The sequence below is a fragment of the Chlamydotis macqueenii genome, chromosome 3 (genome assembly GCF_036417535.1).
Source record: "Chlamydotis macqueenii isolate bChlMac1 chromosome 3, bChlMac1.mat, whole genome shotgun sequence".
Taxonomy (NCBI): Eukaryota; Metazoa; Chordata; class Aves; order Otidiformes; family Otididae; genus Chlamydotis; species Chlamydotis macqueenii.
In genome coordinates, this window is record NC_141558.1 from 34329343 (window position 1) to 34617700 (window position 288358).

General features: G+C 39.8%; 4 protein-coding genes across 9 annotated transcripts; 1 reads left to right on the forward strand and 3 right to left on the reverse strand.

Moving 5' to 3' along the window:
* Positions 1 to 11038: 11038 nt before the first annotated feature.
* Positions 11039 to 16529, reverse strand: COX7A2 (cytochrome c oxidase subunit 7A2). Its single transcript, XM_086744923.1, has 4 exons — positions 16384 to 16529; positions 14446 to 14535; positions 12155 to 12239; positions 11039 to 11254 (listed from the first exon to the last, which is right to left on the reverse strand). Exons 1-4 carry the CDS (start codon positions 16399 to 16401, stop codon positions 11196 to 11198), a joined length of 252 nt encoding a protein of 83 aa, XP_086601049.1. The 5' UTR covers positions 16402 to 16529; the 3' UTR covers positions 11039 to 11195.
* Positions 16530 to 22220: 5691 nt separating this feature from the next.
* CDC50A (cell division cycle 50 P4-ATPase accessory subunit A) lies at positions 22221 to 35014 on the reverse strand. Its single transcript, XM_086744133.1, has 7 exons — positions 34698 to 35014; positions 29429 to 29545; positions 28642 to 28749; positions 27181 to 27268; positions 26569 to 26712; positions 24631 to 24837; positions 22221 to 23753 (listed from the first exon to the last, which is right to left on the reverse strand). Exons 1-7 carry the CDS (start codon positions 34971 to 34973, stop codon positions 23560 to 23562), a joined length of 1134 nt encoding a protein of 377 aa, XP_086600259.1. The 5' UTR covers positions 34974 to 35014; the 3' UTR covers positions 22221 to 23559.
* A 4336-nt stretch (positions 35015 to 39350) lies between these two features.
* FILIP1 (filamin A interacting protein 1) lies at positions 39351 to 150676 on the reverse strand. Of its 4 annotated transcripts, none has more exons than XM_086744706.1 (8): positions 150265 to 150676; positions 121286 to 121427; positions 105903 to 106181; positions 88436 to 88609; positions 86208 to 86386; positions 56380 to 59185; positions 49410 to 49633; positions 39351 to 41643 (listed from the first exon to the last, which is right to left on the reverse strand). In XM_086744706.1, exons 3-7 carry the CDS (start codon positions 106173 to 106175, stop codon positions 49427 to 49429), a joined length of 3639 nt encoding a protein of 1212 aa, XP_086600832.1. In that variant the 5' UTR covers positions 106176 to 106181; positions 121286 to 121427; positions 150265 to 150676; the 3' UTR covers positions 39351 to 41643; positions 49410 to 49426. The 4 variants fall into 4 exon arrangements, with proteins under 4 accessions (XP_086600832.1, XP_086600835.1, XP_086600834.1 ...); XM_086744709.1 differs by having other exon boundaries at positions 49576 to 49633; positions 150265 to 150672; XM_086744708.1 differs by lacking the exon at positions 121286 to 121427.
* Positions 150677 to 190921: 40245 nt separating this feature from the next.
* On the forward strand, positions 190922 to 273535 carry SENP6 (SUMO specific peptidase 6). Of its 3 annotated transcripts, XM_086745064.1 has the most exons (24): positions 190948 to 191236; positions 212492 to 212585; positions 220498 to 220561; positions 221213 to 221355; positions 225218 to 225319; positions 231351 to 231371; positions 236950 to 237017; positions 237528 to 237670; positions 239989 to 240391; positions 241266 to 241498; positions 243989 to 244159; positions 245078 to 245120; positions 247561 to 247740; positions 251920 to 252146; positions 252745 to 252851; positions 252945 to 253061; positions 254757 to 254879; positions 255135 to 255227; positions 258337 to 258770; positions 263014 to 263117; positions 265247 to 265335; positions 267629 to 267697; positions 267792 to 267942; positions 270899 to 273535. In XM_086745064.1, exons 1-24 carry the CDS (start codon positions 191188 to 191190, stop codon positions 271106 to 271108), a joined length of 3438 nt encoding a protein of 1145 aa, XP_086601190.1. In that variant the 5' UTR covers positions 190948 to 191187; the 3' UTR covers positions 271109 to 273535. The 3 variants fall into 3 exon arrangements, with proteins under 3 accessions (XP_086601193.1, XP_086601190.1, XP_086601191.1); XM_086745065.1 differs by lacking the exon at positions 231351 to 231371; XM_086745067.1 differs by lacking the exons at positions 231351 to 231371; positions 254757 to 254879; positions 255135 to 255227; ... (4 more) ...; positions 267792 to 267942; positions 270899 to 273535 and having other exon boundaries at positions 190922 to 191236; positions 252945 to 253065.
* The last annotated feature ends 14823 nt before the right edge of the window (positions 273536 to 288358 follow it).

A 288358-nucleotide genomic window follows, 5' to 3' on the forward strand; every position in this document is an offset into this window, starting at 1 on the left:
ATATTAGCAGTGTTCAGAGAGGACCAGTTCTATCTGAAATCTACTCATTTAGTGGCACAACTATGGAAGCAGCGTCCCTGGAGAGTGTTACAGCCATGAAATAATTATCTACAGCACCAGGTATGTTTTCCTTAGCAACTATTTATTTCTTTAATTTCTCTAACTGATTTTTCCCATCATGGAATGCTCGGAAAGTAAGAAATTATTGTGGTTCCAAATAAGTGGAACTGGAAAAGTAAATAAATCATTCAAAAGCAGAGGTATAAATAGAAAGGATCTGGCCTTCTAATGCAACATGGGAGTCATGTAAAAGCCAGTTAATTTGTAGGCAGTCATTTAAAAAAAAATGTCAGATCTTTAATATTAAAATCAGAAAAAAAAATTAGATGCAACAATCTTATAGTCCCTTCCACATATATACACAAATATGCTTTACATTAAAACATTCCTCAATTAAGTTGCTTTTTTTCAAAGAAGCTGGTTTGTTATTTCATGACAGAATCCGAATCTATTCAGGAAGCATTCCCCAATGATGCCAGTACAAATCTTGCTTGATTAAAGACAGCAAGAAAAGAAATTAGCTGAGGACAGTGACCCTGTATATTTGTCAGGTATCACATTATGTCTTAACACAACTGTTCCTGTCACAGCAAGGGACTAGACTTGTAGATGCACGTCTAAGCATTCCTCTTCTCCAAGTGGCTGAGAGGTCCCCAGCGAAAGAACAATGATCCACTGAGGAAACACATCATTTTAAAAAAGCCAAACACTGAAAAAAATTGCTAGCCACTAGCTGCTACTTGCAGAAAATTATAATACAGTGTTCTCTGAGTACTTAATAGAATTCAACTTATGATGAAAGGTTAATAGCCATGGGTTCCCCTACATTTTGTAACCCTTTGACTGTTTAAATGTAATCACTCCCTACAATGAAGCACATAACAGTAACTCGCAACAAAGTCTGAAATGGTGCAGTGCCAAGCTCTGAATAGGAACACTTTGCTAATTCTTCTTAGTACTTCTATACTCCAAAATATCAATATATATTGTGACAGCAGAGTGTATGTATGTGGTAGGCAGGCTTATGGAGAGTATAAGCTTGTGCCTGAATGAACAAGGTATTCCAAGGTATTGAAAGTTCAAGCTGTGTTAGCTAGTGAGTAAACGGATCACATTGTTGCAAGCAGTGGAATAATTAATTATATTGGGGGAATTTTAAGACCAAGTACCTTGTCGTTAGGCCAGCTGCTGCTGCTGTCCTTCTCTCCCGAGCAGGCACAAAAGGCAGTGAGTACAGGGGGATGCTGCGATAGCCCTGCCCAAGGAGCAGGTCAGAGGGAGCTGTCATGGGGGAGTACTCAGCTGCTGCTGCACTCTCTCCTGATACACATCTTTCCAAGAAGGTTTAGAGGATGCAAAGGTCAGCCCCAAACTTCCAGTCAGGACAAACATTCAAATGCTTAAACACTCTAAGAAGTGAATCTGATATGAACGCACTGAACCATAGTGAACGAAGCTGGAAAAGATCCTGACAGCCCGTTTAGTTCATCTCTTGTTATTTAAAGTACACTAGGACTTCAAAGAGAAGTCCTCCATACCATACCGAGTACTAACAGCACACTTTGGGGAGCTGTTTCCTAGTGGCTGACAGTAGATAATAACTTGGGTTAGGTGGGTTGCATGTTGTCCGTGGTTGGGCTATGAGTGCAGCAGTCAGAAATAAGTTGGATTGACAAAGTAAAAGTCTACTCTAAAGTGAAAGGAAAAATTATTTAGGAAGAAAAAACCTACACCAGAGAAGCCTGTGTCTTTGGATAATTCCACAAAAATAGCCTCAGTTTAATATGAGAAATTAATTGTTTGCTTAACTGGCATCTCTGCAACCTCTCAGCCTGAGAGCAAAGAACCAGGACTGAGAGATTCCTTACTGCATGTGACTGCCAGTGGTACAGACCTCACCAGTCTTGGTAAAAAAACCTTTTGCTGTTACAGTATGTCTGTACTTAAAAGTAATTTTTTACCATTTCTAGACTTTAGTGCAGATGGGGTCCATGGTCATCGCCCCCCTGCCTCCACCTTTCCAGCCTCAGTGCCTTGGTATCCTTACTGGCAGGCTGTGGCACTTACTACAGCTCTTTCCTCTCCCAAATAAAAAGAGTGTGCTTAAGAGGCAAAACTTGGGCCAGGACATGGCCAGGGAATATACCAGGCCCTAGGAGCTGGATATCCCACATTGAATATATTTCCATGAGACCCATGGGGCTCTCATCTGCATGTCACCTAACACAGGTGTTGATGGACCCTCAGAAATTTTGAGATTTTGTAGAAAAAAAGAGTCAGGCAAGAGCTTCACTATCAGGCATTAAAAGCACTGCCTAGGTATAATCCATCAGGACATTTATGAACTCCACATGAGCAAACTTTAAAAAATAGATTTGTTTCTTTTGCACAAGTCGTAGTTGGCTAGTGACGAAAATACACGGAACAAAACAATGCGGATTTAAATCGGCATTTCTTAACGCAGCCTTGTGGCTGCTGCTTCCCAGTATGTTGAACGCTGACAGTTCCAAATACCAGAACATAAGATTTATTTGGATTATAAATAGATGTTGCCCTGTGCTTCAGTATCAGAAACATTCTGTTGTGTAAACAAAAAAATACTGCGTTTTGTTTCTGCTTTTAAGGGTTACTTGAAAGCTCCTACCCGCCCTTTGCTGGCAGCCTTCTTCACCTGTTGGAGTTCAGGGTCTCTCTCGTGTATCAACACCTCTGCAGCCTGCAGAGAGACTTCACAGGAAGCTGTTAAAACGTCTCTTCTCATATGCCCTTTCCTCTGCTCTCTTGGAGGCTTTCCAGCTGGCCTCGCTCCTCTGTTAGTTTTTAGCCACCCCAGTTTATTGAACATGTCTTTATTTTGGCATTATCCTGATTTCTGTTATAATGTAGTCTTCTCTGGAGCAATGTATTTGCTACTAGCTCCAGTGTCTCTTACTTATTTTACCAAACAAATTTTTTTAGGCACAAATTACACTCTGAAATGCCACCCAGCTTCTTTCCATCCTTTGCTATTACATTTTCTAGAATGTAACTGCTCAGCTCGTAAATCTGACCTGTTCCTCCTTTACCCTCTGCCTGGTGTTCTTTGAAATGTAGTTAGGTAATGGGCTGCTTAAGGCACATCACAACATGGGGCTTTACTACATCGTGATCTTCTCCAGTAAAGACCAACAGCAGCTGCAAGATGGTGTCCCTTTCTTTATGCTAGGAGTAGCTGTTGGGACCTTGTTTTCTAATAAAAAATGCAGAATCTGCTTCTCTAACCTCTGGAGAAACCGAGAAGCTGACAGGGTCATGCTCAACACGTGCCCCACCGTCACAGGTTTGCTGCTTGAACATGCTGGCTGCACCCACTACTCTGTCCTGCATGATGGCCTCAGGTGGCATTTGGCTCTGAATTAAGATACGTTTAGGTGCCTGCATGTGGGCCCAGTATCTAAACTTCTGCAATGGCTGATGAAGATCTAGTTAAAAAACTCAGCAGTGCCTGAGCTCACAATCCATGGGGCTTGGCTCAGTTGCTGACACATTGGGCTCTAGAGCCATCTGAGTGCCCTGCAGCATCCAAGACCTCTTGTGGAGCTGCCCAGGACCCAAGTATGCTGGCACACCTCAAACTGTGCTAGAGCACTGAGGAGGCAGAGGTGAGCCCCCACTGCCATTTTGGGTGCCACAGGTGTCCTGCCAAGCCCCCAGCTGCTGTACCATGAGCATCTGAGTCACCGGCAGGCAGCCCAACACACTGTTGTATCTGCCAGCCCCACACAAATGCCTCAAATATAGCCTGAGATGGTGCTAGACACCCAAGTTTAGGCAACTGGATTGAGCACTTTCACTTGTCATCCCTGATAATTCTGCCAAGCAAGTCCTCTGCTGGTGCCAAGCTTTGTAATCTGCTCGTGTAAATACCTATTTACTGGAGACCAGAATGAGACCAGCGAATGTGTCTGATGTTGATCAAAAGATGTTTAGGTGGCAGCATTTTTCCAGTCTCTACCCATTTGCTTTTTGATCTCAGACCTGAACAGAGAAGTTAAGATTGTGACACAGGTTCCTGCCTAACTCTGTGAGATACCTCACACGCAGCTTTTACTGCCGAGCTATACAGTTGATGTTTCTCCTGCACCAGTCCCAAGTTTTGTGACTTCCTTTACATTACATTACTGCATTTACACCCCATAATTAATTAAGCTGGGGTAACCAGAAGTTGTCATTCTTCGCTTCTTTTCCCAGAAATCTGGCCATACATTTGAGTACTATTTCCAGAAATAATAAAATCCTTTCTTCTTGTTGTTGTTCTAAGATGTTTTTTCTATTTGATGATTCTAATAGAAGAGAATTTCTTGGTATTGCTTTTCTAAAAAATCAGGCTATTTATGTAAAACCCTGAGTATGGATTTAGAAGTCTAAGTTTAGACTTAGAAAAAGTCTAAGATCTTCAGTCTTGCTAAGGTCTAAGGTCTTCAGTTTTGCTGAAAATCTGAGCCAAAGGGAGAAGGTGTACTAACCTCCCGGTGCACCGCGCTCCAGCTCTGTGGCCCAGCGGAACGCTCCACGCATGGCACATATTAGCAATGGCACTATATTTAGCAAAATGTGCCCTACTGCTCCTAAGAGATGACTGAATAAACCTTGATAACAAAGTCGGCCTGTCTCCTTTGGGACTTGTAACTTCCCACTGAGCAACAGAGATAATTAAAACGTTTTAATTATATAATTCCCTTTTTGCATAGTGTTCTAATAGATAAGATTGCATGTGTGTGTGTCAGCCTTTCCATTATTAACTTCAGGTCCCAGGGCATTAGTCACCCAAAGTGAGTGCCCACGTTGAGATGAAACAATGTGGAACCATTTTGATATTAAATAAGCATATATAACTCAATTATTTAAAGAACGCGTTTGTAGCTTTAAGGTCCTGATGGAATCACAAGCTCCTCCTCTCACTCCTTCAGGAACAGAAGCTGCTCACAGTTATTGGGAACAAACCATCTCAACAAGTGAGGCAAGCTCTAGCAGCACTGGCTGTCCCCCATCCTCCTGTTAATGCAAAAAGCATCCCTGAATATCTGTGCATAATGTTGCAGTCACATTGATGAGAATGATACCAGGAGATTTGCGTAGAAACTCTTAGAGCAAACTTACTTTAAAAGTAAGAACATAAGGGGCATATCACATACTTCAGGTCTTGCAGAGCCCTGTTTTCTTGGTTAAAAGGTAAAACTTCTGTGGAAAGTGAGAGACAGTAATCTACAAGTATTTATTTTTTTTGCTGTTGTTTCAGATATTGTTAAAACTGGACAAACAAACATATGTCTCTTTTGGCCCTGAGAAGTCCTTTAAAAATTACTTAACCCAAAGAAATTAAGAAACAGCTCAAGTTCTTCCTGGATCTTTGTGGCAGCTGAAACACTTCTGGATTAGCACATATAAAAAGTATCCCAAGCGAACACCTTGGTGTTCTTTTCAAGGAAAACATTCTGCTGCTGCTTCTGATGAAATCACAAGGAATTGCATCTCTAGGTGAACTTCACAGACAATCTCCAGAAGATAGTTATTCCTCGGTACACCTCTAATGGTAAGGATACCATTTTATTAGGCTGACTTATCTACTACCCTCTACTCGGCTCTTATTTTACATCTCTGTTAGCAGTCAAATGCATGTTGCTCATAGAAGAGAGAGAGCGCTGACACTGCAATATGCTTTTAAAGCAATACCATGACCTTGTTTGTGTCATACTTCATTTCTATTTAGGAAGCCTTAATGTAGGTAATTCTAAACCGTCAGGCCTCCTGTAGGCTTTTCTAGCTCCTTCCACGTTCTGGTATACGTACAGCTTAAATATTACCAGATCTTACCTGATCATCCCTTTCCAATTAATTTCCATGCCCCCTAAACAGCATCTTACCCTTTCTGCAACCAGTAAAGGCCCAACAAGGCAAGGGACAAACAGTTTCACTGATGAAAATACCAAATCTGGTAATATAACAATAAAATAGTGGGGAGAGAGAGGAAAGATAATTAAACAACCAGACAGAGAAGAGGAAAGATCCTTACCTTTCAGAAAGTTCAGACTGGTGGACTGGGAACTATAAAAGAGAAAGAAACACATTGGGAAAGGAAAAATTCATCCCTCTTTGGTAGTTTAGTCTAGGATAGAGCCAGCTATATTCAAGATACTGGTATTCCCCATTGAGCTAAAACCAGGACTGCCTGACTCAGGAGTCAGTGGGGTAACTTCCTCAGCCCCTGCAAGTGAATTTGGCTTGTCACAACAGTTATAGACAGGGATCTTGGCTAATTAGGTTTTTTGTGAGGTTGTATATTTTTGAGAAAACAGATACAAGTGTGCTTTAGCTTTACCTGTGTTTTGGGGAAGTGTGTAATGAGTTAGTCTAATAGAAAACGTGTGAATAATAAGAGCAAATCTTGGGAAATACTGAGATTAGACCGAAGCATATCTCACAGGCTGTATGCGCTGCCCACTGAGTCTGAAGACTTGAATACTCACATTCAGAAAAAGAATACAGTACAACCAAGAGATTCTTCTCAGACTATATTTCCGGACAAGCCATTATTTTTATAGCAGAATTGACTGAGTACTGAAAAAAAATAAGTGGAAAGGCTCAGGCAAGTTAGACTAGAAAAGGTGGTGTTATTATTAAAAGGAACTGCTTTAAAAAAATAATTGCACAAGCATGCACATGAAAAGATATGTTGGATCTGACTTACTCATCACTTAAATACCTTGTTTAGGTTCAAGTTAGGTTAATCAGATTGATTTTGTCTTTGAAGTGATTCACTCTAGCAGCTATGAAGGTCAACCTCCAGCTCTTTGATATGTAACAGAATTGGGAAAGAATGGGAGAGTAAGGAAGGACAGCTTAATACAACAGATGAAGAAATAAAATGCAGCATGCTTTCTCACACTTCAAAGCAGCAAGAGCCAAGGTGAGCAACATTAAAAAAAGTGGTGTTTTTACTCTGGTATTTAGGAAAAGATAAAAGTTCAGCTAAGATCATACTCTTAGAGGTCTCTCTGGTGCTTCGTTTTTACTTCTGAAGGTTTCTGAACTTTTTATTTTCTCTTTCAGGAATCCACTGCTGTGATATTGTGTATTATTGCTCCTTAGACTTTTACTGGGGAAATTATTCTGTGTGTTGGGCTAATTGGATCTACACATATATCCAGCAGCCAAGGAAATGTAGCCCAGGGCACAGTTCTAAAAGCAGATAGTTTTGAGCTACTTTCCCAACAGAGAAAGTAAAACATGGTCTGTACATCTGTACTCTCAGAAAGGATTGTGTAACCAAGAACGGCAACACTTAGGTTTTAATTTTCATTTGTTTAATCTGTCTGATTATTATTTGAATTGTCACTTCTCTTGCAGTGGCATGAACAATTTTTTTCATTCTGCCAAAGCTGGCAAGCTAGTAAGCTTTCTTCATTAACCTTGAAAACTTATAAACTTAAAAGTTTAAACAATGAAAAATAGGGTGGCAAGGGAAGTGGAAGAGAAGGAGTACTCATTGCCTATCTAGCAGAAAGCATCCTCCGTATTTTCGAGATGACATTCAGAACAATCCAGCTCAGTGGAAACCAAGACAGCGTTCCCATGTCCTCAGCACCAAGAGGCTTTCCCATCCTTTAAAGCAAAATATAAAAAATTACAGCTAATATTTCTAATGACAATAGCTGAAAAATAAAGTTTATGTGATCCTGAAATAGGAAATAAAGTTTACATGAACATGAAAACTCTTTTTGGAAAAGATACCATGTCTATTTCCTGAACACAAATCAAAAATAGGAATGCAGTAAGGTAGTAATATTTGCATCAATATAATCCCTAACTCCAGAAAATACTGATTTAAAGGTGGTAATTAAGCACTACAGTAATAGAATCAGAGAATAAAAGCTCATAATTGGTGTACATCAACCGCTAGCAATCTAAGACTTCACGTTACTGACCTTTTTTTTTTTTTTAATTTGTAACTTCTCACATCAACAAGCAGTCATAGAAGCTGCTTATTTTAATTTCTTCTGTCATAAAACAGGGACATCAAAGGTAAGAACTTAAGACATTTCAAAAACTTCCCATTAATTTTAGCCCTAGAGAGAGGATGCATAGCGCTCTTTTTGCATTTTCCTAGAGAAAGACAGTATAGGCAGTATATGCACCTAGCTTACATCTTCTGGCAGTTTGTGATGTGGACAAGCCTGCAATAAACTATATACACAGACTGAACAGGCGATGGGAATTCCCCTGTTTGCTTCCTAATGCAGTCCCAGAAAATGGTACTGAGCAGCTGAATAGGGATCTTGTTTGTTTTCATTCTCCTTTTGCTCCAACAGCAGAAAAAAAAAATCCCCAGCAGCGCTGGCAGACCCGTAGGTTGCGGACGCCGCCCCGTGAGCGCTTGGCAGCAGCACAGCCCTGGCAATGCCGTTCCCGAGACAACAGACTCTGAAATCCAGCTGATTGCGAGAACAAGAACGGCTGCGTGTTCTGCTTTGGTTGCACATAGAAGTGCATATTTACCGCCTAGCTCTTCAGAGGATTCTTATAATTTAAACTATTTACACAATTGTCCTTCTTTCAGGACTCTTTGTAATTCCTGCGGGTGGCAAAGAATGCGCGCGTTTTAAAGACTTTGATAATTTCTTACGCTGCCTTCCGAACGCCCATCACACAGTCCACATCTTGGTAGTAACCCTGAGCACACAGTAGCAGCAGAAGCCTTACCAGCGTTGCAGAGAGCAGACTAATTCCTTCACATGCTGTGAAATATAGTTCACCGTGCTGTGAGGTTTTTCTTCCTTACAGGCATCAAGGTTCATCTCAACATAAGCTGTACCCCATTTCCCAAACCTTCTTTTGAGACATCCATCCAGGGAGTTCTTACTCTTTTAGCCATGCAGTTGGCCAAACCCACCTACGCAGAGACTACAATTGAGGGGTATTCCCCCACTCTCCTTTTTTAAGATTTTTGGTTCTACTAGAGAGTTCCAAGTTCACTGCCTCTTCTCTTCTAGTTTGGCTCAAGTTTAACAAGCACACTCTGCTTCTCCAGAATAGCAATGAAAAATTCTAAACACACTTTATCCACAAGAGGCTTAAAATAGTACTGTAGTGGGAAGCTAGATTTTTGTGCTCATTTTCACAATTTGGAAAACCCACCGTTTCCTTGAGAAGAGAAACAAAAGGAATATTTTGATGGAATTTTTCTTTTTTAGAAACTGTAGTTTTTAGAGAGTCAACACCAGACTTTCAGTATAATGAACCACAAGTAGCAACCTGACAGGAAGGCTATGTGTTAGGAACATAAAACCTAACTAGGGATGCACAGCTACCACTAGTTCCCAGAGATGTTCTTCTCCAGTAATTGCACTAGTCAAGCTAGTTAAGAGGCATCAGGGTAGCTTATAAGCAATTCTCATACTTGCCAACTTAAAGATGCTTCCTAGAAGGAGTTTTCATGGAGCAGGCATTTTCACTGACAGCACTGGCCACTTCAGATTGTTCCTAAGTACACAATAGCAGCTTATAGTTATTACTGGGTACCTCTGCCCAATTCTAAATCACGATCAATTTTTTTCTCCCCCAAAGACAATGATAGATCTCCAGTTCTATTTGTGGTTGTCAGTGTCATAACAAGCTGATAAACACCACCTCAGCCACCAAGAGAGGACTTCAGAAAGGATCATGGTCAAACCATCATCAGCCATTTGCTGGGCCTCTACATGTGCAGAGCTGTCATACAGTTCTGCTGGTGAAACAGAGCAGGTGAGTACTCCTCAGCCATGTCATTCCTAAGGCACAAAATCTAGTTTAAGGGAGATCTGCTTCTACCCTACAGATGTGGGACAGTTTTGTTCTCAAAGCACAGCAGAGTACAATTCGTAGAGACAAAAGGCAGTCTCTCTAAGCCTGTCCTTGAAGTTACAGAAGCCCTGGAGAAATTATTCCAAAAAAGCATTCAAATTTGACAAATATTAAGAATTTGAAGCTTTGATAAGCACTGCCTTCAGTATCTTGTTTTCTCGTGGCTTAATAGTGTTCTGTTTACCCTAGATCAAATTAGCAGTCAACTGCAAATATAGTTTAGTTAACCGTCACCATAAATCTTTTCAATCAGTAGAAAAATTCTAGCACTGCACTAGTAGTTAGTACTAACACTTACTCTCTTAATTAACACTTTAATCTTTGCTCTAGAACACCCTCAAATTCCCTAATATTTTTTTTCTTATTTTATGCCAAAAAGCTGATTGTTTTACTTACCCTAGTAACTGAGAGCAAGCTGGGTTTGGTCACCTAAAACATGAGGCAATGCTGGCAGATTACTAAGTCTTAACCATGATTGACATACACATGTTGATTTCATGGGCAGCAAGATAAATACACAATCACTTACTACTCATATTTGCATGCTTAGAAATCTTCATTCTTTTCAGGAAATGTGATGTTCCATTAAGCTGTACTAGAGAAAAGCCACTGGAAAAAAATAATTTATTAGATGAAGGTGCTGAGTTCAACTGAGATTACTTCTAAACCCCTGAAGCTGCAGAGGACAGTACTGTCCTACACAGTAAGATCTGTCACCTTTGGATGGTCATCGGGAATCAGATTCCTCTATTTCTAGGTGTATTACAGTCAACTTCCAGCAGTTGACAGCAATGATACAGTATAATCAAGTTCTCAGTGTTCATTTTTCACACAGATTTTATCTAACCGTAATAATTTATTACAATATTAATTTGCTCCACTAAAGCAAGAATATTAAATTCCTATAATAAAGACAAGGTATCACTCTCTCATAAGGATTCAAGGTGTTTAACTCACCTTCAAAGTACTAACATAAACCACATGCAAAGAAAAGAGGCTTATGATTCAAAGATCTGTATACTGATCAACTCAATGTGCATTTACTGAAAGTAAAAGGCACTCTAATGTAGAACACGATACAATCCAGACCACCACAACACAACGTAAAAACTGCTTTATTTATTGCAGTTAACATGTTACAGTTAAATTATGATTCCAAGCATTAAGCCAGCTGCTTATAGTAAGTATAAGCTGCCATCATAGTCACATGGAATTGGACGAAGAGATGCTAGTCACTGAGGTTTCTTGAACTGGAGTCATTTCTGCTTCTTGGGCATTGAAGCGACAAGCAGCTCATAAACAACATAGGCTGTTCCTGAATTGAGAGACAGAAAAGACATTTTCAGAATGGTAAACAGAATTTCTTTCAAGTCAGCTTTCCTTTCCCAGTTTGTTCCAGAAGAAATATTGACAATAAGCAGCTGCAATTCAGACATAACACATTTCCATAGCCGCATCTCAATGATTTTTTTTTTTTGCAATTAATATTTTAGAGGAAAAAAAAAATCCTTAAATAGCTCTCCATAGACTGCATAAAAACAAAGAAACAGGAAAAAAAGGGGAAAGATAAGTTTGTGGAACCTACATAGGTGATGATAAAGTAAGGGCTACTCATTCTTAAAGTAACTGAACTGAAAATCCATTCAATCAACATCATTAAGTTAGAGGCTACTACAAAACCATCTAACAAGCAGCATAAAGCTTTTAAATATAGACAGCATCATAAAGCTTGGATATATTCTGATAGTTTGCACCGTATGTGAAACCTCAGCACAGCACCTAGCACTAAAGAGTCAGGCTAGCGAGAAAACTGGTATATGTACGTGCTATAATTACATTTAACTTCTTTTCAGAATAAGCTTTCTAAGTAGTTAGAGAAAGTCATACGCGAATTTGGAAGGAGTATTCAACCTATAGTACTACTAAGTCATGGAAAAAAAGCCATCTGCAAAGCTAAGTTTGAGAAAGCACAAATAAATATACAGTATTCCCAAATTAATTTGAGAAAGCACAAATAAATATACAGTATTCCCAAATTATTTTTTTTCCTCTCTACATACATTTTGCATGTTCTAAAGAACAGACTGAAGGAACTGCGTAACTAATTTACAGAATAAATGCTAGTAATGTTGGAGATTGTACCAAAGAAAAAGTATTTTAATATGAGCACATTGGAAACTGTACCAAAGCATAAATATTTTAGTATTAGCCTTACCAAAGACTGCAAGACCCATGGTGACTCTATACAACAGAGCATCCATCACACCACCTTTAAGATGCACTGGGATGCCATTATCCTCCTAATGGAAACAAGTGACAAAAAGAAACTATTTAAATACAGTTCTTGCAGTATCGTGTTAATATAACTAGAATTATCCAGAACAATAATTACTTCCCCAAATTATCTTCCCAACTCCCAAAAGACACTGAACCTTATTTAGAGTCCTCTTTGTCTTTCAAGCTTTCACACTGGTATCAGGTGATCACTCACTAGGGGAGCATAGTAAATGATGTACACATTCATTTTGAAAGCAGTGATTGGCAGATGCCTAAACACTTCTGACACCAGCTGCCACCCCCTCGGGTGCACAGGGTATAATTACCATCCCTCAAAACTTCCCATCCGCCTTCAGCACAGTCAACCCCTGTGCAGCAAGGGGAGGAGCCTCTACTGTCACCTGGTGTTATACAGGAAATTGTTTTGCTCCACCTAAAATAAAACTCCTAGACACCAGATCCACATGATCTTTACCCTTGTCAGCGAGTTCATACTGCTCTGGAATTCAAGCCTGCCTCCAGCGCTGATAACCCGCACCCCAGCCCAGCTTAACTAGCTGCCCCACAAGAAGGGACTGGGAGGAAGAAGAGATATGCCTAGAGATCTCCACCCACAGAAACAGAACCTCTGACCTCATCCGTCACTGGCATCCACTTCCCCTTGGCTTGCAATGAACACCGTGCTCCTTAGGCAGTGTACAACAAGATTGGCTTTCACTTTCATAGAACCGTAGAATGGTTGGAGTTGGAAGGGATCTTCAAAGGTCATCTAGTCCAACCCCCCTGCAAGAAGCAGGGACATCTCTGACCAGATCAGGTTGCTCAGAGCCTCATCCAGCCTGGCCTTGAACGTTTCCAGGGATGAGGCTTCCACCACCTCTCTGGGCAACCTGTTCCACTGTTCTATAACTTGCATTGTAAAAAATTTTTTCCTAATATCTAATCTAAATCTACCTCCCTCTATTTTAAGACCATTACCCCTCATCCTATCACAACAGGCCCTACTGAACAGCCTATCCCCATCTTTCCTGTAGGCCCCCTTGAAGTACTGGAAGACCACTATAATGTTTCCCCAGAGCCTCATCTTCTCCAGGCTGAACAGCCCCAACTCTCTCAGCCTGTCCTCATAAGAGAGGTGCTCCAGCCCTCTTATCATCTTCATGGCCCTCCTCTGGACCTTCTCCAACTGGTCCATGTCCTTCTTGTGTTGGGGGCTCCAGAACTGGACACAGTACTCCAGGTGGGGTCTCACCAGGGCAGAGTAGAGGGGGAGAATCACCTCCCTCCACCTGCTGGCCACGCTCCTCTTGATGCAGCCCAGGGTGCAGTTGGCCTTCTGGGCCACAAGAGCACACTGCCTGCTCATGTTGAGCTTCTTGTCCACCAGCACTCCCAAGTCCTTCTCCTCAGGGCTGCTCTCCATCCATTCTCCACCCAGCCTGTATTTGTGCCTGGGATTGCCACGACAATGGCAATCTCCTTTCCAAAAACTATTAAACTGGGGCTTCTAACATCTTTTTTCCTTTTCACATCACTGAAGCCCAGTCTATTCTATCCTCACTATGAAGGTGCTGCTCCAGGTTATGGCTGACAGCTGGGAGTATGCTATTGAGTATACACTGCTTTGGCATTTGAAGAACTGCTAGTTCTCACTAGGAGGTCCTATCAATCAGGAAGAGAGTAATTCAGAAATTATTTTTAAAGCTTCAGTAACTTTCTAGGAATGAATCCACTCCCTCAGGACCTCTATTGTTTTCATAACCGAGAAGTACAATAATACCACTCCCTCATTAAGGATTATGAGGCTCATCTATGAGCTATGGATACTGCTGTAAGATTGCCGGTTTAACTTTTCACTGTACTTCTGTCCTCTCACTCGCTGGTTTTCTCTATTTATTTTTAGGACATACTCCCCCATCTCATCTCATCTCATTTCAGGGTACTTTGTCTTTATCTTTTTACAGTACCTAGTACTCATAAGAAACTCATTTCACATGGTGTAAAACCCTAAAGAGTCATCAAGTCAAGTATGCATGTACAAGTACTCAATCTCTGTAGAAAGTAACTGCTGATTTCAAACACTGTAGTCACACAACTGATTTCAACAGCACACCTCAGATATATAGAGGACTTTCACCAGTTCTTTATAAACAAAATGTATACAATTATGATCTAGTAAAACCTTTTAACTCTATTAACATTATTCTACTATAAGTGTTCACTCAATACCTGAAAAAGCTTCTGCTTCTCATGAATTCTATTTTCAAACTGCCTGCGTGAAGCAGTGCTTATGGTCCTCTGGGAAATTTGGCGAAGACTCTGAAATAAAAGATAAACAGCATTTTAAAAACAGTGAATTTTTGCAGCTACATCCACACTGAGTAGAAAGAGGGGTTTTTTTTAAAGTAAGATAGAAGTGGAAGGAACAGGAAGACAGTAAAGTCCCTAAAAAACCCCAACCAAATAAAACTTCACCAAAACCCACTGGTTTTGAATTCAGCCAGTCTTTCAACAGACTATGTAAAGGACTGATTGACTGGTTACCTCAAAAGGAAAAACTCAGGAAAACTACTTTCAGTACGATACAACAGACTTGTGGATCTGCAGCATAACTCAGTATCGTTCTCAGACAAATCTTGACCTCTACCCCTTAGATCTCAGTTTTAGGCATGATTTGCTGTGTCTGACTCTAGTAATGGGGACAAGAACATTAAAGACAAACATGTTTGCACAGACAAGGATCTTCTGTCACAGCTGCAGTTCACCTGCTAGCTACCAGCACAGGAGTTAACCTTCACAGAGCTGAAGAAAGCACCCACCCACCCAGAGAGTTTAAAGACACCTTGCTGTGTCCTAAGCTACTGTCCTGGTTTTGGCAGGCATGGAGTTAATTTTCCTCTCAGTAGCTGACCTGTTTTGGATTTCTTATGTGAAGAATGGTGATAAACACACTGATGTTATGAGTTGTCACTAATGAGACCAAGGACACTGCCCGACTTCCCAGGTTTTGCTAATGTGCAGGTGCAGGATGCTGGGAGGGATACAGTCAGAAGAGTTGACCCAAACTGGCCAAAGAGAGTATTCCATGCCATAAATGTCATGCTCAGTACTTAAGTGGAGGTGAGCTCTCGCTTCTTCTCTCACTGTTGGGAATCATTCTGGGATCATTTGCAGGTTTTGTTTTCTTTTGTTCTATGACTGCTGACCAGGAAAGGCTGTATTGGTCATCAGGGTCATTGGGTGGTGAGAAATTGTGCATAATTTGTTTTGTAATTTAAAAAAAATATATTATTTTTTATATTTTAAAAATTATTATTCCTATTGTTATTCTTACTATAATTTTATGTATATATAAAGTAATATTTCCCTTTGCTATCCCAGTAAACTGCCTTTATCTCAACCTACAAGTTTCATTTTCTTCCTGATTCTCTCCCCCATCCTGCTGGTGGGGGGAGGATGACTGAGCTGTGTGGCACTGAGTTCCTGACCGGGGTTAAACCACGACAGCTAGAATCTGTTTCCGTAGTCACATCATACAGGTGCATGTTAGCACGGGTCAGGCCACCCGGAAAAATAATCAATACGATTCCGATGGCTCAAAGTCTGCCATGTCAAGTCGCAAAGTTAAGAAGTTCGTTAAGTTAAGTAAGTCTCAGCAGTCTCCTTCAAGCAACACTGATAACACTGATCCCTCCCCCGCAAAACTACCACCACTAAAAAAGCAGCCAGGAGGCAAACACCCAGATGATGCCGGTTGCAAGTAACGGAACAACACACCTCCTCCCCTCACCCACCCCCAAATACACACACTATAAAATTTATCCCCTTAGGACGCGCTAAGCTCACCCTAGGCTCAGCTCCCATCCCATCCAGTACCCAAAGCTCAGCACTAGGCGGAGCGAGCGGGCCAGGACCCGAAATGCAGCACTTCCCCCCTCGCCCATCCCCGGTAGCTCCCTCAGCAGCAGCCGGCGCTGGCGGGGCCGGCAGGGAGGGAAGGAGGAAGGGAAAGAAGGGAGGTGACCGGGCGGCCGGGTCCCGCAGCCCAGGCGGGCACCCGGGAGGGCGCCGACAGCCTCCGGGCGGCCCCCACACACCCCACCCTGCCGCCTCAGGCAGCCCCACGGCAGTGGCTCTCCCCGCCCAGGCCCGGCCCAGCGGCCTCACCAGCAGGTTCCGCCACATCGCGGCTGTTGGTCCCGTCCCGGGGCTCTTGGTCCCGTCACCTCCCGCCGGCAGCAAGGGCAGCGGAAACGGAAGCAGCTCCTTCCCCCTCTCCCCCCCGCCGCGGGTACCACAGAGGCAGCCGCGCCCAGAGCGCCGTCGCAGAGCCTACAGCGCCGCCTACGCGTCAGCCCTCCGGGGGGGGGGGGGGGGGGTGCGCCCGGAAGAAGATGGCGGCCGCAGGGGCTCGGGGAGGAGCCGGCCGGAGAGCGAAGCGCGGTTTCCAGGCCGATCTGAGAAAGGCTGTTCCCTTCCTTACACTCCCACGGGGGTCCCCGCACTGAGGAGGGGCAGGCAGCGTGGTGTGGAGCAGCGGCACAGGGAGCTGCCTCTGGGCGGGTGAGCCCAGGCCCAGACCCCGCGCCCCCTCGTAGGCACGAGTTCTGTTCGACGTTTGGTGCCGTGGGACATTTGTCCGGTTTCGGGGCCCAGGAACCAGACATGAGCCCCATCACACCGAGAGCGGGATAGGAGAGACGAGGCTGGAGCAGTTGCGTCTCCAGCAGCCAGAGGCACCGGGCAGCTGAGGGAGGCAGCCGGGCACGGGTCAAAACTCCAGGTGTTTCTCCACAGCCTACAGCGCAAACCCAAGAACGTTGTTGCCGCACGATGCTGGGGCTGCAGGTTGCTTCCCTGCTTTCAAAGGGCACTTTGGCAAAAAAAAGGAATGTCCCACAGAGCTGCTACATACAGATTTCAAAATTGCCTTTCATTAAAAAGTCTCAGGCCTGCAGAGGGCTCAAAGTGCGTCCTAGGAGAATAGCACCAGCGTGGGCTGCTGCTGTTCATATGGACTCCCTCGACATCTTTGGCCATCACCAGAAGCAGGACACTGAGCCTGGGCCTGGCCCAGCCAAGTAGGTCTTACACCCTTGGGATAGATATGACACCCCTTGTTGAGCCAGAACACAGAAAAAAAAAAAAAAACAGAACTAAACCGTGCACCCACCCACCGCCTCAAACTCTGTTAGTAGCAGGGATACTGAGTACCATGCGTGTGAAAAAAAGAAAACCCAGCTTCACATTCATGTTTCACAATATGTAGTTGCAGACAGGGAAGTAATGCCAGATTTGATGAAATGCAAGCCTACTTGATTCCAAAGGAATAATCTATTTGTCCTTCAAGAACGCTCTGAGAAGCCTGTGTTTTTTTCTGCATTGCAGATCTAGCCCTATAATTGCATCTTCTTGTGCTTCAGCCTTACACTGAAATACAGTGCTGTCAGGAAAACTATTTCCTGGCTTTGCTGCAGTTGCAGTGCAGTCAGGTTTTGGCATTACAGTGCTTTTGCACTGGTGCCAAACCTCATGATGAATAATGTGTGTCAAACACAGCAAATTAGTGCTCAATCTGGTATGGAAATAACAAGGATTGTATCTCAAAGCACAGCACTTCTCAATCTGATGAGCTGCCCCAGAAAGAAACTAAAAATGCAAACATGAAGAGGCATTTATAGCTATAGTCTTAGCTGAGTAGAATATTTAAAATACCATTTAGAAAGCATAGTCATAGAGAAATATAATGTGCTGTAACAAAAGAGGAAATTTGATGCATTATTTAACAAACAGTTTTCAAACACTCAAGCAGTGCTATTCTAGAGTAACACCTAGAGTACATTACTACTGCTGCAAGGTAGATTTCCATTCATTCCTCTTGCAAGCTTTCATCTTATGAGTGCATATAATGTTCATATTCTGATTTTTATTTACGCAGTTGTATTTTGATACTGGTAAAAGGATCATAATCCCCAGAGAAATTATGATTGTTTCTTTTCTGCTGTGTGGATCATTTCCCGATACGTCTGAATCAGAGCTTCAGTCCTATTGTCTATCAAAATACACTTTACAAACAGAAAGGCCATGTGGGTTACATACGAAGGAGAGCTACAAGGTGACTGCTCAGAGCAAGTACAGCTGGTGTCCTCGGTGTTTACTAATTTATGAAGAAATGAAAAATTAAGGGGAAAGAGAAATGGCAACTTGCCATCTCAGGATGAGGATATTTCACTATAAGCAAACGCAGACTGCTTTTTCCTAACATGATAGAATAACTTTTGCATGTATTGTATTGAAGAATAATGAAATTGTTAATGAAAACCCACAGTTTTGTTTAAGCCAGAATGAAAACAAGGCAGTTAATAAATATGTTAATAAGCATTAATCACAAAAAAAAAAGTTTTACCTCTTAAACCAATAAAAGAAATGTATGTAAACCCTGCTAAAGAGATCACACAAACAACTGAGTTTAATGTAAACTCAACTGTGGAAGCAGAAACCCAAGGTGCCACAGGACAGCTGAAAATGACAATTTTTTAAACCTCCTGCTGAGTCTTGCCTGCCCACCAGTTTAATTTTTAATTTATTTTTTTTTGCAAAGTAATTGAATCACCCAGTTAAAAGCTACACTGTATGAAGAAAAAACACCCTGTATTCTATCTCAGTATAACTATCTTCCAAGTTGGTTTGAGTTGTATAGTACCCTAAAATTGCATTAAAAGAACTTGCTGAAAGAACAAAGATTTGTTCTGAGGTTTACAAGCATTTATGGTGAAGCATACACTAACTTCAACCACATGACTCCAGACCTCAGCAGGCAAGCCTGGAGACAATCATATTTTCATTTCTTCAAAGAACATCGCAGTCCATTCTTTCCCATTTTCATAACAGAATTAATGAGGTCATTAATTACACTCCTTGCCCTCTAACACTACTTAAAACATCTCACCATTTTATTTTGTAAAATTTGGGCACAATTCTCCAGTAAAACTTCAATTAAACTTCTACGTAAGTGGTATTCAATTGGCTTGAATTGTTTCTTTTATGTCATCTTTATCTGAAATCAGGGTCTAGTGGAAAGAACACCACCTGCTTTACTTTATTTTCCAACACAGGTTGAGCACATTTGGAATAGGAGGCTTACAGGAAGATTTCTTATTTGAGAATCGGGTCATATGAGGACCTGCTAATGCTTATCAGGCCATTCCGTAATGGACTTTAGTCTTAATTGAAACCGTCAAGTAAGATTAGACTTCACATTTAGGCACAGAAGGCAATACAGTGATCAGAACAGATTCCATGAGCTAGAACATAAGATATTTTTACATTAAAACACTTCTGCTGATATGAGGAAAATTTAATACTACTGCTACAAAAAAAAAAAAAAAAAGAAAAAAGAAAAACATTTTTTTTTGCAACTGAGCTTTCTACTTCATAATCCATTTTCACACCACTAGAAGTAGTCTTTTCCATAAACTTGCCACATTACTGAGAACAGCAATAAAATTGGCTTAGATTTTAACTCTTTTTCCTCCTATTTTGAAAGATAAAATGTTTCGCAAGTTGTTCAGTACAAATATTTGGCATGTGGAACATTTTGGGGTGTTGTGGGTTTTTTTGTGTTTGTATTTGGTTGGCAGTTTGGGGTTTTTTTTTTTTGGGTTGGTTTTTTGGCGTTTTTTGTTTTGGTTTTTGTTTGTTTGTTTGTTTTCTATAACTCACCAACTAGGTCAATACAAAACCCTCATGGGACTGGCCTGATTTTAAAATTGATATTGCAGACCTCCCTGAAGGCCTTTATGTTGTTGCCCTGTTTATTTCTAACTCACCATGGCTAATTAGCTCAGTTACAGGGAACAACCCCAGGTAACAAACTATCAACTTCTACAAAAAACAAACTTACATAGTACCAAGGGTAGATTACAAATTTTCAGGCAAGTTCAGAAACCATATTCTTGTCATGGGGATTTGAAGATCAGAATTGTTTGCAGTGCTTCCAGATTACGAAGCACTACGGTTACACCTTGTGATATGTCTTTGGCAGTTGCATTCCAATCAGTAACTTTTTTTTTTTTTGTAAGTAACTGTAGTCACATTTTTTCATCAGACACTCGCTTCAACTCAGTCTTGGATATCTGTCTGTCTACATATATTGGAACCCTTATTTTCCCACAGCAAGTAGAGCATCTGAGAGAAAGGTGCAGTCAGTAACCCTCCCATGAATCCAATACAAATAGCAGCACCATTCATTGCTCTGTTTGATGGATTCAAGCAGATACACACTTGGAGATGTTACTTGACCCTAGACTATCATGGCCTTCCCTCCTACGGAGATTTCTACAAAGGCTTGCATTCTTCATAACATTCATAATTAAAGCAAAGCCATGCTGCTGAGAACCTAGTTGCAGTACCAGTGTGACCTTGGGAAGCAAAGGCTGTGAAGGATCCTTCCCATTCCAGTTAGAAGCTGCTAACTCTTCCCTCTGACTCATCAAAGCACAATCGACAGCTCCCCAAATAGCCTGATGCAGTTAAAAAAAAAGCCTGAGGTGACAATCTGCTTTCTTACAGGGATGTAGATTTTTACAAGAAACCAAAAGGACATTGGTCTCACACAGCAGAATTTGTTTGGAGAGCTCTTGCATAAGACAGGGGCATATCCCTGTTTAACAAATTACTCTCTCTAGGAAAGATTCATTCATAAGCACACCCTCATAACAGCACTAGCCTCCAGAAAGCTTCACAGTTTGGGCACTGCCTCAATTGGGCAAGACTTGGAAAGTGCCAAACTAGCCCTCAGAAAGCAGAGGTATTGCTCTTTGTATTTCTGAACCCCGGTAGTGAATACCTCTGAAGGATGCCACCAAAGAACCAGGTCACAGTTGGCCAAATCCAAATTCAACACATGACACTGAACACTAGGACAGTGACACACCCCTGAGCAGTGTCGGAGAGGAATGCCTTGGTTTCATCTTTGGACATGTGACATACGGGCAACTTGCAGGAGATACAAAATCCAAGGATCTCCACAGTTATCAACCCGACATCGAGACAAATGAGCATGAGTGAAGAAAGAGTTTACAAATTTGACCTAATATTTTAAGCTCTCAACAAGTATTTTAAGCTCCTCATGCACACTATCTGTCAGGCATATTGCCTGACAAGTATTTACTGCTACAGGCTCTCAGAGAAATAGCTTAATTGTAACAAAAAACAGAGGAATTCTCATCCTGGTGCACTTCATTGAGAAGATCAAAGCAGCACTGACAGCTACAGTCAGTAGAAAAAAAGGAAAAGGATTGAAAAATATTTTAAGGTAAAGATAAAAAAAAAATAGTTTGTTTTTAATTTTGAACACAGCCCAAAAAACAACATTTCCTACTTGGAAAAAGGGATTATGAATGAAGCAGCATATATTTGCATTTCAAGTGACAAACACAAAATTAAAAAATTAAAATATTTTAATAACCAGTAACTGGGAGACTCCCCTTACTTGCTTACTACATTTTGGACCAGCAACTACTCTACAGATGAAAGCCAGTTCAACAGATTGTGCGAGTCTTCTGCCTTGCAATACAGAAAGGTATACACCCTTATTTTATAATTCCAGCAATACAGATACAACACTAAATAAAATCTTAATGTCTTCTGACTAAAGTCCTGTGCTGCCACAATGTTCTATGCAAACAAGTTATTAGATGGAGCTACAGAAAGCTAGCACACTGGAAACACTTCATTCCACAGTTTATACATACTTACAAACTTAAACTGCTAGCTTAGAAGTATTACACAAATAACACAGTAGAAACAGTCATTTGTTTATGTGATAAATTAATAGTGTATTAAACTGGCTATAGATTAAGCTATTGGACCATGAATAAACAACTTTTTGTAACAAATATGCAGTCCTAGAAATATAACTCACTTAAACTGCATTCACACTTGATGAGAACACATCTTTTCTTCCAGATGAAAATAAATGTATGATCAAGCACAAAATAAAATCTCTTATTAAATGGTTTGCACTATTTATTAGGTCTTTTTAATATACTCAATACTTTATCAAGCTAGTTGCATATAAAGTGATCTCCACCATATACATTACAATTTCTGTGCATCATCTAAAAAAAAAAAAGTCACCAAAAAGTAATATTTTACAGGTTACAGTTAACTTTGAATTAACCTAAAAGTGAACCCTCTGTAATTTGATTTAAGACACTAACCCACATATTGCTTCTAACTGCAATATTTAAATTGTTTCACAGCAAGCTCAACCTGCATTTCAATGAAGAGAGGTTACTGCCATCTCAACTTCTGAATTTCTAGTTTACTACCTTGACACCGCAAAAATTTCATGTGGTGTTTACTCCAAATAAGGAAAAAAACTATATGACAATTCCTTTACAACAAAGCCTGCTCAGAATACATATGCCTTAAGAAAATTAGGAAACTCCTCCAATAAAAGGAGTTCACCCAAATTTGTGAATGGAAAAAAAACTTCAGGTTCTTCTTGAGTAATGCTTCGCTTGGAGCTGCTCATAAAAAGCAAAATCAGAAAGCACATTAGGAAAACTAGTATTGGATATGACTTAAAACAAAGAAAATGAGAAAAAAGCAGATTCTACCTGCAACAAACATTTCCCAATTTAGGAGAAACTTTAGAAGGGACTCAGGCAGATAATTAACAAATACGTTTTCTGGTATCTTCACAGGATGCTAGTTTACTGGCCAGGCACATATATTGTAAATATACGAAGAATCCAGGGTGCTGAAATTTACACAGCACTTAAAGGATTTAACATAACAGAGGTGGACAGGACAAAGGAAAAATATTTAACAACTTATATAAATATATTAAAATCTCAGCAAGAAATTTAAGAGCCCATGCACACAAGACAGTAAATTGAAAAAACATTTAAGACTTGACTTTTCCATTCAACAGCACTGTCACCTGAATTCTGGAAAGTTAACAATTTACAGTATCTTACAACAGTCTTTCTCCACACAATCTATACGTCCTGAATCATACCGACATTACACAGCACATGAACAAGCAGCAGGTGCATCAAGGGAACAAGAGCTATATGCATCATGTGGCCTGCCCAGTTAGAGGCAAGTATCAGAAAAATTGTTTCTGACATAGGCAAAGATACAATCAGTATAGGTAACTGTATACCCGTCATTTTCAAGAGTTAATTCACGGTATGGGAACGGGGAGCTTTAGATAAAAATTATGTACCCAGTTTCAGAAGTGACAGAAGCAGAGATTTATCTTTCAAAAACTGGGTCCATTCTGGACCGGCCTTGATGCACATGCAGGACATTTGTTTTCAGAATGCAAGATTAATTGGGAATGTCTGCACTAGTGTTTCGATTTCCATATTTGTGATGGATGATCAGCAATACAACTCCTAAGAAGAAGCATATGGACCCAACAGTGATGTAAGCGATACCCAGAAAGGGATTTTTGCCTCCCATCCACGAGATGGTGCTTAGGATCATTCTTTTTCGTCCATCAAAACTGTGTACAGGATAATCTGAAAAACATTTAGGAAAACAAGCAGCATGTTTCCAAATTTAGCTTTATGTGGTCAGGCACATGAAAATTTTGGGCCATCTCACTCAGGTTCCAAATACAAACTTAATATTGGAAGTGCAAATATGAAACATTTAGTTGTTCTTTTAGGCTAAGACTAATCCGGGTGCTGTCAGCTACTCCAAGAAAAGTCTCATGCAAAGAGACATTAACCCCTTTTTAAGGTAAGAGTAAATGCACAATTTTGTGGGTTTTTGAAAGCAGCTTCAATAAAATGAGGGAAATCTAGATTTTAATTCTTGACTATGTTTTAGTACAAAATGTTTCTTTATGTTCATTCAGTTTTATATGCACCCCCCACAGTTTTGTAGCAAAGGAAAACACTGCAGTATCTATTTTAAAATTATCAGTAAATGCCTTCAAATTTTAAGACTTCAGTAACTATGACAACCATAGTCTCCCACACCTCCACCCAGTCTTTAGTTTGACCAAAATAGAATGACAGACCTCCACACGATCCACAGCTCTGGCAGTTTTCTGACCCCCAAAGTCAGTCTGCCCTTGATTACATATTGTCACTACACCTTGAAGTTCTCAAATTTCTAGGCTACCAGCTGTCTCTGTTCTTTCCTTTTTCCTATGCATCTCTCAATTCTTTTACAGCACCCAAGCAATCCAATTTCCCTCTCACTATGAAGCTACTAATTCTATAAAAACTTGCGCAGAAGTAAAATATGGTAATATTCAACCTCAGCTCAATACTGTATTTTTTAGAGACAGTAAGAAAAAACGCTAGTTCAATTTGAACTTGCACAAATACATGCCCATGTAATCCAGCTAAGGCCCTTAGCCGCTTTCAAAGGTTTTTCAAAGGATACTGTATGCAATATCCAAAGAGTATTTCCCAGCCCGCAAGGTAGGCTGTAAGTTATTCTTCCTTTCAATGAGACGATACAGCTTGCGAAATGTTGGCAGAGCAGCAGTACGCATCCACACGATGAAGTCTTCATTGATAAAGCCATTGTTGTCAGGCTCTGAGTCAAGCATATACACTGGCTTGGGCCAGTTTACAGGTTTTGTTGTGCCTAGGATTAAAAAAAATAGTAACAACAAAGTATTTCAAATACAGGACTAAGTAACACACTGGCTCATCAAAATTTATTATAATATTACAAAAAACATTAACTCCTAAATAGTATGAACAGACAGGTTGGCTCACTGCTATTGCAAGACACTGGGCTGTTTAAGAACTTTTTATTTTGCAGCTTAAATAGTAGTGCGCATCCGTTTATTCTCATGACAGCACTGTCCATTTGTTTAAACAAATTTACCTCCCCTACGCATTTATACAAGCATGAAGTCTTGGCTCCAAACATTACTCTACCTTAGTGAGACACTTCTCCGTTATGCTGATAGCTCCTCTGCTCACTTGTTAAAGAGTTTGACTGCTACCTTCCTAGACCATGAGCAAATAAAATTATGTACAATATTTTAGATGATGCCATGCTAATGCTTTTGCTAATTTTATTGGAAATACAATTATACACTGTATTAGGGTAAGGTATCTGCATTTCCAAGGGTAGTATCACATTGGTAACATGTAATTTGGCTGTGACTAAGCAAGAAACCCACATCAGGTTAAACCTGAAATTACTATATAGCTTGCACACACATACACCTTAGAGCCCTGAGGAAGATTATTTTCAGACATTGGTAGCCAAAGAAAACATTGATTTACCGAACTGTATTTAACCTAACAAATGAGAGATATCAGTCAGTTCTAATCACAAAAAAAGAATCAGGCTTTTAGAAAACTTTGCACAATCTAGCAGTAAAAACAATTAAATTAAAACCTCCATCTGAAGAGTTTGATTAAACAACTGCAGGATTTATTTTCAAGTTAAATCCAAGCAATATAGCAGTTGTACTGGTTTTGGCTGGCATAGAGCTAAATTTCTTCATAGTAGCTTGTATCCTGCTATGTATTGGATTTGTGGTGAAAAAAGTGTTGATAACACACTGATGTTTTATTTATTGCTGAACAGTGCTTACACAGCCTCAAGGCCTTTTCTGCTCCTCAGACTGCCCTGCCAGCGAGTAGCCTGGGGATGCACAAGAGGCTGGGAGGGGCTGCAGCTGGGACAGCTGACCCCAACTGACTAAAGGGATGTTCCATACCATATGACGTCATGCTCAGCAATAAAATTGGGTGGGTAGAGGTAGACAGGGGCGGCCATTGCTTTGGGACTCGGCTGGTGATAAGCAAATATTTTCTTTTGCGTCGCTTGTTTTTCTTGGGTTTTATTTTCCTTTATCTTTGCTGTTTGTTCCCCCCCTAAACCCTCCTTTGTTTTTAGTATTATTAAACTCTTTATCTCAGCCCACGGGTTCTCACTTTTACCCTTCCAATTCATCTCCTAGTTTCCACCGGGCAGTGGCACGCTTAGTGAGCAGCTGTGTGGTGCTTAGTTGCCAGCCAGAGTTAAACTACAACAGCGGTGCACATATTGGGCTTTTCTCAGTATTCAAGGTGAAAAACACCCCAGAAATCAGAAATTTAAAAAAAAAAAAAAAAATCATTATTACAGTAAAGGTGAAAACCAGACACTGTGACATGACATTCGCAGATTTCATTATTTAAAGACAACTTTTCTAAATAGCACAGTAGTCCTTAGCTTGGATTTCTTCAGAGAACCACAACATTTTTAATTAGCACATTCAGTAAAATGTTGTCAGTGAGATAAAACTCACTGGAATCAAAATGTCTTTGAAGTTTTTTGTTATTCTTAAAATTTAACTTTTTTTTTTTTTTTTACCTTGGAAAAGTGCAGTTAAGTTATTTCCATCTCCTGTAGGATTCCTGAACTTTACATTTTTATCTGTCCACCACGCAATGCCTTTTTTAATCAAAGGAATAGGAGTCCTTGTGTCATTCTCAATGCGGTACAATTCCAATGTATCTAAAGAGAAAATCAAATTAGAAAAGCAACTGAAGAAACTTTCATTAGATAGACGATCTTGATAGGTAGTGAAACAATTACCTCCAGGACAAACAAAACAAAAAGACTGGACAAGGCATTTATTACCTGCCTGCCACAATCACAAGCTGTTCTGTAAGAATCAATGCATATTAGATAGCAGCACGTTATCCGTATGTGATCTATGTTTCTACTCCACAGCAGTCACAGCTTCTCACAACAGGTATTTCCATCCCCTGTACACTATCAGATTTAATTAATTCTCATGGCAATTTTGAAAAAAAAGCAACAGCAGTAAAACGCAAGATACTTATTTATTCTAAGCAATGAAAATGTGTTAATTCAAAACAAAGAAGCCCATGATGTCTTTACTCAGAATAATCTACAACACAAAATATACACTAGATCACAAAAACATCTAAGTGATAAATGAAAATTGTGTTACCATACCATTAAACATACTGTTGGCAATAGCTCCACAAGGAGCAATGGGTTTGTCCTCATTTGTGCGGTAAGGCTCACATTCCTTACTTGGATTCTGATAGAAAGAAAAAAGGCAGATAAGGCTGTGCTAGTTTATCATAGAATAGTTAGGGTTGGAAGGGACCTTCAAAGGTCATCTAGTCCAACCCTTCTGCAAGGAGCAGGGACATCTCCAACTAGATCAGGTTGCTCAGAGCCCCATCCAACCTGGCCTTGAATGTTTCCAGGGATGGGGCATCAACCACCCCTCTGGGCAACCTGTTCCAGTGTTCCACCACCCTCATTGTAAAAAATTTTTTTCCTTATATCAAGTCTGAATCCACCTCCCTCTATTTTAAACCCATTACCCCTCGTCTTATCACAACAGGCCATCCAACTAACCTGTTTTTTACTACAGTACCTCAATAATGTGCACATCTTAAACGTACTACAAAATAATAGTTTCACAAACCAGGTTATTTACAAACACTTCAGCATTCAACACTAGTTAGCATGACTGATTTTTCTTTTACAAGCAGGAATAAAATCTACATAAAACATGAATAAAGTCAAAATCTCATCATGCTCATACTAAAAATAAGGCTTTTCTTGGAAGCCATTAGAACTTTTATCTTTTAACAGAAATAGTTTTCCAACATGAAGTACTCAAGTATTCTTTTATTGAAGGGGCTTTTTAAAGTATGCATCAGTGTTACAGAAAATAAGACTATAATAAGAAACCAAGCGTAACATAAAACGCAAAACATTGCAGGGACTCCAACAGCATGCCAAAAATACAACCAGAAAAAGACACACCCCCCACACCCCCCCTCCCCCCCCCGCAAAACCCGTTTCAGTTATCAGATGTAGCTTCCTGAAACTCTTCCCCCTTTTAAAGTTGACAGATAAAAAGGGAGAACAATTCTTGCTGCCTCAAGAACTCAACTGTATTTCCACTGTGCATAAAAATTAGGAAAAGGAGAGGTCTGGCCCTAAATGTTACACAGTGCCTTGAACAGAATACACAGTACTGATCTTTTCTAATATTGCTAATGTCCAATACTGAACCAGAGCCTACGAAATACGGATGCATTTAGCTGCAATATCCATACCAAGTACTAGGTAACCAAATATTTTGTTATACTGAAAACAAAAGCTTCAGACAGAATGCATACAGATACATACTACTAACTGAAGATGACAAGACAGTTTAAAACTATTCAAATTTGAGAAATGATTGAAGTCCACTTAATGAAGTAACTGTCATGAAATTTTACAGTATTTTACACAGTTATTTTCTGTAAACAAAACGCAAATTCCTTATGGTTGTCTTCTGTTATGCAAAATTTCTAGTACCTCATTATTATTAAACTAAATACTCTACTATGTGGCAATTTATACAATACTCAGAATCTAATTGATTTTCAATATCCAAGCATGAATACCTACAAGTAGTGAACTGTTATCTCCATTTAGCTGGCTGTCATCTCGAGATTTCACATAACGACGATGGTTTTGATAGAAGTTGGAAAGCCCGTAATACATGAACACATTGCTCTACAAGAAGCAAGATGGGCAAGAAGGGTGTTCATTCACACAAAGAACAGATCAATAAAACAGATCAACACACTAATTATCATGAAGATTAAATTTTAGCCTCTTAAACTCCATGTTTACTTTACAGCAACATTCATAAAGAGGAGCCTCAAGCCTATCTTCACACTGAGTACATCAGAGTACTATCCTAACATAAGCTGGCATGCTGAAGTCAAACAGTGTCAACATGCCATAAACTGTCAGAATGATATTCCCAGCACTCATCCCAACACCTCTCTTGTCCGATGTTAAGCACATAAGCCTCATCATTTGCCTCCAGTTTGTCAGAAAGCACTTATCTGGCATTTCCAATTCTTGTTGAACTGAGTTTTTGTAAACCATGCAGGAGTAGCTGATCTACTCGCCAGCTATTTGACACATATGGTAAACCTAAACATGTAAAACACAAGTGTTCCATTTAATGTTGTACATTTCCAGATAAATAGAAGCATTCAAAAACATCGCATCCTTGCTACTGAAAAGGCACACAAAAATCAGATCCAAGTTCATATGAAAACTAGAAACAATCCTTTAAAACAGGAAAAAAAAAAAAAAGACTTAAGTGATACAGCTTTCCTATCAATTACAAAATAAACCATGTGAACCGTTGTAATTTCACTTTGCGTACAGGGTAGCATACCTCAAATGAATGCTCCAGTGTGAAATTTATGGTGCAAGTACACGGTGGTGTGCTGTCCCAGGACACATTTAAACATTTGTTGCAGGGACTAGAAGGCTCTGTTCCTGTATAGTCAATCTGTAACAGAAAAAAAGTCATGATTTACAATAGAGAGTAAATAAAATTGATTCATAAGCCAGAGAGTTGACATGGCTTTTATTTTGGATTCTTGTTACACCTCAACTCCAAGAGCTCATTCAGGCCTGTTTGATGATCTCAAGAGGCCCCTTCCAACCTAAATGACTTTGTGATTCTGTCTATATGCTCAATTTCAGCCTCAAACAAATTTAACAATGATGTGGGCCATTACTGCTGGGAGGAAGCAAACAAACAAAAAAAACCCCCAAACAAAAAACACACACCAAAACACAAACAGCAGATACTCCAGATAACATGATGTTTCCAAACACGAACACTATATGACAAGCAGACCTGAGCTTTTACATGCTTTCCAGAGAGGTTAAGTTTTTAATAATTATCTAGACTTTCAAAAAAGGTTTGCATTAGAAAACTTGCTTTGCTGACCATTTCTAGCCATCTAATTAGTCATAAAATGAAACATTTTTTTAAAAACCCCAACACTCAATGCCCAAGAACTCTCCTAAAATAGATGAAGACACTAATACTGTTTTGCCAGGAATAGTAAAATACCCGTGTTAATCTGTCTTATACAATACTATCTGTCTTTAATAGTGTAGCTCAATAAAAGTCAGTATTTGAAATCTGTACATACGGCTACCTGGACAGTATGCATAACATACCTTGAGCAGCCATGAGCTCACCCTACAACCCAAGCCAATGGAAGTCGCCTGACCTCACGTGTAGCTCCAGCATATGAACAGCAGGAAATAATGAACTTGGGCTCAGCAGGCTAGCTCCAAGCGTAGCAGGAGAAAGCTTCCATCTGCCTACAAACTATGTATTTCTACACTTACTATGAACTTCCTATTTACAATTTAGATTCAGATTGGTGCAACATATACGAAGTTATGGCAGCAAACTGTTTAACAGTAGTATCATGTAAACTACAACAGCTATATGGTTTTATGAAAGACTGCTGCAAATGGTTTGTCCTGATTTATGCTTGTAGTGAAATGGATTATCAAGAATTAGAGTGATTTATGATCTGTTCTAATACCTGTATGAAGGTTAGCTAAAACAAACACACAATTTCAAGGTTCCGGGAACAACTGAAGTCTGCTTGCCTCTGGATCTTCTTCAAGGTCTCTCTTCCTCTGATTTCTTCAATATCTATTAAGCTGCAGCCCTTCCCTCTGCACTTTTATTAGTATTTGCTCTGCTGCCAGATTTCTGACAGACGAGACCCATCCCCTAACAAGCCTAGCTGAAACAAATCAGCTTCAAAAGCTATTAGCTGGCAGAGAGAGGATCACATAATTTTTGCTTCCTTTGCTGAACAAGATATTGAGTTTATGCTCATCTAGAAATAGCACTACTGCAGCTGTCCTGAACAGCTCTGCTCAGCTACAGCAGGCAGACCGACCACCGCTGCTCTCAGCAAACAATGCATCTCATTTGTTCAAGGCTAACGCAGTGGGGTCTTTTTCCTGCTGCAGCTTAAGCAAGCATTTCCGTCAGAAATAACTTAAAACTTACATACCCTGAAGTAGTTCTCCAGCGTGCAGAGTTGTTTTCGATCAAGAGCAAAACTCAAATACTCTAAAGTTGAAAAAGATCTAAAGACTTCACATTTAAAAATATAATCGACTAAATTATGGAGTATGAAATTGATGTATATTGAAACAAAACCATCCTTCTGACCACTGCTATCAGCTTCAACGCTATCCAAGAGCTTTCCTGTACAGTAACTACCAACACAAGTGTTTTTTTCTGCATCCACATTTAAAGATGTTGTTATATTCAACAAAGAGCTTATTTAAAGGGACAGAAGTATCTATCTTCATTTCTTGACAAAATAATTAAACCAAGACTTTGAGAACTGAAAGACTGACTCTGGGGTCCATGGCAAGAAGCCACCTGATCGAGTGTTCTGTCCCCAGGGATCGGCCAGCAGCTAAGTATGACAAACCCACACAGAATGAGCCCTTCCCAACAACCCCTGATCTAATGACATTGGGTATATCCAAGTTATCCAGCACCAATGGCTTTTCAGGCTGTCGATGTCCTTCTCAGATGATTTACATGTTTGCAGTACAGAAATAACATAACTATTGCACATACATATTCTCCAAACCATTTATGATTTTGTAGACTTCATACGCTGTCACATATTTATCCTACTCTGCTTGGCCACTTCTCATATAAAAGGCATCCCCTAACTCTGGTCCTCTTTGCCACCCCTCTCTGCTTGCATCATTTTGGAGATGGAGCTACTGGAACTGCACTCAACACTGAAGATGTATGCAACAGTAACCTACTTTCAGTGTTCTATTCCTAGTCACACCTCAAAGTCTATCTGGCTTTTTATCTACAATTATGCATTTCACAGCAGCAGCCACAGCATGAAGATCCGTTTCCTACACAATTAATGTTTTGGATATTCCTCAGTTTTTATCACATATTAATATGCTCTGTCAATGCTTCTTATCCATTTGAAAAAAAAAAAAAAAAACAGGAAATACAGAACTATTTTACCCTTTATTAACAGGGCAAAAAGACACATTTACACAGCTGATTCTCCTTTTCCACCCAAATGAATATTTTCATGATAGACCCAAGATAAATGGCTATTTTTACCCTTTGAAACAGTGAGAAAATGCTAGAGAAAAACCAACATTAAAAACCTCTAATTCTAGCACACTTAAGCTGTTGGAAATCTTCCATATTTGAATTCAGGAGAGCTTATAAAGGAAATCAATGGAAAAGCTACAATTTCCTGCTCAGTCCTTGCACCTGTAGGAGAACAGCACAGTTCACAGAGACTAATGGCTGCAATGTCTAGTTACAGGACAGGATGATTTGAACTGTACATAAATATGTATTTCAGGGGCATAAATTATAAATCCTATTCAATTCCAATACAGTAAGCTTACAGGTAGACATATATATACATATATATACGCGCACATACACACTTAACAAGTATGGAGGAGGTGGGTGTAAATAACTACCTCTGCTTCCTCCCACAATTACATTTTTAAAAGAGCTTAGTCACTGCATCTAGCTTCTAGTTGTCTTGTCTCCCAGAGCTAAATTCACAGCTATTTGTGAACAACACTGGGAAGTTACTAACAAAAGACAGCATACTAAGCAGGGACATATCTCAGCTAAGCATACAGGTGATAGCAGTGTCTAAAACTGCATCCCTCACTGGTGTTCAGAGCCCAAACGCTGGTCTGCAAAATGCTGCTTCTACATTTTGTTGCTGCAAATGTAAAGCCTTCCCCTTATCCCCCGCAAATCCAGCTGCCTTTAGAATGATACCTCACTTGCAGAATTTCTGCATTGTAACACTTGATAAAACACGTATGAGGATCAGACAACAGAACCCAAGTTTTCCCACTCTTACCTGCATACCCCAGCTGTCTGATCATACTCTTAGAAGTCAAGAACTCTGTCTCTCCTGTCCCCAAGAAAACCTAATGATCTGACCTGGGAGAACTTCATGTGAGGTGGATGATACCAGTCTGAACCCATACAGTAAAACAAACAAATTAAATCCTTTCTAACGATGAATCCCTATAGATCAACAGAGATCTAGTCATAATGAAAAAAAGGAGATATATTTATCCAATTGTATTTGCCTTACAATCCTTATGATGTAAGACTTTGTATTGCTTTACTACAAAAATGGCTACTTTAAATGCAATTGTCAAAAAAAAAAAAAATCAGTTGGCAAGGATTTTTTTCCCCACTTCTCTCCACTGAGTGTCCTATTGAAAACACGCGATTGTATGACTAGAATGTGAGAACTTAAAAGTCTACCTGCCCGTGACAACTTGACAATGTTATCTGAAGCACTTGTGTCAATTTTCAGACATTCTGTATAAGCTTAAACCGTGACACAAGAAGCAAATGCTTTTCAAAAACATACTTACACACATTTGGACACTGTAAAATACACTTCAGCTTTCCTCTTTAACTGGAATTTTAGTTCTTAACAGGAAAGTGAATCTTAAATTGGTTTTATTATAACATTGTTTGCATTTTAACAGAAATAGGAAAATATAATACTACTTACTGTCTGCCTCATGGTTTCTTTAGTTAACTGGGCTTCATTGCCACACTGCCTCTACTAGTCAAGCCACTGTCTTGAACACTACTTATTTGAAAGAGACAGCTTACTCTGATAACTAGAATGAATTAGCCGACAAATATTCATATTCCTCAATAGAGCAATCCAACAAACAACTACATTTTTTTCCTACAATCAATCCAGGTCACATTAGCTCACTGAAACGCATCATAGCCATCAGTTTGCTTTTCAAGGTTGTCCCTAAGCCCTTTGGGTTGCCTCCTTACAACACAAAGTGATTCTGTTATCAAATGGATCTAACAGTGATACACAATTTTGTTTTCAGTTAATGGTCAGCAACTTTTCATGGCAGCAGTGTGGTTAACTATCAGATATAAGTGACTCAGTTTTTGTAAGCATAGTTAGAAAAAGCCACACTTTTCCATCTTTGTTTTCAAGTTTACTCTGGACATCTTGGTCTCCCATACAGCATATAAAACGTTAAACCATTAGGATACATAAGAATTACAGCAATACATTCACCACAGAGTTTTGCCCTGAAACCACAATTACTTTGGAACATTTAAAGATACATAACCCGTTGCCACAAGCTATCCCAAGGATGACGCACATGCTTTCTGCACTACCAAGAATCGAACTTGCATTCGGTTGTCTTGATTAAAATACTGGCATTAGCTTCCCTGGAAGTTCACTCAGGAGCACCGGCAAGGCTCCTGATCCGTGTGGAGGTCACTCTGTAAGATCAGTGTCTACTCAGGGTAATTAATGGGTGGTTTGTTAGAGAGCACAAACGTTAAACAGCCAGGGCGAGGTGTTCGTTCGTCACAGAAACCACGCGAGCCACCTCTGCCTCCCGCCGAGCACCGGCAGGAAGAGACGGCGGCAGATTTCGCAAGGAGGGGACACCTACGCCTGCCTAGGGGTTGGCGAGCCCTAAGGCCCGGCCCGCCGCCCCCCGAGCGGCCTCCGGGGGGCTTCCAAACGGCCGCCCCGCCCGGGCAGGCGGCCAGGCCCAGGCACCCGCCGCCCCCCCCCACCCCCGCCCCACCGCACCTCGTACTCGCGGATGTTGTTGGAGGTGACGAAGATGCCGATGCCGATGGGGATGAAGATGAGGCCGATGATGAAGAAGGCCGGCAGCACCGTGCCCGCCGTCAGGATGGGCTGCCAGGCCGGCAGCCGCTGCTGCTTGAACGCCGTGTTATCGGGCTTGCGGGTCTTCACGGCCCCGCCGCCGCCAGCCCCGCCCACTGCCCCGCCGCCCGGCACCCCGACGCCGCCCGAGGGGTGCCCGTCCGCCTCCTCTTTCGCGCTGTAGTTCACCGCCATGGCCCCGGCCTGGCCCGGCGCCGCCGGCGACACCAGGAGCCCCGCGTCGCCGACCGACCTCCCCCTCCCCGACTCCCGCCTGACACGTGACCAGAGGCCACAGCGCCTGCGCGCTCGGCCGCCGCAAAAGGTGGGAGGCGGTGGCGGGCGCGCGGCTGATGACGCGACCCTGGCCACGCCCCATCTTTCCCGGTGGCGAGGAAACGGCGGCGACGGAACCCGCGCGTGCGCAGAATCGGGGAGCCCGGGAGCTGAGATGGGCCAGCTGCGCCTGCGCGCTTCGCCTCTTTCCGCCGGCTCAGGGCCGGACGAGCGGGCGGGCGGGATCAGAGGGCGCATGCGCAATGGTGCTCGGCGGGCCGGGAGGGCTCGTGCCGTCAGGCCTGCCGCGCTGTGTCAAGCACTGCGTCACTTTCCGGCTCCTTCCCCTTCTGTCGGCAGCACAGGGCCGAGTGAGGCAGTTTGGCCCCGGCCGGCTCCCAGGCCCCGCTCCGAGGGGGCGGTGCGGTCCTGTGTGCCCCCGGGAGGGTCCCTGCCGCAAGGCCCTGCTGCTGCTGCAGCCTCCGTGGGCCCTGGCCCCGGGGCCGGGGCGAGGCCACGCTCCCACGTCTAAGCCCAGAAGCCGCGGGCCTGCAGCTTTGTCGCTCCCACTCGATGCTCCCGGAGAAGCCCCTCAACTTCCCACCGCATCAGAAGAGGGCTGCTGGAAAAAGGCAGCATCCGTTGGGTTGCAGAGGGAGAAGCTGACAAGCTTTCTGCTCTCATCAATAGAAACAGCGTCAGTGCCGCTGTAGAGATGTAATAATATCGATCATCTCTCAGCAAAGTTGTAAGAGCTTAGCTTAATGAAGCCATTCTTACTAACCATCACTTTTGGGAGTTGTTTTGCTCTATATACCTGCTCTGTTGTCAGGAGGTGTGTGACGCAGTGAATGTGGATACGGATGTTGGTGTCAGAGTTCCTACTTTTTATTTCCCTTAGGAGCTAATCTGGCTTTGATTCATTAAATAGTCACCTTGTGGAAAGCCAGCGTGGGAGTATGTATTTGTATCCCAGAATACCTGCTTTATCAGGCATTGCTCAAGCCATGCAACACTGAAAGGCCGTATTTCTCACTTCATTGGCGCTTCTAGGGGTTTTTGTGAAGACTGTGTAGTCCATACTATATAAACAGAGAGTGGCTAAAATCCACTTTCAGCAAATACTTATGTATTTATTTGATTTTAGGAAAAAAATAATTAAAACTATTTAGTAAATCTTACAAGCATGGAATTCAGTCTAAGACTGGCTGCCTGCAGAACAGTTTTGCTAAAATAAATGCTTTTTAGTTTTCTGAAGAATCGAAAGTTTCAACAAAGACCACAGGGGGGAGCAAATGCCTTGTGCAAATGTTTCTGTGGAGCGGTCAAAAGACCTCTCTTCATAAACAGCATAGGGAATTTGTACACTTGTGCATCTAAAATTTAGAATTAATTTAGTGCCTAAATAATTATTTAGGGTTCAAAAATTAATCATATTCCTTGTGGCATCTGTGCTAAAGCGAGATCTCATGCCTAATTAATCCTTTCCATTATCTCGTGGGCCCTACCTTTTGCTGTAATTCCCTCTAGCTAAGCCCTACTATCCCCTTTTTCTTTATTATCTTTTGTTTTCAATTACCAGCTTCAGCTATAGTAACTTTTACTCCTGCAGCCTCACAGAAAATCCAGTGAGGTGCAGCCTGGGATGTGAAGGGAACTTCGCTTGTAAACCTGTGCTGTGAGATGGCAAGAAATTTTTCTGGCAGCAGGATAACCAAGGGGCAGTGTCGAGACGTTGTGAACCTGATGCTGCCGGGTATGAGAGGACTGGCAAGAAAGGGAGCATTGAATTTGTGTGGGAATCTGTTCTGCAGTGGTTAAACTGGGCACAGGCTCTGTGAGCTGTTGGGGAATAGCCACAGTAGCGATGCTGTGGGCCACGGTGATGGATCGCTGGTGTAGTGCTGTCATTTGTGTGAAACAGGCAGAACAGTGGGGCCCTTCCTAGAAGACCTTGCAGAGAGGCCCTCAGTCAAGCAAACACAACTTGATTTTGAAGTTGATCCTTCAAAAAGTTTCAAAATGACCTGCAGGGGACATTTTTGCCTAGGGGCCGGACTAAATCCAGTCCAGGAAAATCTCAAATTATGTATGATGGAGATATGAAGAGCCCCAGAACTTTTATGTGCTGATCTGCTCCATTTGTATCAAGTGACATCCTAATGTAGCCATAGCCACAAAAGCCCAGGATAAATCTGGCAAATGTGGAAAAAGGAGAGAAGAGGAGAACCTCCTCCTTTACAGCCCAGTGGAATCAGCTGCTGTCTGATTTTGAAGTGGACAAATTTAGCAAGGTGTAGTACGCTACATGGCTAAGTCTTGATGTGGGAATAGGTGCTGCCACGGTCACAAAGCAGCAACTGAAGCAAAGTGTCTGAACTAATCTCTGCTTGCTATTCTGCATGACGTGAAAGAAAACAACCATTTAACCTACCATACAGATCTGATCCACTGTTGTTAGACAGTTATAGCTCTCTCTTTTCAACTTGAATCTTAGGCCGTGTGTTCATCTGTAAGCTTGGCCTACATGTATTTGCAATGTAACAACTATGTTAAATATAAGCATGATTTTATCTTTTAGCAAAATAATTACATCCTCAGTAGCATGACTGGATGCAATCACAGGGTGTATCTTACTTCCATTCTTTAGAGAAATAAAGAATATCAGCATAAATACTTCAATATATTTGGTTTACTTTTTCAGGAGTAAGCTGAGGTCTTGGTTGGATATTATTTCACAGTTTTATGCTAAGGCAAACTCATTTATATCCAGGCAAGTGCAACCAACAAATTTAATGTTCATTAAATTTTACAGTGAGGTGCTGTGCGATGTAGTGCACTTCCCATTGGTTTGTGTGCAGTTATAAGACAAATAGGTACAGGGAAAAAAAAAAAAAGAAAGAAAATGACTTATCCAAACATACATTTAAAATGTTCCTTTTTGAAATATGTGGAATGGCAAACTGATTTATTAGGCATTCACCTAGCAATGAGTGCTACACAGACGTACTACATAGCCATGGGTGTGATACATGTTTAAGGCAGGGAAGAAGCAAATATCTATCAGACTACCTAAGAATAAATGCTAAAACTACAAAATTTTAATTGAAAACCAAAGTTTGATTTCAGGGGTATAAAATGAGCCTTAAAATTGTGCAAAAAATAATGTATTGTAGTTAATAGAAAAGACTGCCAATTGGCATTTACTTTTTCACTGTATCCCATTAAGCTCCTAAAATGATCTTCTGGCACTTACCCTGCCACGTTGTCCACTTATTTCTAGGAAAGATGTAAATAATTAATACTTTAAAAACTAAAATCTAAAGAAATAAAACCTTATACAGTTGAACGCCCTAATATTTACAACCAGCAAGGCAAATAAAATGCATTGACTGCCAAATGGATTATTTCAAGGAGCAAATCTCGAAGCATTAAATATGAAGTTTTCAACTTAAATGTTCAGAAGAAGAGACAAAACCCAGCGATTCACAGTAGGAGGTGGAACAATTGGGGCAGTAACCTGCATTTTATATCTTGTTTTCTACATTAGAGATGGTTCTACAAAACAGGCAGTTTTGTCTCCTCTTTGGTCCGACTGTGTTTCACGATGTGGCAAAAGGAAAACTCACTGCCTGAAGAGTTTTTCTCTAGAAATCAAAGTATTTGAGTTTTTTAATGGATTGAAGCATGGTATTTTATCACCCCTAATTATACTAACACAAGTCTTTCAATCCTCTTTAGATAGTAAGAGATCTTTAAGACAAAAGTAGATCTTTCACTGGTTTTCAGTTGCTTAAAAGCTACCGATATCTATAGCCCAAGGTAGCCCCTACACGGTCTTAGTCTGAGACCACTTCCTGATTACTTCCTTTAAAATGACAGTACTTGTAGAAATTAATCACATCTTTAGTCTTTATTAATAGATTTCTTCCTGAGTATCCCCAAAATATAGGCTAATTATGTGGCTAATGGACTTTCTTTACTTACTTGTTTTAGATTCAAATCCAAATTAGGAAATGTAAAAAATTGACCAGGAACATAAATACACTGAAGATGAAATGCAGCCTTTGCACATGTGAGTTTTACCCTCTGGGCATTTCTGTGAAATACTACAGCTGCTTGCCAGGTGTCAGATCACAGTTTATTATTCTACCTGCATAAACCATTATCAGCAATGAAATAGTGGGTATCACCACGGATCTTTTATGAACAGTGTTACCAGTCTCCTACTCTAAAGTACTACAGTTCATAAAAAAAAAAAAATTAAGATCTAAATAATTTCAAATACACCACAACTGTATTTATGCATTAAACAAACCTTTATTTTGTAAAGCTTAAAAACTTAATGTATTTGCAAAACCGTAAATGTTTATATATTTCTTTAGGAAGCATAAATCAAAAGGGGACAACTTATATATACACTCATACTGAATCAGCTTTATATTAAAATCTAGACAAGGAAAAATATTTTCTACCTTGATAGGGACCTTTTAAATCAACTTCAGAATAAGATTTTACTTATATTTTACTCCTATTTAAAAGCTGAAGTTTATTTCAGGCACGTCTCTGTCACTTTCAAATAGCTGGCGATTTCATCCTGGATGAGCTCAGTGTCATTCTTAACATGGATAGGTTTTGGTTCTCAAGTAATGCCTTGAAAACAGATGACCTGGGTCATTACTACATTAATTCTACTGTGCAGTAAATTGAAATGTAGCACATACTAAACTTTATTCACCTCAGCTGCGTTACTCCCTGAAAGCTGGCATTCTTCTCAACTCACTCTAAAATACGATCTACAGGCACAGCTATGCTATTGGCACACATTGTCTGCCGTAAAAAAAAAAAAAATCCCACTCAAAAAACTTGGTGTACCAGCTGAAGTATAAGATATACCAACAAAATTACTCTTTTGCAAGGATAAGCAGTATTTATTTTGATTACTCTGTATAGCTGTATTAGCAAACTCTTTACAATGCAGATTCACTCCAAGAAAGTTTATACAGGTCCCAGAATATCCTGCTTCTCTACAATGTCAGCATTTGCTGCACAACTCATATCTAGAAGAAAAGCAGCTCCCATGGCTCCCATGAAGATTAAATTGACTACACAGCAGTGTGTTATTACAGCTTCAAAGATGAACTGGCCTACTCATCTCAGTGGGATGCTGCATCAATGCACTTTTTCTGGTGTCCCACAGCATATCTCCTGCAACCAACACCGTTCTCCCTTCCAAAAAGTCATTTCTCCCAGTAGCTTTGCAATTAAAAAATCTGCAGTATTTTAAATATGTGCCAATGACTAAGATGAAAAATAATTCATTATGAAATGTCTAAGAAAAAGAGACCCTGCCTGGGTTGTATCCAGCTTTATACATAATTCATTCAAAAATCATTTTAAGTATAGCTGCCACATAACTCTCTGAATGCTATTTGCAAAGCTACAGCCACCAGTGTAAAATGCACCCTTGGGCGTATGGCAGTGCATGGCATCTCATTTATACAGCCCTGCTAGCCTGGACTAAATATTCTCATCACACCAATCGGACATCTCTGCCAATGCAGTGAAAGCACAAGCTCAGAAACCATGGGGGGCTTGCTGAGAGATCCCTCTCCGTATCTTAGCGTCTGAAACAGTTTTACTATGTACATCACAGTCAGAAAAAAGAACTTCCGAAGCCATATATTCTGTCCCTATAAACAAATACATATATGAGTACTGTCAACCTTAAGAAATTAGAGTTAAAATTCAAACACTTGATTACATTTGCATAGTTGTGAAAATTTATTAGTTACAGTGTAATGAAAGTCAACTTTTTTGGTACAGGCAGAAGTAAAAACATACATTATATAGAAAAAAAAATCACAGCTTTAAAAACTGGCTTACATTGTTTAAAATGAGTAAATCTGGTTGTATTTCAAGGCATTGGACTTCAATACATCATTTTATGCCAAACCATCACACAGTGCAAGACATATTCTGCAACAGTACAAATTCCTTACAGCAGTCTTCAGAGTATTTTGTCTCACAGAATCTCATGGTGGCAAAAAAAAAAAAAATGTGCTGAATATTTTCCCATTTAAACACAAAACATTGCTGAAGTTAAATTTTTCTTTCTTTACATACTCTCTATTACAAAAATATCAAATTGCGAATTTGACAGTGTATTCTACAAATAAATGCTCCATGGACAACAGGAATTGCAACTTGGGACAGTTACTTTACAAAGTGTATTATAAAAATAAATTATATGGCAAACATCAAACAAAATCAAGCACGTGCCTTAGGCTTTGCAAATAAAAGTGAAATTCAGCTGGCAGAAAGACTGCTTCTCTCTCTCCGACTATGTACTTTAAAAATATCAGCAAGGCCCTTCATTCTTAAAGCTCTACCAAGAAAAGATATATATAAAATCTAATGGAAGCAATAAATACTTCCACGAATAATCAGTAGCACAAGTGACCCTGGTGTTGATGGTAGAGAGCTTCTACGGTGGATCCGTCCAACTGGCAAGGAGGGTAGTGGGGAGCGTATGGCGGGGTGGTAACTCATCTAGAGTTCATGCGTAACTGGTGAATGATGACACTCTCTAAAAGAAAAGAGATCAAAACATTTGGTTTTATGAGACCGCAAGTGCATTGCAAGTTACTTTAAAGAAGAACAATTACAACGGCAGTGTGAAGTATTTTTCTTCTAGAAACGTCTCGCAGACTTACTCTCACATCACTGGTTGATAAAAACTGTCCTGACTAACGCTAGAAAGGGAAACTAAATGAGTACCAGCTAGGACTGAGGAGCCCTTGGCTTCCACTTCAATGTCAAGACCATCACTCAGTTGTCTATAGGGAAAAAGAATAGCATAGCTGAATGGATTAAACCACAGGAACACCAGCGTTCCAGTCCCACATCCGAATCAAGTAGAGGAAGACTTGGAGTTGGATCTCTTGTGCCCTATCTGAGCAAATTCATCATAAACCTGCTGGCAATTCTGAAATGGGGATGAGGAAGAGCTATGAGGTCAATTATAATTTTTTATTGAAATGTGGCTTAGGAACCTATGCTGGTTTTATTCAGCAAGTCTGCTTGACTTTTGCTACTGACTTTAATGGGGATAAATTTCAGCCACAGCACGCAGAACTAAGTGTTGGCTTTTGTCTTTGAAAGGCTGGATTTAACTTTGCCCTGTGTGTAATGCAGGAGATCCCTGATCCTGATTAATCTCTGGGCTCTGCTGAAATACTAATGGCATGGTCTTCTGGTCTTCTACCTATATACACTGCTCTTACAGGCAACTTTTAAAATATAAGAATTTAGCTATCAATGATGGTTTTCTGTGAAAAGGTGTGTTTTATGCATTTCAAATAATATAACTGTACCAATGCTAACTAGAAAATACAGTAATACATTTTCAGAAACACTCCTTTTCTTAATTGAAATTATTTGTTTTCTTTCTAAAGATTCCTTCCTCTTTTAATAGCCTAAAGATTTTTCAAAATTTACACGACCCAAGAAATGACACTAATAATACATTTATTCCCTTTTCTGCTTCTATTGACTTCTGCGTTTTTCTGCTTCCTAATATTTGCAAGATGTCTGATTAACTTACATTATGAGGAAAGAAAATAAAAAAGTTTTCCATGTACTCTTAATGCCAGAACATTGCCACTAGATGGCAGATTCCAGTGATGCTTTTCATACATACTGAATCACAAAAGCAGGGCTAAGACAACATTCAAGTACGTATGTTAAGGTAAATTAAATAATAGAATTTCCCAAATAAAAAGTTTTTATTTTCCATATAATTTATCATTAACAAATTATTTTCAACTAGATATATATACCTGTTCTCCCAAATTTGAGCAATAGATGTGAAAGAACCAGAAACTACAGTAAAAATGTACCTTACAACCAGTGCTGTTCTCGAACTTCAAGCTTTTGAGGAATATGATGTAAAAAGCTGCATTTACTTAATAACAGGTTGTAACCTCAGGTGAAATGTCCCATTAACTTCAATGGGAGTCACACAAACTCTATATAAAATATTCACTATGTACAATATATATTAATATGGAGTTTAGATACAAAATTCTGAAAACTAAATGGGTAGCAGAAAAATATAATGCTTCTTGTAAAGGCCAAATCACTGAATGATCAGCAAAACTACAGTAGGTTTCTCAATCAGTCTTCTTCCTACAGACCAAATATAGCAATTATGCAGAACAGAGTAGAAGAAATAATTAAAACATCAAATAATTTCCACTTGTAGTATTCATTTGTTCATTCATTTCTCACACACATGTGTATGTATGCTCTTAGTTTTTCTAATTTTTAAAAATGTAAAATTTTCTAATATATATAAATAAATACATGTATTTATACACACACACACAGAGTAGTTATTAAAAGAGGTGTCCAAACAGTAATTAAACTAAAATTATAGTAGCGTAGATTTTGTCAGAGTTCTGTAGGACCACTCTCTGTAGGAATATGATTGTATCTGTAGGAATATGGTTACATACATTTTTCTAGGGTTATAGAAGTGAACATTTCAAGGGGCTATGGATTCACTTAAACAAAACAATTTATTTTAATGACAGGAAAAGAAAATGATGTTAATGTAAAACTGCTAATTCTGCTTTCAGTCCCACTGATGTAAATCAGAACTTCTCCGGGAAACACATTAACAGCTGGCCTATCAAACGTACCCATTCATATAATGAAGCACATCAACTGACATTTTAACATATGAAATTTAATATCTTCTTACAATATATACAAATAAAACCAGATGATACAAAACTGTATGTCCCACAGACAACGCACGCCCAAGCAACAGAAGAGAACCACACATCACTATTTCCATTTTTAAAATCCTATTGAAGAGAGATTTTAAAGTGAAGAACCATTCATACCTGAGTGATTCACACCTGACTCTCAGAGCTGATCGCTCTGCATCTGAGAGTAGTTAACCCTGATTGCATCTTCCAAAAAGCCAAGTAAGAGCAGCACATAGGGTGTACGAAAAGATTCAAAGTGAAGTTATAATCTAGAATGAGAAACTTTGCATAGAGTTTTGCCTGAGAGAGCCCAGGCAAAATTAAGGGAAAGAGGGTAACTCACACTGATGTAGGGGAGAAGAACATTCCCCTAAATGAAAACAAGTTTGAAAGATGAGCTCACAGAAACTCCTGCCAGCAAACTAAGAGTTTCAAACCGACTCAATGAAATTGGCCACTGATGTGTGATAGGAACATATAATTGGTCTGAAAATTGTCCTGACTGTTGCAGCTTATGCCAAGCATCTGAAACGCAGCAGGACAGTAGCTTACTCTCTTTAAAGACATGCTCTCCCACATCTGACCAGAATTACCAAATATTCATGTAAATATTGAGCATGTTTTAGAACATGTGTCGCATATTTCAGGCAGTAACATATGGTTTGGCATCCAATTGGCATGAGTCAACATATTAACGTGACTTTAGAGATTACTCACATGATGCTAATTACTATGTGCTGTAAGTAGTTTGAAGTTTAAATACATGCGTACTCTATGGGCATATTCAGAAGAGTCACAAAGTGTTATTTGTTTTTTGAAAAATCACACTAATGGGTGTCACAAAAGGAAAAAAAAAAGTGGGCAAAACAAATAAATAAAAATTGTGGGTTTCTTCTATTATTTACTTAGTGTGTTCACTGATCTGAGATAAATCCCCCAGGCATTAGGGATGAAGTTCTGTGCTCCCTCATTTTCAGTCATACATACTCAAATCTATTGCTTTGCTAATGACTACATCAGCAATACTCATATGTAACAGTAATTCACGTGACAGGATCTAATCTACAGAATACAGTGGACAATTTTTAGGAGCTAGATTTAAAAGCACAGAGATCATCTGGAGAAATGAGGGTGCACCTTCTCAGTCCATGTATGCTGTTGATGAATGGGTTGGCCCTTTCCCTGCTGTTCTGCCTCTGCACCTTACTGCTGTCCTAAGCCGTATGTTCCCACTACTGGCCTGAGTTATCAAGACTGCTTATACGGCCACGCAGTCACCCAGAACAGGACATCTCTCCAGCTGACATTCAATCCTACCAAAAATACAAAGATTGGTTCTCAGCCAGCTCAGTTCCTGATGAAGCACTGGAACTATCATTATTACTCTGAGTTGAGTGCATTTTGCTACTGAAATTGTTCCACTTCATTAAAAAAAAAAAATCAATACAGAGAAAAAGGTAAGAAAGAGAAAGGATGAGGATGAGTCATTCTAGATGATCACGTGGGCAGAGGAAGGCTTGGTTTCCACGTTGTAACCCACTAATGTAGAATACACAAAAAGCCCTGTAAATAAAACCCCTAATATTTTCCTATTGGATTGGTGTCTCAGAGTTTGGTTCTCTGGTGCCCAGTAAAATCTGAGGTCTGAACAAAGCTTGTCCTTGTGGTATTTCTGACATCGCTCTCTTGTGCTCATTCTTTGATGGTGAATGAAAGTGAACTCATGCTACATTCTTCCCCACAGTAGGGCACTGCTAAGGTCTTGCTCCTCTTCTTTGTTGCCCTTTTCATTAAACTGGAAGAACTTCTTATTCTGGAGACGCCTATTGCTTTGTCAGCTTTGGTTGAAATTGGTTGATGTGTTCAATGTTATTCATCAATGAAGGACAGACGGAGGGATGGATGAGCACAGACACTTCATCTTATAAGTGTTTTTTTCACTAAAGACCAGGCTCAAAGGCAGGCTTTGGAACAGGGACCAGAATCCAGGGGGTCTCCTTCCTCCTAGTTCAATATCCTGACCACTGAACCACTCCCTTGTTTCTGCTTAATGAATACTGAAGCCCTCCATGCAGAACAGCACAGCCTTTACAGGAGGGAATGAGAATGCCACCTTCTTCCCCCTCAAGTGTCTGTCAGTGCTACCAGTGAACTTGGCAGAAGGTGATGTGGGTTTGAGTCTCCTGAAGTACTGGTGAGAAAGAGGGACCCATCTCTTACCTTTGAAGAAAGATTTCAGTCAGAAGCTTTTTGGAATAAGCAGCACTACCCGCACATTTGTGTGGTACTTGATCTACTGGGAGGCATCATGATTCCACAGTCACTTTAAAACAGCCAGTGGTTTCCTACGCCTGCCTTCTTTCATTTTCTGACCTGAGAGCCTGGACTATGTTAAAGCTAGCCTTTATGTTTTTTGCCAGATTCCTTTTAGTTCAGATTAGTTCCCCAGTTAAGTTCAAACACTCAAACCAGCTCAAAGGACAACTACAAGGAAGTGCATACTTTCTTGGCTGGAGGTGACAGAGACAGGACTACAGCTTTTGACTCCAGTGTGGGGTTACATCCTGGCTTTAAGTGAGCATGAAATTGTGGCTTGAGGTAAAGCCCTTACAGGAAATACAAGAATGCCTAGATTATGGATCTCAATTAGGTGCAGAGGCTGCAGTGCTAGTTGAGCCACAACTGAAACACTGACTCGACAAGTGCAGTGGAAGAACTTCAGGAAGATGCTTCTGGGGCTTAGGCACTGTCTTTAGACATGGTTGCCTTCTGGAGCTGACCTACGGAATGCAGAATCTTACTGTAGTCACTAACATAATTGTCTTCAGATTCAGAGGAAATTGCCATTAATTCAAATACAATAGAGCTACACATCAACTTTTAAGACTTCTGAACCATAGGCTTTCTTTTTTCTTCATCTTACCCTTCTTCTACTTTTAAGAAAGAAGAATCTCAGGTCAATTGAAACAGGTGTTGAAAATGATAAGTACAACTCAATACCTATTTTTAGCTAATGGTTAAACCAGTTGCCCGATTCCAACTCTTTGGGCTTCTGCTACAGAGCAAAAGTTCCGTTTTGTTGTGCTGCCCCTCGGAAAAAATAACAGGATGCTTAGTCTGACCTGTCTGGAATTTCTCGAGTCTGTCTCATTAAATCCTACTGATTGTACAAGAGTAATCCCCAACTTGTGCCTGCAGTTCTGGTTCAGTTGTGCTCATTTATGTGTCCTGGAATTCAGGTAAGGCTGGTTTGTTTCTTCAGGTGAATTAGTTTCTTAGATCTCAAGCAAAACAAATACAATTTTCAACCACAGGCGCACATAGAATATTGCCTTGTGTACAGTAACAGTTAACTAAGGAACTAAGTTTCTTTGAAACAAGGATCTGAAAAGGAAGGCTTAAGGCAGCTGTAGTTCATTACTGTATCAAGCCACATTAGCTTGGGGCTTGCAATGTTATTTAAATGTCTGTTTTGACCTGAAGACTTGCTTCACTGCCAGTATTTAGAGTGAATAGCCAGCTAACAGCTCTTAATAATGTGTTTTCTTCAAACATCTGCTAAAAAAAGTCTATGTTTCAGTAAGAACAGTAAGATCTCAGCAACAATTTATTGACAGTTTGAGGCTTTTAAGTGATAACAATTAGTTGAGAGGATCTGATGTATTTCTGGCATAGTAATTCACATTGCTTACTAATTCCAGTTTCCAAGTTTTAGCTGAAATACTGGGAACGGAGTGTTATGAAAAATGCTACTAATACGAATGCAATTTTCAGATGTTGTAAAAACCAGAACCTTAAAATTAGCAGGTATTGCAGGTACTACATGTGTGAAAATTGAAACCTACTTCTTTTCTTACGCGGCAGCAGCTTTTACACCACAGACAAAATGTCCTTCATGTGAATAATAAAATGCCAGCTTTGCGCTGGGATAATGGCCGTATCTGGATCTTAAACTGGAGAGCAAAGCAACGTGCAGACTGAAGACTAAACATTGCTTGGACTGAATATAATTTTGCTGACCTTCTGTGGCAGATCGTTCCATCAAATCTCTTCTCCCAGACAGAACACCATTTAATATTTCACCCACTGGTGCATTTTCTTTTCTGTGAATTGTATTTATTATTTATTGGTGGTCTTCCTGCCTTGCCTTCTGAAAGCTATTCCTAACCACTGGGTCCTTTACAGCTTGCTGTGATGGCCGAGGTATTATACAAGCTTTGAAACCCTCATTTATCAGTCTACTTGGCTCCATTTCTTTTGGTTATGACTTTCTTCTGTGGAAATTGATCACTTAATGGAAATGTCCTTTAATAACTTATTAAATAAACAATCACAGCAATCAGTGGCATCCACACCATTTCCATGCTGGAACAATTCCTTAAAACATGCTTAAAAATGCAAACATATAAATGAGGAAATCACAAAGAAGGAAGGAAAAACGATGAATCTCCATGGTATTGTGAGACGGTCTGTATTTAAGACAAAATATTTCAAACAACTGAGAATTGAGAGTAACTTCCATACCAAACCTTATCTCTTCCGCTGTCCGTACCTGAGCTGTGCCTTTAGATAGCAATTGCTGCCACCAGCAGTCTGTGCTGACTTCCCCTCGAAGATACAAGGATGCTTGGCAACTAAGGTTTAAATGTGGCACAAGATCATCCAACCAGGAAAACTGAAAACCTAGTGAAGTCAATGGAGTGACTTGCTTCATAGCCTTTAGTGGCCTTTGGAGCAGGCACAAATGGACAGCAATGATTTTACCTCAATCAATGTTTCTCAAGCTTTTTCTAAAGACTAAACACCTTTTGGTTCACTTGCCTTCATCTGACCTCTGAGCTGGCAGTAACCCAGTGTGTGTAAGTCAAGGACCTGGCTGTAACTACTCTCTCCAAGCCTTACCCCCCTTTGTAAGAAATAAGCTGCTGCCTACTACTGCTGCTGCCTAACATTGCAGAACCTCCCTACCCCCTTGAATTTTGTAACCCCCTTGAGAAAGCAGCTCCACTGAGAAACGCTGATTTGGATGGGAGACTCCTAGAGAGAAGGCACCCATCCTTTCTCTCTTCTCCTCCCTCTCGCACCTGAGGTACTAGTTTTCACTAGAATAGGACCTCAGGTGCACTGTCTCCTGGCATTGCTTCCCTAGACAACATGACATCTCGAAAAATGTGCTCACAGGCAGGATGGAAAGTGTCCCATGCATTAGTGAAGGTGGAAAGTGATCCGTTAAGGTGGAAGACAATGTAGAAGTGACCAAACTTCCTTCAGTCAGTTAAAAAGTGACCAAGTCTATCATTAAGAAATCATGGGCTAGATTAATAACCTGGTGCAGCTGCCCCATCCTTACTTCACAGACTGAAAATCTTCCTGGTGTACAACTGCCTTTTTGATGGGTTTTTTTTTTTTAAACTTCAGTAAGAAAACAAAAGGATGTTGTTACTGAAGTAGTCAGTGCACACACTTATTAGTTTGTGGTAAGTGACAGCTGCAGGACTCCATTAGTACAGGCAGATGTGAGCAACTACACACACAGGGGGATGACTTCCATGGGAGCAGTAAAACCTGCAGAACATACCCCCTGAGCCACCGCCATCAGCCCTGACCCCCGCCCAGGGAGGCAGAGCTGCTGGCTGAAGATTTCTTCAGTTCTATTTTCATAGACTGAGTCTCGGCACGAGGCTCGAATTTTGTCACATTTCCTGCTCCTGGGGCTGCCACTACTGGCTTTCCTGCTTTCATACCTTTTGACACAGGAATGCGGGTAGGTGCAGGTCTCGGGGATGACCCATCCTGTCCTGTCTGCAAAAGAGAGAGACAAATTACATGAACAGAGGACTTTTTCTTCTCGTACATGCTCATCTTGTACTTTCTATTGGTTCTTCATTTGCTTCTCAAGCAACAATGTCCCAAATCACATCTGTTAGCAAATTAATGTTCACAGTAGGAACCTGGCTGTAGCACATCCTGCTAGAGTAGGACCAAAGGTACAGCTGAGATCAAACAAATCTCTCAGAGCTGAGATCCGGTGTTTTGGATCAAGATGTCATAGGTATGGGAATCCCTGCAAAACTCTGGTTCCACAGCACAACACAGTGCAGGATGGCCTTAGAGGCAACCAAAACACTGGCTTAGCTGTCAGACAGGTACAATATTAGTATCTTACACGGACTAGCATGGGCATGCACACTTAACCTCAAGTTTGAGGACTTCAGAACAAAAAAAAATAAAAATTGCATAAGTGGTTGAGGACCCAAGCATGAGGCTGTCAGATCCAACACGGCTCCTACCAGGGACCTGTGACCTTCTGAAGCACCAGCTGGACGCCTGACGGGCTATCCTGTAGCTTTGAAAATGGCAATAAGTACATATGTTTAGGCAACTGAATCCCACTGTGTAAGCAAACAAGGAGCACTTGGATAGGACAAAAAAACTCAGAAGGGCCAACTGGTATTCTCCACCTCCATTGAGGTGCACATACTCTGCAAGGCCAAAACTGGAAGCTACCCGTTATGGACCATGACTTAAAGAAACCGTAACAATTCTGAAAGGAAAACGTGTATTATCTTCTGCAGTGTGCAACACAGACACAAATGTTAACGCTGACAACTTCAGTGTCTCAGCTGAATTTCATATGTGACTTTTTTCTGTTCAGATATGGACAAAGACTTTGATCTCACAAAAGAGAACACTTTTCACAAGGTTCTGGAATCCTAGCTAGACCCATCTGCTAAATGACTAAATTCTGCAACTTACAACAGGTCAGCAAAATAAAACTAAACTGCTGAAATAGCTTGGATTAGGGGATCGCGTTGATTGCAACATGTATTCACACATTTACTTAAAAATGCTCTCAAAAAATGCATTTTTCTCTCCCAAAGGAGTTCCAGCCAGTAGCATCAGACCCTTCTGTCTGCATCCTGAATATTCAAAGGAAAACTATTCCTTAATCTTCTAAGAACGGTTCAAAACTCCATGTGTACACACACACAAAAAAATCACAATTGGAAAACTTGAATGCTGTCTGCCTGGCAGGAAGGAAGCCATGTTCAATAACTAGAAGCAACATTTACAATAGGGTCTAAAGGCTAATATGGAACTCACATGTAGATGTCAAAACAAGTTAGGCCCACACAATTCTGTAGGGCAAAACATGCAAATGCATTCCATCAGCCTTGGAAAATATGTCAACATCCCAGGGAACCCAAATGACAAACATCTTGTAGTCCCTGAAAGAGCTCCACAGTGTGTAAACATGAGGCAATCAAATGAAGTAGCTGGAATCCCAGGCATTTCTTCAGCTTTATTCACATGTAAATTATTAACTAAGGATTTGGGCGCTTTCAAGTTACTCATTTCAAGCCTAAATCACTCAAAAGCACTTTGAAAAGAGCTCTAACTTGCTTTAAATTTCTTAGTTGCCTTCCTTTCAGCACACTAACATGTTTACCATATGGAAGCTAACGCTTGCTTTGCATGCAGCTGCAACAGCATTTAGTGTTTGCTAAGTGAAATGGCACAAAGGTGACTCTTCGGCAAGCAGTCCCCTTGGACGAGTGCGACAGGGTGAGCAAGCAGAGAGGACACTCCGTATGTGTCTGTAGTGTCTGCGGCAGAGAACCCACAGGACTCCCTGTCTCTTGGTCATTCCTTCCAAGAACCAAGCTCTGAGCAATTCCCTCCAGCCCTGTTTTCTGGTTGATACAGGAATGCGGCTCCAACCAGAAACCAACTTTCACCCAGCCAGCATGGAGCGCCCAAGACGTGGCCCCGCAGGACGCGTAGTGATGCTGGCTGGCTCTGAACGGGCCGTGCACAGTGCTGGAACAGCACACGGGGCCAGAGCGTGGTTAGCAGATACATTACCAGGAGTGAGACAAATCGATGCAGCCGCTAAGCTGGTTAGGTCGATAACCAGCACTCACTGGAGACACTCAGGTTTATGACAAATCCCGCTTAATGCATTTTATTGACACACACACAGAGTGCTTTCATGCACACATTTACTTTTGGAATATTTTTGTAACAAAGGTGCTTTTTCAGCACTTGTTCTCGATCAGATCAGGGACCAGCTTGACCTGAACAGAAATGTTTCAGTTCAGTGGTTAACACAGGTATCTCATGCACTTTGAGATGCCCTGGGCTATTCAAGCTACCTGCACAGGGCTGGTAAATAAGACAGAGGACCCAAGGAGACCTGCAGCCTCTGATAAAGCAGCTGGAAATCAAGCAGGCTGCTTGACAGCACTTAAAATGACACTGAAGAAGTATGTGTAGGCAATTGAATACTGAAAGGGTGGGACTGGAGATCTAGTCAGTGGAGCCCAGCGGGCAATTCAGCTCACACTGAAGCTAGCAGCATCTCAGCTGAATCACACTCCAGGCTCCACCGAGCCAGCACACAGGGCTCAGTGCTGCTTTGTCTAGTTGGAGATGTCCCAGTTCCTTGCAGGGAGGTTGAACTAGATGGCCTTTAAAGGTCCCTTCCAACCAAAACCATTCTATGATTCTATGATAAGGGGACTGATGACTGGGGATTGACTCAGTTGCCCACACCGAGGCATCCTGTGCCATCTGAGGTATCCCATCATCTTCCACTGCAGGAAGGTACAGGTCTGTGTCACACCTCCCAGCCTCATGCACGCATCTCAGCTGCATGTAGATAGCACTATGCACCTCTGTATGAGCAAGTGAGCTCACTCCTGGATCTCTAGTACCTCTAACAGAAGCTTCGAGTATTTATGGGACACCTGCAAAGAGCTAAAACATAGAATCATAGAATGGTTTGGTTTGGAAGGGAACTTTAAAGGTCATCTAGTCCAACACCCCTGCAAGGAGCAGGGACATCTTCAACTAGATCTGTTGCTCAGAGCCTCATCTAAATAAGCCTCTAAATGTAGATGCTGATCTCAAAATAAACACTGCCCAAATGAAAGTAGCCTTATAGCAGCTTTGACGTGTGCTCAGCTAGCTCTGGCATCCAACAGCCTTTCAGCTGTGCCCTGCTGCCTTGGTCACAGGACACTCTGCATGGCTGGTGCCCTGCTGCTACGCTGGCTCTGCTGCAGCCGGGATTCCCTCTGCTCCCTGCAGACTTCCATGTTGCTGGATTCACTGCGTACCCTGGCAGCATAAACAGCCTGCACTGGATGCCAGGCTTGTCGGAGACGGGGAGCACAGGGATGAAGTGATTATAGGACTAACACCTATCCTGGTAGCCAGAGAAGATCCAAATTCAACAGCAATCCTACAGCCAAATGGAAGGCCTAAATCAAAAAACAGGATATAGGCTCCACAGTTGTTTTTTTCCCCAAATAATATTTGTTTTTATTCTGTGCGTTTTTTACTGTAAAACTACATGAACTGTCCTGGGAACAGGGACTTGAGCTAATGTGCTAAGGGAAGACTAACAGGCTACAGTTTCAGGCTTATTTTAGTCTGCATATCCTCTTGTTCTCATAGTCTTGGATTTTTGGTTGTGCTGTGATCCAGCTATAATAATAAAAAAAATTATTTACAAGGTCTGCTAGGGTAGTCCAAGTATTTTCCTGGGAGTGAGTTTGACTCTAATCAAGCTAAGGAGGACCAAACTCCATTTTTTCCACTTCTATAGTCATTACCCAAATCCATAGGTTATTGTATAAAAGGCGGTTAACCAGCTTAGGTTTGGTTCTTTTTTTCTTTAATCAAAGTGGCAACGGTCCTGTTAAATGCTGAATTCAGTCCAACTGGTCAAATAGTTCCATCACCTCAGCTTCTGCCCTGGAGATCCCTGTGGGACTGGACCTCACTGAGTGGCAATGCTGGTGTGACAAGGCCAGCACTCAGCTGGCCAGCCCCGGGCTTATGCAGCAGGCAGAACATAAATGCCTCCAAAACGTTTGGGTCCAGTGAGTTCAGGTGCTAGTGGAGACACGGTCGCTAACTGGTGCCTTTTTTAGTTGATCATTTTGGCTAAGTGTTCAAAAATTTCCCAAGTTCTCCTTCAGGTGCCTGTGTCTTTAGATCAGGGCCTCATTTTCTCTAAAATCAAAACTACTGCAGGCTCAGAAGACGACTTGGAATATAAATCTCTAGCTACTCTACAATGTATACCATTAGTGTAAATCAACACAATCATAACACCCCTTAATCCATGGGATTCATGGGATTAAAAAATCACGATGGATGAAACCACAGTCTCTGGTTCTGCGCTCACATATGCAGGGAGACACCACAGCTCAGGCCGAACCTTTAAAAGTATCATGTGTACACCGTAAAATTAACTTCATCTGCAGTACTGAAGATAATGCTACAAATTCAAATTGGAAGAAGAGTTAAATGTTTTCAAATACAAAAGCAGAAACTGCAGATTTGTTATAGCAACAGATGAGAGCTAAGAATTTCAGAATTATTTTTCCCCTTGTAGCTTGACACTGCCTTAGTACATTGTACAAAGTGTCTTGTATGGGGAGAATTAAACAGAAAATTAAAAGCAGTAAGCTAAGAAAGCAGTTTTGTATCAGTTTGTCTTCATGGATTTTATGAACTTAAACCCTCAAAATTCTATCAATATCGGTTTCTTCTAGGATTACTGAGTAAATGATCACAACTTATTTTTTCTGAGTAGGGGTATCGAAATGTGTTTGTAAAGTAGTCATTTGCAGAATAGATGGCGAATATACAACTTGTTTGTTTTTTTTTTCCAGGAGATTAAGGCACATTTGGGCTTGTTGGAAGTTCCCTGCTTATCTGACTAGGGAACTTAAAAAACAAAGGGAAGCATAAGATAAGGTAAATCTTACGGTTGAACTGTTTTCCTTACATTCCAAATGAGGGAGGATGAAGTGAAGAAAGAAACCACTCTTTAGCCAGATGAAAATAAAACAAAAAACTTTCGTCTGCCACGGTTCAGTGCATCATCACAGTAGAGACAGACATCTAGTAAAAAAGTGAGGAACTCTTAAAAAAAAAGCTTTCCAAGCTTCTGAGAGACAAAGGAGTTTGTAAATTAATTAATTCAAGACTTTTAAAATGAGCAGTTGCCTCTAATATGTAGGAAAATACTGTACCGTAAAGTATCTACAGTACATTATATTTGTGAGAGAGCGTGCATGTGCAGTCCCAAATAAATCCGTATGACAAACGCAAGTTTTCTTAAGTCAGGGGACTTAAATGGGAATGGCAGCCTCTCTCCAAAGTGTGGAAGAGTATCTTAAATACACTTTGACATTTCAGCTTGGAAAGAAATGCCTGAAGAGGCGTGTTGTAGGGGTCTGCAGACTCCTGAGCGGTACGGACAAACAAACAGGGGATGACTATTCAGTATTTGTCAAGATACAAGAAAGAGGCTGTAACCAATGAAGGTATTGCATAAAAGGTATCAAACAAAAGAGCATTTTTCCCAGAGCCCACAACCGAACTCACTGCCCCCTGATGTTGTGGAAACAACAGTATAAATGAGTTCAAAAAGCAATTAGAAGAATAAATAGAAGAAAACTCGGCCACGGTCTATTAAACACAAAGATGTGGCTACAGGCCGTGGTTCAGAAAGAAATACCCACCTACTGCCAGAAACTGGGAACAGACGCCGAGGGAAACATTACTGCATGTTTACCCACTAAAAATAATCTTCCCCTAAGCATCTGCTACGGGCTCTGTCTAGCTAAATAAGCTTTTGGACTAATACAGCACTGCTGCTTTTGTATTTTGGTTAAATTCTTCTTTCCCAGGGTATTTCCAGCTAAAACAATGCAAAACCATGTCCAATAGTAAACCCTCGGGGAGGACTATCAATAAATATTGTCCAATGTTTTTAGAGGCAGAGGTGAGAGACTGATTTTGGTAAGGCTTTGTCTGAAAAAGAAACTGGGGAGCCACCACAGAGGCACAGAGAGAAAGCAGCAGAAATCTATTAGAAGAAGCACTCTTGTAACATGACCCTAATAAAAGCTGAGAATTTCAGAGGAACAGAAAGAGCTTTAGTATTTACTGGCCAAAAGAGACCTGGAGCTGTAAGCCATGATAGCATGTCTGGCTATTTATTTATTTGGAGTTCAGTATTGTAGCAGGTATTAATTGAATTACAAATATAATGGGATTATACCAACGAAATACCAATCTGCATGATCCAACTCTAAAGACCCACCAGTCGGGCCAAAAATAATTTTGAGTATTTTCAGAAGTCAGAAATTGCACTCACCAAAGATAAAAATACAGTTTCCTGTTGTGTCTTCTCCATAATTCTTTGTCCCTCTCTGTCTCTCACTTGCAATTTTACAGGATTGCCATTACTAAAATGGCATTTACTTTAAAGGAGCTTTGCAGGGACTTCCTTTGAAAGTTACTCCTTTGGGAGATAATGCCAAAAGTATACCAATGTCAAACACTAGTACAAAAATACTCAAATCAGGCAAATTCTAATTTTATAGTTAAGCTCATATCTGAAACAGATGTAGGGAAGTCAAGAGTTTCTCCTCACCCACCCATTCTTTCTGATGCCTCAAATTCAAACTCTGGTTTCCCTTCTCCTCACCATGAAGGCTACACCATGAGACTACACTGCTTACCACTGATTGTGTTCCTCGGGTGGAAGATGTTGTAACAGGGGTTATAGTGATAGTACTTGTCACCTTGTTTGGTGCAGGTCGTGAGGACAGGTTGTTCCGGGGCGATCGAAGGACAGTACCGGTCACAACTTCTTTCTCTGCTGCTATGTTCACCGGTCTGACTGTTATTACAGGGCTCACACCATCAGGTGCAGCACTGGGAGAGCGTTTAAACTGGGAACCTAAGTGGATGTGGATTTTGTTGTCTTCTGTTGTAATAATGTTTGCGTTAGCGTTGTACTTGCGGATTGGAGTTGGGACGGTTTGTTTTTCCGGTGTTACTTTGAAGACAGCCCTTCCCATGGTCATATCCTGTGACTGTGGAGAGACAGAGATTTCTGTCGGTGCTGCAGATGTTGATACCGTCATAATCTGAATTGGCGATACAGGTCTGTCAGCGAAGGGAGCTCTCCCTCCCTCTGGGGACTTTTCTCTGGAGAATGTTGTTATAGTGACTGGAGACATAGAACGATCTGGCCCCATGGGACTTTCGCTGCCTTTCCCTTTTTGGGGCATAACGTTCGGAGAGGGAATGATGGTTATTCGTGGCTTCTGATTTCCCAAAGTAGGAATGACAGTGGTACTTGAAAAAAATTCCTCTGAGGTTGGACTGGTTATCTCCAAAGTAGCTGTGCTGTTCTCGTGGTCTGGTGTCACTCGAATATGAAGAGGTTGACCCTGTTTTGGTGAAAGGACAACCTCCCCAGAATGTGCTGGACTGCCATGGGTTCGGGCTCCTTTATCAGGAGTTGCCTGAGCCCCAGTTTCCCTCTTTCTCATCCATGGTATCCAAGATTTCCTCATTGCAAGTTCATTTGCTGCTGGAGGATATCTCTCGAGCACTGAAGAACGCTCCATGGGCTTTTTCAGACCTACCTGTCGCAGATTACTCATAATGTGATTCTCCTCCTGGAAGGATTTCCTTATAAACACTGCTGGAGTTTCCTCTTCTGCTGCTTCACTGCTTACAGCATCTGTTTGCACACCAGTGGATGTCACAGGAACATCGACCATTCTTCGTCCATTTATGCTGGGCCTCAGAGCACGGCTGTAACGCTTAGAAAGCTCCAGCTCTCTTGTTAGGTTCAGAACTTCTTGCCCCATGCTTTTGTTTTTATTTTCTTCTTCCATAAACCTTTGCTGCAAAACAGAATAATCAACTTGGAGCTGAGAAAGCTGGTCTTCTTTGTTCATCAACTCATGGATTTTTTCTTTAAGAGCTTGAACTTCTGCTTTCAAATCTCTGCTTTTGGCCTCTTCCAGACGAAACCTGTGCCTCAGCTCTGCCTCCTGGCTTACTGCTTCACCTTTTTCTATTGCTTTGGTTTTGGCAATCTGGAGCTTCATCTCCTCCAGCTGTTGAGAAAGTAAGTTAGCTTTATCCTGCTCAGTCCTGAATTTCTGCTCTAGTTGATCATATTCATCTTCTGTCTTCATCAAATCTCCTTCAACCACTTCCAATTGTTTGAGACGTTTTTTCAGTCTTTCAATTTCAACAGTAAGTTCTTTAATCTTGTTGTCCTGATGACAACCATGCTCTGGTCCTTTCCTGGTTCGACCTCTTGTAATTTCTCTTTCTACTTCCTCCATACCATCAATTCTTTTCTTTAACACATCAACTCTACAGCTTAGTTCAGAGGATCTTTCTTCTTCACTTCTCAGTTTGCCAATTAACTCATCCCTTTCCTTTGTCAAAGTAGACACTTTTTCCTCCATTTCAGATTTCAATTTCAAAAATTTCTTACTTTCTTCTATCAGTTTCTCTGTTACATCCATAACCTTCCCTTGTTCAACTTTAAAATTCTTGTTTAGACCCTCAACCTTTTTTTCCTCCTGTTTTATTTTTTCCATCATATTTTTTCGTTCATCAACCAGCATTACAGTAAATGACTTCAGCTTCGTAAGGTCATCTTTTAAGCTTATTTCAGCCTTTTCCAACTTGCTTTCTGATGCCTCAAGGTCTTTCACTCGAGTCTTCACCACTTCCAACTCATTTATCAAATCCTTAGTCAAATTCTTTTCTTTCTCCAAGTTTAAGTGTAGCTGGGTGCATTCAGACTTACTTTTACTGAAAGCATCTTCCAGCTTCTCTAGTTCTGACATTCGTTTCTGCAATTTTTCGACTTCAAGTTTCAACTCTTTGCTATGGTGCTCTTCCTCTTGCAATTTATTTTTCAGCTCTTTACACTGGGATTCAGTTTTCGTGATCTCTTCATCTTTCCCCTCCATTTCAAGCACACGCTTGCGGAGGTTTTCCACTTCTGCCATTAAGCTAGAGTTCCCACATTCCCCTTTCGCTATTTTATCTCTTAGTTCTTGAAGTTCCTCCTCAGCTTTTTGAAGATTTTTGTTAGTTTCTTCTAGCTCCTCTATTCTGCGAGTCAACCCAACTAGCTTAAGCCTTAGCTGTCTATTATGTGACTCTTGATTAGCCAGTTTAGCAGTCATCTCCTCATGTTCTTGAGAAAATGATGATGTTTTGTGTTCAAGTTCTGCCTCTAACTTCATCAGTTTTTGTCCATCTTCTTTTGTTTTTGCACTAATAATTTTAAGCTTTTCTTCTTCTTCCTTTAGTTTTTGATTTAAGTCCTGTATTTTCTGGCTTTGCTGACCAAGTTGTTCAATATGCATTTGTCTTTCATCCACCAGCATGAGTGCAAATGATTTGAGCTTGACTAGTTCTTCTCTTAGTTTATTGAGTCTCTTTGTATGTTCCTTCTCCTTCCGGGCTTGATAGATCTTCTCCTGCTCAAGAAGTTTCTTCAACCTGAAACAAGTTAAAAGAGATGCATTAAACGAGAGAGAGAGAGAGAGAGAGAGAGAGAGAGAGAGGTGTATTTTTCCATTTTTAAGTCACCTTCATTTTATCATTTTTTTGTTAATAACCTAGGTAGTCTTTCAAGAAATACCTACTACAGTTACATTCCCGAACCAAATATTGCAAATTACAAAAGTTAACTGAAAAAATATATAAAATCATCTAGAAGTCTGAAAAGCAGTGAAATTTTATACATGTATAGGTAACAAATACTTTGGGTTTTAATTACTTTACATTTATTTCTCTGTTAGGATGACGTTGGTAAAAGTGTAGAATATCCCAACAGCACAGGGATATCTACTCACCAATCCATTTATACCAAACTTGTTTTATAAGGTGGATTCCTCCTTATGTCTTGCAAACACAAAAATGTGTAAAATAAGATTTTAAAATGAAAGCTAATTGCTATCTGCAGCCATACATAAATGGATCAATCCTGGTTATAAATAAACCAGCAGGACAGAGATTACATTAGCACGCGACTGATAACCACCTGGGCCTCACAGGCATAAGAAATTAGCAGGAAGATAAATTTGCCAGCACAGTGACTATTACGTTAAAAGGTTTGTTCTTCCAGGCATATTTCCATTTACAATAGTTGATTTTGTGGACTGCAAGTGTCAGACTAATCAGACCTTTGGCTACAGCTAACCTCAGTTGGAAAATACTCTTCTTTATGTAGTCTGTAAAGCTGTATTTTCAGACAATATAAAAGCTCACGACACACAAATTAAGTGTATCCTCAGAAAGATAATAAAGACCTAAATTTTCCAGCCTTACCCATGCAACATTTCAATGGAGAAATTATCAGTGAGACAGGTATTTTATATCCGTGATTTATATTCAGGATACCCTGATATCAGCACAGGAAGCGCCTACACATATTGTAAGCACAGATTTGTGAGGATGCTGATCCTCAACTGACAAAGAGGTACAGATAACCCAGGGACGCATCCCCTACTAGTGTAAAAGCCTTAAGCAATATGACTTAAAAGACAGAGGTATGCACACTGAATTTACTGTGAAATTACATGTTTTTCAAACCACTGTCAGAGTACCTGCAACTCCCATACTCCCTACCAAGACACGTGTGATGATTCAAATCCACTTGCTTTGCTTACCCTATGTCTGACGCTTTTCAGCTTCTTTTTAACTGAGACATGTGGTGAAGCTGTAATAGCAGAGCAATTTACCTCCTGTTATCTAAGGCGGATACACCCGTATCTTAGCAAAGATGAACTTTTATAAGTATTTTTATCTTAAATGCTGGACTGTAAATGGTAGTGGGTGAAGCAGAGACAATCTATTCCTCTCTGCTGCCCCAGCAATCAAGTGGTGCAAAGACCTCCGGGGCACGATGTTGTACACAAAGGACGTCTCCCGGAGCCCTCACCTGAATCCTAAAATCATAAGAACAGCCATATTAACCTGGTCCTCCAGCAAATGTTAATGTTCCTCAGGTTCCTTAGGGACCAGAACGAACAGGAACTGGAAAGAAAAGCTATAAGAAAAGAGAAGGAAGTCAGAAAGCAGAACACAGGATGCAGTAGGTAGGGAAGGAGAAGGCTGAAGAATGCATTTGAAAACAAGAGTCGGATCGGATGTGGGAGTAAAAGAATAGTAGGAACCAGCGGGAGAGAGAAAAATAAACAAACCTTACAGCCAACCTTGCTGGGTCACACGTTATTCTCAAAAAAAAATCTCTTTAGTTTTGGCAGCTCTTTGGAAAGGACTGAAAAGGCGTGCTGGTGGATGCTTCATTATGGGTCAAGTTAGAATGTCAAAAGGTAGAAAAAGACCTGCTGCCATTCACAAAGCACACACTTTTCACACTGAAGAAGGAACTTTATTAGCATGCAATATATTCCGTGGCTGCTCTATCACACTGCTTCATGTAAAAGTTTCTGCCAAGAACTCTCCCTTGTCTACCCCAGCCTACATTTTTAAAGAAATGGTATGCATCCTTCCACAAAATATTATTTGCCATGACAGAACAGTGTGCCTTAACCTGATGGTGCTCTAAATGACCCATCTTCCAAAGTCATTAACATATCTACAAGAATATGAAACCTTCAAAAGAGAACACTTCCAGCCTCCCTTGTCCCACAGGAAAATTTTAAGCTGACTCCTATATTCTCAAAAACAAAAGAAGATAGGATTTTGTTTTCTTTTTAACAGTCTTGACACTTGAAAGCTTATCTAGAGATGCTCAGAAAACTGCCTATGATTTTGAATTCCTAGGCTGTTCCTAAGGGGCTGTCGTAGTTCAGCCCCGATCGGACCAGACTACGCAGTCTCTCTCTCACTCCCCCCACCTTCTGAGAGAACAGGGAGAGAAAATATAAGGAAAAACGGCTCGAGGTTTGAGATAAGGACAGGGAGAAATCCTTAAAGTTACCGTCACGGGCAAAACAGACTCGACTTGGGGAAAACTATTAATTTATTACTACAAACAGCAGGATAATGAGACAGAGAACAAGATAACCTCCATCCACCCCTCCCTCTTCCCAAGCTTAACATTATCTCTACTACCTTCCCCCCCCGAGCGGCACAGGGGGGAAGAGGGAATGGGGGTTGCAGTCAGTTCATCATATGTTGTTTTACGCCGCTGCTTCATGGTCGGGGGAAGAACTCCTCACATTCCTTCCCTGCTCCATCGTGGGGTCCCTCCCACGGGCCACAGTCCCTCGTGGAACTGCTCCGGCGTGGGTCATCTCTTCCATGGGGTGCAGTCCCTTCAGAACAGCTGTCCCAGCGGGCCCTCCACAGGCCACAGCTGCCTTCAGGCATCCACCTCCCCCGGTACGGGGTCCTTCACGGGCTCCAAGTGGATCTCTGCTCCTCCGTGGATCTCCATGGGCTGCAGGGGGACAACCTGCTCCACCATGGTCGTCACCACAGGCTGCAGGGGAATCTGTTGGTGTTTTGAGTCACTTCTCATCTCCTCTCCACTTCTTGCAGCCGGGCTGGACCGAGTCGGGCCCAGTCGGCTGCCTGGCGAGAGGCCAGAGGGTGAGGCCTGCAAGGCCCATAAGGCCTGCGCCTCCCGCTCTGCGCCTCTGCCCCCGCTCAGCTTCTTCACATCTTCTCTTCTCTCTCTTTTTTTTTCCTGTTTTCCCATTCTTAAATACGTTATCGCAGAGGCGTTATCACGAGACATTCTGCTACCAATCGGCTCGGCCTTGGCCAGCAGTGGGTCCGCCCTAGGCCTGGCCAAGTCCCCTGAACAAAGGGGAGCGACTTCTAGCAGTTTCCTACAGAAGCTACCACCTTAGGCCCCCCCACTAAACAAAACCACAACAGGGGCACGTATGATTTTTGACCCAGCAGTTGCTACAGGTGACACATGCCAGCCAGCCTGCCAAGCAGAGTGCAAAAGAATTCACTGGCCCCACAGGGCCCCGTGGTTAACTGAGAGTCTACTGGGGAATACTGCTGAGAAAGCCACTGAAAAAAAAACCCAAACATCAGTTAAACTGAGACAAAGAAATGCCAGGGATGAGACTCAGCAACAGGAGAAGAAAGCACATTAGCACTGTCACTGCTTGCTGTACCTAACAGGAGAGTTAGCAGTGGGGAATAACTGGCCTGGCCCCTCTGGAAAAAGCAAAAATAAAGCACTGTAACCGTGCCAATACGTGGAGGTGAATTTGCTAACATGTCTGTGGTGAACAATGTAGGAAGCACCATGCAGCATTTTATCTTGCCTCAGCTTTTACACAGTGAAACTAGACTGCCTAAGATTTGACACATGAACTTTCGCAGAAGACATCTGACAATACTTCTGTTTTCCATATCCAGGGAAACTGCTTCTGTAATCTAGTTCTGTGAGGGATGGGTGGGAAAGCAGTATTTAAATCTGTGCAGATGCCAAAGTAATAAACAGCATCTACACCTTTTCAGTGTTACTTCTAAACACTAAAATAAAGCTGAGTCTAAGCTTGCTCCTGTATTTCCATCTTTGTACAACTCTCATAAATCAGTGGTTAAAGTGGAATTTCAGCAGGATTACAAGGTGATGTTGTCCCCTCTTGATCCTTACAACTGATTTATTCTCAGGCCTCTCATCTGACCACTGCTGCTAATGTTTGCTAAGTAATGCAGACTTGCATGGGCTCCCACCCAACACAAAAAGCACCTCGGAGACTCAGCATGTGTACCTTCAATGTATTATCCACAGCCACTGCACTCTGCATCAGGGAGCTGCGTCTTCTGCATCCCTCCACAGACTGCAACGTTGGCTGCCGTGCCGGGCAGCGCCAGGGCAGCAGGAGGGAGTTCTGTGGGCAGCAATGCCAGGGGAGTCAGGAGCCAGAAAACTTTCAACCTCAGCTTGCAGAGTGGGCAGACACCAGTGTGGAGGAAGAGCAACTATGGACATAGTTTTAACCTCCTCATGAACGGTGTGTTGGCAGCAGCCAGTGAGGAGGAAGGTGAGATGGATGGGCAGTAAGCAGGCCCTCCCTGTCCTCCTTCCTTTGGTGCTGAAGCTTTTTAATGCACAAGGTCTTTCTGCTTTCCCTTCCCTCCTCCAAGCTTCAGATTGATCATCAGAAGCACAATGGGATGCTGATAGCTGCTGAACCCTATCCCTCCAGAGATGGAGCTTCATAGAACCATAGAATCAAATAATCATTTTGGTTAAAAAAGACCTTTAAGATCATAGAGTCCAACTGTTAACCTAACATTGCCAAGTCCACCACTAAACCATGTCCCTAAGCACCACATCTATGTATCTTTAAATATCTCCAGGGATGGTGACTCCACCACTTCCCTCGACAGCCTGTTCCAATGCTTGACAACCCTTTTGGTGAAGAAATTTTTCCTAATATCCAGTCTAAACCTCCCCTAATGCACAACTTGAAGTCATTTCCTCTCATCCTATCACTTGTTACTTGGGAGAAGAGACTGACATTCACCTTGCTACAACCTCCTTTCAGGTAGCTGTAGAGAGCAATGAGGTTTCCCCTCAGCCTCTTCTTCTCCAGACTAAAGAACCCCAGTTCCCTCAGCCATTCCTCATAAGACTTGTGCTCCAAATCCTTCACCAGCTTCTCTGGCCTTCTCTGGACCCGCTCCAGCAACTCAACGTCCTTCTTGTACTGAGGGGCCCAAAACTGAACACGGTATTCAAGGTGCGGCCTCACCAGTGCCGAGTATAAAGGCATTATCACTTCCCTACTCCTGCTGGCCACACTGTTCCTGATACAAACCAGGATGTTGTTGGCCTTCTTGGCCACTTTGGCACACTGCTGGCTCATGTTCAGCCGGCTGCTGACCAATAACCCCCGGTCCTTTTTTGCCGGGCAGCTTTCCAGCCGCTCTTCCCCAAGCCTGTAGTGTTACATGGGGTTGTTGTGACCCAAGGGCAGGACCTGGCACTTGGCCTTCATTTCTTTTATCAAGGTTATATGCCTCTGCTTTGTGCTACGAGTCCTGACATCCTTGCTCAGGCTGGGGCTAAACACTCCTTCAGGTTTGGATCACAATTTTTCCTTAAAACAAGTCTGGCCAATACCATACAGTTTTTCCCCATCGGCTACATGCAGTTGCCAGAAAGTGCAGTTATTCTGTCACTGTGTTTCTAAGGCACAGTTCTGGTTTACAGCGTAAACACAGTTTGGAAAATGGCACATGGAGTAACTTGGGAAGAGGTGTCTACTACAGACAGGGCTCCAGTCTCTGCCCTGAAGGACGAGTGGCACAGGACACGGATGGCTGTACCTCCTCCTTCCAGTGTGAAATGCAGAGTGGTTGAAGGACTTTTTGCTGGAGTCTGCGCTGGATTAACTCTGCTGGTTAGCCATCAGGGTGGTTTAACATTCTCTTCAAGGCTGATCAGTTCATTGCATCAACAAAGTTACGGACTTCACTTAACCACATACATTATTTTTCCTGGTCTATTTCTGCATGCGTCAAGTTCAGTCAATGAGATGCAAAGGAGGAACCCCACAGTACCATTTTCACAGCATCTCTTCACACACCAGAGCGAGACTTCAACATGAATTATAACGTACAGCTGGAGAAAAATGTTTTTGTCTTTTTTGAAAGACATTGCAATAGTTTCACACCAGTAGAGCTTCAATGGGCATTACTGGATTTTAGATGGGTGTAAATGGTAAAAGCAGTAGCTGCAGCGAGACCTTTGCTTAGCAAAAGCCATTAGTTCTTGCTTACATTTGCAAAAGACATTTTAAAGAGTGGTCAGTAGGCATCTTCTTGCCTTCTGAAGGATCATAAATTTCATGACCACATTTGAAATACCATAAACGTAGCGAACTGGGAACTAAGAAAACCATGCTTAGCACTGATAGCTGGTATGAGAAGCCATGATCCAAAATGGCTTACAACACTTTAAGAAAATATGAAGTTTCAGTTATCAAGGGAAAGATGTTCAGTGATTTCCAAAAACCCACCTCTCCCCTCAAAAAAGCATTCACTTCAGAACGTTTTAAACAGACCATACAAAAGTGAAAAGCTCCCAAAACATTTATTGAAAATTATACCAGTGTTTGCATCGCCCTTCCCATTTGTACTTCCATCAAACAAGAAAACATCACAAACACTCATGCAACTTTCTCCATCTCTAGCATAGAAACAGGCACTCCCCTACTCAAGAAAACTCTGGTAAGGCACGGCAAACCAGATGATGGCCTGAAAGGACATGAGCTGCCCCTGCAGTGGACATTTTGGCACCGCGTTGCAGCGGCGTTGGCCTGGTTTAGCTCCCTGCTTTGCAAACAGACTAAGCCAAGCTTCCCACAGTGTCTCCCGGTGTTTAATGAAGCACTCACGGGAGGACAATCTGCAGAGAGGTGGAGAGCTATTTCCCCTGCTACCAAGACAGCAGCAGCAGGAGGAACAGCAGGTAGAAGGAAAAGGATGGGAAGGAGGGAAGCAGGTAAGGTCTCTGGAGGACATTTCAACTGAGTTCGTCCACAGAGCGCCTCATTGCTGCTCCAGCACAAAGCCATCTCAGGTGTACTGCTCTTGTAGCACCTTATTTTGCCATTTAAGTTCCAAAAAGTTTGTTGCGATGGGATGTAATGACTTCTGTCCTACTTTGTGGATGGCCAGCAAGTGGGGTTTAACAGCAGCACATTAATGAGGACTCGGTCACTCTAAGGATGCGCTGACTGACAGCTGATGAAGGGTGCTTCCTCCCCAAGAGGCAAACGGCATTTCTGCCAGTCACGCAGCAATCCCAAGGAAGCACTGGGAAAGCAAATGCCTTTGCAAGCTTGTCTTTCCACTTCAACCCTACAGAGTTTGCTGCTGCATAAGTAGAGTTAGAGAGACTGGACAACTTCCTAGTAGGAGCTAGGAAGCTGCTGCCCATTAAGTGATGCGTGAGGCTGCTCACTAGAATCCTGGGACAATGAAAACCAGCAAGAGGTGGTTTAACTTAATACAGAAGTTCCCTCTTTCCCTCTTTTTTTTTTTTTCCTGTTTAATGTACAACAGCTGATCCTGAAGATTATTTGTACAGCCACTGGGAAATCCTCCACATGTCAGGACTATTTCTGAGCGCTTCTGCACTCAGGGCCAGGCTGAGATACCCAGAGGCTGCATTTCACTGATTCTGAGCACTTACAATTTCAACTAAAATCAAAGAGAGCCAAAAGGTGGTCAGGCTGTCTAGGAAGCAAAACAATCAGGCCTAACACTCAAGCTGGGCAATTCAAAATTAGGTAACACTTTCCAATCATCAGCTTCAGTCCTTCCCTCACATCCATCTCAACTGAGAGGAGATGTAAATGAGATCAGATCCCATGGCAAGAAAAAAGAATAAAGCACATCTGTGTTACTTTCTCTGTTCTGTCCATTAAACTTTAAAGGCAAGGAATAGAGACAAATGCTTGAATGACCTTGCTACAGAACTTCCCAAGTTGCTGTTCCATTTATCACAGGGTCAACTCTAAAAACAAATAAAAACTTGTAAAACAAAATAGTTATCAGTTCTAGTAACTCCAAAGACAAATTTTTGTGGCTATCTACCAAATAAAGTTGAAGTGTAAAAAACCGGCATATTATTCACTGCTGAATTGACTTTTGAGAAGTTATTATATCAAATTATATGAAAAGCAAATTAATAGTCTTGCTCCTTCAAAACTACATGACAGTTCTCAAATTATATTGAAAGAAAGAAAACATTTTCTTTACTTAGGAGGGCACATTGCTTGTCTTCTACAACAATTTTTTCTCCTCCTTTTGTTTCTAATGCTGATTTAGTAAAAATTAAAACCCAGTTTGCCAAAATAGTTAATTTATGTTGAAACTGCCTTACTTCAACTGAACAGTGGATACGGACAGTATTTTGGAATAAGAACAGTTATTAGATTCCGTGCCAGCATCTTGTTCATGTAAGAAAATCACCACAGATCTTTAAGAACAAAACACGACAAAAAAAAAACCACCCCGTTCAGGCTATGAAACAGTATGACAACCGGACAGGCACTTTTTTCCAGCCCCGTACGCCCCCCCGCCCCCCACCCTTAATTAAGACATCCACATTAATTTCGCGGGTCAGGGGAGGGGAAGGGGGCCGAGCAGAAAGCATGCGAACAGCATCTGTGAGAAGAGGCAGAAGTGGCGCTCGGATGCAAGACGAAATTTGCCAAACCTGTCTTCGAGCCGCCGTTCTCCTTCCCCGACCCCTCCTCGATGCGCTGCCCGGCCGGGGGGAGCCCCGCACCCCGACACCCCCACACACACACCCAGGTGCACCTCTTAGATCTCCAGCCAAACACTGAAACCGGCCCCGCGCCGTCGCGGCCCCTTAGCGCCGTTCTGCCCCCTCCAGCCCGGCCGGAGCCGCAGCCGGAGCCGCAGCCGCAGCCGCGCCGGGAGGGGGAGCGGGGCTGCCCCGGGCATCCCGGCCCCCCCGCTCCCCCGCCCGCAGACCCCGCTCCCGCCGGCGCCCACGCGTGTGCCCGGGACGTTCAGTTAACCAGGGCAGTGCGCATGTACACGGATATATTAAAAATAATTTTTTAAAAATCTGAATTATCTTACCTTATAATTAGACTTTTTTTTTTTTATTTCCTAAGCTACCCCAAAAAAATAAAAAAGGAAAATTTCGTAGCACAGCTCGTCCCGCGCCGGCTCAGCTCCCCGCCCCCCCCCATCCCCAGCCCACCCACCCCCACCCCCCCGCCGTGGGGAAGGCCCCGCACGCTGCGGCCGGGTCCCCCGCGCACTGTGAGGTGACGACCGGGCGGGGGGGGTGGGGGGGCCGGGGCATTGTGCGGGGCAGGGGGAAGGGGTGGAGCCGCCGCCGCGCCTCGGCGGGGCAGGAGGGGTTTGGGGAGGGCGGTTTGGCTAAGTTGTCAGCTCCGTTCTGCTTTTTAGCACCCCTTGCCCGGAGTTTATTATTGACAGCCCCCTCCGGGCTCACAGTTTATAGGTTAACGATTGAGAAATAATAATTTGATCTCAGGGAACTCCTGTCAACTGCTTGCGCTTATCTGGACTAGGATGCAGAAAAGTGATGCTTCCCAGTTCCAGCTACCAATTCATTCCTCTGACTCCAGAAAAGTTCCTCTTCCTTTCCTCGTGTCTTGCTGGTGTTTGAAGTGACAGTACTGCTGGTGGTAAGCACGGACTGATCCTAAGATCAGCTGATAAAGGCATGAACACATGAAGAAAATCCCCTGTGGATTTAATATACATGCATATTTGGTTTTGAAAATTCATGCACAGTAGCAAGGCTAACCAAGAGTCTGCGCAAGGTCCAAAAAGTACCATTGTGCTAGCTCCCTGTATTAAAGAATCCTAAATCAGCCCTTCTCTTCCCAATCCAAGATTAAAAAATGCGAGGATTCCTTTTTGCCTAATGATTCCCTAGATTGCCCACAATCACCTTTTCCGTCTTTACAAGAGGAACTAGAAACCCCTTTTCCCTTTCCATTTCCCATCCCCTTCCCTTTCCCCTTCTCCTTCCCCTTTTCTTCCCTCTTCCCCTTCCCATTCACCTTCCTCTTTTTTTAAGAAGCCTGCAGTATCCAAAACCATGAAAAGCCCATCATGTCAGATATCATTATCCGCAAAAAAAAATCATAGAATTATAGAATTGTTTAGGTTGCAAAAGACCTTTAAGATCATCAAGTTGTCCCATTAACCTAGCACTGCCAAGTGCGCCACTAAACCATGTCCCTAAGCACCACATCTACACATCTTTTAAATACCTCCAGGGATGGTGACTCCACCACACCCCTGGGCAGCCTGTTCCAATGCTTCACCACCCTTTCAGTGAAGACATTTTTCCTGATACCCAATCTAAACTTTCCCTGGTGCAACTTGAGGCTGTTTCGTCTTGTCCTATCCCTTGTTACTCGAGAGAAGAGACCAACTACCACCTTGCCACAACCTTCTTTCAGGTTGTTGCAGAGAGTGATAAGGTCTCCCCTCAGCCTCCTCTTCTCCAGACTAAACAACGCTGGTTCCCTCAGCCACTCCTCATAAGACTTGTTCTCCAGACCCTTCACCAGCTTTATTGCCCTTCTCTGGACATGCTCCAGCACCTTGATGTCTTTCTTGTAGTGAGGGACCCAAAATGCACCACTGTTTGTGTTTACATTTCTGAGAAACTATCTAATTCTGTGTTCTTTCATTATTTTTCCTTAGGACCCTCGCCCCATTTAGCATACAGGCTGGACAGTGCTCATTTGAAAAGCAGGTGCTTAATGATTGATTTTATGCTTTTTATTCAAGGCCCTATTTACCACAAACTCTTCAGACTCGGCTGAGAACGGATTGCTCATTTCTGTGTGGGAAATAGAAGCACAAAGGAACAAGGGTCTAGGTTGGACACCTGCTCCGTAGTATGTAGGATGTCGTTTTCAGAGCACTGCAGGCCAGGTGGGTTCCAACAAGCTCCCCAAACTCAGAATCGGTCTTAGAGTGAAAAACGTTTACTACCCATGTAAATTAGCTTCACGTGACTTAACTAGCACCATGTAGGAAATCCATCACACAAACTCAGCAGAGGTAGAGCCACATTTTCCAAGGAAACATATACCAGCTTTAATCATTCTCTCCCTTTTTATATTCCCCTACCTCATTTACTAAATACTTTCCAAAAGATGAAGTTGGGGTTCTACAGAGAAGTCATTGCCTCCTGTGTGCAAAGCTGATGCATCTCAATATGTTTCTATTTTTCCAGTGTCAGAGGAAGGGTTTCTGTACAAAACTGGTGTTTGATGATGCAATTACAAATGTTCGCATGTATCAGGCAGATAAATGTTCTGCTTAATGTACTTACTGCATCGTTTGCAATCCTAATAACTGTTCTGGTAGAGCTATGTATTCTTTCAAAAGGGGAAATTGCATGCACAGTGGCAAACACTGAAATAAATATCCGCCATCTAAATGTAATGATGTGGCATTATATTGGCACTCAGGGAGACCTTCAGAAGAGTTTAGCTCCTTTAGATTGCCTGTGTAAAAGCCTGCGCTCTTCAGCCAACAGAATAATTGATGGCAATAGCAGGTTGTCAGCCTCCAGTTTGATACTAGGAGGGCACAGAGTACTTTGCAAGCAAGTTTCAAAACTATGTGCTGACAGATGGGTTTTACTGTGATCAGCAGCTGAGAGGGAGGCTCTGCCCCACCAGCGATGCTGGCTCTGTGGGAAGATATCTGGTTGCGCACCCCGTCCCGGCTGGCCCTGGCCTCTGAGCTCCTTGCATAGGTCGTCCCAGTCCTGCTACACCCACTGTTCAGTGGGTTCCAGGTTCCTCCTCACCTCTGCACTCTGTTTCTAATCCAAACATCTCCTAAATCTGCAACTCTCCTAAATGTCCCCTCATATCTGCTCTGGGTCTTCTTTTGTCTGTGATGCCACACTCGGGCCAGGCTGGAACTGCAAGCGACACATCTTCCCTTGTCTGTGTTTTCATGGTCTCAGCTCAGAGCAGAAATTTCAGGGACGTCAAGAGGATCCTAATATTTATGTTAGGAAAGCAGCTGTGAGTTTATTGCAGTCAGCTTTGTACAGAAGTGACATGAAGAGGGAGGGGCCACTGGAGGTCCAGGCCAGAAGGGATCACCCGTCTCAGGAGGTCCAACCATGCAGAATTACAGCAGCCGTGCAGTGGACTCCTGTCCACACCAGAGACCTCAAGGAATTATCTCTACCCATCAGAAATTTGGCAGCAAAAAACCAGCAGCCAGAACTATAACGTAACACAAGAAGACCAGAGGGTGACTAAGGGCACTGGCTGTGTCCCTGCCTGGCAAGGGAGGTGTTAAAGGGAATGCCCAAGGGCTACCATAGAGCTTGCCCCAGTCTAAGCCAAGCCTCTCACCCTGATGTAAGCAGTCATCAGGAGATGCATGGTGTCCTCCAGAGGGTGCCGCATCATAAAACCACAGAATGATTGAGGCTGGAAAGGACCTTGGGGCTGTTTAGTCCAGCTCCCTGCAGGTCCAGTGAGAGCAGGTTGCACAGGACCTGCTCTACTTGAGTCTTGGACACCTCCAAGGACAGAGACATCATAGCCTCTCTGAGCAACGTGTTCAGGGCCTGACCAACCTCATGTTGAAAAAAATCTAAATTAGGTCAGATCACTAAGACAAGGTGACATACACACCATACACTGCCTCATGATAGCCAGCAGCACCTGTGACCACCAGTGATCCCCAGAGGGGACTTAGCCCAGGCCACCTGCTCCCCCAGCTTACTTTGCATCTTAGAAATAAAAGCCCAGGGAAAGTGCTGTAGAGTCACTGAAGTTGTCTGGGTGCAAGTCAACAGACAACTGGATGCAAGACTTGTTAAGAGAAAGTGGTGAGCCTACATACCCTGCACTAGCTGAGATACATCTGTACCACCACCAGACTTTATAATGAAAGTATTCTCCATCACCAGTCCAACTACCCACCACTATGGCAGTACCAGAGCTATAGAGGACATCACATCAGATGTCACAGCTAAGGTCAAACAGGCCTTTAGCCTTTACAACTTTTCTTTAACTGCATAGGAATCAAATTATGTGTATATATAAAAATATAAGGGTACTCCATATGTTCTTATTTCTCAAGTGTACCTTCACTTTTAAGTCACATCAAAGGCTGGGAAAATCTAACTTGCTCCTCAGAATTTCATTAACCTTTTTGTTTATGCTTTCATTGGGATGAAGTAATCCAAGCAATGCGGTCCTGAGTAAAGCAACACTTGCAACATTGTGAGGCCAGATAAGAAAAACAGCAAGAAATAAAAGCCGGGGAGGGAATGGATAGGAATCCCAAATTCCAACTCGCATCTGGAAGTGAGATATTATACTGTGCACCTGGCACAATTGTTTGCAATAGAGGAGAGTAACTGGGAAGCAAAAGATGGAATTGGTTTAACTATTTAATGATGTGCTAATAGACTACACATTTCTTTGATAAGTTGCTCTCTTTAAAAATTCGCTAAACTCTGCACAGCAATGGATTCCTCTTGTGGATCTTTGGGACTTGTAACAAATGATTGCCTGATTATAAAATTCTCCGTAAACAGGGGTTTGCAACCTTTCCAGCACACTGCTCTGCTCTCTGTTGGCTCTTTATCTTCAGTGCAGAAACATATGTTACATTTATAGCGGAGGCTGCGCTTGCAACTCTCTCCAAGCTCTCTAACATGTTGCGAAAAGCACAAATATTTCTGTTTGTACAAAACAAAACTTTTCCTAAATTTGTGTTTATTTATATACATGAAAACTTACACTGTGTTGCTCACCAACTCAATTTTTTTTGTTCATAAAACCTTCAAAACAGTGAAAACTTTCCATAATTATTTTGGGGTTTTTTTTCTTTCTTTTGGTAAGTCAGACCCATTTGATAAGTCAGACCTGTCCTCCACTTTCTATTTAGCCACTTGTCTGCTCTAAGCGTAACAGATATTAATGAGTTCAGTTGATAGAACATGAAAACTTCGAAAATTGAGGGAGGTGAGAGGCTGATTTTAATATGCTGCTGAAGATATACAGACCAAGGTGATCCACTTGCCTTTTGGAGACAAATAAATAATGAGGATAACTACAGTAAATTCTTGAAACATGACTTTGTAGGAAAAGCCTGAGAAAAAGACTTCAAGTTGCGCTCTGTGCTGTTATATCTCAGGCAATACATTTTATATGGCATACGTCATGCACACTAAAAAAATTCATTTGGTGAGCTGCACTGACAACTGGCTTTGTTCACCTTTATTCTTATTTAAAACAGGTTGTTCCTTGCAGCTGTTAAAGAAACTGTGTGCTCACGCACACACATTTGCACACAGGCTTTTTTATTACTCCTCAGCTCTGTCTAAAAAAGTCATGCTGCCTAAATTTTAAATTCTTTTTCTCTTTGCAGCATGAAAACTGCCGTACATTAGGATCTGCTCCCTTTTAGGGAAGTATGATTCAAAAATTTAACAAAAGCATTTCCATCTTTGTTTTCCTTTTATACTTTTTTTTTTCTCTTCTGGTTTTCTCCTTTCTTAACACTTGTGTGTTTCCTTTTGATATCTGAGAAAGCTCAGTATCTCCAGTAGTGGTGGGAATCCCTGAAGTGAAGGTGATTACAGCTGAAGTAGGACCCCTCTATGTCAAGGATCCTGTTTTGTTGTATGATTTGATAATTGTTTTGTGAGTAAGCACCAACAGTGTCATAGAAGCTGGCTGTGGCCCTTTGACCAAAGCATCTCTGGAGTCAGAGGCAGAGGTGTCCAGGACCTCAGTGAAGTGCCACATGGCAGGATGGTTCCTTCCTGTCCCCTGTGGACCTGCCATTTTTAGCGCTGGCTGCTTCACGTATCCGTGCTTTATCAGAGCACCCCACTAATGCAATCTTTACCTGCTCTGGTAAAAAGCAGGTAAAGCAGGAAAGCACCCTTGCTTTCCCAAATTACTCACTTTTGATGTGCTAGGTGTTCATGTGGAAAAATGACATGGAGGAGTGAGCTTGAGGCTTTGAGAGCAGGGAGAGCCGTGGCTGTTCTCAGCTTGCCGCGAGAGACTTAGACTTCTGTCAGTGTCTTGGTCTCTTTCGCTCAAGTTGGGTCTGGGACATGAATTAACCCTGAACTCATTTTCACCAGTGCGTTGCTTTTGTTCTGTTGGCAGCTGGCTTTCTGTTGTTGCCCATTTTGCTGTCTCCCCCGCACCTGACTTCTCTGAATGTGGTTTTATAGAACAGAAATGCTCCATCTAGAGATAACAGTTATATTTTTAAGCATGACAATACATAACTCATAAAGTGAATATTCTCTTACTGGAAACTGAAAATCAAAGAAGAATTACTTTTTTTTCTCTGAAGTGTATCATCTGTTGGTGCAAACAAGTTCTGGGAAGTCCCAGTGTCTGCGCTATACTGCATCAAGCAACATCATCAATATGATGCTTTCTGCTTCATTTTTGCTGTATTTTGCTTTATTTGTCTTCTTTTGCTTACAGCTCAGTCTCTCTTCCATCTTCATCTCTTCACCATCTTTCTTCCCTCTGGAAGGCTCTGCAGCACTCTACTTTCACTAACAAGTGAAAGTTCCCCTCATCATTCCCTCTGTTCTCATTAATCTCTTAATTCAGATTCACTTCCCACATTCTTCATCTTGTGGCTTCCATCCCCTGCCCTAAACTTGCTTCTTCACTATTCCTTGTCCTTTACCTTCCAGTTCCATCAGTTCAGTTCTTGCCCCATTGCTCTAACTCCTGCTGACCTTTTCTGGGCTTTCTTTTCTTTTGTGCTTCTTCTCACTGACCTCTCCTCAAAGCAAGGTGATCCAGTGAATGACTGGGACTGAAAGGCACCAGAGTCCTACACCTAAAACTAAAGGTCGCCCAGCACACTGCTTCCCATTTGACATGCGACTGAAATAATATATTTGATAGAGTGAATAAAACAGGTGGGAAAAACGAGAGAAAACAGGCTCCAAAGAATTGCTGCTTTGTTTTAGCATCAAGCAACCCAAAAATGATGTTGTCTGGAGTCACTATGACAGGGTCTCACCTTGGGAGAAGTGCTTTAAAAAAAGAAAGTGAAGGGGTTTAAAATCTGGATTAAGGAAGTAGCATCATTTGTATAATTGCATGCACTGGGCTACTCAAGCACGGAAAACTTCACACAGCTGTACAACACCAGTGCAGCTTCAGAGCAAGAATCTGCTCAAGTGGAGTCAATATAAAAACTCCATCTCCCTCAATGCAGGGTCTCAGATTTAGGCTATGTGTGCACTGGTTTATATCCTATTTGGCCACCTCAGTCACATCTCGACATAAAAATAAAACAATATACACATATAAAACTGAAGAAAAGTAAATAATCCTATGAAGATTCCTTCTTGATTTTTAAACATGACTTCCTGTGAGCACCATAGTCAGTGATTTAGCAAATAATGAATCCTCAGTAAAATTTTCAAATGCTGTACAAGAGTAGTCAGTGGCTGCTTTTATGACCTAAAGAGAGACTGATAAGATTTTAATAACATCAGCACAGAGTAATCCTGGCTGTCATACCGCATCCTAATATGTGTGTCCCAATTGTCAATCTGAAAGGCTATGAAGCTATTTCTATTAATTTTCATGCCAGGACCCTCAGCTCTTGCCCTGAACACAAAGGAGCACACCACATCCATCTCACAACCCCACATTTGCTAGTGCTTTTTGCCTGTGTGTTCTGGAGGTGCAGCATAAATAGGACACCTTCTACCCACCCCCCAAAAAAAAACCCCAAACCCACCACAACTCTGAAAAAAAATCCCAAGCAAAAAACCTTACCCCTACACAAAGCTTTTCTACTACCACATAGGTAATTACTGCAGCTCATGCAATTCTTAGGTTTGCTGCTTGTGTTAGACACCATTTATTTGCGTCTATTGAGAGGCAATTTTAGAAGATTGTCCCCACTGTACACCCCACAGCACTCACCCAGGGGCTAGACTGCCCTGAGATTTGAGCCTGCTATTTTAACCTCCTACTTGTAGTTGCTTAGAGCAGCATCCAAAAAAAAGACTCACATAGATTTATGGAATGCAATTAATGAAGAATTTGAAGAGGGGGAAAAGTGTTTAAAAAAAGAAAAACAACACCACACATATAAATCTGAATGTTCATAGGCACCTGATTTTTGGGCAGATACGTATTTTGGTTGCCCAGACTTGCTGTTTCACATCCTTGGAAGTCCCGTCATCCTGCCTGAGCTGAACATCATTCTCCACCCAAGGTTTTTTGGGACTGAGGAAATGCATGTCTTTCCACACAGAATGGTGAGGGGTCTGTTCTGAGGACCAGGGAGACATGGGCTGACCACAGCCATCCCGCAAGAGCATGAGCCATAGGTGCTTCTGTTTGAAGAAAGACTTGCCAGGAGGGCTGCCTCTTGCACCAGCGCCTATGAGCTGCATTACTTGCCCAGTGAATGACAAAGCTGGTTTTATTACTCTCCTCAGTCTGAAATAATTCCAGCTTGCAGAATCCCTTTCCTGATCAACAGCCTGTTGAGCATTTGGACGGTGGAAGGAAAGGACAGGGAAAACTCATGTACCCAGACAGAGAACAAGCAAGGAGAAACCGGGCTGGTTTCATACAGTAAGTGTAAATTAGAAGGTGCTCTTCTTGCCTCTACTTGCCTTAAAATTTCTTTCTACCATGTCTGTGTTGCCCTCTAAAGAACTACAGGGCTTACGTATCCCCACCCTGTTGTTTTCTAATCAGGTATTTGGTTGTCAGCTGTTGACTTCCACTGAGCATCCTCGCTTACAAGTCACTAGTATTATAAAAAATTTTGTAGTGACATAAGCGCAAATGATGCCTCACATACAAAGACAAGCAAAATCAGTCTGGAAAAGCTTACAGCTTCCTTGGCAGAATCAATAGGCAATACTGACTAAAAATAACTCAAAATACAAAGGCGTTATCCGGCTGTATACATTATGTAAAAATAATATACTAATAAGTTATTATTATCATAAACAGAAATACGTAGAGAAATTAAATGAAATATAATCACATAGGAAATAAATATTGTTGATAAGTTATTTTGCTGGAGAGTAAACTCTTATCCAGGAGCTATAACTCCACTCAAGAAACTGCTGTATGTAATACATTATCTATGCATATATATACTTCTAGAGGTACATACACACACACACACACACACATAATTTTAGCATTTTTCAGAGTTTCTACCCTGATTCTCATTAATCCCATTAATCAAGACAAGCTCTACTGACTTCAAAGGAATTGCACCAGTGCCAACTGTGTACTCATAAAATCCAGCGTCAGGTTGGCGTTTTTAGGGATTAGTTATTTCCTAAGACCCGAAGGAGTGGGATGCAGAGAGCAGCTGGGCGTGCTAATGACGGACACAAAGCAATAGAATCTACCATTGAAAGCAAGTTGGACCAAGGGCACATGGTCTGTCAGGTAAGGACATGAGCCAGTCAAACCAGGACACATCTCCATCACAGGATTAGCAGTGCCCACAAAGCCTGAGCTGCGCAACAACTGCAAGCGGCAAAGCTCTATCCTCTGCACCACCTGCCTGCCTTTCACCAGTAGGGACACTGTTTTGCTCCTACTGGTTTTGGAAACTGGCGTTACAGCTCAGTCAGTATTTTGCAAAATGAAAAAATGTTGAAAGCTATGCATTGTTCTAAAACAAGTTAAGTCATCCAGGAAAAACCTGATACTTAAATGATGAAAGAGAATATGTCTATCCCTTTCCAGTTCCTCTGAAAATAAACATTTTAAATGGAAGTGTAGGGGAACTTTCATCCTGTGATATACATATTTGTCACCAAGAGATACTTTTTCACCTATGACGTAATTGCTATCATCAGAAAAGCACTGCTGTCACTCTGCTGTAATTTAGCCTCATTTCTGTTCATTCCTTTATCTTTTCTCATTAGAGCATTACACAGTCAGCTACATTACTATTAATCATTCCTTACTATAAGCAACTGGATAAGAGAGCTGTGTGAGTAATTGATTTTTCAGTTCCAGAGCTGAACCAAAATTTCAATACGTAATTATCAAAGAAATAAAAACAACTTTATTTTTCTCTCTCATTCAAGCAGAAAAGAAGTTTCACGAGGATTTCAGTGAAACAATTGTTCATCTTGAGTAAGTAATTTTATTTCCATTTTTATCATTTTAAGAAAAGCAGCAGATAGAGAGGACTGTATCTTGGCACCATTCACCAAGCCAACAACTGAAAAATCCTTGCTTTTCAGGAGATGGAGAGACCAGGCTCTGTGAATTCCTGTGCCTAGGGGAACTTGAATACCCAAGCCCTGACCTACAAGAAGATTTTCACCCCTTTGGTGAAAACAACTCAAAAAGTATAAAAGTGACTTGTAAAAGTGGAACAATTTTACCTGGGAAGAATAGGAACAGACACTCCAAGAGACCCAATTACATGACCAGGAAGACCTCCTCAGAGAGGTGAGTTCGGATCCGAACAGAATGGCAGGAGGATTGAAAGTCTCCCATAGTCCAGGTCCAGGCATAATCACAGGGCTATTTGGTATGTTTTTTTGACTAGCTGGTCTTGTGAATTAAGCCACCAGATTTTCTTTGATGACATTTATAATTGTTAGCTTACACTCAAAATGGCTTTTTTAATGCTTTTGAAAAAAAATTAGTCCAAACACTATGGCAACACAATATTGTATCACAGAAGCTTTACAAATATGCACTGAATGGTATATTTTGCATTCTGCATTTCTGCCTCCTCACATTTGCACAAGCTTTAGCAAATTTCACAAGAATGTTTGGTTTGAATTTTTGCACCTTCTGTTTTGTTTTTTTTTTTTTTCTTTTGCCTTAAGCCTTAAAAAGAAAGAAAAACTGAAATGATGGAAATATAAAACTCATTATTCCTATTCTCCACTGCTAGTGGAGATACTGCAGGAATGAGAAGGGATGCACAACTTAGCACCCTTTTTGGAAAAGAAGATGGAAAAAGCATTACATCTGTTCAGGGTTAGGAAAGCTTCCGTATAGGCTTACTGAATCAGAATAACCCCCCCAAGTCAGATGATATCTTGAGGTTCTTCACACAACTTATTGAAAGTTATCTGACCATGTATAACAGGTCTTGGATATTTGTAGGGCATTAATCAAAACAGTAACTCATGTACTTTGCTAATCAGCCTGCACATCTCTGCACAGGTAAACTTCCATTTAAATGTAAAGGAAATATCAAATATGTTCAAGCTTGAGTGCCTATCAGCATGTATTTAAACTTCTAAATAAGTGGCATCTATCTAAAATTTTTAGAAATTCAGTGAAACCTGGCACTTCCACTGAAACCTGTTTCTAATCTTTCTGAATGAGGAAGCAATTTTCCCAACATGACCCTGATTCAGTTCTTGTTTTCTTTGCCTAAAAAAATGACAACTTAAAAAGATGGTCTCTGTAGAGCTGTGAACTGATATTTATTTCAGTAGTATAATAACTCTGAAACATGCCAAAGGCCCATTAAATGTTAAAATTGTTACCTATTGCACCCTGGACAGAGTTTGGGTTCGTGAGCAGATTTTGAATGAAGTAATTTCTTCCCCCGTCTGACCCTGGGAGCATTTGAATTGATGATTTTAGCAAGCAAACTTGCTAGGAATAATGAACTACATATAGTTTTGTATAATAATTCTCTCTCAAGGGCTGCAAAGCTGATGCCTACTTAGAAATAATTTTGGAAGAATAGCTGAAACAACACATGATGCCATTTTATATAATCCCAGAAGTGACTGAAAGACTGGACAGTTTTGAGGACTATCCAAGTGTGAAGAGATGGATTTGAATTAGTCCCAGCTCATGGCAAGCCTCACGTTGTGTTAAGATTCACAATACTTTCATATTGTTTCTCCACAGTCCAAAGTGGCTATTTGTTCTCTCATTTTTAAATTACCTTTGGAGCCATTTTGTTGTAACTTGGGACCAGACTCGTTAGTTAAAATATAAACTTCGAGCAGTCACTGCTTTGCCGTCAGCTAGAGCTGTAAAACAGGACCTGCAAAATGGATGACCTTCAGGTTTACTTAACTGTGCAGAAATGGTATTTGTCATTGCCAGGTTTTTTCGTTTATTTCTTTTAATAGACTACCACAGAATTTGTGATCTGTGATCCTGCAAATATATTACATTGACAGAAAAAAAAAAGTGTTTCCAAACTATACAGATAGCACGTCAACCTAAAAGAAAAGAATGAAAATTGTACTGTTGCCCTTCTCTTCTATATTATACGATTAAAAGTTGAAAAGTAGACAGAGAGTGACTCAGTGCTCTACTACGGCCAGTAATGTGCGGTAAGATGAGTAACTACTGTAGGCAATGGTGAATTCCCACAGTCCCATCGGGCTGGCTTTTCCTTTTTTTTGGGTCACAATTTGGAAACCAGGACACAGAAACAATCACCATATGAGAAAAAAAGTCAGAGTACAAATAAGGCTAAGAACTCTTGCAGGAAAAAAAAACAAAAACAGCAAAAATCTTTCTGTAAAGTAACTTAATTTCCAGACTTTAAAGGAATCACCAACAGATTACACAATTACAGGCCAAAGTCTGTGCTATATGTTTGCACCATAGGCCTCACTCCAATCTCTGTATGGGGCTATTCTTACCAGAGAATTCAGCCTTAAACTGGTAAATCACAGAGATTTATTATCCCTGAACACTTCATACTTTTGGCTTGATTGTTCTCTAAACAAGTAATTGTCTTCCTGCCTGCTTCTTTATTTTACAATCTCAATAAAAACCAAGAGCAAATGCAACCTGGAAAGGTAACGCACACAAAATCTCCAAGCTATGTCACACTCCAGACTTTACACTTGCTTGGGTCCACGAAATACAGGGAAACAAAAGTGCCAGCACTTCTCAGTGAAAGGCTTGGTGCTGCCGTCTCGTGGGAAAATGGAGAAAGAGAGCTTTGGTAATAAACGCAGAAATAAAAAAAGGGGAGGAAAAGATTTTAAAAACTTGCTAACATCAACACTCTCATTTTTGTTTCGAGACGGCTGTGTGCTTTATTGCTTGCAGATCAGTTTCCTTTGCAGGTGATGCGGGCCCAGAATTACATCACCAGTGGAGCAGCCAAGAGCATCTTGGTGCCAGGATGACCAAAGCGGAGAGGAATGTATTATCACAGACCGCCGAGGGACTTGCCAGTGCATTCCTTGCTGGGGGTGCTGTGATGGGGGAGGCAGAGAAGAGACAATTTTACTCGAAGACTGAAAGGAAACTTTGTGGAGGAATGATCGGGGGTCACAGTCCTGCTGTCTCCTCTAAGCAGATCTAATTATGGTCATGTACTTCAAAAAGAGGGTTTAACTAAAACCAGATTTAGCAGGGCACTGCTTAGGAAGTACAGACTGAATCCTCGGCCTTGCCTTTGAGGAAAATGCAAAATGCTTCAGTGCACTGGGAACACTGTCACTGTGGTTGTAAAGAATTATTTGAACCCACAGCAAGGAAAATAAGAGCCAATTTTAAATCCTCATTGCTTCCATGAAGTCTTACAATAAAATGTGACTACACATAATATCGATGCTTCCAGACAGACAATACTTACATTAGATACTGAGTGTGTATTTACTGATACGTTGTGTGGTGGGGTAAAAGGCTCGGCAGTCTTGGGGATGGTGCTGGAAATGATCAAATTACTCACAAAGCAGTTGCACAGATCTCCCTGAACGAGCTCCAATAAAGCCCTTCTGCCACATCGCACCCTTGGTCTGACAAACCACGTCCCAAGCCTATGAAAGAAACTCCCCCCTCTCCCCATTTTTGAAGGCCTTCTGGCTATTTCTGCCATCCGTCCTGCAGGACTGGTTCTGTGGTCCTCACCACGTTGAGAAACATAATGTTTCTGTACCATTAAAATCAATAGGAGCTTTCCAGTGCTTTTAATAGCATCAAAATGTGCTGTCAACAAACTGGATTAAAAGAAGAGTACAAGACAAATTGTTCAGAGATTAGCACCTCTAAAAATGTCAGGATTTTAAACCTCATCTCTTAGGTCAATTGAGAGGTCGAAGCAATGCTGAGGTTACACAGAGCTCTCCCCCTTTCCATCAGAAGAAAAAGCCCTGCTGATCAAATAAAAAAGTTTATAGTCGATCCTAAATATTTATTTATTTATTTCCTTCCTGCAGTTCCCTAAAGAGGTGAGAGGGCTGGGACTAGCCAGAGAAGAGAATAACCAAGTGCCACTTCACGTTAAGCCTGCTTTACACAAGACCTTTTTGGGTGGGGAAATGCCAATAGCCTGTGTAGATGCAGCCAGCTCAGCCGATGCCCAAGCTCATGCTGCCAGCTCCACGCCCCAAAGCGTGGCTCAAGACCAGGAGGCTGCCTGTGCTGGGAGGACCAACTTCATCATTGCAGCTCTTGCTGCGTGGTTGCCTGCTATTCAGTTGTCCACTCCAAGCCACGTTGTCAGTGCAGCTCCAGACCCTTCACTCTCCACCTGCGAGACCAGAGACTCCTTAACAGGTTGTCCAGAGAGGTGGTAGATGCCCCATCCCTGGAAACATTCAAGGGGCTCTGAGCAACTTGATCTGATTGGAGATGTCCTTGCTCCTTGCAGCACGGTTGGACTAGATGACCTTTAAAGGTCCCTTCCAACCCAAACTATTTTATGATTTTATACCCCACCATCTGCCACCAAAGGTCTCTGAGCTCTTCTCTTTATTCCTCAGCCTCCTCAGGAAGAAGACGGCAGTTTTGCACTCACAGGGATAGGAGATGCTCAAGGACAACTTGATGGTACCAGAACAGTGGCTGATGTGGGCAAGCATGGTAAAGGGGAACTGTGGTTGAATGGTAAAAGTAGAAAATACTGTCCCTAACTTCGAAAACATTCCCATCTTTAGATATCATTACAGCGTACTATAGGGAAATTTGCAAAACACTTCAGCCACCATGTCTGTAGAAGCACCTTTCACTAAAAGTACCAGATTTCTTTCATCTCTGTCTGGCAAAGGGTTGTCACTACTCTTTTCCTGTAACATTCTAACCTTTTCTACAACCTTTCTACAACTCAGTTGCACTTTGTGTTGCAGAGCCAACAGCAACAGTCAGGCCCTCCAGCTTTCTCCATTTACCCCTCCTAGCTGTCTACATTTTTAATATCTCTGTGTACAATTTTCTCTTATACTTTTCATGCATAATTGTTCCTGACAAATCATGTTTTCCTGTTACTTCCTTCCTGTGCAAGGCTGACCTAATAATTAGTCCCTCATAGGGATTGTTTGCTTTCATATCATGTTGATGTGGATGGATTAGAGATAATGTATGAAAGTGTATGCAAAAAAAATTCCAAAGCAAATACATTAAGAGAGTGCTAGAAATACATTAGAACCGAGGCATATTTCTGCTCTTAAAGAATTTCCCTTTCTTATCTTTTTCAAACTTTCACAGGACAGCAAAAGCAGATGTGGCCTCTAAAAGTTGGTGTGGGCATCAATAGTTGGGAAAGATTGGTGAAATACTGTGGGGACAGAAATTACTTAAATTACTTAGAACCAGGACAGAAATTATTACTGCTCTCATTGTACCGGACTGCTGTGACATTGGTCTCCCACAGGACTGTTCTTCCTCTGGCTCACCCTGTCTCATTAACATTTTAACTGTGAGTGCAGCAGAGTGGCTGACGGGCAAAGTTCACCTTCGTGTTCCTTTTCTTTTTTATGGAGACTACAAGTCTGTTCAACTCTTAATAAAATAACCCTCAGGCCTCAAAGCACCACAGTAAAATAAATTATATATATAGTGGTATTTATAAAACAAGAATGCCTAGGCAGGACCCTGAGAAATGCCTTTGGGTAAGGTAGTTCCTTGTCCTAATGTACAGATTAAGTGAGTATGGGAGTGTTTTTGTATGTTTTAACCTAATGCAACTAAATCTTTCTATTACAAACTCTTTTTGACAAAAATCTATTGCTGATTGCCCCTGTGGGGTTTTCCTGAGACGTCATCCCACCACCCTCTTTTTCACTGAGAATATAGCCCTCAAATGATACTACTTTTAGTTTTTAATACCTACAAAGATGTGGGTGCAGCCTCAGTTTCATGTGCACTCAGCAAACAAAGATAAGGAGTTGAGATAATTCAAGGCTATACACTAATGAGTGGTTTCCAGCCCATCCTGATTTTGCTAATCCTCTGTGCAAGTGATCTGGGAGGAGGGCTCCGGAGTGGGAGGGATGTGCATGCTTGGTTTTCTATGTTTAGCTACATGCCATGTTCTCTCTGCTTGGTCACTACTAAACTTGAAACGAATTTTCTCATTAGTGCCTTAGACAAACAAAGTAGATTAAATAGCAAACATCAGGTTTCTCATGTCACTCAACATAAATCAAAAGGGCTTCGGCACTGCAATTCTTCCCCCACAGTCACCAGTACGGAGGCACTGGCGACTAAAGCAAGTGGATTTAGTTGCTCTTAAAGATCTGTTTTCAATAGAAGTTCAAACTCAATTTCTCCTTTTTTAATTATTTTTTTTTTTAATTGTAGAATGTAGAAAAACTGAAGTTTAAAAGACACAAAAAAGCAAGTATGAGAAAATGCCCAGAGAGAGGGGACTTGGTATCTCAGCAGTAATAATGTGAGACAGAAAGCTTTTTAATCAGTTCATTGAAGGAAGTTAGTTCAAAATGTCATAATCTTAGGCTATTTAGTAGCCTTCATGTGTTGAGCAGGAATTATAAGAAGGCAACAATTGTCAAATTAAAGTGAATATAAAATGTAAAGAGAAATGTAAATGGTATTTCAATAACACTTTTACTTTTCTAGCACTTTAATTGCCTGCATGTCCACACAGACATGGATATTCAGCATAGAGAAAAAATTACATCTATGAGAATCAGATGTGAAATTGCTCCTTGCTTGGAAATACAACAATTTTTTATTTTCTGCTAAAAGAATCAAATTGCTAAGATGCAGAAGCATTTTTGTCCTTTAAAGTTTGCCAGTCAACCCAGGAAAACAAAGAGACAGAAAACCAGCAGCTATTACACCAGGAAATAGGGTCACTTCAGCTCATGTGCCACCTACTCAAAGCTGGCGCTGAGCTGAGCTCAGGAAATACACAAAACAATTTAGCTCCTGGCTTTTTGCAAATGTCTGCCACCAGACTGTGGTTTCCTCAAAAGCATTTCTTCTTTGAACTTGCCTTAAGTATTCTTCTCAGAGCTTTTTTTTTTTAAAAAAAAACGACTTTGTGGATTGGTTTCAAACAGTATGGTATGAGTATGAAAATTTCATATTGAAAAACTGAAGCTGTTACTCAGTGCTCATTCTTCACCTCAAGTAGGTGCTCTTTCTTTTCTTAGAAACTCAGAGAACAAATTACTCCCACAGGGAAAACACACTTGCAGAAAAAAACCTGGAGCGTATAAGCCTGTGGGATAAACACTGAGATAGTCCATCGCAGGCTGGGCATATTTTGTAAAACACAAAAATATTTTCTTCCAGGGGAATGTAGATCTTGCCTGAGGCACATGTCTTCAAAAATATGAAAAATGATGTAAATGGTTTGTGACTTGGCAAGCCGAAATGCGAAGGGCATAGCAAAGTCCCTGCCACTTGTGTGCCAGTATCCTAATGTGTGTTGTGGTTTTCCTTACCCTGACCTCCTGCTGTGACAGTGCTCCGTCCTTCACAAAATGCAGCGCTTGGCTGAGCAAGCCGGCCCCAAACTTAGCCAACATAAATAACATCTGATCAAAAGCTACCAGGAGGTGAACCCAAAACGGGCATGAGTAATTCAAAACAAATTTGTTTCTTAATTCAAGCACATACTACAGGAACATTCAGTGGTATTCCTCCAGCTCTAGACTTGCACAGTAATGTACTTACTAATAATGTGACTGGATCAACATTTACAAATAGTTTACACATGAGTTTAGTGTCATTTAAACACAGAAAATACCAGACCATGTCACTGCTGAACCGACAGACCCTGGGACATTGTGGATACTCTTCGCACTGTCTCAGGTACTCACCTCTCCCGCTCCTGTTCCAAGAGGTTGGTAAAGTCATCACTCTTGTTCATGTAATCTGTATGTTTATGTTTCTCATTTTCTAGCTCATAAACTGTGCGGCGATGGCACTTCTCTGCCAACAGGAGCTGTTCCAGCATGCGCCGATATGTCTCTTTCTGCTTTTCTTCAAGTCTGTCCAGCTGGATTGTAGGAAAGGAGAATCAACTGTTTTAAAGCTCGCCTTGCTTACTTCATCTGATTTATTAACCAACAATGTTGTGTTTGGTAAATGTGAGTCCCATAATTTTATGCCTTGGGCTTTACATAAAGCAGTGACTAGAAATAAGAGTAACTGTCTTGTAAAAGTAATGATTTCTTTGGACGGTGTGTTTGCAATAAACATTTGCATGGTTCTCAGATACACAAAGGACAGAACTTCACGTAGTTTTAGGATAACAAATAATATTGTTGCAGTGCAGAATTTCCCCTGTGGCAACGTGCTGTGCATGCTTTCCTCATTTCACATGGGAAAAGCTGTAGCAATTGCTGGGGCGGGATAGATGCCCCAGACCCTGGGAGCCTGCGTTCATGCACCTAGATGTGGACTGGAGACCCGCATGTGGAGCATAAAGTGCAAGCTCAAGGCTGAGATTTGAGTTATGCATCTTCAGTGCACCTGTGGGACTACTGAGATAAAAAGTCTAAACTACTTAGGATCAGCATAGATTCAGTTTTACATTACCAAATATAATTCCTTATAAGCCTTAGGGTTTTCCCTTCAGCCTGTTTTTTGACAGAAATTTCTCTTTATTAGCACCATTTTACTTTTTTTTTTGTCATCTGGGTTTTAAAAATTAATTAAATATGCCAATTATTATTCAAAGAAACACTAAGGCCAGAGAGGCATGTCTAAAAAGTTGCCAGAGCACACCGAAGCCACCACAGCTACTCATGTCACTCCTTTCAGTGTTCCTTGGGAGCAGATGACAAACTCCATCCTCCCCCCCGCTGAAGCAGCCTGCAGCCCTGGTACTTCTCTGCCTGCTTACCCCAGCACAGCAGAGCATGCTCTGCCCAGTCCCAGCCCCTGCCTTGCGAGAATCATGTCTTCCTCAGCCCTGGCTGCGCTGGGCAGTTGCCATTTCACAGGGTGCCTCAGCAAGCTGAAGGAAATGAGAGACCAGGAAGACCAAGGTCATTTGCTCTCCAGAAGTTGGCCATGGCTGTTGAAGCAAAACAGTCGTTACATTTTGTAAAGGAGCCAGGTTGAATTCAGCCTTTGAGAGCAGATCTTTTGGACTTACGAAATTTTGTCACCATCCTATTTTAGCTCCAACATAACTCCTGTGGACCTACGCATGACAAAAGTTTTACACCGGGGTCCACATCAAATTATCAGCTTCTTTAGACAAAAGCCCTGCTAAGCTCTTTTAATCTTGTTTGACAGTATTTCAAGCATGCTCCCAAATGCTACTGTTTGTTTTCCTTATTTACTATCATCCCAAAAATTCCAGAAGGCACTTCAATCAGAATACATAGGATAAAGATATCCCATGGTAGAAACAATTCCTGGTGAAAAATTAAATCCTCTATAGGAGGAATTATGAAGATTTGGACAGGCCCTACAGTTTATTATACTGTATGTTGTTGCATGCTCTTTCTCAATGCCCTGGACTGTTATGAAACTATAAACATAAGCAGTGGCTGCTAATTTTGGCATTCATGCTGGCCTCAGACATTTCCCAGGACTGTTCTACATTCATTTATTGCTTAGATTTTAAAGCAAGAGATCGAATCCTACAGGTCTCCTTTAGGGGCTGAACTGACTTTGCAGTCCGAAAGCTTAAGTGACGTAAAATGATTATGGATTTATGATCCCATAAATATGGTCAAAGTCGATGTCTGAAGGTCTTCTTTTCCTAACTGGCCACATGGCAGTGCTCTAAAATGCCAAGAAAATCAGAGTGCTTGTTAGTGCTGTGAGCAGTAGAGGTTCTCGCTTAACAGCACTAGCCCTAAGGAGCATACAAGCTCTTTATTGTTGGTGTTCAAACACAGGGATTTTGCTTACAATTTATTCTATGATTGAGTGAGCAAGAAGATTCAATTTTTCTTCAATTTCTTGCCATTTGTACAAGTGCTGTATTATCCTCTTCCGTGCTTTGCACCCATGCAAAGCATGTGGAATCTTACTTCTGCTTATGATTCCCCCTGCACAGACGTAATGATGTAAATCAAGAAGTTATTACCTCTGAAATTGGTTTTTCATAGACGTCTTCCCCTATAGACTTTTCTTGGGCAAGGATGGCATCCCTGTGTAGCACTCGGAGCACGCTCCCTGGAGCTGCAGACCCATAATGAGCTTCTAAAACTTCAGGTTTGGTTTTCTCTGTCTTCAGCATGTGGATCACATCCTCCCTTGCCTGTAACATTGCAAATCAGTACCATAAGCCAATCTGTTAACCAACAGGGAAAACAAGGAAAATACAGGCATTTCATATGTATGGACTGCAAACGCAAAAATAAAATAAAGCAGAAGAATGATGGGCTGCTAATACAAATATAAAAACTTTGATAGATATCAGAGTAAACACGATCTGTGCAATCCAAATGCAGTTCTTGTAGGCATAAATTATTCTATTCCTGCCTGTCATTACATTTGAATGCAATGAATTTTCACCTGAGTTGCAACTATAGCCAGGGAACATCATTACTCTTCATATTCCTTCTCTTAGTCACTGTACGTGCTGTTCCCTGACTGGGGTAAGGAGATGAGTAGAACAAGGAGCACAAGTGAGCTGAATTAATATTTCTCAGACAGCCTTGAATCTTTGTGACTAAATGTTCTCTTCAAGTAATTTTTTAAAATAAATTTTTCTAAGTTTTGTTTGTTTAAACAAAACCCTAGAAACCTTGCAGACCCCAGCTAACCAGCATAACTGGCAGCAGACCCAAACAGGCTGAGCAAAGCTTCCCGGCAGTGAAGGAGGGATGCTGATGCTGGACCAGGGGGCTGCACCTGGGAGCAGCAGTGCTCCTGAGGCCGAGGGGAGCGTGGGTCCCAGCTTCTGTTCTCTGCCCTGAGTGGGAGCCCCCAGTTTCAGGCAGGCATCTAGGCATGAGACTGCTCTGCAAGGCCACCTGGCTAGGAATAAGGGGCATTTTAGGGCTATGCTGTGGACAAACGCTTAATCCTGAACTCTGTTTCTAATGATACTTGACAACATCTGTTAAGCCATCTGTAAAATGGGGGCAGGGCACTTGCTTGCCCTTCAAGGCAGGTTTATAAGGCCATGATCCAGGGAGGAGCTGTAAAAGGTACAAGTTTTCAGTGGGCACAAGGGAGGTCCCAGATTTTCCCATCTCTCTCACAAGCCCAAAGGGATGGGGGGCAGAATGGTATGGGCACCAATTTTTCTCTCATCTGCCTTTCCGACACTCAACCCATGTGAGCTTGGAAAGCAAATCAAGAGCTAAGGAAAGGTTCACATATTCTAGGAAAAATCCCTTACAAATCCCACCCCTATGTAAGCAGTGACTGTTTAGGATTTATGAACTGAGTAACACTTCATGCTTTTCCACAGTGTTTGTAATGGCGCTCCATATTATCCCTGTAGCAAATCTTAAATCTTTACCCAGTACCACAGAGGCATAGCAGCTCTACAAAACCACCTGCTTTTAAAATGAGCGAGGAAATAATTTCAGGAAATGGCAAAGACCCTTCAATCTTTTTCTTTTTTTAATCAAATAGAGTAATATGAAAATAAAACACAAAATTAGCTTGAGGCAAAGATCATGCCACCCAGTTGAGAACTAGCCCACTTATAAACAGCTAGCTGTAAGGGCTTACTCTGTACAACATTTTGTAATGTTAAGTAAAAGCTTTGTGCATGTCTACAAGATACAAAATACAGACTAGAATAGTATTAATGTTATTTCAGCACAAGCGTGGGAAAGGTGCATCACTCATGGATGTCAAAACTACAAGTGAATTATGTGGGCTCATTCCAAAGGGTCCAAAAGAGCCTGTAGACCTCACTACATCACATCCTGGGAATATGCCACTCTCCATAAAGGAAAAATGCTATTTTAGAAAAGTTTTAGACAGATTCAATAATATATAATTTTGTATGTCTCTGTAGAAATAACAGTTATCTTTGTGTCTTTGTTACTATGAGGCCAATGCTTCTATACTGAAGAAAAAGCCCTTTAAAAGTCTAATAGGATAGCAAGGGAGTTTGGGGAAATTTATAAATATCATCATTTTATGACGTGTTGTCTTAGGGCTTTTTAGGAAGAGACAGCTTTTGGCCCGTATCTGTGTCCTGCCCCAATGAACAGATTCGGTGTCCTGCTATGTGCCTTGCAGGAGGGGGCCCATGCCACAGGCACACTCAGGGAGAGCGCTGTGCGAAGGGAGCACAGAAAACAGGAGGATGAGGGGTCAGCCTTCTTCCACCTTAGGCACCAAGGGCCACAAACAAGCATGCTGGAACCTTGATTTGTTTTGGTCCTGAGCACAGAAAACTTCAGGCCCCACACATCCCATTCCTCAGGGACAGGCACACCTTGGACCCTATGCTTTTCGGGAGAGGAGGAGGATGGGTTCATTCTCTCCTGTTGAAGCTGTTGGGTCCCAGATGGCATAATTAAACATTGGCAGAGCCAGACAGAGCAAACAGAGACAACTCAGGCTTGGTGGTTTAACGCTCTGACTTGGGAGAGCAAAGAGCTGGACTCCAGGCCCTGCAATGGTCATTTAATACAGGGATAGCTGACAGAGGGACCGAACGCAGCGAGTCCCCCAGCCCCTCTGCAGCTGTGCACTGCCATGCATACTTTCCTTCCAGCCTTGTTACTCTTTAATCATTGGTGATTAAAATGGAGCAACTTTAGCACAAGGGAATGAGAGACCCTGAAACAGCTTACAACTTGCCAGCTAAGAAAGATTTTTGGGAAGCTGTGGGTTTGGGAGAGAGCTGAAGGAAGTCGGGCCAGGGGAGCAGGTGATGCTGAATGGAGGAACCGGCACCCCAAGCAGGAAAGAAAGTGCCCAAGCTCAGTCCAGAGCTTTGAAGGAAACCCCTAATCATTGCTTCATCTTTAAAAGCAAGCAGTGACACACTTAGCTTCAGCAGACAGGGGAAAGGTGTCAGCCCTGAAAATCCCTCGCTGCAGCTCAAGGGGAGGGTACCCAGTCCGGGACAGGGGGGGCGGCACCATCCCCAGGGCACAGACAGCTCCCTGCTCACATAAACCTTCTTGGGCACCCCACGCTCTGCAGGCACTCAGGATCTGGATCACGTTAGCGTGGCGAGGTGCCTTCTGCTTTTTCTGGCCTTGGCCATTGCTCCTATCATTGTCTTTTCAAGGGTATCGGCTAATTCACCAAGTACTCTGTTTCCATGGACTTATGATAACAGTTTGTGAAAAGCAAACTAACAAACAGATACTCAGGTTGCTAGGAAGCATTGGACCAAAAAAAAAGGGGCCTTGTGCTAATAATAAACTGGATAGAAATTTCCTTTTATTTGGTCAGCAATAAGCCCCAGCATAGGGAGATTCTGAAGGGCAGCTAAGTGAGGTCAGAGAGGGGCCTGGGCGACATCTTAACCTCCCATCAGCCTCGAGATTTGCAAACTCCAGTTAGCCTCTCTGAAACTTCTTAGGATCAATGTAGAGGGAAAGCACTGAAACAGCAGGCCTGTGTAACCTGCGATTTCATGTTTCCTCCAAATGACTAATTTGCCACTGAAACAACTAGTAGAGAGCTCACATGGAGATGCTATCTTTCAATGCATAGTGAACAACTACCATTATATTAAACCACAGGATACAGACCATTTTCAGAAAACAAGTCAGAACAATCCTGTAGAGGAACACTTGGGCTACTTCAACACGTATACCTGGAAAAAAGATACAAGAGACTCAAAGTGGAAGGTGCTAGCTAAGAAGAGGGAACCATACTGGCAAGCTGTTTCTACTGAGGGACATCTACTGTACGTGCCTCCTTGTCTCAAAGCACAATGCTATTTAGCTTAAATCATAAGCTAGGAGACAAACACAAAGAAGAGATTTCAAATTGGAAGTAAACTTGTATATAAATCCCAGAGGAAAGTTGTTAGCTGTTTTTGTAGAAGAAACACAGTGTTTGGCACAGGAAAGCCATCCCTCAAGTCCTTTTTTTTTTTTGTTTTGTTGGTGTTCTGATGAGAGTATTCAGGCATGAGAAGACCACATATTGCAACAGTTTGTAACACAATAAAACTTATTTGTGTAAGTCCAGAAGGCTGCAATTGGTCGGAAAAGCTCTTTAAAGTCAAGATACAGAATTTAGAAAATACATTCATTTACTTTTATTTTTTTTCCACTACTTAAATTGTCCTACCGAAAATGCCAAGCCAACATTCTATCTATACTGTTCAGATTGTAAGTTCTAGAAAATAAACAGACTTTTCTGTTAATTAAGTGCTCCCAAGTATCTGATTCCCTAAACAGTAGGAGCAATGAAAACACATCAATGAAGAGGCCACTTTTACCTCTTAGTAATACTCTCAAGGCAAGAAACACAGAAGGCTAGATATGTTGAGAGGTGTTTTTCCATACTCATCTTCTCCAGGAGCAAAGCCTGCCATCAAACTCATTGAACCATAGAACAGCCCAGGTTGGAAAAGACCTCAAAAGATCATCTGGTCCAACTTTTCATGGGAAAGGAAGCCTAGATGAGATCATCTAGCACCATGTCCAATCGCAACTGGAAAACGTCCAGTGATGGAGACTCTACCGTATCCATGGAAAGGTTGTTCCAGTGATTGATTGTTCTCACTGTAAAGAATTTATTTTGTATGTTGAAATGAAACCTCTCCCATTGCCTTGTATCTTCTCCATGTGGCTTCTTGTGAAGAGAGCACCTCTGTCTTCTTTGCAGCTGCCCTTTAAGTACTGAAATGCTGTAATGAGGTCTCCCACAAGCCTTCTCTTCTCCAGGGAGAAAAGACCTAGCTCCTTCAGTCTTTCATCATAGGGAAGGTTCTCTAGCCCTTTGATTATCGTCGTGACCTTCCTTTGGACCTTCTCCATCTTATCTGCATCTTTGTTGAATTGTGGGGACCAGAACTAGACACAGTACTCAATTAACTCCTTTGGCTGTCCCTGCTGATAGAGGAACTGCAAAGTTGAACTGTATCTAAGTCTCGTTTTGTGCTTACTGGAGCTGCCAAAATCTAAAGTATGGTAACCTGAGATCTTGAGTACACCCATGGAGAGGCTGAAGTACCATGGAGCACTGCCACCCTGCACAGTTTTGCCTGCTGTCCTTTCCCTCCTCTCCACTACCTGGTGATTAGTGCACTTACTTAAGATGTGGGGTCTGCATTTCTACCTGGGAAATATGAATTCCCTAAGACAATGCTCCCCTCCCTTCAGAAGCACATGCTAGCCACCCAGCTGGAGGAATGACGTGAGGCCACTCTTCGCAGGATTACCCCGAAATACTCATTTTTTGGCAGAATAAAAGAGAAGGCCTTCCTTTTGCTTGCTGGCTTCAGCAGAGCAGAGGTCTGAGTTCCAAACCTCACTTTACTACATGCCTAGTAAAATATTTAAATGATATAGAGAGGATGTAAATAGGTCCCTGCATAAAATTAAAACCATTTAGGAAACAATAGCATGACTCTGCTGCTTGTAAAGGGGGACTGGCAGCCTAGCAACCAAATTCTTAGTCAATGGAAAGACTGTTACACAAGCTCGGCATTCGGACGTGCTTCCTTCTCGTGCCCTGCCCTGCCGATTTACTACAGCCCTCTCTCCCCATTCCCACAGTCTTTGGCCTCTCCCATGAGACTCTTAACAAAACTCAGCACCCACTAAACGGGGAATTCTTGCCACAGCCCATTTGTCACCTGGGAAATGGGACTGAGCTGATCAAACTCATTTCACGTAAGGCACCTAGTAAATTGGAAAAAAATTACAGTTGTTTTCAAGATGGGCTGAATGGACACAAAGTAATCACTGTCAGCTGAGAGTGAAATCCAACACAAGATCCTTTGCCAGTGTATCTCCTAAACTCTTCTCCTGAATTCTGTTTGTAAGTAGCCTTCCTGCAAATTCAGTGTGCCTCTCGAAATCAGTTACCAGTAACTATTTCCTTCATAGCTCCATGTTTGGAGCCATCTAAAATACATCTAACTACTTCAGAGAAATCTAAATATTTCAATAACATGATGAGAATCCTCTCAATTATTTGAAAGAAGCTTTGAAAATTCAAAAGCAGGAGTAGTATTCACAGGGAATACACTTATGTAATATTTGGAAGATCTGATATTTCCAACTTTCAGCTATTTCTTTTCTAGTTATCATGACACTTTGTTATGCCTGCACAAGTGAAACCACCAAGAAATAGAGGTTTAATGTTTATTAAGTCATATTTTTATTGCCAGTGATTAATGGCAAGAAATAACTATCAAACCACAGACAGGAACCTTTACTTCTACTTAAGTTGTTACATGCATTTCACACAGTTCAGGTTATTTATAGTGCAACAGCTGCTCTGCACTGCATCAGAAACTGGATAAGGTCACAGGTTCTCCATGTAATGTTGTGGCCTTAGCGGTGGCTGATTTCCTAAATTCCAGTAGACTTTACAAATGTTTCACCTAGAGCTAACAAATATCACAAACAAGGCATCCTTCTGAGGGAGATCAGGAGGATGTTCTCACACTGCTTTCCATGCTATCCAGGACGAGTTCATGCTGTGTCATTGCCAGGGCAGGTATAGTCCTGTCTCTGAAAATTCCCATTAGAGACCTCAGAGTGTGAATACTGTGTGTTTGTTTAGTTTACTCTAGTGAAGACAGCATCTTCAGGCAGGTGTACTTGAAAAACTGTACCTGGAAAACTTTCTTAACACTAATCCACTAATCCATGTTTAAACTCAGTAACTTCCCTTCCTTTCTTACCTTAGGAGGAAATTGAAATATTTAAAAGGAAAGTGCACTTTCTTCATTTTGTGTCATGATGCTATGAATATGAATAGAGAAAGCCATAAAAATTACCCCTGCCTACTGGAATGACAGTTGTTAAAGGCCTGATTCCTCAAGCTATCCCTACATACTGCTACAAGGGCTGGGTAGCAATTTGTCTTCCAGGTCAGATGCACTTAGTGTACAAAGCATGCTTCAAAGCTGAGAAATTAGGTGCTCCACTGCATATTGCATCGTACAAAGCTCCTTTTTGCTAAAAGCTTAATATATATTTTTCTCTCCTATATCACATATCTGAAGTAGCCTTGTTTATATCACTCACTGAATGATTCTAGCCACGCAAAATGCTGGCTTATGACACGTATACATAGTTTTTCTTGCAAGGAAGACTCTATGTACAGCAAAGTTTTTTTCTTGCCTTTCATCTTAGTTTGATTTCCTAATACTTGTAACTGTGGAGTTCATTTGCATGGATTTCGTTAACATTTCTGGACTCGGGTCTATGTACGTGATTTACTTTGGATGTAAAGAGGTTATTTCAGAGATGAAAGCTGTTTTCTTACAAAAGTTTAGTGAAATATATCCAGAAATACAAGTGATCCCTCATGACTCTGGGGATATGAAACAGAATTGTCCTATCTTCTCCACACCATGCAGAACTTTCCGGCCTTGTATGAAACCTTTAGAGCTATACAATGTATTTCATTGTTGTGCATTATCTTGCAGTGATAACACAGAAAGTCCTTCTAAAATCAATACTGGAGGAGAAGCACATGATAGACCAGCTCATCCACTGCACAAATCCTCTGAAATGGCTTCAGAAGAATTACATCAGAGATTAATTTGGCCTCTTATGTTTAAAAAAGTCCATGCTAAAGATTGCATGGAGAAGCTGAGGAGAAGCAGCGCTGAGCAATGTATTACTTCTTACAGCAAGCTTTGAAACAGATCAAATGAGCACTAGAAGACATCTGTCTGTTATTTCCTGCCCACACAGCTTTGTTCTGCTTTATTGCCAGAGAGCTCCATGGATGATGTCACTTTTTTTCTGAAGAAAACAGGCCACCAGAGCCTTTCACTGACATAATTAATTATCTGTAGTCTGGGCCATAGCCAGAAAATTCCCATGGCAAGGCCCTGAGAAGTATTAACTCCACACTGCTTGATGTTTTCAGAATTATTAGCGTCTGGGATATCCTGACTTGTCTTTTCACACTGAAATAATGCTTTGCTAGATATTATCGAACCGTGGGGCAGTTACTGCAGCATATAGAATTACAGTGTCATGATCCAGTCAGCACAGAGAGACCACTGCAAGGGGTCACTGTCAGTTACGTGCACGAATCTGCATGTTGGAATATGCTTTATATGCTTCATCAATGCATCACAATGGGCAAACCTGCTCATTTGGATTTGCCGTATCCAGTCCTACAGTTTACATCTCAGCCAACATTAACCATGTAATAAAATTTTGCACATGACCTGAAGCCAGGCAGCAAGCAGACACCACAGATTGATCCAACCAGCCAGCAGCGAGAGGCAGAAGCATCTATTAAAACACTTTTTTGGATACCTGAGCAGGAAGAATCATTAACAACAGCACATGAATAACTGTATTGGCAGTTCAGGGCTGGTATGTGACATCCTCACAAATGAGATAATTAACAAAGCAACTTCAGGTCTTTTCTCTGACCAGCACTAGTCACCACAATGCTTGCAAAGACAGAGGAGAGCTCCCTGGGTCAGGTACTCCAAATCAGACACGAAAACCCAAATGACTAAGTCCCTGTTCTGGTTTATTCATGCTAAGGAAATGAGCTGCAGCTTTCCACATGCTAGGTGAATGGCCAATCACGAGCTACTCCAGCAGTATAGGAAGACATTAAAATTGCAGGACATTTCCCACACATTGAGGTGTTTTTATATTGCTGGAGTCGTGCGGTAAGTTGCCATGTTCCTCTGGTAACCACAACTTATTTTGTGATCAGTTAGCACCTCTTTAAGAAGAAAAATTTATTACTAAAGAAAGTGTAGTAACAGAAAAACATTTCTTTTCCTCTTTCTTGTATTATCATCTGCCCCTTAATCTTATGTTAACTGGTCTGGACCAAGACTCAAGAGATCTATGTTCTGTTCATGGACCTCTTTCTTGAGCTTCACACATAAAATTATCCTCACCATGCTCCAATTTCCATTCCATAAAGGAAATAATACTTCCCAGGAATTCTGTGAGATTTAATTCATAAGTATATATAAGACCTAGGTACTAACACTACAAATACCACAAAAAATTTGGCACTCTAACATCAGTATAGTTGTTCTCCTATTCATTTTCCCTTGTTCATTACATTCTTTTATTTCCTCCATGGTTATGTATTTCTATACCATCATCCAATTTGGTGAAATCCATTGGAAATTAAAAGTATCTTAATTAGACATGTAACTCAGGTTGTCTAAATTGCTCTTTGAAAATGCTTCATTGGCTGTATAAGGAACTGAAACATCTGAAATGAGGTGCTCTGACCTGAACTCCAGGGAGGCACTTGGAGCTGCTGGCATAGGTACCCTTTCTCTTAGAGGAACAAACCCACCCAGGCATTTTTTTCGACAGTGATCTAGCTGCCTTCTGGCAGGAATGAGCATGCCTGGAGTGGGACAGGGCGAGAGACAAGCCGGTGCCAGCACAGCCACAGCCATCAGGATTATGAAGTTAGAGGAAATCCTTCTGTCTCTTCTGCAGAGACACGAGCATAACTCAAGAGTGGGATACCAACAGACATAAGTGTGTATACATGGGTAATAAACTGTATACACAACTTTCTCTTGTCAAAGAGTTTTGTTGGCTTCAGCAAGCTGTTTTTTCAGTGCTCTGTGCTACGTGGATATGCATTCAAGTTACTGATGACCGATGAATGGGCAAGAACAGTAGGACTGCAATACAGCAAGCACTCACCAGTGTAGCCAATTATTTCAACAGAGGAGTTGTCAGACGAAATGAGGGAAGTGGTGCGAACTCTTAGAGTGAAGTAACTTAGAGAGGGCAGGCATCGAAAGGCACAGAGTTAGAGCTCCTGGCCATGCTCATGACTCCCTTACAGCCTCCTGCTGTCTCCAAAATCCCCCTGATCCTCCCCAATGTCTGTCCTTCCACTTGCCCTCCTGAAATCCCTCCATTCTCCCATTGCATTCCCAGGAATGACTCTGAAACCCTTCAAAATGCCATTTTGCCTGAACTGCTGAGACTGCCTGAGCCAATACTGGGGAAAAGGGTTTTCATTATGAAGCTAACCGCATCAATACTTCTGTTTCTGACTTGTTTGAACTTGAATGTGACAAATGCCTGGAAGTTACCATGCAACTGTACTTGGATTAGTCAGTTCCACTCATTTTGCTGACATGGAAGAATTGATGCTAATTTTTTAGCAAATAAAACCAATCATTTCCAGGATAGGAAAGACTTTGCTTGCAAAATCCAAACCATTCCTGTCTTGAGAAAGGACTTCCCTTCACAGTGTCTCAGTAATGCATCATTTTGGGTGCTGCATGTGCACAGCCCTCAGAAATAAGTCACTGAGCTCATTTTATTTTGGACATCATGCGAAATTCTACACTGAAGCTAGCGATTTCATAAAGATGTGGCAAGACACAGGATGTTTGGTAGGGCCAGCAGTTTTCCATGTGAAAATATTACATTTCTCTCATTTTAGTCAACCAATAGGTGGAGCCTTTAACCCTAGAAACAAGATGCTTTTTCAAATAGCCATGTTCTCACAATTTTTATATAAAAACTTATATTTGCTTTTATTAAAGCTCATTTTGGATTGAAAATAATCCATTTTGCTCTCAGGAGCTTATCTGATCCTCAGCTGGAGAAGAGGAGACACAAATTTAATAAGTGCACAACCAGGGCAGCAAAGTTAATAAAAACAGATTCAGCTACAACTGCAATGTTAAATTAACAACTGGTGAGTCAGAGTGCTGGACAGCATTATGACACATAAGACATATGCTCACTGCAAGCTCTCCCAAGAATGCCAGATATTTTAAAGTCAGAGAGCCCATGCATCTAGCATTTATTGCAAAAGGATTGGCCTTGTCCTCTCCCACAGAGTGAGCCTTCTTTCAAGAAAATTAGAAAAGATACAAGCTTTCTCATTACTGTTGCACTGAGTATACAATTTCTATTAAGTAAATGAAAAAAAAAAAACAACCCAGGAGTCAAATGACATCAGTTGATTATGATTATTTTTAAAAGTTTGCAAAGGAGGTTCAGTTAAAGGCACTGATCCTAATGGGAACAAGACTAAAACTTAGAAGTTGATTGGGGACAGTCCTTACTGTTTTGGACAGGAGACCAAGAATTTTTGAAAAAAAAAGTCGAAGATGCTTATACTCTTCCCTCTGCTGTAGATGAGATGTTAAATGAATCAGAGACACCTGCCAGTTATTCCTCTCCTTTCTGATCCTCCAAGCTTAAATAATGCGATAGATGTAGCTCTGTTAAGTATAGCTCAGGCATTAACAGAGAAGGATGTTAAAACGTCTTTGTGAAAGAGGTTTTCAGCCCACAGCTGTCCAGTGACAGTGACATTTTATTGAGGATAATTACTCTGAAAAACATATAATTCTAAAGCAATTTTATTACCAAAGAGATGGCTATCATCACTATGGTTGATAGTACCTCTGCCCTTAATTTCAGAGGGAGCGGGAAATTGCCTGAATAGCACAATTTAACTACATTTCAGTATACTGTCTTATTTTTTAGTTTTTCTCTCATAAACCAGCAGGACTCTATTTTAAATTTCATTATTCTAGGGCTTGCTAGACAAGCCCTACCTACCTCCTATGGTATCTCCTGCACTTTGCACAGCAGTGATTGCAAGCTACAGAAAAAAACATAGTATTCTGCACAACATTAATCTCTGGTTATAAATTATTCAATGAAAACAGAAGAGAGCATTTCTGGTCTGAAGTCCATCCTAACTTAATTTTTTTGTCCTGCAAAAGCCTGCTTCATCAGGAGAACACAAACAAACAAGAGGTCAGTCAGAGGGGAGAGAGTTTTTTCACTCATTGTACTGATATTCTTACACCAGAATTTTTTAGGATTTTTTTTTTTGGCTCTCATTTTGCTACAGTGTGGATACCATCTTTCTCTTCATTGTCTTGCCTTTTCTATGCCTTCTTTACATGTCTCTAGCTTGGCTACATTTATCACTGTTACATTCCCCCTTTCCTTACACTCTTTTTCTTCTATTGCCCAACCTCTTTCCTCTCATTCCATTCTCCTTAAGTCACTTCTCCCTCCTCACATTAACCCTATCTTCTCCTTTTCCTTGTAGCTCTGTACATGCCAAAGTTTTCTCTCGGGAATTTGAATTGCATCTGTATGATATGCTCAGAAAATCTTGAACTATTTCAATCCAATTTAAAAGACTTTGCAGTTATAAACACTTATGCAAACCTACTGTACATACACTTTTTTCTGGCTTTACCTATTCTTTCCACTCTGGCTCCTCTTCAGCTTGTCACATTGTGAGATATTGCTAATGATCATTTGAAAACTCCTTCTCTTCACTCTGTTTTGTACTCTTTCCTCCAATGCCAAGGCACCTTGTCCCAACTTTCTCTTCTGACTTTAATACTACATAAAAGAAACACATCAGGTTTCCACCCACCTGTTGCTCCCATATTCCTAGCTTGAGATTTCAGGCAGCTCAATATTTAATATTAATGCAAGAGTATCAAGACAGACACTGAAGAAAAAATATAGGAGTTTGTACTGTGCTTTTAACTAGCCTAGGTGGCTATCACAGTGTTGTTTCAACATCTCACGAAAGTCAAGTTCAAAACAAAAGCAGTTCAAGGCATTACATGAAAGTTTACATATTGGAGCAAAAGGAAAAAGAGACAGAGAAAAAAGCATCACAACTACAGCTACAGAGATTGTTTATATCAGTCAGACTGACAAGTGATGAGAAGGCCAAACAGAGCCATGTCAGCAGAGAAAGGGAAATATTAAACCCAATGTACAGGGCACCAGTGAGCTCTCTCCTACTGCACTGTGTGCAGCTCCTGCTCCAGATGTTAAGATGAACCCAGGGTGTAACTGGCTCTGATCAAAGGGTGATGGAAGACATGGAAAGTTTATATTGCTAAAGGAAACTAAAAGGATGTGGCACAGCTAGCACAGCAAAACAGAGGTTCTGAGAGTATGAGACTGCTGTCTACAAGCACATCAGGCATTAAACAGTAGGAAGAGAATTTTCAAAGCACAATCGATGTATAACGCAATTTTCTTAAGAGTTTCACTAGGCATAATTGCACTAGAAATTAAAAGAAATAAATTTGTTAAATGTTAAATGTTAAAGCTTTTTCATTCTGGAACTATTTTCTGATAGGAGTAGTCAAGGTAAACAACCCAACTAGTCTTAAATTACAGCTTGATAAATTCATGACAAAGGTTGAATGAAGTGCTTGCCTAAAGAATTAGCTGCTGGGAGTTGATTTACAGCAGATCTTCATCACTGTACACAGTGGAGTCATTCGATCTCTCCCCTTGAAGGAGGGATGCTACGCAAATAGGTTTACCTCTGAATATCTGCTGTACAGTGCTTCCCTTCAAAAGTCAGTCCAAATCTAGTGTTACATTAGACTGCTTGGAAGTCTGAAGACCTCTCAGGAATTGTGGCTTGTCATTAATCTATATCTAACTTGTATGTTATACATACTGTTCTCCAAGACATCACGTTTCACATATTGCCTATCTCCTCATCTTTTTCTGAGGAGAAAAACTCTACTCCACAGAGCCAGGCTCTCAGGAAGCATTTCCCTTGGTCCTAAAGCATGTGAGAGATCTCAACAGGAATGGGTAGCTGAGCTGCAGGGAATGAATGCAATTTCTGCACTGCAGAAGCACAGTAAAACATGGGCTGTAGTAATGGCCTCAAGCAGAAAAGTTGCTCTTATTTGAATTGGTACGAAATATAGGAAGCTATCTCCCAAGCTTAAATTGTCATTTGGCAATAGGCACAGAACCTGGCTAAGAAATTATTTTTCTTGAAAAACCTAATGATTTGTAGTGAGATGCTGTCTTTGTAATCATACTTTTATTATTGTGGGTTTTTTTTTCCAACACATGCAATAAAAGAATGAATAGTAAACATGTATGAATACTGCTCCTCATTTCCTTTTAGGCCCCTAATCAGGAAACATTGAAATTCAGTGTTAGCATTGTTGGAGATTAATGCCTGCTGCTCAGAAAGTGTACAGGGAATATATTCCTGCCAGGACAAATACACAGGCTGTTGGACAAAAATCTGTGAATCACAGATAGGATTATACCATCATTGTAAAGATGCATGCTGCCTGTGTTGCTCTGTAATTAGTAATCTTTACATCTCGGTTTGACCGAAATCACTGTAACTACCAGGGAAATTAATACTGTAACTTCATGGTCCAATTTATTCTACTGGTGTTTGAAATTTTATTTTCAGAACAGTTTTGCAGTATTTAAAAGTTAGATTTTTTTTTTCCAGGTACAGGAAAAAATCCATCATGGATTTTTTGCCCCTGAACATTCAATATGTGTTTAAAGATCATGTAATCACTGCTTTTTTATATGAGCAGTGAGACCACACAAGAGATAAGACACTCTACTGAGCTATAAGGCCTTTAAAATAAATTCCTGTCATCTGTTCACTTGTTTCCCGCTCTCCTTCAGAGAAGTTGCATTAAGAGCTCTCCTACCATATATACTGGGATAAATTTGCACCATTGCAACTTCCCTATACTTTTTCTCCCCTTCTGTTTTCTTACAAAATAAGGCCTAGGCTACGGCGACCTCAGCCATTTATGAAAATCTTTCCTTCTCTACATTCAGTAAGTGCACAGGGCCCAGCCAGGAAATCTGACGACAGGCAAAGCTGAATCCAACTTGGCCCTGGGAGCTACAGCACAGGCAAGTTACCTGAGGTCATTATATTTTTATTTTTTTAAAAAAAGGAAGACATAAACATCACTGCTAGGGCATGCCTCCACAGTTTGCTGGCACATTCACCTTCAAAACAAATTGCTGGGAGGCCAGGTCCTCAGGTAAGGACTCAAAACTGATACCGACAGCAACATGGCATGGGTCTATGTTTGCTGTATTGTTAGATTATATGAATAGTGAACTAAGCACATGAAGCATATGTGTACATTACCAGTTCACCCTGCTAATCTCATGGTTGTCATGACCAGATTACTCCCCATGGCTGAGCTCGCTCTTTGGGGTTTACAAGGCAGTATCACCCTGCTAGGCGTCCAGTTGTGCAGGCATAAGATCCGTCCTGCTCGTGGCTGCTGAGTAAACGGTCATGGTATTTTATCCCATTTTTTTCTTAAAAAAATATTGGACCTCCCTACAGGTACAGCCTGCTGTTATTCTCAAAACAAAATCGTCTTATATATGCCTATATAATGTTTGCTTTCCCAGTATTGAAATGGCTTCAAAATAAACCCACAGTCTGATTTGTCAGTCCAGCAAAACACCAGCCAGCCACCAGAGATGTCCGAACACATCTGAAAATGAAAAGCCACAAAATGAGTCAGTGCATTAGGTCACTGTGACAGCCAGGAGGTAATACCAGAGTATTTGCTTTGGCTGGAGTCTTCCTTGGCTCATCTTCATTTGTAGCGTCAAAGCCAGGCTCTCATCTCAAGCCAAAGTGCTGTAGCTTGCCCACTTCAGTAACGGTTCAACACAGGTACCAGGTAAATAACTAACCAGAAAGGGGGGGGGGGGGGTTTGAAATGAAATTAAAAACTCCTGTGGATTAAAAGGAATAATGATTCTCTTCCCTGCCTGGCAATAAGGCACAGAAGAAGAGACACACTTTACGGCTACCAGCATGATTGTCTTCACAATCCTCCTGTGATGCCAGGAAGCTTTTGCAATGCCTAACATCTCTGTGGGGTCTGTATATATGAATATCCCTAAAAGTATTGTCCAGGGCAATGATAGTATCATCTTGGTGAGGATTTTCAGCCCATATTACAGCACAAATGGCAGCTATCCCCAGCATCCCCATAGGGATAATGAGAACATGGGCAGTCATTTAAAGGTTGTGTAACACCCTCACAAAGTAAAAAAATTATGGTGAAAAGCCACATTTCTGTGTATTGAACAGGAGAATTACTCAGAGATAAGAATAAACACCACATTTATTGCCACCCAGGAAACATTAGTGACTTTCTTTGCCTTCCCTTTCAAGACCACGAAGGTGACTTCAGAGTAAATCTTTCCGAACAACATGAGTATGATATATTTCTAATGAGGTCCGGCTCTGTTCACCACCGAAGCTGCATGCTAGGTCCATCTTTTAGGAAATTACATATACAAGTTTTTGTATAAATTAAAATGAAGCACTAAAATACGAATAGTTTTTATATGGATAATATGGATAAAGGGTTTTTTTCCTTTGCAAAATTGCATTCAACAGATTTTCTTGCTTTTTCCCCCAGTTTTTCACTGCAAAATGACCATTCTCTGTCTTCGTGAAAAAATTACTTACTTTGAATGCATATTTACTGAAACTTGAAAGCACTTTCTGACAAACTGAAGGTGAATTCTATACGGGAAAAGTAATACTTAATAAGATGAAATCTCAGTGTTGCGGTAATGGTGCAATTGATTACTTCCAAAACAAGTACTTCTCTTAATCAGATAAGATGCTAACAAGTCCAAAATTAAAGTAAAAATGTTATGAATGTGGGAAAAGTGAAGCCTGATACGAAATGCTAAATAATAATTATTAACTAGAATAAATAGATGGAGATGTAAAATATTTTCACACAAGTTGGGCAGTTTTTTTCTGCTTGGCCATGGATTTAGTGAAAAATATCATTAAAGCGCAAACAGAAGAATGTATAAATTTGGCAAGCAGTCCTACCACAAAAGGGGATAAGTTTTGAAAAGTCAGAATTATTCATATTGACTTCTTGAAATACCATGTTTCAGTGCTTTATTTTGAAATCACGTTTTCCCTGAAGGCTGAGGCACCTGAGAGCTCAGTGATTTATTAGCAATTAAGAGAACCCTCAAAACTGCATGGAAATTTGGGGGATATGAGTTAAGCACAAAATCAGGCTGTCTGCCATCAAGAACCTACTATTGGCTGAATAAACATGCAAATCAAGACAACTGAGAAAACTTTCGAGCAAGCACTATTCCAAGAAATAAAACTAAGAGGCCTTTGCAAGGCAGGGAATGTGCAGAGTGGCGGATGGGACAGGAAAAGCTTTGGCTGAGCCCTGAGCAACATCTGGATATGCAGAAGGTCCAGGGGCCATCTTAAGTCCTTTTTGTCAGTATTATTGACTTGCAGATTTGTCCCTTTAATATTTGCATTAAAGATTATAATTACACTCACTATATTTGCTTGCCTTTCTCCAAACTGATTCCCCTGTGGTTGTTTTCTGCCTCTTTTTAAGTGTTCAAGACCTTCAGATTCCCCTTTCTTCATCAGTTGTGACAAGTGTTTATAACTTTTCTTGCTTTCGTGGCTGCAGATACAGATGGTAAATAAAGCAGTACTTAAAATTATGACTATCCTGTTGAATACCAACTACCACTGCTCTCTCCTTATCGTTCTTTGCCTTAAATTTGCATGTCATTGTCAGTTGAGCCCTGTGCATCTTGGACAATCTAAAAATAGATACATAGAAAATACAGTAAAAAAGATGTTTAATTTACCTGCAATTCTCCTTCCATTATACTAAGGAGTTTTATCAAGTCCTCTTTAGAAAGCTCTATGGACTTCTTGTTCTTTCGTTCAGTAGGTCCAGGTGATTTTGAGTGCCGTTTGACAGTTGCTGAAACCATGACCTCATCTTCCTTCCGATGAGGTTTGTTCTTTTTCTTGGCATCCTCCTGAAGTTTTTCATTCTCTGCATGGCTGATGACAGGCTTGGAACTGGAGAAGCGCCCATTAGACGAGCTTTCTCCACCTTGGTTTCGGGATCTCATCCCTACCTAGAAAGAAACAAACATAAACGTGCATTTATGAACAATATTAGTTACAAAAAGCCACAGTGGAAATATTGCCTTTCAGAAGAACAACAATCTTCTAAAAACTTACAAATAATGTCATGCTCAAGAGACAGGAGTAGAAGGCTCAACCATTTCAACAACTCTGTGTGTGGCAGACAGTGAATCCAGGGCATTAATTATAAATTTTACAGAGTCCTAAAGTAAGGGTAACTGTCTTTTTCAGCATGCCAAGATGCTGATATGAGTTAAAATGTATGGAACTTAAAAGTGATGCAGGAAAGTGGTAAAGAACATTTTCCAGTGTTCTCTTTCCTTCAGTCAACATTTTGATCATTCACAATTCATCACTACAAAACAAAGTGGGTTGTTAAGTAGATCTTATTTTAATGTGAGGTCTACTTGAGAGACGGGAATGCAATTAAATTTTAGAAGGTGTATTCCTTGGGTATAAATGATCTATAATAGTGGAGTGACAATGCATGACAAACAAAGGTCACTCTATAGTTTCCTTGAGTGAAGTAATGGTTTTATTCCAGGTAACCAAGAAAAATGGGGAACGTAGTCTAAATCAAGTGGTAAACTCCATCTTATGGTAAATACTGCATAAGATTATTAGACAGTAAGTGTCATAAAGGAAAGTTGAAAAGAAGTTTGAAAAAAGAGCACAGAGGGCATAAAACCACTAAGAGGTAAACAAGCAAGATCAATGCAGTCCTTCCAGAAGATTCAGGACTTCTCCAAAATGTCGAGTCATGGTACTGAACGCTCACATCTCTGCCCTTTTAAGCACCTACACTGCACTCTTAGACCACATCTATCCTAGGAAATTAAAACATTGACAGCAAATGTTCCTGAGCTCCCACACTTGACCTACTGTATTGCTAAATTTTTAGCACATTCCTTGGCACACTTCAGGTCCAGGGAAACTATCACTCTGACAACCAGTTCCTGGGCGCAATTCAGGAATTGACCTAGGCCAGGTCCAGATGTAGCCACCCTGTTCTGGAAAAGAAGAGAGTTTGGTGGTATGAGCATGGCTGGATTGTGCTATTTGACTCCAACAACAGAATGGGGGCCCTGGGTCTGTTTAGTTTAGCATTAACATAGCCTTGTTAATAATAACATAGTCACTTATAATGCAGCTGTGAAAATCATCCTTACTGTCATTATCCTCATCAAAGAACAGTCTTCTCTGATTCCCTCTGTTGAATGCCATTTAGCAATATCAAATTGAACCACTTGCCCTTATCTTCAAATCTTTTCACAGTTCTTCTCTTTCTTACCCATCAGCCCTTTTCAGGTTGTCATCCACACAACACATTCAACTAGAATTAGCTTAATCTGCCTGTCTGTTGTCTTCTCCTATGAACATCTCTCTCTTTTCCTCCCCCTTGACCCTGCAGATGGCCAGAGAGCTTGCTAGCCCTTAAAATCCCATTTACCCTATAACGTGTCATCCTGTGTCATTGACTAACAATGGCACAGAAGACAGGATGGGCTCATCCGCATGTATTTCATTACTCATCATTATTAAACAGATGTGCATAGGATACTCAGACATGTTTATATATGGACTCATATTGCCATCCTGTCACCTTGCTATCCTGTCACCTTCCTATGTTATGTTGAAGTAGGTCTTTGTAATTATTTTCAGTGTTTAACTGTAGAAGACTTTGACTATTATTTGTAATCAAGATATTTGTCATACACAATACAAAGGCAATAATGAATTTAGGCTTGGTTCAGAACCAAACTTAGATTAAAATGTAAGCTGGTCTCCTAAAAATTAGATATTCTTCATCCTACTTGAAACTGGTTGTATAACAGACAAGGGAAACCATCAAGAGTTTATGTTGCCCTACTTCAATTTACTTTTGTATACAGTCATATTTTATGATACCTTTATCTTTTACTTAAATCCAGTTTACCCAAGATCGTCTAGGAATACTAGAAAGCAAGATCTGCACAGAGAAATATCTTGCTTTAGATCAAGTACGATTTGTACAAACAGGCTGAAGAAAGCTGAAGAATGGTCTATATGTCTGAAACTTGCCCAGTTTTTATATCAATAGATCTAATGAATAATATTCCACTGCTTCCAAATCTTTCCTCTCACTTAAATTCATCTCTGGATTTAGTTTGCAGTTTGTTCATTAGTCAAACAGATGCTTCTCAACATTGCTAGCATCACACACTTTTCTGATAAGGATCTCAGAGCAGCAATCCTCTAGTGATGGGTCAAAACCTAAAATACATTTACTAATTGGCTTGGCTAATGTTGCGCTGGGCCTGCTACAGCTTGCTACTTACTTGACTCAGGCCAGTGTTATAAATCTCTTGTTCACATTAGCCTTGCATTTTGGTAGTTTCACACTCAGCAGGAAGATTGTCTTTTTATTATCCTTGGTTTCTCATGTCTTAACTTCATCAATTCAGTGGAATTCACCCAGCAGCACAAATGGGGAGAGAATTAGACCTTAGACCCAATGTTTTCAAGTGAGAGAGTTTCACGATGAGATTCCTTGCATTGTAAGTCTGCTCCTATCCAAACAATATGTGATACAGGTATACAATGGCCTTTAACTTCCTGAATGCTTTTGCAGTGTGTTTTTCATCAAGCAGTTTGGATTAAACACATGAATTACGCTTTCTAAAAACAGATCTCCATTATAAGCATGAACAATACCTGAGAACCTCAGGAAATCTTTTAGGTCTCAGGTTTGTAATGGAAAAATAAACATTGTACTATGTTTCCTTTCAGATAGGGCTTTCCAATTTGTTTAACTTTAATGGGTTTTAAACTTTCCAACCATGCTTCCTCTCAGGAGAGAGCACTTGGGATTCAATCTGTCTCTATTTTCTAAGTGTTTCCTTCTGAGTCCCTGTGGGTCACAGCCTCCAGCCACTTTCATCTCTAAACCAAACCTATTTTTCATGGCTTACAGTGAATGGCTTCATGGCTCTAGAACATCCTACATGTTTTAAGAATAAATATTTCAAGTCTGTCTTACATATGTTTTCCAGTGGAAAACAGATTATTACATTACAGTGTATTCGGCTTAGTAACATGCTGCGTTAGTGATTTCTCTGCAGTAAGATGACTCAACTTTTAGACCTGAAGGTGCGCAATTAATTTAAAATTTAACTCATGACTGGTTGATTCACATCATCCACCTCAAGCATTGCGTAATCAACCAGGCACACTTAGCTGGGTATGTTAGACTTCATGAAAGGTGGTGTGTCACCCTGTCACATCATAACTCAAGACAGCCACTTTGATTCATCTGTCCCTGAGGGAGCTGAGATAACAATTCATGAAGCTGTGTAAAGACTGAGTAGCTGACTATAGGTTTATAAGAATGCTAAGAGAGAAATAAGGAGTGCATATTTAAAGTGTGTTTTTACTTGATGTAAATCAATATAGGTCCACAAAGGACAGATGCTTTTTTTTTTTTTTTAATTCATTAATATAGCAGCAGAGCAGTTTAACCAATGGATCTGGAGTTTTGTACCATCTAGGTAATTAGAATATAATTGTTGCTAAAGGAAGTCAACCTTGGCCTTTTAAAAAATTTCTTTAGCACTTGTAGATTTATTTTGCAGCAAGTTTTACATCACAGTAAGTGTGGCAGATAGTCTGTCACTCTCAGGGACATTGGCCCTACAGCTTTTCTTTGTGTAAAAGCCTGCCAAAATCAGTGTAACGCTAACACCTACTCCGTCTTCAGTTACGATGTTGATACTTTTCCAACATGTTACCCAAATGCAGAGGCCTTGTGTGCTGAAGCCAGAGATGCAGGTGAACTCAAGCTTAAATGGTGACAGAAAGGGCCAAAGTTTTTATATTCACACAGTAATTTCCAAGGAGTTTAAGGGCCAAAATCAACGGCATGATCCAGCTGTCGTGCAGTGCTATAAGAATACAAAGCAGCTGTAAGGATGACTGAGTTTTAATTAGAGCAGCGTGAAGTAGCCAGAACATACCAGTGATCTTGGCTGAAATACTGTGTGCTGGAAAGGAGTGCTTAGTATTATCATTTTGGACATCCATCTGTATTTCTGATGGCATCATGATAAAGAAGAAAAGTTTCTGAGCAGTTGCACAACATCGTTTCAGTATGCAAGTACCAAAATCCCAAAACTTTGCCTATCTGTTGTTTCACTGGGGTTCCAAAACTGACTCTGGGGACACAGCCAGTCTAACACTGGTAACAAATGTCCTCCTGCTGTCTGCCCCGATCATGTCTCCATATCTTACAGCATTCCTGATCTGCTGAACGGATTGTGCTCCCTGAAGAAATAGCTGCTATGATTTATAATGTCTTTAGCATTTAATACTTAACTCTACTGGTTTTTTTTTTCCCCACCCCTCATCATATTGCATATTAAACTGGAAATCTTTCATAACAGTCTGCAGCCAAACAAGAAGTCTTTATATGATCAGTCACCTTGATTTCAACATTTATTGGCTACTCATTTCAATATATGCTCACAGCATTGGTACTTGGCATGGGAACTCTTCAGCCTCTCCTCTGTTTCACTTGTTTGTTGAGCTTCAAGCACAAAGGGCAAATGCTATGACTATTTACTTGAATTTGTATTGTTGTTCTGGGCATGGGTCCTTCGATTTTCACAAGTTAGCAACCCACATAAGATTTTATGAAATAACCTTTATGTTAGTTTTACTGACATCAGGAGGAAATCTATGAGGAATTTGCTGAGTAGGATGTCAGGAGAGGACAGGCTGCATGCTGTTCCAACACTTCCCCCGCCGGTGGCGATTTGTTCTCCCTATAGCTCTTGAAATTACAGGTTAGATTAGGCTCCGTTACTAGTGGTATTAGAATCAGGTAATGCAAAAAGGTTCTTTGAACTTAACGTGTAGCCCCTCCTGCTAATTGGACATGCTGATTTTGGCTCCATAGTGCTTTCCCTTAAAATGATGATAATAATGATAATGTTATAAAACACACACAAACACAAAAAGTTGATTTACAGCCATGATATGGTTGTTGCCTTTGGCAATAAATTTGTAGTCTGGAGTTCAGTTGCAGATCTAACCGATTAAGGCACCCCATGAAAGTGCTGGGTTTCTAGCAGGCTAACAATGTATTGTAGGGTCAGTGCAATTGGGTTATTAGTGAACCAAAACTGGAATTGTTTCTCAGCTGTGGCTTTGGGAACTGTATGATGGGGAACTGTATCTTTCAGAGGCTCTGCTGTGCAGGCATTGGGAGTGGAGCAAAGTGTTGTGCAAAAGCGCCTGGTACACAGGGGAAATTGCCGAGAACTCAGGCACTAAGCAAGCCAAATCTCTGCCCAGTGATTACTGATCAATATAAAGCACTAGGAGTGAAAAAAAAAAAAAGTTAAAATATACTCAAAATGGAGACCAAATAATATAAAAAATCAATCAGATCTGAAACACCTCATAAATGAAAAGGAGAGCTGGAAAAAAAATTAAATAGTATCAGTCTGTGTCTGCAAGTACTAGACATCAACAGAGAAACAACAAACAAAAATACAAAAAAAAGACCACATCATCTCAGATGTCAGGAAGGGAGGAAGATAGGGACACCAAATTGACCTTGTTGGCTTAGAAGTCCTCAGCGACGACCACCCCAGATGGGAATGGATGGCTTTGGACCCAAGGAATCTGGATAGCCAGAACTAAGGCTACATGGCCTTGATGCTGTGGCTTTCACAGGACAAATATGTAGAGATGCTAGTGTTCACACCACCTCAGAGACTGATTAAAATTATTAGTTTTATTACTAGTTATTCCTTATTAATAGTTATTCCAGGCTGTTTTCCTGGACTGCACAAATATTCATTATTATTGTTTTGTTTGAGTGAGGAAATAAAAAGGAATCAAGCTACCAAGAGGTCATAGAAGCTACTGTAGGACCAGGTAGGAACTGATGGCTGCATTGTGCAGAGGCAGATGTTGAGCAATGCTGCCCAGTTGGATTTGGATGCTGCATGAAGCAGACATGTGTCAGACTCCGGACTGTGTGATAGCCGAACAACACCATGCCAAGGGAATGCAGACCTCATTCCTGATTTTGCTTCTGGAGTTGACTCTAGTATTTGTTTCAGTCATGCTGGTCAGAGGACAGTGCTAAACCAAATGACTAATACAAAGAAAAATGGAACAAATACCTACCCTTAGCAATTCTGGAGTTTCCTGAATTTCTAAACATTCATGCCTAGAGCACTAATCCATTGTGATCTCTAACCCTCCCCCAATCTCTTGCCCTCATATGTATTGTGACTTGTCTGCAAGAAAAAACAAGAGAAGATCTTTGTTCCTTCTGACAATAGTATACATTACCCGTGTGCTTTTGTGAGAGCATTTGTTGGAGTATTGGCACGGAGATACGGATACTTTATGAATCAGGACAATTCTCTACTCAGTAAACAGCTTGAATAACCAAGCCACAGGGCTGTAATTCTTATATGGAGTGGGAAAGGACTTGTGGCTAGTCTGTGAGTGCCAGTCTGTGAGCTGCCTCTTGCCCTGTAAACTCTTTGCCAGATGCAGGAGATTGGGCTGGTTCCTGGCTGCAACCGCTGCCTGTACTGGAGAGAGGGGGAGAGGCCATGGCATTGCTCAGAGGAGCCCGTGCAGAAAGGAGATAATGCCCCGTGGCAGATGAATGTCACAGTGTCTCCCTCATTTTGTCATACCATGCACAGGGTCTCATTGGTGGAAGAAACTTGAGTCTTTTTAAAGAAGGAGAATTTGTCCATGTTAAGGGTATCTGACAAAAATGCAGTGACTGTTTTAGATGCAGGACACAGATTATTTTCTCCTGTTAAGTCATCGCTATCTCATTATTCCCTAATCTATTTTGGTTAATAGAACTTCTCTTTTTATGCTGCTTGCAAATAGTGTTGAAAAGTAGCAAAGTCATAGCAGACATACTTGTTGAAGTACAGCACCAGAATCAGCAAAGCCTTTTGGATTTATCAAAGATTTCTTCTATAGCTTCTAAAATTGATTGTTGTAACAGTGGAGCACAGTAGTACATGGATTATATTAACAAGGATTATATCAGCAATAATTCCTTTGCTTGAAAAAAGGAATGGGAGGGAGAAGCATAAATGTACTCTCAAGAAGAAAAGAAAAAGATTTCTGAAAATTCCATATCAAGGTGTCATTCTGAATAGGTATAATCTGCACAAAAGCAGAAAAGGATTTCACAAAACTAAAAGAGGAAACCCAGTCATCGCTGAGGCAGATTTATACCCCTTTAACACCATTTTCTTATTTCCAAGATAAACTCTTCTCTGGCTAAATTATGGCACAGATTTATAAAGAACAGAGTTTATGCTGGTATAATTCCATTAATTTTGTCATTTTCAGGAAAACTTGTGGTTTCAGCTGGAATATTTTTACTTGAGTAATGCATGCTGACCAACAAAGGAGTAGCATAGGCTTGTTTCACAAAGATTCATGTTTCCCAGGCTTCATTTGGAAAAACATCTTGGATACAGGAGGCATGATAAGCTATTAGATCATCATTCAGTCAAAAAAATAAACTTTTATATATCACTCTAGCCATGTTTTGATTACTGTGCTTCCCAGCTGCCAGAAAGTACAAACAGGAGTCATAGAGAAGAGACAGCTCATGTAGCTGACACGACCAGACAAACATGCTGCTGGGTTTGATGAGGGTTTAGATATTTATTCTCCAGAGTGACTATGTGGTTGAAAGGGACAGGCCAGGAGGAAGGTAGGTGGCAACTGTGTTAACTGCCTGCAGTGCAGCTTTTCTAGCATGTTTCAGCTGAGCTGGGAGACACAGAAGTGGATCAGTTACTACTCATCCCTCTTTTCCCAGCCTGTTTCCAGCCTGCTGGATTGTCCTGTGTCTGGGTCTACTCCTGATTTGAAGGAAAAGCATGGATCCTTGGAGGAAATAAATGCTCCTGCTTTCTGGGGCTGCGTGCGTTGCACCCAGCTGATGGGGCCCATCTCGAGATACAGCCACCCCTTGAGGGCTGGAGGAGCACTAGGCTCTGTCATGACTCTTCACATATTGTTTTACAGCTTTCTGCCCTTTTGAGTTATGCCATTTGAACTGAAAATCAAGCTGTGTACTTCACATGAAGATAAAGCTAGCAATGTCACCATTAGTTTCAGTCCAAACCCACTAAACATTTGTTTTACCACCTGACAGCCAGAACATGCCTGGAAAATGGTAAGAGAGGTGATGCAGATTAGCTAGCCTACCAAAGATTTTTCACTCCTGCAGATGGGTAATCTTTGGTGTTAGGTAAGCATTAGTCATTTCTTTTTGTTGACAGCATAGAACCAAACTGATAACCTGCAAGATCAAATATACTGTGAACTTATGAACCACCTATATCTGTCGTAACTAGTTTCTAAAGATCACGGCTCCTATAACAATGCATTTTCTTCTTCCAAGAAGGAAAGAAACTGCTGAAAGCAACAACATACAGGAGCAGGCTGATAATCTCACAGCTGTTGCCTCTGAGTCCCTTGTCCCCATCCTTAAAATGACCAACCAAAGTACCTAAAACTGATATCTCACTGAGGGAACACAGCATGGAAAGTAAAGTCATTCTGTGCTCCTTGCAGTCCTACTTTAACCTAGGAATGAACCACGGGGCAAACAGGGAATGCAATCAGAAAATGAGGAAACTAATTCTTATTAGCTTTCTATTTCAACTCTTCACTTTAAAGTTATTTTTTATTTCAAAATTAACTTGGATATTAACAAGTGTGAGACAAGACAAAAAGCTGAATGTCCCAAAAGCAAACTTTAAGCTGTGGGTTGAGGGAATTATTTTGCTGCCTCTTGCTTGCTGACCAGACGTGAATCATGAATCCCATATTCTTTCTGGTAGCCATGATTTGCACAGCTCTGATTTTGCTGAATCCAGTAAACAACTATAGCTACAGTTTACGTTTGACTAATTTATCCTTCTTTTGTTTTATAAAAATAACAAAAAATAAGAATGATGTAGACACCCTTAAACATTTTACAGTAAGTGGAAAAAAATTATACAGAGGACCTATATCTTCTACAAATATTGTCTCCAAGAGACAACAGTGTAAAAACACATCTGCAGCATCTCAAATTTCAGCTGTCAACCAAAGCAGGGAGCAAGTTCCAAATCTCTCTCAGTGACTCCTTTGTAGGAAATTTCAGTTGTTGATAGACACAGAGTACCAGCTTGCACATAAATGCCTGGTCGTTTGGTGAGAGGTGAATTTAACCCCCTCTGTTAGACTGGGCTGCCTCCCACCTCCCAAAAGGTTCCTCCTCTGTGAAGTTTAACTGGTTTCAAAACAGGGAGTTAAAAATAGTCTTTGATGCTAAACCTACCCTTGAGTTTCACTATTAATTTTGGTGGTTTTACAATAATATTTTTCCCATTGGGGGAAAAAAAAAAAGGAATCTTCTGGCTACGTGTACACTGGAGATTAACCATGTCCAGGACTTCTCTCTTACTGTGAGGCCAGCTGTCCTGGAAAATCCTTCAGGCTCTTAAGCCCTCTTAGCATCCATAACATGTTGGCTGCTTCCACACTGCCCACTGGGAATTGCTCCTAGCCCATGCTGACTCCCGAAACACGCTCTCAAATGGTTTCGGAGGGTGTTAAATGGCCTGGCCAAAAGTGTGCCAGGGAGCACTCCAACAGTTTAATAAGAGTAGAGACATTCACCTTCCAGTGTCTGTGCTCATGCCCTGGCACTGTTTAATTTACAGCCTTTCCTTTCCACAGCCTGCTCCTTTACAAACAAAGGAAATGGAAAACTAATCAGCCGTGCAAAGGGAAAGTGCAACTCATCATAAATACACAGTCTGCAGAGAGAAAATAAGCAGAGGGTGGTCGGAAAACAGAAAATAATCCATATTTTCTCAAGTAAGTTAGGCCAAGGCATGCAGAAGTATATTACTTATTCTAGAGGCATATTTTTAAGTTGCTACTGAGGGATGGTCCGGAGATAGAGCAGTTCAGTAGGAGTCAGGAAGAGACAGGGCAGCTGAGCAGGGAGGGTTGCACAACATCTCACTTCACACCAGGTTCATCCTGGCTTTTGCTGGGCTTGGTGGCACAAACTTTGTGCTCTTCTGCTTCATATCACTGGTAAGTGGACCAGCACTTGAGGCTCCAGAGTGGCCCCCGGATTATTCAAAGCCCTGGCCTTCGCTTGTCGTTCCTATTTGTAAAGAGGTAAAAGGAAAGGAGAGTCTTACTTCATTCCTGGCAGTGCCAGCCCAGTGACTGTCATTATTTCCCAGTAATCCTGCAGGCTTTCCACTGACTTCAGAACTTATGGCAAAGAAAGTAAAGAAGCAAACGTCAGCCTAACTGATTTAAATAATACCAATGCCTCACGCTAACAGGAAGCAGCATAAAAACCTGCAGATACCTCACCTGGGGACTGAAAATGGCCTCATCCACTTTAACAGCTTTAATTTATAGAAAACAAATTTACGTGCCTCTCCTAAGGCACGTTTGAAACATCTTGGTTTCAAAATCCGTAGACAATATCTTCACTTGAAAAGAATGAAGTTAAAGAGTTATCCTATATCTACAGGTTGAGCTGATTTTGATCTTTTTTTGAACAGCTTGTCAATGTTGATCTGCTCTAATCTTCACCTGGCTTTTTAGTTCAGAGTAAAAAGTCAGGCTAAGCTTAAAACATACTACAGCTACTTTGAGCAGGGAAGAAAGAAGCAAAGAAACATCCCTGCTTGGGCTTGGTCTCGCATTAACATAACTAAAATTACCTGCTGCCACATTCAAGGTGCTTTAATGTCTGTGACTTCTTAAAATCCAATTTCAACAAGGATAAAATCTGAGTGAATTGTGTTTGTCTTGTTGCAACTAGTTTAACTTTACTTATTTTTTTTAAAAAAGTGTTGAATTTTCTTTTTTCCACTAGGATAGAGTAAAAAAAATTTAGCTGCTTTTCTTAGAAAGTAATCTCAGTGGAAAGATATTAAAAAGAGCTCCTACAAATGGAGTGGGTGTTTTACAAGCCTACATGAAGATAAAATCGTCTTCACTGGCACAAATTCACACTGTTCAGCTTTAAGTATCTCACTTGTGTGACTTAGCTAGGAGTTTAGGTTTCATTTGTAATCTGCAATGTCTTTGAAATGGAGCCTGAGCTCTCCCAGGCTATGTTAAGACATCAGCCTGTCCTTGTCCTCAGTCATGCAGCTTCAGTGACCACTGCTGAAGCTGGTCATGGCTCCTGTCTATCAGGGAAAGCAACCCCTGATTTTCTTTCCATGGAAAATGTGCTGGGCAGAGAGCAGTCTTGCTCCAGCCTCTCTGTGAGGGGACATGGCTGGAGGACACCACTTAATCCTGCTCCTGGGACGTGCTGGGAGGTCTCAGTTTTATCCTCTGACCTCTCTAAAGAGGTTATGCCCCTTATGTGGGCACTTCAGTTAGCTGACTGATAAACTGGCACTGGATCCATAAATGCATCACGACAAAGGCTGATTTTGCTGTTGGGTGGGGAGGCAATAGCAGGTATTTGGCACCTTGTTATTAGCATTTGACACAGTGTCACGCTTGGTGGCAAATGTCAGGACATGACAGAGGCTGTGGGACTGAAGTCACCCCTCACACTCCCTGCTATAACCAACTCTGCCAACTTTGTGTTAATGAAGTTGCAAACTCAAGTGGCTTGTGCTGTTGGGATGGATTTTCTTCAAGGCATCAGTACACAGACCGCTGCAGTAGGGACACTTCTGGCCAAGAGGAGCAGAGAACTTAGTGTTTCTAAAAAGTACTGAAAAGAATCAAAAGCTCACCTTTATGGAGCTACCTAACAGGGAAATGAGCTCGTTTGACTCTTCAGCCACAACTCCTCGTGCTGAAAGCTCTTTCTTGGGAGGAAAAGTAGGGGGAATTTGGCCATTATTGCCCAAAACAAGTAATTTAAGAAACAGTAATAAACAGTGGATCTATGTTAGCTTTCTTTTATTCAGAGAAAGTGAAACTAGAGACTCCTTTGTAATAATTTAGGTAAATCTGAAAAACATTTTCAAGTTTCTACTTCCTATTAGGAGGTCATCAGTTTGGTCTTCATCGAAAAAAAAAAACAGAGGAGACATACACAGATGATATATGATTGGGGAATCAGGTAAGGAATTAGGTAAGAAAGCAGCATATAAATAGAGAAATGACTGTTACTCTTTATTTAGTGAAAAACTGTCTGACCCAGCAGTTATGTAATGTCTCAGCATTACTTATTTGTTTACTTAAATATTTCTCAGCTTCCTTTTCTTCAAGGAAGTTTAGGTGACTGAGAAATTACTTTGGGCTGCTTCTCCTGTGCATGTGTGGTGGACCCACAGCCCTGGCAGGGACCTGCCGTGGTCACTGTTGGCAGCGCCAACACATCTTGGCTCTGCACAGAGCAAGCCGGACCCTGCGCTGCCTGGACAGCTGCTTTCCTAGGTGTAAATGCTGCTTATGGTCAAAAGCCTAATCTTTCCTCCTATGTCTGAATTGCTCAGTATGGTATTGTTATGGCTTTTTAGCTTCTCACCTGTGGTTTGTGAAAAGGTAGATTAACCAGTTTTCCTCCTGCGAGGATGTAAATTCATTTATTGTCACATTAAGGTGCTATATTTAATTATCTTAAGAAATAAGATGTAACAGAAAGTATTCTCACATGCTCATTTCACACTTCACATGCTGTTTTACTCACAGTTTCTATCCCTAGTGATGATGTCTAAGTCAGCTTCAAGTACCACCTCTTTCCTCTTAATATACACTGCATAGCCCACAGGTAAGAGCTTTTCCTTATCTGTACTTGCCCACGTGCACACTGCAGGAATTTCAGAGGTGAAAGAGCTTTTTTTCAGACCTGCCCGTCTGAAAGTTAAAGGGCAGCTCTCCAGAGCACCCAGTAGCTGACTGGTAAGCACAGCTGTTCAGAAAAAGCAAGTTCAGACCAGCTGGCTAAGCCGCCCCTGTATATATATCGAGAATACTTCACGAGGCTTTCAGAAAAGTCAGGACAAAGTCCTCACATTGAATAAATATTTCCTTACTGAATTATTAGGAATATTAAACCTGAACTACTCTGCTAAAGTAAATGTAATTTGAGGAATACATATACTTGTTTATTATTAAAATATTGATCACCTAGGAAACTAAATTAAATGTCAATCCATATGTATTTCCATTCAGTTACACTTGACTTTTCTTTTATCAGCACAGTGCTTTAGGATTTTGTATATCTAAGAGAAATTACTTAACTCAGTCAAAACATGAAAAAAAGTACTTGCCTCCATATGAAGTTCTGTAATTCATTTAATCAAAGTTAATTTTAAAATCTGGTATCCTATTGTATCTTTCAAATTCAACATCATGGAGTGCATGTCAAACAAATAGCACAAATTAAAAAAAAATTAAAAATCAGTCAGTAGTTTGTCAGTCGATTCTAGGACTGCAAAAGTGACCTGGTATGAAATGGCCACAATTAAAAAAAATCTGTGTACAGCTGGGAGTTTCCCACATGCTTGACCTAAACTAGCTGTCATGCCTGCAAAAAAAAATCTTTATTATAATTGTACTTACTGATAAGAATGTTATTACTTTTTGGCATGAAGAAAAAACAAAAGTCTGCTGGACTTCTGGAATGTCCTTGCTTGTCAGAACATGCTAGCATAGCAGTGTGGCTTGGCTGTAGCCCTGGCCTGCCAGGCGCTAAAAATCACCCAGCCATACCCTGTGGAAAGCAGCAAAAACCAAGTATTCCCCAAACCTTGGACTTGTTGAAATAAGTATATGTGTCAAAGACAAAGGATTATAATTAGAGGGCTAGGAAAGCCTAGAAAATAAAAATATTTTCAGAATCCAGCATTTAGCATTATGGCACAGACGTCACGAACTGGTGTGCCAGCAGCAGGCTTAGCTCCCCTGGCCTCTGCTCAGCCAGGGTATGAAGTAATGTTGCACAAACAATTTCTGCAGGTAGCCAAATACATGACATTATCTCTATTTAAGTAAGCAAGAACAAGGCTGGACAGTCCTGTATAAATACTTATGACTGACTAATCTCTTGTACCTTGAAAATGCATTTCTAGAAAGAAAAAAAAAAAAACCAAAACAGAATTGCTCTTCCCATTCTATTTTCAAAAAAGCTGAAAAGTGCAATTTTATTAAGTTTCCCCAAACGTAAAAGAAACTTTTCCAAATGCCTATAAAGTTGGAGGATTAAATAATGGTTTGTTCAAGTAATGGAACAGTTATTTGACTTCACAAAACATGCATATTTTTAAATCAAAAATAAAATACTGTGGAGTTTTTTTTTTAATTTGTTTTAAAAATTCCATAACTAGAAACACATCATTAGCAGTTTGAACTCACATCAACTCTGAATCAGAGAAAAATAAAGTTTTGTTTGTGTAACATTGTACGGCAAAATAGTAACTATACACATTTAAGAAAGAAAATAACTTATTTATGCCAAGTTAATGGAAATTAGCATTATGAATGACAATTTAAGGAGGATTATATGATATATTGCAGGTTTCAACCAACTAAAAATAGAAGAGCTATACAAGCCATAAAAATTGCACAATGTACAACTTTCAGTTCCAGGAATACTGTGTTTGCAATCCTTGACTACAAATGGAGTTGCTTTCTGACTGTTGAGATAGATCTTCTGGGGCCATAATTAATAAAGACAACCCCAAGCTTTCCAAATGAGTCAGACATTTAAAAATATGATAAGATATTGGGCTTAAAGTTGTAAATTTTTTTAAAATCAGTTAGCGACTGCCTTCCAGTTTTTGAGCTAGGTTCACAATTTCAAAGTATGTTCTAGCACCATGAGGCATTTTAAAACTGTAAATTAAAATTACTGTATAACCACTGTGATACTAGCAGATGAGCCTTTGAAAGACAAGAGATGACATAAGTCATTCTGGTCACCTCCGGGACCTGACATCTGCAGGAAGCTCAAGTGGTGCCTCTCAGCCACGCTATTGCAACAGCACCATTAATTTCGGAGCACGGCTCCACCTGAAAGCTCCTGTGTATCAGCTGGACAGCCTGTGGTGTGGAGTAATACCTGTCTCGAGGGACGCTTCCAGAGCTGGGGGCTTCGCTAGAATCTAGGTCCGGAGGGGGCAGGAGGGAGTCGAGGATGGAGGTGTCCCTGTGCCATCGCTCTGCTGCTCCCACCTGCGGCTGACTGGGGTCCCTGCTGCTCCCTAGAGAAAAGATAAGGCTCAGGGGCTGCACGCGAAGACAAAGCGAGAAGCAGCATATTCAGCTTGCTCTGCCTGCCAGCCAGCAGGCCTGCTAGAAAATACAGACTCCCAAACAAAGTGGCTTGAAAATACTTAGGTTTTTTAATTTAGAGATTCCCATTGACTTTATCCTTTTTTCTCCGAAGCCATGACAGAGCACAGAGACCTGAAGAATCCAGAATACACGAGGCAATGCATTTGCAGGTATGATACAGTACACCAATCCAGGTGGTAAAACCTCACACTCCCACTCTCTCCTCAGAGCTGGTACTGCAGGTTGCAGCGTTCTGCTTTAATTTAGCAATCCACACCAAGTAACTCCCTCCATCCCAATAAAAGCAGCTGTAAGGAGGGAAGGAAAAAGCTGATAGGTAATATGCTGGGTTCCTCATGGAGTAACTAGTTCTGCAGAATGTGCGCGGTGTGATGCAGCACAATGCAATGACGAAATGACAGCAGAGAGGAACATGTCCGTCTTGGCCCGTTTAGTAGTCACCCTGCACACAGTCTGCAGACTTTTAGCTGTTCCATGAGAGCATATGACTCCCTTGGCTGGCCAAGCTGGGCAATCAGCAGCACAGCAAGAGTTGCAGGTCAGTTTCTTTCACAGCCCACAAAGCAAACAAAGGAAGGCTGGGGACATGGTGATAACTCCAGATTCCATGGAGGTATAGCAGACATGGAGGGAAACTGGGAGCACTGCTTCTGGCATAAGGAAAGCTGGAGATATTGCAGGCCATATGGAGAACAGAACTGTGACACTGGAGGGAGGCAAGGTCTTGTGTTGATAAAAGCTCATTCGTGCATTTGATTAGTTTGCATAAATGAACAGAATTTAAATCCACCTTGTGGATTCACTGAATTCTGCCCTGACGTTCTCAACTCTGCAGCACGGTTATGGTATAAGCAAAATTTTGTAGGTCAAACCCACTTCAGAGACAGCTAGCTTGGAAAGTTCAGAGCCAAGGGATCTGAGCAGTGATGTGTCCAGGCAGGCGCAGAGGCAGGACTGGTGGTGCCAGAAAGTTTCTGAGGGCTGTGAGACCACGGAGGTCTTTTCTTTGGCAAAATGTTTGCTCAAGGAGAACATGGTGTTCTGGAAAGCTGTGATCACAGATTTCCATCATGAAATTTCCCATCATTAAAGAAAACGGTAACAATTTTGTTCAACTCTACAAACTGACTATTATTTAAATAATTTATATAGTTCTCCTAATAACAATGTAGTCATACTAGGGACATTACCATTTAAGGCATAAAGCAGGACTACTACGGTGTTTAAGTTAATAGCCGTTAGAACAGTATATGGCACATTTCCCTGTTATTTCCTAACGAACAGTATGTGAATTCTTGCAAAATAATAAATACCAACTTATTTATAGATGTGTTTTGTCCTTGCTCTGAATTGAAATGAGATTAACTGGCTTATGAACAACACAAGGATAGATACAATAAAGAAATCTGAACCAGCTGCAATCACTGCTAAACTGGTGCAAAACCGTGAAGTTAAACTTGGCTTTATAGAAAAACAGATTATTTCATTGATAAATAATTTTCTTGTAAATTTGTTTAGGAAACTTCAGTCTTAAACAGCTAGTTCTAGGAGAAAGTTGAGCAACTATCCATCCATCTATTTATTTATTTATTAATAGTAGAAATTATTTGCTACGAGCACAAGAATTCAGGTTATCACACTGTTATACCCACAAGCTCTGAATCACATCTGGCACGGCAGTTTACAAGAAGCAAAGTAGAGATAATTTGTATGAGGCACATGGGATTTACATAAATTAATTCTTTGCCCTACAAAAAGTTTGTCCTTCAAAAAAGTCAGTGAGAGTTTTCTTATTAATTTGAACAGAGGAAGGATCAAGACTATTGTCTTTAAAAGTTAGTATGCAACTATGTAGAGTTAATAAAAGACAGTGAGTCATGTTTTCACAATGAAGAGCTTAATTTTCAGTGCAATTCACAAATTATGAGAAACAAATAATAGTTTTCTATCAATCAGCTCATACTAATTATTAAGATTACAGAAAGGGCAGACCAAGGCTTAATGGGTCAAATTCTGACCTCATTTGTCTTGATTCTTCTGGGTTTTAAGGAGTTACTCTGGACTTTCATCAGTTTAAATGAGATAAAATCTGATGTACTTAAATAAAAAAAAAAAAAAGTGGTGTGGTTCATGATTTGCAAAAACCATGTTCACATGAGATGTGGTTCAAAAATAGGGCTTTAAGAGTACTTTCCCTCCACTATATGTAGTTTTAAAGTAATCTTACAAGTGCAGTAACTACACCTAAATCTTCACAAAAGGAAACATCCTGGAACATAGTTAGGACTTGAGTAATTTAGATCCTCTGATTTTTGACCAAGCAGCAGGGTAAGGTAAATGTTTTACAGTTCTCTGGAAAACCTTTTTCTTCATTAAACTTCAAAATATCTTAAGATAATATTTATACCTATATATATCTTATTTTGCATTTTAACTAAGTCATACCACTAAACATGGTGAGTAAAATAAACAGTCAGGAAGAATATCACTGTATTTAATTAAAGGACTCTCTATTATATAATATTGTGTTGTACTGAAAAGCCAGATTTTGCCATTGGCTGGAATAAAGCTGGTATTTCGCTCACAGCCATCACACAGGTACATAAAAAAATGCTCCTAACCACCTGTTACCTGAATGACAGAAGCAGCTTTGCTTGTAGACTTTGCCTCACTGGCATTTTTAACCTAACAGAGGTACAATAACATCACAGCCCTTTGCACAGCAGGGTGCTTTTGGGTTGTTTTTTCCATGCCAGTTGTTAAGAGTTTTAATCACATGCACTCAATAGATTCATTTTTGTTTCTTATTCTCAGTGCAGTAATTTGAAGCTAGTGATTCATGTAGATTTGTTTCGGAGAAAGCCTCTCAGCTTTCATTGCTCACATGTAGAGCTGGTGGATGCCCCATCCCTGGAAACATTCAAGGCCAGGTTGGACAGGGCTCTAAGCAACCCTAGCCACGCTATGATTCTATACACATGCCCCTTCCTCCTGGTGCACCACAGATCAGGGAAGCAAACTTAGCAGAAGGAAAGCTGAAGTTTTCTTTGGCAGGCTGGCCAAGATACTCTGAGTATTTGATGAAATACTTTGATGAAATTTCCCATCTTACCATCAATCTACAAGCCACAGTTCCCAGGACCCTCAAAGGAAAAAGGCAGGGGAAGCAAAGAGCTTTCAAAGCTGCTTTTCACTCCCTTGCAGCTCCAAGCCCTATCTGTCACACTGGGGATTGTACCACAAAGGGCAAGTCCTTCTAGGCAGTCTGGTGGGGCACTGTGAAGGTCTGGCTATGCACAGCTAGTCAGAATAGGACACAAACTGAAGCTACTTTCTGGCAAGCCCCCAACGCCCCACCAGCATCACTGGAGGAGGCTTCGGGATTGCATGAAGGGATGCCTACTTTTCATGGCCCACAGGCTACCGTAAGGATAGGCGGTGTGTGATGGCTTCTACTATCAAATCAACTATTTGCTTATGACTATTGTTATCAGAAATGTTCATTAGAATTACAGTTATATTTAATTTATTGTCAGGGACCTGAGGCCCTAGGACCCCAGGTCAGCCCCCGGGAGCCGTCAGCAATGCTGCAGCAGGGCCACTCACCAGCTCTCCACAGCCCTGCCCTGCCCAGTCATGGGGCCCACCAAGCTGGGCCCACTCATGGGCCCACAGCCCAGCCTGGCCTTGGCTTGTTTTCATCCCTAGAAAGGTCCCCGATGCCCAGGGCTGGGGCTGTCTCTAGCCCACTAGTCCCCATGGGGATCCCCCTGCTCTCAGACCCTGGCTCCCAGAGAGCAGCCAGCCACGCAGTGCCCTGACATGTATTTCCATGTCGTATATTTAAACGCTCATAATCATGGCTCGGATTCCTCTTTGCTCTTGCTTAAGAAATTGCTTGTATTTTTAAAAGCTTTTCATTTTCATCGATCTTTGCACGCGTGCACCGATCAGGCATGCACGTATCAGCTTAAACTTGTGCTTCTCTTTTCCTACAGTGTATTACAAAACCTCTTTTTTCCTTATGCTACAGGACAGAGAAATGCTAAAAAATAAATTAGTGTGTTTATTCCTCCAAACTAAGAGAGGCACCCTACACTCCAGTGGTTGTGCCACCAAGCGCTGGGATAGCAGGCAGAGCACAACTCGGAAAAAGGTTCAGTATGAAGCTCCCCTTGAAACTTGATTAAACAATCAACTCAGTAAGGATTAAATGTAAAACAGCCAAAAAAGATTGCTGTCACAATGTTACCAGCTGGGACTCAGGAGTTTCCTGGAGTTTTCCGAGAAGGGCACAAGTGACCAGATACACTGGATTTGACCAAATACCCTTTTCTCCATAGTCTTGGGACATGGTGGGATCGATTGTCACCACGTTCTCTTTTGCTTCCCAGTAGTTTGCACCAACAGAGCACTCTGCAGAGCTACTCCAGGGAACCAGCCTCTTGAACTTCTCCATTGAAATTTTTTAAACATAATGTGTGAATGCAATTGTGACTTCTCTAGGAACGATTCATCACATACTACACAGCGTTCATAGGAATTTTCTCAGTCGTTATTGTCAAACTTTCAAAATACCACACCTATGTTTTGAATTATTACTGTCACAAATCTAATCAACTGCATACTATGCTGGCTGAAGCTCTCAACCAAATAATCATTTTCATTGATTTCCCAGGTTTTTATGAAAACGTGAAAACCTTTCATACCGCAATTTCAGTCAACAACTTAGAAAAAAACACCATTATTTCTAATAAAGATCCCCTTAGAAGATTTCAAAACCTTTACTCTACCTCCTAAATATTTGGCACCACACATCCTTGCAAGCCTGAAATTATTACTCTGTTTGCTATTGTTTCTTTTATTATGCTATTATACAAGACTGTTGTACTTTGTCATTTGTAGCACATTACCTCAGACTTGTTCAGGTACAAAGATGGACTTCTAGGATGATCAGGGGAATAGAGAACCTATCATATGAGAAGACAGAATGAAGAGCTTGGCAAAATAAAGGCTGTTCAGGGATCCAGTTGCTGTCTATAAATATATCACGGAGGCAAACATCAGGGAGATGGGAGAGACATTTAAACTAAATGACAATGTTGGCAAGGGAACACATCAGCACAGACTGGCCAAAATTTAACCTATGCTAGAAACCAGAAACAGGTTCTCACTTGGAGAAATGAGATTTGGGAAAAAAAAATCCAGTTGGAGTAACAGCAGCAAAAATTCCAACTACACTCACAGTGGAACTTGATAAGTTTATGAAGGGGATTATAAAACTGGATTCCTGCAATATTAGGACAATAGTTTTAATGACCCATTAGATCCTTTCCAGTCCTGTGTTCCCGTATAAAGCTATAGTATATCACACAGATTCCGTAACCTTCAACCATGCATGCTTCAGAATAAGATATGCCAGCATACTGTTTCTGCTTCAAGTTATTTAAAAACAAAACAAAACAAATAAATACCCAAATCAAATAGTTCATTTTAGTAAGTGTATTTGTTCAGGGTAGTGGTAAAACATAAATAATATTCTCTCCCACAATGACAATAAATTCAATAGAACCCAAATGTATTACGAAATAAACATATCTTACATTCAGTTGTCCATCAATGAAATTCCTAAGATTATTGATAATTAGTTCTACTTGTCCTCTAGCCCTGTTTAAATTTTATTATAAATTTTAAACAATATTTTATCCATGACTTTAAAATCTTTGCAGCTAAAGTTCAACTGTTATTTATGGTATTCTGCTCTAAGCTATAAATTAATTAAGGACAAGTACATTTTTGTGCTAATGCATTTTATGTTGGAGGGTATCCAAAAGATATAGCCAAAGGAACAGAATTATTATTGTTTCTCATTTACTTTGGTCATAGCATGGGTTGTACACGTGAGAGGAAAGATATTTCGTTAAAAACAGAGCCGTCTGTTTTTGGAGATACTTTACAGAACTTGAGTTTTCCATGCTTAAAAGATTGCTTATGCTGAGCTTGAAGTAAAAATCCATTAACTTCTACAAAGCAGAAAACTTCTTGGATTAAAAAAAAAGTTTAGGAAAAAGTCTAGTTTCACCAAAAGTAGTAAAATGTTTCCATAAAAATAAATCATTTACAAAAAGTATTTTTCTTCTGAATGCACACACATACATACACAGAGAGTCCCCTTAAATGGGATGAAACTATGGCCATGATGGAACTACGCATATTTTCACCTTCCTGCAGCTCCTATTTGAAATTTTGATGGAAATACAAGCATGCTATCTTCATATACAGTGTACTAGCACAGTGAAGCCAAACATTACTGTGAAGATGCCCAAAACACTACTATAAGATTATATGTTATGGTAATTAATAGTATCACAATCTGATTCACTCTACTCCCACCTAAGGTAGCTTCATAAACCTAATATCAGTTTTGCTGATTTTGTTATTAGCAGTTTGCTTTCGTAGCCAGTGAAGTTAAAAATCTCTCACCAGTTTGTTGTGAACAATGCTAATTTCAGCTCTTCAGATACAGCATCAGATGCTAAGGAAGAAAGGATCCAGTAGAATGGAAAATATCTCTCCATTGTCATCAGTTAGTGGATGCTTAAGACCAGAATTATTGACTTCTAACGTATTTTCCTATCTTATATAAAAATTATTTTGAAAGCATTCTAAGCTTCTGGCTTTACCAAATATGCTGAAAATCAAGCACCTATTTACATATGTGTTTGTCTACATAGCTTTGCATGCATTTTTTCATTTTAATTTTGTTGCCTTTTGTTTTTACCATATGCACGTTCACTCATGCATTGTGAAGGAGCACCCATCCATCTTCTCCAGCCTCTTCTTATTCAACATCCTTCCTTCATGCCTCCTTTACACTTTTTACTCTCAACTAAGCAATCAGCGTTTCACTTTTGACTCTGACAATGCTAGCGATTTTCATCATAGCCTCTGTTTCTATTCCCATTGTATATTCTTGAGGAGTCAAACAGAAGAGATATGCATTTTTCAAGTTCCTGATTAACTTCAGCAGTTCACATGATGTATATACATCAAAACAGTCTTGTTTGCTCCTTAAACAGCTACTTTCGTCTCAAGCAAAAAAATAGTTCTTGATTTGAACAGAAACTGAACTGCTCTGAACTCTTTCAGGAACAAATTGGTCATGAATAAATGGAGACTGATGAGTTTTCAGAAGGTAATTCATACTTCAGAAGGTAATACCATACTTCAGAAGAGTTTCAGATGTTCTAAAACATTTTTTCATACATTGGGGGAAATGTCCTCACTATTTTTAAGAGCAAACTTGATCCATATTAAAAAAAAAAAGTTATATACTTTCTGATACTAGATTCTGAATTTAGACATCAGTAATTCATTTTTTTTTCAGAATGTACTCCTTTGATTTGTCAAGATTTATTTGCCAACAGACTGCTAATTGTTAACTCGTTCCTCCCACATTAAAAGTAACATAAATCACTGTGTCACCTACTAATTTAAAGCATGATGTCCAATCTCTTTTCTACCATTTTATAGTAAAGAGAGCAATGCAGTTCTAAAACAGTAACATGTTGAATTATCCTAATCTTCAGTTGAAAATTTACAGATTATTCTTAAAAGCTCGTGCAGAAAAAAAAAAACCCAAGGTGCTTAGGCTTTTTTCCTGCTTTTTTTTTCTCTCAATGCTTAATATGTGCTCTACTGTGTAAACAGACTGATTTCAGCAATCCATGAATTAAATCATCTCCATGTTCAGTGAAAGTGGTAACTACTCAGCACATTGATTCAGACAAGATAAATTAAGCATGGCTGCTATCCTCAGCAAGAGCTGACCAAAACATAACACTTCAATGTGCTTGTGTGACGGTAGGCCAGGCAGGTAGTAAACAAGAGCCTGCATTTTCTCGTGACTTCTCTGTTGTTTATATGGAATAAATTAGTGGTTGTGGTGGGATTCCTAACTGACACTTATTCACATAACAAAAGCACCATGGTATCTTGCATGCAGATCCTACGCAGAGCTGCCGAACACTGACAAGGAAAAGACCATGAACTTACTTCACAAGTGAGTCAACGAAGAAGCATTGGGGCCCTGAAAAGCGTCTGAGAAAATCCTAATGGGCCACATTATTTTGTTCAGGTTTGTTTATCAGATACAGAGATGGCTTCACTAAGGAATCTCCAGCACTGTAGGTTTTAAGTCCCCATTACAACTGCTATAAGTAGAGTGGAGCCTCCCTAAGGGCTGCTGGTTTCTGTGCTCCTCTGAAATATTAGGGATAAACAGGCCAGGGATGGTCAGAAAGTTTATGGTACTACTTCTAGATCTAGACCCCTGAGCAACAATTTCACATGCAGGTTTTTTATTCATTTGCTGTGAAAGGCAAATCTGTTCTCCAGAATCTCTTGGAATTATCAGATCATTTCTGTGCATTGCAGCAGACAGTGAGCATTTGACTTCACCCTTCCTTGCTTGTCCACAGCTCGAGGAGCTGGGGTCCACAGGGCTCCAGCATTGCCTGCCTCCTGTCCTGGCTGTGTCTGGGAAGGAAGCCAGGAAGATGGGTGACTTTGACATCTTTCAAACCCATAGAGTTCTAGTAGAAAACTAGTCTACAGTCCTGTCATGTTCTGGCACCTGCTCCCTTTGGCTGGTTATTTTTGCCTTACAGGAGCTTTGAAGAGGTCTCCACCGACAAACAAACAGCGTGGCTCTTCACACACTGAACAACAGATCTGCAGAATGCCTTGCTCATGGATGGAGAAGTTAACATGGCTTGGAGTAGATACACTTGGAATAAATACTCACTTACCGTTGCTACCCAGATAAACCATATCAGGTTTGGACAATCTCTTAAATTGAAAATATCTGCAGGCAGGGACAGTGCTCGGGGAAGTCTCAAATTCTTGCCCTGCATTTGCTCTCCCTTGCTAGCTGCTTTGTGCCACTGGTTTGTGTGTTGCTTGGTTTGTTTGCTTGGCCTGAGCACAAATGCTGTCTCCAGCTGCCACAAATTGGAGTGGAGCTCCCAGCAGTTGACTGAATTGCAGGGGCTGGCATGCACAGAGTGCAAGGCTTAAACCTCACTTTGGGAAAACTAGTTGGTGGCTTACTACTAATTCAGTAAACTTCTCTCTTTTCATCAGATTGCTTATGACAGGACATGTAGCTAAAACTGAAGAACTTGATGCTCAGCTATTTTAAATTACTATGGCTTGGCTGGGGCCCTTGAAACCAGGCTTCTTTATCTCACTGTAGTTCTGACATGAAAAACATATTGTTATCTCACCAAGGATGCTTTTATCAAATTGTTTTGCATATAAATGTTAGGTTTCCTTTATTGTCTGAATGAAAAGACTTCTATTTTAAGAAGAAAAACTGTCATTCATACCCTGCAACAACACAAGCTAACTGTATCCTCAGCTGAAATACACAAAAATCATAATATCTCCCGGCAGGTGCTCTGGAACTGGCTTATGTTAGTCTCAGACCACAAAAATTTGTTGTCATTACTGAGCAGTTCAAATGAGAAAGCTGTTCTTGCAAAAGAGTGTTTAACAGGCCTGCAAATAAGAGCAGAGCAGCAGGGAACTGCAAAATGTTATCTCAAAAGCACTTGCCTCACCCTTAAATTAAATCCAAAATCAACTCTTCCCATGGACAGAAAGCAGGGCAGAGCGTGCTGTTTGTCACTGGGCATGTGAATGAGCTGCATGCCATGGCTAAGATGTCACACCACTCTTTTCAGTAATATTTTTAAGCTTTCAGTAACGCCTCAAGCACCTAACATTAAAGGTGAATATCTTGAACAGCAAGGATCTTAATCTTGCATGTATTTAGAGATTTATGTTTATTGATTTAACACTTATTCCTCAGAAACTTTTCAGCTGAATTAGTGCTGGAGCTGCAAGTTTTTAAGCCATCTGTATCTAAATTTTTGTTAAGCCAGAAAGACTATTTAAGATAAAAGTACTGGAAACATAAATTACATTTTCAGAGCTAGAATTTAAAAGTGTACTGAATTGCTTCTTAATTGCAGAATAGTTTGATATCTGAAATCATTAGCAAGGTTCATGGTGCATGTCACAACCCAAATTCCACATAAGCATATTTTTAAAATGATCTCTTCTTTCACTTAGACATTTTGTTCAAGAATCCCTTTCTCATGGATGAGTTGGTAAAATATGCATCACTCAAAGGTCTGTAAAGAATGCAGCCTCTGCTCTGCTTTATGTCAGATGATTTCATCAGCTCTTGGAGAAGGATTTGAACAGGGATGTTGGCAGATCAAAGTCCTTTTGGTTTGCTTTAAAACTGTGATATTCATTTCTAATTTTAACAAAACATGTATTGTACATGGGCCATTGGAAAGTTATGCAATAAAAGGGGTGGTCTTTTTTACTTCATGCTATCACTTCAGGATGAATTTGCCTCTGAGGTTCTGCTTCACTAACAGGAGGAACAACTCCTGGAGATCTAAAGCATCGTCACTGTCCTTTCACAGGAGAGGAGGGACAAGGGATTCAGCTGGCATCAAATCCTTACAAGCTGCTGCAAACCCCACTGCTCTACTTCCTCACGGAACAGTGTAGAAAGCTGCACATGGGCTGATGTTGCCACTATGTAAAAGTTGTGCGCTCCATTCTGCTGAAGCCCAAGGGTCAAACTGGTTATTTGAGTTTCTGGTTAGTTAAAGTTTAGATATTGATGCATTGAGAAATTCTTATTATTCTCTTCTCTGACAGAGCTTATAATTGCCTGAATGAGTTTTTTATGTTACTCATTGAACTGCTGTTCAATAAATGACAGTGATCCAAAACCACATATGGTTAAAATAAACTTCTTTGCTGGCATTTTTTTATCTTGCTCACATGTTTCCTTTTGAAAAGGAGATAGTCCTGTGAAATCCAGTGCATAATTGTGCCTGTAGCTCTAAGCACTGTTTGCCCGTGAGGAACTTAGAAGACCCAATGAAGTGTTATCTGCTTTGACTCATCTGACCAGAGTATCATCTGCTATGCTCATTAATTACAATAGTTCAGGTGGAAACATTGGTCCCCGAGCTTTATTAAAATTGTCTGGGGTTTTTTTTGGTTTTTTTTTTACTCATCTAATGAAATGAGAACAAGAAAATAGACATTTGACGCACAAGAGTAGAAAACAAACAAAGGTGCATTCAGAGGAGATACTAAAACAATACCTAAGGAACCAACTAAAAAGAAATCAGTTTAAACGTGTCACAATTTTTTTTTCCAGTGCTAGAATTTTCCAGCGTTGGAAGTTCAAAATATTCTTGGAAAGCAGTCATTCTATCTGTAATCATAGAGAAGTCTGATTCAATAATAATTAAATATATCTTTACAATGCAGAAAGGGTTTTATGTGATTGTTCGGATGATCCCAGGCATCTGATGCGTTCAGACGAGTATGATATGAGGATTATGTTTAAACTAGAGGATTAAACAGTGCCAGGGCTTGATCAAAATTTTGGCACAGACTAACCAGTGGTCTTCCTAGAATGGTTCAGGAATTGGCCCTGGCTGGGGGTCAGCCTAGCCAGGGGTTAGCAGCCTGGACAGAGCCAACCTGTTTTGAAGGCTAAGGAAGTTTAATAATGGAGGTATGGCCAGCCAGTGACATCTGGACTGAGGGTCAGACAATCACAATTGGTATTGTTTAATTTCCAGAAAACAGACATAGCCAGAGTGTCATCCATAAATTCTTAACAGTTTCTGTATGGCCGTTACCACATTGCTTTGAAACAAGGATAAAACTATGAGAAGTGGAAACGTGTACTGTTGCTATACAAAACCGCAGCAGAACTGCAAAGCCCTGAATTTTGAGAGGAGGGCAAGCAAATGAGGAGCACTCAGACAGATGGCACAGTCAGATGGAATGAACTCCTGAGGGGGAGTGCAGCAGAGAAAAGAGGAACAGTGAGCATGGTAAAAACACGGGAATAGCAGCTGCCCTAGATGTTTCTACAAAAGTAAAACAGGTTGAGCAAATTGTCTCAGGAGCCTGCCCTGTCCCCAAATCCAAAGTGAGGAACTAAGAAGACAGCTTTGAAGGGGAAGTGTGGTGCCATGTGATGGGTGATGTTGGACTCTGTGCTGTTGCAGCTGTTATAGAGCGATCGGAGATGATAATTTCCAAAGCTCACAGCTGGAAGGTCAAACGAGGTGGACACTGGGACCCAGAGAGTAGTCCAGCTCAGCCTGGCAGGCAATGGTGAATGCCAAACAGAGCAACAACACAAAGCTCAGACCCCAGAGAGACATGAACCAACATAATTTTGATTCCAAATGAGTCAACTGAAGATGCAGACAAACTACTAATAAAAGCACGTTTACACTGGCGAAGTGTCAGTGAGATTGCTGATTATCCTCTGTCTTCCCAAAGACAGTGTTCCCATCCCACAGTAAAGGGGATGGACAATACCTGTCACTGGCAAAGAGATCCTGAGTGACAGGTACAAAAGTTTCATACAAGGGCTTGTCACAGTGCTATTCCTTCCCAGTGGCCTTCCCTAGCAGCACGGGCAATCATGCTGTCCCCACATTTTTTCCCACCATGGCACAGGCTGAGCTGAGGAAGTACTGGAAACAGAAGAAACAAGATCCTTCACCTCAGTTTTTGCACTGTAGTGCTGTAACATCTAATGAAGAAGTAACTGTGGGAAGAGTATTGCTTAGCCCTGTAACTCTGAGACAGAGGTGCTCTCTGGAAATTGTATTTGCATAAGCCACTGCAATAGGTGAGCTGTGAGGAGCTGGGACAGCATCAGCATATGAGGGCTATTCTGAGAAGTTAGCTGCAAATCTCTACCAGCTATCCTCGGTGAAATACATTTTTCAGTGGCTCTTAGCCTGGCATAATTTTCACAGGGATGTCAAAAGTCAGTTTGCCGCCACAGAGTAGTTCCCCAGATGAATTTCAGTAGATCACTCTGAAACATGGAGACATGAAAGCTCTTCAGCGAAATGGTTATGGGATTGTTTTCACATGGGGAAACAACAATTTTCTCTCATCTCATTCTTGGAAATGCTTGAAGCATTCTAGTTGAAACTTCCAAAAACAATTCAGACTTAGCCAGACATCCAGTCTGAACAACTGAAGTTTGGCAAAGCTGTAAAGAACTGGGCTTCACACAAGACTAGATTTTTAAAAGGAAAATGTCAGGCAAACTTAGATAGGGGTTGTGTTATCAGCTTGTTCTGTAGTATGTCTTCTCTATGTCCCAGCTTAACATTGCATCTGTGAGTTAACTGGCATACCTGACTTTTACTACAGCATTTAATATCTGCTTAGGTTTATACTTTCCATTTTTATCTATTGCTAATTCCCAGTTAATTAGCCATTGATTCCCAATTGATTTTGCTAACACGATGCCAAAACTTGAGACTAACAGAAAGCCTTCAAATGCCTCTATTAACAGAGTTTCAGATTATTTTCTGGATCAGAGAAATCTGTTAGCCCCACAAAAGTATCTGGATGGAACATCTTGATTTTTTCCCAGTTTTCTCATGACTTTAAGGAAGAACTCACAAAGAAAATTTAAGAGAAAGGAAATTAAGCAATTGACTTAGATCAACTGTTCTCCTTTTAGAATTAAACAGATGAGACTCAGAATGTACCTATGTTGATAAGACTGCTTATCAACAAACTCATTTCTTGCCTTCCTGCTGTCTATGTTCAAAAAGAAGCATTTTTAAAGATGCTAAAAATAAAACCAGAGATTTCATTAAATAAGTTCATATATTTTTGTTTGTAACTGAAACATCAGAAGTAATGTCTGTGCTGACTTTTACTATCTTATTCTCAGTGGATTTCACAGTTTCTTAGACGCTACATGAAAAAAAAGGAAATGGTTATGATTGGTGAGTGGATGTACACAGTGCATTCTCAAAGATGCCCTAAGAAATTTCTAAATATTCCTTATAATAGTTTCAGCCAAACTTGCTAAGTTTTTTCCTTCATTTGATCCGCAAATGGCCTAATTTGGCAGCACTCTGAAAATATATAAAAATAACATGATGTCTGCAATTTATGTTTTCCTGCCTGCAATGCTCTATGACAGCATTTTTAAAATGCACCTACCTGACACTCTGCCAGACTTTTCTGTGATGTCCTTGGGAATTTTGACCTACTAACTACAATGGAATTTTAATGTACGCTGTTTAAGGCAGGCTTGTTTACATAAAGAAACAAATGCTACTCCTCAGAGTTAGAATCCAGATGATTTCACTGAATTGCATGACAGAATTGTAAAGTTTTTGCCATCCTTGAGAAGCCTGTGGAAGGAGAGTTGTACCAAAGAATACAAAATAAAACTAAAATCAACAGTACCTACACTAGGTATTTCTTACACTGTCAAAGGCTACATAATCTAGTATCATCACTGGATGCACAGAAAACTCTGCATCTTCGGTTCATTGCTTTTTTAATAGTATAGTGACACCATATTATTTATTTGTACTGGTGGATTTTTTTTTTCAATTATGGCTTTGTGCTTGCTTAGGTTCTCTTTATGGAAAGAAATGGGAATATGACGTTAATACCAAAATTCTCCAGCACTAAATCAGTTCCCATGGCCTAGAGAACAGCTGGGGCACCTGTACACTACCTCAAGGATGCACTTTTCTCATTTAGCCCCCGGTGTTACAGCTACGCATCCGTCCTGCTGCCAAGACTTTGCCCCTTGAGGATTCATACCACAGGGAAACTGGAAGGAGAACAGCCTGATTAGAGCCTGCAGCTGAAATTATACTGGGCAATTTCTTCTAGTAAACAATTAATGCTGCCTAAAAGCATGGGTTTGAGTACACTGAAGCAGATTTGAGTCAAATTCTGTATAAAGTTTCAGAGAAATAAAAAATGAAAATGGAATGTATGAACTGCAGAAACAGTTCCTTTTGCTATTCTCAATCTTTTTTTTCCCCACACTAACATCACAAGAAGTCAGAGGAATTGTAAGAGTAAAGTAGAAAAATTATGAGAAAATGGTTTCTTTGCCCTCTTTTTCTACATGTTCCAATTGCTTGTCAAAGCCCAGTAGTGTTTTAAGTTCTTACTATTGAGAAATAAACTTGTTCAAATGGTCTGCATGATTCAAAATGGGTATTTGAATACAAGTGAGCGAATTTTGGGTCATAACTCTATGACTTTGCATGTAGCTTCAGGTCTTCCCAAGTGTCAGCTCTTGCTCCAGTGAATATTTAAGTATTTCATACAAAGTAGACTTTTTTTTTTTTTTTTTTTTTTTACAAAGAGTGAAGCAGTCATCTCAGAATACTTTGTATTTAAAGTGTTTTCCTGGGAGGTGGAAGACTAATCCCTATATTGCAGCAATAAAGTATTCTAAGCTTTTCCTTTATGGGGTGTTTTGTTTTTTTTTCATGGTCCCAAACTCTCACTTGTTTTCCTGTTCTTTAAATTTTGCTAGAAGAACCACATAATAAAAATACTATTATGCAGTCTGATGAAATATTTAATCCAAACAAAAACCAATGTGCCTCACTGCAAATCCTGAAAAAAATATAGCAAAGCATTTATTTGTTTTTATTTTTTAGATTCACCCATCAATCAAAAAACTATACATATATGCACGGTCTTAATCATAATTAATTTTCCTGAGAATTCCTTTGAAGGACTAAGTGAGCAATGCCTCCTTCCCACTTTTCTCTTTGGGTCTCTCTCTTACATGCTGGCTACTCCCAAAACCTATCCTCCACCTTCTTCTCCTCTCTTACAGCTTCAGAGGTTCAGGGGCAGAACTGGGAGCACTGTAAAAAGTGTAATTGTTCTTGTTTTCTGCCTGAGAGGAAAATAGTGCTGCATTTGTGAAAAGTTCCTTTTGTGGGTGAATCACTACAGTATCACTGAGTGATTATTACATGAAAACTTTTATGAGCAAGAAATCAAAGCCTGTTTGCTAGGGGATTACACATTAAAATGGATAAAATACTTTTTATATTGACTATGATAACAAATATAACTAAAACTACAATAACTAAGATATAAGGTGACAAATAATGTAATGCTAAAAATTAATCAATGGACATATTGCATAGCTATATAGGCAATATTATTTGTGAGAGGGGAGATGAAGTAAGGGAAAGAAGAGGAGCTGTTGCTGTGCCATTAGCAACTGTGGGATTGCTGAAGTGTTTCCCCGGCACATGACCTGACTACAGCCCTATTTCTCCTGCTCCCTTAGGAGTGAGCTGTGTGAATAATTGCATAGTTACAGAGTTGCACTGGGATGCAGGTAAAAAGCCAGGAGGAAGGAAGCATTTTCAGACTAAGTAAGGGAGCCTTGAGACAGGGTTGATGTTGGGGTGAACTGAAATGTTATCTGTCAGCTGTAGCTGTCAGCAAAAATATTAAAGAAAGAGCAGCTGCATCATGCCACAAGCAGGGGAGTGGAGCAATCGCCGCTCCAAAATAGATTTGAGAGTCAGACAGAGTTTTCTTTTAATGAACCCCATTAATAGTCATGGACTGTTTATTTTCAAACCTGCTTTGAGTCAGTTGATAATGCTACTGCTTTTAAAATGTTTTAAACAAATGCTTGAGATGCAAGTAAAGAGCTATCTAGAATAGGACTTACTCAAAGGTTTGTTACTACTCCTACAAAATATAATTTTTCCTACTAGCTATTTTCAGCCTCTGTAACTCTAAATTTACCCTCATCATTTTAGTATATACGTGCTGATATAACAATAAAATTTATATGACAATAAAAAAAAATCATAACTATGTTTCTCAGCTGGAAGAAAAATTATTGGCTTATTATAGCTTCTGTAGCATTTATTCTTCCTTTTCAGAACACTTAATTAATAAGATACTCAGCCACTCTGAAAATATTTATTAAAGAATAACATTACAGTCTTTTTGAGTTGCCACTAAAGAAAATAATAAGTAGTAGTCTCTTCTGGATCTTGAATTCCAAGATAAATGTTATAAAGCCTGTGATGGGCTGTTATTGTTTACTGCTTGGAAAAACTTATGCAACAGCAGAATACTGTTCTGATTTTTGAGCTCCTGCTAATGAAGTACAACCAGACAGCGTACATTGCCATGAGTCAGGAAATCTGGATGTTCCTGGACAGAGGCCAAGGGAGCTTAGACACATCAGAGATGTGATGTATATGTATCCTCTGGGGGAGATACACTGAGTTGTTTCTAAGCATCTCAAGCTGCCCGATTCAAGAAGCAACCAAATGACCACCCTGAAATGAAGTTACTAGCTGTTTGTTCCTCAGAGTCTCTTGTTTTTACACCAGGAAAACAAGAATGAAGTAGGCTGTCCAGAGGAGCTTACGAGATATTAGGTTCAGCCTTGAGACAGTAGATCCAAAACCCTGAGGATATAACTTTGTTCTTTCACTATAAAAAGAAAAAAAAAAAAAAAAAACCCACACAAAAGAGGAACAAAACAAAAACATTAAAGGAAAAGAAAAAAATAAAAACCCTGATATGCTACAATTTACTGTGAGACTTTAAAGAATGGTATTACATTTTTGTAAGAGTATGGGTGCTACCATTGTACACATGGGGAGAAGCTCCCCTCTCCACAATGCTAAATCCTTTGCTGAAATGCTGCTGTGTTTCAGTACAATACTATGGTACATATGCAACTCCCTGGCCTTTCTGAAGCGTTCAAAATCTTGTTACTATGGGCCTCTATTTTTTGATGAAAATAACTGGTTTCCTAAAGCTAGTTGGGATCATGTAAAAGGGTGCACTGCTTTCTTTCCATTTCCAGTCCCCTTTCTTGCAGCTTAATATAACCACCTCAGGAGACTTTAATTATTCACTCTTCCCCTACCCTTTTTTGGTAGGTGCATTTTCCTTATCTTCCCACAACCCTTCCCTGCATCGTGCCCAAGGGAGCAGTACAGTCTTCACTGCAGATGAGGACATGCAGAGCGGTTTTCTCGCTACACAGTCTGTGCTGGTACAGCCAGGTACACGGGTGGCTGCTTGGACTTCCAGATTTCTCATCTTTTATCAAGGGAAGCTCTCACAATAAAGACTTGACATCCCTCTCATGAAATCCAAGGAAAGGTTATTCATTACCCTATTCTTTCCCTCTCTGAGAAGGCTCTCAAGGAAACTAAGAAATAATTTCCAGACCTCTTGCTTTCATCTGGACTAGCTTCAGGCTAGTTACCCCGCAGCAAGGCATGGTATGGTAGATCGGCACTACCTTTGGCAGTGTGTCGGCAGCTTGCCCTGCCTCTTCTGTGCTGTGGCACATATGTGAGCATAGGGCTCTGCCCTGCTCTCGGATTCACTGTCCCTTCTATCTACTGGTATTGCCAATTGCACTCATTCAACATCTTGAGACAATCTTCCAAAGTTGTGCTTCAGGAGATTTTAAAGTATATCTTATGGCATCAGATCATCTAGAGCTCATAGACATTAACTAGTGATAGGACGAGAGGAAATGGCCTAAAGTTGCAGCAGGAGAGGTTTAGGTTGGATATTAGGAAAAATTTATTTACTGAAAGAGTGGTGAGGCCACTCAGAGATGGAGTCACCATCCCTGGAGGCATTCAAAAAACACGTAGACGTTGCACTTCAGAACATGGTTTAGTGGACATGCTGGTGTTAGGTTGATGGCTGGACTTGATAATCTTAGAGGTCTTTTCCAACCTTAAAGATTCTATGATTCTATGACTTCAACTCTCTCGAGGCCATTAGGACTGGTTTTTTTTGGTTTTTTTTTTTTCTATTTTTCTCTGTTTTTAACTAAAGCTGAGAGTCATGTAAAGGCAACCTAATCCCTAGGGTCAGTCCTCATCAAAAATCTCTGTTGCCATGAGAGTCACCTGAACTGCCACCATTCCATTGCTTTACAAAGCAGGCAGGGCTGGAGACCCTGGTTATTTGCTGAACCTGCAGGAGACAGGCAGCACTGCAGGTCACTTCTGTTTTCCAGGCACTCTCTCTTCCCGCAGCCAGTATGTGGGGTTTGTGTGGCCTCCCCCCAGCCCCACAGCAGCTCTGAGGCCACCTCACCACCAGCTAATTTGGGCAGTTGCCACCTGCCCATCCCTTTACTCAAAGGTCCTTTTTCCTCCAAGCTGGGTTTTTTCGTCAGTAGCCTCTTCTTGTACAAGGCAGCTTGTCCTGAGCACTGCCAAAATAACAACAAGCCCAGGAGCTGACAGCACCTTCTTTACCCTATTAATTACTTCTGGTAAAACTGAACATGAGGGGATGGTTTTATTTTTCCTGAAACATCTTAGCATTGACACAAGTTTGATTTCTATTTTAGCATGGTTTTGTTCTTGCAGCTTCACGGTCATACCCCCAGTCCTCCTCTTTCCTTTTTCTGCTATACTTTACCAGTATGGCTGATGTCTTGCTACCCACAACTCAGGGCACAGCTATGCTTGTCTCTGGGGAGCTCCTCTAAAAATACATATTCTTGTCATTCAGACTAATTCAACTTCTATTCCTACTTCTCCCAGTAGAATCTGGTTTCCAAGGAGGGCTATTTAAGTCTCCTTATTCAAAGCTGTTGACATGATGTTCAATACTTTAACATCTCAGAGTGTCAAAGTCACTACTATATTTATTCTTGTAACAGCCCAGGTGTCACTGAAAGTGTAGAAGTAAATAACTTGCTGAGAGTCATACAAGGAGTCACTGATGTTAAAGCCACCCATTTAACCAGCTACCTTCTCCCTTGCTATAACACCTAGCACCTCACATTTTAAGGTAACATTATTTGAAAAGGATAAACAACAAAATTCAAACATGGCATGAATATTTTGGAAAGGGAACCTGAATTTAGCAAAGTGTTCCTGATTAATAAGCAATCAGATGTCCTCTCATTCTTGCAGCCTATTCCCTGCAGTGTGATTTAGTCTTCATTTATACAGCTAATGCTGGAGGTATCTGAATTAACCCTCCTTGTGTGCAGTTATGCTTGCCTCATTTTTAGATACTCGCTGCTGTCTTGGAGGGATTTCTTAAACTGACAGCAGTAGCCTGTAGAATTGTTCCTGCTCTACTTATTCCTTAACAAACTATTACAAACTGTTATATCCAGGGTATTCACTGAACACTTACATAGATTATTCAGTTTATTTCTGATATTTTTCTGTGTTTCCCTTCTATCTAAGCTAAGGCAAAACTCATTACACTGTCTATAGGTAATATCAAGTACTGTCTATAGCTAAATAACATGTTTTTCTAGCACTTCATTAGTTTTCAGAGACCTGTGGTGACAGAGGTTTTGTGGCTGGTAGTGATACTGAACAGGGGCTAGAAACTAGGATCACTGCTGGGAATTGGTTTTCTCGGAGCCAGGCAGCTGTGTCACTCTCACAGAGAGGGCTCTGAACAGGTCCTCCTGAGCCCCCAATTACCACAGCAACCCTGCTGTGTATTTCCATTTACAAATAGATCAAATTCTGTATCGAAGGTACTTATATTGTACCACCTCCATCTTTCTAATAAAAAGCTGCTTCAAAATCATTTGAGGTTTAAGAATGTGTCCTCTGAAAGAGGGAAAATCAGTTTAGTTATTTTTTTCCTCAAACTCATAAGCTACTTTTAAAACTACTGTCCACATGGATTCAAGGCAGGGTAGTTAAAGATGCTCTATCTGGTTAACTCATGATTTAGAGGTTCCTAGCTTTAAAACACTAAGCCTTACAGCATCCTGCTGAAGCACTTCTTGTCTGTCCTAGCTCGTTCTGGCATGTTTCAAAGCATGATCCCTTCTTCCTGAATCTCACTAACCTTCTCACTAATTTAACCCACACTGGAGCATATGGCAGCTTTTTTTTTTACTAAAAAAGCTGCAAGGGTAATTTGTATGAGCTGTGCATGTGTGCAAATGATGTTAGCTCCTCAAGTTCCTCTCTACAGCAAGTTCTGAGTTTGCTTTAGACAAGTACAATGGGATCTGAGACCTGTGTACTCCACCAGCTGTGGGAATTCCCTAGCCTTTTTCCACTCATCTCTACTGATGATGGCAAAGTTTTAGTCACAGTTTTAGGAACAGTACTCGTGGATTCATTTGAAGAGAAGAAGAATACCTGTCTTCAGTGGTTATTCTTAATAGGTATTAGAAATCCTATATGGAAAGACTGCCTGGTACATCCCTTTGAGTGCCACAAGACCACTACTTTGTCCTTGCTTCATGCTACAGTAATAGCCACCAGGTAAATTTAGATGCTTCCACAACCAAGGGCTTTTCTAAACCAAAAGAGCCTAAGCTGGTCTCAGGTTAACCAGAACTCCATCTAGGAATCCTGTTTGCCACATATGCATCATGGTCTGTTCCTGATTAGGATACAATTGGAAAGAGATGTTCAGTAAGAAAAGTGAACTCAGCAGTGGAAGCAGTCTCCAGAGTTTCCTTCCTCAAAAGCAGCATCTCTTTTTTTCCTTCCTTATTTGCTTACTACTGACAACCTCAATCCTAGACTTTCAGCTTATTGAACTACCTGGAAATATAAAGATAGAGTTTTCTTAACCTTTTTTTTTCAGAATTCTTTTGCAGAGAGATGGCATCTTAATGGTATCCTAAATCTAAATGTTTGGCTTTCAAACAGAATGTGTCAGGGAGGAGGAGGAGAGCGTGCATTCTGAAAGCTGGAGTTAACTAGGATAGAAAATTACATACAAGTTTTTTTTGTTCTTATTATGCTTCCTTTAGGATATAACCCATCAAACATAATAAAAATTGAACAAAAAACCCCTACAGATATTCCTTATTTTGCAATTCTGAAAGTGCCAAAGGCCTGTGATAATGTTACTATCAACCGCCTCTCCAGACATCTTTTATTCAGTGTATGGATTTCAATACACTGATTATCATCACTGGTAGAATATTCCTCAGCTAGCCACGTTCAAAACTTTGTGATCCAAATAAGATGTGAGAGCCTAGATTAATTCCAAATTGAAAATACTCAAGATAACTAAAAATAATCAATGCCCCAAGCGACCTGATGAGACCTTGGAGTCAGTCCCGCTTTGAGTGAGACTGGACAACTTCTGTTGGTTCCTTTCATCTAAATTCTGGTTCTGTAACTCCATAAGTGGCACCTCTCATTCAGAGGACATGATACTGTAACCCTGCCTTTTACTATTTGCAATGTGATGCCTTTTGTGACTTGGATGCTAGCTTCTGGCTCCTGCCCCTCAGAGACAGTGGTTCCCATAGCCAGCTGCCCTGTAACACATAGTTCCTCTGGCACACAGGACCTCCGTTGCCATGTGTGTCCCTCCGTGCAGCAGGGACATCTTGTTCTGCACTATGTTTGACATGCTTAAGGACATTTAGCATGGCATCGTTCCCTTCCTTCTGACTCCTGCCCAGAGTAAAGAATCGGAATGTTTACTTTTCTCTAAAGAATTTTATCAGATTGAGGAACTTAAATCCTTATCTACTGGAATATAATTCATGTTTCTTTTTATTACAGAAGTCCTTGTAGGAGAATAAAAGGAGGAGAAATAAGACACTATAGAAGAACTACTGTAACCTTTACCTTAAAAGTTAGATCCAAAAGGTTTTGTGATTACAGATGGTGGGACAAGTGAGATTCGGGCGGTAAGCATGAATGACAGACACAGGAATTGAATAGCTTTAGTATGAGAAATATATGCCTAGGTTTTTAAACATTTTAGTCAGCCCAACACCGAACCAGTCATGCTTAACCACACGCGCTTTGCCACCCTTTCCTTTATGTCCTTGCTTATGGCTTTTAAGGAATATTTTTTCAGCAATCTGGATTTTATATTTTAAAAGAAAGAATGTTCTTTGAGTCACATAACTAGATAGTGTGAGGTTTTATGAACATGCTATCTACTACGTTCACAAATTTGAACTTGAAGATAAATTGTGTATGTTTTTCTCTAGTGTATATTTGTTGTCACAGTAACTGCAGTTTTCCCAATAAATGGAAATTGCATCGTTTCCTTAGCATTCAGGTTATTGCACTGAAATAGCACCATGAACTCATCACCACTTCTCCCTTCCTGTTGTCAAGCTAGATCTCATTTAGTCACAGGAACAGGCACTAAAACAGGTTAGTTTAGATATGCGCGCATAAGAAAGCTGAGGCAAGTCTGCTTAGCCCCAGTACATCCTATGACTCATGCATGTGTGGGAAAGACCTTATTTTCACAGAGATCTCTTAGATAAACAAGGCAAGTTGGCAGCAATTCGATTACACCGATGTTAGCAGTCTCGTCCTTTCTGTTGCGTTCATTTGCTTTATGTTTTCTGAAAAATGCAAGCAGTCTGATAAACACTAATGAAAATTATTCTACCAAGGACACAGGAGCTTTTGTTTTCGATTACTTGTTTTTAATAGGAGCAGCCTTAAAATCAGTTTCCAAAAAAAATCATTTTCTGTTATTACAATAGAATCCACTTTTTCCCAATTTCTTTTAGAAGTTTGTTAGTGAAGCTGTAGCTCTGGCTACCCACAGCCATAATACACTAGTTAGTTAGAGACCTCCCCCTACCCGAACTACAAGCCTCTACATACTGTGGACTTCAGCTAGAAAATTGATTTAGCTTCCAAAATATTACTTTTACATATGCACTTGAACAAACTTTTGAACAGCATAAATCACAAAACATTATGCTCTTTGACACCATTTCCCCAAAAAGAAAAAGCAAAGAAAGCAACCCTTACTGTATTAAAGAGCTCTTAAAGTACATAAATCAAACTGAAAACGTTTACTGCAAATTCATCGAGGTTTCTGCTCTTGTTCTGAAACCCCACTAGTTTATATCTGAATGAGTCTGATGACATCATAGATAATTAAGATTTTAATTGCCATTTTATCAGCTTTGAAGTAAAACTCATTTGGACAATGTACAGCAATCTTTCAGATTCACACACCCCTTTGCTTGTGTCAGCTAACAGCAACTAGAGGAGTTGCCCATTTAAGGGAAAAAGTACAAGCTCCAGCCTATTTCCCTGTACTTTGGATGTGTTTGTCCCACTCCTTCAGCAATGCATTCTGTAATGCCAAAAAGCATTTCTTTCCTTACAAAAGGCACACATACGTACACACACATATGGACATTTCTCTTTTGCAGCTCTCATAGAGCTGCAAAATTAAGGAACTGGATGTTGGAATCATTAATTTTATTCTCAGTGCTATAATACCACATATAGCAATTTTCTGTTAACTAGGGAGTAAAAAAAAAAAAAAAAGCAGTGTCACTTCATTGCCTCAGAACACTCACTAAACAGTCCAGGATAAATCATGTATTTTAACAGCTGTGTATCTACAGAAGAATTATTTCAAAATAAAGTGCAATTGCGCTTTTAGGATATATGTTTTTAATTGTAGAAATTGTCTCTTTCTCTGTATTTGCAAAGTGTATAAACCATTTTGGAGGAGACAACAATCTATGTAATCTTACATATCATCTTTAGAGCTAGCACTTGAATGCTTTACTTGTGGAAAAGATTGAGAAATTTAGTCCAGCCAAAGCAGAATGAGAATTATAGGGCAAAGCCACCTTGAATTAAAAAAAAAAAAAAAAGAGAAAAAGAAAAAGCTGTCCCAATTTAGGAAGACTTTGTGTCTGCATTGATACTAGTACTTATTTTGCTATGATGGCAAGAATAAAAGTAATACAGAAAGTGCAAAAGCTGGACGAGTAGGTGAAAAGACCCGAAATAAAAGGAAAAATCTAATCAAGTATCCAGAAAGGCACAATTATCACAAATACATTAGGCATCACACAATCTTCAACATGATTAGAGACTCCCACTGTCTTTCCTGAACCGGAACTAGGCACAATTGTTCCTGTCCTCTGGACACCAGTACCTCAAAGAATAACTAAGGGAGTGCGTTATAAATGCTTTATTTTTTGAGTAGCACTAACTTAGTACAAATACGAGCTACTAAATGAGAAAAAGAGAGGTTAAGAAATTGTAATTCTTTATGAAATAATTGTTTCCTCAGTTATCCAATATTCTCCAATCTCAAGATAGCCTATATTCCCCAAATAATTCCCAGTATTCTGTACAAAATTAGGAAAAAAATTTCAGTAGAAAACACTGAGAGAAATGAAAAGACTAAAAATGAAAAGCATCAGAATAAGATGATGAAGCTGAAAAGTGCAGGTGTTTGTGCTTATTTTAAAGAAATATTTAAACATTTCTATACAAAATATTATCACTATCTTATCACATACTCCATTTTCTCTTTCTAGCTTTCAGTTCTTATCTTAGGTTTTAAATACTAAATATTTTTTGGTGAAATAGGAAGCATGAAGAGACAAAGTGGAGTTCCTTCTCCTTTGTCTTGTTGTTTCATCTGGCTTCTTCACAAATATTACAGCTCTATTTCTCCAAATGGCATTTTAGACATGTAGAAGGACAAAATCCCTGCCTCCAAATTCAGTTTATATATTAAAATAGTATGGCAAACTGCAACAACAGACCTTGAGAAAGGAAGGGAAGAAACAGGAAATTAGAGGAAAAAGTAGAATGTCTCTTAGGAAAAAAATTATTTGGACAGGACTATAGATGATACATTTTGTTAAATGCTCTCTTGAGGGGACTGGAAATTTATCTGTTAATTATTGAACACTAAGGTCTCATCTTATTAAACTTAAAGGAAATCTCACTCTGAATTCAGTGGCATAAACCTGGCCTTTGACTCAGCACAGCTCTGAGACATATTCTTAATTTATGCCTGGGGGCACATCAACTGAGTTAGATAAGATTGCCTTAAATTAAGCACGTGTGGAATCTGTGCCAACACAAAGATGCTGTATCAGGAGTTTTACTGATACACCTGTATCAGTAAAAAGTTTTTAGTAGGGAAATGGTTACACTGGGGAAATTGTGACCCAGAGAAGCAAAACAGGGCTTACCAATAAAAGCAGAGATTTCTCTGTATACTTATGCTAACTCCACAAGTTGCTTCCAGGAAGCACAACTGTATCTTCAGGAGTCCTACCTTGGTCGACATAGCTCTTAGTAGACAAACTTAGTCTTTCCATGACATTAGTGTCAGGTGCTACAGTGAGAGGCATTATAGAAAACTCATATGTCATTAAGTCAATGTCAAGCTTAGAGAAGCCAGTAGCATAGAGGAAGGACCAGTTAACACCAGAGCTGAAGGTTAGTAGTCTACTAGACACGAGCAGGAGGAGTATGGGAAAATCACGGCGGATGTAGGCAGGGACAGAACAGTGCTGAGCTTTGAAGATGAATTTCAAGTCTTTGAATTTGGTGTCAAAAAGAACCAGATGTTCTATAAAGAGATTGAATGACTGAGGTGATGACAAAACACTCAGTTAAGACGATGACTTTAACTGCAGCTAGATTGGCTAACAGAGGCCATAAATAATAATCTTGCTGTAATTAAGGTGAAAGAATGAGCCACAGGCAGAGTCTGGAAGTGGATTCAGATTAGGAGGGATATAGAGTCCTCAGCACCACGAAAGGCACCATTTATTCCACAGTTACGGGAATATAAACAAAACGAAAATAATACATAATGGTGAAAATAAATGGATATGCTATGTCTACTTGACTTACAATAAAATCTCTACAATTGAGTGTATCGCCAAATCCTAAATTACTTTTTGATGTGATATAAAATTGCGCTTGGTTTCACTGCAGTCATTAGTAGAATTGGCTATTCTTCAAATATGAAACCATCTGTTGAATAGCCACATTACATATACCACAGATTTGATTGGAAAATCCCAGAGCCTCTTTGTGGACACCTGTTGAGAAGAGTAATTATAGCCTCCTCCTCCATTTTAAAGTGGAAAAGAAGACAGATGTATGTTAAACCACAACTTCGTGTGTTAGAGTTGGAAGTTGCTATCAGATTGTTCAGAAGTCACTTCATGTGATAGTTACCAGGTTAATAAATTTACCTTTTGCATTTAAAATTTTTTCCAAAAGTAAATTGTGCAAGAAAAGTAAAATTGGAAAACCACACATTATGCTCAGCAACAACTAAAACCAAAAAGCAGTCAATAATTACATAGCATTTTCCCAGATTTTGTCATCCCTATATATTCAGGTCAAATTTGTCATTTCTCCTCAGTTTATTATTTACCAATTAAATTAGCCAAAATAAGAAACAGTAATTTTCACTCTAATGTCAAGATGACAAAACTCGTACAAATCACATTGTCTCAAGTTTTAGTTCTCACTATACAGCTTATGAAAAAATAACTTTCTCAGGATATGTTTATATTAAAAAGTAATACCAAAGTTTCCTTTTGAGATTTAGATCTGGGATACCATTGTGCTGTAGTAATTCCACAGTAATGATTATCACATTAAATCACGGCCTTCAAAAAGTATTCCTATTTAGTGCTTAAGTAGTGTGCCCCTTTCTTTGAAATAAAATGTAAAATACATTACTTTTGCTTTTAAGGATTTTCCTCCGTCCTAATACTTAGTTTATCTTATTGTTTTACAGGCAGTTACATTCTCAGTCACCAAGTCAAAGTTGCTTCAGAGTATGTTAATTCCATCCAATCAGTAAGCATGTCACTGCTAAGATGTGGTATTGATGTCATTTATATAGTATGCAGGGATGAAACTAGAATTATTTAGCTAAAGCAAGACCTCCTCATCTTCCTGAGGCAGTCCCAGAGTCCACAGACTAAGTGTCAAACACCACAGACAGTCAGCATAGACTCAATCCATTCCTTTTTTAGGACAAATATTTTTCATCTAAGACAATTCTACATGAATGTGTGAGCAGGGGTTAAGTGCATTCTTTAAATTGTTGCCTTCATAACTGAATTCATATTGCATATGAATTAATAATCAGTACGCCTTTTAAAAATTCACACATACTAGATTTCTTTTGTTTGGAGAAAATGGCTTTAAAAGATGGGGGGCGGGGGGGATTCATTCTTCAATTGCCCAAACAGCTTTTGTCAGTTTAGACAAAGCTAATCATACTAAGCAATTCCTCCCTTAAATTACATGACCATTATGGGACCATAGGATGTGCGTTTCCAACAGACAAACAGCCTCCAATTCTGCTGTCAGCGTAAACTATCTGAGACCTGGTTTCTCATTTATTTTGCTAAAAGAAACAAACACTTTAACAACAATGACCCAGCTCAAGCACACTTGGGTACCATAAACATAAGGTCAGTCTTTAGGATGGTTGCATTATACAGAGAATCAATCGAGCAGAGATTCATATTTGTTCTATGTAAATAAGTACAAGAGGAAGAACCAAGAGTTGTTGTCACAAAGATAGTATGAAAGGCATCAGGTGTGCCTCTGTGCTAAAAGTTAGTAAGGAAACAAAAAGTACAAATGCGCTGGGTCACAAAGTATTCAGGTAACTCAGTTACTGAACAGCTATTTCCTCTTACTTATCACACAGGCTGTCACTGTTTTTAATACCTGCCAGACTATCACTGGTAAGGGATGATATGTATTCTATTCTTAAATGTTGGTTTGTCTTCTGTCAGCCTGTAAGCAGATATGCAAGATACATGTCAAAAATCTATATTTCATATTACTACTAACTACTTAATTATGCTCATTCTAAAAACTACAAAAGTTACTTAAGCAATGTTTTTCTGTGATGAAAGCATAAAAAAAAAAAACCCTAAAACTTTTATCCCAGCTTTCATCTGCTGACATTTCCAAATCATGCAGAAGATTATTCATAGAAGGAAAGAGACAACAGTCACTAGAAAAGAAAATAACTTCTTTTAAAAAGAATGCATTGAAGTGGTTAGCTCAGTCTTACCTGTCAGCAACACGAACCTAGGAATCTATCCTTTACGCTGTGAGATTCCAGTAGCTTGTCCCACAGCACTGCCACTGTAGCAGACTGATCCAGCCCAGGAGAATACAAAGAGAGAAACTTTTCCCACTTTTCTAGGTCTACCAGCAGCTGAAGTAATGAAGGAAATGGGGAAGAGAACAGAAGACCGGAGCTGCTTCTCGCAGAAATCCCAGGCAGGAGAAGTAGGAGGTATACTCTGTCTGTGTCTCACCCAGACTTTTGTTTAAAAGTTTTTTCAACTGTTGCTAGGTGGTGTTAGGCTTTGGCAGTTTAGTTCTCAGATTGTATTTCCCCTCTTCTGGTCTCTTCACACAGTGTTACAGCAATGACTTTGTTGAGCTCAGCTCGCTTGTGCTATATTTAACCAGTGTTCTCAGCAAGTCAAGCCTGTCAACAGCTGAGAAGTTTGGAGCAGGCTTTGCTGAGTTCCTCAGCTGCTGAATTATCAGTGGATGTAGCACTGCACAGCCCAGCTACCACATTCACTGAAAGATTGTGGGGAAACTGTCAAATCCTTTTAAGGGCTTCCAGTGACTTCACGGGAGTAATTACTATTTAAAGCACTAAGTACAAGATGTGTATTTAGGCATATATTTTAGACTGCTAGAGAAAGAATACTTGTGTTCACAGCAGATGAGTTCAATTATTTACACAGTGAGGATTTTCCTAGGACAAGTAGGAAGTTTATAATTTGAAAGGTATGCACTTCACTTGAGGAAAAATCACACGTGGGGAAAACTTTTTGCAGCATAATTTTTTACAGAGTTTAAATATATTAAGATGACAGGGAGAAATTAATGAAGGGCTTAGGCTGGAAAGTTTTCAGTATAATACTTATTCCAAAGACAACCTTTTTTTTTCCCAGAGCAAGAGCTCCCTACAGTAATTCCTACTCTGTCTCTAACTCTCACTGAAGAAGAAAAGGAAAGCCACACAAACCCCAGGTTTTTTTTGATATGGGTGTTAGGAACGCATCACTCCAGGGCTGTACGCATTCTGATGTATCCACACTTGCTTCTGGATCTAATTACTCTTCCTAATTCTAAGCCATAAGCCTCCTAATCAACAGACCAGCAGTAACATCGGGCATCTTTTCAGCCCACAAACCACCATCATATCAAGATTCTCCAAAGATGCTGCAGATATCAGACTCCAGAGTGAAGTTCTACTACCTCATAGCAGAACAGCCCCTGTAAATACCTCTGGCAAGAAAAATTACTCCCCCCAACAACCCTGTTCTCATTTGAGCTGTGCTTCAGAGTGAAATTCAGAACGAGCCTCCTTTGGAAAGCTTTTCCCTAGTGACAATTCACCATATTCATCAAGGGTTAGACAAAGAGGAAGGAAAGAAAGAAGAAAGGGAAGAATAAAGTAGAAAGATGCTGAATAAGTTGCTTGTTGATATTTATACATTGAGATACCCCAGCCTTTTAGAGCAAAACAAGGAGATTCAAGCAAACCATAACAATGACTCTGGCTCACTGTGCAAAACAGTAGGACGGGTAGTGAAAAGGTATGGTGCTCTTTTTGGCAATTTCAACATGCAGGAACCTAATCAGCAACAACTGTATGAGATGCCAGGGAGTGAGTACAAGCCCTTATGGGAAGCAGCTGTAGGATTAGCTGTAGCCTGGTGCTCTAACTCTGACTCTGGAATGACTTCTGCTTGATCTGTCTTGTTTTCTAAACAAGTAAGGAACAATGAAAAAATACTTTCATTCCCAAGGACCTTATAAGGAGAAAATGAAGTAAATATTAGGTATTGTGTCAAGTAACTGACATTTAGACACTGATGACACATTTATAAATGCCTCCAATTATGTCAAATATATTTTATTTTGAAGACCAAGTCATAATCACTAATTTCATGTTGTCCATTTCAATATTTGACTTGGACAGAACAGCTAGAATGTATACAATAGAAATGCTTCTATCTTACAGAAACAGCTATTTGGAAGATTACTGTAGAAACAGATAATATATTGGCACAAAGTGTGGTGTTACATGCTTACACTTTGAACTGAAGTGAGTTATGTATGTCCACATTCTAAAAAGAACATCTAATTTTTTTTCCCTTATATAAAATTGAGGTACTCCAATCAGATGAGTAATGTTTTGACTATTCTGGCCTTAACTTCTTGGCCAAAGTGTAATATTAATAGTACTTTATCCATTCAACTACAATAAATCAGGCAAACAAAACAATTAACTTGACTCATAAATCTCAGATAAATGAAATGATTCTCAACATTTCTCTCCCATTAGTTAGTGGCACATTCACTGAGGGTAAAACAATACAACTTCTTAGGAGGCAATCTCTGCTGCCAGCCCTTGTGGGTAGCTTTTAATAGTGACCTGCTGATGTAAGTCTGCTTATTCTTGTACACTTGCAAACTTACACTCTTGTGCACTTGCAAACTTACTCTCTAGCTATCCACTGTAGATATTAATCCTGTAACACAGCGGGAATTTCAGAAAAAAAATTGGGGAAAAAAATTGGGGAAAAAACCAGAACCACAGGAGAGACTTTTTAGTTTGGCATCCTACATTAGGTCCTAGTGTCAACATGCAGCATGATTCTAAGTCCTAGTGACAAGCTACAACTAAGTCTAAAAAGTTACTTTCTTAAAATTTCTGATAATAATGATATCTCTTAGTTAAGCAACCAGGATACTACAATCCAAAGTAAATACTTCTAAGAAAAATTTTAATGGAAACCAAAGCTCTCAGCATTATTTCAAGCAAAACACCAAAGGCCAGAACCATGCAAAGCAAAAGGGACAACATATGGCTCTAGAAGAGTGAACAAGGACAGCAGCAGGACTTGTTGCCAATTTTTGAGATAATGTTAGTCACAAATAAAGAATAGGGATTGTCATTGTTCACACTATAATATTTCTCTGTACTTTACTAGATAATGGAAGAAAATTTTTTATGACATGAGCTGCTCTAGAGAAATTCCAGGCTTGAGGTAGAAATCACTGACACAAAATCCATTGTTTTTTATAAAGAAGATCAAAACAGATATCTTCTTCTGACCTTACTCATCCCTCTTGACCTTAAAATGTGTGCCTGTAAATAATTTTTTTTTTTCTGGAACACATACAATAGTATTACTATATAATTTTTATCTCAACTATCCATCACTGTAGCATACAAGTATATCTCATTCTCTTAAGTCATAGTGGCATCCGGAGATACAGCCTTCTACCTTTGTCATTTTCAAATATTTTACATCAGAATTAACTGGCCAATATATTAGAAACAAATCTACCTAAATGGGCTTAGAGTTTCTTAACTGTATGTCCTGAGGAGCTCTACTATGTGTATAATTCTGTGTGAGCAACCACTGTCAGTTCTTTATTAAGTTGGTCCTTAAAATGCATTAGAGTCACCAGTGTCTTAGTGTCTAAAAAATTAATTTTTTGTTTGCTTGAAGGTTAGTACACCATAGTCTTCTGACACCCTGCTTGCATAATGTCTATTGCTCGCTTCCATAAAAGCTATATTATTTTAGGTTGTGCTACTCCTTTTTGCTTTGTTTTGGCTTTACAGCATAACATATGCTACCTTACAGTACGTTGGAAGGGAGGGTGTTTGATCCTGTTTTGATTAATCTGATCTTGGCTGCACTCACTCGAATCTATATTTTAAGAGGGCTAGCTATTTATTTTTTTCATTTTTCAAGATACTATAGCCATCTCATAAAAGCTGATACTGCTTCTTAGATATTAGGTCTGCTATATCCTCAACTCAAGAACCTGCTTTTTTAGAACCAAATAAAACCCCCACATTTCTGCCATCTACCTCATAGATTCAGTTTAGTTGTTTATTTTATAATCTTCCTAAATTAATGAAACTAAAAAAAAACTTTGTGACATTCCACAATCCAAATATTTGCCCAGATATGTAAATTCTTTTCCTAAGAAAACCAAGTGGAATTAAAAAATGAATTGCATGATTAACACTGCTATTTATATTTTCCTTGCACTTTTTCCTTCCTTTTTTGACAGCTGCAAAACATATGCAATTAATCTTAATTTTGCTAGTGGTAAACATGTCAAATATATTTAAAAAAATCAGTGCCTTAAGATCCTTGCCACAGTCACAAACCTCCACAAACACTTACTGAAGTTTTATAGTCTTTCCTGTAATAGTTGTGCATGCTCTTACTGTCTTTTATTTTGATTCTTCATATCCTGTCTTGATCTATATTGCGTCTTCAAAAAGCATTTTTAGCTTTTTTAAAAATTTATTTTTATGAAAGAAACACATTAAAGGACTTGGCTATTTCAGTTATTTTAAATTTCATATTTCTCCATTATGCCAACAAAAATACTGGCAATTCGTAAGTTTTCTTCAAGTGAAGTGAAGTGCAGTTCAAAGATGACTTGAGACAGTTAGATACATAGCCATATCAAGAAAGTCAGTTGACCCATCCGACCTTGAGGAGCAAAACACTATCTATGACAAATGACAGAAAAAAACGTGTTTGGACACTTTTGAATCTTAAAGCCCCATGACCTGGCTCTAACTTCCAGTTGGCTCTTATGGAGACAGCCTGAAGTATAGATCTGGAGGAAAGTGCCAACACAGACCTCTGGAAATGGAGCTAATCAACTTACTTGCTTCGCTGCCACACCCCAGGAGTGGTATGCAACTTGCTCAGAGACTATGATAAAAATGAGTTGAACATAGATTAATTGCTTTTAAGGCCAGAATAAACTATTTTTGTAATCTAATACAGCCTCCTACACAGGAAAGGCTGTGGAATTTTCCTGATGCAAAACAGCAACTTGCAGTGAATTAAAGCACATTTTCTAGAAAGATTATATAAATAAAATATGGACAATTTGCCACATCAGCGTATAATGCAGTCTAACAGCTAATTGCACTTACTGTTTCAAGCAAAGCAAAACTTTGCAATTTATTTCCAGTTTGCTGTTAGCTGACTTTAGCTCCTAGCTTGCGAGACGGCTAGTCAGTGGCCTTCAACCTCCCTCGATTTTTTCCTGTGGAGATTAACAACGCTGCAGAGAAAATCTAAGCCTACAGGAGCTAGTTGTATTTTTCCTGTGTTTTGAGACCCCCCTGGAAATAGTGCACAGATGTCCTTGGACCACAGAGTAAAAACAACTCTACACCACTTTTCCCTATGTAGGTAATTGAAAATCATAATCAAGTCAGTTCTGAGTCTTCTCTTTTAGGGACCAAATACAGTGAACTTCTTACTGTCCCTTAGCAGATATTTGTATATTATGAAGGAATGCAAACTACCTACAGTTGTTAAAAAATAATCAAGCAAATAAGCAAGCATCCTACTTGCTATAAATATGGATAGGTAGAGATAAAAATAGAATACTATTTTGAGGCTTAAATACTTCCTCGAAGGGAAACCTAGAATATATTTGATTAATAATCCCATGAGGAGATGTTGCACTGAATTAAAATAGTCCTGTTTTTTTCTCAAGATTTGTTTGCACACCATTCAACCGTGAAGGGAGTCCAAAAGAATTGCTACAGATTTTTTTTAACACAATTGAAATATCACCTTCAATTTAATATTAGTATGAATCTTACCTTTATAAAGATCTATCTAAAGGAAAAAACACTCAGAAAGGAACATGAAGAGACCAGCTACAGGTAGGTAATTTTCAGTAGCACATGCAAAGTAAATTATAAATGCTTGCTCTTAATGAAACAAACACAAACTTCACTTACACTTTTAATGGAATAAAACAACAAAAAAACACCATTCTTCTCCTTGTAGTTCAGCTTCATTGTGTTCAACCCACTTAGCACCCCAATCTTTTCAGAAAATCTAACAAGCTGTGAACCAGAAAACTGTAGCTTAATTACAGCCAGTAGATCAACATCTATTTTATAACAGCAGAGGGTCTGGTCATTTATCTTTAAGATGGATTTAATTCTTTCTGCTGTCTTGCCTTCGTTAGTCCATTAGCTTGGAGGAAAAGTGGAATTATTAATTAAGTACAATTCCATAATTGTAATTATGTAACTGTACAGATATTGACAGAATTTGGTAAGATCCCTCTGCTTAGACATGCTCTTTACCGGATCTCTCCCATCCATACAAATGAGCCATCTTCAAATGGAATGCAGCAGTTTGAGGTGAAACATGGCAGTCTTCGTAAACTAAGAATATTACACAAAAAATATGCACACCAGAGGTAATAGAATATTTTCTCCAAACAAAACAGATCATCTGCATGTATTATTAAAGCTCCAACACCTAAGGGCTAGATCACCAAGAACAACAAAGTATCTCTATCTTTGCAAACCTCTGGTTTGACATCTCCAAGAACACAGTGCCACCTATCTAATCGTCAGGGTTAAGTCATGGTAGATGGTGGGAGAGGATGGGCAGAGGGGGCTGTATTCCTTGCACCCAGTCCAGCACCATCCATTTCTCCCTTGCTTGGTTTCCTGCAGGCTGGGGGAAGGCTTCTTCCACTGCACATGCCCAGACTGCAGCTGCATTTCCCATAAGACACTGGTTTCTGTCATCAACTCAGTGCCATTTACATGTTTCATTTCAAGTTCTGACTGGTTATACCTTACTTTGCTTAAGTTTTTGTAAACTAACACTCATATCATTTGTATTCCTGCAGATTTTATTGACAGAAGCCTAAATTCATTATTACAACATCTGTGGACCTGTAGAACTTGAATTGCTGAGGAGAAAGGAGTGGCTAAAACATGTATAAGCGTCCTGATAGCTTGAAAATAGGTACCTGCCTGGACTTCTTTATTTAAGAAAGGGTAGGTTGGGAGGAGCAGCCTTTCCTAATTTTGTCTCTCTGGAAGTCTCAGGACAAGGGGCCCCAGAGATGAACCACAAATTTACTTCAGATGTAAACAACAGTCCAACTCATCTTTTCATTATGAACTGTCTCCAGTCCCCTGACCAAACTGTACACATACACCTCTCAAAGACAGGCATAGCTTTTGCAAGAATAACTTGTGTGCACTGAGCAGGAGAACAGGAGGGAAGGGATAAGGTATTTAGATTCAGGCACAAATCCATGCTTGAGGAACATCTCTGGAAGGGGCCAGAAGCAGGGTTTTGAACTTCAATATTATAATCTCCATGAAGTATCAAAGGCATATAAATATATAAATATAAAGAAAAAGAGAATATATGCAAAATAGCTTACTTTTGTCAAACTGCTCAGCAAAGAATAGGCCGTGTTCTCCAGCTATCTCTGAATATTTGCCATCATTTACACTTTCACAGATGTAGGGAAGAGGAATCTGCTGAAGCACTTCTTTCTGCTTCATATTATTTAAGAATTTGGTCAACGATAATGAAGAGGGCTTAGTTAAATTGGTGGTCTGTTCACTTGCATGAAGAGACATTGCTTACCAGTAATAATAAAAAATAAAATAGTCTTTCAAAGTGCCTTGGTTTTAATCAGTAACGTTTAGAACAGTTCTCTAAGCACATGGTTTACTGGGGAGTGCTAGGATAGACTTGTTTTGCCTTTTTTATTGACTATTGAAAGGGCAGGAGAATTTAGATAACAAAATTTTAACAGTAACAGGTGAGGATGAAAATAGGAAATTTAAAAAAAAATGTTTTATTGCTTTAGGGCCAGTTATGTCCCAACTTTTCCATATTAGCATATAAACTTTCTGTATATTTTGGCACTAAAAGTATACAAGTATATATTTTTTTTCCAAACAGCAGGAGGATTTGTGTTTTTAAAACATATCTATTGGAAAACATTCTGTTAAAAAACCCAAATGCTACTCCTGTTACTACCAGTAAGTCATCAGTTGGAACAACAGAAAAAGTTTAAACTATTATGAGTTTCGACTGAATATAAAAACTGCCACCATCACTCTGACTACAAAGCACCATGCTAGAACATCACCCATGGGAGAATTTAGCACAGAAGTAAGAAAAGGAAACCAGGATTGCATCAGTACATGACTGACTTAACCATATGCTCACAGTGTTAAAGAGCAAACTGACAAATATAACCCCTTTCCTTCCATATATATTGACTATAATTGCTTAGAAAATCCATCTGAACTAAAACCTACAACTGGATGTCTGATAATCTCACTGCAGACTGGTGTGCACTACCTGTTTACTAACAGAAATTAATTAGATTAAAAACTCTCTAAGCTAGAAGAAACTACTCGAGGTTCCTCTCAGTCCTTGTAAATAAGAATGCAGTTTTTTAGAGAAACAAAAATAGTGATGGGAGGTGAGATGGGGAATCCTTAGGGAAATGTGTAACTGCACAGTGCAGAAATCGAAAGAGGGGATATACAGAGAAAATCGAACATGCAGTAGCAAGAGCACTGCAGAATGTCTCCTTGCAAGACACCTGTTCCTAGAAAATGAAAGGGAGACAGAGAAAGTACCTTAAATGTTCTGCATCTACTAAACTATTGGCCTTCAGGGTATAAGCAACCTCAACAGAACAAGGTACATAATTAGTCAAATGTAAGCAACAGTCACCAGTGATAGCCATGTAGCTTTTCTTCTTTTTCATTACCTGGCTAATTTATATGCAGCTATATATATAAAATCTATATTCACCTAAATCCTGAGTATCCCTTCTTTCAGTACTGGAAAGCATAACAGCACAAAGACTGCTGAGCAGAGAAGCCAGAGATAATTCTGGTTAAAGAAACTTGTAAGGAAATTATATTATACTATTTACTTTATTAGGCCATCTTTCTCCCTACAGATTAATAATATTGCTACTTTCTACTTGCAATGGCATCTTTTTTTCAAAAGATGTCACAGAATCAGACAACAGTTGAGACTGGGAGGGACGTCTGGAGGTCATCTCATCCAATCCTTCTGCTCAACCAAGGTAACCTAGAGCAGGCTTCCCAAGACCATGTCCAGACAGCTGCCCAATATCTCCAAAGATGGAGTCCAACACAAAATGAATAGTACATAAGAACAGATTTAGTCTCACCTAAATCAGCCATGAGGTTAGGTAAACAATCTGAGCTGGTTGTTTATGCTCCCTCTATAGTCAATCAAAGTGAATCATTTCATGCAGAGGAGATGATTAAACACTCATTTTTGGATGGTCCAAGTCATGTGAGAAGAATCTCACTTGCAGCACACTTCCCCATCTTATATTAATAATTATTCCAGAGCAATAATTTGTATTAATTTCATGAGTATATCTAGTAGTATTTTCCATGTGCTATATGCTACATAACACTTTTTAAAGAAGTAAATAAAGCTTAGCTTCAACAAGAAAGTAAGTAAAGCACATGATTTTTTTTTTCCCTCTGAAATTCCTGAAATTCTGGTTATTTTTACATTTTCAAGACTGTAGTGTGTCAAGACCTAGGTCTTCATAGTTAGCTAAATAAAACTGAGCCAGGCAGCAAGTTGCACTGCTGGTTATTCAAAACGATAGTGCTCTCCTGGTCATTTAAGTGCTACAGGTCTTCCAACGCTGAAGAGCACGGTATGTAACTGCCTCTGAAAGGCAGAGTTTAACTATGTAAGAGTAGTCCAAAGAACCTATTGAAGTACACATTTAAGTGTTCCTCAGGGTTCAATTCTGTTCCTCAGGGTTCAGTTCTAGGGCCAGTCCTGTTCAATGTATTTATCAACAATCTGGATGCAAGAGTTGAATGCACCATTAGCAAGTTTGCTGATGATACCAAACCGGGAGGTGCTGCTGACTCTTTTGGGGGACAAAATGCCTTGCAGAGGGATCTAGATAGACTGGAGCACTGGGCAGCCATCGATGGCATTAAATTTAACAAGCTCAAATGTTGGACTCTGCACCTAGGATGGAGTAACGCCAGGCACAAGTATAAATTGAGAGAGGAGTGGCTGAAGAGCAGCCCTGCAGAAAAGGATCTGGGAGTGCTGGTTGACAGCAGGCTCAATATGAGTCAGCAGCGTGCCCTGAAAGGAAAGAGGGCAAACTACATCCTAGGGTGCATCAAACATGGTCAAAAGAGGTGATTATCCCACTGTATTCAGCACCGGTGTGGCGTCACCTTGAGTACTGTGTGCAATTCTGGGCCCCACAATTTAAGAAGAAGGTGAAGGTCCTTGAACGTGTCCAGAGGAGGACAACAAACGTGGTGAAAGGGCTGGAAAGAATGTCCTGTGAGGAGTGACTAAGGACGTTGGGTTTGTCTGGCTTGGAGAAAAGGATGCTGAGAAGTGACCTCATTGCTCTCTACAGCTTCCTGAGGAGGGGAAGTGGAGAGGGATGTGCTGAGCTCTTCTCCCTGGTATCCAGTGATAGGATGTGTGGGAATGGCTCAAAGCTGCACCAGGGGAAGTTTAGACTGGACATTAGGAGGCATTTCTTTACTGAGACAGTGGTCAAGCACTGGAACAGGCTTCCTAGAGAGATGGTTGATGCCCCATGCCTGTCAGTGTTTAAGAGGCATTTGGACAATGCCCTTAACAACGTGCTTTAACCTGGTCAGTCCTGAAGTAGTCAGGCAGTTGGATTAGATGATGGTTGTAGGTCCCTTCCAACTGAAATATTCATATCATTTGTTTTATTTTCTATTCTATTCTACTCAAGTGATGCTGAGGAAACATATGATTCAATTAATATTCAGAGCTGATGCACTTTGTGCTACTTCTGTTGTATTATCCCTAGAATCTATATTAAGCCTAAGATTCCTTTAACCAGAAACAGATCCCTTTTTGGCAAATATTACCCTCATGTTCCTTCTTTTACAGAGGGCAAGAGGCCAAGATTTTTAAGTGTTTTGTGCTTCCCTCCCACATATACACCTTTAAAAACTGAAGCTTACTTTATTTTGTCATGTTTTTCCCACAGCTCTTTCATATTAAGCAGATTTTATTTCTCCCTCAGGTCTTAGTAAATTCTTTTAGAAAGCCAAGAAGACATTCATGAATCTCAAAATATTCTTCTATATTTCTGTCAAAAGGATGCCCTCCAGATCATCCACTAAGTGCTTCTGCATTGCTTGCTTTTTAGTGTTGTATGTATGATAGGTTGGGATATAAAAAATTGCCAGCAAATAACAAACCTCTGGGGCACCACCACTAAGACTCTTACAGGGACAGTTTACCCTTCAGAAAACAAGTAATAGTTAAAAATGTAATACTGTCTATACCATAGTGACATAGCTGGGAATTAACTCCAATAGAAAAAAAAAAAGCAACATAACCATTTTGATTTAAAAACAAGACAAATCAGAAAAACATTGCAAAACAACTAAAATAAATAATTCGCAAGAGAGGGCAACAAAGTCCTGAAGCAGAACCTGAGCACCTGAAGAAAAGATTAATTCTGCTGTAGCTGAAGGATATGGCTGGTTTGTCACATACAGCTGTAGTGCTCTATAAGACAAAGAAACCAAAAGAATTGCTAGGTAGTCAAAGAAGGAGGAAAATCTTATGAAAAAGAGCTCTGTATCCTTCCCCTTAAATATTAGTAAGAATTGTGCCTTCTCCATTAAGCAATAAGCTGCAAATCAGAGAGAAAAAGCTTTTCAGAAACAGCCAAACAAATCATCCAACCAGGAAAGAGAAGAAAACAGAAAAATGTCCTGATGTAGACAAGAAAATAAATCAGCGAAGAGGTGGAATGGGCATTTAGTGCACCCAATATACTGTAGCAGGAGTGTAGAAGTTTCAGTGACGAGGGCAGTCTAACAATCTAACTAGACATAAATGAGTGGTTTTTGCAACCACATTGGCTTACACTGCCAGCTGAGAGACATTGTTAAATGTAAGCCTCTCCAAATCCAAGAATAATAAACACTCTTTAGTAAGAGTATGAGTTTCAAGCCTTTACCTGCACTGAGGTTCATTTCCACCATTCATAACAAAAAAACAGGGGCTATCACATAGAGCAAGAGATGGCCACCAAGATAGAACTTCAGCTGACGACTTAGAGATTTGATTTTTTTTGAGATACATATATAGGAAGATACATAAAGACATATAATAAACCAATTTACGTCCAAACATCTAAATGAACTTCAGCAATCATTAAAGCAAAAGATATGCTCATGGACTATTGTAACATCAGAAGAGAAATATGATGAGAAATAATAAGGTAAAATAGTAAGAGATTTTAAATAGTTTCCTGTACTGATAATTGAAGCCAGTTAACTATAACATGGAAGTAGAAAGTAGCTTCCTGTGAACACAGATTAATGTAAACTCTCTAGCTCCACTTAAGCCCGATAGAAGGACTTTAATTTAAGATGTTGAAACACATTTGAGAGCAACATTAATTTCTAAAAGGCCAAAATACTATACAAATGTTCTGTCTTCAAAACATTTTCTTTTTGGAAGGGAGCAACAGACAGGAATGGGCAGTCTATCACTGTGTACAGTAAAGATGATGGGCAGGCAGTGTGTATGCTTTCCATCTGTTTCTGCACATATAAGCATTTTACATGTTGCCACTCATAAGATCAGCCTGATCCCTGTGTTCAAAATGCAAAGGAAATATTTTTTGCAATCTTTCTGGAAGAACATAAAAAGCAGACAGATAAAAATGCAGAAAATAACTGTTTTGCATTTGCTAGCCAGCATGCTTGGAATAGGTCTTAAAATAACTGAGTGCATCAGGCAGCAGCATAGAGAGTCACTGGAGCTGTAAGCAGGACCTGCACAGTACAGCAGCATATCACAAGCCTTTCACACCTTATCAAGACCTAGAACTGATGGGACAAAGTGAACCTGGACAAACAGTGTATTTAAGTGTATTTGGCAATCTATGTGACACTCCTAGGCAGTCAAACTACTGATCTCAAGTCATCAGGATGCCAGAGGTGGAACTGAGGTGGGTGTAGAACAAGAGCTACATATGAGAAGTTTTATTAGGATGGTAGCAGAGGATGCAGCTCCCTGCTACACATTTTTCCTCTTGACTATAAAGAAGCTAGAAGCATAGAATCATAGAACAGTTTGGGTTGGAAGGGACCTCTAAAGGTCACCTAGTCCAATCCCCCTGCAAGGAGCAGGCACATCTTCAACTAGATCAAGTTGCTCAGAGCGTCATCCACTCTCGCCTTGAATGTTTCCCCTTGTCCTATCACTACAGGCCCTGCTAAAACGTTTCTCCCCATCTTTCTTATAGGCCCCCTTTATGTACTGGAAGGCTGCAATAAGGTCTCCCTGGAGCCTTCTCTTCTCCAGGCTGAAGATCCTCAACTCTGTTAGCCTGTCTTCATAGAAGAGATGCTCCAGCCCTCTGATCATCTTCATGGCCCTCCTCTGGACTTGCTTCAACAGGTCCATATCCTTCCTGTGCTGAGGACTCCAGAGCTGGATGCAGTAGTCCAGGTGGGGCCGCACCAGAGCAGAGGGGCAGAATCATCTCCCTTGACCCGCTGACCACGCTTCTTTTGATGCAGCCCAGGATGTGGTTGGCTTTCCATGCTGCAAGCACACATTGATGGCTCATGTTGAGCTTCTTATCAACTAAGACTCCCAAGTCCTCCTCCTTAGGGCTGCTCCCAATCCACTCTCTGCCCAGTGTGTATTTGTGCTTGGAATTGCCTCGACCCATGTGCAGGACCTTGCATTTGGCCTAGTTGAACTTCATGAGCTTTGCATGGGCCCACCTTTTCATGACTTTTGCATGGGCCTACCTCTCAAGCCTGTCAAGGACCCTCTGGATGGCATCTCTTCCCTCCAGCATGTTGACTGCACCAAGTTACCAGCAGTTGAGTGTAGTAGACTCACAGAAAGGCAAAGAATGGCCACAGTTTGAAATTACAAGTAGCACTTGACTGCAGAAAGAGAGAGTCAGTCTCCACTGTGCTGGCAAGGACATAGGCAGGACTAGTAATTCCCAGGAAAACATTGCACCCCAAAGAAAATGGGACCCACTTCCCAGTGAAGAGCAGTCTCTCCTTACTTTGAGATCTTTCTCCGTTAAAACCAGTAAAACCTTCATAGAGACAATGTGTGAAGAGATTCTTCCAGTACTGTCTTCAGGACATGGACAGAAGCAGGAGGGTTTTTCATGACTACTTATTAACTCATTTTGTTACCACTGAGTCCCTGCTTTTTTTCTTTAATCCTAGATAGTACATGTCCTTTCATTCTATCCCAGATTTTTTTTTTCTCTGGATACATTACAAGAATGAATGGAAATACAGGTTACTCCACAAATACTAAGATCTATACTTTTGAGAGATTCCACAAAGAACAAAATCTAGTCCAAACATGCATGGGTCATATACATTTTAAGCCAATTTATAGAACTGAGTATTAAGATCTCCCTATTATTTTATCTAAATATTTCTGACATCCTAGATCTCACCTCAGGTTTTTTCAAAGAATAAGTAAGTACAAGAGAAGGCAGCAGAATACATTTTCCATGTTTTCAATAATTCTCCACCATCATTATCTTCACAAATTAGAATTTTATAAATATTACAAAATTACCTTGTTACAACAGAATAAGCAGAACTATAGCAAACCATATTTATAAAGAACAACTTCAGAAACAAAGGCAATAGATTTTTGTTTTCTATACTATGTAAATAAAATAAAAATAGATAAGTTAAAGCATATAAAAGGAAGAGGAGGAGCACTGAAATGTTGTTCTGAAAGATCACTAATGAGCAAATCCTCCCAAATTCCTCTTCTTTGACGTCATCACAATCATGAAATGGATTCCTCTGGAATGTAAACATGTTTGCCTTCTGTTCAGCTACCAACAAAACTAAGTCAGCTTTCACCTGACCTTTGCAAAAAAAATGGAATCACAGAGATATACATTCCCCTAGACTGCCCTCAGCTTCTAAAGCTTCTCATTCTTTCTGTGATACACCTGACGGTAAAACAGCAATGAACTATTCATTAAAAACCTGGCATGGCAGTTCCCTGATGAACTATTGTTACTTGTCTAGCTCCATCAGTTTAACCAACTGTATAGTCGAACTTTTCAGTGTATTATAATATGAAAATATTGCTCAAACTCTATCCCACAGCTCTGAGACTAATTCAGGATGCTAATAGTGGTTACAAAGAAATGCACCATTTTATTACTGGTCAGAAGAAGAAATCCCAGAATTGCTTTTCATACAAGGAGTGCGGCTGTGAGAAATCTGATACCTGAAGAGAAGATACTTCAGATTAGATATTCCTGTCTAACAAAACTTCAAGGGAGTTTTTGCAACTTTGGTTTCAGCCAATGATCTTGACATTAAATGGAAGGAAACCACAACCATAATGAGCTTGAGATAACTATTCATTACATGGTAAGTAGAAGGATTTAAATAAATTGCAACTAAAAACTCCCTAATGTATTAATTTGGTATCAAGCACCTATTGCTTTTAAAGCTTTCCTCCATCTAAAACCTGAGGAATTTCTACAGGAAGAAGGGGCAAGCAGAGGCAGAAGGCTCCTTTCCCCATGCTCTGATTTGAGCAGCAAGAGAGAGCCCCCATCATCATTATATTATGATATCCATACCATGAATCATATACATTATGATCAGCTTGAGATTCAGCCATGCTAATATAGAAATCTGCGGTGTTAATGAAAGCTTTTGAGCTAGTTGTTCAGTCTCCCCATGCTGTTAAGAGAAACAAGCATTTCTAAAGTGCAGTTCCTTTCCTACTAATACAGTCAGTGAAATCAGTTCCTAGAAGTGTTTTTTTTTCCTCTCCACTGATCATAAGATGTTGAGGTTAAATCAAATTTCCCTGACATCTGAAATTAGATTACATGATTTTCACCCTTAACATCTCAAATGTTGCTCTGAAATCACAAGTATCTGTCTGCACCGTTGGAAAAAAATCCTGCATTTCCTTTACAAATCTGAAGTTTTCACTTAAGCAGCTATTTTAAACAGCTAATTTTCTGTTCTCCATTTTCATTACATTAAGCAGCTCAATGTTTTCCATTTTTTCTTCATCTCTTCTGTCTAGCCAGAAAATCATCCCACAGATAGTGAAGACTACTGAGACCTATTGACTAAGGGTCAATAGAGATACTGAATAAATGCACTTAGTTAAGTTAATAATGTCTTTCTCCAAATTTCAACTCAACTTTTCTGCTTGAACTTGAGCTTGATGTAAACTGACTTTGTGGTCATGCTTACATCAGCTGAAGCCAGTATAAACAAGGAAGGGCATAGCACAAAACACCAAAACCTCTTGAAAGCATCCTGGTTATCTCAGGAAAGTTTAACGAGTCTGCTCCAAGCCTTATTTACATCAGATCTTTATAAAGAACACTACCTCATACTCAGTGTATGCAAAAATTTAAAAAAAAAAAAAAAAAAAAAAGCCAGAAAAAAATTAAACTGCCTCAGACAGACTTATGTTGGTAGCAAACAGACTTACCATGCTATATTATTTAACTACAATTGTATATATATGTCCCAGTACACTAGATAGTAGATGTTATACTACTATATTATCCAATGTAGAATGAGCAAGTTTGGTGAAAGAACAGATTATGCTTATTATACCTGTATTTGGTAAGACTTTTCTAGATTAATCCTAAAACAAATAAAACTCAAAATAACATCTGTGTTTATATCTTCTACTCACATGTCCCAATGACAAATATTAAAAGCATATGGGATGGAAAGTTTCTTTCTGTAGTGATCCACTGAAGAGTTTGCCTACTCAGGCATTGACTAAAAAAGCTGCCTGCAAACTTTGGCAGACTCTTGGATCTGGAAGACACTAGTGCCACAAATTGAGGTCTTCCACCATGAACAGCTCTGAAGACTCTCCACTCTCTGCTGGCACTATTACTAACATGTAAGTTAATACAGGTCAGAAATAAGAATTTTTCTAGGAACTTTAACTAAAAACATGTATAAACAAGACCTACAGATAAGTAAAATTTGAATTTTCATCAAAAATCTTGAGAAATTTAAAGTTTAAATTTGCCCTGATTTATGAAGGTGAATCAACAAGAGCTATATGCCTGTAAATAAGTGGTCAGAATTAGGGACGTTACTAATAAGACAAGCTTTTTGGGCTACAGGCATTGTCTGGGGAACTGAGGCATCTGAAAACTAGTTTCTCATGGATATTTTCTCCCATTATAAAGCCATCGTAACAAATGGTAAACTGAATAGGCTTTATTAAAAAAGTCCCAGGGGCTACAGTACTCTTGGTAGAGAGATATTGAGGCTGCAAATTTTGGATCTGAGACTGGATTTCAAACACACTAAAGTTCACGAATAATTGGTTCCAGGAGTTAGTCTCATTCTAAATATGGGGAACATTTGCAAAATTCCTAACTGGAAATGAGTGTTGAATATCATCAAGGTTTGGAGTTATTCATCTCCTAGGTTTTAACTGAGACACATCTGGAGGTGCAAGTCAAGGCTGGATACAAATGGAGGAACTACACAATAAACCTTAAATTGTGTGAGTGCATTGCACTCACAATGCCTTTGTCACCTGTCCCTATTTTTAATATTACATTTTCCGGAGATCATTTTAAGTGTGTATATACTGCTAGTCTGAGCTAATAAGCTAGCAGTTAATAGCACGCTGATACAAAACCAATATTAAAATATCATGTCTTCTGTCCTGCCCTTACAGAGATACCATTAAAAGTTGTAAGAGATGTTTTTATTACTAAATGAAAACAAAAAAAAAATATTGTGGTGCAGTAATATCCGTTTTCATGTTATCTGTGTGGGTTATTAGTATTCGGCGCCTTTCCGTAGTTCCTAAATGACTACATAATGCCATCTAGTGGCGTAGGACTTCAGTTCTTTTGAAAACGGCTAAATTTAGATTAAAGTTTGTCACTTAGGATGTCTAATTGTGCTACTTGTGACCAAAACATCACAATTATGACTTCGGTGTTCAAAAATAAACTGATCCTCTAAACTTAAATATTTCAAAGCTTATTATTATCCATTTAGATTTCAAAGTGTATTATTATCCATTTATAACAGGCACAGTAACTAACCAGTTATTTAGTCTCAGGGCAAATACATAGCACCCATTCTCATGACGGATGCAAATATATTTAAGCTACTAGTGAAAGAAAACACAAGGTGTATAGCAAAAAAAAATAATAATGTGATTATATATTTGTAACTCTTCACATTTAACACATATGCTCCACCTATGGAAGTCACACCTCAGAGTTGGTACAGAATGGGCTATGTGGTACATGGCCCCGCTGTTCTATGCCTTGTAAAGCAAGATGAACCACAGGGGCTCTTACTCTACTGGATCCTTTATACAACTCCTTTGGAAATAAACCCTTTCCTACCAGCCTTTAAATGCCTCCATTTTATCAGCCTCACTACCAGGAGACTGGGTTTCTGGCTTTACCATCCCTGGCTACACCTGTATTAGTAAATAATACTGTGGCCACATGGGTCTCCTTTACCACTTCCAGACTGCCTACTGGGAGTAGACCCTGGCTTGTGCTAACCTGAACCTTTCCCAGGAGCTATCTAGGAAAATGTTGGTTGGCACAAACCAAAATTGTCGCAGGTTCAGCTCTGATAATTTAACAGTATGGTCATATGTCAGTGCTCAGGCTCATAGTTTGGATCAGTTTAATTTACTAGTAAAGTTGTACCCTCCATTTTTTTCATAGCTATTCTTTCAGCTACATCCATAAAGCTGAGTCTCTATTGGAGAGCTTCCCACTTGGCAGGAACGCAAACCTCTGATGTTCTGGGAGGTGATAGGACAGCCTTTTCAGAAATAGTCTGCTGGAGCAATACATGATATTTCAGCATATTCAGATTGGAATGGAAATAAATGGTTTATTAATATTCCATCAGCTTTATGCCAATCTTCTCAGGCTTACAGTGCAGTTAACTACAGTGTCATCAGACAGCACAGTTCCTGCTTTAGAGACTTGACTCAGAATTGAAATTTAGGCACATAGAGAACTGCATGTGCATTTCTTATTTTCTTTCCAAGGTAAAACTACTTGCAAGTGGACATTCTGTCATAATTCATTTATACTAATACAGTCCTGAATACATGAGCTACAACTCTCTCGTTTTCCATTCTTAATAAATAAAATGAATAAAATGAACCATATATATATTTCTCATAAAAATAATTCAGAAACTCTTCTCCTTTTTCCACTTGCATCCTGTATTCTCCAAACAGATAACAGAGGGAGCAGTTTTGATGCTTTGTTACACAACATTTCCTGAACAGCCCTTTCAGTCTAAGCTTTCATTTTAAGACAGTGTGTTTTTAGCCATTTTCACTGCAAGACTGAGTAACATGGTACCCTTTTTGGTTTGTTAATAACTTTTTAAAAACAGTTCAGTTCTGTGCCTTCTGTCTTCTTGTAGAAGTGTGTAATCTTTTGCCATGAGATCAGGAAAACAGTAATAAAATTATCTTCCTAAAAATTAGAAGCTAATTTATTTTTTCTAACTGTAATAAATTTAGTAAATACCTTACCATGATACACTTTATATATATGCATATACTAAAACCATATATATCTGTATATATCACAAAAAAAAAATCTACGTCAGACAACATAAACTTTAGCAGTAGTATAAATGACATCAAGTCTTCTTTCATACTGTGTTCAGTATGGGGGTCAATATTTGAAAAGATATTAAACAATAGAATCAATTTATCCACTGAATTAAGCGTAAAAATTAATTTTACAACAATTTTATTCTAGGAACACTATAAAATAAAACTGAATTAAAACCACACTTTCTTACCATCGCCTTTGCCACTGTTTTCCAAAAGTTTCTGGACATTCTACTGAATTCAAAATCACAGAGAAAAGATCAGATACACATCCTGAATCATGTTTCAAAGTGCACAGAGAGTAAGAAGTCCATTCACATCCAGAAAGATTTCTTAAGAGGGCTCAGCTGAAATTTGCAAACACAATATGCTGCATGTTTGCCATCTGGTCTGTATCACTGGTTAGATTCTAGAAAATGTCTTAAAAGAGTACTTTGATTCTGTTTAAGTGTGGGATGTACTGTCCACAACAACATTATGCATATTTTTCCCTTACATAATGTCCTGGATACAATGAATAAAGTCAGTACACACCAGATTTACCAGTAGGAGTAATGGCAGCATGGAATAAATATTTGGCATAATAAATACATTTCTGTTTCTCTCATTAACTATTACCATGGGACACTTGAAAACATGAGAAGTATACATAACTTCTATAAATTTAAGTAATGCTGTTTTGATGTAGAAAAAGGCAAAGGCAAAGTGACATCTTGTTCTTTTAAAAATAGAGCACTAATTTCAACAAGGCTTTTTAATGCCTTTCTTTTGATCTTAGAACAATCACCACCCTGTACTTCATCCCATGTACATATGACCTGCAAACTGAGAACAGATATCTAAGACATTTGCTTATTTGTAACAAATCCTGACATCTGAAGATGCCTTTAAATATATACACATGAAGATATATAACCTATTTAAAGAATTTGTGTTTGAACTTGGCATCAGAATTTAATATGTGAAATATTTTAGTCAAATGCCATTTCCTTTCACAGAGCTTTTACCACAAGATATATAAATTTATATACAAATAGATATATGTAAACATATATACAGAGTATGTGAAACTATTAGCTAGATTCTATTTCCTGTAATTTTCTCATACCTTAAGTATCTGAGTTGAAATTTTCTACATGTGATTTTAGTTTCAGGGTTAGGTTATTTTTATTTGGTTTGAGACATCTTATTTCAGAAAAACATTCTTGCCATCTTCTAGTAAAGATTGACTGCAACCGCTAAAATTAAGGTTCTTTTTTGTATTTTATTTTGTCTTACATAAGACATCTGATGCTTCTGAAGGTGGGTTGCTTTTACAGGGTAAAACCTCAATTTGTTATCAAATTATAACCTTCTACATTATCTTATTTTGCACATACTTAAGAGGCAAGTGCTGAAACCTTTGCCTGCTTGTTAGAGTTTTGCAGATAGAAGATTCTGTCTGTATAGACTAGCCTAGATGTTGGAATCTGAAAATAGACAGTATTTTGGTGACATTTGTCCCTGAAACTCAGTTAGGCTTGCTTTCATATCATCATCTGCCTTCCTTTTATTTTCTTTTTGCCAAGTGACACTAGTAACGTTTCTGTTATACATGGTCAGAAGTGGAAGGTACTTTTATATTTCTCCTCTTAGCAGCTTCTTAATGTATTGATTTATTATTCATGTATTTCTTTTCCTAGAATCATAGCTACTAAAAATGATACATTCTTTGGTACATAAATATGTTCTAAAAATACTTGCTCAAAAAAAGGTACTATGGTGCATGTTCAGTCTAAAACTTCTCAGCACAGGAAATATTCTCATGCTACAACAGAATTTACCAAGAATTTTTATAGATTTTTTTTTTCTCTCTCTTTACAGCACATGGTAAATTCAATGGATTTATTACTGTTTTTCTCTGGTATGCAAAGCAAATTTTTGTTATTTCTTTTCTGGATCAAAATTCAGGGGATCCTTTAACAGCTCATTTGAGTCAGACACTAGCTTGTGCTAAGTGTTCAAGGTCTTGAGCACAGCCTTATCTTGAAAAATCTGTAAGATGAAGTACTATTCCTTTCAGTATATATGTAAACATAGTGAGGACCAACCAAATAATGTTGAATGCTGTTACCTTGAATTCAGTAAATATTGAAAAAAAAGAAAGAAAAAGGAAAAGGAAAGAAAATTAAAAGCTAAAAAGTAGTAGAATTCACAAAAGACAGAAAAAAAGAAATTAGGAATATTCAAGTTACATTGGTTTGTATCCTTCAACTGGGTGGACTATTGAGCTATGCTTGTAGCAAATAAAGAGAAGGATGCAGTTTTAGGTAAGAATATACTGTTTGAAAAGTAAAGGGTAAAAGAAATAATAAAGGTTTATTTTTTTAAGAAAGGGGTTTACTTATGGAACTACATTTCTACCATTTTAATTGACCTTCATAAGTAAATTTTATTTTTAAGAGGTACTACACACTATTATCAAATAATTACCAGAATATGTGAAAGAGTTAGAAGTTTTGAATGAATCAATCTTTCTCATTTGCATTCCTAAGTTATAAAAGCTACAAAAGTGGCAATAGCTAATCATTTGCAGTGGTTACTACATGAGTAGTGTGATAAATACAATGGAAAATCCATTATACTACATAGTTTAATCTTATTTCTTGCATTAAAAAGTTACAAATACAATCCCCCAGAACAAGCATTTATTCTGTGATTGAAATATTTAAATAAAAACCTCATCATTCAGCACTGACAAGGAAATCAAACTGTAGGGCACAATGTATTTCAAGGTTTCTCAAATGATCAGTCTGAACTGAGTATGTCTTCTCTTGTAGATTGCTACTGCTGATTGCTGGAAAAAAAAATTATAAACTTTAACAGTACTAATCTGCCCCCTTGTGATAGACTAAGAAAAATTGTTAGAACAATAAGATCCTGGAGTCTTTACACTAAAAAAATCAACTGAGAGTTCAGTAAGTGAAACTGAAATCAAAGTTGGGCTGGATGTATCAAAGCTTCTTGATGCTGTTGTGAGGATACAGCATCACTAAATGCAATCCACTGAAAGTCTACTATAATGCATTCACTAAATGCCAGCCATAGAAGAATTCTGTTATCAAATAGGGCTGTATCTCCTGATATACCAATTTGGGCTACTTTAACCCTAATATTGAGGTTCCTGAATGTCACAACATTCAGTGGTAAGACAGGGCACTTCATAAGATTTGTAAATTTTTCTAAAGAGTGAAACACTCATACATACTTTCATAGTTAGTTTAGTCTATTTTTAGGATTACAACTGTCAAGACAAAGTTTTTTGTTGTTGTTTTGTAAATAAAAGTATGTTAATGGCACAATTTGGTCAAGACTAGCTTCATAAAAATGAAATATTTTCAGCTGCAATTCATCTGATTAAAAGTATAATCCTAAAAGTATGATTTGAAAAGGTGACAAAGTCATTTTCAAGGGCACTTGCTCTTTTATTACTGCATATATGTAGTTTAGAAAGGCAAGACTGTCTAACTGTTGACATTTATAGGAGCTGTTATTCAGCTCACTAATTAGAACACTCCCTCAAAAACTTGAAGAGTCATTCTTCAGTTTCAACTTCATAAGGGAATGAAAAGGGGAATCAAAAGAACATAATTGTTTAATTTACTTTGTAAGTGACTTGCGGAAGGACAGTGTTCCACCTTACTCTGAAGCATGGACAAGTAGTCTATAAACTAATATGCTTGCTTAAAACTTTTAAATTATATTCATCAAATGCATAGGTCAGCACTATAAAACATTGCCATAACAATATCATTTCATGAGATGAAAAATTTGTGATGAAATTTTCATTCCAGATATGACAGAATAGAGAAGTCCTAACTAAAACTGATTAAAGCTGTTGCTTCCACAAGTGAAATGACATCTGTGTGAGGCAGGATAGAGAAAGAATTTTCTCTAAGTTCTCTGTTCACAGGAGATAACACAACAGTTAAGGGAAAATGTCTTACATTTCCACAGTAAATGATGAAGCTAAGAAAAAGGGAAAATAATACTGTGGATGCGATGATGATAGATGCAGACTGCATGAGGTGAAGTTCCCACTTGAATTTCCTGGAGAGATTAACACATCATTTTTGTAAAGGCCATCTGTGTTGGTTTTGTTTAGTGAGGGGGGGCCACAGTGGCAGCTTCTGCAAGAAGCTGCTAGAAGTTTCCCCTTTGTCCAGTGGACTCAGCCAGGCCTAGGGCAGACCGACTGCTGGCCAGGGCCAAGCTGATTGGTAGCAGAATGTTTCCTGATAACGCCTCTGCGATAACGTATTTAAGAAGGGCAAGGGGAAGGAAAAAAAAAAAAAAAGAGGTGAAGAAGCTGAAGCAGGAGCAGAGATGGGAGGGCATGAGCCTTGTGGGCCTTGCAGCCCTCACCCTCTGGCCTCCAGCCAGGCAGCCGACTGGGCCCAATTTGGCCCAGCCCAGCTGCAAGAAGGGGAGAGGAGATGAGATGTGAATGAGATCCTGAGAGGCATCTACCCAATTGTGAAGAATTTCTTGTGAGAGGAATGGCTGCAGATGCCAAGCTCAGTGAAGAAGGAGTGGGAGGAGTAATGCTGCTCCTGGCCAGAATTCCCCTGCAGCCCGTGGTGCAGACCATGGCGACACAGGTTGTCCCCCTGCAGCCCATGGAGGTCCATGGAGGAGCAGACATCCATCTGCAGCCCATGGAGGACCCCATGCCAGGGCAGGCGGATACCTGAAGGAACACTTTGGCCTGTGGAGGGCCGGTGCTGGGGCAGCCGTTCTGCAAGGACTGCACCCCGTGGAAAAACAACCCACACCAGAGCAGTTCATGAAGGACTGTAGCCCGTGGAGGGGACCCCACAACGAAGCAGGGGAGGAATGTGAGGAGGAGTTCTCCTGAGGAAGAAGGAGTGGTGGAAAAGAGACGTGATGAACTGACCATAACCCCCATTCCCTATTTCCCACTGTGCTGCTTGGGGAGGGGAAGGAGGTAGAGATAATTGAACATAAAGTTAAGCCTGCGAAGAGGAAGGGGTGGGAGGAAGTTACTTTGCTCTCTTTCCCATTATCCTGCTTTGGTTTTAATAATAAACAAATAGTTTTTACCAAGTCGAGTCTGTTTTGCCCATAATGGTAACTTTAAGGATCTCTCCCTGTCCTTATCTTAAACCTCAAGCTTTTACTTTTTTCTTATATGATCTCTCCCTGTTCCCTGGGAGGGTGGGGGAAGTGAGCAAGGGACTGCATAGCTTGGTCCCAAGCAGGGCTAAACTATGAGACCATCTCACTGGAGAATCTCAGTCTTACTGCACCCCAATGACTGTACATCATATCCTTTGCCCAGTACATGACATCCTCTAATCTTAATCACCCTGATTGCAAGTTTTAAAAGAGTTCTTGTTAGTGACTTGTTGCTCACACTGGCTCAACGCCAAATTCTGGCTCTTCCTATCTAGAAGATTGGACATTCTTTTCTTTAGAGTTGTCTACTCAATCAATGAAGTTATATATTAACCAATTCCAAGACATCATTAGATCTTTTCTATTTTACTTACATGCAGTGATCTACTCTATTATACAGTCATAATCCTAATCAGATTATTATCAAACTGCGCAGCTGCAAAAAAAGCAGATGGAAGGGTTATAACCTTTCTGCAGCTCTGTCTACGTGATTACTTTAGACAGGCCCCAGATCACCCTGCCTATGTTCTGCACTGATAAAGAGATGCATGTGTGCAGTCAATATCACACCATGCCAGAGCTAACAAGGCTGCTATGCGGCACAGTTAATTAGGCAGGGCCAGGCACTGACTGCGCTCATTCTCAGCTGGCTCAGAACACTTGCAGTGTGAGGTTGTATCAGCTTTCAGCACCAGCATAGAAAGACTGTGTCTACTCACACTACGACATATAGGCATATTCTGAACATAAATCAGGGTCCAAAAACGTTAGAGAAGAAAACTTGCCTAGAAAAATCAGTGAGGAAAGGAATAAAAATTAAATTAATCTTGAGACACTTGGACAGGGCATTATCCAGTACTTTCCTCTTTAAGACCAGGGATGTATGTGTAATTTTAGAACTCAGATAGCCAGCTTGTATTCTCTGAGAAGTCTCTCAAGATACAATTAATCTGATCAAATAGAGACTCCTACACTGCAGAAATCTACATCTGAGCTAGACATCTAGATACCCTTTGTAGTTCATTGAAAGAAACAGGAGATTTCAGGCTGCAATTCATCTCATTCTAAAGTAGATATCTAAAAATATCTCAAATGAGTCATACCTTAAAAGTGCCTATTTCTCTCCATTAAACATAAAAGAATGCCAGACCTCTAGATCAGATGTAGACTCCAGTTCTGTAGTCACCTAAAGAAAAGAAAGGCGAATCCCACTGTCTATGTCTATGTTCCTTTAGGTGAAGGTAACTGTATTTCTTAATTCATTAGGAGAATTTTGAGGCATTAGAAGGTATGAATAGGTATGAAGGTATGATCGACTTCTCATGGGCCAGGTAGCTATAACAGAATTTGATTTTTATAATACCATTTATAAAAGATTTTTTACCTCTCAGAGTAGGTATTTTGAGATTATATATATGTAAGATACTTTGTTGTTAATAATACCTGGCTTCATCCACATGTTTTACAAATACGAGTCAGCACTATCTGTATTATGCAGCTCTTTCCTGAAAGAGAAACTAAGGCCAAGTGCTAATTTTCTGATTTCATATTTAATTGCCCAAGTAAATTGCCCAGTTCTCCAAAACATTCACCAGCTGGTCCTGCTGACGGACTCAAAAGCTTTATTTGGATCTCCTTGTCCTCTCTCCTGTATTCACATTCTCAGTAGCTTTGCCCTCTCAGCTTGAGGTCTCCTGTTTCCAGGACTTCAGATTCCTTGCTCCTATAATTGAAAGAGTTGCTGTATTCAACAGCTTCTGTCTGAAACTTGAATGAATTACCTTTATCAGCTTCTTTCAGGATCACACAACCATAGAATGGTTTGGATTAGAAGGGACCTTAAAGATCACCTAGTCCAATCCCCCTGCCATGGGCAGGGACACTTTCCACTAAGCCCAGTCGCTCAAAGCAAAGCCCCATCCAACCTGGCCTTGAATCTTTCCAGGGATGGGGCATCTACCACCTCTCCGGGGAACCTGTTCCAGTGCCTCAGCACACTCACTGTAAAAAATTTATTCCTTGTATCCAATCTAAATCTATCCTCTTTCTGTTTAAAGCCATTACGCCTTGTCCTATCACTACATGCCCTTGTCAATAGTCCCTCTTTGGTTTTCTTGTAGGCCCTCTTTAGGTACTGGAAGGCTGCTATAAGGTCTCTCAGGAACCTTCTCTTCTCCAGGCTGAGCAGCCCCAACTCTCTCAGCCTGTCCTTATAAGAGAGGTGCTCCAGCCCTCTGATCATCTTCATGGCTCTCCTCTGGACCCTCTCCAACTGGTCCATGTCCTTCTTATGTTAGGGGCTCCAGAGCTGGACACAGTACTCCAGGTGGGGTCTCACCAGAGTGGAATAGAGGGGGAGAATCACCTCCCTTGACCAGCTGGCCATGCTGCTTTGGATGCAGCCCAGGATGCGGTTGGCCTTCTGGGCTGCAAGCGCACATTGATGGCTCACATTGAGTTTCTCATCCACCAACATCCCCAAGTCCTTCTCCTCAAGGCTGCTCTCAATCCACTCTCTGCCCATCCTGTGTTTGTGCTTGGGATTGCCCTGACCCATGTGCAGGACCTTGTACTTGGCCTGGTTGAACTTTATGAGGTTTGCACAGGCCCACCTCTCCAGCCTGTCAAGGTCCCTCTGGATGGCATACCTTCCTTCCAGTGTGTCAACCGCACTACACAGCTTAGTATTGTTGGTGAACTTGCTGAGGATGCATTCAATCCCACTGTCCATGTCTCCAACAAAGATGTTAAACAGCTCCAGTCCCAATACTGAGGAACCTTGAGGAACACCACTCGTCACTGGTCTCTACCTGGACATCGAGCCGTTGACCACAACCCTTTAAGTGCAACCATCCCACCAATTTCTTGTCCACTGAGTGGTCCATCCATGAAATCCAAGTCTGTCCAGTTTAGAAAAAAAAGGATGTCATGCAGGAAAGTGTCAATTCTTTGCAGAAGTCCAGGTAGATGATGTCAGTTGCTCTTCCCTTATCCACCAACACTGTAATCCCATCGCAGAAGGCCACCAGATTTGTCAAGCACAATTTGCCTTAGTGAAGCCGTGTTGGCTGTCACCAGTCACCTCCTTATTTTCCATGTGCCTTAGCACAGTTTGCAGGAAGACCTACTCCAAGACCTTGCCACACACAGAGGTAAGACTGACTGGCCTGTAGTTCCCTGGGTCTTCCTTGTTTCCCTTTTTAAAAATGAGGGTTATATTTCTTTCCCCTTTTCCAGTCACTGGGAACCTCACCAGACTGCCATGATGTCCTGGTTTTGGCAGGGATGGAGTTAATTTTCCTCTCAGTAGCTGGTATGTTTTGGATTTTGTGTGTGAGGAATGTTGATAAACACCCTGATGATACCAGTTGTTGCGAATGAGACCAAGGACACTGTCCTGCTTTCCAAGTCTCGCTAATGTGCAGATGCAGGAAGCTGGGAGAAAGACAGACAGAATAATCAACCCAGACTGGCCAAAGAGAGTATTCCATGCCATAACCGTCATGCTTAGTATATAAGCGGGGGCTGGCCAGGGCGGGTACCTGCCTTCCTGGCATCCATCTTTCTCCCTTGTTTTGCTGGCATCATTCCCTCTACCTTGCTGGCTCCCATTTGTTCCTTTGCTTGCCGCTTGGTTTTGTTTCCGTGATTGCTGCTCGGGACGGGCTGTATCGGTCATTGGGACATCGGGTGGTAAGAAAACATACATTGTTCACTTTGCATATTTTAAAATCCTTATATTCTGTTATTATTGTAGTTTTCCCGTGTTATTTTAGTAAATTGTCTTCATCTCAACCCACGAGTTCTCCTTCCTTCCCAATTCTCTCCCCTATCCCACTGGGGAGCGGGAGGATGAGCGAGAAACTGTGTGGAAATTCGGGCTAAACCATCACACATGACTTCTCAAATATGATGGATAATGGCTTAGCAACTTCATCCAGCAGTTCTCTCAGGACCTATGGATGCATCTCATCAGGTCCCATGGACTTGTACACCTTCAGGTTCCTTACATGGTCTCAAACTTGATCTTGTCCTATAGCGGGCAGTTCTTCTTTCTCCCAGTCCCTGCCTTTGCCTTCTATGGCTCGGGCAGTGTGACTAGAGCACTTGCCACTGAAGACTGAGGCAAAAGAGTCACTGAGCACCTCAGTGTTCTCCATATCCCAGGTAAGGAGGTTTGCTGTTTCCTTCTGGAGAGGCCCACATTTTCGCTAGTCTTCCTTTTATCACCCATAGAAGCTTTTCTTGATGTCCAGACTTACTTCTGTCAGGGCTTTAGCCCTCCTAACCTGATCTCGGGCTGCTTAGACAATTTCTATGTGTTCCTCCCAGGCTACCTGTCCTTGCTTCCACCCTCTGTAGGCTTCCTTTTTATACATCAGTGATCAATTTTAAATTGAACAAGAGTAAACCTGGAGTTTCCTCTCCCCAGCTGACTGCTGGTTCTTAACTTTCTTAATGGTGCATCAAAGCAAAAGAGTAGTAATCTCAGTGTTCATTTGTCTCATGCTTCCAGGTTAATGTCCCTTGCAGCACTGACGCCTCATTGCTAACCTTTATAGTTTGGATCTATGAGAAAACAATTGATTGAGAAGTTATGTTATTGCTGTAAACAGAATAGTAATTATTGTACCAGAAGCTCCAATTAAGTAGGCATGCCTCAGACGATCATAGATGTTATATCTCTCACAAACTAACCCTAATCTCTGCTGCAAAAAGGCATCCACAAAATTTTACTTCTGAAATGCAAGTTGCCAATTCATCTGAAGAGTTCATTCTGAGTTCATCTAAGTCAGAAGTGGTGGCTATTTCTTAAACCAGAGATTTTTTATCAGAATGCTATTAGACTGTTCCAGAATGGTTTTATGGTGTCTCACTTGACACTTCCCATGACGTTATAGCTTGCAAATGTCCCGCAGATGATACAATGTGGAGTGCAAAAGCATCAAGAAAATCTTCGTGATCCAAAAAAAGAAAATGTTGACGATAAAACTAACTTTATGTCTTTGCACTTACCCTTGCTGGTAGGCTATTCTTACAGGTACATATAAACTATGGGTAATTCAACACACCCTTTGGTACTGTTTTTGCTTATGGGTTACTACTGCTTTATCGAAACTGAAATATTGCATTTGTTATTTACAATGCTAATATCATATATATATGTCTCAAACTAAGTGTTGCAAGACTGATGTATTTATTTATATTAACCTAAGTGCTGGGACCAGTATACTTACAAATATCTTAAATGATGAATAACGGTGGAAAAATGTGGATGTTTTTGAAGTTTGTAACAAACAGCTTGAGTGAAATAACAATGACTTGACTCATTGCCTAAGAAAAAATAAAAGGCTTGTGAGTTTTCCAGTTTAAAATAATACTTGTGTTCACAAGATTTGTAAATTGTTTTCTTAGAGTAATACAGTAATCAGTAAACACAGTGGCTGTAACCCTACGTTTCATTACATAGAGGTGAATACATCTTTACACTTCATAGAATCATAGAATTATGGAATCGTTACGGCTGGAAGGGACCTTTAAAGGCCATCTAGTCCAACCCCCCTGCAAGGAGCAGGGACATCTCCAACCAGATCAGGTTGCTCAGAGCCTCATCCAGCCTGGCCTTGAATGTTTTCAGCGATGGGGCATCCACCACCTCTCTGCGTGGCCAAAGATGTTTCCTCTCCCGTTTTTCTTAACCAGCGCAAACAAGAAGGCAGCCAGAGAAGCAAGTGATTCCAGAAGCCCTTCTCTGAGGCCTGGCTCCACTACCCACATTTAATGCGTGAAGTGAGGCCTCACGTTGCAGGTGTGGAGCCCTGCAGCTCTGGGCAGTGCCCAGGCAGAGCAAGGAGCCCTCACACCTCAGGCAGGGGCTGGGCCAGCCTTGGCCTGGGGAGGCCGCTGGTCGCTCAGGTAGGGAGCAAAGCTGGTGGGTGCTGAGGCCGGCAGCGAAGCCGCGGGGCACTGGTTGAGGGGGAGCACGGGAAGGCCCGGCGGGCGCTGAGGAGGGCGGCTGGCGAGGCGGCGGTTGGGGTGACCGTTGGGCGGGTCCGGGCAGGTGCCAGAGAGGCGGCGCTGCCAGTTTCGCCCAGGCGGCCGCAGGCTTTCCCGCGGGCTCCGAAGGAGGGAGCTGGCCAGGGAGCTGCCTCAGGAAACCTCACCAGAAGGCTCCCCCGACAGGTGACTTTTGTTTCTGGACCAGACGCACCTTCTTTTCGTTCTTCCCGCACGTCAAAGCTGCTTCTTCCTCTTTGGACACGTGGGCCTTTCCCTTGGCAAGGCAGGAAAGATGTTTTGCTGTCCCGTTTCAAAATCCACATTCTCCAGGCAGTTGCTAAAAACCCGTAAGTAACCATGTGTGGAAGTTTTTAAAAATAACCAACTGAAAACCTGATTAAAAACCAGCACTTTTGCCTGTGGACCCTCAGGGCGAATGAGGTTCTTGTTTCAGGACAGCGCCAGTTCAACCATACAGCGTTCCTCATACGCCAGCCTGTGCTGATGGTTGGATGCTGCTCTCCTAGCAAGTGAGAAGCTGCAATTATTCCTCTCTTATAAGAGAAAATAATATGCTGCTGTCTGTGAACTTTGTATTATAGGTTAAAGGTATATTGACCCACTATAGAGAATGCTTTGAACTAGGAGGACAAATTGGTAAGGAGGTAAAATATTCCTGTTGCTACTGCATTTACTTAAAAGAATTTGCAAGGCTCTAGGAGGATTTAGATAACTTCAAGTTCCTCTGTTCATAGCATCAGAAACCATTTCAGCTGCACTCTGACATGCAAGCCTTGACTTATAACAGTGGTCACACACTCGTACTCTTCCAACTCTCAAGCTTCTTTTCCCATTATGTTTCTATTTGTTGTTTATGTATTTTTATCTGAGCTATTTCCCCACTATGCCTTCCTGAACTGTATCTAGATGAAAGCTTTTTCATTCAGAGCACTCAGATTCCTAGGATCTCATGCCTTTGCTTTTTGTTTGGGTGAAAAAAAACCTTCACTTTCTCTCACTACTGTCTTAAATTAAGGTTTACAATGAAGATTTACAGTTGAATGTGCTAGTTCCAACAAAGTTTAATCCAGCATAGCACAATATCTTTACTGCCTTGTAACATCCCTATAAGAAAGAGGATATTAGTTGAATAGTTCCTCATTATTATTTCCCTGGGGAACTGTTCAATATTTCAGATTGCTACCCACTTTTATGTGGACACATTGTCTCATGGTTGTCTATATAGTATTATGGGAAAGCAGATACTTCAGGGATTTGCCAGTCGTCTAATTGTTGAGAGTCAGATTTCTTCAGAGCTAACAGCGGTTGAATGCCAGCAGTATCCACCTGCTTAGCTTCTAACAACTGTCAGAACATTAACCAGGTCTTCTCTGTAGGTCTTTTTTTACAAAGAAACTGAATATGGAAAATGTATTCTGCAGCCCAACTGAGGAAATGGATGACATTTCTCTCTGTTCTGTCAGGAGTATTTCTTTCAATGTTATTCCTTGTTTTTCTTCATCATATTATTCTTTTCAAATCCTTTCCAAATTAGCTGATTGCCATCTGGTTTGCCAGAGTTTTGTATCAGTGTCATGTAAAACACTTCAAATTCCAAACATATATTTCAAGGGTACAGATAAATTACCAGGGATCTCAACTTTATCACCTTGATTTAGATCCAACAAAAACGTAGGGTTTGTTTACTTTTGAGCTGTAGCGCCTAACCCAGCATCCAGAAGTAGAAATCAAAACTCATTATTTGGGTGCTGAGGTACTTTATCCAGTGTCTGTAAAGGTATATTCCTAGGCTCTCTGAGACAGCCCTGTATCAAAAATGTCACAGCTGAAGAATGTAAAGTGCTGAATCAATGTTAACTCATTCTGCTGGTTCAAATACACACACACAAATGAAGTTAAGTTCTTCCAACAATCTTAATATATAAATCGGGTATTATGGTCTGCATAATTTTAATATTAGTTCAAATAAGGCGTAATTTGCCTTTCTGCAGTCAATGTAAACCCATAATAATCACAGTACTTTTCTATGTCTACTCAAAAGAGGTGGCTTGTGTCTTCCTATCTAATCCAGAACAAATTTGTATTTTCATGTGAATGTGAAGTCATGGATTTAGACATCGATATTGGTGTAGTCTGGGGAGACTCCTGCATCTAACCCATAAGACACATTAAATACTCAGAAATGTCTGAAAATCTAATTGCTTTTTCTTGGACAATACAGCTTGGATTTATCTGACTTTAAGCAATAAACTGGGCTAGGAAGGAATCTTGACTGGTTTCTCCAGACATACTGTATAGTGAGTAGAGTAAAACAGGCAGAAGGCAAATCACATTTCATGAGGAATGAATCATCCTCTGGAGATGCTCTTCTACCTTCCTAAATTGTAGAGAAATTACACAGTATATATAACTTTGTCCCCTTTATTTAAGTTTTTACAGTTAAATGGGATTATTTCAGGCCCTGAAGTCTGACTGAAGTCTGCCTCTTTTGAGTTCATACATGCTTTTTTGTAGCTGCCTACTCTGGGAAAAAATCACTTAAAATTGAAGAGTCTCCTTCTATGTTTTTTAAAGAAATAACAACAATTTTTCTCCCACAATTATTTAACCTTTATATTTTCAATATATACAGGGAAACAGACAACTGGGAAACTAAAAACATGCAAAAAATTCACTTGCAGGCAGGATTTTTTGTTAACAATGTTGTAACATCATCTTGAAGCTTACATGAAAATTTCTTCTAGTATTTTTATATGTACAGTACCTCTACAAGCTACACTGATTTAATTTCCTTTGAAGACATATATATAATTTTGTAAGTCCTTGTGTAGTTAACTCACCTATTAAACTAATGTTCTATTTATGGAATAATACAGCATATTCTCTAGCAATATGTGGTCATGTAAAAAAAGACCCTATCACACAGACACAGGAGGAGATAGAGTAAGGTTGCTATGGGAACCTTAGCTCTAAATGGTCTGGCTTTTGTTGGCTTAAAATCTCAAACATTGTGTTGCATTAATTATGTTTTTGTTGAGGTTCTTCGTATTGAGTATGAAATTTGTTGGATTGCTGTTTCAGTCTTACATGTATATATGCAACATTTAAAAAAAAAAATGACATGTGTTAGCTAATATAAGAACAGAAGAATGTGTTTTATTACCAAACTGAATTATGGCACTGCAGAAAATATACTCAAGACGTAGAGTCAAGATTTTCTTTTTATTCTTCTAGCTAAATTTTAGCTATCATTGTCCTCAGTTATTGAATATAGATCATGGATCCTAACAAACTAATAGAGCGGAAGCAGCAGTGGGAAGGAGCCACAACAAAAGGCAGGAATGAGGTGGCAATTGTGGGAGAAAAGGGTTGGAGAAATCTCTGCTGGAACCATGGGAGGGATTTTGGTACTGAGAGAGTATGTGGAAAGAAGCTGAAAACAGCAACTGAATGAAAGGACAAAGCCAGAGAGAAAGACTTTAGGGAAGACTGAGAGAAGGGAAGAACTTGAGCAATGAGAGACAAGAAGCTGAAGGGCTGCATTTAGTGCAGGAGCCACAGGGAGAAATGAGACAGAAGTGGATAAAGCGACTCTGAAAACAAGGTTGACTCTGTCTGGAGAGGAGGAGAAGATGGTAGCTGACAGGTTGCTATTAAATAAACTGATGAGGACAGTAATAGAACTCAAAATACTCCAAAAATTGTGAAAATATTGTTAATCAGATCCTACAAATTAGAAACCACAAAAACATTTTAACATAGTTTAATATAGATAGCAGATATCTTGTGCTGAGGCCTCTTCAAATCTTCTGCTGTATGAACACAACTAAGTTTCCTGCAATAAGAAAGCAAACATTCCACAGCATTGAATTTCTTCACAATACATTTCAAGTGTCATTTTGTGATTTTCCTATTGGAAAACTAATTATGGGTAATGAATAAGATTTTATTTTCCTTTCTTTAAATTACATTATCTTTTCTTAAGAAGATTATATTTCATTTGCTGGATTTTCCATACAATGATTACAGTCTTTATTCATCCTTATGGGTGGTACTGTGTCTCTGGAATTTTTATGACGAAAACTGATACAGCACTTTAAAACTTTTCTATGCTGAAAACAATACATTTAGCTTCTATAGTACAAGGCAGCAAACAGGACAGACATTAATAATAGGTCAGTTCCACTTCAAATGCTCTCATATGGTAACTGTAATCTACAGACTGCTAAAATTTAACATGGTTTTAACAATCATAAGTCCTCAGTCAAAGTACATGTATCTTCAAACTGATGGAAAATGGATTCATTTTCATATATTTAATTGTTTTGAAATTAAAGAAAACAGTGCTTGTCATCTAGGTATCTTTTATAGAAATTTACAGAATTTGATATATTAAAGTAAGGGAATTTAATCACAAGTTACAGGGTTTTCTCAAAGAGAAATAGAGATGAAAGTCTTCATAATATTAAAAAGAACAGTGTCTTTCTTCTGAGAACTAAACAGTCTGAGTATATGCTTACATATGTTCACAGTATGCTTACAAACCACTGTGGACCTCATGCTCCCAGAAAGGACAAATAAATACCAAAGTGACTCTCAAGAATTTTTAGTAGAAAAAGGAGCAAAACACCAAAACCAGTCTAATCCACTCCTGTAAAAATCTGAAGGCCAATCACATACCAATTCTGCTTATAGTAGTTAACAGCTCCTTAGCTTTTGACAAAATCAACAGTGATATCAGTGACATTTTTATGTGACATGAGTGCGTTATTAGAGAGGCTACAACAATTTCTCAGATGGTAGCAGCTATTTCCTGACCCCATTGTCTCCTAGCCTCTTGGCCTCCTACTTTTAACAGCCACATGAGACTACCTGAAGAAGAACGTGACCCAATGGTACTCATTAGGAATAATAAACCAATGACAACCGGATTAATCTAATTTTTATACATGCAGCTAATTATAAGGATGATCTATGCCTGGAACTAATCAAAGACATACATAATGAGTGACGCTGTCATTTATCAAAGAGCATAAACACTTGGAGAATCTTTAAAGTTAAAACAAATGCTTGTGATAGGCCACTTTATAAGCTGGGACAACTTGTTAACAATTACTGCACAGCTCACAAATCATTATGAGTTAGAACATCCCCTCCCACCAAGATGTCCTCACACAATATAACCGTGAGCACATGCAACAACTCTCACTTCTTTAACCATCCCTGACTCAGGGCTCATATTGTTTACACCATTCAGAGTTCTCTACAGACTCCATCAGGGCCAAGGCGCTATTCCATGAATATTTCTTACCTCTTATTTCATAGGGATTATACAGGAGCTAGTTTGGTTACCCATATAATTCTGGAGAAAACTTCATCTTGCCTTGAGCCTTCCAAACACACGTTCCACCACTTGAAAATTAGTATAACTGAGTATTTCATGTAGACCGGTGCTGTTAGGACATACCTCCATTAAAGAAAGTAAATGACATCTTCAAAAATAGCAGTGGACATCCACATTCTTCTAACAGAGGAAATAATGTCTCGGAATGTCATTCCTCATCTTGTGGAAAAGAGGAAAAAGACTGAGAAGAGCAAAGAACTTTGGAATTCTACACAGATACGAAGGTCTTCTTACACATCTCTGGGACTTGTATTCCAGTCTCCTGAGAATTACTGGAAAGCTCTGATGTCACACTACAGAGTAGCAGGAAACCTAATAGGCATTTGTTTATTATGGTTATTCTCCAACAACACATCATGATGTTTTGAGGTAGGCAGATCAGATTTAAAAACCAGGTCTCCTTCAAGGAAGTAATTAAGAAAACATCTTATACAAAGTCCCAATGATCTTAAGCAGTCCATAGTTATTTACTACCTATTTGACAAGCTATCTTTGATACCAAATTTTAACAAAAAACTTCTCCACATCCTGATGTATCATTATAAATCCTAGCACATAGATGGATAGTACTCTTCCATTTGGGAATGTTCCTGAAGAGTTAACTACAGTACGGGAGCTATCCTGAAATAATATCAGGCAAAAAAAAACCCTCTAAAATTAAACCACTGTCTTTAATAGCAACAACAAGACATAGCAAGCACAAGAAATAAATCTGATTTTGCTTTAAAAATACACAGAGAAAAAAACAGGCATCAGGTCATGACGACAGCAACAAAACTGGGGATATTTTTGTAACAAAGGACACCAACTGGGCATCATTAATACACTCAAGGAACGGTTCTAAGAACAACAGTAGAAAATAATGAAAAATAATTCAGCCCATAACCATTATTTTCTGAAAGGTAGGACTGTTTAAAAGCATTGATTTATAGTCTGCAGAATGGGTTCATGGGTTGTAAATAACACAAAAATTATTCAAAGTGCCTGCAAATTCCCTTAAACTTCTATATGTAATTTCTGTAGCAGTAAAGAAAATTAAGTAATGTACACTGCCACAAGTACAGAAGCTGCAAAACTGCAATCCCATTCCATTCCATGGATTGAGAGCAGCCCTGAGGAGGACTTGGGAGTGCTGGTGAACGAGAAGCTCAACATGAGCCGGCAATGCGCCCTTGCGGCCCAGAAGGCCAACCGCATCCCGGGCTGCATCAAGAGAAGCATGGCCAGCAGGTCGAGGGAGGTGATTCTTCCCCTCTACTCTGCCCTGGTGAGACCCCACCTGGAGTACTGTGTCCAGTTCTGGAGCCCCCAACACAAGAAGGACATGGACCAGTTGGAGAAGGTCCAGAGGAGGGCCACGAAGATGATCAGAGGGCTGGAGCACCTCGCCTATGAGGACAGGCTGAGGGAGTTGGGGCTGTTCAGCCTGGAGAAGAGGAGGCTCCGGGGAGACCTGATAGTGGTCTTCCAGTACCTCAAGGGGGCCTACAAGAAAGATGGGGAGAGGCTGTTTAGTAGGGCCTGTTGCAATAGGACAAGGAGTAATGGTTTTAAAATAGAGTGGGGTAGATTTAGATTGGATATTAGGAAAAAAATGTTTTCCAATGAGGGTTGTAGAACACTGGCCCAGGTTGCCCAGAGAGGTGGTGGAAGCCCCATCCCTGGAAACGTTCAAGGCCAGGCTGGATGAAGCTCTGAGCAACCTGATCTAGTTGGGGATGTCCCTGCTCCTTGCAGGGGGGTTGGAATAGATGACCTTCGAAGGTCCCTTCCAACTCTAACCATTCTATGATTCTATTCCTTTAGTAAGGAAATAGTGTTTCTGTGGAGTAGTCACCCCAATTTTGTTGGCTAACCTTACAAAACACAGAGGAAAAAAGAACTGTAAGGAATCAGAAATACAAAGAAAAAAGATGTATTTTTTCCATCATTTCAGTACTGAATCACCTAAGCCACATTCACTAATAACATTTTTTTTCATTGTACGAAGAGGAGGAAAAATTAGATTTCCAAGGTAAAACATAAATTCTTCATCATCACCTAAAGAAGTAATCAGCTCTTCACTCTATGCAGTGCTGTGCCAAGAAAGCTGTGTTTCTGCAAGTGTTTATAAATTCAGGATCTTAGATTGTGTCCTGTGATTGTCAGGTACCTGATGTCAACTACCCATAGTGGGACTAGTCAACTTCTAGTGGCTGCTAAAGGGCAGGAAGTCATGATCTGATGCATTTCATTCCTGGGCCCTTACTCTGTGAACACAATTAACATATTGGCTGAGAAGAGAAAGAAAACTCAGTAAATTCTCTGTGATTTCCCCCAGCAGGAAGGGAAATGCTAATCTTCTCTTTCTCATTGATCATTCAGTTACTTCTTATACATGGAGAAAATCCTCTGGTTCTAAACAAAGTTAAAAGGATGTTGAAAAGATTTTGAAAGATTTGAGTGCCATCAGTATTGCATTCCCTTACAAATATGTCTCAAATTAACTAAAAAAAAAAAACACTCTAAGATTGAGAATAAACTACTAACAAAAACTTAATGAAAAAAAATGAACAAGAGATTTGACTATACACTAATCTCTCACATCCTTTAAGAGCTTTAAAATAAAGGAAAAAAGAACAGGGCAGTGAGATATAATTTTCGGGCAGCTCTTCTCCATAAAAAAGTAGATGTTGAATTATCAATCAAAAAGTCTAGAATCAACCATGTATCTAGACGAATACCGATAACTTCTTGCGTTGTTATCTCTACTTTCAAAAGGTATTTTAATCTACTGTGCCTCAGTTCACTGAAAATAAGACTATGAAGCTGTATTCGATGCTTTGATTTGATCAAGAAAAGCGCACTACTGTGTCTTAAACATTTATTCAAATAACTCATAATTATAACTTACAGTCCTTAATTTTTAAAAAACTGTGAAAGCAGACCTGAACCAGTCTGGTCTCAGCTCTCAATAGGAACTTGTTTTTGTGGATTAATGCTGTAACCTCCACAGCAAACCCTCTGTCTAGGCAATGCCTTTCTGAAGTATGATATTTTTTTTAAATTAGATTCTAAATGCCCTTTTTTTTTCTGGTTTTATTTGCTTGGTTTTTAATATTAGGTTTCTATTAAACATATGGTCTTCTGGTTTCTCTATAATTAGCTTGCACCAATTTCTCCTAATTGTTTCCTGTTCATTTTATTAATAATGAAACAAGAATATTTTGTGATCTCTCTTTCAGAAAAAGTATTTTTTTCTAAGATTTTGAAGATTGAGATATGTAGGTTTGCCAGCATTGTTCCAGCTTTTGGAATTCTTTTTAATTGCTCATTATTTCTGGTGGTGTTACACAGCATTCAGGGAGCAGGCTGATGATACCTCTTGTGTCTTCTTCCAGGCCAGCTCTGCGCTCCTCTTTGCTTCTTTTTACCTCGTTTGTTTAAAAACTGAGCACTCTCAAAGTATTTTTAAACATATTGTCCTCTGACTACGGTTGGTGTCAATACAGAAAATCTGTGAATGAAAATAACAAATTTAGAAAACTTAAAGGAAAACAAACAATTTCCCTCTCTCTAGCTTTTAATTTTCATACGCATCAGGTACTTGAACGTACCTAATTTAGGACTTTACTCTACAAACTCTTAAGTTCAAGCATTTTTGAAAGCCCACTTCCCAGGGACTAGTCATGTTAGAAACTAGGTACTTTACACATAAAATTTCTCTGATCCTGCAGTAAAAGTGCGGTCAGTAGAATTCCAGATGAAGTAACCTATCCAAGAAAGGAATATTTAGTTTTTCCTAAGTGCAGACCGTCAGAATTTACCTCCTAGTTCTTAAAGGATGTATGGTGTTGGTACTGAGCTACTTGGGCTTCACAAGAAAGCTTTCTAAAATGTTGGTAGTTAGGTCCTTGGGCTTCACAAGAAAGCTTTTTAAAATGTAAAACCTTAATTTTTTACTTTTAAAAGTCAAATATACCTGAGGCCATGACTTGCAATTTCTGTATAGTTGGCTTGGCAATGCTGTACACGTTTGCAGAATCCAAGTTTTTGATTTAAATAAGCCTCGACAGGGCCACAGAGGATTTGATGATTGATATGAATTCGTAATACCTTCGTGGCCTTTTGCCCGAGCACGAGCAAGGCGAGAGACCAGCGGGCCCCAGTCCTGCGCAATGGACTCCTGCACTCTGAAAAAATCATTCATTTTACGCAGCCCTATCCACCTCCTCACTTCCCCAGAGCCGCTGCCTCCGAGCTGATCCAGGGGGGAACAGGAGGGCCCGAGCCACTGCCGGGCGCAGCCCTGCTGCGGCCATTTTATTCTCTAGGGGCCGGATGCCCGGCAGGGCCGGCGATCCGGGGGTCTCGGCAGGAAAGCGCTGGTGAGGGCCTGGCCGCGCCGTTCATGGAGGAGAGGGGCGGCAGCGCGGTGCGCACCGTTTCCTCGTCCTGGGCTCGGAAACGCCTCCGGCGGAGCCCTGGCCAGGCCCATCTGCCCCGCCGAGCGCCATCGGCGTCTGCTGGGCCAGCCTCGGCTGGCGACCGCTCGGGGGGCCGCCGGTAGCGGACACGGTGAGGGAGGAGCGGGCGCGCTGCCGCCGCTTCCTCCTGCACGGGGACCGGAAGGCAGCGCGGCTCGGGCCGCCGTGCGCGCGGACTGGGGAGCGGGAGAGGGCCGGGCCTCGGCGGCGCCGCCGCCGCTGCGGGTCACCCAGCCTTCCGCAGTGGGGGTGGGCGGCGGAGCGCGCAGGCCGGGGGAAGGGCCAGGCCCCGCCGCCTCTCTGGGCGATGGAGTGAGGGAGCGAAGCTCGGCAGCAGGAAGATGGCCGGTGGCGGCGGTGGCGGCTGCAGAGACAGCTTGTTTCTGGAAGGTGCGTGCATGGCCGAGCGGGGGGGAACGTGGCCCACGGGCAGCCTTTCCCTTCTGGCAACCAGTAAGGGGCATGGTACAGACTGGGGAGTGGGGGAGGCGGGCGTGTGTGTGTGTGCATCTTGGCGGGGGGGGAGGGGGGGGAATGGGTCCCCTTTGGGGGACGACGACAATGAGAAGTGGCTTGGTGGTGGGGGAAGGGTGGGTTACCGTAAAGGGTGGTTTGGTTTGGTGAAAAGAGACCTGCTTTTGAGGGAGGGGTCAGGGCGATTTGATTTCTTCTTTTTCTTTCTTTCTTTATTTTAATGTCTGAGGCTTTGGAAGTGCAGTGTTTTCTTTGTAGGGGCAGAGCGCTGAGAGCAGCCTGGGCTGGGTGCAGCAGGGCCGGTTTTGCAGCGGGAGGAATCTCCTTTCGGAGGGGCGGTGGGCTGGTGGGCGCCCGGGCAAGGTTAGCGCTAGGTGAGGAGAGGAAGCGAGCATTGCTCTGCCGCCTCCCCGCTGCATTTCCCTGCCTTTAGTCTGCTCCCAGGCCCCGGCCTAGGCGGTATTCTCTCCCCACACCGTAAAATGAGTCTCGTCTGCTTCTGAAATGCTACTTTAAAGGTTTGCGATTGAGGTTGGGTTGGGGGGGGGGGATCATTCTTACATTTGTGATATGAAGATGATGATGAATCTCTCAGCTGCAAGTGAAAGAAACCTTTAGCATTTATAAACCTTTGCGTATTTTTTTTTGATGTACGGGTTCAGTGAGTTGGGTTTTTTTTGTCCTAATTATAGTGCAAAAAGTGTCCTGAAATTCGAATATCTTTAGCTGTTGGGCCTTTACAGTTTCACTGATTTAAAAAAAAAAAAAACAAAACCAAACCTGCCATTCTAATCTTGAAAAATTACTGTAAGCACTTATCCTGATGACATAGGCCAATAATCTGCTAAATTCTGCTGTATTACCATTATGATTATAAAGAAGAATATATGTTAATGAAATAAAATACTACTCATAAGTAGAATTTTTCAAGTCAGGGTTAAGTTTAACATTGGAGATTTTGTAGTACCTATATTATACAGAACATACCTCTTGCAGATTTTCTCGTGCTGCGGGATGTTGGGTTTTGTTTCTTGTTACTAAAGGTTCTGGAATAGAAGTACTGTGTGAACAAAATACTACTTGTTGTTTTGAATAATTCATCTGAAATTCTGATGTTCAGAAACTCTTTCTGGTTAATAATGGCTGTCACATTGCCTCCTTTCTGCCTTTAAAGTGTTTGGAGGTGAAATGCAGACACTCCATTTTTTCCTGAGCTCCCTCCACAGAATATAGTGAGGTTTGCGCAGACAACTAAAAGTGTCAGGGTGATGACTAGACACTGTCTTCTGTGTGCATCCTGGCTACTTGCTGGTTGGACAGGTGGCTAGGAAAAGACAGGTTTCATGTGCAACACCCACACATTTTTTACTTCTGAGGTCTCTTTCCAACAGCAGGACCTACATGACACTGGATAGCATCCCCATTTGAAGCTTCAGTATTCCACAATTGGTGAACTAAGTTATTAGCGTTTTTGTTTGTTTGTTTGTTTCCCCATTGTTTGGGGATGCATTAATTTTAGAACCGGTGATGTGATAGAAGCCCTAAGAGTACACAAGTGTGCATGCACCTGTGAAGAAAACCTAATGTGGATGGTGGTGACTAAAAATTTCTGAGGGTGGCCCAAGTCTAAATGCGATGATAGTACTACAGCAGATCTAGTAAGAGCTGGTAAACTTTGTACTGAATTGAAGCAAAGGAAAAAAGAAGGCTTTCAGTCATTATTAGAGAAGTTCTTACTAGGGATGTTGACTTTATAGAAAAAAGTAAAGGCATAAAATATAAATATATATATATATATTTGGGATTTTTGGCAGTCTGTAATCTGGAAATGTACAGTACCACATTAGACCAACCTAATGATGTTAGAACCACCATTATCCAAAGGCTAGATGAGCACGAGAGTGCCAGACTTGGGAAAAAAGTAGGATGTGGACGAAAACGGGGATAAAAGTGTATAGAGTAGGAAACATGGCAACTTCTATTGCAAGATGATGATTAATACATGAGCCTAGTGTTATAACTAGTCTGTGAGTGTATATTTCATGGACTTGAGGTCTGTCTAAGCAACAAGCAAAAACTGTTTGCTTGATGTTTCTGGAAGTTCTATACTAAAGGCTGGTGTAGAGGAGAGGGAGGACTCCTCTGTCCATCCCTACCATTAATGTGCAGAACAAATGAATTATGTGCCAAATGGATGTTAGGTCTATCACTAATTGAACTCAGTCTAGTGGAAACTGTGTTGTTTAAATATGTACCTATATATGTGTGTATATAAATGTGCACAGAAACTTCTGGTGCTGTCATGCATATGTTGACAGTCAGACTTAAACATACAGTTAAATAAAACCAATTGCTTTGAAGTATGATAATTGTTCAGAATTTTGGTTTTGATTCCACATGTCCAGTAAGATACTGCTTTTCTCTCGTTTAGTGTAACAGATGTTACTATGAAGAAATATGGCTGTCATTTTGCCGTTGAAGTGCTTCATTTTAATATTTTTATTATTTTATTATCCAATAAAAACATGGTCTTTCTGGAAGGGTGTTTCTTGGGTGATTTATCTGCTGCCTTTCTGATAATGCTGTTCTTGAACACAGTGATTCATACTAGTACATGTTTTTTGTCCAGTTTTGCGTATCTAATGTGTCATCATTTTTTATGCTGTGTTGAATAGACTTCTATGGAAAATGTGAAAAAGATCCCTTGAATTATAAGGTTTGACTCTTTTTAAAGCTTCATTTGTTATCATTCTGGAGCAGTGCTAGTAATTTATACACATCACATGCATTGATATACATAACGTGTGCTTACTTTTCCTGAAATGTCAGGACTATTAGAATTCAGAAGTGAGGAAAGTACTTTATTTTTGTTATTTAAGCTAGTTTGCAAGTGGAATTAGTAAAACTTCTCCCTAATTTTCTAATTTACTTTCCTGTAGTGAGGTTTCAAAGTTATGGGCAGGATATGCAGAAATTCACACTACCCTAAAGTAGTCCTGTTGTATGGGAATTCTTTCTTGATTTGGAGGACTAGAAATTTAGGGATTAGGTATTTCCATCTGCAGGAGTTCCTGTGTTTTTCAGTTGATACTCACACCTAAAATATAAAGCAATGATAGGGAAATTTATTTGAATTTAGAATAGGAGAATATGCAATGTGTAGGAATAGAGTACTATTGATCATTACCCCTGGAGTAAAATTGTGGGAACTTTTGTTATATTCTGCCTCTTTGCATATTACTGAGTTGTAAGGAAATTGTAATTTCTCTTTTCTGCCCTTAAATTTAAAGTTTCCCTATGTTTGTGCAGCAGATAACAGGCAAACTTTGAAGTATTACTAAATGCCTGTATTTTCCAGAAGAAACATTTTATTTCTTCCTCTTTTCTTTTTTTTTCGGTCTCACGGTGGTTACAGTAGTAATACTGAGAACCAATATTGAAGTTTCTTTTTGAGGACCTCCTTCCTAAGGAATGTTGCCAGTCCATACCTATAGAGCTGCTGAGAGATTTCGGTGCAGTCATGACAGGAATTTGCTCAATTTTCATTCCATTTTCTTGGCTACAGGTTTCCTAATAACAATAGAGAAAGCTGTGTGGGCTACCCATTAGCAGCAGCAGAAGAAACTTAACTTGTCTGCTAGAGGACACTAGAAGTACTTTGTTTTTCATTCAGCTCACATGTAAAGAACAATCCTCACCACATCAAGAGTTGTAGACTTGTATGTTTTCTTAAAGGTAGCTGAGATTCTGGAGTGGTACAGAAACACACAGCATTTGTGTATTAGTGTATAGACAATGAGTTGCCATTTGAAGTGGTAGTCAGCCTTTCCTGCTCTTTTTTTCCCCCTTCTTTTAATCATATTGAGAAATCTCTGATAGGAGTAATACAATTTAGGAGGGCAGAGTGGCATTTATATTCAGATAAAACACTTGAAAATTTTCTACTGCTATGATTCTTCTCTTTATTTTTCTATTAACAGTAAGATTTAGTTCTTAATTTTTTATAATTGTCTCTGAAGCAGTCTCTGATACTTCGTTTATGACTTAGTGGCGATAAGTATTAGCTTGAAAATGAGGGGGAGGTACCATTCACCTTCTGTATCTTTGTCATAATCCAAACTCCTACTTTATGCTGTTGAATTCCTCTCTGATTTGCATCAGTCCCATCAATGTCTGGTTATGTTCTGTTAGATTCTTCTGTTTTTCCTGAGAGTAGTTTTCTGTCTGAAAGAGGGAAATTACTGACTCTTCTGTAGCTTGCTTATGTCTCCCAGTCCTCTGACCCATTCAGAATTTCTTTCCAGGACTGCTTATGTGTCTTCTCAGACCTTTATTCAGCTGTCCTTTCCAGTGGTTTTAAGAACAAGAAACCTTCTGATTGATTTCAAGGATAGATTATTTTCTGTGAATAAAACCCACTTGTTGAGAACTATTTCTCAGCAAAGTTAAATTGAAACTATTTTCTTACTATCTTACTTGTTTATGTGCTAATCTAACTGGGGCGATTGGTGGCATGAAATATTAAGAAAGATAAGCTGCTTCTTAAGCTGCGTAGAAAGGTACTAACAATAAACTTGATTTAACTATTAATGCTTTATAAACATAAATTGTAAAATGCTTGGTAGCACATTCTAAAATAGTATCCTGTGCCCAAGTCCTCTTCCACATCATGACCACCTTTTTGATTTTAAGATATAGGATTCTAGGAGCCCAGGCTTGTCCTTGGCTTTCTGAGTTGGAAAGCGTCTGTATGCAATTTTCTGCATTTTGTTATGGGGACACTTATTATTTGGTAGTTTTTCCCTAAGTAGCTGCTGCTATAATAACTTTGGACAAAGTGGGACATAGAAGCTTCAGGTGTAAGAGTAACTATCTTGTGTGGGATGCCTCGTGTTATTTTCTGGCACTTGGATTTGATAGGAGGGCACTGCTGCTTCTTCAGGAAAAGTACAGAAATTCTACTGGTTTTTAGAAGCCAAAATATTTAACTCAGCACTGTTCCTAAAAGAGATCCTTACTCTTTTCTTTATGTAAGTCTAAATAGAAAAGTGATAGTAGTAATGTAAATAATAACATGTGGCTTGATAGGAAGCATAAACCATATTTTGCAAACGTCTTGCATGCACAGATACTTTTATGATGAGTCTATTTGGATATTTTAGTCTTTTGATTCTTTTCTTATGTACAAGGATAAGCCGTAATGGTTTATTTATTATAATGATTTCAACAGCTTGGCTGTTGTTTCTGGAAGACTATGCATGGATTTCAGTGCAGTATCAGACTTTACCTTTTCTATAGAATTTTAACTGTTTCTCTTAGTTGAGATAACTGAGGGGTGTCAAGGTGTTTTGTGTTGTAGCAAGTCCTGTAATGTGAGACTAATCACCAACCTCGTCACTTTTAAATATCGCTATATAAGAATATGAGGGTTTTTTGAGTCATCTCTCACCATTTGGTCTCCTCCCTTCCCACTAATAGCTATGAAACCCTTTTGTTTGCAGAGGAGTAGAGATCTCACAGGTACATAGCTAGAAGAAATTTAGTGAAGGTTGCTCTCTTCCGTAAAATGGAGAAGTCAAAATTAACATTCTTGAAGCAAAGGTTTCAGTGTTGCTTCAGCACGGTTTGGTTTGCTGCTAACCAGTGTTAGTGTATATACTGGCTGAGCAGTCAGGGGCCAGAGCAGCTGGTGGACTCGGTACATATGACGGTGTGTGCCTCCCTCTGTGTGTGTGTTTCAGAAAGGAGTGGGAGAGTGTACAGGATAGCTTAAGATACTGCAGGTGTCTGGGAAAACAAGATAAATAAAAATGGAGCTGTTGTGGTGGGAGAGGCTGTAGAGATGCAGTGAAAAAATTATTTTTGGGGGGGAAAAAGAGCAAATTTAATTATTTTCTTAACTTGATTGTTCTATATGGCACTTATATTAGGGGGGAGAAGATTTGGAAAGTGCCTTTCTTTCGGCCCATATTTTAGCACCTCTTTGGTTTCAGTTCTGAGGTTTCTTTTAAGGTAGGAATATTTTATATAGGTTGAAATCTGTCTGGTGCTGTGTACTTGATTGTATCTTGCTTAAAATTAAGAAAATTAAAGCAATAGTAGAAATATTACTATTCTTATTCACCATATGGAGTTAAACCTAGTTTTATCTTACACATTTAATTTTTAAAAGTATGTATTAGACTTCCTTTTGTGACGGTCAGCAGCCTAGCATGTGTAATATTATCAGGTGAAGCTGGTCTTAAGCTGTGGTGAAGTCAAAGTTGGTGTCTTGTGTTGGATAAGTCGGTTGCTTACGAATGTTATATTCACAGGAGTGAATGGCACTTCCATAGTGGGTGCTCGGCAGCCTGCATTGATGAATATAATGATACAAAAAGAATTACCTGGCAGTCTATTTCCCTGATCCTTCACAAATATAAGATAAAAAATATTTTTCATTCTGTTACTGAGGCCACAAAATTTCATTTCCTTTAGGAAATGTGGAAAAGATAACCAGTTGTTAAATAATGGGTTAAAATAAAATAGTGTATTTTTAATCATTACATCATTGCCTAATTCAGTGACACATGTTTAGATTGGAAGCTTTTTTGAGAACTATTAGCATGTTACAAGTAGAGCTTAGTGGTTCATTAATACATAGACACATACGTGAGAATTCTTTTGAGCACTTTCAACAATGTCATAAAAGTACTGAAAACTTACTTAGTTTTCTTGTATGGTGTAGTCTCCCTGCACAGAACTGGGGATTGTGCCAAATGGAATTCAGAGTCTGAATTACAGTCCAGTATAAATCAGAATACAGAATGGCTAATGGTTATTTGGGTACTGTAGCTAACAGCAGTGATTAAAAGCAAATAACTTTTAAGAAGTTGTTTTGTTTTTATTTATGGTGTAATGTCTGCTATGAGTTAAAGAAATAGCATTTTGGCAATGCTGTTGTTTGAATAACTTTTTTCCTAAATAATCTTTAGAAGGAATTATGTTCTAATAGATATGTTCTAATATATGAGAATAGTTAGTTATTACAGGAATTGTTGTAAATGCATGAGTACTGATGTCTTACAGTTAATGTACACTAGCAATTTGCAGCATGGATATAAAATTTGAAAATAATTCTTTCAAAATAAACTGCCCAAAGACTGGTAAAATTATTAAGGTACAATGCTATTGTCTTGTAAGGGCGATGATAAATTAGGTTCATGGATTCCCTAAGGCAGTGAACTGTGACGTTTCTGCTTTTGCTGTGCTGCGACTCCATTTTGGACATAAAGCTGCATGCCAACTATTTATTGGTTCTCTTTGTAAGGCTTAACATTATTAACTGGTTTGGACATAGGAACTAACAATATTATTGGTTGATGAGAGGGAGTTACATGTTGCAGCTGTGCTGCTGTTAGGGGTCACTGCTGCAGGTGGGGAGAGTGAGAGGTCTGCTTCTCTTCCCCTTTGCCCCTCTGCTAAATTCCAGCCTCGTGGTGTCTTATACTGTCCGCCACCCCTGAGGCTTACCAGTTTATTGCCAAGGAGATTGAGGTTGCTGTGTACTGTCTTGCCAGACTGGCGCTTTGCCAAACCTCTGTTGAATTTGCTCACTGAAGGGTAAGCGGGAGAGGCAGGACAATGGTTTGGATCCGGGAGAGCAGACAGACTCTGTGTGAGAGGAGTGGGACATTCCCCCTTTCATCTCTCTATGGTGAGCTGTTAAGTCAGGTTAAGGTCTAATACGTAACTTAGACTTTAGAATAAATACTTTTCTGTAACAGCAGCTTTGTTCTGCCTAGGGAAATAAAATTATTTTAAATAACAGGTTAACTTCTGCATAGAACAAGTTTATGGTGAAGGCTGGAGACTGGAGGGAATAAATTATAAGGCTGAGATTGTGCTTCCCAAGTTAGTCAGCAGGCCTTTAAAAAGTTTTTGTTAAGAAGCAAGTGCTCTATGAGGCAAGGAAGCATTTTTTTTTTTTTTTTTTTTTGTCCATAGAATGATTAGGGTTGGAAGGGACCTTTAAAGGTCATCTAGTCCAACCCCCCTGCAAGGAGCAGGGACATCTCTGACCAGATCAGGTTGCTCAGAGCTTCATCCAGCCTGGCCTTGAACGTTTCCAGGGATGGGGCATCAACCACCTCTCTGGGCAACCTGTTCCAGTGTTCTATAACTCGCATTGTAAAAAATTTTTTCCTAATTTCCAATCTAAATCTACCCCCCACTATTTTAAAACCATTACCTCTCGTGCTATCACAACAGGCCCTACTGAACAGCCTATCCCCATCTTTCCTGTAGGCCCCCTTGAGGTACTGGAAGACCGCTATCAGGTCTCCCTGGAGCCTCCTCTTCTCCAGGCTGAACAGCCCCAACTCTCTCAGCCTGTCCTCATAAGAGAGGTGCTCCAGCCCTTTTATCATCTTCGTGGCCTTCGTCTGGACCTTCTCCAACTGGTCCATGTCCTTCTTATGTTGAGGGCTCCAGAACTGGACACAGTACTCCAGGTGGGGTCTCACCAGGGCAGAGTAGAGGGGGAGAATCACCTCCCTCGACCTGCTGGCCACGCTCCTCTTGATGCAGCCCGGGATGCAGTTGGCCTTCTGGGCCGCAAGGGCGCATTGCCTGCGCATGTTAAGCTTCTTGTCCACCAGCACTCCCAAGTCCTTCTCCTCAGGGCTGCTCTCAATCCATTCTCTGCCCAGCCTGTATTTGTGCCTGGGATTGCCATGACCCAGGTGCAGGACCTTGCACTTGGCCTGGTTGAACTTCATGAGGTTGGCATGGGCCCACCTCTCCAGCCTGTCAAGGTCCCTCTAGATGGCATCCCTCCCTTCCAGCGTGTCGACAGCACCACACAACTTGGTGTCGTCAGCGAACTTGCTGAGGGTGCACTCTATCCCGCTGTCCATGTCGCCGATAAAGATGTTGAACAGGGCCGGGCCCAACACGGACCCCTGAGGGACGCCACTCGTGACCGGTCTCCACATGGACATTGAGCCGTTGACCACCACTCTCTGAGTGCAGCCATCAAACCCATGTCTCTCTAGTTTAGAGGAAGGATGTCATGCGGGACAGTGTCAAAAGCTTTGCACAAGTCCAGGTAGATGATATCCGTTGCTCGTCCCTTGTCCACTGATGCTGTCACCCCGTCATTGAAGGCCACCAAATTGGTCAAGCACGATCTGCCCTTTGTGAAGCCATGTTGGCTGTCACCAACCACCTCCTTGCTCTCCATGTGCCTTAGCATGGTTTCCAGGAGAATCTGCTCCATGACCTTGCCAGGCACAGAGGTGAGGCTGACCGGCCTGTAGTTACCTGGGTCTTCCTTATTCCCCTTTTTAAAAATGGGGGTTATGTTCCCTCTCTTCCAGTCATCGGGGACCTCACCAGACCGCCACGATTTCTCAAATACGACAGCCAGTGTCTTGGCAACTTCATCCGCCAGTTCCCTGAGGACCCGCGGATGGATCTCATCAGGTCCCATGAACTTGTGCACCTTTAAGTTCCTCAGATGATCCCGAACCTGCTCTTCCAGTACAGTGGGCGGTTCTTCATCCTGGCAGTCCCTGCTTGCACCTTCTACAGCTTGGGTGGTGGGACAAGAACTCTTGTTGGTGAAGACTGAGGCAAAAAAGTCATTGAGTACCTCAGCCTTCTCCGTGTCCTGGGTAACCAGGACACCAGTTCCCTTCCGGAGGGGGCCTACATTTTCCCTGAACTTTCTTTTGTCCCTTACGTACCTATAGGAGCTCTTCTTGTTGCATTTTATATCCCTGGCCAGATTCAGTTCTGCCAGGGCTTTGGCCTTCCTCACCTGATCCCTGGCCACTCGCACAGTCTCTTTGTAGACCTCCCAGGCTACCTGTCCCCGCTTCCACTCTCTATAGGCCTCCTTTTTAACTTTCAGTTGGTCCAGGAGCTCTTTGCTCACCCACGCGGGCCTCCTGGCCTTTTTGCCCAACTTGTTCTTCGTCGGGATGCACTTCTGCTGAGCTTGGAGGAAGTGCTCGTTGAATATGGACCAACTTTCCTGGGCTCCTCTTCCCTCCAGGGCCACCTCCCATGGCACTTGGCCCATCAGGTCCCTGAAGAGGCCGAAGTTTGCCCTCTTGAAGTCTAGGGCAGAGAGCTTGCCATGTAGTTTCCTTGCTGCCTTGTGGATCTTGAACTCCACCATGTCATGGTCGCTGCAGCCAAGGCTGTCCTTTAGTTTCACATCCCCCACCAGCCCCTCCCTGTTGGTGAGCACAAGGTCAAGCATGGCACCCCTCCTTGTCGGCTCCTCTATCGCCTGCAGGAGGAAGTTGTCGTCCACGCATTCCAGGAACCTCCTGGACTGCCTGTGCCCTGCTGTGTTGTCTCTCCAACAGATGTCAGGGTGGTTGAAGTCCCCCATGAGGACCAGGGCCTGTGACAGTGAGGCTGCTCCTATCTGCCTATAGAGCACTTCATCTGCTCTGTCTTCCTGGCCAGGCGGCCTGTAACAGACCCCCACCGTAATGTCCCCTGTCCGTGCCCATCCTCTAATCTTGACCCATAAGCTCTCTGTCAGCTCCTCCTCCATCCCCAGGCAGAGCTTCATGCACTCCAGCCGGTTGCTACACCCCCTCCTCGTCTCCCCTTCCTGTCCTTTCTAAAAAGCCTGTACCCCTCCATGTTGACGCTCCAGTCGTATGTGTCATCCCACCACGTCTCCGTGATGCCAACGAGGTCGTAGCCCTGCTCATGTGCAAGCATCTCCAGCTCTTCCTGTTTATTCCCCATGCTGCGTGCATTGGTATAGAGACACTTCAGCTGGGCCCCCAACAAAGCTGACTTGCTGGCTGGAGCGACAGGGGTTCTATTGGACCACAGTTTAAGTTCATTTGCACTTATCTGTGATCCTTCCTCAGCTTCTGGACCCTCGGTGCTGGCACTGGTGCCAGGCTGACAGCAGTGGGCTGAACTGTGCTCCCCCTCCCCCGGCAACACTAGTTTAAAGCCCTCCATTTCTGAATGCATGTCCCAGTAATCCCTGTGAAAGAATAATTTGGCATGAAAGACAATGAACTTGGAATATCTTTCTCTGACTGAATCTTGAATGATTGTAAATAAAGAACAGTGATGATTCAGAAGCTCTGTGCGAAGCCTTCCTGGGTTTTTGTTTGTTTTCAGACCATATAAGCTGTAACTGAAGCGAAGTCTACCGTTTTGGGGTATTCTTTTTTTCTCTTTTTTTTTTTCTTGTCACAACAATGTTTTAGGAGTGATAGATACCAATAATATTTTAGTGATGTGGTAAAACATAATACTATGTGGCATGATTAATATTATGTAATCTTGGACACTTATGTCTGCAAGAAACAGCTGCAAAAATATTTGTTATTTTCATGAGAATGTTTTTATCCAATGCTATGCAATTGTTTCATTTGTACTAAAATTCATTCTACTGATTTTTTTTTTTATTAATGTTGTAGGATATAATATTCTGTTTGTTTGGCATGTCCAATTTTTATGGCTCATTTAGCAAAATATGAATATCCTGCTGATGACAGAATTTAATACAACAGTCTAACAGAAAGATTATTCAAGAGCCCATTAGATGAGAATTTGAACTATGCAGTAGATGTTAGGTTTGGTATTTACAACTGCCGTTGTAATTTCTGAGGCTCAGTTCTTTTAGAAACACTTACTAAAGTCCATTGTAACTTTAGTTCTACCAAGGCTTACTGCTCGAGAGGCAATTTGAGGATTCTTTACAGTTCGGAATAAACTTTCAAAAGTGAGCTTCTGGATTACTCTGGTCCAGGTTATTATGATTGCATATACCTGGCACAGTGGGGCAGTAAACCTTAAACTGAGATTACTAGTTCTGCCATAAAGCAAATTTGTTGTAGCTGAATCTTTACCTGATGAATAGCACAAAAAATAAATATCTGTTATTAATGTAGTAAAGAAGTTCTTTGTCATCTGGCAAAACCTCTGTTCAATGGAAAAGGCACTCCTCCTTGCTTGGAAAAAAGACTTAATCTGTGCCCTGTGATAGAAAGAACTGATAGATCAAGGTAAACATGAGTTTCATGTTTGGGTAAAAATGGCTGAAACTTACCTCCAGTTGCAGGATGGTCTCTTAAGAACTTGGATGTTTTGCTTCAGCTGTCAAATGAGTGATATTTCTTGAAAAGTAGGTTCATAACTGAGTGCGATTAGCAAGCTGGCATGTGTTATTTTGTTATACTAAAAATTAGTTCATCTATAGCATTTCCTCATCTTCATTGCCTTTACAAGTAATTACTGAGAAAATGTTTGTTTTTCCGAGGATGTTAGTTATTTTTTATCTTTCTGAAAATAAAGTATGCATAGTGAATTTTGGCATACTGTGGTTTTGTTACCAGTTGTCAGTGTTCCTTAAACTTGTTGTTAGGTCTAGTGAAGGCTGATATTTCCATTACAAAGATTTCAGTGTTTTTAATGCAGTAATATAGTTGCATTACATCGTACCTTGCTGCATTGATGATCCCTAATTGCAAAGGGAGTTGAAGTATATAGTATGTCTAACATAAGCAGGAGGCTGTTACCTATGTTTGTGTTGCATTTCTTTGATTTTATTTTTTTAATATAAACAGACACAATTTGCTTGATTTTTAACTGTATGTGTATTTGCAGGCTCATTTACTAACTCTTGGCAGTCCCCATGTGTGGGGCCATACTGTATGGTCATGCAAGTAATTGTGGCAGCGATTTACAATGCAGCCAGGCCTGCCTAGCTGCTCTGTGCTGCTCAGTGACAGTCCGGCTGCCCCTCCCAGAGACAGTGCCCTCACAGCTTTGCGTGAGTCAACACTGGCACTTCTCTGGCTTCATGGCAAATTGGCTGAAGGAACTAAATTGGCAGAAAATTAATCAGGGGTGGGAGGGAGTGTTGGTAGAGCTAGTCTGTGTTACTTTTCAGTCATATCAGCAATCTAATCCAGCTGACTGCCCTCTCGTATGGGTATGAAAGCTTGCCAGCATCACTAAGAATAGGGGAAAAAAATCAGTCTTTCGCATTTACAGAAAAGCAGATGCAAATTTTTCTCACAGCTTAGAATTTAACTTACTTTCATCCTCCTTTCATCTTTTCCCTATTCGTATTTTTCTGAGATGTGGCTTTTTCATTTGACCAAATTACTGAGTTTTTCTTGGTTGTTAAGTGTTTTCTTTATGTGTGGGGTTTTTTTTTTTTCTTTTACTGTCCATTTCAGGTGAATTTTGAACAAAACAGCATCAAATAAATGTCTTGCTTTTTTCTGCTTTAATTAGATTTTAGAGTTTCTTCTTCTGTCCTGTGTTTGCAAGTTATTTTCTTGTAGAAGGCATGGAACCTTTCTGGATTTTAATTTATGTTTTTATAGAGTGGATAGTATCTATCTGACATCATCTTTAGAAGTTTGCAAGATAAATCCAGAAGTGTTAAACAATACAAGATGTCGATTTTCTTGTTTCTTCCTTTTGGTATGTAGATATAGTGCTTTATTTGAATGTGATGTTCCAATTATTGCAACAAACCTAGGCACCTTCTCAAAGTGTAGGCTGCCTAATTTCCAGGTAGTTAGGCTAGATTGTTAATCTTATTTGGTATGTAACTGCCTTTTAGCACTTTCTAAAAATAGACGGCTGTTTGTTTAGTGCTGCTGTATTCTCAGTTGCACAAGCTTAGCTTTTCTTGTGAAGATGGATCCCCTGGTGCATAACTAAGTCTAAAAACAGAAGTGTGCAAATCAAGTGCATAATATACTGTAAGGTTTCCTGCTATGATTTGCTTTTCTTGTAAAACTCTTCCAGTGTTCAGAGTTTGAGATAGTATGTGATTACTATCACATACTGATTTACCACTGAAATTATATTCTGGAATTCTTATTCAAGTGTCATCTTCCTTGAAATGGCTTGTTAGCTTTATATACTTCTTCACATTTTGAGAGTAAATTGGCAGTTTAGAGATTGTCCCTAGCCTATTCTAACCTTTTATCTTCCAATTTTTCCTATAAAGTAGGAAAATATCTCTCCTATGTTTATTTTTCATATAAAAATACTGAAAGTTTTTTGTTCTTTTCCTGATTTTTGGTATATCTCCAGTCTAGCAATAGAGGTCTTATGTAAGTAGAGAATTATATACATTCATAATGCTAAAGATGAAAAAATTACTTTTTTTTTGTTTGTTTGTATTTGTGTGTGTGTGTGTGTGTCCCCACCTTTGCTCTTGGATCCTGCTTTTGATGTTATTTAAATTATTTTACTTGTGTGGAAAGCTTGAACGGGTGGCAGACTTATGCAGAGAGAGAAAAGAAGTGACTGAGGTACTTAATTTTGGAAGTGTTTGTGATGATGGTGCAGTTGCAGTGATGCTTTGTACCAATGAGTAGTCACTGCTTTTACTTGACTGCTGGTTGGAATCATGTGGGTTGCAACCTCCTGTCCAAACCAAGTCCAGTTAGAGCAGGTTGCTCAGGGCTTTGTTCAGTCTCCGTGACTTCTCAGGTCAACCTGGTCCCCTCTTGACCACCCTCATGGTAAAAAAATAAGTTATTTTATTGATTTGGAATTTTCTTCGTTCCAGCTTGTGTCCATTGCTCTTGTCCTTTTTCTGTGCGTCTCTGTGGAGAGTTCGGCTTTATCTTCCCTCTGCCTTCCCATTAGGTAGTTGAAGACAACAAAAAGATCTCCCCTGCCCGCTTTCTAAGGCTGAATAAACCCTACTTTTTTTTAACCTCTTCTTACATGTAATGGGCTCGATCCTCCTGGCTACGTTGACAGCACTTCACTGAACTTTCTCTGGTGTGAAATATTTGTTATACTTAATGCAGTACTCTAGTTACAGTTTCATGTGGAAGTGCCATATGAGGGGGAAGATCACTTCTCTTGTCTGCTGGCTAAACTTTTGCTAATTCATCATGCCTTCTTGCCGTGGGGGTGCACTGCTGACCTGTGTTCAATTTGCTGTCCACTGAGACCAGAAGATCCTCTTGAAGAGCTGCTTCCTAGCTAGTCAGCCCCTAGCCTGCACTGCTGCGTGGACTTACTTGGTCCCAGATGTAGAACTTTGCACTTGCTTTTGTTGAACTTTGTAACGTTCTTGTAAGCCTGTTTCTCCAGCCTGTCAAGTCCCTCTGAACAGCAGCCCTGGCTTTCAGTGTTATCAACTGCTTCCTGCAGTTTGCTATCATCTGCAAACTTGCTGAGTGCACTTGGTCCCAGCATCCAGATTATTAGCTAAGACATTAAACAGTATTGGTTCCAGTACTGATCGCTGAGGGATGCCAAGCAGCTGGATTTGTACTGGTAGTCATCACTCTTTGACCCTGATGGTCCAGCTGGTTTTCCTCTCAACTTCTAATTCATTTACTCCATCCATGTCTCTCTAATCTGGCTATAAGGACCCTATAGGAGACCTTGTCAAAGGCCTTTCAACACCCATTGCTCTCCCCTTATGTACACAGCTAGCCATCTCACTGTAGAATGCAGTTGGGTTACTCAGGCACAATTTCCCCTTGCTAAATAAATGCATACTGACTGTTCACCTTCTTGTCGTCATGTAGCTGGGAATAGATTCGTGGAAGATTTGATCCATAACCTTATCAGGGGTTGAGGTGAAGCAGACTAGCCTGTAGTTCACCACATCATCCTTGTTGCCCATCTTGAAGGTAGGTATGTTTTTCCAGTCATTGGGAACCTCTATCATGCCATGACCTTTCAAAGATAACGTAAAGGGGCCTAACAGTGACATTGGCAAGCTTCCTCAACACCATCAGATGCATCCTGTCTGATCCTGTGGACTTTTATGTGTACAAGGGGTTTAAGCGTTCTTTCATTGTACCTTCCTCAACGAGTGATGTTGCATTCCCACAGATTCTGCTGGTAGAGTTGGGGAAATTGGAGGTCAGAGGGTGGAATTTACCAGTGAAACCTGGAGGGTCAAAAAAAAAAAAAGGGATAAAGTTCTTAAATTTTTTCCATGTCATTTGTCACTATGTTCCTGTCTCATTGAGCAGTGGGCCCACATTTTCCTTAGCATTCCTTTTGCTACTGGTGTAGATAAAGAAGCTCTCTTGAAGTACTTCTGCATTGTTTTCTGATGCTATCATGGGGGCAGTATCCTTGGGTGGTACATCTATGTCTCTCCTGGGAGAATCAGTAGAAAAGGTCAGGAAACACTGGAACAGGTTGCCCAGAAAGGTGGTGGAGGCCCCATCTCTGGAAGCGTTCAAGGCCAGGCTGGATGAGGCTCTGAGCAACCTGACCTAGTCAGGGATGTCCCTGCTCCTTGCAGGGGGGTTGGACTAGATGACCTTTGAAGGTCTCTTCCAACCCTAACCATTCTATGATTCTATGATTCTAGTTATCCATTGTGTGGTTACCACTGCTATCTTACCAGAAAAACCTTCAAAGACAGTGCAAAGAAAATGTTTAACATACTTCAGAGTGTTATCCTCCTTTTATCCTCCTCTGTTAACTCCTTGTTGATGCTAAGAAAATGTTTAAACACAGTTCAGCAAATGATCAAACTTATGCAGTTCTGTGTTCTTGAGTCCAATCATTCTACATGATATTCTGCTTTGTAAGCAGTTCAATGTGTATGAGAGTCCTGAAGAAAAAGACAATTGTTTATCAGAATATGCAGATAATTTTCCATCTTTGAACTACAGACCTCTTATAAATGCGCTTTTTTCTTTTTGCAAACTTTTTCTCCAGGTATGGATGCTCTGAATTTTTCATTGGTTTTCTGTTGACATTACATTCTTGAAAGGGTGAAGTTTTTTATTAGCCATCTGAGAAATTAAATGGCCTTCATGTGTGAAAGAATATCCATACTTTTTATGCATTACAGTAATATCATAGAACTTTACTATTGAGCTCTGTGCTTCGTGTGATATTTCACTTACCAGAATCATTTTATCATTACTGCCTATTATTGGAAGTGAGTTTGACAGCTTTTTTTTTATCTCCAGCTAATGTAGAGAGAGGAAAATGAAAGCATGTTTCGAGCAATGGTTCTCTAAATCTGTACTTATAAATGTTGGTTAGGCTATGGTTCCATGCAGATTTCTCTGATGTCCTTAGTGCCTAAACAGTCTTGGTTACTGGATGCCCCTTAACTCTGCAGTGCTGTCATAACTGTGTGCTGGTAGTGTGGTTGAACAGAGGAAGGAACTGATAGGGTTGAAAAATTACTTTTCCCCTCCCCTGCCACTCAAGGTATTTTTGCCTGAATTAGTTTCCTTCCCCAGGTTTGCTGTCAGTGAAGAAACAGCTGTGCAGGATGGGAGCAAGAAGCCCCAGGTTTTAGGAAGTGTGAGGGATGCATAAGCCTGTTCATGTAGTGGTGCTTCAGAATGTGAAAACGCAGCCTCGCTCTGGTTACACAGTTGACGTACTAGAGCTGATAATATCAAAGCTGGAAGATAAAAAGCTGTTTTGTGTAGAAGCCTGTCTGAAAGAACAATGAAGCAAGAGGGGAAGTAAAACAATTAAATATTTCTGTGTCAGATTTTTGTGAGTACTTGTATTCTCTTAACGATATCTGTATGTGATGACTCTAAATGAACAATAGATTAGGAAGCGTAGAAGCATTAATTTTAGTTTAGTTAAACATGAGTCTGGATGAAGGCAATGATTCTGAGCACATTTAAATTAATTTGCATTTTTTTGTGTGAAATCTGCAGTATCTAATAGCTTGGTTGCAGTTGTGATGGTCTAAACTTTTGTAAGATGAGGCTTGTATTATTTCTTTTTTTTTCAGACCAGTGTAACTGGGGAAGAAGAATGTAAACTTCAAGTCCTCCTGGAAAAGCTCCTTGGTCCTGAACCAAACCTTTGTTTGATTTAAGTTTCATGTTTAGGGTGGTTTTTGGAGACACAGAAAGAGATGTGATCTCAGCAGACAAAAGACTTGTAAAAGCTTCTGTGTGTTGTAATAAAAACCTTAAAGTCTCCATTGTTGTATTCTGGAGGTGGTAGGGAGTTTTTCTGGCAATCCAGTGAAAAAGGTATTTTCCTAAAAATTCGGTCTTCATGTGGCCAGTAAATGGCTGTAAAATAACCATGTGGCATCTGGTGGGTTGACCCTAGCTGGACACCAGGTGCCAGCCACGCTGCTCTATGACTTAGCCCCCTCAACTAGATAGGGGAGAGAAAACACGCTGAAAGGCTCATTGGTTGAGATAAGAACGGCGAGATAACTCAGAAATTACCGTCGTGGGCAAAACAGACTGGACTTGGGGAAGTGAATTTAATTTATTACCAATGAAATCAGAGTAGGGTAATGAGAAATCAGAACAAATCTAAAAACACCTTCACCCCACCCCTCCCTCCTTCACAGGCTCAACTTCGCTCATGATTTCCCTACCTCCTCCCCCTGAGCAGCACAGGGGGGCGGGGAATGGGAGTTGTGGTCAGTTCGTTACACATTGTCTCTGCTCCTCCTTCCTCCTCACACTCTTCTGCTGCCCCAGCATGGGGTCCCTCCTACCAGAGACAATCCTCCACAAACTGCTCCAGGGTGAGTCCTTCCTGCGGGCTGCAGTTCTTCATGAACTGCTCCAGCACAGGTCCTTTCCACGGGGTGCAGTCCTTCAGGAACAGACTGCTCCAGTGTGGGTCCCCCACAGGGTCACAAGTCTTGCTAGAAAACCTGTTCCAGTGTGGGCTTCTCTCTCCATAGGTCCTGCCAGGAGCCTGCTCCAGCATGGGCTTCCCACCGGGTCATAGCCTGCTCCAGGGCACATCCGCCTGCCCCGGTGTAGGGTCCTCCCCGTGCTGCAGGTGGATCTCTGCTCCACCGTGGACCTCCATGGGCTGCAGGGGGACAGGCTGCCTCACTATGGGCTGCAGGGGGATCTCTGCTCCAGTGCCTGAAGCACCTCCTCCCCCTCCTTCTCTGACCTTGGTGTTTGCAGAGTTGTTCTCTCACCTATTATTGCTACTCTCTGCTGGCTGCTGTTGCGCAGCAGTTTTTTCCCCTTCTTAAATAAGAGGAACTGAGGATAAAGGAGCTCATGACTATAGCATGTTACTTGTTGATTACCATCATCTTTCTGGATAAAGAGGGTAGTATGCCAGCAGCTTTTAAAAAGACAGTAAAGGAATTTGAAGAACTTTAGATCAGTGACCTTTGTGACTATACAACCTGTTTTTGTAGAAATAATAATGAAGACCAGAAATAATTTAATCATTCTTTCTGTAAAGTCCTTTACCAAAGGATTTTGGAGATGCTAAGTTGCCTTTGGATAAAATTGAAAGTTTTATAAAGAACAACTGGCAATAGATGGAAAGACAGGGCAAAAATGGTTCATTTTGTTAGGAGGAGAAGTAACCCATTCCACAAGGTTCTGTGTTAACATTTGTGCACAGATATAAGGAAGATAGTTTGATAGTGAGGTGACAAAGTTTGTAGATGTTGCAAACGTTACTTGGGCTACGATAATGTAAAGAAATTTGCAGATGCTCAGGTTTTGGATTATGTGGGTTAAAATCATATATGAAATTTGATGTAGGTAAATGCTAAGTAATCTAAGTGAATGAGAAGTAGGAAAAACAATTTTTGTGGACAGTGGTTGACTCTGAACTGGTTCTTGTCAATCATGAGTGTAAGATGGAATTACATAGTACATGAAGATCAATGCAGTTCTCCATAGGAGTCAAAACAGTAAATCCAGTGTTAAAACTTATTAGGAAAAGAATAGAGAACAAAACAGAAACGTCATGCTGCTTCTGTAGAAATTCATGGCATGTATGCATCTTGAATATTCCTTATTGTGTTGATATCCTCATCTCAAAGAGTCCGGTAAACTAGAAGAGGTTCAGAGAGAAGCATTGGAAGTGTTTTAATGGCATGAAACAGTTTTTATGTGAGGAAAAGTTAAGACTACTCAGTTACTTTTCTTATTCTGCCTGGAAAAGGATGACCATGAAAGAATACGACAGACATCTATGCATTCATGAGTGAATGGGAAAGGATTACTTATTACTATCATCCAAAGTACAAGAACTGGAGTAGTGGAGTACTAAGTAGGAGCAAAAGATGCCAGATTGAATCAAGACAAACAAAAGGAGATATTTATATAATGTACAAGGAAGCTGAGGTACTATGTGCTGCAAGATGCTGTTGATTCTATAAAGAGGGTTGATTAAAAATGCAAGTGAGGAGGAGAAAAAGGTTAGCAAAGGCTGCTAAACACAAAAATATCACCTGTTGCTGAGGAAGTCCTTCGTAGATGCAAGTAGCTGGAAGCAGAGGTTGAGTATGCAATAAATATTTCTGTGTGCACTGTTTATACTTTACCCTAGATATCTGTTGTGAGTTGTGATTTTTAAATTTTCTTTCAAAACATAGAGTTGCATCCATTGTTTCTAAATGCATTTCCAGCTAGTAAGGAAAGACACAGTTAAATTATACCAAAATCAAAGCTGTTGCATAGATTGTCCTTCAGTGTTTGTGTGAGACAACTCTTAGTCACAATAATTAGGGCTCAGGTTGAACAGTGCCTTGCCTTAACGAGTACTGTCTCCATGCTCTGGATCTCCTGCCCTTAAGAATATCCCCATGCCATCTTATTATATGAAAATCTCCGTATTGTTGGGTATTGCAGTAGGTAAATCTGAAATTTGATGTCAGGTAACTGTTCACAGAAAGTTGAGGTTTTTACTTAGCTGATGCTGACACTGAAATTTCCATCAGCATCAGATGTTAATTCAGGTCAGTATCAGTTGTTGAATTAAAAAAGAATATATTGTGTTGAAATTGTACTTGAGGCAGTTCAGAACTGTTGCTTTTATATGGAAAAATTTAAGTATGGGTTTTAGACATTTAAATAATAAATGTGAAGACCCTTTCTTTGTGTGGCATATACATCATATCAGTGGAGGAACCCTTGAATTTACAAGTGCTAGTAAAACAGTTGAAATCCTTGTAAAACTACCTCATCATCATTTTTAATAGCTTGCTAATTTGTTACATTAGTAATCAAGATGTTGGCAGATATTCACTTTTATTTATTTAAGGAAAAAGCATCACCACTGCATTGATGAACTTACTTGGTCAAATGATAGTGACATACTGAAAACAACAAACAAATACTTGGGGGAAATACATATATCTAGTTTACTCCTCTAGTTTGTGTTGATTAATGACTTGAAATCAAGACTTATCTTAACTTGTTCTCATTTCAGCTTTGGATAGATCACAGTCCAAGAAAGATGGAGGTTTTAAAAATAATTGGAGCTTTGATCATGCAGAAGAAAGTGAAGGAGATGCAGAGAAAGAGTAAGGATGCTTTTATCTAGGCTATTGAAAGTATAAGTGTCTATTTATAAATAAATACTTGTTTGTAATTTATTAATAAGAATGTGTAATAACTTAAAGATTTCAGTGATTAAGAAAAATGATTTCCAATAAGTGGTTACTTTAAATAGTATTGCCATATAAAAATGCATTATAGCTGTGAACATGGGGCTTACAACATAGGGAAGACTACATTTCTAAAGTGTTGCAATTGTCTTTGGAGCTACTGTGTAAGTCTTAAGAAACAATGACAAGAAATATGTTAATATGCAAAGTAAGGAAATGGAATGGTAGGGTATCTAAGCAGCTTCAACTTTTCCTTTTAATGGTGATGCTATTCAGTACTTCACGGTTACGATTAAGATGCTTCAGTAGCTGTAGGCCTACATCAAGTTAAACTGAGCTTAAAGGACCATATGTTTTTCTCCCCCTGTGCTTATCTCACTGAGTAGAGTTAAGGCTGGTTTTGTTCCCTGATAATTTATTTCTGTAATTAGAATACATACTGTGTCCTTGTGACATTTTATTGTTACTGATGTGTTTTCTCAATATGAATATATTTATTTCCAAAAAGACTAATGAATTGTTAAAAACCAACAAGTTTAATGCATGAAGAGTATGCTAGGTTTATTTGTTGTTCTTAAGTATTTGGAGAGTAGGACCTGCAAGTTAAAAAGCATGCGATGGTTCTGTAGTAAGGAAAAACAGAATCCTCTGGTTAAGTACAAAAATAATTACTATATGAATTTGTATCTTGGCCTCTCTGATAGCGTAAGGAGACTACCATGGAGTCACATTTTTAATAGGTAATGTTCTGCCAAATATTGTGCATTGGAAGGGAGATAGTAGCACATAACCATCTAGCCTGCACAGTATACTATGCTGTAACCTTACAAAAACATTAAGAAATGGGATGGTTTAGTCATTAAAAAATGGGTTCAGAAGTTAATTTGTTGAAGTGTGAGGTAAACATTAAGAGTTTTTGTCAAAACAGAACTGTACCAGAAGTTAAAGCCACTTTTTGAAAGGTTCTAAAACTTAAGGGCGTTTTAGTTTTATAAGATTAAGCTTGCTTTTTTCCCTTAGCTATTTTGCATCTGTTTCTGGTGCACAGTAATACATTTTAAGTGTAGTGATAGTATATACGGTACGGGTAGTATTTGCTTTTACTTAGCTTCAGAAGTAAAAGTAACCACATTAGTAAGCATAGCAGCTTTTTCTCTTTTAGTAATTTACTGCTATTTTCCATCTGTCTCCAGCTGATGTTGACTTAAGAACACAGAATGAGATATGTATAATGTAGTCATGCTAAAAAAAAAAAAGTTTGAAAAACTGATTATGGAACACGTTTTATATAGTTGTATGTGCTTTTAAGATGATATTTCTGAGTGATTTTTCATTACTTTCAAATATTCTGTATGATAAACAGTTTTCCCATAGCCAGTATTGAAATTTTATTACCTACTCACATCAATTAATTCATTTTTGTACCTGTGAATTATGCAGAATCTTATCTGGAAGTATAGGTAAAAGAATAGTTGAAAATGGATTTAAATTGGAGATCCTGCTTTTGCTTACACATCCTCTGATACCATTTCAGGCAACTTCTAACTCGCTCCCAACAGCTATTTGCTTTAAGCTCCCATATGTTTACTTTTGGTAACACTTGGCTTTTTTTTTTTGTCTTAATAGCATTGTAAGCTTTGAGCATTTTGAAATAATTTGTGTGTTTTGTGTTCCTGATACATTTTTACTTTATATTCCAAAATACTACCAGAAGGGAATCTGGAGAAAACAAATGATTTGACAGCAAATTGTCCTTTCTTACTAAATTGTCTTTACCCTTAGCAGAGTATTTCAAATATTAGGAGCTTTAGTTCATAGATTTGTTCCAGCATAAAGCTTTGTGTCTCCCCAGTATTTTGAGTATATAATGCAATAAGTATGTATTCTATTTAAAAAGAAATATTTCTTACTTGCTAAGGTATGCTGATATTTACTAGTAGTGCTTGTAACTTACTGCGTTTCTTTGTGGAGGAAGCTGTATATCTGAAGCAAGCATCTGGATACATCTCATGCTTGTTGTTGAGGCACTAGCATTTTAGGGTCTGACTTTATCACAGCTTTTTGCCCTCTTAATGGCAGGCACACAATGAGTTTGTTTTGAACTGGCCCAAGAATAACATTCCAGTACTTAAGTGATTGGCTGTGTTCTTGTATTACTCCATGAGATCTGTGCTAATGCTGTTGGTCAGTAATGGATGTCCACTTGGATTATCTTTCCTCAGTGAGATGGACACAAAATACATGGCTAATGACCTCTTACCGAAGCAATTTTTAGACTAGGTAGATTATTTTAGAAGTGTGTCATTTAACTTACTTGGGGAGGTAGATGGGCTGTGTCGTGATGGCAAGGTGGCGAGTAATGAACACAAAAAAGAGTAAAGAACTTTTGTATACTGAGGAAGATTTGGTAAAAATAAATGATCACCCAACACAATATATACCTTTTTAAATGCTGCTGGAGTTGATACTCAGCATGGAACCAGAGTTACTGAAATTCAAAATGGTAGTTTACAAGTATCTTATCCGAAAGTAGATGCCTGCAGATACTGTTCAGTCTGCTTGAAGGGTAAATGTAACATTTTTGATCATTTGCAAGATTTGATCTACTTAAGGTAGCAATCAAGATGATAGCAATTGACTTGGGACTTCACTTGCTTTGTACTTGGACAGAAGAGAAACCTCTGTGTAGAACAATAGAAAAAAAGACCAGTTGGTCAGTTGAATACACTGAAACCTGTGTAGACCATCACAGAATAAATGATGGAAATTATATGTATCTTATGTAGCAGAAGACATGAAAGGATGGCAGAGTTACACAAACATGGCCAAGCTGGAAGAGGGTGGAAGCAAGGACAGGTAGCCTGGGAGGAATACACAGACATTTTCTCATCAAGGAAGGCTGAAGCCCTGATAGAATTAAGTCTTGCCAGGGACGTCAAGACCAACAAGAAAAGCTTTTATAGGTGATAAAAGGAAGACTAGAGAAAATGTGGACCCTCTCTGGAAGGAAACAGGAAACCTGGTTACCTGGGATATGGAGAGCGCTGAGGTACTCAGTGACTTTTTTGCCTCAGTCTTTGGCAGCAAAACCCCCTCCCTTGCAGGGGGGATGGACTAGATGAGCTTTAAAGGTCCCTTCCAACCCAAACCATTCTACGATATACCAGGACTTGTGTGAAGCGTTTGACACTGTCCTCCTTGGCATCCTTGTCTGTAAATTGGAGAGGCATGAATTTGATGGATGGACCACTCAGTGGATAAGGAGTTGGTTGGATGGCCGAACTCAGAGAATGGCATTCCTCAGGGGTCGGTGTTGGGGCCGGCCCTGTTTAACATCTTTGTCAGTGATGTGGACAGTGGGATAGAGTGCACCCTGAGCAGGTTTGACGACGACACCAAGCTGTGTGGTACAGTTGACATGCTGAAAGGAAGGGATGCCATCCAGAGGGACCTTGACAGGCTGGAGAGGTCGGTCCATGCGAACCTCATGAAATTCAACAAGGCCAAGTTCCTGCATGTGGGTCAGGGCAATCCCAAGCACAAATAAAGGCCAGAGAGAGAATGGATTGAGAGCAGCCCTGAGGAGAAAGACTTGAGGGTGATGTTGGATGAAAAGCTGGACGTGAGCTGTTGATGTGCACTTGCAGCCCAGAAAGCCAACCACATCCTGGGCTGCATCCAGAGCAGCATGGCCAGAAGGTGGAGGGAGGTGCTTCTGCTCTGGTGAGACCCCACCTGGAGTACTATGTCTAGTTCTGGGGCCTCCAACGTAAGAAGGATGTGGACCTGTTTGAGTAAGTCCAGAGGAGGGCCACAAAGATGATCGGAAGACAAGCACCTCTCCTGTGAGGCTGAGAGAGTTTAGGCTCAGCCTGACAGAGAAGGCTCCAGGGAAACCTCGCAGCAGCCTTTGAGTACTAGGGACTATTGACAAGGGCATGTGGTGATAGGACTGCTGGCTTTAAACTGGAAGAGGACAGGTTTGGCTCAGATATAAGGAAGGAGTTCTTCAGTAAGAGGGTGGTGAAGACACTGAAACAGGTTGCCTGGAGAAGCTGTGGATGCCCCATCTCTGGAAGTGTTCAAGGCCAGGTTGGATGGGGCTTTGAGTGACCTGGCCTAGTGGAAGATTTCCCTGCCCTGACCTGCTTACCTGGGATACAGAGAAGGCTACAGTACTCAGTGACTCTTTTGCCTCAGCCATTAGCAGGAAAAAAAAAACCAACCCTTGCAGGAGGGGTTGGAACTAGATGATCTTTACGGTTCCGTCTAATCCAGACCATTCTGTGATTCTATGAAGTAGTATATTAAGTAAATTGATTTCTGAAATTAACATGTTGTAAGATTCTTTCTAGTTTTACAGGTGATTGTTCTTGAAGAGTCTTGAATATTTTGTATTTGCTTCCTTTTAATTATCTAGGTAGATGTTGAAATATGTCTCCATATGCCCCACAATTATTTTTGTAAACTAATGAGTCTTGTTTTCTCTTGGCTGTCATACTGTTTTTTCAGTAGTCCAGACTTGTCATTCCACTGAGATTTGTTCAGTAATAGCCTTATTGAAAAACTGAATACAAATAAATGGGTCTAATTTATTTTTTTTGCACTGTGGTATCCTTTCATAACTAACATTTTCTTTCAAAAAGGTTTGGGTTTTTTTTCCTTTTATTTAGGAGGATAAACTGCTTGTTTCCTTGTATTCCCGACTAGAAAAGCAATGATACTTCTTTTTTAATATATATTTCTATTTAACTTTTTTCCAGTACTTCTTTTCTCTATTTATTCCTTCCCCACTCCCCCCCATATTTATAGAGATGTTTTATATTTCTTTTGTGACCCTATTAGTAAGGCAGTGTAGCCTTTAAATTGATATGAAGTTTTTGTTCAGAGCCTCAGTTTTTAATTTTTAGCAGTTGTAAAGGTTGTTTTTAACGGGATGGCAGTGTGCATGAGTTGAATAATACTGCTGCTTTTCTAGTGCATCTTCTATCAGGGCTTTTTTTTAATGTACAGCCTACCACCATGTAATTTAAAGTAAAGAATGTACACAGTGCATTGTGAGGGGAAATATGTCTGCCTCCGGTTTTTGCATTTTAAAAAATTCTGAGTTTTCAGAAAGAAATTCCAGTTGAGTTTGAAACTTGACTGGATAAATTGGTAGTTGATAGAAATATGCTTGTAGCTCATTGGAGTGTAACCTCATGATCAACAGAGGTTTCAAGTTTGGGTTGCTTGTATAGGGTAGTAAAAACATGGTCTATTAAACAGAGTTATTTAATTAGCTATTGCACAGTGCATAATATTTTAAAACATTAAACAAATGGTAAGTGATTAGTAAAGAGAGTATTTTTTTTTCTTGTTCAGTGCCTAAATTTGAATGTGTAATTATGTAGTCAACTTTAGAAAGAATTCTGTTTACCTAAATTACTTCTATTTTTTTCTTAATTTTAGTAAAGACTTGACTTTCATTTGTTATAAAATTTTAATCAAAGTATTGAAAAGTTGGAAATTATTGTTCTAATTTGAAACTCTGTCTCTCTGGTTCCCTGGTTAAAAGTGACAAAGTGTCTCCCAGCCAGACCACTGAGGTTTCATTTCAGTATGTGGGAGTGTGGTATAATGTTTTTTTTTCCTGTCTGTATAAATTGCATCTTTTCAGCAGGCAACTGTGAGCATGTGATACATGAGCAAATAGATGTTACTCAGTTGCTATGTATTCTGCTCTCTGAAAAAACAGCCTTTCTGCTACTGATGCATATACTTTGCATTCCTTAAAGTCTAAAAATATTGGTTCTTTAAAAACATCCAATTCTCAGATACTTTTCTAGTCATGTCATCTTAGTTGCATTGTACGAGTTATTCTTGTTAAGTTTGATTTAAGGATTTTTTTTCAGTGTTTTGTTCATTTGCAGTCTATTACCTTTTTTGTTACCCACCCAAATACTCTTTGTTAAAATGGTTGCAGTATAGTGGCATCTTGAAGCCCTAAAAGTATAACCACTGTAACAAGGGCATTTTGTGATTTTTTTTTTTTTATTATTATTATTATTTTTTTTACAAGCTGGAGAAGGAGAACATATCTAAAGGTGAAATTATCTAGCTAGGTCAACACAGTAGGTGAATACCAGAGCTGCAGAGACCAGGGATTGCTATTCATGTCTATGCTGCAGTGTTTTATTTATTTGTAAAGATCTGGAAAATTTCTGAAGTTATTAAACTCATTGTCTTGATAAAGGGTTGAGAGAGCTCCAGTGAACCTCCCTTGAAAGATTAATCTATCCTGAAAGAAGGTTTAAAAAAAAAAGTTAAATTTTAAAATACTGTAAATATCCATGGATAGTGTGTACAGAAGTACAACTATACTCCTTTGTCTTTGTGACACTTACTGGAAATTAGTGATGGTTTCCTACACTCTTTGTTTTATCATTACGCTCCTAGAGTTGTTGTGGTCTATAAGGAAAGGAAAATACAACAGTGGCAGTGGCTAAATGTTGACATTTTGATATGTCTTTCCATATCAAAACTAATGGTGTGCACAATCTTATCTCCTGAAGTTTCAGAGTCTGCAGTTCTTACCCTATGAGTCAAGAACTTTTTATTTTATTTGATGTAAGGATATCTGTGTTGTATAAGGTGGAGGAATAAATTGTAACATGAAGGGAGATCTTGTGCATTGAAGTTCTTAGGAAATTGACAGGGAGAGTTACTTTATATAAAAAAGAATACATATATAGTGGTTAATATATAGAGAGAGCTAAAGTCAGTATGTATATTGCAGTCAACATGTCATACCTGCAACTAAGAAATGTTTCCACCTTCACTTTCATCATTATTTCTCTTTTCTAGCTTACTCTTGGAATTATTATTATTAATAATAACATTGATAATATCTTATTATTCTTGGAACTTGTGGAATACCTACTTGTATTCTTAAGTATTGTGCCTGAATGATCTTAATTGAAAACCCACAAACCATGCAATTACAAGTTGGCAAAAAGTTGCATTATTTTGTTGCAGCCAAGAGAGGAGTAACCGTATCAGGATTGATGAGAAGGGATTATCTGCAGTTTGCTTCTCCAGGAAGCAAGAATGTGTTAGCCTAATCTAGCTGCTGTCAGTGTAAAACGTAGGATTGGGGTTTTAACTTAAATACTTAAGATTATTTGAGGATAATTGCCTGTTAATGAAAAGAGTACGTTTTTACAGTATCATGGAGTGGGTTTCTTTTTTTGTATCTTCTTCCCCGTTATAATAGTGGAAGATTACAGACATAGAAGTACTAAAGAAACACATTTTAATAAGCAGTTCAGCCGAACTGAATATGATATTTTTAGGAAGACATAGTTTGTTAGTAATTGCTATGGGATAAAATTTAGTTACACATAAGTTCTTGTCCTAAAGCACTGTGAAGTTTGCAGTTTTAAACCACGTACATGAACATTGATACGCTTGACCAAACTAATGCTATGTTTTATGGGTTAGTTTAGTATTTGACTCCATTTTTGCATAGGGTTGTATAGAATCTTTCATGATATTGGTAACATTGCCATAATAATATTGGTATTCTCTATTTTGACTTAGTAACATCCTTTTAATTTTGCTTTTTGTGAAATAATTTGATGTACACTTTTAAGTTCCAATTCATGTAATACATCTGGATCACTAGGTAACTCACTTTATGTTCCTGTTGTTTTGGGCGTGTATATACAATCTGTATATGATGCATTTAAATTTAAAGAGGAAGAGCTAAAAAAGCCCCTTGTGTGTTTAAATGCTGATGCTCTGTTGCATTACACTGTATCTTCTTCTCTCTCCCACATCCATCTAGTGAGGCAAATTTGCTCAGCATAGATGACAGTGATGGGCCTTTTAGTCCCAATGAAGAAAGAAAGGCAAGTACTCTGTTTCTCTCGTGCTAAATATGTATCTTTAAAGCTTACTAGGTTCTTAATGTTGCATGGTCATCTCAGACACTTTACAAAAGGAAAGTGTATATGTTGGTTGTGCAACCTGTGCTTCAGCTGTTATCTGCCTACACTTAATATTTTTGTTCCTCTTACTCCTGTAGATCTTGTTGATTTGCATAGTATTCTGAAAGTGTAAGCATAAATAACTAGTTTTAGATTTAGACAATTACCATTAATAGGATTATATTTTTAAATTAAAAATATTAATAATTATACACCATGATTGCCTACTGTCACATTCCCAATTTTCTATGCGTGTGTGTGTATATACATACAAGGAGAAGACACATAGGCAAAAACCATGCTTTTTGTGTTGTTTTTTGGGTTTTTTTTTTAATGTGTACTGAAATAGCTTCCTACTGCAAGTGACTTTGATACTTTGAAAATATTCATATTCTGTTTAGTAAGGAGTCCTAGTGAGTAAGGATGTAGGCGGGATATGTTTTACATGAAATTTGGTACAAAAGAAGTCTGAAAATGAAGCCAAAGTAATATTTATATAAATGTTTTGTAATTCACTTTTTCCTTTTAACTTTTTTGCTAGTATTTTAACATATGTGAATTCTGTTCTTACAGTCACTTCGTTGTCGGCCTGGAGCTGTTGGTACCAGTGGTGATTCCATAAAAACGTACGCAAGGCGAGGCAAAGCTGGAAGCTTGAGACTTTTTAAAGGGAACTCAATTGGCCTCAACATGATGGGAAATAGCAAGAAACTGAGGTACTACATTTAGTTTTATGTTTGCTTACCTACTTACCGTTGATAGAAATCGATGCTAAATGAACAGAACTTGTAGTACATTTGCATTATCTGCGATATGTTTTAAGAGCTATGCTGTTCTCTGCTTCTTTGCAAAGATAGGAAACTATGTCTTTCCTCTTCCAAAATGTTAAATAGCACATTAGTATAGTACCAGAAGATTATTAAAACAATTAGAGCATTCACTGACATACTTGTCAGTGCCTTACCAATATTGTCTGCCTATGCTATTGTTTCCTTTATACAGTGCTAGCAGGTAGAATAATATTTCTAACATCCCCATCAGGAATTTGTTCTTTCCATGATTGTGAATTGCAAAGGTTAACTCAGGATGCATTTTCAGTTTTCCTTATTGCAAGATACCATTTTATTTAGGAGTCAAGGACTATTCTTTTAAAGGATTCAGCAAATATCTGTACTCCTACATGATAGCTTGAGATTGTCACTTGCATTTAGAGCTGACAGGAACAACGTTTAAGCATTCAGTGCTTTACTTGCTTGTTACTGCTGTCCCTAGCTTGTAACAGACTGTTCTCTTTATTTTGGTCGCTAAGTCTGCTTGGAAATGTGATTATGCTAGAAGTGATTATCTTGATTTAAAACCTTAATTAGATAGTGTTGTATCTTTCATAACACATATATCACAACAAAATCCCCAAATCACTTTAAGTTTGTGACCCGGCACCTGTCTGTAGTGAAGATTGGTTGTTTGTTCACTTTGACATGCAGCATGGAAGGTGCTTAGTAATTGTCTTTTCAATATTTGGATTCTTCAGCTAGTGAAAATTCTGAAGGTTGACCATGTAGTTGAGCTGCTAGATTAAGTGCAAGATCAGACATTGAACTTCTTGAGCTATTCGTGGTGATTTTTATTGCAAAGTTGAAGTATTTTTTTCACCTTGTCTGCAGAATAGAGACTAAAAACTCTTCAGATTGGTGAGGCTTGACTCAAAGTAGTACTATTGTAGTAGAATATTCCCTAAAATTCAGGGAATGAGTGATAGGAAGAAGGTATATGCAAGGACAGTGAGAAGAATTTTTCTCTGTACATATACTCTTGCATGTACAAAAATTTAAAACAACCAAAAATTTACCTTCTCTTACCTGGTAAGCAAATCCAGTATCAAACTCTAACTTAACCTTAATAGTTTTGTTGTTTGAGTTTTTTTTAAATCATGTGGTCTTACTTTAAGTTGCTTTTATCTTTGCTAGTTTTTGGTAACTTATCTGAAACTTTATCACATTATTAAGTCCCTCTTAGATTTTTTTTTTTTTTTGAGGGGGGGGTAATATTTTTTTAAAAAGTTATTTGATGAGCAGTGGAATTAATGTAGTCTGTAGTTGTGTCCTGTGTTTCTGAAATGTCATGCTTCCATTACTTCTAGATCCATCTGTTTGCCCAGTGCAAGATTCTTCTGTGCTTTGCCTTTTGAATCTGTGCTGTTAAGAAGTTCCTAGAATCAATTGACAGAATGTGGTAGTGTAACCTTGTTTTCATCAGAGCCTAGAGTTTGAATAATTCTGTGGTTTCTGAGATGATGTCAAGGAAAAATGTATTATATTATATTTAATATATTTTAAGATCTTTGAGACTTCTAGAACATTTGTTTTTTCAAGGAACTTTCTGACCTTTCCATCACACTAGTTTTAGTGTTGTATGTTAGTTTTCTTGAAACTGTGCTGAAACTTGCAAAGTCAGATTTCAGTACAGATGTTCCCCTTTTGCAACTTGCTAGAAATTTATGATTAAATTTTTCTGTTGATTCTGTCTATGCTTGGTATGTTCTATTCAAAGAACAGGATTATAGAGCAGATTGCATTTTACAGCTGTCCTACTTGGAAGCATTTCTGACACCATATGAACCATTTAAGTGTGTCATCTAGAACAGTCTGCTCTGACTCAAATCTGATCACCCGGCAGACTGCAATACTCTATTCCAGCACCTACTGGAGTTTCTCATTACTTGAGTGTGAGGCAGAAAGCAGAAGCACTGCTTAACATTTTTTTTTGTGCTGCAGAGGCACAAGACACAGATTTTCCCGGTCATGCTAGTTTGGCAAAGCTCAGATTCAACAAATAAAATGATAAAACATGAGATAGGTGTGTTTATAAACTTGCTTGTTTGTGTAAACCCCTTAAGCATTTGAGAAGGCATTCCTGTACTCTGCTTGTGTTTTCTTTTCTAGTATCTCTTTCAAAGATACTAAACTGGAAGCCAGAGAGGATTTGAGCCACCCTAAAGTATTTAGGGCAAATAGCTGTCAGCTTTTTATTTCTCAGGCGACAACATTAAACAGAAGGTTGGCTATAAATCAGTCTGGATGATAACTGACCAGCTGCAGTTGCATAGCTTTGGCATGTGGGTTGAGTGTGTTTACTTTCAAGAGGTTGGTGATGGAATGGGACACTGTTAAGTTAGTTTTGAGGAAGCTGAATTGTTAACTCAGAATATTTATGATGTTTCTAAACCTCATGTTCTAGAAAAGAGTGTTTTACCATTTGGCTGGTTTTGATAAGTCTTGATCTGTTATGTTCATGGTTATATCGTGATCACTCAGACCATAACAATCATCTTGTGATCAGTCAGAAATGCTCTGAAAGCTTCCAGTATTGACTTATGATGCTCAATATAAGGCTCCTAAAAGGATTTTGGGAACTGGGAAGAAATTTAAAAAACCAGCTGGAAGTTTCCTCACTTTCACCTTTTGGGAGAATGTAAAGGAAGCATTAGGAATTGGTTGTCAGCTTTTTGGAGAATTTTGGTACTTCAGTTTTTTCATTGTTCATACAGGACAAATGTCAGGAGCAAAGCTTCTGCTGAACAATGTTTCTGTGAAATATTTAGAATCAATTGGAATGCTTTTTCACATCACTTTTAGTGCAGTTACAATTTCAAAGCAATTTTACAAGCAAAACGTTGTGTTGTATTTACGTAGTTTTAAACAGTTTGCATTATCAGCATGCTCTCTGCTAACAGTTGCATGTATTCTGAATATGTCAAATGTAGTATTGTCTCCTGTCACAGAAGTGTGCAGGATCATTGGTAGACTCTAATGTTTTTTGAAGGAGTAGTATGTTATTGATCCATGGTGTCTTTATATGAGCTTTTACTGGAGTGGATAATGGTAAGTAATCATCTCTCTAGAATTACTATTTTACATAGTAATGAGATTAAAGTTTCAAAAGGCAACAAATAAACCAAAGAAATGCTAAGAGACACTGGTGAATATTCTGTCTTTGTGCAGAGGCCTGCTGAGATGTTTGAGCACCTGAGAATCGTTCTCTTTTCTTTTTGAAATGTTTTGTGTTGTTTCAGTTACCAGACACCTTACATCCATAGATTTGTTGTGTTTATTTTCTGAGTAATGAGGGAAATTCCCAAATGTGCAATTCAGTCTGTTCACGTGTTAAGCCCTTTAAGCCATAGTAAAGAAGTTAATATTATGCCTTAATAAAATGCATAGATATATGTATAAAATTGATGATCGGTTGGTTATAATTAATTTTAAAAGACAGTGTCTTTTTGCAGTGATGGAACCGAGCTGGTTCACAGTGTTTTGAATGGTGATAAAATTTTAAAAAATCTTTACCTTTTCTTCCAGGGAAAAAAAAAAAATTGTTTATATTCTTATTTGTCAATTTAATTCTTGGGCTGAATGTTTTTATGCTTGTCAGAGGATCCTAAGAAGTTCTATCATTGATTCAGAAATACTTTGTCGATTTTTGGTTTTTTTATGGCTGTTATTGACACCACCAATTTTAGCTAAGACCATGTACAAATACACCAATCTCTTCTTAAACATTTTTTCTATATATTTGCAGTGAAAATGCTCAGAATATGTCTTGTCCCGTAACTGTGGTACATGGTAGACGTTTTCACCATGCGCATGCACCGACAGCGGTAGTAAAAACAGCAGCCCAAAGGTAAGACTAAGTACATCTGTTTCTCCAGATGTTCCCACTGTAAAAAGTGCTTCCTGGTTTTGTATGTAATGGTTTTCCTTATGCTATGAAGTGTTTTTAGGAAATACAAGTAATTACGTGGTGCATTCTTGATCATAAGCTTTGATCTTAATACTGAAGTTTAGTGAAACTTACCATTTAGGACTTCTTGTTATATAGTCTTAGAATTTACTGCTTTTTAAGGCACACTATGGCATATATTCAGTAGGAGAGCACCTCCTAGTATAAATATATTTAGAAAATACTTCGAAATGGACAAATACAGTATGCAATAAAAATTTACATAACTGACAACATGATCATCAAATACTAATTCACAGATACTCCAGCTTATATAAGATCCGTCTAATGGTTAAGCTATAAATGTGTTGATCGTATGTATTCTGTAAATACAGCATAAAATATATAAACTGGGATATCTCACAGAAGCAAGATTTTGCATTTATATAAATAGTTGTTAGAATGGACAACTGCAAACTGGGGTATTTTACTCAGCTGTGCTGAATTAAACTTAATTGTTTTGGGAACTTAAAACTACGTTAGACTTTTATAAATTGCAGGGTTGTGTTTTAATTTTTTTTACAGGCTTTTCACGCTTAATATGTGTCACAAACCTATGAGCTAATCATTACTTTAAGGAAGTGTCGTAGTTCAGCCCCGATTGGGACCAGACCATGCAGTCTCTCTCTCACTCCCCCCACCCTCCAAGAGAACAGGGGGAGATAATATAAAAAAAAACAGCTCGAGGTTTGAGATAAGGACGGGGAGAAATCCTTAAAGTTACCGTCACGGGCAAAACAGACTCAGCTTGGGGAAAACTATTCATTTATTACTAAAACTAGCAGGAGAATGAGACAGGGAACAAGATAACCTCCCTCCACCCCTCTCTCTTCCCGGGCTTAACATTTTCTCTACTAGCTCCCCCCACCCTCACCCCTGAACCGAGTGGCACAGTGGGGAAGAGGGAATGGGGATTACCGTCAGTTCATCACACATCACTTTATGCTGCCTCTTCCTCCTTAGGGGAAGAACTCCTCAGATTCCTCCCCTGCTCCTTCATGGGGTCCCACCCATACGCTACAGTCCTTTGTGAAACTGCTCCAGCGTGGGTCATCTCTTCCACGGGGTGCAGTCTCTCCAGAATGGCTGCCCCAGCGGGCCCTCCACAGGCCACAGCATCCTTCAGGCATCCACGTGCCCCGGCATGGCGTCCTCCACGGGCTGCAGGTGGATCTCTGCTCCTCCATGGACCTCCATGGGCTGCAGCGGGACAACCTGCTCCACCATGGGAGCACCACAGGCTGCAGGGGAATCTTGGCCAGGAGCCGCATTACTCCTCCCCCTCCTTCTTCACTGACCTTGGCGTCTGTTTCTCTCACAAGAAAAGTTCTTCACAACAGGCTGGCAGACGCCTCTCAGTATCTTTTTACATTTCATTCACATCTCATCTCCTCTCCACTTCTTGCAGCCAGGCCGGGCCGAGTCGGGCCCAGTCGGCTGCCTGGTGAGAGGCCAGAGGGTGAGGCCTGCAAGGCCCACAAGGCCCGCACCTCCCCCTCTCTGCCCCCGCTCAGCTGCTTCACATCTTCTCTCCTTTTTTTTTTTTTCCTGTTTTCCCCTTCTTAAATACGTTATCGCAGAGGCGTTATCACAGAACATTCTGCTACCAATTGGCTCGGCCTTGGCCAGCAGTGGGTCAGCCCTAGGCTGAGTCTACTGAACAAAGGGGAGCAACTTCTAGCAGTTTCCTACAGAAGCTACCACCTTAGGCCCTCCCTCACTAAACAAAACCAGAATAGGAAGTTTCTTTCAAAATTTGTCCATTTTGAGCTCTTTTTGTCTATGAACTTCATGGATTTCCACCAGCCCATATGAGTGCTTCATCCTATCAGCATTTTGTAGCCTCCTTCTGTTCCTTTTTTTCCTCTCTGTTTTTTAGTGTAGATTTTTTGGGGTGGTGGGATCATATGTAGGCATCATCCTCTTTTTATCCCACTTCCCTCACTTTCATTTGTGATATTCAGAAGAACAAAGCTTGTCTACTAATGTGAATGAAACATATTAGGGTAATCTGGCATTTGAAGAAACAGACTGAAAAATGCATTTTGCAATGCTGTCCCTGAGGACCTACACCATTGTTGCTTCCTTCCATTTCAAACTGTAGCATCATCTGTAAATGAAAAATAGCATGGACATTTCCTTCCCCTTAGTAATAGCGGATGCAGTAGTAGGAATCTCTCTTTTCTTTACGTTCTTTCCATCATTTCTAAGGAGGACTGGCAGAGCTTTTTCCACAAATGAAACTGAAAGATGAGGTTTTTGTTATCAGTGTAGTTTAGGCTGAACAAGCTGTGCTTTTTTCTTCTTACATGTAGTCCTTTTTAGAATATTTTTGTTCTGTGTTCCACTGAGGAAAGCGTGGGCATCTCTAAGCGTTCATGCCCTTTCCTTTCACTTCTTTTTTTTTTTTTTTTTTTTTTTTTGTATTTCTAAGGGATGAAAATTTGATCTGCAGTGCTAATTAAAGTGATTTAAGTAAGCAAAATCATGCATGACTGCTCTTTCTTGGATCTCTGAATGTTGACCTTAATAATATTAGTGTACTTGTTTAAGCTTTGTTGTGAGATGGTTCTTTGAAACACCCAGTCAATGTGGATTCATCTTATCTAGTTCAGAGCTGTAGGCTTCTTCAGTGTACAAGAGTCTGCTCCAGAGATTCTTAATCTTAACAAGGGTGTCAGACTTGCCTGCTTGCCTTTCCCACTTAGGGGACTTCTTTATAAGCCTACAATTTAATGTGGGAAAAATCAAAACCTAGCAACTTCGGATGTGTGACACACAGAAAGAAAACTAATGCATAATATAGACAAGCTGAATATTGCATGAAGTAATTTGATAGTAGTCATCTTGAATGTTTCTAAACATGTTTTCTTTTAGGATTGTTATTGTAGTTCATTTATATTAACAACAGACAATTAACTCTTAAGCTAAGAATATTTTAGGAGTTTCAAATGCAGGAAATAGTCATAACAGTTCCACGCAATGTTTTGCTATTGGAGGATGTCAGAACCAGTATGATCTGATTGACTGGGGGTGAGCTTTACAGAGGAACTGTGCAAAGGATATTTAATTCCAATGTCTTTTGCCAGTTGACTCAACTGATTACATTTTAAAAGCTTCTAAATCTGTTTCTGAGTTAGAGGATTGAAAATGAATAGAACATGGACTCTGTCATACTTTTATTAAAATTGAAAACGGGGGAGGATCTCAAGGCTACTTGATGCGGAAAATGTAGATTTGTGAATGAGAAGACAATAGTTGTAGGAAAAAAATAACTAAAATAGGACTATTTAAAACTGTTCATAACACAAAATTCCAGCGCATATAAAGAGGGTAATTTTTTTGGTTGTATATTTTAGTTGTTTGGAATTTTTTTCTATTTTTTTTTTTTGCTAGTTTTTACTGACACAAGACAGTAGTTGAATTTTAAAGTAAGTTCTGATGGTGTCTCCTCAGAAAATATGTGTCTTCTCAGAGTATATGCAGAAAATATGTGTCTTGTCAGTATATATGGGTGGCAAACCAAGAATAAATTCTGGGAATATAGCAAGACAAAGGAAAGCTGGTAGCATGGAAACAGAGTTTTAAGGTGTTGTTTGTTTTTTGTTGTTTTTTTTTTTTTTTCCCCCGTACTGATTTACAGGCAACACAAAGTTGTGTTCTTTTACATTGTTTGCATTTGTAGAATTGTTTTATGGTATGGTGATCAGTAACAATATGGGGAAAATAGTTTGATCTAACCTAACATATTGTTCTTAAACCTGTAGTGGATTATTGAAAGGATAACAAAAAAAAATCAAAACATGACTGAAATAGTTCTGGGCAGCTATCTCTGGCACTGACATTACAGATTCTGTTATTTTTACTGGGTTCTTTGAGTAGGGATAGCATCACATGGGGCAAGCTAATTATAAAACTCGGTTGTAATCGCTATCAAGTTGAATTTGGAGCTTGTGGTGTGTACTGTATTGCTCAACTCTTTCTCCAACAGTTTTGCACATGCATGTTAATTAAATTCTGGCTCAATATCTATTGCACTCATGTAAGTTTCTAGTACAACAAAATTATGCATTTCAAAATAATATTTTAATAAACATTCTTGTTTTTTCAAATGAAATCTGGGGATGAAATAAAAACTTGTTAACTTCTGATACAATGGATTTTCAGATAAAGCTTAGCCTAGTGTTGTAGTTAGTTCAAACTATTTTGCTTCATTTAGTGGACACATATTGTATCTTATGCTGTTGACTGACTGTTCTCTAAGACTTGGCATTGGCATAGCATGTATGTACAGCATGTCTAACTAATCTTATGCATAAACTGCATGAAGCAATTCATAGGGACACTACTTGTCACAATTCCTTGATCTGTCTAGGATTCTCATTTCTTAATCTTTCTGAGATGTAAAACCGAGAGTTCTTTAAAATGTTTTATATTAATATGGGATCCTAGAACAAGCAAGTGAGGCGTCTAAGGTAATGACAATGTATGGTATTGGGCATTCTGGATTTTTTTTCCTGCCTTTAAGTTTTCTTAGCATTAAAATTTACAGTTCTTAACAGTGCGACTTTTCACAGCGTCTGTAAACGGTTAATCCAAGTTACGTATTAAGTGTGCCAACGTAGCTGGACATGGCTCCATATGGACATGATTTGAATCTGACTGAATTTACAAACTCAGATGTGACCCGCGTGAAAACAGTGTTTATTGTTTGTAAAGGCTAGCTCCAGTTGGAAGCATTTTTTGCTCACTTCCATGCAGCACTGACTGATTACTTTCCACCCCAGTCTAAGCTGCAGTGGTCACATTCAGGTTTCAGTTCCTTTTACTCTTTTCCACAGAGCACTGTGGAGATTGAATGTGTTTTCATACTACACCCTGTAGGATTATCAGGATTACCTCCTTACCTGCTTTACTTTCAGTCCTGCTGTTCCTCTATGTAACAGAGTTAGACGAGTTCGCTTTATCCTTGTGACTGTTATGTTTTCAAAAGGAAAGGAGAATGAGCTTATATTACTCTGCAATATTATTACTCTGGTTAATTTGGTTGAAGGAGGGAACAGTTTGTGTTTGGTCTCTTTTAGAATGGTGTTAGTGCAATGCATATATGACAGAAGTTTGTTAGGCTTTTGATATTGGTAAGGAATAGAGACATGGATTAAAAGCTTACAGCATTCCGTATTGCAAGTTTTGAAAAAGCAGGAGGAATAAAGATACTGTGTTCAGGTTGTCTTCATGCTGCGCTTAGGTAGATCTGTTTTTATATCAGTCTTGCTATTGAAAGGACCTGAATTGTGAGCACCAGCTACATTTATTGATGTTAAAGGAGACACTTCTTAAGTATTTTTTGAGATTCTTTTTAGCCAGAACCTCAGAAGGAGGCTGGTTGCTTCTGTTTTTCTTTCTCTATCCAGTAGCTGATTGCTTGTGGTCTTCTAAATATTTTAAGTAGTGATTTTATTTTTTTTTTTTCTGAATGTAAGCTTTTTTTTTTTAATAGTTGGAAACAAATTGTTATGTAAATTTGTTTTTATCTTCTTTAGCATGGCAAGCAGGGATTGGAAATGAGGCTTGATCTTAATTCATATATTAGGATTCTGTCATGTCAGGTTCTACATTGCAGTGAATTAAGTGAGACGACCAGCTTGAGTTCAGAATTAATCAAATTTTACACATTGAAAAAGAGGCAAGACAATGTAGTATTTAGTCCACTGACTGTTGTTGTCTGTAAAGTAACATTTCTTCGTGAGTTTATAATTACTGTTACAAAAATGCTGTGGAAAATAATAATGTGTATTTGAAAACTAGTCCAGTGAGTGCAAGATACAATGAAACAATTATAGTTTGTATTTAGTAACTTTTTTATTTAGTGATGTGCAACACATGTGGGGCTTTGCATCTTATGTTTTTTTTTCTTTTTTCATATTTTAAGCAATCTGGACCGAAAGGAAAGGTAAGTTTACTGTTGATGAAATGAGCATGGCAATGAGCATTAAGAAAATTACCTGAATGAGTGCTGTATCAATGCTAGTTAAAGAATATTCATTCCAGTCAATCCTATCTGCTCATGTGTGTGTGGGAAGTGGTTGGTTTTGTTCTGTTTTTGTGGTTCACTTACTCGCTTTTACAAAAAAAAAGACCTTAAGAATGCCATGTTAATATGAACTTCGAGTGCATTTACACTAGAAGTTTATTATCTATTTATATATTGGATGTGAAAATAGATAAATTTTAACTTGCCCTGGAATTTAAGAACTCGCTGCTAATTCTTTTCATAGAGCAGCAAACTTGATGTAATGGAATGGTTCTGAAGAGTATCTTAGTGGGGTGTTTAACAGCTTTTACTCTGTCATCTCAGCTTGGTTTGAATAGCATTAAAAGTTTTTATTGCATTACTATGTACATTCTGTTCACAAAGTGTATATGTTAAAGCAATTAACAGAAAATGTGTAGCAAAACCAGGCATGTTGTAAAGCACATTTTTCACTTGTTTTGCATGTATTTAACTTCTGTTAATATTTTCTTAGCAATATGAAATACTACACATTTGTTTTTCTTTCTATATAGCTTAAATTTATATGTTAGTGTAAATGTTTTGTTAATAGTAATGAATTTATTGAGTTTTTTGTAAATATTCTGTCTATGTAGGTGTTCTTTGGCAGTATATGCTTGATATCAGGTTGAATTGTTTAAACAGTGTATATAATGTTTAACAAATAATGATAGAAATAACAGAAATGTAGTGTAGATCTGTTCTTTGTGAATTCAGGATTTTCTAGATTTATTTCAAATTGAGTAGTAAAATCAAGCCTTTCTGTTTTACTGCCTTTTGTTATTTCTTAAAAGAAATATCAAAGAGATACTCACCAGTTAGTTTTGGCTCTCTAAAAAGGGATTTGATCATGGAATCATAGAATTGTTAGAGTTGTAAGGGACCTTCAAAGGTCATCTAGAGCCACCTCGCTGCAAGGAACAGGGACATCTCCAACCAGATCAGGTTGCTCAGAGCCCCGTCCAACCTGGCCTTGAATGTTTCCAGGGATGGGGCATCCGCCACCTCTCTGGGCAACCTGTTCCAGTGTTCCACCACCCTCATTGTAAAAATTTTTTTCCTAATACCTAATCTAAATCTACCTCCCTCTATTTTAAAACCATTACTCTTCATCCTATTACAACAGGCCCTGAAGAGTTTCTCCCCGTCTTTCCTATAGGCCGTCTTTAGGTACTGGAAGACTGCTATAAGGTCTTCCTGGAGATCACCCTCTCATCCTCTTGCTGCCTGGGCTTTGAGTTAATGTATTTTTTCCTGTTTTTCTTTGACCTGCATTTATGTTATTAGTTAACCATTCAGATGTTAATGTTTTTAATTTGATACTGTATGTCACAGGAAGACTAGGGTTGAGTTGCATGCTGGTGATTTTAATTTTCCCTTTGGGACACCTGCTGCTTCATAGTCCAGTACTACTGGATATGTTATTTTTTTTCTTCTCTGCTTTTTATTGCCTTCTTAGCAGGGGAAGATGGTTTAGGCAGGAGCTGCTAAATTTAATCACTACCATCATGGTAAGTGCAGCTGCAACTCCTGGCTTTCTGGGTGAAATGGGGTTACTGACCTGTGTACTAAAAACACAGCTCGCTGTGCTATTCCATCTCTCTTTCAGCCTTTGATTTTTGTACTCTGCTTTTCCTATAAGACACACTGAATGTAAGTCTTATCTCAGCAGCTTGGTGCTTCCTGTCGTATCATGATTTACTCTGTTTTTGTGTAATGATGTAGAAACCAACAGCCTGCCTGCTGTGGTATACCTCCAAGGAGCAGTATACAGGGGCAGAGTGAGGAAAGGCTGAGAAAGGCAGCCTCTCAGAGAGCCAGGCTGTACATTAAACACAGCTCTTGTTTGACCCTGTACCTCAACAAGTTAGGAGTTGGTGCAGCTTTGCACGTGCGTGGTATTTTTGATGTGACTCAAACCAGATCATGGGTAGTTTTGAAAGCTCTGATCAAAGACAGCAGTGTGTCATAAATTCCCAGATCCAGTTGTTTCTTTGGGTTTATTTTTTTTCTGGCATAGACAGAAATTGTCCCTGTCCTGCCTGCCCCCCACCCACTTCTTTTTTCCCCTAGAGAAGAAATTTTAATATGAAAATTTCACTTCGGCTGGAGTGTGTCACAGAGGTCTGTCTACCAGCCCAAAGTGAAGATAGTAAGGTGCAATTTTATCAGCAAAGGATTATGGCAGTAATCTTGAATGTGTGCTGAAAATACTAAATCAGTGACACCATTCTGTCTGGGCAAAAGATGTTTACTCAAGAATGCTATACTATTTGACTGTTAAGATGTGTCAAAATTTCAGGACTCTCTGCAGTCTAGTATTTTGCTATTTGATGCTTTACTACCTCTTGAGCTTGCATTGTCAAATACTGGTCTATCTTCCTTGTACTTAAAGGTATTAAAATCAGTACTGCTTATAATGAATGAGAGAAATGAGATGCCTGAAATGTTTTAATCTCTGAGCATGGAACTTTGTTCTTCAGGCAAAATCTAAATCTCATAAGAAATATTTTTAGGAAACCTAACAGGCCAAAAAAAAAAAATTGTTTATTTTTAATATTTGCTAGGATGGCAGGAACAGCAATCAATATTGTATTTCTGGGGGTTTTTTTTATATTAAACACAGTGTGTAGATAGTGTTTTATTTTTTAATATCTTACAATAATTATTTTATTTTTCAAGTATTCCTTTTAAAGATAAGTGTCATGTTTGATTAATAAAAACCCCTATAGTTTCTGCACTCTCACACAGTTAAACCACTCGGTGTACGAAGTACTTTACTAGAGAAGTTATCAGTGGATCTGCAGCTGTTCAAATGGCGACAATCCTCATGCTGAGGGGAGAGGCTTCATTTTGTCATCAGTAAAAATTTTGTAGTGCTGGGCTCTGCCATTTCATTTGTGTGTGGGTTTTTCAGGAAAGGAAATTAGTAGGAGGCACTTCAAGTTGCTGCCTTCTTGTGGGAGGGCTGTTACTATCTCCAGGCAAGTGTCTTTTTCAGATGACATCTACAATTAAGTAGTGTTTAAAATTGTCTTTGCTGTTGTTTTTTAACTCAAAGAAACTTCAAACCTGACCTTGAATTGCTAACCAAGTAAAACTGTGTTGGGAAGCCTCAGTTGACTTGGAGCTGTTTTTTGTAACTTAGATTTGGGTGTTACTGGTTCATTGTGAGATGTAAGTAAAAGTCTTCTATTGGGGGAGAAGAAAGATACTAGTTTTACGCTAACTCTTGAGTATTCTTGCAAGTGTTTGGCCATTTAATAAATATCAGTGTACGTCACTGCTGGTACCACAAAATTCGGACAAGGGTAAATAATGCTACTGTATTCCAATTTCTTGTCAAAAATTATTTAGCAATATATGCTAAGTAATTAATTTATCATCTTAAAAAGATAAATATATGTTGCATGTTAAAAACATAATACAAACGTGTGATTTTCAGAAGAAAAATCATAACTTATAAATGTCCAGAAACCTTGAATTGTCACACTAATTTTTAGAAGACATTGTAAATCTAAATCATTGCTTTAAATTCAATGTCAAATAGTGTCAATATTGATTCTTTTAAATATCAATTAAATATTTTATATTTAACAGATTTTACAGAAAGTAGCTTTTCTAGCAGTGGTTATGTTCAAAGCAAGACTTAATGTTATGAAATACTACTGGAAGATAATTATAACGTGTCAAACAGCTCATGCACCCTTATGACAATGTTTGTATTTTTCAAATCTCCTATAATGATGTTACAGAGTTTTTTTCTGGACTTTAGAATGTAATTGTCATTGATTTTTATAGTAGCAGCTTCTCATTATGTAATGATTAGTTTGAGCTCTGCCTTATATTTCCACCAATTTTGCCTTTTAAAATAATCCCCTGTGATTTGGGTTTTTAAAGAAAGTGTTAAGAAAATAATACGCTTAATTTATGAACAAATATTAATGTTGAGTTTCTGATTTTGCTTCCATTTTTGGGTGTGCAGGAATTTAAAAAAACAAAACAACAGCTTTTTGGGGGAGCAGGATTGTTTCAGAAACATGTTTGACACAATCAGTAACATAAACTACTTAATCTGTCATCTGTGATGTGCTTGTGGGCACTCATAGTAAAGTACTGTGACATCTCTACATTCTGTGTTGCAATCCAGTCATGCTTGTTTCTCATTCCTTCTTTCTGCATTTTCCTTCACGCTGCAGCTCCTCAACACAATAAAATATGTTGGTGTTTAGTTGTGGGCTAATACATTTAGAGGGCCAAATTTGGTAAGAAGTAGCCCAAAGGGCATTGTAGATTAATCTTGTTCCAAAAATGTCAGTTAATAATAAAATATGGTAAAGCACTGAGAAATATTGCCTAGAAATGCAGAAAATTCAAAGGTTTTGTAATTTGATGCATTAGGAAGTGCCATGCTGAAAGAAATGAAAACTTATGCCTAGTGCTGAAGTGTGTTTCAGCCATAGCCAAATTTTTGTCAGCTGGGATCCCCAAAGTTTATCTGTTAGTTTGACACGTTACTGCCTACAGCTGTTTTCTTTGCTCCATTGCTGTTGATTAATGTCCTTCTAATCAGAGGTAGCAGTATGGGATGTATGTGACTTGCAGCCCAGTGCACTGACTTAACTTGCCAATAAAAACAGTTTCTGTTTAAGTTGTTGGCAAGGCCTCCTGTGTTTCAGGTGTGTGCCGTCATCTGTTATAACAGGAACAGCTGCAGAGCAGGGTAAGACAGGTGAGAAAGAGAACTGCCACAAACAGAAACTGAGATGCAGTGAGCTTCAGGAGTCTTAAGTTGGTAGTAGCATGATTTGATGTGCTTGGGTGGACACGGAAAATGTCTTTCAGTAGACTCAAAAAATCCTACTATAATACTTTATGGTGCATTAGTTTGCACAAAAATGTGATATGTGTATTTATGCATATTGTACCAACAAAAGTTTTATTATCCACTAATTTGTCTATATTATTATATTTTAAAAACAATGTCCTGGTTTCGGAACTATGCCGTCTTCTGTCTTGTTCTTTTTATTTTTTGGCCATAACAGTTTTTGCCATCAGATCTCTTTCATCTGTTTTCAGTCTTCTCTTCTGAAGTTGTGGAACTTGTGAAATCTACTTTAGTATTAAACTAATGTTTTTTTTTTCTGGATTTGGATTTTAAAAGTATCTATCTTATACTTCCTGAATGAGGAGAAGATGGTGCAGGCTTTAGTCTTTGAAGATGGGTCTGAAAGTGAGAGACTCATGAACTGTTGATTGCTATCAGAGGGGATTTAGATCACTAACGTTTCTAGGCCCGTTACTGTAGCTGTTCCTAGCATTCTGGTAATATTTTTTAAGGTTTACAAATAGCATGTAATAGGAGAAATTACTTATTCGTAGCTTTCAGATACATTTTGGGTTTATTTTAAGTATAATTGTGGCTAAGTTATAATGGTGTCTGTCAAAAGAGCAACCATCTATCTAATTTATTTTCCAGAAAAGAATACCCACCTCAGCTTCAGAAAGTAGAAGACCACATTAGATTACCACGGTCTCAAGGACTGGGTAAGTTATGCTTAGAGTTCTCATTTCTTTTGAGCAGAATAATTTTTTGAATATTTGCTTTGGGTGGATGTGTTGTTAAACTTTGTGTAACTTTTAGTGTGTCTGTTTATATCTTTGTATCATGTTATTCTACATGTGAAAACTACCATCAGCATAATTTAGCAGATCCCCTTCTACTTTCGGTAGCAGACGCTCCGTTCTAATTGTGGTGAAGGTAGTATAGATTTTCAGGTCCAGTGCCTCCTCCAAAGATGCTAAGCTACAAATTGTCACCGAGAGACAATGAAATAGTATTAAAAAAACCAACATTTTCAAAGTTACTTTGGGCAATTTTTTCTTATTCATACAACAAATCACGAGCAGTTGAAGCAGTGTAGTTTGTTGGATGTTTAAAAAGGTGTTCATGTTTAGTTCAAGTTAGTATATGTGAAAAAGTAAGTTGATCATAATTTTAACAGCATAAGTAGACATTTCTTGTTAATGTTTTTGCATATTTTTTTTCCCTCCTAGACAGTATAATGGAAAACACAGAAGAGTCAGAATCAGAGTCAGAATCAGAAATTAAGAGAAAGGTGCAACAGAAACGTCACTGCAATTCATATCAATCTGATGAGACTCTATCTTCTACAAAAAAATGCTTGACCCAGTTCAAGGTGGGTTAGATTTTAAAAACATTTAAATTTCTTTGATGTGTATTTTAGAAGCAGGCATTCAGTTGTAAAAAAAATTGATACTGTAAAAATCCTAGAATTGGGAGAAAGATTTACATAAATTTAAAAAATATTATTATGATAGAGATATGTAAGTATTAATACTAGCTATGAAATGTTTATTTTCTGATTTGAATAAACAGCTGCTGCGCTGGAAAGCAAAACAACCTGTGTTTAAATTGAATGGATAATTGATAAAACAGGAACTAATAAATTTGGTTTACTGTCTATGAAATAGAGGAATAATATTTTACTCTTTGGCAATTTTTTTTATTTTTTAAGGTGTCATGATTTTCCGTACTCATTACAGCAGTAAAGACAGAGATACAACAAAGATGCAAGTACTTCTTACTAAGTTGCTCTCTTTTTCAGTGAAACTAGCACAGGTATCCAAACAGCATTCTCTGGTCTAGATGCAGCCAACCAGGATATTTTGTCTGGATCTTTTCTGAGTATCAGATTTAAGATATTTTGGAAATTCTTTTAAGGCTCTCTGTATTTCTTATCGTCTTCCCAGGTTATTATGGAAGATTCGTAATGCCCACATAGAGGCCACACTATATGACTATCAAAGCAGAACTTCCTGTAAGGAGATTTTGGTTAAAAAAAAAAAATAAAAATAGATCTGTGATTGTTACATATAGTCAGCTTGTATTTGCTCTTGTGTATTAGAAAGTAAGTCAGCCTGTATTTCTTTTTTAGGATGAAACACTTGGTGCTACTCTTAAGCACTTCCATTATATATTTGTTAATTAATATGGTGTTACTTGTAAATTTTAATAGCTGCGTTTTTGATCTACATATTATATCTATAGAGATATGATCTATAAGAGCTAAGTAATGAAGTAACAAAGCACTTAAAAACAAAAGACATTACAGTTCTGTGGATTTTGTTTTAATCATTCAATTGATAACTTTGTTTATGTTTGTTTAAAGAAGTAAAATATTTACTACTTATGTCCTGTCAGGTAAGACTGCACTTGTAAACAGTATTTGATAATTACATCTGGTACTTTTCACATGCATATCTTAGAAATCTGTAAATTTGAGAACACCAACAGCCATGAATGGAGTCTGGTTACTTTTTCTCAAACACAGGAGCTGAATGCCTGTGGTAAAACTGTCAAACAGTAAGCCTAAAAAAGGTGAAACCCTCATTTGTTTCATATGATGTATTATGAGATCTCAAAAAGGGATTGATAAAATTTGTCATGCTACATCATCATTAAACCAGTTGATTTATATTCAACCACTGATTCAGGAGATGTCTAAATTGATAATTATTACATCAAGTAAGGAGGTAGTTACTAGATCCTTACCCTATTCCCTGTGCTCCCAACAGTCTGTTGCTGGCCACTGTTGGAAGTTCAGGGCAGGGCTGGATGAACCTTCACTCCAATCCCATAGGATAGTTATGATCCTGTAAGATTGTATAGTTTGTGGATACCCTTTCTGGATATGGAACAGATCTTGCTCCAACTGAATTCACTAGCACAACTCTTGGCTTTATTTTCTTTTTTAATCAGGTTAAGCATTTTATCTTTTATTACAGTAAAGGGATTTAACAAAATGGTTTATGTTTGTCATGAACCATATGTGTTTTCATGAGTCATGAGTTGCAAAAGCATGCAGATGATCGATCAGAGATTTATGGAACCTCTGAACAATTCAAAAGTGTTGGTTGTCGTTTTGTGCCGAAGGAATTACAGACGTAACCAGCTGCTGGTTAGGCAAAGTGTATTTAATTTTCTTTTTTATTCTCTCTCTCTTTTTTTGGAGTGATTTTTTTGCCAGACTGTTAGATGATCTCTTGGGAGGACAAATGAACTTCATGACCTAGGAGGTTGCTTCTAGTCCTCTTTAGCATTGCTCTGGGGATCCTTAGGTTACTTTATTTTCATCCAATGAAACTGTTTTTACAGAAATTATGTAACCAAACTTTCTTACTGATGGATATATATATCTGAACGATGTACAACCTTTTACGTATTGAAAGAAAAAAGGCAAGAAAGAAAATCTGATTTGTCCAACATTAATCACTTTTTTAAAAACTATGACAAATTACATTTATTCCTCTTAGATAATTTTTCATTTTCTTAAATGAAAAAAACCTGGTTTTTATTGTTTGCTTTCTCTGGTTACTGTAATTGCTAATATAGTGTTGTCAGTCTTCATTCTGAACAGAAATTAAATGTAAGATTTGGAAATGGTATCTTTGTACTTAGACAGTTACTGATTTTGTGTATGTGTGTCTCCTCTAGCTGTTGGAACAAATTGATTATTCTACTAATTGCCCAAGTTGTGGGCGTGCAAATGAAAATCAGACCAAATGCCGACATTGTGAAAGTGCTTCTCTAAAGGATTTGCAAAGAGTCTCCAGACAAACTGTGACATTAAATGAATCTGTGGGACCTTTATCACGTTCTTCAATACATCAGAATTCAACAGGGCAAAAATCTTCAGGTACAGGGTTCAACACAAAGAAGTTTTATAGTTCTGCTGTTGGAAAAGGTCCAACCGATATTCTACTGAGTAATGAAGTTGTAGGACATTCTATGTTACGACAAAATGGAAAAGTTAGTCTTATAACTGGGACAAAAAATCCTAAAATTACAGGAAGCTTAAGACAGAGGAGTACAAGACCATCTGAACTAAATGATCCAAGTAAGTACCTTTTTATGAATATAGCCATGAAGTGTAAACCCGAAATATTGTATAATGAAGGAACTGTCCTTGCAGGCTTGCATTACTGATTTTGCATGGAATTTCTTTGTGAGTGTGTTCTTGGGGAAGAGAGACAGACCTTTTTGTAATATCTTTTTCACATACTGACATACTCTCTGAGAAAGATGAATATTGGGGAAAAATTATTTAATGAATTGTTTGTTTTAAGACTTACACTTAATAATTTTTAAAAAAGCATTCTTAGCAGAATTCCATCATTCATTCTCCCAAAGGGAAAGACAGTCTTTGATTTTTTTATATTATGTTTTTCCCTCTTTCCTTTTGAGCTACGCATCTGAACACTGTGGAGGTTTTCCTATTTATTTAAATTTCATAATTTGTAAAATGTTAATTTTTGTGCTTTCTCTGCATAAACTCAAATTAATTTATAAGCAGGAAGGAACTGGAATTTGGGAAATTATGTTTCTAGTTCCATGCTTAGTTTACTAGACCATGTTGCTTTACTGATTTGAACAATTTCAGTTATATTTCTCTTGTCAGTTTCTCTTAAGTTGTATTATTTGCTGTCAGTTCTTGATTGAACCAAGAAATGTATGGCTTCACTTCTGTGTCTAGAGACAGATTAATGATTCCTGTTTCTTGTATAATTAGTTATGAGAAATAAAAAATGAGGGAGAGAGCTCCTGCAAGCAGATTCCGAATAAACATTAATAAAAGCATAATGTAATGATAAATGTGGACTATTTTTGGCACTGCAGGACAAATACATAAATTACTTTTTAAGCTGTTGCTTGAAAAGAAATTTCTGTTACAGAAAAATGTAGTGGTTGAGAATTTAATATTTTCTGTTTAGTTGTTTTGTCTAGTGATGATGATGAGGAGGAGGATAGTGGCAGCACTAGGAGAATGGAAAGCATTTCACCTCGTCCTGCAGATTCAGCCCGCTCCTCCCCAGCTCCTTCTACAGGAAAGGTGGAAGCAGCATTAAAGGAAAACAGTTGTGGAATAGAACAGAGAATAGGTAGTATAACAACAGATACAGAAATTGCAGTCACACTACCAAGAAAAGCAAGAATGAAAGATCAGGTACTATTTAATACTTTGTTTAAAGAAAACAAAAATCAAATAGTAAATGGAAAACGTAAAGGCTTGTGTTTCATTGTCAGAAGTTGACTATATTTGATTGCTTTTTTTACTCAGCAGCTCACTGAGTTATATCGCTGCTCTACATAATACTGGAAACATAAGAAGATGTGTGCAGTATATGTTTACACGCGTTCATAATTATTTGAATTATGCTTTTAACGTAGATGCTTCTGTGTTGAATGTATACGCTTTGAGACTGGGCAGAATATCACTGTGAAACTCAAGGGCCTACTTTGTTTACCAAAGAATGCCAGTACCAGCTGTTGCCTGGTAAAACTTTGGACATACAAAGTTAAATGTGAAAAGAGATACTAGGAACAATAGAAGCCCTTTAAAAATTAAAATACTTTGACAACTGTCCCAATTAATAGCACTTATTTTAAGGATTTCATGGTGGAGCTTTTGTTTTTTAGTTGAGTACCACTGCAACAATCAGATAAACAAAGACAAAAAATTCACCATGAGCAGACTCCTTAAGTGCTGTCAGAGGGGACAGCTTTCACCTCAACAGTGAACCATTAAGAAGAATAAGTTCCCTGTGGCAACTTGTGTTGAATTAATAGTGCTGATTAAAACTGGTTTTGGGTCACTTGTCCAGTTTCACTATTGTGAGTTGTGTTCACAGGAGCATCTGATCAGATTCCCATCCGCAGTCTGAAATGCTTTGTGTTTTCTGAGTTAGAACGCTGAAGTAACGATGCCAAAACCTTCATGCTATGTTGAGATTCAGAAGCCAACGTTGTAGTGCTGTAATTGATGAAATTATGGATGTTTATAATTATTCACCACTAAATATAAAGCTGTGAACCTCTAGCTTACAGTAGAGCTGTGGGATTAAAAGCTTGGATGATAAATAGCTTCGAATTTCAGTTATTCTGGCGTTCTGGGCTGGATTAATTGAAAGCATTGCATTGTGAAGGCACTGATGTCTAAGGCTTCTGAAACTCTTCCAAATGTTTTCCTTTGTATATCCATATGTTCCTATTCACTAGTATTTAAGAACCAGAAATAACATTGGAGATAAACTGCATATTTTAGACAAAAGCAGAAAAGAGCTTGCTTTTGAAAACAAAGGAAACAGAATTTTTTTTGTGTGTGTGAAATTTAAACCAAACTTTGCATTGATTCAACAGAACTACTAAGAATTGCAGGTATCACAGTGTTTTTTATCAGATGTTTTAGAAGAAGCCTTAAGAAGCTTTGTTCGTTAGTTTGTCTCTCAAAATACTCATTAATTCTTTACTGAAGAGGCTACTTGAGTATAGCACCGCTTTAATATTTACTGAGCCGTTATTTGAGTTTTGAGCTGTTAATAATATGTAGATGATCCAGCAGACAAAAATGAAAAGCTGTCTTCAACAAGAGTCCTAGGAAAATATTTTAATTACAGGAATGTAGAATCTCTGCCTTCTCCACTGTATTTAAGCGAAGCATCTAAAGGTATATTTTGAATTATGGCCAAGATAAGCTAGTGATTAGGGTCTTTGAAATAATTCTCAAGGTTTAGTCTTAATAGAAATACTGACTGTCTTAAAATGTTTTCCTGTGGGATTTTAATAGTATTTTGTAACAAAAAATATTATTTATTAATGGACAGCTTTATGAAACAGTATAAATACCAAAGAAAAGACTAGTGTACAGAAAATCCCTCAGCAAAGTAGAGCAATATAAGCAATAACACAGTCTGACAGCTATCAACCAGCTTTCTTCCATTTAAATAGGTTTTTGTAAGATTGTTCTGTTGGTAAACAGGAGACTTCATTGATATTACAGCTTTAGTCAGCATCTTGAGACTTTCTTGAACTGGGGCCAAACTCCACATGGCCTTCTTTCAGTGTTTAGTCTTCTGACCTAAAAATATCTTAATAGTTCTGTGGAGTTGCTTTAGGGAATTTTGATTTGGCTATTTATTTATATTTATTGAAGATTCTACTTCTGCTAATGTGGTATGCACTGTACTTCCGTAATAACTCCGTGTTTTCAGTTGCCAGAAGCTTGGACTTAAAAAACCACCCACCACTAATATTGTGGTGCTTTTACAGCATTAGTGGTATTATATAAATAAATAAAATATATTTAAAATAACCTTGTTTTGACAATCTGCATAGTCTTTCAAAATGATGAAAACTAAATTGGTTTTGGCAATTTTAGAAGTATTATTTGTGATTTGTAAATGTTAACAAAATGTCTACAAGCGTCAGCTTTTTTTTTTTTTTTTTCTTGAATCTGGCAATATTAACATCTTCAGGTGTTTCAAAAAGTCCTTTAGAAAATTTCTGCCTTCTCTGTATGGTTGAGGTACATGGTTTAGTGAATAATCCTGTTGACCAAGAGAAAAGTTGTCGAAAATCTAGTCACTAGTTTTTAACAAGCTTATTTTAGCAATATATCTTAGTGAGATATTCTGAAACCTTGAAAATTACTTTTCAGTTTGGGAACATTGTATCTAACACTCCAATAAAACGTCGTAAAATTATTTCTCAAGAGATTGTAACTGAGACTGTACCTCTAAATTACCAAAATTCCTGTGAAAGTGTCATTCTGAACTGTCGAAGTATACGAATAGGAACGCTACGAAGAATGGTAGTGGAACCTGTGATTGTAAGTAAACTTGCTATTTGGCCAATCTCCTTTCAGTTTCTTATGGATGTTGTTATTTTCGTACTTGAACAACATAATATTTTGCCTTTCTCTTTGTCTGTGAAACCATACGTTTGCCTCTAATTTCAAAGGCTGTGATTCCCAAAGGATCCCAAAATATAATTATGTACTAATGCATACGATCTAGTTGTGGTGTTTAATAGAAACATCATGCCTGCAAAACCCTTGAACACCCTGTTTATTTTTGTTGGGGGTGGGCTTATGGATTAGCATGCATTTGTTAAGAGAACTGAAGGCAACAGCTACCAAAAAATGGATATTGATAGGTGGAAGGAAGACACGTGACTGCAGGTGAATAATTTTACTTCTATAGAACAGTATTTTTTTTTTTTGTTAACCTTCTAAGTTACATGAAGACTTTCAAGGAGATATTGAATGTTATATGCAGTAAGGCAGGTAAAATGCACACATCTTGCTGGGGTTACCACGTAAACAGCAGCGACATTTTACTTATTCTTTCCATCTACCTGCAAAACCATATTGTTTGATTTGCTTAAATACTGGTACATGACATCTTCTTTTGAAGATTACCCTCTCTCTCCCCAATAATTCGTGGTAATTTTCAGAGTATTTTAAACCTTTTTGAAAACAGAGTACTTAGGAGAGATCTTAAGTTTCAACATTTAATATGAGTGAAAGAGACACGTAATAGTAAAGAATATACTTGCTTCCTTGAGTTATGCTAAAATGTATGCTTTGTTTTTTTGAAAAAAATTTACATTTTATATTTTTTATTTTAAAATTTTCATTACTGAAATACTTAGTCAATTGAAGTATGTTTACTAACAGTTAAAAGGCATTAAGTCAGTTTTGGTTTGGAGAAGATTTGAAATCTTACTGTTGTGTTGTTTTCTACAGTTTTGCCTGGATTATATCAAAATACGCCTAGAGAGTCAGGAAGGTTAGTATATCTTTCATTTTATGTTAATACTAGATATATGTATTTTGAATGAAGTAACCTTGTCAAAAGAATTAACAAGTGAATCATAATGAAATATCGATTCTGGTTTTGTTATGTATATAAGAAATTTTACTGGGTGCCTGTAGTCAGGTAAGATTAAAAAAAAAAAAGAGAGTGTAAATTTGACCTGAATTGCCTAGTGAATTAAAAAAAAAAAAAAAAGATTTTGACATTATCTCTGCCTTCTACTCACAGAAAGAAAATTCACAGATAGCAGGAATTAGCAGTTTCTAGTGTGTGTGCAACTGGGTCATCAGTTCTTCCCCTTCATCCTAGTTGAAGAGCTGTAGATATTCTGGTGATGATTGTCAACAAAAAGAATATACAAGAGTAACTTCCTGTAAAACATGTTACCTCTTAAATACTTTATTAGTTCTTTTATTTCAGATGCATAAGTAGAAAGTAAAAACCACACAGCTATCTTAGACCTTTCATGTCTACATGTCCCTTCAAAATTTTTTCTTCTGTAGCCTATAGGTTGTATATTTTGTGTTACTGAAAGAAGTTTAGTGACATAGTTTTGGAAATGGTGAGCTTAGAACTATTGCTCTGTTTTCTTTGCTTTCTTTTCTAGGGTTTTGCTTTGGGCTTGAAAAGAAGCTTTGCCTCCTTTTGTTAGTGTTAAGTTTCCATGAAGATGCAGTCCTATCTGATTTTGCCTTTTGTTATTTGTAAAAGAGAACTATTGCATTTTGTCATTGTTCTATGTAAAAAGATGTCTCTCAACCTGTAAAAATAAGCATAGCCTTCACTCAGTCGAGTATTTAAGCTTCTGTTCCATCTAAAACATAGATGCACAGAAACTACCAGTTTTTATACAGTAAATGCATTTTTTAAAAACACTCTGGAAAGCTTAGTAAAATTTGTAGACATCATCTATGAATTTTTAGTCAAAACAGCTGCATAATGACATTATTTCCATGGGACTTGATCACGCAATAGCTTAAAAATGGTGACTCATTAAATGCTGTGTTTATTGGAACATTTAGTACTCTTGCATTTAATTTTTTTTAGTTTTGCATCTAGAGGAAGATGGATGTATTCCCAGCTAGCTCCATTTCTGTTAACTTCATAATCATAGCATGATTTGTTTTAATACAAATAAGGGTCTTGAAATAAAACTTGCACCTATTTTTTTTTCTTTAGCTTGATGATGATAGTCATGCTTTTTCAGTGAGAGGCAAATTCTTTGAACAGCTGGAGAAACAACAGTACTGTCCTCCCTTGAGCTTGTTTTTGCACATATAAATATATGTCAAGTTCTCAAAATTCTGTCTGCATCCCCTTTTCAGTTTTCTGCAACTCCCAACCGGTGTTTCAAGGAAACAGCTTTCTGTTTCTAACACATAAACTATTCACATTGCCTTTAATGGATAAGTCCTATTGTCTGCCTTTTGTCAGTATTACAGGAAATACTGTTCACAGGTTAACGTATTTATGGTGAGATGTATGCCTATCTTAATGCAAAAGGACAAATATGAAGAGTAGACAGTCTTCCTCTCACGTGAAATTCAGTGTGCTTCATTTCAGTGCAAACACAGTTACAAGGGTTCAGAGTGTTCTCTGAAGACCAACTAGCTCATGTTTTGGCAAGGACCTTTTATCTAGACACTGTTAGAAGGACCTGTATGCCTGTTAAATGGGTTGAATCCAGTTTTAAGTGTGGTAGAATGGTGGAAGCTACCACTAACTAAAAATATAAGTGACTACCATTAACCATTTTTTGAAATAATTACTGGCATTGAACTTTTAGGTCTGTTCACTAAATTCAAATAACTTTGCTTCACGCATTTTTCCTTCCCTTTTACTATTTCAATAAAACCCACAAAATACTCAACATTGGCATTGGCAGCATCAGATGTTCTGCTAAAAATTTACCATGTTGCTGGCACTTCTCTGTCGTAGTAAATTGAGAGCAATAAAATAAGCAGAGCTTATTTTCCTCAGGCAATCCGGTTATTTCTCTGAATGTGTTTATTCTCCTCTTTGTTTTGAAGTTATTTTTCATAAGGGAACTTTGTTAAAGAGCAATCTACAAAGAAAGTTTTACAAACCTATTGTAAAATGTGTCATAGCAATAGGTGCAAACTTAAATTGTCACTAGAAATGCTGTTTTTTCTGTGGAATAAAAACTAAATTAAAGTTGATGAGAGGGAAACCGTTTGTTTCTGATTACTTTCCTGACAGGTAACAGTGGAGTTCAGTTCATCTTTTAGGATATTAACAGACATCTCTTCCTGGATATGTGTTAATTTCAGGTTTTTAAAAATTTTCTTAAAAGTTAATGAGCACATACTGATTTCTTGTTAAAATCAAGGGGGAAATTGCAAAGGAAACCTACATATTTTTACTATAATACAATGTCATTATTTTCTTCTAGAATCGGAAAGCGATATCCGAGAGCTTAACCTGAAAACTTCAGAACTTACCAAATGTGAATGGTGTAGTGTCCGAAAATTACCAGTAGTTTTCCTACAAACAGTACCATCAACCTGTAGTAGTCTGAGAGATCAACTGAAAATGAGTAAAGATAATGTCTGGTACGAGTGTAAAGGAGACAGTAAGTAAAACACGTTTAGTCTACTATTCACTTTAAATTGTGTTTTCATGTTTTGGATCATGGCTGAGTGCACTGAAGAATAAAACTGGCATCACTGGCTGAGGCAGGTGTAGTGTTTTTTCCAGACACGATCACCTTCTCAGGCTGATGAGTACAGTTCAGAACAGCTTGGCAAAACTAGTCTTCTGTCTGTCCAGATGCATGCTAGTTACAACATATAGTCAGTTTAGTATAACTTCTTTTCACTAGTATTTGTACTGAATGAAAGCAAATTGGTTTGTTTAGCTTTTGTATATGAGCATTTACATTTATATGACAGCTTTTGGTATCCTTACTTCTGCTTTCTGTGCTGTTCTCCTTACAGGCCTTAGTTTCAGTAGAAACTGTGTGGGTTGGCTTGTTTTTTTTTCCCATATGCTTGTAGTGATGTTGATAAATATCTGCTTGGAAAATAAGTGGATTGTCTTCATGTATCTTAATTTTAAGTTTAATTTCAACACAGCTTTCTCCAGAGTTCTAGTATCTTAATATGCACACTATTTTTTGAACATAGCGTAGAGTCCTCTTCCCCTTGAATAGGCTTTTCTTAGGCTAAATTTTGTGGTTATGTATACTTGTACTCAGCTTCATAGATATATTATGCATTCAAACAGAGGAAGAATACTTTCAACAATCTCAAAATTGTGTGCTTCTAGCACATAATAACCTCATCCACCTCCTGTAACAAGTAGAAGCTGTAAGGAGTATTAAAATTACAAAAGTAATTGGAAAGCATGCGAGGGAGCTGGAGATAATCCTGGGAGCAGGCATTACACCCCAGGTGAACACAGGTGTTCACAAGTGAAAAAAGGAAAAGCTTCCTTAGTTGTCTGGGTAATAAATCCTTCCCTTAGCATGCCTCTCAGCCATTCTCTCCCCAGCTTTTCCCTCTGAGGCTGTGGTGCTGAGCTAGTTTTACACCCAACTGCTTTATTGTGCTTGATACTTAGGAGTACTTTGTGCTAACACAGTTGCCATTTGCTTTGTGAGCAATGAAATTACTTTGAGCCTGAATCCATAGCTGTATAAGCAATTTGTGTAGATGCCTAGTTGCTAAAATAGGAACACCTAAAACCCAGTTAGACACCTAAATTCTGTGTGCAGTGAACTGGGAAATCTGCTGCTGAAGAATTATTTTTCACAACAGTTAGCGTGCCAAGTTAAGAATAACCAAAAGGAAATGGTTGTGCATGTGTCTGAAACTCTTCACTTCCAGAAAAACAGGTCCTTGCAGCTCTGAGTTAGCCAGCTATGTGAGACTGGGATTTGCAGCCTCAATCCTATTTTTGCGTCTGACTACCTAAATAATGCCACGTAGTACAACCTTACTGCTTTTTTATTTTTCAGATGATGTAAGCGGGTGGTTTTTATACAATAGCTGATTGATCCAGCTCACATCCTCCAACTTTTGGAAAAGGTGTAGGCTGACCTGTTGAAGCTAAGCTACTATAACAAAAGAAATACAGGGCTAGCAAGAGTAAGCATGGAGAATGCCTGATGCTATTCTGTTTGCAGAATGCTTACTGGAGGCAGAGAGGTTTTGCTTTGCTTTGGTTACAGGACCTGAAAGCAGGGCTTTGCTCTTCTAGGTGATACAATCCCTTTACCTGTATAAGGAGATTAAGATTTTGATGACTGTGACATTTTACATTCCTTTCCTTGTTCGGATGCATACTTTTTAGAAATGAAAACTGGTTGCCAGTGGATTTGAGTTCCTTAAGGATTTCTGTTTCTATAGTTACAGAAATCTAATCAGAGAAAAATAACTGTTTCTTTTGTGAAATTGTCATTACAGGTTTTCGTACGTATGTACCCAACAGCATAAGTAGAAAAGTATCATGCTTATTTTCCCATTTAAGTCTGGAAACAGTCGTCTCACCACTGAGAGGATGGAAAAAAAGTACATTGTTCTATTCAGTTTAGTTTCTAAGCAGTAGTTTAAGTTTCGCGTCTTACTTGCTGGCTACCCCATGTTACAGTAGTATTTTTTCAACCTGTCACTGTTTCTGAGGATCTCTGTTGTCTAAAAGAGCTGACATGTAGATGTGGGTGCTGTATATTAATGTAAAAATGATTCTTATAGACTGATTTAGCTAAAAGACTGGGGACCTGTAGGCTTACATGCTCTAGTCACTTTAATATGTAAAATTTTCAAAAAGCAATAATATTTATAGTATGGCCTTCTAGGATCAGGACAGACCATGAATCTACCTGAATCATGGGATCTCATATAGAATATACTGTTTCTTGTTTAATTTAGTGTATGTTGTCTTAGTTCTTTTTTTTTTTTTTCTTTCCCCTTTTGCAATCACTTCTATTTGAAAGTAGGAGAAAACTAGGCTGAAATATTTTAAAATAAAATATTGTGTAGATATTGAAGGGGTTAAGTAGATGAAAGCCATTTTTACAATAAACATCGAAACCACAAAAGCCCATCTGCATTCTTAATACAGTTCTCCTTTTCTAATAAATTGCCACAAATGAAAGTATCTTCATTGATTTTTGAGAGCTGCTCTAGACTTCTTAGTGTTGACCTGGGAGAAATTAGAGTATAGTGCTTCCCTATATAGAGACAAAATTATGCTGAATACATAATTTCTGGAATTGTATTGAAACAATAGGATAGCAACTATAATAAGAAAAAGAAAGTATTGATTACAGAGTCTTACTGTCAGTAAGCGGAGAAGCTGTTTATTTCAAAATACATTTTGGTTTTGCATTCAATGTATTTTAAAAATTTATCAAGTATAATAATTAACATTTCTAGATTAAGGCAGAAGTTGAATGCACTTTTTTTGCAAATGTAGGTGTCGTAGTTCAGCCCTGATCAGGACCAGACTACGCAGCCTCTCTCTCACTCCCCCACCTTCTGAGAGAACAGGGAGAGAAAATATAAGGAAAAACGGCTCGAGGTTTGAGATAAGGACAGGGAGAAATCCTTAAAGTTACCATCACGGGCAAAACAGACTCGACTTGGGAAAAACCATTCATTTCTAAAAACAGCAGGATAATGAGACAGAGAACAAGATAACGTCCCCCCACCCCTCCCTCTTCCCAAGCTTAACATTATCTCTACTACCTTCCCCCACCCCGAGCGGCACAGGGGGGAAGAGGGAATGGGGGTTGCGGTCAGTTCATCACATGTTGTTTCATGCCGCTGCTTCATGGCTGGGGGAAGAACTCCTCACATTCCTCCCCTGCTCCATTGTGGGGTCCCTCCCACGGGCCACAGTCCTTCATGGAACTGCTCCAGCATGGGTCATCTCTTCTATGGAGTGCAGTCTCTCCAGAACAGCTGTCCCAGCGGGCCCTCCACGGGCCACAGCTGCCTTCAGGCATCCACCTCCCCCGGTACGGGGTCCTTCACGGGCTCCAAGTGGATCTCTGCTCCTCCGTGGACCTGCATGGGCTGCAGGGGGACAACCTGCTCCACCATGGTCGTCACCACAGGCTGCAGGGGAATCTTGGCCAGGAGCTGCATTACTCCTCCCCCTCCTTCTTCACTGACCTTGGCGTCTGCAGCCTTTCCTCACAACAGGCTGGTAGATGTCTCTTAGGATCTTTTTTTACATCTTATTCACTTCTCATCTCCTTTCCACTTCTTGCAGCCGGGCTGGACCGAGTCGGGCCCAGTTGGCTGCCTGGCGAGAGGCCAGAGGGTGAGGCCTGCAAGGCCCATGAGGCCTACGCCTCCCCCTCTGCACCTCTGCCCCTGCTCAGCTGCTTCACATCTTCTCTTCTCTTTTTTTTTTTTTTTTTTTTTTTTCTGTTTTCCCCTTCTTAAATATGTCATCGCAGAGGCGTTATCACGGGACATTCTGCTACCAATCGGCTTGGCCTTGGCCAGCAGTGGGTCCGCCCTAGGCCCGGCCAAGTCCACTGAACAAAGGGGAGCGACTTCTAGCAGTTTCCTACAGAAGCTACCACCTTAGGCCCCCCCTCACTAACAAAACCATGACAGTAGGTAAAAGGGTTTGGTAGTTAATCCATCTGTCTATCTGCATACATGTGTGTTACTGCTTGTATGTATCATCAGCGGTGTGTGCATATGTTGGCCCATGATTCTTTGAAATCTGTTTATAACTGCAGCATATTTTATTTTGTTTCTAAATTAATAATTTTCTCTCTGCTTTTTTGTAGGTCAGGAAGAACAATACATTATTTTGATTTTTGAAACTGGTCTTGATCCTCATGCAAACTCAGTATTTGAAAAAATAATTACTGACATTGGTATTAGAAATAATATTTCTGACTTCTTTGTGAAAATTTCCTTTGAAGAAGCCAATGGCAGGCTTGTTGCATTTACTAAGTGCTTGGAAGACAATTCCAAAGGAAGCCCATCTCACAGAGAAAACAAAATAAAAAATGTAATGAAATTTTTGGTTTTAAAACAAGTCATTATATTATGCAGTTTACAAATACACTAAAGATAGTGTGCTAGTCACTAGACCGAAAAAAAACCCCTCAACAACTACTAGCTTTTATCCGGGGATTCCCAGACTGGTCCGTAGTGACTTACGAAACTTTGGGAAAAACTCTGAGCATTCACAATACTTTTCAGTGTGTTTAGTTTGATTGTAAGGTTGTATAATGGTTTACAAATAATGTTGTAATTTAAAAATTATTAAGGGCTGAGAAATTTCTACTATAATTAGACAACATAACTGTTTCCAAATTCATCTACTGGTAAAATTATAATATTTCAAACAAGAAATAAAGTTACAGTGTTGTAGTTAGATTTAGTTAATGTTTTCTATAAACAAAACTACCTCTTAAAGAATTTGAAAGTTTTGTGGCTCTGCAAGAAAGGAATACAGACCTAAGTATAATAGATGGAAAAAAACCAGACATGAAGTCCTTCTCAAAAGCAATAAATAGTACACTGCTGGACTTCACAAAGCTTAATTACCTTTTTGGTAAGTTCAAGCACAGTATGCAAATTAATATTGACTTCATTCTTTTAAGGTTGTTTCTGAGTCCAAAGTGCAGCAGCGAAATAAACAATTACCATATTTTGATGATGATGAAGAAATTGGAGAACCACATACAGTATTTATTGGTCCTATAGAAAAGTAAGATATTTCTTTGCACTGTAACAATTCTCAGGTTTTTTTTTTTTTTTTTTTGCATTTCACATTTATTACTGAATGTATCTTTCTTTTCAGGTTGATAGTTTATCCACCTCCTCCAGCTAAGGGTGGTATTTCTGTGACCAATGAAGACCTCCATTGTCTAAATGAAGGAGAATTTTTAAATGATGTCATTATTGATTTTTATTTAAAGTAAGTTTTATTTCAAGTCAGTTTTTAGTCATCTTTTACTTGGAAACTTGAAAAGTTCTGACATTAAAAATTCATAGGTCAGTTGGTAGCACTTGGTCTCCAACTATGTATAGCTCTAGTTTTAAAGATTTTTTTTTTTTTTTCATTTCATCTTTGCAATAAGTTTTGGTTCCTCTCCTGTACTGTTTGGCAGTTAAATTGTTCTCACTTGGAAAAAAGGTTCTTTAGAATTTCGTAGCATCTGTAGAGGAATTTTAACTGAAAGATTAAAAAAAAATATATTTTTAAGTTCTATTGTTTTTTCCAGAGTATTTGTGTTCTCTGGAATTTCATTTGTTTTGAGTAGCCTAATATATAAATTAACTTTTTTATGTCAGTGGTGCTGCAGATGTTAGAAGCATATTAAATTGTTACATGCCGCTGTGTTTATGCTACACATGAGGTGCATGTGGACAATTTTCAGTCTAATAAAGTATTTTAGAGGTGAAAAGAAAATTAGTGCATTGCTCTGAAAGTGTTTGGAGATGTAGTAGCTCAGTTACAAAGTATGGGTCTTTCCTAGCTAGGTTGTTCTGTAACAAACTCTTTGCAAATTTGTTTTCTTGCCATGATATTAAAATAAATACAATAGCAGCAGAACAACTTATTGATTGAGCAAAGCACAGGCTGGAGAGGTGGGCCCGTGCCAACCTCATGAAGTTCAACCAGGCCAAGTGCAAGGTCCTGCACCTGGGTCATGGCAATCCTAGGCACAAATACAGGCTGGGCGGGGAATGGATTGAGAGCAGCCCTGAGGAGAAGGACTTGGGAGTGCTGGTGGATGAGAAGCTTAACATGAGCAGGCAATGCGCCCTTGCGGCCCAGAAGGCCAACCGCATCCTGGGCTGCATCAAGAGGAGCGTGGCCAGCAGGTCGAGGGAGGTGATTCTCCCCCTCTACTCTGCCCTGGTGAGACCCCACCTGGAGTACTGTGTCCAGTTCTGGAGCCCCCAACACAAGAAGGACATGGACCAGTTGGAGAAGGTCCAGAGGAGGGCCACGAAGATGATAAAAGGGCTGAAGCACCTCCCTTATGAGGACAGGCTGAGAGAGTTGGGGCTGTTCAGCCTGGAGAAGAGGAGGCTCCAGGGAGACCTGATAGCGGTCTTCCAGTACCTCAAGGGGGCCTACAAGAAAGATGGGGAAAGGCTGTTTAGTAGGGCCTGTTGCGATAGGACGAGAGGTAATGGTTTTAAAATAGAGGGGGGTAGATTTAGATTAGAAATTAGGAAAAAATTTTTTACGATGCGAGTTATAGAACACTGGAACAGGTTGCCCAGAAAGGTGGTGGAGGCCCCATCCCTGGAAACGTTCAAGGCCAGGCTGGATGAGGCTCTGAGCAACCTGATCTAGTCAGGAATGTCCCTGCTCCTTGCAGGGGGGTTGGACTAGATGACCTTTGAAGGTCCCTTCCAACCCTAACCATTCTATGATTCTATGATTCTATGAATACCTTGAAATTTTGATGTTGCATTAATTAATTCCTGTGGTTAGTTAGCTTTAATATTCTTATAGCTGTTTTGTGACAGGCTGCAACAATTTGGTGGAGAGGTAGCACTGTTGGCACTTGTTTAATCACCAGCGTCATCTGGTGATGAATCCTTCAAGGTAACACCTCCACATATTTTTCTTTTTTTTTTTTTTTAAACTAATTAGGTATTTGGTACTTGAAAAACTGAAAAAAGAAGATGCTGATAGAATACATGTGTTCAGTTCATTCTTCTATAAACGCCTTAATCAAAGAGAGAGAAGAAATATTCATGAAACTTCAAACCTTTCGTAAGTCTATTGTTAAGTCAGTTTAATGAAGAGCTAAGTAAAGTGAAGACTACAAGAACAGATACTTTACAGAGATAAAATCCTTACAGACAATATTATTATACTACTAGAACTCTAGGAAGCATAGAGATCTATAACAAACATAGAATATGCCTTGAAAATCTTAAGATGCTATTAAGGTTAAAATATCTGGAAAAGTAATTTTTCAATTAAAATACGCCGCTCTACAAATTGTGTGTTGGTTTCTTCTTGCAGAATACAGCAAAAACGACATGGGCGAGTAAAAACATGGACACGACATGTTGACATTTTTGAGAAAGATTTCATTTTTGTTCCCCTTAATGAAGCGTAAGTAAACATAACTATTTATCACATTTGGTAAAGGCTTAAGCTTTGTGATTCTATAAATTTAAAGTTATATTTTAGTGTGAATTGATGTTAAAAAATAAGAGAATAAACATATTTTTCCAGGTGATAAAAACAATATAGTAATGTAAGACTTTTAAGTGCATTGTTGTAGTATAAAAAGTATCAGACAATATAAAGACTGAGCAAAAATGAACTTTTCTGAGTACTTTTTCTAGGCTTTACCTGGTTCTCTGGAGTTCGTTCTTCTAAGCTGTTGTCACTGATAGCTTTTGGATTTACCTTGTTTAGTCCTTTTTCTTCTAATTACATCTCTTTGGTATAGATGAGATTGTCCTTTAGTTAAAATAAACCTATATTGGAAGAAAATGCAACTGAGAATCTCTACTACCCTGTATTGGAAGCTTTATTCTTTATATCCTTTTGTCCTGCTATTTTCTTGGGTCAGGAAGCAGGCTGTTTATATGCAGCCTTGAGTTGTCTGGACTCTCCCAGTGTTTGCAACTTGAAGGCACTTGCAGGTATTTTTCAGTATTGTGTTGGTTTTATTTAGTGAGGTGCGGCTATGGTGGCAGCTTCTGCAAGAAGCTGCTAGAAGTTTCCCCTTTGTCTGGTGAACTAGGCTGGGCCTAGGGTTGCCCCACTGCTGGCCAGGGCCAAGCCAGTTGGTGGCAGAATGTTCCCTGATAATGCCTCTGCAATAATGTGTTTAAGAAGGGGAAAGAAAGGGGAAAAAAATGTGAAGAAGCTGAAGTGGGCAAGAGCAGAGAGGTGGAGTCGCAAGCCTTGTCGGCCTTGTGGCCCTCGCTCTCTGGCCTCCAGCCAGGCAGCCGTCTGGGCCCAATTCGGCCCAGCCTGGCTGCAAGGAGTGAAGAGATGAGATCTGAAGAGAACCTGAGATGCATCTGCCTGCCAGTTGTGAAGAGTTTTTTTTGTGAGAGGAACAGCTGCAGTCAATGAAGAAGGAGGGGGAGGAGCAAAGTTGCTCCTGACAGAGATTCCCCTGCAGCCCATGTGCAGCCCACGGTGAAACAGACTGTCTCCCTGCAGTCCATGGAGGCCCCCAGAGGAGCAGAGATCCAGCTGTGGCCTGTGGAGGACCCCACGCCGGAGCAGGTGGAGGTCTGATGAGGCTGTGGCCTGTGGAGGGCCTGTTAGGGCAGCCATTCTGAAGGGACTGCACCCAGTGGAAAAAGGACCCATACCAGAGCAGTTCACAAAGGACTGTAGCCCGTGGGAGAAACCCCACAATGGAGCAGGGGAGGACTGTGAGGACTTCTTTCCCCCAGGAGGAAGGAGTGGTGTAAAGCAGTATGTGATGAACTGACCATAACCCCCATTCCCTTTTTCCCCTTGTGCTGCTCGAGGGGGAGAAGGAGGTAGAGATAATGTTACGCCTGGGAAGAGGGAGGAGTGGAGGGAAGTTACCTTGTTCTCTTTCTCATTATCCTGCTTTGGTTTTAATTATAAGCAAATAGTTTTCCCCAAGTCAAGTCTATTTTGCCTGTAACGGTAACTTCAAGGATCTCTCTCTGTTCTTAATCTCAAACCTTGAGCCTTTTTTATTGTATTATCTCTCCCTATTCCCTTGGAGGGTAGAGGGAGTGAGCAAGAGACTGCATAGTTTGGTCTGGAGCAGGACTAAACTACAAGAAGTATCAACTTCCAGAAAATCTTTCCAGACTCTTCAGTAACTACTAGTTTAGGGAATGTGGGCTTTCATCTAACAAATTGTCAAACTGCATTAGCTGGAGGTGGGCAGGATGAATCTAGGGGAGAATTAACTTCAGAACAGTATGAGTGATTTAACCATGACAGCATCAGTGTCCTTTGTCAGTACAGTCCTTTTTGTTCAAGTCTCCAATGGAAATAGGTTGTTCTTTTAAAAGTTACAGGCTATTTTCTTTTTAGATCCAGGTTAATTTGCTAATCTATTTACATAATTGGTACATAAAGCCTATATTAATAGATTACACTCAAATTCCAGGGTTTGGTAATACTTAATGTATTCATGTACTAGGTGTGGTGAATCATTCAAGAGAAAATGTTTCCATACTTCGCTGTTGCTTTCAAAGGCCACTTACTTTACCTGGCACTGAGTTTCGATGGAATTTAGGCTTCCTAGTCATCTAATTGACTTTTAATATGTCAGTTAGACATACATTTGTAGCTACTGCTTTTTCTTTTTTCTAAAACACGTGTAAATGTGGCTTCGCTTGCGTAATACACAGCTAGGCTCTGTTTAGTTATTTACTGCAGGGAATCAGAGAACTTTCAGAAAATTTCTAAATTGGGTCAGTTGATACCTACTATCAGTGCCTCAATCCCTGAATTTGCTGCTGCTTCATTTGTGATTGAGTGGCAAGTCAGTGAAATCTGAAGAGGCAAGGAGAAATGGAGAACTGGAGCAAAACTTATTTTGTGCTGGGAAATATAACTATTTTTGATCCTGAAAGGGTTAGAATGTCAGTACTGTGAAGGGTGAGGAGGACAAGAGTCATGGTGATGGCATTACTAACATTCTTTTCTCGCCTTTTTAAATTCAGAGCTGACAAGGTTTCTTTAAAAATGTGAAGTGTCAAAACTGGAAGATCTCATAGGCAGAAGAATATGTGCAACTCAGCTATACTGTTAGATCTGACTACTTGTGTTGTTAGTGCTGAACTACTAGAAAACTTTGTACAACCATAAAACATGAAGTCTACAATCTCTTAATTCATGTGGTAATAAAGAAAATGTTTTTTTTAAAAAGGCTTTAATTCAAAGAAGGAAAATAATATATAAAGTATGAGCAAGTAGAAATAAATTCTTAGACAGCACCTGTTTTCAGCTACCTGCATCGTATTAATGAATTTGTTGGTAACTACTTGCATGGACTAGTCTTACCTTTAGAAACGACTGTGAAGGCTTGAGTAAAACCTGCTTAGAAAAGTGAACAGCTATTGCAGTCTATCTTTGATAACTATGGGGGCCACAGTTTGTTGGTTTTTATGCGTGCATTCAGTGTTTGGTTTGGTTTTTTACTAACTTCAGGTTTAACCATAAGCATTAATGTAATTGCTAGTTTTTAATGTATTTTTTTCCTTTGCAGTGCCCACTGGTTTTTGGCTGTCATCTGTTTTCCTGGTTTAGAAAAACCCAAATATGAACCAAATCCCCACTATCATGAAAATGCTGGAGCACAGATAAAATCTTCCTCTTCAGATGGAGAAAGCAACACACCATCTCCTTTGCCAAATGAAATAGATGCACAAAACTCACCTTCCAAGTCCACAGCAAAGAAGATGTTGACCAAAAAGTACAATACAGCTTTAATTGACCCAAACACTGAAACAGAGGACAATGAGTCTTCATGTTGTAGAAGAAGTCCTTGTAGGGGTAAAAGTGCTTTCAAAAAACTAAATCAAATAGACAGTGATGTGGAAGAACCTAACACTGTGGAATCCGCATGCCATAAACTAGACCATAGGACTCTGGATGAGAATGGTATACAGGGTGAATTCACAGCTGCTAGCCAATCTATGGGTATGTAATGGTAAAAATACGCACATTTTAATGAAAACTTCGGAGATTTGACATCTGTTACTACTTTCGCAATTGTGTAAACTTCATACTTGGAAAGTTTTGTATGTGGCTGCAATTTGAGTGCTTGCAATGTAAGTAAGTTACAGCCGTTTCATATAAAATTATTTTGTGGCTGTTGACATAACTCTCACAGCAAAGGGCTGGAGATAAAACAGTTTTCCTAAATCAGATTAATTTTTCAGTTTTGTGACCTTTTCCACACAAAACTGTTTTGTAGATATCACTTAAGAGTGTAATTGTTAAGAAAAGAATAGTAGTAGTTGACCTTGGATCCTCATAACGTATGTGCACGGGGGAACTGAATTAAGATAGTGTGGTGACCTTAATTTCAGTGTCTTCTAGCATTTGAGGTTTGCTTCAACACCATTAAGTTCTTTAATATCCTGATAGAAGGTATGTAAAAAGAGTAAGAAGAAAATGATAATAATAATAAAGATAATAATAAATATGATGATGATGATGATGTTGATAATAATAATAATGTCACATGACCTCAGTGTTACATTTAGAGAGGCTTTCTCCATGCATTGCTGCTGTGGAGGCTGATTTCAGTGATCTGTAACAGTGCTGATACCAAAGTGAACAAAGGAGCTGGCACACTTCTGAAGGTAGATGAAGGAATTAGAAAAGATTTTTTCTCTGCTCTCTGCAAGGTTTGGATCCCCTTGAGGCACAGAGTACAAAACATCTGGTTATGCAAAAACTTTTATTTTAGTCACTGATAGTATTCCTGCTGATTTTAATTTACAAGTAAGTAATTGCATAGCTTATAGTACAAGATATGAAAAGATTACAAATCATATGGTCTAATCTGTATACTGCAGGCCATTGCAATTTTATTATCTTTATGGGTGTAAACACTCTACTATTTTCTAATCTAAAGTTATTCTCTCCTAGAAAGTCTTGGTGTGGGGCTGGGGCTGTGTGTAGATCTGCTTTTGTTTGAATTACTTTTTCATTTTATATTGATTGTTACTGTTTCTGATATTGCTGCTGTATGACATGGTCTTGCGTCTTGGATGCTGCTACTGTTACTTGGCTGTGATTAGTTGGAAAGTACTTTGTGACATATTTTTGCAGAGATTACTTTTTTTTTTAACTGCTGCGTTGTTTTGGTAGCTGATGGTCATTCTGTGCTGACTAAAACACTCAGACTTTCTTACTCAGCTATTTTAGGTGATGCATCCTTTCATTAATGCAGACATTCTTATTGGTCACAGTACTGGTTTAAGGGTGAGAATCAGTTTGAGATTGACACTAAGTGTATGATTAGGCAGCTAAATTTAGATTTGCTCTGTATCTAAACCTCCGTTTCAGCCAGATGGAAGATGGGGATGTAGGCCTTGGGTTTTTTTGCTCAGACTTCAGCTGTTGTGCTACAGAAGGGTGTGGGTCATGACTCTGCCAAATCCATATGTGTATCCTAGATATTCTAGGATATCTCAAAAGACAGCAGGTGCCTCTTGTTGTAGTTCAGCCCTGATCAGGACCAGACTACATAGTCTCTCTCTCACTTCCCCCACCCTCCGAGAGAACAGGGAGAGAAAATACAAGGAAAAACGGCTCGAGGTTTGAGATAAGGACAGGGAGAAATCCTTAAAGTTACCATCACGGGCAAAACAGACTCGACTTGGGAAAAACTATTCATTTACTACTAAAAATAGCAGGATAATGAGACAGAGAACAAGATAACCTCCCTCCACCCCTCCCTCTTCCCAAGCTTAACATTATCTCTACTACCTTCCCCTCCCGAGCAGCACGGGGGGGAAGAGGGAATGGGGGTTGCAGTCAGTTCATCGTACGTTGTTTTACGCCGCTGCTTCGTGGTCGGGGGAAGAACTCCTCACATTCCTCCCCTGCTCCATTGTGGGGTCCCTCCCACGGGCCACAGTCCTTCGTGAAACTGCTCTGGCGTGGGTCATCTCTTCCACGGGTGCAGTCTCTCCAGAACAGCTGTCCCAGCGGGCCCTCCACGGGCCACAGCTGTGTTCAGGCATCCACCTTCCCCGGTGTGGGGTCCTTCATGGGCTCCAAGTGGATCTCTGCTCCTCCATGGACCTGCATGGGCTGCAGCGGGACAACCTGCTCCACCATGGTCGTCACCACAGGCTGCAGGGGAATCTTGGCCAGGAGCCGCATTACTCCTCCCCCTCCTTCTTCACTGACCTTGGCGTCTGCAGCCTTTCCTCACAACAGGCTGGTAGATGTCTCTCAGGATCTTTTTTTACATTTTATTCACTTCACTTCTCATCTCCTTTCCACTTCTTGCAGCCGGGCTGGACCGAGTCGGGCCCAGTCGGCTGCCTGGCGAGAGGCCAGAGGGTGAGGCCTGCAAGGCCCATGAGGCCTGCGCCTCCCCCTCTGCGCCTCTGCCCCCACTCAGCTGCTTCACATCTTCTCTTCTCTTTTTTTTTTTTTTTTTTTTTTTCTGTTTTCCCCTTCTTAAATATGTCATCGCAGAGGCGTTATCACGGGACATTCTGCTACCAATTGGCTTGGCCTTGGCCAGCAGTGGGTGCGCCCTAGGCCCGGCCAAGTCCACTGAACAAACGGGAGCGACTTCTAGCAGTTTCCTACAGAAGCTACCACCTTAGGCCCCCCCTCACTAAACAAAACCACGACACCTCTTTAATAATATAGTCAATGAAACCAAGAGGCCTCCTCTTCTCATCCTAAAGCAGACATAGAATTGCTGTTCATTTGAGTAGCTCTGCTCTGATTATGGTCTCCACTTAACATTGTGAGACCCTAGATGCTTCCTATACATGGGAGCCTAAACTCAGATGTCTTGATCTCAAGGTAATCCTAGTGTTGGAGTTGTAAATCAGTAGGAGTTGATACCTAAGTAACTTTGAAGAAATAATCCAAAATATGTAGGATTTTATTACTTAACTAATTCTATTTTTATTGTTACATTTTTATATAAGCTGCGATTCTTCTCGATACCAATTTTTATTTTTTAGGAATCTGCCAGCAATAAGTCACATGAGTATTTGGCCTACTTCTTATGCTAAGGTCTTTTCAAAGATACAGAGTAAGACTAATTCCAAAGTTTGTCCCTGTGGAACTCCACTGGTAACCTCCTTCCAAAATGTTACTTCAGCTTTTCTGTTGAAGTATTCTCAAATACAGGTCTTCTCTTTTTTTTTTTCTTTTTTTTTTCTTTCCTCCTCCCATTAGCTTGTTCATTGCCCTATTTACTGTTCTTATAGAAATTCTGGTTTTCTTTAATAAGTAATGTGTCCTCCAGTGACACCAACATTTTTATTTTTGTGATTGTTTAGATGTATTATATAGCCCTTTTGTAGGAAAAGTTTTTTATTTTTTTCTTTAATGAAGATTCCAGATTTAGCTGGCATGAGTTATTAATTTTTAACTTATTTCCACATAGTTTATTATTTTTCCTCTCAAAATCTGTTCTGAAGTCTTGCATGGTAGTATAGTAAGACCAGTGAGCCTGTAGCTGAGTGTTTCTTTCACAGGTATAGCTATAACATTCATTATTGTTTATTTCTTCTGATGTTGTTTCCCAAGTGACTAAATATGTAGAGGGAGTAGGGAGTGAATTTACAGATACTCTTTTTATGTAGCAAACGGTGAAGTGTCACAAACATTTCTAAGCTGCTGCTCCCAGGAAAGCTGATCCTGCATTCTAGCCTCCCTAACAGTGTTTTCCCAGGCTGCCTTTTCCCTTTTTCCAGCACAAGTCTTTGTATAACAGTGAATCTGATGAAGAAAATTATCCAAGTTAAAAAATAATGAGCTTGTGACTGACTTTCTCAGTCTAGTCCACTGTGTGTGGATGTGTCATGGAAAGAATTAGCTAGGGATGGGAATAAGTGGTTATATTAGGGACCAAATGAGACTGCCCCTTTTGGTAGCAGTACCAATTTATACGGTTGTAAAGGCTTCATGGAACTACAGGGTAGTTTTTATAGTGGGTTTTAGTCTAGGTCTCTAGAGTTTTTTAGACATTTCACAGAATACGGAACAGTTTCTGCAGTGTTACTTAGAAGAAACTTTTAACTTTTGTTCATATACGTGAATAAAATATTATGTGTCAGCTGTATTACAGTTACTGTGAGCAATCTGGGGGAATTCTGAGCTATTTAAAATAAGTTCTGTCTTCAATGATGACGTAGTATTTGATGTTTAAATATACTACTGTCTGTGATTGATACAGATGGATTGCACAAAATCAGGCTAAACTATAGTGAAGACTCAGCTGATGGCAGTAAACTAAATGAAGATGAACTTATAGATTTTTCTGAAGACCAAGATAACCAGGTAAAGAGTTTAGCAATTTTATTTGGGAAATACAAACTGTTGTGTTGTATTTTGAATGGGCAGCTTGAAAGTTTTATACACGTGGTAAATGTGTGTTGTCTAAAGCTAGTTATCTTTACAGGCAAATCCAAAGCACTGGTTACCTACAAAAACTTGCAAATTAGCTGACAGGAGAGGGTTGTATTTGTTCATTAAACTGTTTAATAGGAACCTGCTGTACTGATCCTGCATTTAGTTTTGTGAGTCTTTTGCATAGTGACGATATTACACGGTGATTTTAGTGGAAGCTCTGAAAGTCAACACATTTCTTTCATCTCCCCTACCCCAATGTTTATCTACCAGACCTAAGAACTAGTTCTTCTTCCAGCTGCATTTCCTGGATGAAAACAGACACATTTATAAGTAGGTGCAACTCTGCTGTTTTGTTTTATTGGTGCCTCTCCTAATCAAATTTAAACAGCATGGATTTATGATCAAGCTGTGTTTTTGTTCCAGTTGGAAGACATGTAGATTTTAGAGCTGTGGAAAGACCGATCATTAAAATGTCCTTTACTGATTCACACTGTAGACGCAACAGGGCTATGGAATAATGCCCTCATACTCTGTAGGAAGTTCAGTGTGAGCAATCTAGGAGTTACACATTTACTCTTCCTGATTGATCTACCTGTTCATGTTCCAGGTGTCCAAAATAAAGATTCGGAGGCTGTCAAATATACAGTCTAGGAATTACCTATTTTTCACCTTTGAGTCCAGAAAAAACAATTATTTTTCAAAGCCTGCAGCTATTTGTAATGGCTTCCAAATAGCATGTATATGTGTGTGCACACAAGTAAAACCTCCAGTTAATGTTGAAACCTAACTATGTTTTTCAGACAGACTCAACCCACCTCTCCTATCATGACACTGGTCCAAATATTCTGTGATTCTTACCTGATGGAAGTGCCTTTCTATCTATTTTGTAGCAGTTAGAGTTCCCTGAAGATGGAGAATGAGTAGTAGAGTGTTTCCAATAATGGCATGAAGGCAGGGAAGAAAGCACATGACCAGCTGTGTTCCTTGAGAGGAGGAAAAGATGCCAAGTTCCCTGGTTGCAGTGCAGCTTAGAACTTAACTCAGGCTGAAGCTGTCACTAATATCTTACAGAATGCAGAAAGCAAGTATAGAAACAGTAGACCATGACAAGCTGAGTGCACCTTCACACCTGCCAAAAATGGAGTTAAGGCTGCAACAGAATCAAGTCTTATTGGGAACTAGGCAGTAGTTTCTAACATGGTAACATCTTCATGGCATAGCATGAGGATTTCAGTCATAGGATCCTGTGTGCTAGCGTAGTGTACATAATTCTCACCAAAAACTTCATAAATCGTAGTGATATGCGGGTTCCCATTTTTTGTAAAGTGTTTATTTCCCTATAATGCAATGGTCTGTGGTAGTAATAGTGAACTCAGTAGAAGGAAAAGAAACTGTGGATCACTGAGATACTTTTAAATACAATAATGTGGTGGATTTGTTCATAAAACTGCCGTATACTTCATAGCAATCAATATTGAAATCAGAAGGTCAAAGGATATTCCTATGTGGCATGACTGTTTTTGCAACCCGTGATACATAATATCATGGTAGTTTAATTTCCCTTGTCCTGAGAACCAAGTTGGTGCATTTTGGAGCAAAGATCAAATTTTACTTCTGAATAGTTCATTGTAGATTTTTGTCTCATTTCATCTGGAAGATAACATACATGAAACCACCAAGCAAGTTTCTAGTGATCGTTAGCAAGGGAAGGTATTGATAATTTGGATTATAACTGAGTACTGGAGATGCACCTTTTTTAAGCCAGCAATGCTTTGAAAATGTCAGTTGCAGCTTTTTTTCTAGTTTCAGAGGTTGTTAAATGAATAGCACCATTCACTCTGTGTCATTCCAGCATGGATTTGAGAAACAGTGTGACTAAAAGTTGGTAATGCAAACTTTACAAACAATCAATGGTTTCAGATTAAAGCTACCACTTCTTTATTAAACTTACGTTACTGGTCGTGAATAAAAATGGTAAGTATAGCAATAAATTCTTTTGCATCTGTTTGAAATACAATATTGGCTTTTAAACACCTGTAAACGTGTTGCTTCTGTAGGAAGACAGTAGTGATGATGGTGGCCTTATAGATGATAACTGTAATTCAGAAATGGGACAATGGCACCTGAAGCCCACTGTCTGCAAACAGTAAGTATTAAAGCAGTTAAAATGGATATTTCATAAAAGTTTATGAAATTTAAAAGACAGTAATTATGGGAAGTGGTCATACATAAATCTTCAAACATTTAAATCAGCATGTTATTAGTGTTTGAGAGAGAATTTTGTACTTTGTAGTATCATCTTCAGTAGACAGGAAATTTAATGAATGAAACTGTTAGTGAAATAATAGCTTTTCTGGTTTCTGTTAGGCCTGTGTGCTGCTTCAGGCAGTCAAGATTGTTTCTTTAAATAAAAGGCTGTTCTTTGATATCTTACACTTAGATTCCTACAAAAAGAAGGTGCAGAAGCATATTCAAATGTATCCTTCTATATTAAAAAGCAGATTAATGTCTTTAAATGAAAATAATTAAATTAATACTAAAGAAAGTGTTTGACACCACTCAGATTAGTACAGGAAAATGGGAATAATTTTTAACTGCCCCAATATCTTACCTAAATGTGTTCTAGCTGTTTCTCTTAATTATCTCTCTCTCTGTTCTTAGTAATATTATCTTTTTTCTGTATCTCCTCTTTTTAGTACCTTTTTTTTCTCTAATAAGAGTGTTCCACAGCACTAAATTCAGTTACCTTTTTTTTACTTTTTTACCTGTTTTTGATTTGAAAACTCTTTAAATCTACTTTTTGATGTTTGAAACCCAGAAATTATTTCTTAATAATCATTAACTTCAGTTGCTTGCATTTTAGTGTGACAGAAATGCATTATTCCAAATCCAGAAATATTGTTAGTAGTATTGCTGTCTTGACCATTTCCTTTGAACTTTTTCATTATTTATCTGTTTTATATTTCGTTCTTGGTGAATGTAATGGTTACTAGAAAGGTAAAGGCTTTCACAATACATTTTTATGGTGGAGAATGAATTTATATATTTATACATGCTATGGAATGTATGAGTTATTTTTAATACATTTTCACAAAGGGCTAAAAATCCATCTGTGTTGTGAGTTTTAAGTATTTATGAGCTTCTGATTGTAGCTTGGCTAAATTTGTCCCATTCTGATGATGGATTATCTGTACATAATACGTTTCACCAGCCAATACTTTAATCCAAACATGAAATTTCATAAGATCTTTGACACTTGAGTATCGAAAGTCATTCAGGGCACTTAGATACTTTAGTATTAGCATATTTTTAAGTTACTCCTATATGAAAAAGAAAAGTGCCCCAAAAAGGCTTTCACTCCCCCCGACAAACTACTGGATTGTGCATTTTTAAAGAGTATTGCCTATGTAAATAATAACTTCATTTTATCAGAAATTATAACAAGTACAAGTAAAAGCGAACATTATTCAAGTGATTATATCCTTATGCCTAAGAAAATTGCATAAATGTAAATTAATTTATAAATGCAGACAAACCTATACATAAATGCATGCAGATAGGTTGTCTAAATTTACTAGTTTGCAGTTTCTATAAAGGACATCTTATCTGAATGCATGTGTGTTATTGTTAGAAAACAGAAAGAAGAGCTTTGTAACAAGTAATCTGCATCCTATTTATCCCTCAAAATACATCTTGCATCTAATGCTGAGATTCTGAACTCTGGTATAAGTTAGCTTTGATGTATAAATCCAGCTGTTGCATAGAAGGTGGCTGGTATGATTGTTGTCTTTATAGCTACTGCAAAGGTCCTCTAGATCAAGTGATAGGATGTAAGCATCTGCAGTGTGCAAGAGAGCATTCAAGCAGACTTTCTTCTCTAGAAAATATTTGTTTATGGATATATTATTTTTCTAAAATCTTTGAAATAGAGTATGTGTGTGTTTTGTGCGTAACTATCAGGTAGATTTTGGATTCCTTGGCTGGGATAACTTCTTGAACACACATACCTAGTGTGTTCTCAGGTGCTGTGGACTGTCCCATCTGTCCTCCAGCTGCTACTCCAGAAGGATGTTTATGGGTTCTGTGCCTTACTTTCTAGTCTCCTGCCAGTGTCCCAGATACCTTGTGCATCTAAAAGAGCAGTAGACACCTGAGGGGGTTTTAAGCAACTCAGTTTTGCGTGTGACAAATGCTTTCAGTCTGACAGTACTAGATTTTCTAACTGCTTTCCTAAGTGAACTTAGTGTGTGGTTAAATTTAAAGATAACTTTGCATTTAGCTATCTCGGCGGGTTATAGCAGCACTGGTAAAACTTTATAGTATTGATCTAGTTTTGTTCAAGGTCACCCCAAAGACTGTTTCATAGCTAGCTGTGTAACATTGTGTTTTCCAAACTGCTGTAAAATATTGTGTACTTAAAAATTTGTGTTCTTTCTTAGGCCCTGCATTTTGCTTATGGACTCTTTGAGAGGCCCGTCCCGGTCAAATGTTGTGAAAACACTAAGGGAGTAAGTTTCCTATCTGGGTTTGGGGCGTTTTTGTTTTTGTTTGAAAATTCTTCAAGAAAAAAAAAGTTTTACTTTGCTTGGTCATTTCTCATAGATATTTAGAGGTGGAATGGGAAGTCAGGAAAGGCAACAAAAGAAGCTTTTCCAAAGAAGTCATGAAAGGTTCCAACCCAAAAGTGCCGCAGCAGAACAACTTCAGTGATTGTGGAGTGTACATACTGCAGTATGTGGAGAGCTTTTTTGAGGTATGTGTACCTGTTTGTGTAAATTTTGTTGTTGTTGTTTTGGTCTCCTGCAGCAATCAAATATAAGCTATAAAAATTATTACAGTTGTAAAAGGCTCCTAGTGTAGGTCTTATACCTGTTTATTAGATTATGCATTATAAATTAATTTATACATTAACATACATAGTAAATACTTAGTGGATACTTTTTGGAAATTAAACTAAATATCCTTTTTAGTTGTACATATGTATCAGAAATCAGAAGCCATGGAATTTTCTGAGAGAATCTTAAGAAAATACATTTAGAGCCTTTTTTTTGTGTTCTTGTAGTGCATACCCTTCAAAATTATCCAGCAAGAGTCTGAGTGCAAACTTGAGTTCAAAATCTAAACTAAAATGCCATACAAAGAGCTTGTTCTTTTTCCCTTAAGAACTGTGACTCTCAGTAAATCAGTTAATATGACGAAGCTAGTTTTTTTAATTTGGAGGAAAACACCTCAATGGAATCATTACAGCTAAATACCAAATCTTGATCCCATTGAAGAAATTGGTTAAACTCTTACTGACTTTAAGTGTCTAGGTCTTCAGGTTACAACTCTTTTCACAAATGGAGGCATTAGCACCTTCAGATCTAGGCTGGGGGGAGAAATCATGGTCAAGTGAGATGTTTCCTGCATGGGACAGCAACTGTTTGCAGTCCATAGTACTGTAGAGCATTGTTCCTAAACTCTCCTGTGACTAACCCTTTCCTGGGAAGGCTGGTGGTGATTTCTTCTCCGTTCCTCCAAGCTGAAGTTTATACTTTGTATGAGAGCAGCAAGGCTTCAGCAGAGTGCATTAATGCAGATCGAAGCCAAAAGTTCTTGCTTTACCATTGAGTCCTTGAGAGCTTAAAACTGTCCTTGAGTGCTTCCTGTTTTGTACATGGGAGATATGAGGAGCAGCTAAGTTTTTTAATAATCTTAGCCCTTTCCTTCCTGCAAATTGATTGCTGAATTACACCTTGTCCTGCCTGGTTTTGCAGTATGCAACAGCTTTGTCTGCCGGGGAACAGGGATGGCACATAGATGTGTCAGGTAGCAAATCACAGGGTATTCTCAGAAGCAGCATCAGGGGGAAAGGAAAACCTGGACTGGCTGCATGGTACTTGACTCCTTACAGTTATTGAGCTAACAATTTCAGCTGCTAATATATTCAAAAAATTACACAAAGTCTCATTGTTTTCAGCAGCTGTTCAAACCGAATGGGTCGTATGTGGAAAGGGGTGTTTAATTTGATGTTTGTGGACTATTCAGGCACATCTTTTTTTCTTCTTTGTGGATTTATTTCACATATCTTTTCAATAATAAGGGTTAAAATCATGATGTGTATTTTTTAAAACCACAACTCATTTGACAGTTGATAGTGTAATAAGGAGCATGCCTGTCAGCTATCACAGCACATAGTTTTTCAGCCCTCTCTCGACACCGTGCCTGTTCAGCTTTCCCCTTCGGCCCGCGGGGGACCTCTCTCTGACCTGCCAAATGCAGGGCCCCCACTTCCCTTCCTTCCCTTCGGCGGTTTGACGGGGGGGGGCGGTTTGGCCGGGCTGCCTGGGGCGCGGCTGCCGCCGCCAGGGGCCGCCGCCAGGGGCCGCCGTGGTGCCGCCTGCGGCGGGGCCGGGGCGGGGGGGCTCCGCCTGCAGAGGCAGGGACCCGCCGTCCTGAAAGCCCCTGCAGTAGGAGCCAGGGTTTTGCTGGGGGAGTGGGTGATGTCAGTTCGCGATGAAAGAACCTGCAAAGTAAGAAGGAAGCTCCGAGGCAGCAGAATACGTGCACAACTGGCTTCTGACTCAAGTCCCTGCTTTTCTTCCCCAAACTGAACAACAGCAAAAAGCCAGCCCTGGTTAAGGATGTGTTCAGATTAATTTGAGATATCTTTCTTTTGTTGGTAATCACACTAATTAGTATTTGTTAATGTTCTTTTTCCTTTGTCTGGTCTGTTTAATAACTGAAATGGTGGAAAACCAGTTTTTGCCCATGGTTTTTTGCCTCTTTAGTGTCATTCTTCTGAAGTCTGCTTACTGCTGGTGTTAAGTCACCTCACTAGCAAAGTCAGTTCAATGTAGGGTTTTTAAAATTGTCATATTGTCAAATTGATGTTCTGTTTAGATGTGGAGTAATATTGCTAGTGCAACATTAGGCATTGATATGTTCCTGTGCAGAATGTCACTAGTTTATTCCCAAGTATCCTTCCTAGTGTTAGCTCAATGGATAAATGCAATATACTCTTAAATAACCTTGTTAATGCTGTAAACTGGAATACACAAAGGGGGGGATTTCTTTGAGAGAAAACACTATTCCACAAACTGTTGGTTGGTTAGGGTAAAGTTGTACAGTGTCACAGAAGTGCTTTAGATAACGTCTCATAATAATAATTCTCTTACTTCTTTGGATGAATGACCACCAGCAAGAAAACAGGGTGTAAGTATAAAAAGGGCTGATGGTAGCCAGGGGCTTTTCACAGGCCCCGTTTTTTTACGGTAAAACATAGAACTAGTTGGTTTATCTTAAAGGTATATATAAGAACAGGAGTATGTAGCAACAGATTCCTAATCAGCTCTAGATTTTTATGCTAGTCATCTTTAAAAAATATGCTGTATCATTACAATAATTCTCTCTTATTTTTGTTTTAATATTAGAACAATTTTACATATTTATGCAGTCAAATGCTTTGTCTAAAATATCTATCAAACTGAGAGATTATTTGGGCACTTTTATAACCAGAACTATGGTCTGGATGAATGTTACTCTGTAACATACTGAAGCTTGGTTCATTTTACTTTAATTGTACATGTACAAAGCACACAAATTGTAGAAATTTTGTTCCATGCTGATGGAATGATGTGAGGGAGAATATACTTTTCCCCACTACAGTTCTCTCTGGTCTTTTAGATTATAACTCCTTACTGTAATATCCAAATGACCTTTCTTTTCAGAATCCCATTCTGAGTTTTGAGCTACCAATGAACTTAACAGACTGGTTTCCACGCCCAAGAATGAAAACCAAAAGAGAAGAAATACGAAAAATAATCCTGAAGCTGCAGGAACAGCAGAACAAGGAAAAGAAGGGACAAAAGGACCCAAGTTCAATGGAGAGGTCTTTGCAAGAAAAAACAGAACAACTCATCAACAGCAGCTCAGACTGAATGTTGTATCTGTTGCATGTTAGCTCCACAATCAAAACTGAAATATACATTTTTGTCTGCCCAGATTAAAGATTTGGCGTATTCTCTGCTCAAAGTTACTTGGGAATGTTTAATGCCTGTATAAATGTGTGTCATAAAATGATTTAATTCCCACAAAGATGTGTATTAAGTAAACAAGTCTGTACATATGTTAATGAGGCCAACTTTTTCAGCATTTGTAATTACTTTTTTTCCACTTGTTAGGGAGCTTTTGTTATGTATTTCTGTTAATAGAACTTAAATAGCAACTTCTAAACATAAAGCAAATAAATAAAATATTTATAGGATAAAATGGTTAACTTTTTCTTTTCAGTAAAGTCGTAATGTTACAGGCTTACGTAACACATAGGGAATGATTTGGTAGTGAGATAATTCATATTTTGACCCTATTTAGTTGCCCTTTACAAGATTATTCTGCTTGCGCTACAAACAATAATATGGGTAAGTGTCTCAATGTACCATGGCCTCAGAGAGGGTGATTCCCATCCTCCCAGTATCTACGTGTAGGCAGTGTAATAGTTAATAGGACTGCTTCAGATTTGGGGTTTTAAAAGATACGCATTGCAATTAAAATTCCACCCTTGCTTTAGTGGGACAGGCTAGGGAAAGGGGAATAATGCTCTTTGACCAGAGATTACTATTCAAACAGTATTATAAAAGTGGTTTCAATGAAGTGATCTTGAGTGATACTATTAAATCATATTTTGTGGATCCCAGTTGTTGTACAGGTGTATTTTGAGACTTTCTTCATTATAAAATTGTATTTTGGTAAGTGTACTTGGAATAGCAGATTGCCCACATTACATTTTCTATGTTACAATTCTGAATGTTACACTCATATGTGCTTTATCTAAGTAATGAACATTTAAAAAGAAAAAAGTGTATGATTACTATTTTTTGTAATATCCATGCAAAAAACCAAAATACCAGTGTTCATTGCTTGCTTGTTTGTTCTTGGCTTTAGGTAGCATCAGACTAATGTTGGGATTTGTTTGGATATTTTCAGTATATTTTGATTTTACAACGATCTAAAATGCCATCATTGCTTAAACTGCAAACATTGCCTTTTTATCCTTGTTACAGAAGGCCTTTGGTATTCAAATGAGGAACGTAAGAGATGGCTCGTGCAAGGAGATAAATATATATATATATATCTCTCCAGACTTCTTCTAATGTAGATATCTTTGAAGGGAACCAGAAACTGTCTCTTCCCAGGTAGGAATCTATAGAGGGAAGAGAGGGACCTTCTATCCCTCCTCACAGATAGTATTTTCTCTCCTGTTTTTTCTACTGGGAATGTCATTTGTCATTCCCTTCTCCCAAAGAAAAGCAGTAGAGAATTCATTAGCTGAACTCTCTGTCCCGGCGGGATCAATTTTTGTACACAAGATCAAGTCTAACCCAGGACTTCAGGTTCTCCATGAGTTTTCATTCTCACTAAACCCTGAAAACACAGCTGCTAATGACGTTACTGCCAGGGCATTTCAGCACAGGTGACCATCTCTGTGAAACCCGCTGTTTAGAAAAGGGTTCACTCACCAAGGCAGAGTGATTGCACATAGACCGATACAACCATGGGCTGCTAATCTTTTGCACGGATAACCCGTGGGATTTAGGGGAGCTGTTCATTCCCTCATCTCTCTCTTCTTGCTTTGACCCTGGGCCCCATGGAGAGTATGTAAGCATCACATATATATGCTATGTTAGAGGGGACTCCTACGCAGGTTTTTGTTGACAGTATGTGGGGGCAATCTTCCAGACTGCAAATTAAATAGGTGATGTGCACACCTCCGAGCTGTTTTCTCCATCAAATTTATCCAGTATTCTTGCCATTGTTGGGGAAAATCTGTGATAAAATAGGGTCAGATTGTTTCCCTGCAGGGTCTTGTATATCTGGCTTTAGGGTAGCTGACATACTGGAATAGTAGTTTATACAAATGCAAGTAAATCAGTGATGGCTTGTAGAGAAGGAAGGAAAACAATTTCTTGGAAATACAGAAAAAAAGACAATTGCAATAGAATGTATTCCTTCCCAGTCTAGTCTTTCCCAATGGTTTGTTCTAATTATACGGAATATATCCAAATTTGATCAATATAATAGTTAGCTCTCCTTTTTCCAACATTTGTGATGCAGGTTCATAATTTGATGCTGTAGAACTATTTGGTTCTTTTGCTAGGAATGGCCTGGTGCTTCCTCCTTTTCCTTCCTCTTTCCTGTCCTCTCCTTCTTCCTCTCTCCCCTTTTTCAAAGCTGTGAAGAAAGTGTTTGATTTATTATCATTTAATGTTAAAGGTCTCGAAATCTTCAGTCATATACAGCAAGCTAATATACATGTTAAATATAGGAAACTTATTTTTTTAATAAAATGTGATGTTAATAGAAAAAAACCACAGAATTAAGAATGAGTTATTTAAAACCTTACTGACTTGGTTTAAAAAGCTCACTACTGCATGTGCTTGTTAGGTGTTTGTTCTTAACATAATGCTCAGCTACACTACAGTGTTCTGTAGTCTAACGAGGAGTTTTACCAGTGAATTTTCTGAATCAGATTTATTCAGTGGAAGTTAGTGGGGTGGGGACTGGATATGTTTATTTAATAATTATATGACAACACATACACTCTGAGGAAAGTATAAGGTGTATATTCCTTTATAAGATTTAAGATTACAAATGCTTTCAGAGTAGCATGACTGCATTCTGCAGTGTAAGGTATCAGATGGCTACCTAATTAAATGTATCTGTTTGTATTGTTTTTCACCTCAGGTAGAATAACAGTTAAGAATTCTTATAAAAGTTTTAGATTACTTAGCATAAATAATGCATGTATTTCTGGTGCATGTTTGCAGGGTAGCTGCAAAAGCAGAAGAGACATCTAAGTAGTCTCTTGTGACATTCCTGTTTTTCTTGCTTAAGAAACTGAGCACACTCTTTAAAGACCAGAGACTTCAAACAGAACTGTATTGTTGATTTTTGAGGTTACACTGCATGCTCATCTTGGAAGAATCTAACTTCAAAACATTCAGTAAAGAAAGCGTTGAAAAATCAACCAAACTTTACACATGATGAGAAAACCATGTTTATTTTTTTTATGCATTGCATCGCAAATGAGCAAAGCAGAACAAGATTTTGCATGTATGATTTTTAATTCCTGTTAATGTAGTTCCTGTGGAAATTGGAGGGAACTACTAGACTTTTCTGATGAATAAACTGCAGCAGTTTCCTTAGTTTACCAATCCACTGTAACTTTTTACTCAGATTTTTAAATAGAACGTATTTTCAGTCACGGTTAAAGCTTTACATGGCCCTTCATTGATAACATGATACTTGTGTTTTAGCATGTAAACAGAAGAAGTAGCTATAAAAATTCTTGTTCTTTGGAGTCCTGATTCTTGGGGCCACGATGATGAGACATGCTGGAATCTGGATAAAAGACTTAAGTTAATTTTGGTATGACACTTTTAAAAACACTCTGTCTTAAATTCTACATACTCAGTACCCCTAAAGATCCTCTGTGCAGTGACTTGGATTCACAAAGGTACTTCATTTCCCCAAGTCTTTTGACTCTTCGCATCTAGTTCTGGAAATCAAAGGGGAGCTGATGTTACAAACTACAGCTTTGAAACAGTAAGAGTGAGATAACAGCCATTTTACTTATCTCACAACATTTTTAAACCAAATCCTTTCTGCTTAACTCAATCATGCCTGCTCAAAGATGTGATGAAAGATGTCTGGTTTGTAGGTTCCAGTCTGGTTAAGTGAGGATGTAATCTGAAAAGTGACTTCTCTCTGTTGTGGTCTGCTGTAGTTTTGTGACAGGGTATGCTTGCTTTTAACAAATTTGCATGTGGACTCACGCAAACCTGTGGTTAGAAAAGGAAATTTGGTAATGTACACCATACCTTAGGGATTCCTTACTCAGCTGGACGAGTAATTGCTAGCTGCAACCTAGATTCAAACAGCCAGGCTATTTCTTTGCTAGGTCTTCCCCCCCCGCCCCCCCCCCCCCCCCCCCCCCCCCCGCTGTGAGGCTCATACTTTATGTTCTTGGGGGAGAGTAAACAGCACTGTTTGTGATGCATGATGTTTAAAATATATATGAACTATGTTCATATATGAATATAAATGAACAGAAAGTTACATGGATTAAAAAGTATACAAATCCTAGGAAAAAGAGACTGACCTTGCCTGCTTTTTTTTTTTCCTTCCTTTCTTCTTTATCCCTCCTTATGTTGGGTTTTATGATCCAGTTATCTCTACAGTTCTTTGGGGTATGACTTTACCCAAAACAACCATCAGTATATAATGGTAAGTAATTCAGGAGAAGGAGGAAAGATAACTATTACTATTTTTTAAATAAAAGATTCTTGTATATGAGAAAAACAAGAGCAACAAAAAAGCTGAATGTGCTTTTATAAGTAGATGGTTTATTTTAATAGGACAGTGAAATCCACATAGTATATGTGTCCATTTGTGCAATATCATAGATTTAGATATGTACAAATTCCATCTTCAGGACCAGATTCCCTTTTATTGTAAGCTGACTGAATACCTTTAAGGTTAATGGGAGCCAGACTGCTTTGCTTCAGCTGAGTATTTGTTCCCCTGTAAGCTGTGAGGAATCCACTTAAGGGAAAAGCACCCTCCTCCAGCCAGCCTGAGCTTCTGTATTCAGAGTCTGTTTAGACTCTGGTCTTTAACCCAGAAATTAAAACATGTTAGGTTTCCCCAGTGGTTTAACTTAGTGAAATGTTGGAGCGAGTCCAGAGGAGGACCACGAAGATGATCAGAGGGTTGGAGCACCTCTCTTATCAGGACAGGCTGAGAGAGTTGGGGCTGTTCAGCCTGGAGAAGAGGAGGCTCTGGGGAGACCTTACAGCACCCTTCCAGTACCTAAAGGGGACCTACATGAAAGATCAGGAGAAACTCTTCAGCAGGGCCTGTTGTAACAGGACGAGGGGTAATGGTTTTAAACTAGGAGGTAGATTTAGGCTAGATGTAAGGAAGATTTTTTTTTCCCAATGAGAGTGGCAGAACACTGGATCAGGTTGCCCAGAGAGGTGGTGGATGCTCCATCCCTGGAAACATTCAAGGCCAGGTGGGACGGGGCTCTGAGCAACCTGATCTGGTTGGAGATGTCCCTGCTCCTTGCAGGGGGGTTGGACTAGATGACCTTTAAAGGTCCCTTCCAACCCAAACTATTCTATGAAATTTATCAACTATTTACAGAAAACTGTATCTGTTTAACCATATTACTATGTTTAGAAACTTAGTTTACTTTTGCACATATACTAATGTCAACTAAATACATCTCTGTACATACACACTGAATATAACTAAACATACTGATGCCAACTCCCAGCAGTAGTTCGCAAACTGTTACACAAACCTCTACCCCCGTTGTCCTCCAAACATAAGTTTTTAAATCAAGCTATGTGACAGTGCCTGTTTACATCAGTTTTGTCCTTCCTGACTCATATCTTGGGAAATGAATGTGTTCCCCTTATCTTTACGTGTGTGTCAGACAGAGTGCAGTGGTAGCCTGCGTAGGGACATTAGTAGGTACGGGACCAAACCTATGACATTGATTGTAGGAACTCTCAGGAAATAATTGGTTCAGAATTTAAAGATCTAGGATGAGTTCACTATTTATGCAGCAGGCTGAAAATAGAGTAATTATTTTAGCTCTAAAGAACTTCAGATATTATAGCTTCAGGCCTGGAAATGTATTTCCTACATCAGTAATATGCTGGATAGTGTGTGGATTCGGTAATACAAGAAAATCAGGCTAACCCCAAAAAAGCACTATTAAAAGTGTGACATGAAAGAAAATGAAAAGAAATAGGACATAAGTTGCATTGGAATGCAAACAAATGTAATATGTTTCTTACTTAAATGCTCCTTGGTTCTTGAAAGCTAAACAACTTTGTAAACAGTATTGTAATAATATCTGTCTGTGTTACAAAAGGGCAGGAAAAGGCCGTGAGAAGTTGCACAGCTTCCTCCCATCCTACAAGACCACTGAAATTCTAGACTTCAAACAAAATTTGCACTGACTCCTCCCACTGCAAATGAATTTTTGAGTTCCAGAATCAAGAACACATTTTTAACAAATGTCTGGATTAATGTGTTGAACGTGTTTGTATGGACAACATATGATATTTAATTAGAAAGTGATACAGCTTTTTATTCCCCCCAGGGAAGCCAGGCCTTTGTTTTGCAAAAGCAGTGTTCCCTGAATTAATTTATTAGTTATTTTTTTGCTCTATACTTCACTGAGAAGTCAATTTTTTTTGTGAGCTTTTCATGCTACTCTCAATTGTTCTCACTCTTTCATATACAGTTAATGAATTTGTATGCAGCATAGTGAGCCTGATTTCAGTATCTGACTTGCATCCCTGTGTCTCAGTCGCCTGTCTGAAGCAAGCAAGTTAGTTCTCTGAGTCAAAGGAGGTTCCCTTTTTCATAAGGGCATTGTCTAATTCAAATGCTTTTGTTTAGACATGGATTTTTTCAGGCCAGTTAGGAGCTAGATGGGGCGAACTTGGCTTCACTGTCTTGTCCGCAGTCAGAGTTGCTCGATGTCATTATTTCCATTTTGCAAATGGACTGCTGAAGTTTGGGGAAAGAAGTTAAAAGCACTGTAGTTCAACTAAGCTAAACTAACTAAACTGCTGAAACTCAGGCTCCAGCTACTGTCACTTGTGGGTGTTGAAATGTAAGCTTTAAAAGATGCTTGCTATTTACTTAATTACTTGAAGAGGACTAGACCAAAATGTTATTGACTTGAGATTATCAGAAGTTAGCACTGAAGTGAGCATTTAATTCTGTTTTCCAATTTTTGCTCTGATTTTACACAGGTGAGTGCTTTCTACAGTACTTGTATTGAGCTGTCATTTGCTTTTTTGGGTTTTGCAAATACTCCTGCAAATCTGACCTTAAGTGTCTCAACTTGGGCACCTGAAAATAAGAACATAGCCAATGACCACTGGAAAATTCTTTTAAGTAACTTGCCAAATATCAGATAATTTTCCAGTAGCAACGGGTCATGTGTTCATGTCTGAAATACAGTATTTAGTTGGTTTAATTCTGAGGTTTTTTTTTTTTCATTTTCTTATCATACCTTTTCATGGAACAACAGGAATCATACAGCTCATAGTTGTCTTTACTGTGAAATTTTAAGTTCCTTGAACACTGCATATCTATTGAGAGAAATAGTATAAGTGGTATCTGGAGAATATATTACATGTCATTATGTAGAAGTTTGTACATGCAAGTGGACTAAATTAAGGTTCTTTGGACAATTTAATATTTTTTGGGATGTTTCCTACATTTTGAGTGCCTGTGTTTGTAATTGTCTCTTTTAATCTGTATTTTGCATATAGGTTTTTCTGACTTCCGTCCTACAGTGGTCACCAGTAGGACTAATTCCACAATACTGATTTTTGCTACTCTGTAAGAAGTCATAGTATGTTGTATTTTTCTTGCTCCTCTGTATGAAAACATGGTGCACAAATCCCAGTGACTTTTCCAGTTGTTTGCCGACAGCAGAGGAATGCTGAAGCACATCAGTTTTGGGTTTGTTCTAGGGAGAACTTGTTCTAATGGTTACAGATTTTAGCCCAGTGCCACTTGTCCCTTACTGTTTTCCGTCCTTCGAAGCCCTAGGTGACTCGTTTTCTGCACCGGTTTTTCTCTGTAGGCTCTACATCTGTTAATCTTTTTTTCATGTCTCAAAGCTCAATTCTTCAATGTACACTCCAGGAAAATGGCCACTGTTGTCTTTTTCCTCCATGTTCCTGTGTTGCCGAAGAAGCTTAATGAGTAGAGAGGCTGTTGAAGTATGGGCTGGATGAACAAGACAGGTGGATTGAACACTGGCTGTGAATGGCTGGACCCAGAGGGTGGGGATCATGAAGTCTAGTTGGAGGCCAGTAAATTGCAGTGTACCCCAGGGCTCAATACTGGGTCCAGTCCTGTTCAACATCTTCATTAGTGATCTGGATGATGGGGCAGAGTGTACCCTCAGGAAGTTTTCAAGCAACACAAAACTGGGAGGAGTGGCTGATACAGGTCGTGCTGCCATCTAGAGGAACCTTGACAGGCTGGGGAAACGGCCTGACAGGGACCTTCAACGAAAAGAAGTGTGAAGTCCAGCCCCAGGTGGGGAACAGCTCCATGCACCAGTACATGCTGGTGGATAACTGGCTAGAAAGCAGTTTTGCAAAAAGGACCTGGGGGTCCTGGTGGACACCAAGTTGAACATGAGCCAGCAATGTGCCCCCGTGGCAAAAAAGGCTAATGGTATCCTGGGCAGCACTCGGAAGAGTCACCAGCACGTTGAGGAAGGTGATCCTTCCCCTCTGCTCAGCACTGGTGAGGCCACACCTGGGGTGCTGTGTTGAGGTCTGGGCTCCCCAGTACAAGAGAGATATAGGCCTACTGGAAAGAGTCCAACAAAAGGCCACTAAGATGATGAAGGGACTGGAGCATCTCTCCTATAAGGAAGGGCTGAGAGAGCTGTGGCTGTGGAGAAGAGAAGGCTCAGGGTGGATGTTATTAATGTGTATAAATACCTGAAGGGAGGGTGCAAACAAGATGGAGCCAGGCTCTTTTCAGTGGTGCCCAGTGACGGGACCAGAGGCAATGGACACACACTGGACATCAGGAAACAGTTTGTGACTGCGAGAGTGACTGAGCACTGGCACAGGCTGCCCAGGGAGGTTGTGGAATCTCCACTCTTGAAGATATTCAAAAGCCATCTGGACATGTTCCTGGGAGACTGGCTCTAGGTAGCCCTGCTTGAGAAGCAGACTGGACCTGATGACCTCCAGAGGTCCCTTTTGTGTTCGTTTTGTTTAGTGACGGGGGGGCTATGGTGGTAGCTTCTGCAGGAAGCTGCTAGAAGTTTCCCCAGTGCTACCAGTCTGTAGGAAACTTTCTTACAGAGCTTCATCAGTGTTACTGTTCTTAAACATCATTGTGAGCAGAACTATTTTAGCTAGTGTTAAATTTGAAGCAAATACATAATTTGGAAAATTTTAAACCAAGAAGCTGAACATTAGTAAAGCTATTATAAGCACCTGAAAGAAAAACTCTGCAATTTTTTGATACCTGTTATTTATGTACAATGATTTGGGCATTCTTTCTATTCAGCAGAGAGGTCTTTCAATTAATAGTTTTAAAAATTAATTAAATGGGCAAATTCAGTGTCTTGTAAAAAGTATTTTTTAAAATGGTTAGAAAGTGTCATAATTCCACTCACCAGGAAGCAATGACTTTACCTTTAGAACAGAAATATTACTTAGCTGAGCTATTCCGAGAAAAGTTAGATGTGCTTTTAAGTAGAACCTGTCAAATATAGTAACTTTGGGGATTTATGAATTATTGCTGCTTTTGGCTTATATGACATTCAATTTGTGTCCTACACAGTCTGCTGCTATACCAAAATCTGTTCACAGTACTCCCATTTTTCAGCCAATGTGACACTAAATTACCGTGATCATCAGCCTGTTTATATAGTCAGAAATATCCCTTGAGTTCAGGGAAGTGGAGGAAATTTCTTTTGATTTCAAACTTCCTTTTACCCACAAAGTTCATCCTCATTTGTCTGAGAAGCCGATCATCCTAAGAAGAGCTGCTATAGCATTCTGAATCCACAGGGTCTGACTACTTATGCCAAAAAAAAAAAAAACAAAACACTTACTAGTATTTGCATTTAATGTCCATACTTCAGATGTCATTCTGCATCTGTTTCAGATATGTAGTTTCACAAGGAATTAACTAAATTAATGGGCTATCTTTAGTCTTTCCCACCTGGGTCCCATTACTAGAACTGTCTGTGAATAGATAAATTATTCAGATTATTAGCAGATTTAGTAACTGAGTCAGAACAGGACAATTTGGCACTCCCTAGGGCAAATCAGCATGCCAGGAGAGAACGTCACGCTCCAGTGGATATTTAATGTCACAGTGAGGATTGCTTTATCTGGTACTAGATGTCCTACCACATCGAGTTGAAGAGCTGGTAGTGGAATTTAAGTGTGGGTGTAAAACCCAACTCAAGGGCTGTTCACCAGCAGGAAAGCACTCAGGGTGAGGTTTGAGGTAATCTAGCTAGTGCATGTATGGGGAGGCCAGTCTCCTCTGTCCACACTTTTGATAGCATTTGAATGCACATGTAACTGCATTGTAAAGAGAGGGAGATGCTGACACAACTTGCCGCTTTGGCAGCCTGCTTTTCTGGCAAAGTACTTTTCTTCTGTCTGGATGATGCTCTTCGGTGTATGGTTTAGTTTTAGGTGGTTTTGCAGGGAGTTGGAGTCGATGATCCTTATCAGTCCCTTCCAACTTGAGATATTCTATGATTCCTTCATGCAACTACCGTCCCCAGGCAAGTTCGTTGAGTGGTTTGCCCAGATGGATATCAAGCACATGATCTACATCTTTGAGAGTGGATTTATTCAACAAGCAATGTAAATTAAACTCTCTGTTCTGTACCCCACACTGATATGTGAGGGTTAGACAGGAGAGAGGCGCCTGCAAGAGATTTGCAGAATTTAATTCTTGTCTTAGCAGCATTAGTGATCTTCCTTTTCAGCCTAGCAGCATGTTTCTCACGCTGCCTTTTAAGTGAGACTATATATATTTTTTTTCTTGCTTCTTTCATCAATATGAAGTGTAGGAGAACCACAGCTGGACCTCCTCTGGTCCCTGCCCAAAAGTGTGCTAGAATTCCAAGTGGATCACTCATTCCTCTTCAATATTTCTTTCTCAAGACTGGCTTAAAAGCTAAAGCTAAAACTGTCTAGCATGAAATGTCTGAAATGAAACGGAAGAAAATCCTCACAGTGTGTTTAACAGGACGCAATCGTTTGGGAACATGCTAGATGAGCACTGGTCTTTATCCTCACAGAATTCACTAAAAAAGTCTCCACTTCCCAAAGAAGTGTGAGAAGCTATTAGTACCCTGATCTACTTAATCCATGCTGAAGTTTAACTGCAGGTGAGGAGCTTCTGCTCCATGAAGGAAGAACAGCCCTGTACCTGACATCTATAGGTTACTTGTTTACTGGAGGCTACTTTTGTTTTTCATATGAGGCTGCAGTTACTTTATCAACAACTGCTGTTCATCACCAAAAAGGAAATCCATATAGGTAATCACGGGGCGGGAGGGGAGGCAAAAATTAAAAAAGCTATGCTAATTGCTATTGTGTGTCATCTGTGTGGCTTTTACTGGCATCTCATTCCTATACTACGGCTCCTCCCTGTCCTCCAGATTAAGTATGTAAACCAGTGGGGCCCGTTCTACTTTTAATACGTCTGAGAGTGGGGCCATGACATCTTTGCCAGAGAGAAGCTTCAGCAAAACAAAAAGCAAATCCTCTCCCCAGAGACATGGGGTGTGTTGAATCAGGAATGGAATCCATCTGTCCTCAAATACTGGGATGACTCCAGGAATATCTTCCAGTTACTCTGGGGTACTGTAACCTCATTTTCCTGTCCTCACCATTTGAGTTTATAGAATGAATTGCTCACAAAAGTGAAATGAAAAGCAATGGACCTTAGAAGGACTGTGAGTTGACAAGTTAAGGATTCTTCTTACCTCCTTTCATGCTATTATTTATGCAAGCCCTCTCTGGAGCTACCCACAATTCAAAATAATCTGTTTGCTTAACTGAATTATCCTTTAAGGAGAGGAAAGAGAAAAATGAGGCCAGTCCAGAAGACCTACTCCCAGTCAAAAAACAGAGCTTCAGAAACCAGTCACACATTGCTAGGGGTGGAAATGCAAAACCATCAACCTTCCTTAACTAACACATTGTCTGATAACACAAAAGAAGAAACTACTTACCAATTGAAATGAAACATTTAAATAGGAGGTCTTGCCTTAAAACATAATGTCTAATTTTTCTGTAACTTGAACAAAGCAGTTGGAATATAGAAGGCCTGTTGAAAAGTCAGAATATTAAAAAAATTACGTGTAGTCAAAATAGGGGTCCATGGAAAATCTACTGGGAAGAAAGAGAAGAAAAAAAAGAGGATCATTTCACGGCTGTCAAAATCAGAGAATTATGTATGTGCACATAACACTAAGTGAAAGGGAGCAGATAAAATAAGACTTACAGACCAATTTCCAGTAAATAATTTACATGATAAGGAAATGAATAGCTCTTATCTAGAGTAAGCCTCCTTGGAAAGAAACCAAAGGTTGGTTCTGAAAGGAATGTTATCTTGGAGCTGGTAAGCATACTACTGCTAAAAATCCCACAAAATTTTCTTGTTCTTTCTCTGTCTCTGAATGTAAGCTGCTAAACCTTGAGCCAGTTAGAAATGTTCTTTTGCAAATGTATAAGCAAGTGTTTCTTTATCCTGATAATAAGAGATAAATTGTGCTGGCAGGACTAGGTTGGCAGCTACAATAGCTACATTGGGAAACTCTGCATGGGTAAATCCAAAATGCTTATAAAACCAGTGAGTTTAGTTCTAGTTTTTTTTTCAGAAATTTATTGCAAAACTATAAAATAATTTTAGAGAGTTTCAAGGCACTAAGCTGAAACACTCAACAGTCAGAAAACTCCAAGAGTTGATGCTGACAAGGTGTGAGGTATTTTAACACAACCACATTACACAGATACAGTCTAATTACGTCGCATTCGTATATATTTAGAGTATGCCAACAAAGCAGTGCAAAGTAAATGAACTTCTGGCCTCATTAAGTCTGGCTATGACTTAAGTCAGCGTCCATGGACATTTTTACAGGCAGAACTTTACCCATTACATGTGATATGTAGAACAGTTGTAGCTACATGTAATCCACAGGGAAACCTTGCTAATACCAACATGACTTAAACACAAGCTTTTCGTCTGGAGAGATGCATACAATAAAGGCTTGTAGTCGATGTCAAACCTGATTTTTGCATTTAATTTTTCATAATAAAGTATAGGGAGAGAAACTTAATACTTATAGTGCTAAGTATTTGAGAACAACCATTTCAGGAGTGAAATTTCTAGCCGTGCAAGTCTGAGAGCCTTTACCATTTTGTATTTATATTAAATGGTCTAAATCTTGATTGACTGAATTATACATAAGAATTAGCTTTCACAGAAATTTAAGTAGCCAGAGCATTGTATGATATTCTTTGAAATGAAAACATACATAATATCCTTACAGGGTTTTCTGGAGAAGTCACCTGGGGTCTCTTACCCACTCATCCTTCTGAACTGGCATTCATCAGCTCTGACAAAAAATATGGTGGCTCATATAATTAACATATATTTAAAAAATATGTGGTAACTTTAATGACAGAAACTGTTTACTATAATCAGTAACAACCTGAATTCATACTAAAATATTCAATTTTACTGTCTGGGTGAATGAAGACACCTTGGACATACGGAATATGGTCAGTTCTTTGCAGCAGGGCTACAGCAACATGCATGTGCATGTCGATCGTCCTGTTAAAATGTCGTGCTACCTTGTCTCAGTGATCTTTCTGCCTTTGGCATTGTGTTGGTTTTGTGCAAGAAAGCTTGCACAGCTTCTTCAAAAAGCTGCTAGAAGTTTCCCCTTTGTCCGGTGGACTCGGCGGAGCCTAGGGCAGACCCGCAGCTGGCCAGGGCTGAGCCAGTGTGGGCCCAGCCACAAGAAGTGGAGAGGAGATGAGATGTGAAGAGAACCTGAGAGGTGTCTGCCTGAGCTGATTGTGAAGAATTTCTTGTGAGAGGAACGGCTGCAGACACCAAGGTCAGTGAAGAAGGAGGGGGAGGAGTAATGCTGCTCCTGGCTGAGATCCACCTGCAGCCCATGGAGGACCCCACACTGGGGCAGGCGGATGCCTGAAGGAGGCTGTGGCCCATAGAGGGTTCGCATGTTCCTGAGCAACTGCACCCCATGGAAAAAGGACCCCACGCTGGAGCAGTTCATGAAGGACTGTAGCCTGTGGGAGGGACCCCACACTGGAACAGGGGAGGAATGTGAGGAGTTCTTTCCTCAAGGAGGAAGGAGCAGGGTAAATTCCCTGCTGTGCTGCTCAGGGAGGGGAAGGAGGTAGAGATAATTGAACATAAAGTTAAGCCTGAGAAGAGGGAGCAATGAGGGGAAGTTGTTTTTCTTCTCTTCGTTGTTATTCTGCTTTTGTTTTATTAATAATAATAAATAAATAGTTTTCCCCAAGTCGAATCTGTTTTGCCCGTAATGGTAACTTCAAGGATCTCTCCCTGTCCTTATCTAAAACCTGGAGCCTTTTTGTTACATTCTCTCTCCCCTGTTCCCTTGCAGGCTGGGGGGAGTGAGTGAGAGACTGCGAAGCTTGGTCCTAAACAGGGCTAAACTACGACAGGCATGCTCGCAGGACTCCTGCTAGGCTGTCCAGAATACTGCGTTTGCACATTTAAGATAGTGCTAATATATATTTGTTGTTCATTGTATTTCTTGTTTGTCACAACAGACCTGCATGGTCTGATGGGTACAGTGTGAATCTGCCCCTGAGTGAACGCTGTGCCAACAAACCTCATCTGTGCGTTACAGCTATGAATGGATGCTCCTCCACTGCTGCTTCCCTGCCTGAAATGCTGAGGTGCAGGAGGAACAGGGTGGTGCTAAAGGCACCCTGCTCTCCCTCCCAGCCTTGAACTGTGTCTGTCCCTTATACAGCTATAACTGGTTGGCGTCTCCAGTCTAACCACACTGTTCCTGGTGTTCTGATAAGTCTTGGTTAGACTGAAATTACAGAGGTTGGTCCAACTACCCTAGCAATGAAATCAGAAATGCTTCTTGCCTGCCTCCTTATATACAGACAATGGGTACGATAAAATACATTTTGCCTTGTTTTCTCTTTCCTTCTTTTTTCCCTCCTTGCTTAGGATGAAGTTCTTACACTCAGATTTTACTTCTGTGTGAGTTTTCCTGTATTTTCCCAGAAGATTTACAAAATAGACAGTGCTGTGTCTCAGGTTATTTTTAGATTTCCTAGGGAGAAAAAAGGGGAGAGAGAGTAGAGACATGCTCCTCCTGATGAGGGAGTGGCACGTCAGATGGTGAGATAGTGCTCAGCACTGGTTGGCTTCCCCGGCACCGTGGAACCGACCGGCTTGTTTACACTGAAAATATTTTGTTGACCATTTCCTGACATTGTATCCTGTTTGCTAACAGAGGGGATTTTAACCAGCCAGCAAATTTACATTTTTATTTAGTTGTCCAGTCATATTTTTTTCCAGATAATAATTATCCTTATCTGTCTTTTACAAACACACGTAAGGCTGAACATACAAAGTACTGCCCTGAAAGGTAATGCCAAAGGCAAACTCCCATTCTTGAGAAGTTCTACTTTTGATTTGTCCAAACTGTTAAACATTCCTAAATTATGTCAAGCGAAGACGCAACTGTCAAATTCACCTTGCTGCTTTGCTGGCGTGTGGAATGTTGTAAAAACTAAACAAGCTCATAGCATGTTTCATGAGTTGTAGGAATGTTAATCTGGACACAGGATTTAACTCCACCCCTGCTCTGCCCAGGATGCAGGATTACTCAGGCGCTTTGTGTACTCCCATTTTCCTTTCCACTGTACATCCACAGTGATCCTTGACAGAACTCTTCCCTAGAGACCCCCTGGGGTTTCTCTTTATCTCCTAAAAGAGGTCAAGGCATTGTTACGACTAATCGTATCTAAAGGGGTTGATATGGCTGGAAGAAAACATTTTGTTTAAATTATTTATTAGCTAGCAGCTGTACTCACAATGTCCCTGGTGGTGTTCAAACACTCAGAAAGGATGCAGTGAAGTACACCCTGCCTAAAGAAAGGTAGTTAGGGCTGCAAGATTAAGGAAAACACAGGAGATTTTGAAATATGGACTGGGTTTTTTTCCCCTCTTGTCAGCAAAATACACAAGAATTTTAAGGCCATCAGGTGGAGAGCAAAGAGGCTTTGCGCCTACAGTCAGGGTCACTGTGCCACTCATGAAGTATTGCGTGAAGAGAAACAAGTGTTTACAGGAAAGCTGACAAACCAGCGGGCCACGCTAGGAATGAACGCTTGTAAAGCCGAGGGATGGGGAGGTGACACAAAGCTCCAGCACACCTGGTCAGGGAGGGACCGTTGTGGGTGCCATCGGTGGTGTGACGCTGTGGCTGAGCATGATGCAACGCCCTCCAGTCGGGTCACTCTCCTGAGTCACACCAGAGCACCAGCCGTGGGCATGAACAGCTGGGTGCAGGCAGGTGCCGGGGAAATCCTGTGGAGCTGCTGGGGAGGCCAGTGGGAAGGCCTCGTGGGAGCCGCAGGGTCGAAGGGGACTGGGCTGGGGCAGGCGGATGCCATCCCGCCATCGAGCAGCGGGCACGACCATCGTCGCTGCCGCCCGCGTAAAATCTGTCAGGGTGGGTGCCTGGGGACAGGGCTGCGAGGGCAGGGACACCACAGGGCCTGGGTCAGTGGCAGCTCAGGGGAAGGAACTGGGGCTTCAAAAATCTCTGACTTTCGAGGTTTGCAGCAGCAGGAGAGCTGCCACCTACCCTGTACCCTTCATTATGGGGTAATGGTCAATTAAAAAAAAGACAACACAAAACCTGACCCTTGGGTCAGTGCATGGATCAAAGAAAAAAAAAAAAAGGAGAAAACCTCAACTTGTCCCAGAACAACCAGGAGCCAGCCCGTCCGAACAACAGCTCCGGTGCGGGAGCGCACAGCCGCGGGGTCGGGCAACCCGAGGGGCGCCGGGCCCTGCCCTGCTCGCCCCGGCCGAGGAGGCCGCGGGGAGCCCCGGGGCGAGCGGCGCAGGCCAGGGACCCCTGTGAGGCAGCGCCGGTGGAGCGAGAAGGCCAGCGAGCCCGCGCCGGCCTTCCCAGCCTCCGCCTCCGCCTCCGCCTCCTCCTCCTCCTCCTCCTCCTGCCGCCCTCCTCGGCGCAGCCCCCGCCCCCGGCCTGCCCCTGTGGCGCTGACGTCCCGGGCAGCCGGGCCGGGTCGGGCCGTGCCGTGCCGGGCGGCGGCGCAGAGCAGCGCAGCAGCCGGGGCGGCAGGGCTGGCAGCTGGGCGCTCAGCGCGACGGCGGCGGCGGCAGCAGCAGCAGCAGCAGCAGCAGCAGGTAGGGACGCGGCGCCGGGCCGCGCCGCAGGCCCTTGCCCACCCCCCCCCGCCCCTCGCCGGCTCTCTGGCCTGGCCGCGGCCCGCTGCCCCGCCGCCTCCCCCCGCCCGGCCCCCGCCCGCCGGCAGGTG

Bases quoted from the DNA above. Each gene is read 5' to 3' on its own strand.
- COX7A2 (XM_086744923.1), bottom strand. The intron at 12,240-14,445 runs GTATTGAGTGAA...TGTTTCCATTAG, and splicing joins AGAAGCAGAAGCTTTTTCAG to GAGGATAATGGCATCCCAGT. The intron at 11,255-12,154 runs GTAAGGCTAATA...CTCTCAATTCAG, and splicing joins CATGGGTCTTGCAGTCTTTG to GAACAGCCTATGTTGTTTAT.
- CDC50A (XM_086744133.1), bottom strand. From the start codon at position 34,973: ATGGCGGTGAACTACAGCGCGAAAGAGGAGGCGGACGGGCACCCCTCG. The intron at 29,546-34,697 runs GTGCGGTGGGGC...TTTCTGTTACAG, and splicing joins ACAACATCCGCGAGTACGAG to ATTGACTATACAGGAACAGA. The intron at 26,713-27,180 runs GTATGGTAACAC...TTTTCTCTTTAG, and splicing joins TGCCAACAGTATGTTTAATG to ATACATTGGAATTGTACCGC.
- FILIP1 (XM_086744708.1), bottom strand. From the start codon at position 106,175: ATGAGATCCCGAAACCAAGGTGGAGAAAGCTCGTCTAATGGGCGCTTC. The intron at 59,186-86,207 runs GTGAGTACCTGA...AACTTGTTTCAG, and splicing joins TTGGAACAGGAGCGGGAGAG to GTTGAAGAAACTTCTTGAGC. The intron at 49,634-56,379 runs GTAAGCAGTGTA...TCTCTTTTGCAG, and splicing joins CCCGAGGAACACAATCAGTG to ACAGGACAGGATGGGTCATC.
- SENP6 (XM_086745064.1), top strand. From the start codon at position 191,188: ATGGCCGGTGGCGGCGGTGGCGGCTGCAGAGACAGCTTGTTTCTGGAA. The intron at 241,499-243,988 runs GTACTATTTAAT...ATTACTTTTCAG, and splicing joins AAGCAAGAATGAAAGATCAG to TTTGGGAACATTGTATCTAA. The intron at 244,160-245,077 runs GTAAGTAAACTT...TGTTTTCTACAG, and splicing joins TGGTAGTGGAACCTGTGATT to TTTTGCCTGGATTATATCAA.